The following is a 253,437-nucleotide window of genomic DNA, read 5'->3' as shown; positions in this document are numbered from 1 at the left end:
GTAATAGGCCAAGAAGGCGTTCAGGAGGGGGGTGAAGGGAATGGTGATCGGGGCCATCAAGGAGTCGTAGTGCATCCCGATCCATTTGCCCCGATGCCGATCGATGACGTTCCCCAGCTGCCGGCTCGTGTCAAATTCTACCCGACCCACGAGCCTTTCGGCAATCCTCGCCGCCTCGCCCTTGGTGAGCTGGCTCGTTTGCTGTTCGACGTTCTCGCTGTTCAAGAACTCGAACTCCGCGACGGCTGGGGCGGTGGGCCCGGCCGTGTCCTCTTCGGTCGGCTCGGGGGCCGGACTCGGGTGGTCCCCAACCACCCGAGTGGGCGTTTCCCTAACGCCTTCGGTCGGGGATCCTTGTCTCCCCGACGTGGTTCCTTCTTCTTCCTCGTCGGAGCTCCCCGATCCGCTTGAGCTGGAGCTCGACGACCCGGATGAGCTGGACGACGTGTCTTGTGCGGCGGCCCGCTCGGGAGAAAGACCCGGTCGGCTGATAGCTTCGGGGGAGTAGGACGTGATGTCCACCTCCTCGTCGCTGAGGTGCTCGACCTCCTCGTCGTAATCCGCGATCGATGCGTTTTGGCTATCCGAGTCCGACATAGTTTTACCTAAAGGTCGGTCGGGAGTTAGTATAGGGTTCGGGGAGTTAGCTCGAAGTTAGTGCTATCCTACTTCTACGCTAAGTGAAGAATAAAGAAAGAGTAAAGAGCTAGGAGCTTACCGAGTGAAGAAGCTTAGAAGAGGATCTGAAGTTTTGCTTTGCTTGATCGCCTAGCTGAGATGCTCTTCTCGGGATTCTTAGAGGATACCGACTGAAGCAAAAGAGTGAGGAAAGTTCAAGTGAGGGCCTCAGGGGCCTATTTATAGGAGGGCATTTAGGCGGGAAATGGGCCAACTTGCCTGACACGACCCGCGCTGAATCCGAGGCGACGGATGGGATCGCCGAGGCCGGCAGAGGCCGACACGTGGCGTAGGAGGGAATGACAGCTGGCAGGTCGGCTTGGTGGCTGACGGTTGGGCTTCTTCATCCCGTCCCGTTTTTTCCCGGCTGATCAAAAAGGCCCGGGCTGGGGGGCTCTTGGTAGGGAATATCCCGACCGACATAGCTTCACCACGACCGAGGAGCCTTTGTCTCTTTCTCCTTGTCTTTGCAGGTAACAGGTCGGGTTCCACGAGAAGAACCCGGTCGTAGACCGACCAGAGTTGCCCGAGCGACGGCGTCGACCACCGAGCGGTAGCCCTTTGGCGAAAGAGCTGACGAAGGACACGTGGCGGCTCTTTACATCGACAGGCAGGGCACCCGGGAGGATGACACGTGGTGGCTACGTGGAGGACATGCCGAACGGCTGGAATCCTGTCCCCGGCATAGCGGCTATAAATACCCACAGTAGCTACAGTGTAAGGGACTTTCGGACGATCGATAGGTTGTTGTTAGAGAATCCCGACCGCACTTAGTCGGTACTCAGAGCAACCAAGTAGATTGTACTTAGGGTCTTTACCGTGATCAATAGAGATTTTACTTGCTTTAATTGGTCTCGTGTTATTCTATATTGCTTACATATAATTAGCAGTATCACAGGTCATATTGATTTTGAAGTTATATTTTTTAAATGATGGTTTCCAATTCTGTACACTGTAAAAGTAGGTTATTGGAAGAATCTTATTTTGGTACATTTTATTGCATTTTATGAAGCAAAATTGAAGAAATTTACTCTATCTACATGTTGATCAAGTGAAGTCTTGGTCTCCTAAACGGCATCTGGTTGTGCATGCTGGATAGTTTTATATAAATATTTTTCTGATTGAAATATGATTTTTTTTAGATGCTACTCAATTGGTTTTCAACCATACATACTTCTAAGGAATTTGTTGAGTTTAAGAATAAGTCAGTGTTAATGTACTACCTTTAATTTTTTGTTTTCATAAAAATTATGGTAGGTGCGGTTGAGAGGATATTACTTTAAAGACATTTATTTTGAGATGGGAATGAGTGAATCAAATGTGTCTGTGGACTTTTGTTGGTGAATCAAGTTCGTAGATGGAAATTGTCACTAAACAAAAAAAAAGTTCAGTTAATATGTACTCTGGTTCTGTTTTTTCCTTCTTTGTGTTGTGGGGTAGTATTGTAGTAAGCCTTCATTTTTAGTATTCTTTGAACTTGAAGGTTGCCCAACGAAAAGCTTCACTAACTGAACAGCTTTCTTTCTCTGTGTGGTGGGGAGTGGTAAGCCTTCATTGTATTTTACTAGCTAATTTACTACACTTTTATTTTTTAATAATATGCATTTGTTAGCTCTCAACTAGATTTAGTTTATGTCAGGTGTAAGCTATGCTTACTTGACAGTATGGCTTTAACTAATACGTGTGTGTATATATATATATATATATATATATATATATATATATATATATATAGTTCAAATGGGCTGCTGCCATGATATTCTTAAAGATTGCCATTACAATTAGGAGGAATGGAAGGAAATTGTAAAAAATGACACTCTATAATATGTCAATTATTAATGTCATTCCTGAATTATGAGTGGATGTCATTCCTGAATTATGAGTGGTGTAAATGTTGACCCTTAATTATCAAAACGGTGCACATATAGCCCCTCCCGTAACGGATATGTGGTTCCCCGTTAGAGTACGACACTGTTAAGTCAGAGTAAATATGTAATTTAGTTGTTTTTTCCTTCCCTCGATTCAAAGTACCAGCGATGGATAGCGGTGGGGAACCACAGGTCCGTTACGGGAGGGGCTATATGTGCACCATTTTGATAATTGAGGGGCAACATTTATACCACTCATAATTCATGGGTGACATTGATAATTGACATATTATAGAGGAGCATTTTTTACAATTTTCTCGATTTTTAATTTCCATTTCAAAGTCTCAACCCCAACGCAACACAAGGACGTGTGGCCACCAAATTATAAATTAATGCGAAGGCGTCTTATGAATTCAGCAAAGCATGCAATATATATAGTGCAAATTTGAATTTTAATTTCATAGGGATAGACGCTGACGTTGAAGTAGGCCGGCGACTCCATCGTTGGAGATCGAAACTTGTGGCAGCGGTTGGCTGGCTGAAATGGGCTTATGTTGTTTTTGGAGAAGAAGATCTCGACTGATCCGGTTGCCCTTCAGGGTATATAGCCACGAGAGAAGATGACTAGATCCATGTCGACTGGAATTACCACCATCTATGGTCGAAATTAATAAATATATTCCATAAGCTATTCAAAAATGCTGCTCTACCCAGCGTTTCATTTTTTGATTGATTGGCCCAATTAGTTCAGGGCAATCAGCCAGTCATCTTACGTATAAAAATTACACATTGACAAGTCAATCAACTGTTTTTGGTCAAAGCAGCCAAATTTTGACTGATAACCATTAACCAAACACCCCTTATAAGTATTGTTGTTATGTTATGATATTAAGAACTAGGGACTATTAGTCTAATTAAATTATATTAAGTCAATCAACTATTTTTTTGTTAAAGCAGCCAAATTTTCAAACCCCTATAAGGGGAGTTGTTATGTTATGATATTAAGAATTAGGGACTATTAGTCTTATTAAATTTTAATTTAAGCGTAAATATACTATTATATCGACTTATTTATTTAAAAAAGTTATTAATTATGAACCATTATTGAGGCCAAAATAATGACGGGTGGCAATGCGTGAAATACGATATTGATATGTACCTAAAATGTCTATGACTCAATTAGATACAAGATTGTCTTTCAATGTCTAAAGGAGATAATTCCCATTGATGTTGTCATATGCAATGTTAATAGAAAAAAGTGAAGGTGAAGCTTTATCTTATGTTAGGTTGGTATTGAAGAAACAAGTTTTTGTACATGACCAGTTGTATGTGGCTTCGTCTAGAGTTAGCAATTCTAAAGATCTAAAAATCCTAATTTGAAATTAAATCAATGAGAATTGTACTTGAACCATTAATGTTGTTTATCATGGAGTTTTTTAATAATGTGTAAATAAAATGCTAATTTTTTTAAGATATTATTACTTTTTTGTGTGTTGTAATATCTTATGATAACCTGTTGTGATGTCATATATATAATTTGTTATTATCATATATATTCAATCTATTTGTGTTTATTACAATAACACTTTAAATTAAAATATAATTTGTAGACCGTGCATCGCACGTGTACAACACGGGTACAATGCTAGTCTATATCTATATCTATATATATATAAAAGTAAAATCCTCCTAGCCAAGTTTTCCCCCCAAAATTTAGGGTCATTTAAGTAATATCAATATATTAATTAATTATGGAAAGAATATTATGGTAATATAAACTAATTAATTATGAAATATTCCTATAATATTGATTATGAAATGTTCTTCACCAACGTTCGTTGGTCACTAATTAATTATACCTATCATACTGCATAGTGCATATATTATATATAACTATGCATATATTATATATTATTATATATAAAATTACGATTATAAATATGTATGGAATATTCCGTCAGAATAACAAACATTATGCCATTATGGTAATATAATTATGGAAATTATATATTATTGTAGTCCTTTTAATTGTCTATATATATATAAAAGTATAAAATCCTCCTAGCTAAGTTTTCCCCCAAAATTTAGAGGCATTTTTGTAATATCAAATATTTAGACAAATATGGCATTTTAATAATATTAAAGATTTTACCTTTCTTGAGATCTCTTACCATTTTATAATTTTAATACTAAACCCTTTTGATCTCATCCATTGTGTATAAATACACCTTATATGACCATACACAACCCCAACTAAGGTTAATTATTTTATTGATTTTTGCTAATCATCCTGTGATCTTCCACAGTTGAGGTTGATACGTGATTTGCACTGGTGAGGTTTTCATTATCTTAGTTTCTTTAATTTTTTTTTTTCTTTTTGGGTTTTGTTTTGTTTTTATTCTTTTGTATTTTCTGATTTTTAAACAACAAAAGTGGTTCGTAAGAAAAAATGTTGATATATTCTTTTCTTTTTTTTGTCTATTTTTGTAGAGAAGATACGGATCTAGAAAGATTGATCGGGAAGCAATAGACTTCTAATCATCCTGTGATCTTCCACAGTTGAGGTTGATACATGATTTGCACTGGTGAGGTTTTCATTATCTTAGTTTCTTTTCTTTTTTTTTTTTTCTTTTTGGGTTTTGTTTTGTTTTTATTTTTTTGTATTTTTTGATTTTTAAACAACAAAAGTGGTTCGTAAGAAAAAATGTTGATATATTCTTTTTTTTTTTGGTCTATTTTTGTGGAGAAGATACTATACGGATCTAGAAAGATTGACCGGGAAGCAATAGACTTCTAATCATCATGTGATCTTCCACAGTTGAGGTTGATACGTGATTTACATTGGTGAGGTTTTCATCATCTTAGTTTCTTTTATTTTTTCTTCTTTTTGGGTTTTGTTTTGTTTTTATTTTTTTTTTTGTATTTTATGATTTTTAAGCAACAAAAGTGGTTCATAAGAAAAAATGTTGATATATATTTTTTTTTGTTTTTTTTTTTTGTTTTTTTTTGTTTTTTTTTTTTTTTTTGTGGAGAAGGTACAGATCTAGAAAGATTGATCGGGAAGCAAAAGAGTTCCTTGCTCATCAAGATGATAATGTTTTGTGATCGAGGGACGAATTATGTGTATATATAAATATATATAGACTTATAGAGGGAACCATACTAAGAATACAATAAAAACCAAAATGAAATTAAAAGCATTTTTTAGTTGTCAATATATCAAAGCATTGGACTTTGTTTCGATTCAATTTCTCCGTTTTTAAAGTGTACATTTTTTGTAATAAGAGAGTAGTTTGTCTTTCCCCTCAAGACGTTTTTCTTGCCATTTAATTTTATTTTTTTTAGGAAAAAAATGATTAAGTACTGTGGCTTTTTTTTCAATAGAGTATTATTTTGATTTTATTCTTCATCTGACATTCCTTGATATAAAATCACTTTACTAATGTAAAATAATGTTATTGACTTACCATGTTTGCTTCGATATGCTAAGCCATTTAAAATTTAATACGGAGTAAAATTTATAATTGTAATACTTCCGTAATAATATTGAATAAATATTAATCATATGTTTAGATTTAATAATATATTATATTAAAAGAATTATTTATTAACTTAATATAGTGATGGTTAATACGGGTAAACCATATATAAGCAATATTTCACTTTTAGAATATTATACCTTAATTATAAAAATTCTACCTAATAATTTTAGTATTAAAAGTCATACAATAATTACCATAAACAATATTTAATAATTGCCAAATTCTATTATGCAATAAAAATTACTATTATAAAATTTTTTGTAATATGGACACATTATTTTTAATTATTTTGATTTAATAATATTATATCTTTTAGTACTATTGAATATTGATTGACTAACAATTATTTTAATTACTAAGGCAATTAATGGATATTTCGATTTAAAAAGTTTTCAAATATATGAATTATACATAGTAGCATTGAATCAATTAGTAAGACAATTATATTAGGTAATCTAATAAATAACTTACTTTTTAAATTATATCTCATCTTTAATCTTTAATAATGAATATTTTCTTAAAGTATATACATAGACTATGGTTATCAATATAAAATTAAAAGTATATATATATATATATATATATATATATATATATATATATATATATATATATATAATGGATAATATTATTAGTACAAAATAAGTTATATTTACCTTAATAATTAATTATTAATACTATTACCTAATAATTATATATTGTTACCTTTTTCGGTGTAATTATTATGGTAATTTATATACATATATATTTTTATACTTAATGTATAATATATTGGCATGAAAAAAATTATACTTATCTTAATATATAATTAATTTTTAATATAATTTCTTTATTTTTTTTTAAAGATAATTATTTTGATAATTTTTCTTTCATTATTTTGTGTGATTATTATGGTAATGTATTTCAATTTTGGAAGAGATTATTACAAATATTATAATTAATATAAGTAATATAATTAATGAAATTATTATGGTAATTGTCACAATATTTGGTAATTATACTTAATATAATTAAAGAAATTGAGAAATATAAGATTTCTTCCCTAGAAATATTTGTGACAATTTAGTTAAATTACAATTAATAAAATATGAAATATAATTAAAGAAATTAAATTATTAAATTAACAAAACATGAATATTTCTAATCATACATACACTTATGCACTATAATAATCATGCAAAATTTAAATGCAACTTTTTAAATTTTTAAATGTAATTTTTTAATTATAAATCTATCCATATAAATTATAATTAATGAAATTATATTATAAAATTTTCATATTTTCATTTTAATAAATATTATGTGTATATAAAATGAATTATACAATCATATAAGGAAATGCGTCGGATTAGAGTTTAAATTTATTCATACAAATTTTAGAATTTACATTTTTTTTTATAAAACTAATCAAATGTTAATGTTAATAATAATAATAAGAATTTTAAAATCGGAATTATAAATTAAGTATTAGGGTAATAATTAATTTATATATATTATATATTATATATCATTATTATTATTATTATTATTATTATTATATAAAAACAAAATCATACCTTTTCAAAAAAAAAAAAAAAAAAACAACAAAATCATCCAATTTCATTTTCCCGCCCAAACTTTTATAGTAAAGCTTATTTGGTAAGTAAATGTCTAATGGAAATTTAAAAAAATCTATTAATTGGTAATATTGCATAATTGGTAACATTACGTATGGTATTATATTCTATAATATAATAATATAATTGATAATATTATTGTTCAAGTATAATAAAAATTCTATGTAATAATGTAATAATAAAAAAATAAAAATAAAATTAAAATAATAACAATAACAATAATAATAATAATAATAATAACAACAAATTTAATAATTCAAACAAAACTATATACAAAATAAATTTAAATTAAAAAAAAAAAAAAAAAAAAAAAAGGAAGAAGACAAAGGTGGCTTCCCTTTGTAAATGATGTGGGATCATTTTGATTCCACATTGAAAATGTTTGGAAAGATGGGTTCTTAAACTCCTCTATATAAGAGGGACATTTACAAACATATAATTGCTTGCCCATCAATATGGGCAAGTATTGAGAAGTCCAAAGACTTTTATTTTTTTTATTTTTTAATTTTTTTTTTATTTTAGTACTATTAACCTGACAAATTATGCCGTGGATATGTGTCCACCTTGCAATGTAGACACAGTTCAAAAATTGTTCATAATTATTAATATATAATTCAAAAAATTATGAACATATAGTTCTATAATTATGAACATAGTGTTGTGAACATAATTATGAACATATAGTTATGTAATCATGAATATAGAGATTCAATAATTGTGAATATGAAGTTAAAAATTATGCATATATATCTTTATAATTATGAACATATAGTTCAGTAACTATGAATTTAGAGTTCTGTAATTATAAATATAGAGTTCAATACGTACTTATGAATATGAAGTTCCAAAATTATGAATATATAGCTTTATAATAATGAACATATAGTTTAGTAATTATAAACATAGAACTATGTCCACCTTGCAAGGTGGACACGGTTCCACAACATAACTATTCGATTGACCCTGTAACATGTAAACTTTCTCAACCTATTGAAACCCAACGTGTCAAAAGGCTCTTATTTAAGAAACCTTATCTTAATGGCTTCTTATTTTAGTTTTTTTTTAAATTTTTTTTTTAAATTTATTAGGGGGTTTGAGAAAGATTAACCCAAAATGTATATGAGTTGTTTTAGTTTTTAGCAGTTTGGAGCAAATTGCTAAGTTATTAAATAATATTTTTGGTGTTTTGATTAAATATAAAATGTTAAACAGACGAATTTATTAAAATTTTGACGAATTTGCCAAATAATCAGATTACAACAACAACAACAACAACAACAACAACAATAATAATAATAATAATAATCCAAAAAAAAAAAACTATATACAAAATAAAATTAAAATTAACCCAAAAAAAAAAAGAAAAAAAAAAAGACAAAGGCGAGCCACCGGCACCCTTTGTAAATGATGTGGGATCATTTTGATCCCACATTTAAAATGTTTGAAAAGAGAGAGCTCATATATATAAGAGGAGCAATGAGACTCTTATAAACATAATTGCTTGCCCATCAATGTGGTCAAGTATTGAGAAGTCAAAAGGTTCTTATTTAAGAAGTTTTAACTTTGTCTTCTTATTTTAGTTTTTATTTATTTATTATTAGTAGGGGTTGTGGAAGATTAACCCAAAATGTATGTGTTGTATTAGTTTTTAGCTGTTTGGAGCAAATTATTGAGTTATTATATAATATATTTTGATTTTGATATTTTGATGTTTTGATTAAAGTTAAAATGTTAAAATGACGAATTTATTATAATTTTGGCGAATTTATCAATAATCAAATTACAAATAATAATAATAATAATAATAATAATAATAATAATAATAATAATAATAATAATAATAATCCAAACAAAACAATATACAAAATAAAATTAAATTTAAAATTAAAAATAATAAGAAGAAGACAAAAGGGATCCACGGGCTCCATTTGTAAATAATGCTAGATCATTTTGATCCCACATTGAAAATGTTTGGAAAGAGGAGTTCTTGAGCTCCTCATCCCACATTGAAAATGTTTGGAAAGAGGAGTTCTTGAGCTCCTCTTACAAACATAATTGTTTGACCATCAATGTGGGCAAGTATTGAGAAGTCCAAATGCTCATGTTTTATTTTTGAGTACTATTGACCCGACAAATTATGATGTGAAACTATGTCCACCTTGCATGGTAGACACGGTTCCAAAATTGTTCATAATTATCAATATATATTTCTATAATTATGAACATATAGTTATGTAATTATGGATATAGAGATTCAATAATTGTGAATATGAAGTTCAAAAATTATGAATATATAACTTTATAATTATGAACATATAATTAAGTAATTATGAACATATAGTTCTGTAATTGTGAATATAGAGTTCAATAATTATGAATATGAAGTTCAAAGATTATGAATATATAGCTTTATAATTATGAACATATAATTCAGTAATTATTAACATAGAATTGTGTCCACCTTGCAAGGTGGACACGGTTCCACAGCATAACTATTCGATTGACCTGTTACATATAATATATGTTCACCTATTGAAGCCCAACAAGTCAAAAGACTCTTATTTAATAAACCTTATCTTAGTGGCTTCTTATTTTAGTTTTTTTTTTTTTTTAAATTTATTAGGAGGTTTGGGAAAGATTAACCCAAAATGTAGATGTATTGGTTTAGTTTTTAGCAGTTTGGAGCAAATTGCTAAGTTATTAAATAATATGTTTGGTGTTTTGATTAAATATAAAATGTTAAACATTTGAATGTGTTAAAATTTTGTCGAATTTGCCAAATAATCAAATTACAACAACACGACGACGACGACGACAACAACAACAACAACAACAACAATAATAATAATAATCCAAATAAAATTAAAATTAACAAAAAAAAAAAAAAAAAAAAAAGACAAAGGAGAGCCCGTCCCTTTGTAAATGATATGAGATTATTTTGATCCCACATTGAAAATGTTTGAAAAGATAAGCTCTTGAACTCCTCTATATAAGAGGTACAAACATAATTGTTTGTCCATCAATATCGCAAGTATTGAGAAGTTAAAAAGTTCTTATTTAAGAAACCTTAGATTTGTCTTCTTATTTTAGTTTTTATTTATTTATTCATTATTTATTATTTATTAATTATTAGTGGGTTGGGAAAGATTAACCCAAAATGTATGTATTGTTTTAGTTTTTAGCAGTTTAGAGCAAATTATTAAGTTATTAAATAATATTTTTGGTGTTTTGATTAAAGATAAATTGTTAAAATGACGAATTTGTTAAAATTTTGGTGAATTTTTCAATCTCAATTTTTTAAAATTGTCAATAATAATAATAATAATAATCATCATCATCATCATCATCATAATCATCCAAACAAAACGATATACAGAATAAAATTAAAATTAGAAAAAAATAAGAAGAATGATGTGGGATCATTTTAATCTCACATTGGAAATGTTTGAAAAAAGGAGCTCTTGAAAATGTTTACAAACATAATTGCTTGCCATCAATGTGGGCAAAGGAGTGAGAAGTCCAAAGTTTTTTTTTTTTTTTTTTTTTTTTTTTTTTTTTTTTTGGTTTCCTTTTTGTTTGGAAGTAAATGAATATTAAAAATAGAAAGAAAATATTTCAATAATAATATTTCACATCATGAAGGAGTAAATGCATATTTTTAAAAATAGTAAATGTAAAGTAAAAATGGAACGAAAATATTTCATTAATAATATTCTACATCATCAAATTTAAATGTAACGGAAATTAGGTAAAAATATTAATACATCTATATTACTAATTGACTGAAAATTTTAAAAGGAAATGAATATTAATAATTGACTGCAAATAAAAAAATGCTCCATAATTGACTAAAAAAATGACCAGATCATTGCATTTTAATTAAAAATGGAATGAAAATTAAAAATTGGAGAAAAATATTTCAATAATAATATTCTACATTATCAATAGTAAATGCATATTTTAAACAATAGTAAAGGTGAATTAAAAATGAAACGGAAATATTTTAATAATAATATCTACAGTTCTACATCATCAATTAAAAATGGAACGAAAATTAGGTAAAAATATCATTACATTTGATATTCTAATTGATTAATTGACTAAAAATAAAAAAGAATAATTGGCTGAAAATGAATCCGATATCACTAATTGATTGAAAATATAAAAGGATAACTAATCGAGTAATATTCTACCACTATATATTTTAATCCAAGTAATCTGTCCTGATGGATTGAAGGTGTTAGCTCTAGACGAAGATGAATAGGATTTTGTTGTCATTACCAATGTCGTCTACAAAGAGGTTTCAATAATGTGTAAATATAATCGGTGATATTAAGTTTTTTTTTAAATGAAAAAATTGTTATATATCTGGACAAAAAAATATATCTTCCATACAAATGAATAAGGATACCAATTCATTTCTATAACTGAGTTGTCAGAGAACGAGCACATTTTACTAATTTATGAAAATTCTAAACAATGATAAATAAAATCTTCAAAGTTATAGCACCGTATGCGTACATCTAGACATTAGCTATTAATTTGAGCAATTATTTACACAAATTCAAGCAATGATACCATCAAAATATATAAACGATCCAAACCATATATTTAATTGCACTATATAATATTTGATGTTCTAATTTAAATAATTATATATCGATTCATATATTCTTAATATATTACAACAAATCAATTCCGTGCATCGCACGGGTGCAAATACTAGTTAGTAATAAAAACAAATTCCTACTTTTGCAACTTCCCGCCTAAACTAACTCCTAAGCTATTACTAATGGAGTTATACTTTTACACTAATCTTTAATCAAATAATTGTAGACTTTCAAATATTAGAAATGTTTATAATTTCATCTTTCTTTATATAACCATGAAGGGGGAGACCCGAAAACATAGTAAAGGTTACAACGAAGAACACACATTACGCCAAGTGGGAAAGTGGGCGTGATCATCCACTAAGAGTCTAACTATTTCCGATGGAGGTTCCGGGAGCAAACAGAGACCATTACACTGCCACCTAGAGGCTTTAGCTAAGGCATCAGCCTCTCGATTCAATTCGTGCGGGGTGGCTGTTACTTGCCAACGGGAGAGGGGACAGAGTTCCTTCTTACAAGCTTCAAGTATATTATGCGCAGCAATACACGGGGATCTAGTGGCATTAAGGTACGCTACTACTTCGACAGAATCAGACTCGATTAACACCTGTTTGAAACCCATAAAATCAGCAAGTTGGATCCCCTTTAGCAAAGCCCACGACTCTGCCACAAGAGGAAAACACTTGCCAATCGGTGATACGAATCCTTTCATCCACGTACCAGTGTGATCCCTTATAATTTCATCTTTAATTTTATTATCTAAATATATAATACAAAATTTTATCTGTGCATTGCACGTGCATCGTACCTGCATAGCACGTGTATCGCATGGATAATTGAACAATTATTTTCTCTAATTCAAACAATGATAATATCAAAAAACATAATCGATCCAATTCATTTTCATCAATTGCACTATATAATATTCGTTGTTAAAATTTATATAATTATATATCGATTCAAATATTCTTAAAATTTTATAACAAATTTATTTCTGGTGAAAATACTAGTTTGATATAAAACAAATATATTAAAGGTAAAAAAAAAACAAAAAAAAAAAAACTATAATAAAGCCCTTCAAAAATGTATATGACAAAATATCAAAATGTGATATAATGCACAAATATATTAAAGGTAAAAAAAAAAAAATCTAATTCCCTAGTTTAAATATTAATTATTTTACTTTTTCATTTGAATCTCAATATTATTTTTTTCATTTAAAAGAATTTATTTCATACAATATTCGGTATACTCACCACTACGAGACTGATTCATATTCAATTTAGGTGACATTCACTTAGCTTGACTCTTATTTAGGATATATAAATCTTGTCAAAACTCTTTTAACTATGATGCACCCTTTATTAGAAAGATATATTTGAAAACAATAAATAACATTATCTGTCAAACATGGCTACTCTTACAAAATTCGGCAGATGGAGCTCTTTGCTCTTTTTTGATTTGCTCTTTTATTTATTAGCAATCAACACCCCTTTATTAACTACAATATATGTTAATATATTGCCCCATATAGTCCCCATTCTCTCCTCTCCTCTAAACCTCATTTCTCTAGCTTAAATCCTTCCCTCTCAGCTCCTCCATAATTTCCTGATATCTGAGTAGAAATATGGATATAGAGCAAGCTGAAGCACCTCCTTCCATGGAGGCAAATGAAGCTGATGTGTCCTCTTCGATCTTCATTGAGTCCCAGGTATACTACAACAGCAAAAGACCAAAACTTTTTCCAGTTTTTTTCCATTTTTAGTTAAAAACATGCATCCATCAAGAAAGCTATTGCCTATTTATCTGGCCAGACAGGCCAGTCACTGCTAGAAATTATGAAATTTCCGACCTGAAAGTGATCTTAAATCAAGTCGAAAGTCTTGTTTCGACCATTTTTGGTATCCTGAAAAACCTTTGTTGCTATTTCCGACCACTTTTTACTTTCAACTTGATTTAAGATCAGTTTCAGGTGGTCGGAAATTTCATAATTTCCACTAGTGAGTCATACTCCTTTCAAGTTTCGACAAGAAAGATGTTGTAAGAAAAATCTAGTTGGGGAGGGGAGGGGGTTAAGCATCAACCTTAAGTTTCTTAGAAATCTATACTGCACTAGTGTATAATCTTTTGTATGTGTTGTTTTTTTAATATACTAGCATGGGGCAATGATATATGATAGTGGCAGACGACATAATAAGTGCTATATGACTCAAGCAATATCCAACATCTTTTTTTGTATTTTTAGCAAAAAGTGGGGTGTCATTGTCTTGGATAATAATAGTTTGTGAGATGATTACACTTTTATTTAAGTGGCGCTGTATCTATCTTAACAACTAAACACTTGAATATCGTCTTGATCTTCCTGTGATTTATCAGTGAGGGTATGGAGTCTGATTTTAAGGCTGCTGGATTCAACCTCTCTCTTTCAAGGTCATATTTTATTTTAATTTATTTATCCAATTTAGTATTCTTGGATAAATAATCATTACTGCTGTGGATTATCTTATGGTGAAGTGAAACAGGCAGCACTGAATATTTGAGTAAATTATTAAATTCCAATCAGAAATGTAAAAGATATCAGCATTAAGTAGTTAGTTAACAAGAAGGATTTTGATTTCTTTCCACACATTAATTAGGCTGTTGATACAACAATAGTGTTGTTGCAGTAGTTATTATTATTATTATTATTATTATTATTATTATTATTATTATTATTATTATTATTATTAGTGGGATTAATGGTTAGTGGGTAGCTTTATACAATAATGGGGTAGAAGGCATGACGGCGGTTCTAACCGTGATTTCCTTTCTTTCTTTCTTTTTATTTTTTTTTTAATTTTTTATTATTATTATTTTTTTAATATTGTATGTTATGGCCAGCAAAGCCTGGCGCAAAGGCCATGGAAGCACAGTCATTATATTATAGACCGCGGTGCATGTGCACCGCGGTCAATAACGGCGCCGTTTTTTTAAGTAAAGAAATGGCCCGCCATAGTTAACGGAGTCCGCTTGTTTGGTGTATTAAACACCAACTGACACTATAGTATATCTAAACCGACACTGCAGTTATATCAAAATGATACTGTAGTTATAGTGAAATGAAACTGCAGTGTATATAAAATGAAACTGAGTAACATTTCACATATTTGAGTGTATATTGTACAATGAAGCTGTAATTATATCAAAATGATCATGTAGTTGTGTTTTAATGAAACTATAGTGTATATAAAATAAAATTAAATAACATTTTCACATATTTGAGTCTATAAATATCGAATGAAACTATAGTTATATTGAAATGATACTATAGTTGTGTTGAACTGAAACTGCAGTGTATACAAAATGACACTGAATAACAGAGTTACTTTTTGTAAAAGGGTGCGAAATGGCGGAAACTAACACTGTTTATTTTCATTTTAAAAAAAAAAGACGCGCGGTGCATAATCGATTATGCACCGCAGTACATAATATAATTTGCCATGGAAGCAAGAGCCTGGCTTTGCGAAGCCTAGTGGTCATTTTAATTTTAATCAATCGATATACTTGCACCACAACGCGAGTAGCACTGTGCGCTCTGCGCCTCCCAAAACGGCGTCATTTTGATAAGTTATGGAGGGAGTTGACGTGAGTATGTGTATTTGTTATATAATTAGGTGTATCTGTTTATACAATTATGTGTATTTTTTTTTTTTTGAATGCCAATTATGTGTATTTGTTTATACAATTATGTACATTTTTATACAATCATGTAGATCTTTTTTATATAATTATGTATTGACATCCGAAACAGGAAATTTATGTGTATTATGTTACAATTATCTGTATTCTAATATAAAATTATGTATATTTTTGAACATGAGATTTTTTTAAAAAAAAAATTAACCGCCAACACAGGATAGCGAAATTTAAAAAAAAAAAATAATAATCTGAAACGACGTCGTTTTGCATAAGGATGCACAATGCAATACGCGCCCTGGTGCAGGATATAAATTGCCAATTTTAACATGCCAAACTGCAAAAGCCGTTGGCTTTTAAAATGAATTAAAATATGAAGTTTATTATTATTATTTTTAAAATTTCACGGTTGGGCCGGCATTTCCGATTCCAAATTTTCTAGAACCGGAACTGGAACCGTACGATTGGTTCCGGTTCTGGTACAATTCCAACCGTGCACGGTTTCGTCCGTTTTGAACCAAACCGTGGTCATGCCTAGGGGTAGTGGGTAGCTTTATTATCTGTATAAATAGATGCCTATGTATTTTGAAGAGGGAACATCTTGAAAATTAGTACTTTGGGTTTCTATTAAATGAAAGATTGGGAGAAGAAGCACTCCAGAAAAGCTTTTCCAATTTTATTTCTAAGTTTCTTGGCTATTGTTCCCTGCCTGTGACGCGATCCCAAATATCCCGTCCCGTAACAAATTTAGTATTAGAGCCAGTCGTCATGGGCGACCCAACGTTGGCCAACTCTATTACTGCGATTCGTAGGGAGGTCCAATCACTTCACGCAGCGCTGCAACCATGAAGGCTGACCAGGATGAATTACGTGCGATGTTTCGACAATTTCTGGCCGGAAAGGAACCAGTTGTCGCCGCAGCAGACGCAACACCACCGACGAACTCCGAGACAGCTCCAGCGCCGGCGACACCCGGTCCATTTCCTGTCGCCCTTGCTCCTAGGTTCACGCGACTGGAATTTCCTCGCTACGAGGGCAAAGACGATCCCATTGGCAAGAACATAGCCCGATGAATCTAGATATTGCCATGAATTTGGCACGTGTATCGTCAAGGCCAAGGGGAAGTCCGCGTCAGTCTCTGCCGTGCGAACGCAAGCTGTGGCGTCGTTTCCTGGCAGCTGGTTGGGAAGTTGTCGACGTCTTCCTCTGCCAGCGCGCATTCTGTATCAAACCGGCCGACCGGCGCGACACCTCCGCCGGAAAGATGCCTCTCACACGCGGAGTCTAACCACCGGCGTTCACGAATCTAGATATTGCCATGAATTTGGCACGTGTATCGTCAAGGCCAAGGGGAAGTCCGCGTCAGTCTCTGCCGTGCGAACTCAAGCTGTGGCGTCGTTTCCTGGCAGCTGGTTGGGAAGTTGCCGGCGTATTCCTCTGCCAGCGCGCATTCTGTATCAAACCGGCCGACCGGCGCGACATCTCTGCCGGAAAGATGCCTCTCACACGCGGAGTCTAACCACCAGCGTTCACGTGGCCTTTGCTACAATTGTGACGAACGTTGCTCCCCTGCGCACCAATGCAAGCGTTTGTTCCTCCTTGTTTTAGATGACACCGTTCCAGACGCTGCATGCGGGCTGATGGCCGACTATCCAGAGATCTCTTTACAAGTCAATACAGGTTCTAATCACGGTCAAACCATGCAGGTGCTTTCATTGAGAGTATCAACCTGGAAGGCAACAAAAAAAAAAAAAAAAAAAAAAGTGTAGCACTTGTGGATTTGCAAGGTGGCATTAAGGAATTCGGAGATAGTGAGGCACTGGATCACCATGAAGAGTACAATAATACACTGTTTACCACCACCTTGAAGACAAGGTGATTTTGATGGGCGGGAAATACAACCATAGTGGGTAGCTTTATACAATAATGGGGTAGTGGGTAACTTTATTATTTGTATAAACAGATGCCTATGTATTTTGAAGAGAGGACATCTTGGAAATTAGTACTTTGGCTTTCTATTAAATGAAAGTTTGGGAGAAGAAGCACTACAGAAAAGCTTCTTCAATTTTATTCCTAAGTTTCTTGGCTATTGTTCTCTGCCTGTGACGCGATCCCAAATATCCCGTCCCGTAACAGTTGTTTAGAGACTTTTTTTGGTTGTGTAGCTCGGCAAAATGGATCCGTACTTGGGTTTAGGAGGGTTGTCTTTTTACTCTATTGTTTACCCATCATTAATTAGAAATGTTGTCAAATATTAAAATTAGCCAAGATAAAGCTAGCTTTAGAATGCAACAATCATCATGCAAAAATGGAAAACAATGTTCAGTAGCTTCTTTGAATGAATCAAAGTAAATTGTACCTTGATGGGCTTAAGCTCAATGTATCCATAACAGGAAGGGGAAATGAGACTCCTGGATTCTTGCACCAAAGATGGATCAACAGATAGACATGGAAAACCTGCACTCAAGAGGAAAACTGGTGGATGGAAATCAGGAATACTGCTGTTAGGTAAGTTTAATTACATGGAAGCCGATAACAGATCAAGAATGAGTCTTAAAGGTGTATTAGCAGAAATTGGATAGTCCAAATATGTAGAATATCTTTAAAACGTTAGTGATTGACTATCTTTTGTTTCCTTGATACAGCTAGTGAAGGATTGGCTGCACTTGCCTTCACTGGAGTGGAAGTAAACATGGTCCTTTTCTCCAAGTCTGTCATGAGAAAATCAAATGCAGATGCTGCAAACTTGTTTAGCAGGTGGATGGGAACCGTCAACATTTTCCCACTCGTTGGTGCATTCCTCAGTGACTCTTACATGGGAAGATATCTCACTTGTACCATCTCCCTTGCTGTCATGAATATTGTAAGTGAAGTTGCTTTCTGAAAGCTTGGTTTTTGTAAGTGAAGTTCCAGAAGTTGATCGGTTTTGCAGGGATTGGTGGCATTGTCCCTGTTAACTCATGTGTCTCTGCTTGAACCTGAAGGGTGTGGGAGGATAGGAGAAGTGTGCAACCCACAATCAAGAATTGAAGTTGCAATGTTCTATGTCTCTATATATTTACTAGCTATAGGGAGTGGCTCTATAGAACCTGTACTTGCAACCTTAGGAGCAGATCAATTTGATGAACAAGATCCTGAAGAGAGCAAATCAAAGACCAAATTCTATAGCTACTTTTATGTTGCATTTAACCTTGGATCCTTGATTGCAGAGATAGTTTTGGTGTATATTGAAAATCTAGGGAAATGGGCACTTGCCTTATGGATATCTACCATATGTGGTTCTGTTTCACTGACCTTGGTAATAGCTGGGGAATACCGATATCGCCATATCAGACCTTTCAACAACCCTGTATCCAGGTTCTGCCAGGTGATTGTGGCTTCTCTGAGAAAATTAAAGCTTCAAGTCCCGTTGCATGGAGAAGGATTGTATGAAATTCATGGAAGGGCTGAGAAATATTACAGAAGAATCTCACATACAGATGGTTTTGAGTAAGTTTGTTTTCTTGAGTGTCTTTTTTATTTCAACCATGTAATGCACTCTGTTGTTACTTCATCTTTGTTTTATGCGAACAAACAGGTTTCTTGACCGTGCAGCCATTAAGGATTCATCAGAAGTTCCAAATCCCTGGAGATTATGCACTGTTACTCAAGTGGAGGAAGTTAAGTGTGTTTTGAGGCTTCTCCCAATATGGGTTTGCACCATATTGGCATCCATAGTGTTTGTTCAGGTTTTTTCTCTCTTTGTGGAGCAAGGAGCTGCCATGAATACCAAGATTGCAGACTTCCATATGCCTCCAGCCAGCATGACCTCGGTTGACATTATAAGCTCTTCTACCTTCATCATTTGCTACGAGAACATCATACTTCCTCTTTATGTCAAATTGATGAAAAGAGAACCAAAGCTTCCCAATGAGCTGCAGAGAATAGGAATAGGGATGGTCATTTCAATAATAACCATGTTGATAGCAGGCCTGGTTGAGCAACACAGACTAAGATATGCTAATGGGGAAGAAGAGATAAGTTCTCTGAGCATTTTCTGGCAGATTCCTCAGTATGTGCTTGTAGGAGTAGCTGAAGCATTTATATATGTAGCTCAGTGGGAATTCTTTGCATCACAGATACCTGATACTCTGAAGAGCATCGGGCTCGGTTTATCCATGTCCTCATCAGCCTTAGGCAGTTACCTGTGCAGCATTATACTAAGCATCGTAATGAAGATCACAACCAAACATGGGAAGCCAGGTTGGGTACCACCAAATTTAAACGACGGCCACCTCGATAGATTTTTCTTCCTGTCTGCTGTCATAGTTGCATTAGATCTTGTATTGTTCATTTTCTGCGCAAAGAGGTACAAAGCTATAGTGCTAGAAAAACTAGAGGAGACAGACGTGGAGCTTGTGGAGGGAACACCTTCGAGTTGAAGCTATGATGTTAAAGAAATAAAGAACACATCCTGTCTCATGTAAGAACATTGAATATAAGCAGGAATAGGAAATTAGAAATGCACTTCCACAAGGTGAAGTTTGTTGAAGGATATGTCGTTTTTAACTATAGTATACCACTATGCTGATTTCATCTGCCAAGACTACTGGAAAATTAGATATTACACCAAATTCACATTAATGTGAGTTACCTGGGTATTTTTTATGAAGAGTGATGAAGAATTCAGAAATTCAGCATATATTGCATTTCATAACTCATTATCTCGTTGTGAAACAAAAACATTTAAAGAGCATAGGCAATCAGTTCTTTAAGTTATGAGATCTTTTAAAATCTATATTTGTACTCTATCACAACGTTCTCTCCTTTGTAATCATTGACTTGGAACATCTCCTCCTAACTTAATTCAAACTATTCCAGATTCATAGTAATTACAATTAAGGCACTTTCTGAAACTCTCCGCTTAAACATTCATACTGACTAAGTAAAGCGGAAGGCATACCAGAACAACAGCATGTGAATGTGATTTTTCAGCCATTTTAGAATCAACTCCTCCATATTTAGCAAAACGCACATTATTTCACCATTTCTGTTCACCTGAATTCAACAATTCGTAACAAAATAACCAAATTACAACTAATTTCACCAAAATTATCCACAAAGCAATCATAAAAGTAATTACACACACATGGATAATGAACTTGCAACAGCAGCAGTTTCACCACCGCTAGTTTCAAATTGGTTCTGCGTCTGCAACATTGCGGGATTGAAATTTGACGAAGAAAGAGCTGATGAAAGTTGAGTTGAGAGAGAATTGAGAGTAAAGATAGTCGAGAGAGAAAGACGGTGTCGTAGGTTATTTATATACTGGGCCGTTGGGCCGCAATAGAGCTTGGATCCACATTTCTTGAACGGTAGTTTGATTTCCAATCGTTATATCCTACACCATGGCGCACATAGCACTGTGCGCCGCGCGCCTCCCAAAACGACGTCGTTTTGGGGTAGTGTTGGGAGGCGCGGTAGAAAGTTGCTGAAATTATGTGTATTTGTTCACAACGTTATGTGTATTTGTTCACAACGTTATGTGTATTGATTCATACAGTTATGTGTATTTTTTATACAATTATGTACATTCTTTTTATACAATTATGTACATTCGAATCAGAAAATTTGTGTGTATTATGTTAAGAGTTGATGTGTATTATGCTAAAAGTTTATGTTTATTATGTATTATGTTAGATTATGTGTACTATCTTTTAAAAAGAGTATGTATATTTTGTTATATAATTATGTACATTCATGTATAACATTATGTGTATTCTAGTATAACATTATGTACATTCTTGAACAGCGGGTTTTTTTTTTAAAGAAAGACTACTGCCATTCACTGGGGCGGGAAATTTCAAAAAAAAAAATAATTAAAACGACGTCGTTTTGCATCTGGGCGCATAGTGTAACGCGTGCCGTGGTGTAGGATATAAATGTCCTTTGATTTCAGAAATGCTTTAGAAATGTATCCTAAGCCCAACTCTTCTCCCCTTGGGCCTTGGCCCATATATGGACAAGATTTTTAATTGAAAAAAAAAAATGTACTCTCAATTTTTTTTTTTTTTTTAACTATTTTAGTCCCTAACAATTTACAATTACAAAAAATTAGTCCTCCATATAACCAAACACATGATTTTAGTCTTTTTTGCATCTTTTACCATCAACTACTGTTTATTTTTTATTGAAGAAAGTGTCAAATGGACTACTGAATTTTTTCACATTGTGCAATTGAACTATTAAAAACTTAAAATTTATGCAAATAGTATTTTTTTTATAGGTTACTTTCAAATTTTTCTTAAATATGATGTCATAATGTGAAATTATATATATAATATTTTAAATTGTTATGGAATTAAAGGAAAAATGAAGTGTTTGTGCAAGGTTAGATTAAGTAATAGCTTTATCCACTAAGCTATAGTCACATTCGTGTTTATACTTACATGCAGTAAGTATTTAACTAAATGTTCAATGTGATCCGTTTCCAAGTTCCAAAGAAAATAGTCGACTCATGATGGATTGATGGTAGGGTTCAAATACGCGTCTTCAAAGTACAACAGAGCTTCATTATCATCAAGTTTACCAGATAGACTAGTTTTGATACTTGAACAGTCTATGTAAGACTTATATTTGTTTATTGTAAACCTAATACTATAAATACCATCCTCACAACCTCGGTAAGAACATATGAATGTCTTCCTCCTTTCATATCCAATCTGCTGATGTTCTTATATATTACATATTATTATTCATAACATAAATATTATTTTTAAAATTAAATGATTTTTTTTTCCAGAAGAAACTGTGGATGAAGGGGGGTTTATATGATTTTGATTGAGACCACATTCCGTATTTGGTTTTGCCTTACTTCTTCAAGATGTATTAGTTTTATTTTGGGTGAGTGCAGAAATTGTATTTTCCTAGAACATGTGTAGTGACAAAATCTGTTTAAGTTCATTTGTGAATTGCATAATACACTCTCCGTTATTTTCCCTTTTTCGCAGCTCTTCAAGTTCTTCCAACCATAATTGCCTCCATCTTCCTCTGAAATTTTAGAAAAAAAAATATATATATATTTTTTCTTTTAATTTTTAGAAATAATAATTAAAATAATTTTTATATCTAATTTGACGTTATGACATCATATTTAATGAAAATTTGAAAATAACTTGTAAAAAATGCTATTTGTATAATTTTTGAGTTTTTAATGGTTCATTTGCACACTTTTTGTTCGATGATTCAGTTACACGTACAATGTGAAAAGTTCAGTGGCCTATTATCTGTCATTTTTTTCAATATAATATAATAACAGCTCGACTTTAAACTAATTAAAACTGTAGATATGCAGAGCCAACATGGGTGGTGTTACACGTTATAGTCGGCTTATAGCACACCACCTAGATATAGAAATCCCTTGCCAACTAATATGTATATGTATATTTATCTACAAATATACAAATCTAATAAAAATTAATAAAATTATATCCCTAACGGGAACTACAAAGTATTGGTGTAATTGTTTATTGAAATGAATGGTTCGTATTATTTTGTCATGGAAACTAGTGGAGGAGTGGAGACTAATGGGACGAGGAAAATATTGTAACATATACCTCAACTACCATATAAGTCTCCAAATATCGTACACATGCACAAAGTACTATTTTTTTTTTGAATAATTGCACAAAGTACTATACTCGTGAATATATGTACAAAATATATTATTTGATCACATTTTATAAAAAAAATATTATAGCAATATCACTTTTTCATAAAAATTCACATTATAATTTTCACAACGCGTAAGAATCTTGAACATTGATATAATTAAAATTTTTGCCTCACAAGCTTTCAAACAAAAATGGTAATCTAAATTAACAAGTTTTTACATTCTCAATAACATTACAAAATGGATCTATTATTTGAAAACATAATGCCATGGTTTTTAAAAAATTATAAATCAATTTTTCTCATATATATATATATATATATATATATATATATATATATATCCCTATACTAATAATTGTTGTGAGTTTCCATTTGCCCCTCAAAAATGACACCTTTATTAACCATTGATCTCAAATCCTATAGTTAAAAATTTTTGATTTAACATTTGGATTTATTTATTTTTTCAAGAGTTAATGAACAATTTGGTCCTTCAATTATTCGCGAACTGTCAATGTAGCCCCTTAATTGCTTATTCATCGATTTGGTCCCCGAAAATAATTATTTTTAGTCGATTTAGTCCCTCAAGCCGTCTTCCGTCGATGATCGGAGGGATTAAATTGACTAAAAATAATTATTTTCGGGGACCAAATCGACGGTCAGAAAGACTAAATCGACTAAAAATAATTGTTTTCGGTGAATCCGGAGGCAAAAGAATAAAATAAAAATTGCTGCATCTTCTTCCAAATTAGTTCAATATTAGTAATAGTTCAAATATATCGTAATGTTGAAAAAATGTATTAAAATAGTCTATATATATTATATACGATATTTTGTTATTAATGATGTACTATTAATGTTTAATTTGTCATGATCATGTTTGGAGTTATAATTGTATCATCTTCTTATCCAAAGAATGTATTTATGTATGTTTTTATTTTCTCATATAAATTTATTAAAATTTGTATATATTACTCCATATATCATTTAAAAATTAGGACACATTAATTAATTGTTGGGCATGATGCTTAGCGCAAAGCGCGTACCCGCGACTAGTAGTACTATAATCATAAGCTCAAATTTTGTCATAGAGATTATTGGAGGAGTGGGACTGATTGATGAGGAAAATCACAAGATAAGTCTCAACTAATCTACAAGTCTTCAAATATTTATTACAATAATGTACAAAGTACTATGCTCATGAATATATATGCGAAATATATTATTCGATGACATTTTATGAAATTATTATAGCAATATCACTTTTTTCCATAGAGATTCACATTATAATTTTCACAAAGCCTAAGAATCTTGAACATTAAGATGATTTAAATTTGTACCTCACAAACTTCATAACAAAAAATGGTTGTCTAACTTAACATGTTTTTACATTCTCAATAACATTACAAAATCGATATATTATTTGAAAACTTAATGCCATGGTTTTTTTTTTTTGTTTTTTTTTTTATTTTTTAACTTTCTTTTATAAATCAATTTTTTTTTATACATACGAAGTATTATAATCATAATCTCAAATTTTGTCATGGAGACTAGTGGAGGAGTGGAGACACAATATGCCTCAGCTCATTTTCCAAGATATGCCTCAACTAGTCTACAAGTGTCTAAATACTCGCACGAAGTACTATGCTCATAAATATATGTAGTGTTGCAATCACTAAAGGGGATGTATTCAATCATGATTTTCATATACTTTTAAAAAAATTTATGAACTTTAAAAGTTTAGAGGTATTTAATTCAAACTTTTAGGGAGTTTTTAATTTAAAAATCATGCAATATTCAATTAAGATGTTTAAAGAGTCTTTAAAGAGTCAGGTGGTATTCGATTAAAACTTTTAAAGAGTCTTTAAAAGTCATGTGGTATTCAAAAAGTTATGAATTTTTGTAGACTTTTTAATTTTAGAACTTTTGTAGACTTTTCATTCTCAAATATAAATACTTGAAATCCAACTATTAACCCTAAGATTTCAAAATTTTCTTTCTATCAACTCTGAATGTTTTCCTCTCTATTGAACTCTATTTTTCTACCTATTTAAACTTTATAAACCTTATATCTTAATTTAATAAATTATTTTTTCTTCATTATCCTATATTTTCTTCATACCTAAACTCTACCAGTTTTTTTTTTCTCATAAACTTTACAATCTTCCTCTAAAAATTCAAAATAATATTATTTTTACTTCATTATTGCTTGTTTATTTTGATTTTTTTATTTTTTTTCTACGAACTTTTAATTTATCCCTAACTTCTAAACTTTCCCTACCAACTTTTCTCTATAAATACATGAACAAGGCAAATTTTTCATCTATTACCATCAAATTTTACTATATGTTTTATAATATTTTTATAAATACTTATATATTTTGATTTTTATTCTTTTTATATTTATATTCTTAATATATTTTTTTTAACACAAGTTATTGCGAATAGTGAACTAATGTCCGCAACAACAATTTGGGGCAAACAGTAGCACCTTATTGCTATTCGCAATCCCAAATTGCTATTGCAAATAATAGCTACCTATTTATTTGATGCCTAGCAATATATCAAGTATAATTTATATATATATATATATATATTACTAATATTATATTTTAATTTTTTATGCAACTAGTAATTATATTTTTAAATATTTTATTTGAACAATTCTGTTACTATAAATTTTAATGTTCAATATTATTATGAATTTCTTATGAAATAGTTTTTTTTTTTTGATGTTTTTTAAAAATATATAAGTAATTAGCATATAAATCTCACCATACTATGGATAAAAATAATAATGTTGAAAATGTTGATGTGGGTGAAGAACTATATAATAAGAAGAATTTTATGATATATTATAACATGTTTTCTAAGAAAATTAAAAATATAAGAATCGGAGTCATTGAAAGTTTGTAAAGATGTATTCAATTTAGAATTTCAATGACTTTTGTAGACTTTTTAAAATAAAAAAGTTGATAAAAGTTTATGAATGATTTATATATATATATATATATATATATATATATATATATATATATATATATATATATATATATATATATATATATATATATATATAAATTTTTATAGAGTTTTACAAAGTTTTAAGAAGTTTTGAACGACACTATGAAAATTAATCAAAATTTATTCAAATCTATCATTTAAAAAGTTTTTAAAAGCCTACAAAAGTCATTATACACCCCTCTAATAAGTAATGTTACATTTCCCTCATAATTTTATCTCATAAATTATACGGAGTACCTCTTTATAATAATATTTTATTATTTTTTAACATATACTTTATTAGTTTATTTTATATTTAATTAATAAGTAATTTCCTTTTTAAAACGTTGGTTAAAATTGGTCAATTCACAGTTGACAATGATTAAAAAAATTTATTGTCTCCTTTCAAAAAAAATAAAAAATTATTGTCATGCCAAAATATAAACATTAAAAGGGCATCAAACATCGTGTGCTCAGATGGCATGTAGTAACTCTCCTATGTGAGAAGTCATGAGATCAAGTCTCAATGGAAGACTGTATGAATAGATACTACAATGTTATAGAATCAGTAGCATCCAAAAAAAAAAAGGAAGGCATTATTCATCACTAATATAAATACGATGCTCTATCTATTCATTCCATTTCATTGTTTTACTTACATTATCTATTCATTCCACTTCATTGTTTTACTTACATTTTAAATTTATCTTTGAAAAATATTTACTTCCGTAATTTAAATATCACTGTACTAATTATTTTACTTTTTCTTTCAAAAAAAAAAACATTTTACTTTTTCATTTTAATCTCAATACTTTTTATTTTTCATTCTTAATGTTTTTTTTTTTTTTAAGGTGTGGAGGGGAAAACACAGCTAGGCTAATTCCTAGCTCTCATTGCCTCATTGGTTAGGCAGCTCTTCGCAACGTCAGCTTGGAGATGGCTCAAAATCTCATCCGGGGGGGTATGTGAACTCAATCCAATCACATCGTCTTCTCAGAGCTATCTAGCTATCTTGGCTAGAGCAGCCGCCGCATTGTTTTGATACAACATTTGCTATTCTCACCACTGAAAGACTAATCCAAATTCAATTTAGGTGACATCCACGTGATTTGACTCTTATTTAGGAAATAAAATTTTTATTTATTACCAACCCAACACCCATTATTAACTACCATATATGTTAATTTAATTTATTGCCCCATGCATATAATCCCCATTCTCTCCTCTTCTCTAAACCTCATTCCTCTTCGCTTAAATCCTTCTCTCTCAAGTCTCAGTTCCTCCATAATTTCCTGATATCTGAGTAGAAATGGATATGGAGCAAGCTGAAGCACCTCCTTCCATGGACGCAGACAAAGCTGCTGCATCCTCTTCAATCTTCATTGAGTCCCAGGTATAGTACTACAACAACAACAGACGAAAACTTTTTCCAGTTTTTCCATTTTTAATAAGTTAAAAACATGCATCCATATATCGAGAAAGCTATAGCCTATTTATCTGGCCAGTCATACTCCTTTCAACAAGAATGATGTTGTAAGAAAAATCTAGTTTGGGTGGGGGGTAAGCATCAACCTTAAGTTTCTTAGAAATCTATACTGCACTAGTGTATAATCTTTTGTGTTGTTTTTTTAACATCCTGGTTGATACTGGGGTAACATACTAACATGGGGGGATGATATATGATGGTGGCAGACAACATATTTGCTATATGACTGCAGCAACATCCAATTTCATTTCATATATAGATATTTATGGATGTTAAATAAACTTCACAAACTTAAACCAGAAATGTTAGGATCTCAGTTTTGATATTCCATTAGTTGAATAAACTATTGTAAGAATCAGTTTCATGTCAAATCATATCAATACTGAAAACAACATAATTTATACTTTATAATTTTAAAAAGTGAATATCAAATTTATAAAATATACCACATCTTTTTGTATTTTTAGCAAAAAGTGGGTTGTCATTGTCTGGGATAATAATAGTTTGTGAGATGATTACACTTTTATTAACTGGCACTGTATCTATCTTAACAACTAAACACTTTAGTATCTTCTTGATCTTCCTCTGATTTATCAGAGGTGGTATGGAGTCTGATTTTAAGGCTGCTGGATTCCCCCTCTCCCTTTCAAGGTCATAATTTATTTTAATTTATTTATCCAATCCAATGTAGTATTCTTGGATAAATAATCATTACTGCTGTGGATTATCTTAGGTGAAGTGAAACAGGCAGTACTGAATATTTGAGTCAATTACTCAATTCCAATCAGAAATGTAAAAGACGACCTCAGCATTAAGAAGCTAGTTAACAAGAAGGATTTTGATTTCTTTCCACACATTAATTAGGCTAGTTAGAGACTTTTGTTGGTTGTGTAGCTCTGCAAAATGGATCAGTAATTGGGTTTAGGAGGGTTGCCCTTTTGCTATTTTGTTTACCCATCATTAATTAGAAATGTTGTCAAATATTAGAATTAGCCAAGATAAATCTAGCTTTAGAATGCAACTAACATCATGCAAAAATCGAAAACAATGTTCAGTAGCTTCTTTTAATGTTTCAAAGTACATTGTACCTTGATGGGTTTAAGCTCAATGTATCCATAACAGGAAGAGAAAATGAGACTCCTGGATTCTTGCACCAGAGATGGATCAACAGATAGCCATGGAAAACCTGCACTCAAGAGAAAAACTGGTGGATGGAAATCAGGAAAACTGCTGTTAGGTAAGTTTAATTACATGGCAGCCGGTAACAGATCAAGAATGAGTCTTAAAGGTGTATTGGCAGCCATTGGATGGTCCAAATATGTAGAATATCTTTAAAACGTTAGTGATTGACTATCTTTTGTTTGCTTGATACAGCCAGTGAAGGATTGGCTGCACTTGCCTTCACTGGAGTGGAAGTAAACATGGTCCTTTTCTCCAAGTCTGTCATGAGAAAATCAAATGCAGATGCTGCAAACTTGTTTAGCAGGTGGATGGGAACCGTCAACATTTTCCCACTCGTTGGTGCATTCCTCAGTGACTCTTACATGGGAAGATATCTCACTTGTACCATCTCCCTTGCTGTCATGAATATTGTAAGTGAAGTTGCTTTCTGAAAGCTTGATATTTGTAAGTGAAGTTCCAGAAGTTGATCGGTTTTGCAGGGATTGGTGGCATTGTCCCTGTTAACTCATGTGTCTCTGCTTGAACCTGAAGGGTGTGGGAGGATAGGAGAAGTGTGCAACCCACAATCAAGAATTGAAGTTGCAATGTTCTATGTCTCTATATATTTACTAGCTATAGGGAGTGGCTCTATAGAACCTGTACTTGCAACCTTAGGAGCAGATCAATTTGATGAACAAGATCCTGAAGAGAGCAAATCAAAGACCAAATTCTATAGCTACTTTTATGTTGCATTTAACCTTGGATCCCTGATTGCAGAGATAGTTTTGGTGTATATTGAAAATCTAGGGAAATGGGCACTTGCCTTATGGATATCTACCATATGTGGTTCTGTATCACTGACCTTGGTAATAGCTGGGGAATACCGATATCGCCATATCAGACCTTTCAACAACCCTGTATCAAGGTTCTGCCAGGTGATTGTGGCTTCTCTGAGAAAATTAAAGCTTCAAGTCCCGTTGCATGGAGAAGGATTGTATGAAGTTCATGGAAGGGCTGAGAAATATTACAGAAGAATCTCACATACAGATGGTTTTGAGTAAGTTTGTTTTCTTGAGTGTCTTTTTTATTTGAACCATGTAATACACTCTGTTGTTACTTGATCTTTGTTTTATGCGAACAAACAGGTTTCTTGACCGTGCAGCTATTAAGGTTTCATCAGAAGTTCCAAATCCCTGGAGATTATGCACTGTTACTCAAGTGGAGGAAGTTAAGTGTGTTTTGAGGCTTCTCCCAATATGGGTTTGCACCATATTGGCATCCATAGTGTTTGTTCAGGTTTTTTCTCTCTTTGTGGAGCAAGGAGCTGCCATGAATACCAAGATTGCAGACTTCCATATGCCTCCAGCCAGCATGACCTCGGTTGACATTATAAGCTCGTCTACCTTCATCATTTGCTACGAGAACATTATACTTCCTCTATATGTTAAATTGATGAAAAGAGAACCAAAGCTTCCCAATGAGCTGCAGAGAATAGGAATAGGGATGGTCATTTCAATAATAACCATGTTGATAGCAGGCCTGGTTGAGCAACACAGACTAAGATATGCTAATGGGGAAGAAGAGACAAGTTCTCTGAGCATTTTCTGGCAGATTCCTCAGTATGTGCTTGTTGGAGTAGCTGAAGCATTTATATATGTAGCTCAGTGGGAATTCTTTGCATCACAGGTACCTGATAGTCTGAAGAGCATTGGGCTCGGTTTATCCATGTCCTCATCAGCCTTAGGCAGTTACCTGTGCAGCATTATACTAAGCATCGTAATGAAGATCACAACCAAACATGGGAAGCCAGGTTGGGTACCACCAAATTTAAACGACGGCCACCTCGATAGATTTTTCTTCCTGTCTGCTGCCATAGTTGCATTAGATCTTGTAATGTTTGTTTTCTGCGCAAAGAGGTATAAAGCTATAGTGCTAGAAAAACTAGAGGAGACAGACGTGGAGCTGGTGGAGGGAACACCTTTGAGTTGAAGCTATGATGTTAAAGAAATAAAGAACACTTCCTGTCTCAGGTAAGAACATTGAATATAAGCAGGAATAGGAAATTAGAAATGCACTTCCACAAGGTGAAGGATATGTTGCTTTTAACTATAGTATACCACTATGCTGATCTCATCTGCCAAGACTTATGATTCTGTACTAAGCTATCCATTAAGACTGGAAAATTAGATATTACACCAAATTCACTTTAATGTTAGTGGCCTGGGTATTTTTTATGAAGAGTGATGAAGAATACAGAAATTCAGCATATATTGCAGCATTTGATAACTCAATATCTCCATTCTCCATGATGCCTTGTGAAACAAAAACATTTAAAGAGCATAGGCAATCAGTCCTTAAGTTATGAGATCTTTTAGAATCTATATTTGTACTCTATCACAACGTTCTCTCCTTTGTAATCATGGACTTGGAACATCTCCTCCTAACTTAATTCAAACTATTCCAAATTCATAGTCATTACATTAAAGCACTTTCTAAAACTCTCCGCTTAAACATTCATAGTGACTAAGTAAAGTGGATTGCATACCAGAACAACAGCCTGTGAATGTGCTTCTTCAGCCATTTTAGAACCAACTCCTCCCTATTTAGCAAGACGCACATTATATATAGATATAATACCTGAATTCAACATTTCTGTTCACCTGAATTCAACAATTCAAGGCATATTTAGCAAGACGCACATTATTTCACCATTTCTGTTCACCTGAATTCAACAATTCGTAACAAAATAACCAAATTACAACTAATTTCACCAAAATTATCCACAAAGCAATCATAAAAGTAATTACACACACACATACACATGGATAATGAACTTACAACAGCAGCAGTTTCACCACCGCTAGTTTCAAATCCCAGAGCAACCGCACTTTCTTCCGGGATTAATTGGTTCTGCGTCTGCAACATCGCGGGATTGGAATTTGACGAAGAAGGAGCTGAAGAAAGTTGAGTTGAGAGAGAATTGAGAGTAAGATAGTCGAGAGAGAGATGGTGTTGTAGGTTATTTATATAGTGGGCTATTGCGCCGCAATAGAGGTTGGATCAATCATTATTGTGTGGACTATATTTTGTCTACTGTAAAATAATGTACATTCAGTACACAAGTAATGTATATTCAGTGCAAAGATAATTTACATTATATACAGGGGAGGTATATTATTTTTGTTCTGAGTGTACATTATATTGTATAGTGTATATTCAGTACAAAAATAATGTACTTTTGGTACATTTAAAATGTACTTTTTATTATGGTCCATATAACATTATGTAGACCATGGTCCATACAATAATTTGCCATCTTGGATCCACATTTCTTGCACAGTAGTTCAGTTTCGGAAATGCTTTAGAATTTTGTCCTGAGCCCACCTCTTCTCCTCTTGGCCCTATGGCCCATATAATGGACAAGATTTTTAATTGAAAAAAAAAAAGTAAATCTCTCAAACAAAACAAAACCAAAAAAAATTCATTTAACTATTTTAGTTTCTAACAATTTACAATTGTAAAATTAGTCAATATAACCAAACACTGAAACACATGATTTTTGTCCTTTTGCATCTTTTGCCATCAGCTACTGTTTATTTTTATTTAGTATGTAACACGGTACAACATATAGAAGATGATCAATGATAATAATATGTAACATGGCATTAAGTGTCAAATAAAAAACAAGCAATAGATGACAACAATACGAAAAGAACCAAAACAGCTACATCAGGGACTAATTTTGCAATTGACCATTGTCATATTTTAAAACAACTAAGGGTGTGTTTGGTTCACACATAGGAATCGGAATCGGAATGGGTATCAAATACTTGGTAATGGTAATGGGTTTTGGTGAAAGTATTTAACATGTTTGGTAGTAGAGTGGAATGAAAATGGTTACTAATAGTAGTGGTTAAGAATGAATAAGAGAATGAAACCCTTATTGTATTTGGGTATGAGTATTTCAATTGATGAGGTATTCGAAACTCATAGTAGTGTTCTAAAAACCTATTAACCAAACAACAACAATCACTTTCATACTCATTCCTATGGGCAAAACCCACCAACCAAACACACCCTAAATACAAATAACTAAGGGATTACAATTTTTTCGAAGAAACTAAATATTAATAATTAGATTGTGCTTATATCAATTCGTCAAATGTTCAAGACCTTGACTGTTCAGTATAAGAATTATGTCTCATTTATTAGAGGTGAAAGTTTGGAAGAATGATCAGGAATCGAGTCTCACCAGCGACAATGTGGGAGCTACCTCTCAAAGTGAGGGGAGTTCCTTGTGCGCAGTGAGCAAAGGTCCAGCCTCTGTGGTTCATGTTCAGTTTAGTTACCATGATTTACATCCTTCCAAAGGCTCTGTCGTGTCGGGGTGTGGGAGGCCCTTAGGGTTGGGGTTCAGCCTTTTTGAAGAATGAAATTAAAATGGTAAAAAACAACAAGGATAGTTATGCCAACGCTGCATAGGTGCTGCACTTGTGGAAAATAGAATGTCTCAGAAGTGGGGCGACCAGTTGAGCTGACCATTTTAATTTCATAATTTGACGTAAGGGTTTCCATGAAAGTTGTAGCACTATGAGTTTTTCTCCCATTGGATATTTATGGATGTTAAATAAACTTCACAAATCTAAAAGGGAAATGTTAGAAGCCTAGTTTTGATTAGGGATGGCAATGGGTCGGGGTGGGCTATCCATTACTCGACCTACCTTATATTTTCTCCACCCACCCACAACCCCAACTCGCATCGGGTGGACTTTTTCAAAACCCACCCCACCCCCACTGAGTGCGGGCGCCCACTACGGGTACCCACCACTTATCATATTTTTTTCAAAAAATAATATTTAAATTACTTACCCATAATAAAATAATAAAATTCATTAGTGATACTAGAACATAAAATAATAGAAATATTTAAATATAACAACTAAATTGTTAATTGTTAATTTTTAAAAATAAAGTTAGTAGTTTAGATATAAAAATAGTAAAAAGATACACAAAATTATATAAACTTTTATAAATAACTACATACTAGTACTTACTTTACTATTATATATATATACACACACATACATGGTGAGTCGGGTAGGGTTCTAGGCGGGTTTTGTTACTTTTGTACATAGAATCCGAATCAAACCCAACCCACCGCGGATTTATTTTTTTTAAGACCCACCCCCGACCCACCATCACCCAAAAAAAAAAAACTCGATCCATGCGGGGGTAGATTTGGATGGATATCCGCAGGGGCGGATTGAAATTGCCATCCCTAGTTTTGATATTCCACTAGTTGAAGAATTAAACAATTATAAGAATCACTTTCATGTCAAATAATACAACCCTGATTCATCCTTCATCGAAGCTACTCTGGGCAACAGTATCAGTTTGACCTGGCGCACCATCATGGCACTCTCCATAGCTATTAGACAAGGACAACCCTTATATCACATCTACCCCACCGGCCACCACAGCACTGGATCAACGCCGCCACAATAGATTCACTGATTCACCCAAACGGTAAGTGTTGGAATTAGGATTTATTAGGTGAATGAAGCCCTACATTGTACCATCTCCCGTGCTAAGTGAAGTTGCTTTGTTAAAAGCTTGATTTTTGTTAAGTGAAGTTCCTGAAGTTGATTGATTTTGCAGGGAATGGTGGCATTGTCCCTATTAACACACGTGTTTATTATGCTTGAAACTGAGGATAGTAGAAGTGTGCTGGACACTTTTTAGGATATAAATCTTGCAAACCTCTTTAACTATGTTGCACACTTTATTAGAAATATATACTTTGAAACAATAACATTATATCTGTCAAGCATGGCATGGTACGGTTTGGAAACAACAACAACAACAAAGAAAATTAGGCACATGGTACGGCTTGGAAACAACAAAGAAAATTAGGCACATGGTACGGTTTGGAATGATATATTTTTATTTATTACCAATCAACACCCATTATTAACTACCATATGAGTTAATATACTGCCCCATACAGCCCCCATTCTATCCTCTCCTCTAAACCTCATTTCTTATTTTCTCTAGCTTAAATGAGTTAAATCATTTTCTCTCAGGCTCTCAGCTCCTTCCATAATTTACTGATATCTGAGTAGCAATGGATATGGATATGGAGCAAGCTGATGCAGACGAAGCTGCTGTATCCACTTCGATCTTCATTGAGTCCCAGGTATACTACAACGACGAAAGACCAAAACTTTTTCCAGTTTTTCCATTTTTAGTTAACAATATGCATCCATCGAGAAAGCTATCGCCTATTTATCTGGCCAGTCATACTCCTTTCAACAAGAAGATGTTGTAAGAAAAATCTTTTTTTTTTTTTTTTTTTTTTTTTTTTTTTTTTTTTTTTTTTGTGGGAGGGGAGGGGGGTTAAGCATCATCCTTAAGTTTCTTAGAAATCTATACTGTGCTAGTGTATAATCTTTTGTGTTGTTTTTTAACATCCTGGTTGATACTGGGGTAACATACTAGGAGCGTTATGCTGATGCACACGGTTGCAAAAACGACGTCGGTTTGACGTCAAACTTCATAACGGATGTGTACTTATGCAATTCTGATTTTTTTTTTAAAGTTAGGCGTCATAACGACATCGTTTTTGCATCTGTATGCACCATACATGGTGCATACGGATGCACAGCATAACACTCCATTCAATTTAGCAGGCAAAAGTAATTTTGTGATTTACAGTAGGCATGTTCTAAAAGGCCAGGAAAGACCGAAAGAGTAGAAAAATCATGAGCATTTATCTCAAACTTAGTACCCATATATCAAACAAAAATATAGAAATAATATTCATACCAAAATTAGAGCTTGATGAAGTAGTGTGCTGGAACAATTTAGTTGAGCATTTTAGGGCCTGGCCCACGGGTCTTAACGGCCCAAGAACGTTAGGCCCGCTCTTTCACGGGCCATTTTTTTGTGGCCCTAAACCGCCCCACCACGGGCAGGTGCGGGCTTCCAGCCACTTTGACAGCCAACATATCTTAGGTGAAGTGAAACAAGCAGTATTGAATATTTGAGTAGATTACTAAATTCCAACCAGAAATGTAAAAGACGACATCAGCATTAAGAAGTTAGTTAACAAGAAGGATTTTGCTTTCTTTCTACACATTAGTAGGCTGTTTAGAGACTTTTGTTGGTTATGTAGCTCTGCAAAATGGATCAGTAATTGGGTTTAGGAGGGTTGTCTTTTTACTCTTTTGTTTACCCATCATTAATTAGAAATGTTGTCAAATATTAAAATTAGCCAAGATAAATCTAGCTTTAGAATGCAACTAACATCATGCAAAAATCAAAAATCGAAAACAATGTTCAGTAGCTGCTTTTAATGTTTCAAAGTAAATTGTACCTTGATGGGTTTAAGCTCAATGTATCCATAACAGGAAGAGAAAATGAGACTCCTGGATTCTTGCACCAGAGATGGATCAACAGATACCCATGGAAAACCTGCACCCAAGAAGAAAACTGGTGGATGGAAATCAGGAATACTGCTGTTAGGTAAGTTTAATTACATGGCAGCCGGTAACAGATCAAGAATGAGTCTTAAAGGTGTATTGGCTGCCATTGGATGGTCCAAATATGTAGAATATCTTTAAAACGTTAGTGATTGACTATCTTTTGTTTGCTTGATACAGCCAGTGAAGGATTGGCTGCACTTGCCTTCACTGGAGTGGAAGTAAACATGGTTCTTTTCTCCAAGTCTGTCATGAGAAAATCAAATGCAGATGCTGCAAACTTGTTTAGCAGGTGGATGGGAACCCTCAACATTTTCCCTCTCGTTGGAGCATTCCTCTGTGACTCTTACATGGGAAGATATCTCACTTGTGCCATCTCCCTTGCTGTCATGAATATTGTAAGTGAAGTTGCTTTCTGAAAGCTTGATATTTGTAAGTGAAGTTCCTGAAGTTGATCGGTTTTGCAGGGATTGGTGGCATTTTCCCTGTTAACTCATGTGTTTATGCTTGAACCTGAAGGGTGTGGGAGGATAGGAGAAGTGTGCAACCCACAATCAAGAACTGAAGTTGCAATGTTCTATGTCTCTATATATTTACTAGCTATAGGGAGTGGCTCTATAGAACCTGTACTTGCAACCTTAGGAGCAGATCAATTTGATGAACAAGATCCTGAAGAGAGCATCTCAAAGACCAAATTCTATAGCTACTTTTATGTTGCATATAACCTTGGATCCCTGATTGCAGAGATAGGTTTGGCGTATATTGAAAATCTAGGGAAATGGGCACTTGCCTTTTGGATATGTACCTTCTGTGGTTTTGTTTCACTGACCTTGCTAATAGCTGGGAAATACCGATATCGCCATATCAGACCTTTTAACAACCCTGTATCCAGGTTCTGCCAGGTGATGGTGGCTTCTCTGAGAAAATTAAAGCTTAAAGTCCCATTCCATGGAGAAGGATTGTATGAAGTTAATGGAAGAACTGAGAAATATTACAGAAGAATCTCACATACAGATGGTTTTAAGTAAGTTTGTTTTATTTGAACCATGTAATGCACTCTGTTGTTACTTGATCTTTGTTTTATGCCAACAAACAGGTTTCTTGATCGAGCGGCTATTATGGCTTCATCAGAAATGACCCTGTTGCCTGATAAAAGCCAAGTTCCAAATCCCTGGAGATTATGCACTGTTACTCAGGTCGAGGAAGTTAAGTGTGTTTTGAGGCTTCTCCCAATATGGGTTTGCACCACATTGGCATCCATAGTGTTTGTTCAGGTTTTTTCTCTCTTTGTGGAGCAAGGAGTTGCCATGAATTCCAAGATTGCAGACTTCCATATGCCTCCAGCCAGCATGGCCTCGATTGGCAGTATAAGCGCGTCTACCTGCATCATTTGCTATGAGAAAATCATACTTCCTCTATATGTGAAATTGATGAAAAGAGAACCAAAGCCTCCCAATGAGCTGCAGAGAATAGGAATAGGGATGGTCATTTCAATAATAACCATGTTGATAGCAGGCCTGGTTGAGCAACACAGACTAAGAGATGTTAATGGGAAAGAAGAGACAAGTTCTCTGAGCATTTTCTGGCAGATTCCTCAGTATGTGCTTGTAGGAGTAGCTGAAGCATTTATATATGTAGCTCAGTGGGAATTCTTTGCATCACAGACACCTGATAGTCTGAAGAACATTGGGCTCGCTTTATCCATGACCTCAACAGCCTTAGGCAGTTACCTGTGCAGCATTATACTAAGCATCGTAATGAAGATCACAACCAAACATGGGAAGCCAGGTTGGGTACCACAAAATTTAAATGACGGCCACCTGGATAGATTTTTCTTCCTGTCTGCTGTCATAGTTGCATTAGATCTTGTATTGTTCATTTTCTGCGCAAAGAGGTACAAAGCTATAGTGCTAGAAGAACTAGAGGAGACAAGCATGGAGGGAACACCTTCGAGTTGAAGCTATGATGTTGAAGAAATGAAGAACACATCCCGTCTCAGGTAAGAACATCGAATATAAGCAGGAATAGGAAATTAGAAATGCACTTCCACAAGGTGAAGTTTGTTTAAGCATATGTTGTTTTTAACTATAGTATACTACTATGCTGATTTAATCTGCCAAGACTTATGATTCTGTACTAAGCTATCTATTAAGACTGGAAAATTAGATATTACACCAAATTCACTTTAATGTGAGTTGCCTGGGTATTTAAAAAATAAAAAATAAAAAATAGAAGAGTGATGAAGAATACAGAAATTCAGTATATATGGCAGCATTTGATAACTCAGTATCTCGATGATGCCTTGTGAAACAAAAACATTTAAAGAGCATAGGCAATCAGTCCTTAAGTTCTTTTAAAATCTATATTTGTAGTTGTTAAACAATGAACTCAACTTGTATATTTCTATGTGTTCTGTGTAGATGTAAAAGGAAGTATAGAGCTATTTATATAAGACAAGAACTAATCCTAGCCATAAATTTCAAACACCTAAAACTAAGGCTAAGAGAGATCCTCTCAACTAACACCATATTCCTCTAACACTCCCCCTCAAGTTGGAGCATCCAACTTGTTACATATGTATCGCATGAACTATAGGACTCCACACCTAGACTCATAACTTCCAAGGCTAACGTCCAAGTCTTGAACCACTCGAACAACCTTCGAACCACGCTATGCTAAACCAGTCCACAACGCACCTTGTCGCACCAACAACACTTCTATGGAGCCAACAAAAGCTAGGGCAATCACCACAGTGCCGCACCTGCCTCTCACACCCCACACCCTTATCACCGCTGCCTAACACCACAGCCGTACCTGCCTCTCACTCCACAAACCATTAGCGCTGCTAGACCACAATGCACATGTCCCTCTCACCATGCACCCTTATCAACACTGCCTAACACCACAGCGTTTCCCTGGTGCATGCACATAAACCGATTCACTCTGAATCATTCTTCAGCCGTCGGCCTCCCCCGCGGCATATACCAGGTCCGCCCCACTCCTGACACCTGTGTTGCCCACTACTGCAACACCCCTGTTTACATACACTGAACAAGTTGCACTTGACTCAACTCAGACCCTAGAATTGCTCCCATACCAAATTAACTTTAAACGAGCGACAAACTATGACAAACCAAACACAAAGCTCAATACTTATTAATACGATAAACAAAAGAACCTACTGCCTAATTATTCCTTGTCAGCAACACAAACCTAACCACACATTATGCTTCCAATTAATTTCCAGAAGCATTCATCAACTAGACCTCCACGCCATTTTATTTTGTAGCCATGAGACCACCCAGCTTCATGGACCTCCCCTACCATCTCTCTCGGCTGTCTCTCTCGCTGGTCTCTCTCTCGCGACCAGCAGCAATCTTCAATTTTTCTAGCTGGAATTTTCGCACCACTTACGCAGCAGGAGATGATGACATCGCAGCCATAAAAAATCTCCTCAACACCGGGCTACACCACCACTGCAGATGTGTCGGGCGTACAGAGACGAGCCCAATAGTGCAAGCCGCGACCAGAGAAACGCCGGACCAGTGCGCACACGCCGGCGCGTGAGAACTCCGGTGGAGGCTCCGCTCCTCCCGACGGCGCCGCCTCCTCTTTCCGACCAAAGCCCACTACCCAGACACCTCAATCTCGCTCCGATACCATGTTAAACAATGAACTCAACTTGTATATTTCTATGTATTCTTTGTAGATGTACAAGGAAGTATAGAGATATTTATATAAGCCAAGAACTAATGCTATCCCATAGATTTCAAACACCTAAAACTAAGGCTAAGAGATCCTCTCAACTAACACCCTATTCCTCTAACAGTACTCTATCACAACGTTCTCTCCTTTGTAATCATGGACTTGGAACCTCACCTCCTAACTTAATTCAAACTATTCCAAATTCATAGTCATTACATTAAAGCACTTTCTAAAACTCTCCGCTTAAACATCCATAGTGACTAAGTAAAGCGGATCGCATACCAGAACAACAGCCTGTGAATGTGCATCTTCAGCCATTTTAGAACCAACTCCTCCCTATTTAGCAAGACGCACATTATTATATCTAGATATAATACCTGAATTCAACATTTCTGTTCACCTGAATTCAACAATTCAAGGCATATTTAGCAAGACGCACATTACTTCACCATTTCTGTACACCTGAATACAATTCGTAACAAAATAACCAAATTACAACTAATTTCACCAAAATTATCCACAAAGCAATCATAAAAGTAATTACGCACACATATACACATGGATAATGAACTTACAACAGCAGCAGTTTCACCGCCGCTAGTTTCAACGCCCAGAGCAACCACACTTTCCGGTATTAATTGGTTCTGTGTCTGCAACATTGCGGGATTGGAATTTGACGAAGGAGCTGAAGGAAGTTGAGTTGATGTGTTGTAGCCTTGTAGGTTATTTATATACTGGGCCGTTGGGCCGCAATAGAGCTTTGATCCACATTTCTTTCACAGTAGTTCAATTTCGGAATGCTTTAGAAATTTGTCCTGAGCCCTCTCCTCTTGGGCCTATGGCCCATATAATGGACAAGATTTTTAATTGAAAAAAAAATGTAATCTCTCTCCAGAAAAATAAAAAAAAAAAAAAAAAGTCATTTAACTATTTTAGTTTCTAACAATTTACAATTGTAAAATTAGTCCTCAATATAACCAACCACTGAAACACATGATTTTTGTCCTTTTGCATATTTTGCCATCAACTATCATTTACTTTTTATTTAGCATGTAACACGGTACAACATATAGAAGATGATCAGTAATAATAATATATAACATGGCATTAAGTGTCAAATAAAAAACAAACAATAGATGACAACAATAAGAAAAGAACCAAAACAACACACATTGGCTACATCGGGACTAATTTTGCAATTGACCATTGTCATTCTAAAACAATTAAATACAAATAACTGAGGGATTAAAATTATTTCGAAGAAACTAAGTGTCAATAATTAGATTGCGCTTATTTCAATTCATCAAATGTTCAAGACCCTGACTTTTCAGTATAAGAATTATGTCTCATTCATTTCCTCAGTTCCTTGTGACCTTAACTAGTAAAGAACCGTAATGAAGTAAACTAACTTAGGTTATTCAGGTACCGTAATGAAGTAAACCAACCTTGGTTGTTCATAATTGATCGGCTCAAATCAAGAAGGCCAATATGTAACTCTCATGTGGAGTCTAACTTTGAACATCGTGGACCAAATTAGATGGAGTTGCTCATGTTTTGTTTTCATTATTTTTTTTAAGTGACAAGGGAAATTCGTAGTCACTACTCAAGGGTGTGCTTTGGGTAAAACCTGCATTGTGATTCTATGTGACAATATACCACAATGAGATAAATCATTCTAGATTGCTCATAGTTGATCGGTTCAATCCAATCAGGTCAATAGGTCGCTCCCGTTGGGAGTCAAACTTGTAACCGTAAAAAAAAAATTATAAACCAATTTCATATATGTGTATGTATATATATATATATATATATATATATATATATATATATATATATATATATATATATATATATAGTATTGTTTTAAATATATATGCATTACAATTACTTATTTGATATTAAAATACATTTGTATGAGCAATCATCACCAATTATGAACTTTTTCCAAAGCCTTTTGTGATCCAATAAAACCCATCAATGCAACTCACAAACTTGAATGTCTCTACAACACAGAGATACTCAGACATAGAAACATCATTGCTACTCAACCACAGAGATCAATATAGAAATTTGACTCCCCCACAGTCCCCCCCACCCCCCATCTGCATGCCCCTTTGTGTCCAAACTCATCTGCCTTGAGTGATCAAAAAAGAGAGGACAAAAATCAGATGCTAAAATCATGTGAAACCCCGGCCTCCTTGAATTATAGCATCAATTCATGAACTTTTCTATCCTCTCTTGTGGATGGCATATGATGATGATGATGGGAAAAGTAAAGGGAGATATTATACAGGCTAAAAGACAGGCAGTCCTACAACAATATTGCTAGGATTGCTTTCCGGCCTACCTGTTTATTAATTTGTTAAAGGAAAAAGGACAGTTTTGACTCATGTATTGTTTCAATTTTGAAAAATTAGTCTCCTTAATTGTTCATAATATTGTACTTTTAATTTTAATTGCTCCAAACACACCCTTAATAAAATTTAAACTTTAAACCATGACTACAAATTCTATTTTTAATATTGTTGTTACTCGAGACCTCGAGTATATAAAATTAATGAGACTACTGACTATACTCTCTATTTATCTTCTACATGTAAAAGTATTAAGGTTTCCTGACCAGGGTGGGAATTCATGAATTGTCCCGTTCACATTTAAATTAAATTAAATTTTCAACGTAGGGTTTTTTTAATTAAAAACTTAGGTTGAAAGTATTTTTTTTTTAATAATATTTATGAAGTTGGTTTTATTAAAAAACCAACTTCGTATATTTTCTAATTTACTATGCTTTGATCTACTATGCTAAAAAATTGATGTTAAAAGGGTAAAAAAAAATGATGGGAAACGCTATTTTGATGACAACGGAACTCACAACCACTATTTAAGGGTGTGTACTTGGTAATTAAACCTCGCTCTTGTGTAATAATTTGCAAATTATATAGAAAATTAAAAATAAACCGCATTAAAAAGATTATGTTCGGCAAATTTGACCAAAAGAGTGTTGACAATAATTAAAGTTATAACATTGTTTCTGGTACATGAAAAAAACTTTAATTTTTCCGGTTACTGATTGTAACAACTAGTAGTATACTCTTAGCATAATGTTTTGTTAAAGGAAGAGTGATCTTTATTTATTTATTTATTTTATTATTATTATTATTGTTATTATTATTATTATTATTATTATTATTATTATTATTATTATTTTGTCGATCTTGTAACTGATGATGGACAATTATTTCTCGAGCTTAGCTTGTTCATATATTAAATAGAGTGGTTATTAGATGGTTTGTACTTTCTTATTTTATAACTTTCTTGTTTTATATAGAGTTAATTATTATAATTCTATTTTAACTGATCAATTATATATGAATAATTTTTGTGTAAATATATTTCATGTGATAATATCATAATACTACAAAAATATTATGTATATTTTAACTAAAAATATTATACATGTGAGACAGTCTTACATAAGAGATACTCATTATCTATCTCTTTTCCTTTTTAATTTTTGTATTAAAAATAAAGCGATCATACAAAAGAATTGAATTCTTGATTTCAAACCTAAAAGGTTATCCGGCCAATAAGTTTTAAACATTAATTATGTACGTACTGTTGAGATATCAACTAATTAAAAGAACACAATTAGTTATTTTGGTGTCTTGATACACATGCATGATTGGATGTTGGGTATATGTTTATCATTATTTTGTTTTGTTTGTTTGTTTGTTTTTTTTTTTTTTTTTTTTTTTTTTTGTATTTTTAAAGATAAGGGAAACTAATCACCACTACTCAAGAGTGTATCATGGGTAAATTCTATTTTTGTATTTGTGTAATAGTCTATAGATCGGACCACATAAAAGAGGTAAATTGTACTCCGTACTATAAAAATTCTATGCAATGGACTTGACTAAAAAGGTGCCCGCAAGAATCGAATTCTTATTGAAGTCTAAAAAGTGGTTAACTTTAGACTGATCTTGAGTTGAGGGAGGATCACGGCTGACTCTTATCTAGGGTTGGTTCTAATAGGTCGGATCTAATTCAATTTGATAACCATCTTTACGGAACAAAGTGTTGAATATGGTAAACAAAACAAATGACAAAAAAATTCCACTTTACTAAAGTTTAAAAATTGGTTTACTTTAAACGGGTCCTAAGTTGATCTATCACAATCAATCCTTATACAGAGCTGGTCCAATAAGTTAGATCTATATCAGTTTGACAATTACCTTTATACGGAACAGTTAAAAATTAAATAATATCGCGAATAAAATAAAAGATAAGTTAAAGAATTATTATATATAGAAAAGAAGGAATTGAGGAGATTAAATGCTTGAGATGTTGCAAGTGACATCATATGAACATGTTACTCCTCATCCAACTACATGATTTAAGAAAGGGAGTTTTGACCAAATGGAGGAACTATAATGAGACAAGGCAAAAAGGCAGTAGGAATTGTTTTTCTTTCCATCTGAGAATTGTCGATTTGGTTTCTGTCCACACTTCACAACACTACAATTGTGGATATTATGTCAATTTTGCTGTAACGGCAATTGGATTGCTGTTAGGAAATGCCTTCAATTCAAATACACTTACGTTACTTATGGGGCGGAGCTGCTATGTTATTCTTCGCCTAAAACGTTGAATTCTCAACCCTAAGAACTCCACACACAGCGGTCTGATAGAGCAAATCACGGTGACTCAATGGCTCGGCAGATAAGGCCAAATACCGGTGTGCACAAGGGATCTGCCCACTTTAGGCATAATCTCCACACTGCCGTCGTCGAGGTTCGAACAATGAACATTAGTCTTTCTCCTAAATATTACTGAATCATTGAGCTAAGCCCGTATGAGAGCTGCTATGTTATTTTTCATAGGGTCAACTGATACCACTAATATTTTGTTTCTTATCAATATTTTTTAAAAATTTTAAAATTGACTCAATCAAAATATATAGAATTAGAATTATATAATATTGAACAATTGAAAAACGAGACTTACTTTTTTTACATAATATTTTTTCTCTATTCTCACAAATTTCAATGGTGATTTAAAATTATGTATTGACATTATTATATATAACATTCACCTTATTAATGAACAGATACAATATACGAGATTTGATTATATAAAATATTTTTAAATACTCATAATGACTTAGTAGAAAATGCTACATGAAATAATTTTAATAATATAATTTTATTTAAATTTGACATTAGTGTGGTACTAGTGTACAAGCATTTGGGAGCTAGTAAATCATCAATTGCAACACATTCAGCAATTTATCTCCTTCACCGATCTCCAAAGTAGAAGTGGTGATGAACCCTTAAGTTTGGCGGGTTCAAATTACTTAATAATATACTTTTTTTTCTTGAAATTTGTCTCATCTAATAGTCTTAATTATACAAATGTGCAAAGAAATTAAAGTAGCAATTATGAATTATCTACATTTGTATATCATTACATAAATTAAAGTCTTTATCTTAATTTTAGACTATAACTAAATATTAAATTTTAAGAAATTAAAATAGCAATATATATATTTTAAACAATGTAAATTTTTTAAATATTTAAACACACACAAAAAAAAATTATTTAGGTTAAATTATTTGAATATAAAATAATAAAATAATAATTATTATTATTTTTGAAGTTAGGCCCGCGAGTCCGCATAGGGTGGGTTAGGATTGCATAATCTTAGTCCATGGGTTTTACGGGCCGGGCTGCAAAAGCCCGTGAAAAAAAATTACGCGGTGTAGTTGGCCGGTCGGCATTGATACCCCTATCAGAGAGTGGCATATGTAGAGGTAAATAGCATTTTTCATTAAACAATTTACATCAACTAATGCAGTAAGCTAAGCCATTAATCAATAGGAGGTACATTTTGTGTGACTTTACACACTCTTTTTGATTACAATACTAAATATTTATTGAGTATTAAATATTGAAAAGGCATTAATAACATTTAAATTATGAAATTGAACATAGATAAATTTTCGTTTATATATACTCCATCTTTATGTAATATTTATAATTTTTTAATTGGTCATTCCTATGGGGTGACAATTATATTATCGCTACATTTTATATGCTTCCTTGAATTGTCTAATTTAAAAAATAAAAATAAAAATTGACTAAATGTTGAGTTAATTTATTAAGAGTAAAAATCAAGAATTTTCAAACCCAATAGTTTGAAACAACTAGTATACGTATTTCTAATGTAAAAGCTACATATGTATAATTTGGGCAATTTTAACTACTTTCATAATATTTAAGTTGTTATACCGTGGACCAGAGTCCACATTGCAAGGTGAACTCGTGTTCAAAATACACAATTTACATACTGAATGTTCACAATTTACATACTAAATATTTTTAATTTACCTTTTACAAAATTGTGAACATTGAGTACGTAAGTGAGTATTTTGGCCCCGGGTACAAGGTGGACCCGGGCCCACAAAATAATTTGTCATAATCTTTATTGCCAAATTATTTTATATTTGGTAATGTCAACAATTTTTGTATTCTTCTATTTGAACAATGAATATCAATTTTTATACATATTTCATTAAAAATATAAAAAAGACAACATAATATGATGAAACTTTAATTTATAGTTATTAATTTGTAATCCATAAACTAAAACAAACAAATAATAATAGAGTACAAATATTTACTTCTTACAACTAAATTAAAATTCTAAATTAAATTTTCAATTAATTGACGTGTCATCACGGTTGAGTGAAATTAATCAAATCGGATTATTATTCAATTAAGTATAGAAATTTATGTTTAAATTTAAGTATGTGGTAGCTAGGTGCAGGTAGCAACACTATGGGAGAGATGTCCTATCTCATAAGATGTTGTGCAAATTATATTGTGAACCATGGTCCACAATATAAGGTGATAACTAATACTCCACACATGTTTATTCTTTGTATACTAAAAAATTATTTTTTTAATCTATTAAACGTTCATTTTTAAATAAAACACTAAAATAAACTTTCAAAAAATATATTTTAATACACTAAAAATGAATATTCAGTACATTAAAAATGAACATGTATGCCAGTGGTCTATATTGCAACGTAGACTATCCACAAAATAATAATATGAGACATTGGTAGTCGTGCAGAATGAAAATAAGTACCGATAAACTTTTAGAAAATACATATAATTTAAAATGAAATATTGGTAATATATAAATGTATTAGATTATTGTGAATTTGTGGGGTCGTATCGAGTTTAAGTCTCGGGGCCAGGGATTTGGTTTTTGAGGGTATGGATATTGTGGGGGAAGCAAATAAAATTGATACCTTTTTTTTTTTTTTTTTTTTTTTGAAAGAGGTAGATTTTTTTTTTTCTTCGTTCATATTACAATTGAATTCTAGTACATGTACTCTCAAATCTTACTCTCTCAACTTTAATTTTTGATGTGGCGGGCATTGATATGTTATTTTTTTCATGTGGACCCTGTAAAAGTGACTATATTAAAATTTTAAATGAGTAAAAGTAGAGAGTAGAGAATGGGATTACGTATTTTCATTATAATTATGGGAGCTAATTAACTGCATGACACCCACGTAGCATCATCAACAACATTAATCTTATCAATTCTCAATTCTCATTCCTTGCAATATAATCTCCCCTTTCACTCTCCTTATTACTCCCCACTCTCTTCTTCTCCCTCTCCGTTCCTACCACATTTCTCTTCTCTCTCATCTCTTCCCTCTTATTTTTCTTCATATTTCTTAACTGATCGAACCAGTCATGGACATTGAGCAAACGGAAGCTCCTCCTTCCATGGCCGCCGCAGACCAATCTGCAGCCGCATCTTCTACAAACTTCATTGAGTCTGAGGTACATAAAACCATTTTCTTAAAAGCCCAAAACTTTTTTGTTTTGTTTTAAATTGGTTTTTCCAGATTTAGTATTAAAAAACCTGCATGCCTGGAGAAAGCGGCCGGTCGTCCATTTATCTGGCCGGCCCTACGCCTTTAAGGAAGAAAGATATTAAAAAAAAAAAAATCACATCAACCTTAATCTCTTGGAATTATACTGTTCTTTGTGGTGGTGTTGTTTTCTTTAATCTTTAACCTTTTACTCCATGTATCATAACCTCGTTTGTGCTGCGCTAACATGGGAGCAATCATATTTGATAGTGCCAAAAAACATCCTTGCTATTTGACCAAACCAACCTAATCTCTGATATCACTTTGATCGTGGTATTCATTTTCATATATAAATACCTCTAGAGGTCAAATAAGTCCGCAATTTTAACTCATGTGCATGCAACAACTGAACAACATTCTTCGAGAAAAATTGTTCAAATGAGATTCAATTGACACTAGACTGTATTAGTTGTTTTGATTCAACCGAGACTCAACTAGATTAGAGAGGAGGATTGCCTGAATAGGATCTGGTTGAGACTCACGAAAAGATTGTCCATATAGAATTTGATCGAAATCGACTAGTTTACTCCCATCAAAAAGTAAAACGAGTAAATAACGTTAAAGTAGTGTTTTATGAAAAGATTGTGAAGTAAGTAGTCTCAACTACTAACAACAAACTTTAATATATATATATATATATATATATATATATATATATATATATTATGTTTGAGCAATAATATCTCATGGCGTTATAAAATTTCTGGAATATAATATTTTAACCTTGGATGTTCGAAGCCGTGCTTAACGAATAATTGTGTGGGATGAGATGCGTGGTTAGAAGAAATATATAGAAATGTATATATATGTACAGATGTTAGGTTGCTCAGCCGAAAGGTGCGGGGTGGGAGTGAAATAGATTAGCTTTGGAATGCCATTCCGGCCGAATTATTGTGTTTTTTCCACGAACAAATAATTGCCTGTCCTATGATTATGTTGTGTTCAAATTCTAGCAGCCCCCATCCAGTATATTTTGATGTTCCCCTAGTGAATAATAATTTATTATTTTTTTGAGTCACGAGAAAAATTCGCAGCCACTACCTGAAAGTGCATGGGTAAATCCCGTCTTATGGCCCTAATAGGTAAAGGACTACAAGAAGGTAAATCAGTCTAAGTTGCCTATAACCGACCACTCTCACCAAGAGTCGAACTTGTAACCATGCAGTTATCAAGCTAATAGTCTAGCTAACTTGGTTAGGATTGTCCCTTATTATCATCATCATTATTATTATTATTATTATTATTATTATTATTATTATTATTATAACCAACATGGTTGGTGTGGTGGTTCAGCACCTCATCCCTTAAGCATGAGGTTGGGTCATTTGGCCAGTCTCCTACCACTTAGTGTGCTGACAATAGAGACGGGGGATTAATCTTCTGACTATCGGCTAGAAGGATACCTTTGAGCAGCCAAAAAAAAAAAAATTATTAATATTATTATATGTAATCCTTTTAATCAACATTTGATTACAACCTAGACTAGCCCCAAAGTGGAGTGTCATGGTCTTGAGGTGATGATTACTTTGCTATTTAACTAACACTGTAAGTCTGTAATTGTCACCTCAACCAGTCAAAACTTCTCTTCTTGATCATCATCTAGTGATTAAGATATGTCTATCAGATCAGAAGTGATAGATATGGAGTGTGATGGTTTTAAGGTTGCTGGACTTGTAAGTTCTTGAACCCCATCCACCCCCCCCCCCCCCCCCCCCCCCTCCTCCCTCTTTGTAGTGGGAATATAGAGTTTGTTGGGGAAATATGCATTAATGCTCACAGCATTGAATGTTTTGAGTGAATTCCTACAAGAAATGTAAAAGATGATTCCATGAATTCAGTAGGTTGTTAGTTAGCATATAGTTTATCCCGTGCACACCCTGAGTATCTGTTTAAAAACGTCACCGAGGAAACGTTGATGTGTTTAACCTCTGAATGTATATGCAGGATGGGAAACTGAGACTATTGGATTCTTACACCAGAGATGGATCGACAGATAGGCATGGAAAACCCGCGCTGAAGAGGAAAACTGGAGGATGGAAATCGGGAATACTCCTGTTAGGTAAGTCGAATCAGTAACATTTCAAGAATGAATCTTTAAAAGCCATATTTGATGCTCTGAATATGCAGAATATGTTTAAAAACGTTAGCGATAACCTGGGTTATATCTTGTTTGGTTGAATATGCAGTGAGTGAAGGATTGGCAGCGCTTGCCTTCACGGGAGTGGAAGTAAACATGGTCCTCTTCTCCAAGTCGGTCATGAGAAAATCAAACGCGGATGCTGCAAACTTGTTCAGCAGGTGGATGGGAACGCTTTACATTTTCGCGCTCTTCGGGGCTTTCCTCAGTGACTCCTACATGGGAAGATACCTCACCATCATCATCTTCCTCGCTGTCATGAACTTTGTAAGTGAAACCCGCCTTTCTGAAACCTTGAATTCTTCGAACAAAGCTTCTGAAGTTGATTGGTTTTGCAGGGATTGGTGGCGTTGTCACTGTTAACTCACATGTTCATGCTTGAACCCGAGGGGTGTGGGAGGATAGGAGAAGTGTGCAATTCACAGTCGAGGATCGAAGTTGCAATGTACTATGTATCTATATATTTACTAGCTATAGGGAGCGGGTCGATAGAACCTGTACTGGCAACCTTAGGAGCAGATCAATTCGATGAAGAAGATCCCGAGGAGAGCAAATCAAAGACCAAATTCTTCAGCTACTTTTATGTTGCATTGAACCTTGGATCCTTAGTTGCAGAGACGGTCTTGGTGTATATTGAGAATCTCGGGAAATGGGTACTCGCGTTTTGGATATCTACCTCGTGTGGCTTTGTCTCGTTGAGCTTGCTGATAGCTGGAGCTTATAGATACCGTCATATTAGACCTTTCAATAACCCGGTATGTAGGCTCTGTCAGGTGATTGTGGCTTCCCTGAGAAAACTGAAGCTTCAAGTCCCCTTACATGGAGAAGGATTGTATGAAGTTCATGGAAGAGCAGAGAAATGCAACAGAAGAATCTCACATACAGATGGTTTCGAGTAAGTCCGTTTTCTCGATTCATTTGACCAACATAATCTGTCATCTTTTTTTTTTTTTGGTCAGACCAGGCCACTCACGCTAACCAAGCTGGTTTAATCTGTTCAGGTTTCTTGACCGAGCTGCTATCGTGGTCTCATCAGACATGACATTATTGCCCGACAAAACCCGAGTTCCAAATCCCTGGAGACTATGCACCGTCACCCAAGTCGAGGAAGTCAAGTGTGTTTTAAGGCTTCTCCCAATATGGGTCTGCACCATATTATCATCCATAATGTTTGTGCAGGTTCTTTCTCTCTTCGTCGAGCAAGGGGCGGCGATGAACACGAAGATCGCCGACTTTGACATGCCGCCCGCCAGCATGACCTCGTTCGACATCATAAGCACATCCACCTTCATCATCTGCTACGAGAACATCATACTCCCCGTATATGTCAAGCTGATGAAGAGGAAACCGAAGCCCCCCAGCGAGCTGCAGAGGATAGGGATCGGGCTCGTGATTTCGATAGTCGCCATGGTGATAGCGGGCCTGGTCGAGCAACACAGACAGAGATATGCAAACAGGAAACAAGAAACGAGTTCTCTCAGCATTTTCTGGCAAACGCCTCAGTACGTGCTAGTAGGAGTAGCAGAAGCATTTATATATGTAGCTCAATGGGAGTTCTTTGCATCACAAATACCTGATAGTCTGAAGAGCATGGGGCTCGGTTTATCCATGTCCTCGTCGGCCTTGGGCAGTTACCTATGCAGCATTATACTCAGCGTCGTGATGAAGATCACCACGAAGAACGGAAACCCGGGCTGGGTGCCACCAAATTTGAACGACGGCCACCTGGACAGATTTTTCTTCCTGTCTGCCGCCATAGTTGCAGTAGATCTCGTGCTGTTCATAATCTGCGCAAAAAGGTATAAAGCCATAGTGCTAGAAAAACGAGAGGAAATAGACGAGGAGGGAACAACGCCTTTGAGTTGAAAAAGCATTGTAATTCATCATTCCCTATAGGGCCAAAAACATACAAAATCCAAATGTAGCATGAAACATTGAAACTGACAGGCTATTTTGAAATGAAAAAGGCATTACTTGACTAAATACATATTCGGTACCAAGACTCGATCGTTACTTATCACTTGGATATCTTAGCAGCTAATTCTCTCACTAGCTTTGCAGCAACCATTGCAGTCATCCCATCAACAGTATCGCGCTGTGGGTTGAATTCAACCACATCAGCCCCCACGATGTCGCCTTTAAGGTTGTGGAGTATGTTGAGGGCATCCCGGAAAGACAGACCTCCCGGCTCGATGTGAGATACTCCCGGAGCAAATGCAGGATCTAGCGAGTCTAAATCCACAGAAATATACACACCCTTTACGCCCTCGCCTAGTTTCTGGACACAACAGAAAACATAAACTGTTACTGTTAAGAGTCCCACATCTATAAAATAAGAGAGAACATATGGGTTTATAAGGTCATGGGTTAGACTAGCTAATTGGTTTGATTTAATATTTTAGTGTGGTTTAGCCCATGTGCATTATAGCCCAGTTGAGTGACCATGGCCCAATCTTTTATCATTCAAACTGGAGGAACCGATAATTTATCACCGAGTACTTCATAATAAGTGCTTTTTTTTTTTTTTCCTGAAATGAGAAATCTTGGCATGAAGATAAGTTCATATCATGACCAAGAGAGGTGGAGAGGATTGAAGACAAACCAGATTTTCCAGATATTCGCGATCTCTGGAAAACGTTCTCATTTCATATTGCTCGACGCCAAATTTCTTTCCTTGTTCACGGCCTTCCTTTGAGATTGATCTAATTCCAACCTGCGTAACAAGAATAGGAAGTTAAGACACCATATCACATGTGCTATGGAGTATTCGTTTAGCTGCTACATCCTTTGAGAATGTCGTAAGGTTACAAATAATGCAATTAAGAAATTATTACTTGTAGGAGTCGCCTAGCGTAGCCACCTTCCATAATCCGAGCAAAACTAGATGCATGTGAGTATCTGTTTCCTTCGAACGAATGGTAGATATCAGGGTGAGCATCGAGGTGAAGGATATCAACTTGTCCTCCAAGCTTCTCAGACACGGCTCTGACAACAGGATACGATATGGAGTGATCACCCCCCAACACTAATGGGCGCAGTGGACTCTGGGGAGCAAAACAAAGGCAAAGCCATAGAAAAAGATTACAAATTAACGAATAAAGGTTTAAACATGCTTTTTTGCCAGCCAGCAAAATAAATATGATTCTTCCAATTCAGACATGTACAAAAAGTAGTGTTGCAAAAATCGCGCCCGCCTAGGCGTTCCAGGCGCCCTAGGCGGTCCCCAGGCACCTAGAGGGTAGGCGCCCGCCTAGGCGGTCCCTAGGCTCCTAGAGGATAGGCGCCCGCCTAGGCGGTTCCCAGGCGCCTAGCGATTTTTTCAACATTGACAAAAAGAGACATCTCACCTCTTCCATCACTAGCTTGACAGATTCACTAATAATATCCATTAGTGCATCATCATTTATGCCACAATCCCGTAACTCTTGTATTGGCACATCCCCAACATCAGTCAAGACACGTGGATCGCTCAAGTCTTTGCCTGCATGATTCCAGAAACTCAATACAACAGAACTTAAAGAGTTCAAATATTTCGAGCTAAAACCAGTCACGGTGCATGTCTATAGGCCCAAGTCGACAATAATAGAACCCAATTGGTAAGAAGCATAAAACTGCGTTCACCTTCTTCAGTTGTAGAGTTTGTGCTGCCACACCATATAGCCTCTCGAATTCGAGGAGGAGCAAATGCGGGGCCCTGGAGAAATGAGGAGTTATGCCCCAGAGGAACTCCAAGAAGAGATGATGATGCTACAACACCCCCAAGAGCACGGAGAAGTTCTCCCTACAAAGCAACAAAAAAAAAAAAAAAAATGCAATTAATTACGAACCTGTCATTGTATAATACTCCCGTGTATTTCATGAGAATATTCTATGGAAAAAAAAAAACCAATAATGCCAATAATTTGTTTTCCAATGTTAACTGGTAATGAAGGGGGATATGTTAATATACCATTTTCTATTGTTTCAAATAATCATTTAACTGAAAAAATCAGGGTTACGAAGCAAAACTCAAGCTAGCAGACAACTTGAACAGCAATTTCTCAAGGTTATCAAAACAATATTAGATACCACACGTGCCTTTAGCTTAGCCCTCTCCTGGATAAGTGTAAGAGATGCCTCAATAACACGTTTTTGCCCCTTCTCTATCAAGTCTCTTGGTATATTTTCAGCATTCAATTTGTGCAAATAATGGAATCCCATTCTTCTGATGTTGTTCATGTTTGCAAACCCTACAACAAAAGCCTAGACCTTTAGAACTATGAAAGTGATCGAAACAACTATCACAAAAGAAGTCAACTTGAAAGTAGAAAATTTCATATTACTCGAATAGTCATATGATTATACATCCAACTAGGTACCATGTAAGCAACACAAATTTGAACTGAGGCACACAAACTATTCCTACCACTTTGAACTCTCTATAAAACTTGCGAAAATATGATACTTTTTGTTCTATAAGAATAGAGGAAAAACAACATATGCCAACTTTTCTATGAAACATTTCCAAATAAAACTTTCTTTCCACACTGGAAATTGAGAAACTTGCCCAACAACAGTTGAAGATTCTGCATTCAAAAACTCAAAAGACTAGCAGAAAAGCTCTAAACAGGAACATATAATCCAGAGAATTCAAAACACCATTACATTCAAAATGGCCATTATTAAAATTCACAAACCTTGCTAAGCTTACATGAAGAACCACTAATAGAACAATTCAAAGTCAGGCTCTTTATATTCGTCCTAAATTTCATCTCAGACCCTTTTATCACAGCAATCAACCAAGAAAAAAAATACAAATTTCTCCTCAATCTTTCTTCTATACTCCTCCACAGTTCCTAAAAAGCTCAAAACTATTAACTATCTGAAACCCAACAGCGGCTACAGAAAACGAAGCACGATTTTTTTTCTAGCAGTTGGGTAAACATAAATGTTCAGATTAACATTTAGAAACTAAAAGATACTCCGTAAAGCTCAAAACTTTTCGTGAAAAAACCCCAAGAATCGAACAAGAATGCCGTGATCACGTGACGTACCTGTGAATACAGAGCACTGAGAAGGAGTGTAGGCTTGCAGCGAGGTGGACGAAGAGAAAATGGGTACAGCGCTCTAACAATTAACAAATAATAAGAAAATATGGTTAAGTAACTGATTAGGATAAAACATTCCCAATAGACATATCTGATGGGATAGCTATTGCCTCAATTGAATTGAGGCAACAGCTCTTTGGGAAGAGAGCTATTGCCTCAATTCAATTACCTTATTAGATAATCCCAACGGGTTTTTTATCAATTTTTTTTGAAAAATACTACATGCACTCCCATTTATTACTCTCAACTTATACTTCCTTCTTGATGTAGACACATTTTTTGAGACCCACATAATGAAAATAGTCAATTTTTATTTGCTATGAAGTACAAGTGAAGGAGTAAAATTTGAAGGAGTAGAATTTGAAAGTACATGTAGTAAAACTCTTTTTTGTGAATCCCGATATCCACATCAACATTCAGTCATCAATCTCATCTCATCTCAAAATTCAAAAATCATTATCCATAATAGTTTAAACATTTTTCAAATATTTTCTGGACTTACCAATTTACAAAAATTATTTTATAATTATTTATTTATTTATTATTATTCTAAAAATTATAATTGTAAGTATAATTATTACTATTTATATTTAAATTAAAAATAATATGTTATTAAAATTATATATTTATATATTATATTAAAAACTACATAATTTTTAAAATAAATTTAATAAAACAAAAATTTAAAAAAAAAAAATTGGTTGTTGCATAAGCAACAACCATTTTTAAAATAAAAATAAATTTAAAATCATAAAAATTTAGAGTGGTCGCCTATGACCATCCATTTGGATGGATAACCGGGATACCATCACACTATATGGTAGTTGACACGGAGAAGATAACCTAATAAGGAAATAATGATCAATGGCTTAGACACATATTACCCAATAGTTATACAATGGACGGCAAATTATGCTGTGCAAAAACGACGTCGTTTTATTAAAAACGCGCGTCTCTTCTTAAAAAAAAATCAGGTTTGATTCCCAGCAACAACATATGAACTAAAATTTCAGAATCGATGAACTATAATTCCAGAATCTATGAACTATAATTCCAGAATCTAATCTATGAACTAAAAATTTCAGAATGAATGAACTAAAATTCCATAATCTATGAACTAAAATTCCATAATCTATGAACTAAAATTTCAGAATCAATGAACTACAATTCCAGAATCGATGAACTATAATTCCAGAATCAATGAACTAAAATTTCATAATCTATGAACTAAAATTCCAGAATGAATGAACAACATAATACTGTTGCTGGGAATCGAACCTGGATTTTTTTTAAGGGGAGACGCGCGTTTTTAATAAAACGACGTCGTTTTTGCATCTGTATGCACCATGCATGGTGCATATTAGATGCACAGCATAACTATCCACAATGGACCCGTGTCCACCTGGCAAGGTGGACCCGGGCCACATAATAATTTGCCCATGTTGCCTAGGCAAACACTAACACTATAGCACATTCTTTAATTTTATTGCTTAACTAGGATTAGAATACAATATTTTATTTGTAAATAAACATTGATATCTCCCTCATATAAAAGGGGGATCAATTTTGAGAATAGTGTGACATGAATTGGTTGAATTGTAATGTTTTTCTTCCCGTTGTGAGCGCCAAGTATTCAACAATCTTGATCATCATCTTTATTGTTTTATTTACTTATCATTTTCTCGATTATCCTTTTTTTCTTATATATCTATATATATCTAGGGCCTAATATTCTTCCCCTAACCTTGGACACCCTGGTCCAAGATTCAACAACACCATCAAATAAATATTAATAAGTAATTTTAAAATGAGATTGCATTATATCATTTGATATTCAAAGACTAAAAGTATAATTATTTATTTATTTTTATTTTATATTCTCTTGGATCCCGTATCCCATCATTCCCATGCAAACTCATTGGTCCATGTCCGTATGCCATATATTAGTCGTTCGTTTAGTTTGGGCTTCTCCAAATTGGGTACATTCTGAATCCATAATGTTCAAATGGACTATGTACCAATTTGTCGGACGGTTCTAGAAAATCATAATCGAATTTATGGTTGGGGTTTGATTTGAAACATCAATACATGTCAATAACAAATTAAAGAATTCAAGGGCAACATATATCCTCTCACACACACAATGTTTTATTATTTTTTTTGGTTGGAGTTGGGGGAGAGGGATTGAACGGGGACAAATAATATCGTGGCCTAGACTAAAAAGGTGTTTGTAAGCGAGTCCATCCCTTTCCCTGAGCAGTCGTTACTCGTTATATCGTGGACCATAGTCAAAAAACGGCGATGTTTTCTTAAATAAAGAAACAATTGTCGTTACTTCTTAACAGAGCTCGTATTTTGGTGTGTTAGTTACAAAATAAAATATAGTGTGTCTAAAATGAAACTGTAGTTGTGTTGAAATGAAACTGCAGTGTATATAAAATGAAACTGAATAACAATTTAACATATTTAAGTGTAGATTGTCCAATGAAACTGTAGTTGTGTTGAAATGAAACTGCAATGTATATAAAATGAAACTGAATAACAATTTCACATATTTGAGTGTATATTGTCCAATGAAACTGTAGTTATATCGAAATGATATTGTAGTTATGTTGTAATGAAACTATAGTGTATATAAAATGAAATTGAATAACAGTTTCACATATTTTAGTGTATAATGTCGAATGAAATTGTAGTTATATCGAAATGAAACTATAATTGTGTTGAAATGAAAATGTAGTATATATAAAATGAAACTGAAATAACAGTTTCATATATTTAAGTATATATTGTCCAATGAAAGTGTAGTTATATTGAAATGATACTATAGTTGTGTTGTAATGAAACTATAGTGTATATAAAATGAAACTGAATAACAGTTTCACATATTTGAGTGTATAATGTCGAATGAAACTATAGTTATATTGAAATGAAACTATAATTGTGTTGAAATGAAACTGAATATGTTATACAAACAGAGCTACTTTATGCCGAACAGGTGTCGTTTCTTTTCATTAAAATAAACGGCACCGTTTTGGACCATGGTCCACGGTATAATTTGCCTTCCCATGAGTCTATGTGGGCAGGTCTTGTTTATTAAAAGTTAGAGATTAGTGGTATAGATATATATATTTTATTTTTTGTTTAGTGAAGTGCGTAGTTGCAGGAAAAATTTAGATCATTGATCTTTAACTTTTAATGGATCAGATCTGTACACACGATATCATGAGAAAGGGTGGACTCATTTGATCATGAGTCTATATATATATATATATATATATATATATATATATATATATATATATATATATATATATATATATATATATATATATATCTAAAAACATAATAAGTGTCAATACAAGTTATGTCCTTGATTTTTGTCCCTTTTTTATATGCTAATAAATATATACATCTTGCTTTAATTGTTGTACATTTGATTTGTATTGGACAAAATTACCCTTACACCGTTATAACACCTTTAGTATTTAATATGTCCACCAATCTTACCATACACCTACATCTATCATATCTTTTTCCTATTTTTAGTTATCATTTTATTAAAATTATCATATAACAATTAACTTAATTATAAATTATATTTTAATTAAATATTTATATGAATATTAAATTTTAATTATAAATAATATGTATATATATTATTTGTGTATACATATCAATATATCATATATGTGGGTGTTAGCTTAGTATTATTTGTAAATTATTATAATATATATATATATATATATATATATATATATATATATATATATATATATATATATATTGTTTGGATCACTTTAAGGAATTGTGAAACATAATTTTAACTAATTTTTTAAATTTTGTTACTTAACAATATTTTAATATTGGGCATAAGTTTTCGCGCATCGCGCGTACAAAATGCTAGTGTATATATATATATATATATATATATATATATATATATATATATATATATAGAGAGAGAGAGAGAGAGAGAGAGAGAGAGAGAGAGAGAGAATTAATTGAAATAGCTAGGTAGGCAGCCCATTGACCCGCATATGATGTGCTACGCTTGGATCATGATACTCAAATCTTGAGTAATGTATATATAAATACAAATATTTATTTATTTATTGAGACACACACATGTACTAGAGAATTGTTGGTCGGTTTAAGAAAACCTACCTTGGTTCTTCCTAAATCAACATATCATGTGTTTATTTTTTATATTGTTATTACTAATTTGTTAATTTTAAATTTAAATTGAGAATATATAGACATGGCTTGGTTGAGCTAGGGTTGTGCATGACCGAAATGAATGAGTGATTTGAAATATATAAAAGGGACCGATTTAACCACCAAAAGCAAGGATGTGGGACAAAAATGAATTCAAGGGATTTTTGATTGATTTTATTGGATATAATTTGATGGGGGTATATATTAGTTAAAGGTTAGTGAATCGTATGGTTTATTGCTGATACGGGATAATTAATATTAAATACATCATATTACATCTCAAATATGCAATTTTGTCAATAATTTTATAGTTTAATGACATGCATAAACATGAGACACCATATATATAAAAGAGATTTTGGAATTGATTCTCATCTAAAATATGTTTTAAAAAAAATTAAGCATGAAGTCAAAAGTTGTAACTCATTTATATAAAATGTATATACGTTATGGAATTTTGTTAATGATTTTATAATTTAGTAATATAAACACGAGACACTATATATATATATATATATATATATATATATATATATATAATAGATTTACACCCAGGACAGTGATATAGTGGTTGAGTTGTACTTGAAACATTATTCTAGTGGTAAGGTGTAGTCTGGAGAGCTCCACCAATTGAGTCTAAAGTTGGGGTTAGGCTCATTGTGCATGCATAGAATGATACAGTTTGGTCTATACTTTGGTGTGAGACTTGAAGCAGTCCAATATATAATTCGACTATATCAAGAAACTTGAGTTATACAACCAAAAAAAAAAAAAAAAAAAGAAAGTGATTATAAGTACAATGTGATAAGTTTGGATCTATTTATATATATTAATAATGCTATGGAATGTGAATGCAAATATAAAAATACGACTCTAATTTTATAATTTGTAATTCTGTACTAATATCTTAATACATTTTTTTGGTGATTACAATTTAACATATTTATAATACGAAAGGGTAACAGTGATACCATCAAACCACAAGTACAGTTACTTGGTAAATTTTAGGGTGTGTTTGGTTCGTACATGGTAATCGAAATTGGAATGAGTATCAATTAAATACTTGGTAATGATAATGAGTTTTGGTGAAAGTGTTTAACATGTTTAGTAGTAGGGTGGAATAGGAATGGTTACTAATAATAATGCTTGAGAATAAACAAGGGAATGAAACCTTTATTTTATTTGAGTATGAGTTTTTCAATTGATGAGGTATTCGAAACCCATAATAGTGTTCTAAAAACTTATCAACCAAATAATAATAATCACTTTCATACTCATTCCCATGGGCAAAACCCATCAACCAAACACACCCTTAATACTTTAAATTATTTTTTCATGATGAGAATGTAGAGGCAAGCAATCTCGATTTGATCCTCGACCGATGGAGAGACAACTTGTCGCAGGTGCCTGCTAAGCAGCAGCTGGTCAAATCATATCGTTGGCATTACTCATCAGACAACCTAATCACTACTTAACTACTTTAATTTGTTTAAACTCCATATATAAATCCATTATATTAAATTGTTATTTATAAAAATGACTATTTAATGACATGTGCTTAGCTTTTGGAAGTTTTATTTTCCCACGAGTAATCTTGCTTAGCTTGTATTGGCAAGATATGATTTGTAACACCAAACAAGACAATATGTTTACATTTTTTTTTAGAAAACAAAAACGAGAAATATATTAAGAACGATCAGAGTCTAGTACATGAGCGATAAACGGAAAAGGGACTGTGAAACAGTCCATACAATATGACATAGAAAGGGCATTTCTAACTAAAACGTGAGCTACTCTATTCGCAAATCATTTAACAAACGCAAAGTTGAGATTAAAAAAATCTATAGCTAACTCCTTAATGTCGTTTTAAATATGAAATCTGTTATTTTTATTATCGTGAGACAAGTTTTACTATATGATGAGACGGATTATGCTTGTAGATGATTCATATATATAAGCAAATTACAAATGAAAGAAGTGAGGTTCACAAACTACAACCCATGGATACACTGGCCCAACCGCTATAACAAGTGCATGGCCCACTTGATAAATATAACAGAGGTGTTTGGTAGATAGTTGTTAGCTGATTGGATTAGTGGTTTGGCTCATTAGTTGATTGTAGAAAAATATTTGGTAAATTAGATGCTAGTTGATAGTTGATTACATGCAAAATGACTTTTTTAAAAAGATGATCGAAAAAGTTGCTTTGAACAGTTTTTTGAATTTTAACATTTTAGAACAATAAGTTGTTACAAAAAAAAAATATATATATATATTAATCAAACACTCATATTAATTGTTTAACTAAATCAAACAGCTAATAGTGGTCAAATAAGCCAAAATTAATTGATAAGTTAACTATGTTACCAAGCAGGACCAACTTCATGCAAAAGCAATTATACCACTGTCAAACTCCCTCATAGGACTAATACAATCCACGCACCACCATTAATCCCTTGTACGTGAGATCAATTTCAGATAGCTCAATATTTAGCTAGTTAACTTAACACTTTAATTGTTTGTATTTATGTAAATATGGGAATTAAAGAATAAATTGAAGTGATTAATTCAAAAGTCAAGGAAGGAGGCGTAGATTTGTTTGAATCAATTACTTGATGAGCTTTGCATCTTTACCTCCAAATCGAAGTTTTAGTATTAAAACAAATTTGAATATATGAAGATAACTTATGACCTAATTTAATATAACTATAATTAAGGTTCTTGTTTGCCAGAATCCCAACCTCACTAGTGACAACCTGGTTCCTCGAAGCTACCTGCACGTGTAGCATTTGGTGTGTATTTATCATTATTTTTTTTATGAAGAAATTCCACATTTTATTAATTATGTCATCGAGGGCCTGTACTAGATAAATTCTGTTATTATGTAATAGCTTAAGCATGTAACCTATACAAAATATATAAATCACTCTAGCTAGCTAGGAATGCTTGACAGCGAATGTGTGAGTAAAAAATTGAATTCGTGATGACGACCTTATAATAAGATAATCATACCTGTTGAACATATATAGCTATTAATGTGCAAATTCAACTATCAGCTCAGACTTTTAGTTGAGATGGAGCACATGGGGTTCGAATCTCAGCATCACCCATAAGCGACTACGTATTGCGCGCGTGCGTGTGCAATCCAATTATCAATTATCAGAGTGGGTAGATCCCGTCATTGGCCCTGTCTGCTGATCCATTGAGTCACCGTGATTTACATCCGCCCGGGGTATGAGGCACTTGAGTTGGGGATTCAACCTTTTGGAAGGAGGAGTATAAATTTGTAATTACAATTACAATTTGTATAATAAATATATTTATTATTACTACTTGATCACTTAGCTTTGATTTTATGATTTTAAAAAAATGATAACGTCTCTTTCATGAGATCGAATTCTTCTGAAATAAAATAGAACGAAGTCAAAATCTCATGCACATGAGTACATGACAACCCTTCTATATAAACTCTAACCCCTTCACATTTTCCCATCACAATCAACAAACGTTCAACAAATTAAAGGTTTCGGCTTCCGATCCGATCGCAAACACTTCGCACTCTCCATACAATGGCAAAACTTAGCTTCTCTTCCTTCCTCCTCCTCCTCCTTTCCGTCGTCGCCGTCGCCGGCGCCGCCGCACGGCCGCTTCAGAGATCGCAATACTCTCGCGGCAGAACATACGTCGAATCTCAGTGCCGCCGCACACTGTACCCGAAACTGTGCGTTTCGTGCCTCGCCGGCCACGTGAACTCCACGTCCCAATCGCCGCAGGAGCTAGCGCAGGTGGCGTTAAAGGTGAGCCTGGTTAGGGCACGCTACGCGAGCGCGTACATGGCCAAAATCAGCCGAGGTCTCAAGTCCACCGACTACCAGGCCGTGCACGACTGCATCAGCCAAATCGACGACGGCGCGTCGCAGCTCGCCAGGGCGGTGAAGGAGCTCCACCAGCTAAACTTGGACGGCGAAAACGCTTTCGTTTGGCATCAGAGCAACGTCCAGACATGGCTGAGCACAATGGAGACCAACGCCTTCGCTTGTATGGATGGGATCTCAGGGTACAGAATGGGCGGTAGGGTTAGGAGGGTTATTCAGGCGAAGGTTCTTAACGTTGCTCAGGCCACCAGTGTCGCCCTCGCCATGTTCAACCACTTCGCTGCTGCACAAAGAGCCTCCTTCTCCAAGAACAAACCCTAATTGATTAGATTTCAATTATATATTTACTTGTGTTCAATTTCATTTGGCTTTTTTTATGTTATGTATGCTTAACAAACATATGTAACGTTCAAGTATATGGAAATATGTGAATATCAAGTTTTGAATTTGTTTAATTTAATTTAATATATGGAATAATCAAACATTTATTAATATATGGAAGTGTACAACAATTAAAGTAAAATGATCATCAATTATGGTAACTCAACTGGATGAGGTTGATCCCACACTGTCGCCGGTAAAATTCAACTCCCGACAGGGTTATTATTCTGAAATTTTATTTCTGTGATTAATTGAGCTGTTCATATAGATCGAATAAGACTTATTATGTTTTTAGATACGGAATAGTTTTTAATTTACATTTTAGAAATGAACATTAATGATATTGGGTTGCTTGGTTATTGGAACTTGGAAGTCAACTGCAGCATTGCCATGCAATCACTAGGGCCACGTGATACTTAAAGGTTACAGAATGCTATGCATATCATCAATATTTTCTTTTTAAATTTTTTTATAAATCTTTGGGAGAAGATTTATAAAAATGTTTAAAAATAAAATATTTCATCCAGACTTTATAAGGCGCACTAGGGTACCAGTATTTGAAAGAATTGTAAGTTACTAGGGGGTGTATTCAATCATGACTTTCACAGAGTTTTAAAGACTTTTATGAACTTTAAAAGTTTGGAGGTATTAAATTTAAACTTTTAGAGAGTCTTTAAAAGTCATGCGGTATTCAATCAAGATTTTTAAAGAGTCTTTAAAAGTCATGTGATATTCAAAAAGTTATGAATTTTTGTACACTTTTTAATTTTAAGACTTTTGTATACTTTTCCTTCTCAAATATAAATAGTTAAATCCAATCATCAACCCCAAGATTTCAAATTTTCTTCTAACGACTTTGAATGTTTTCTCTCTCTATTTAAACTCTATTTTTTTTCTCCCTATTTAAACTCTATAAACCTATCTAAATTCAATAAAATTATTTTTTTCTTCATTATCCTATATTTTCCTCATACCAACTCTACCCATTTTCTCTCTCTTCTAAACTTTAGAATCTTCATCTAAAAATTCAAAATAATATTATTTTTACTTCATTATTGCTTGTTTATATTGATTTTTATTTTTTTTTCTATGATTTTTTTATCCCTAACTTTCTCTAATTCTCCCTAAATACATTAACAAAGCAAATTTTTTATCATCAAATTTTATAAATACTTATATATTTTTATTTTTATTCTTTTTATGTTTATATTCGTAATATATATTTTTCTTTTTTTTTTTTAACAACAGGTTACTACGAATAACGAATTACTGTTCACAACAACAATTTGGTGTTGCAAACAGTAGCACCTTGTCGTTGTTGATAGTCTCAAATTACTATTGCAAATAATAGTTCTTTGCGTGATGCCTAGCTTATAGCAAGTATAATTTTATTATATATATTATCAATATTAGATTTTTATTTTTTTTATTTTATGCAACTTGTAATTATATTTTTAAATATTTTATTTGATCAAGTCTTTTATTATAATTTTTATTGTTTAATATTGTTATGAATTTCTAATGAAATAATTTTTTTTTTTTTGTTGATGACTTGATGTTTATTACGGAGTAATAATATATATAAGTAATTAGCATATAAGTTTCAACATACTATGAATAAAAATAATAATGTTGAGAATGTTGATGTGGGTGAAGAACTATATAATAAGAAGAATTTTATGATATATTATAAATGTTTTGTAAGAAAACTGTAAATGATAAGAATCAAAATCATTGAAAGTTTGTAATGATGTATTTAATTTAGAATTTCAATGACTTTTGTAGACTTTTTAAAATAAAAAGTTGATAAAAGTCTATAAATGTCTTTTATATCGACTTTTATAAGTCTTATAAAGTTTTAAAAAGTTTTGAACGACTTTATGAAAGTCAATCAAAGTTTATTAAAATCTATCATTTAAAAAGTCTTTAAAACTTTACAAAAGTCATGATTGAATACACCCCCCTAAAGGTAGATCAAGCAATTTATCTTATATATTAGTCTACGGAACATAAATATAGTAGGGAACCCTTAAATATACTGTTCAAACTCAATAGTTATGCTGTGCAACTGTGTGCACACGGTTGCAAAACGACGTCGTTTTGATTAAAAACGTGCGTCCCTTTTTTTTTTTTTTTTTTTAAAAAAAAACCAGTTTCGATTTTCCTCAACAGCATTATTGTGGATATATAGTTATGAATTTACGGATATTTAGTTCATTCATTGTGGATATTTAGTTCATTCATTCTGAATTTTGTGTTATTCATTCACTGTGGATATATAGTTATGAATTTGTGGATATATAATTATGAGTTTGTGGATACATAATTCAAATTACACACAAAAAAATGCTATTGCCGGGAATCAAACTTGATTTTTTTTTTTTAAAGTGATTCGCGTTTGTAATCAAAACGACGTCATTTTTGCAACCGTTTACACCATACATGATGCACACGGTTGCACAGCATAATTTGCGGTTGAAACTTATAAAAATATAAAAACATAACCCAATTCCAAATGGATCAAGAAAACAAACCAATGTTTTAACTGGGCTCTGTGGTAAAATGGTCACAGTTTTGGGAAGCCCATTAACAATACAATAAAGGGTGCCACACGCATCAGTGCGAAAAAGTTCAAAACTTGCGCAAAAAATTAAGGGTGCAATCGTGCAAATTAGTAAATTCGCTCGCTCGAGTCGAATTCGAGCATACTCGTAACGTAACCTTAGAAGTTGGATTCTGGGTATTCAATAGCTCTGCAGCCTCCTGGTTCACTAAAGCCACATTTCAAAGGTAATCTTCACAAGTCTTGTTTCCCCAGGTTTAAATTGTTGTTGTACGATGATGTTCTCAGTGTTTGAATGGTAATTTATAGGCATTTGTTGTTAGTTTCAAAGTTTCAATCCAGTTGCATAGTGTATGCTGTCTAAATTTTAATTTATAGGCATTTGTTGACTTGAATGTTATGACTTGAATCATAATAACAGTTGAAATGTTATGAAATTGAACCCTTAGTTCTTTACAGTGATATCCATATTTTACAACCCAGTGATGGATTTTAAATTTTAATGTAATTACTTTACCTCTTGATTTTAATGCAATCTGTGTAATGATTTGAAAATGCAGCTTTATGGCCTTCACAAGATTCCTACTAATAGACCTTGCTCCCAGAACTATCAATAATTCAAGTGATTGCATTATGTTGTAAGTCCAGATCATTATTGCTAGCCTAGTTTCATTACTTTGATCATCGTAATTGCTAACAAGAGAGCCAAGTTTGTGACTTTATTCAATAATCCAGTTAATAAAAAATGCATGTGATGTGCTGGCATGAACCGAGAGGTCCAAGATAAATGACAATAACAAGGGGTGTTTATTGCTATGATCTCTTTGCTTGAGCTTTTATATGAAACTGAACTGATAAGATGAGAATGAACAACCCGAGCTCGAGCTCGGGTTGGCTCGTTTGCAGCCCTAGCCAAGATAAGACGACCTAAAGAAGTATAAAAGTTGGATCAGAGATCTTAATCTTCATATCAAAGCGCGCTTTTCCCTTTTGGTAACTGGAAAATTGGGAGGGATTTCTAAGCAGGTTCATCTATACCCTTTTCCTTCATCTTTGGTTTAGTGTTTAGTTCTAATTTTTCTGATCTGTGAAAAATGAAGATTTTTTTTTTTTTTTGTGATTTTAGATTCTAGTGTTTTATGAGGCCATGCTCCAAGCTAGCAGTTTTACTCTTACAAAGGCTTTGTAAGCTTTTCTTACCTCTTTCTTTGAGAAATTAGCAAATTGTAAATTGCATACTTTGTAATTTGTGTTGTTCTGTTTCGAGATTATGATTTCATCTGTAATATTTTCCGAATTTTTTGTTATTTATGAAAAATTACCATTTAAAAAAAAAATTTATTTTTTATAGTATGGTAAATGCTTTTATGATGTATGAGAAAATGCCATTGAGACTTGAGAGTCACAGTTGATGATGAAGTTAAATGTTTAATTTTCAGGGAATTTGAGAGAGTAGGAGTGCGTCGGCTTTTAAACTTTGGCTTGAATTTGAAGTTTACTGTGAAGAACTCAATCAGACAAGTTCACATGGAAAGTAGTAGAAGCAGCAGAATTTCAAGGGGTGCTTTGATTGTCTTTGAAGGGCTAGATCGTTGTGGGAAGACATCACAGTCTAGTAGATTAGTTAAGTACTTGGATAACCTTGGCCACTCCATTCAATCATGGAGATTTCCCGATAGAAATACCGGAATTGGGCAAATGATATCTTCTTATCTTGCCAACAAATCGCATTTGGATGATCATGCTATCCATCTCCTTTTCAGTGCCAACCGCTGGGAGAAGAGGTATTCTCTGTCATGCGACAAAAGTAATTGCCTTTTATTTGCCAAGTAATGGTTGCTCTTACAATGAATGATTTCCAGGTTTAGAGTTTAGTCATAGAATATCTTTTTGGTCGTACACAATTTGAAATTTTCACTTAAATGACGTTGATATTTACTATTGTATGTTAAAGTTTGGATTTGCCCAGCATGGTTGATCCACTATTGACTGAAAATATAATTGCAGGTCATTAATGGAAGAAACTCTGAAGGGTGGAACCACTATTATTGTAGACCGTTATTCTTATTCTGGGGTAGCATTTTCCTCTGCCAAGGGACTTGATATTCAATGGTGCAAGGTAAATACATTCTTCAGTGTCGATATTGAAATTCAAGGTTTCTTAGGTTGTGATGTCATGAAGTGTTTTGATGCAGGCTCCTGATATAGGATTGCTTGCTCCAGATCTGGTATTGTATCTTGACATTTCACCTGAGGTAATCAATTTTTCAGTTTAAACGCATGTGACATTGGAGGAATAGTAAAACATTTCATTTTAGTGTCAAATTTGAACCGGTGGCACCAATATGGTTTTATTGCCTGTTTGGTTTAGTTATTGTATTTAAATCGTATCTATGCGTATGTGTTGAATTTGGAAGATGGAATGGCCTGGTGGGTGGAGAATAACAACCACCCGTCAGTTAGGCAGAAGCAAAGATGAATAAAGGAATGGAAAATATATATAAGACTGAAAGATATAGAAAATGTATGATTCTATATCATCTCTTTGTATCTAATAAAGAAACATAGTACATAGACACATAACTGTAAGTACCTATCCATAAACTTACACCTATTCAAAAACAAACACAACCCTATAGATAAACCTAACTCTTTATTTTTCAACAGTATGCTTGGTCATTTTGGGAGTGATGATATTTTCAGTATAGTTTTGCATTTGTTATGCACTATCTAGCCCCTTTGGGAAGTATTTGGGGCAAGAAATTGGCAGTTAACAGCCCACCTGGATGCGATGGCTTCACTATTTGTGATTGCTTTTGCGGGTTCTCTAATTTCTAGAGAGAACTCAAGCTAATTTGTCAGATTTGTTTTCTTTCTGATATGGATGGTGCAATGGTGTGCCTTTTATATTTCCTGTGGTTTATAGAGAATTCATTCTTGAAATATGCCAGAGAGCTGCTGAAAGAGGAGGTTACGGTGGCGAGAGGTATGAGCAGTTGGAGTTTCAGAAAAAGGTTGCCCTCTCTTACCAGGCCCTTCAGGATTCATCATGGAAGGTAAGTGACATTATTTTTTTAAGTATCGCCCAGTCTTTACTTTTAGGGGCAGTAAAGATACTTCTGATGCATCTAGACTCTAGAGCTTTGATATTCAATAGCGAGATCATAGGCTAATGCAAAGAACCAAACTTGAACACAATTTTTCCACGATGAATCCCTTTTCTGTTTTGCTGATTTAGATAATAGATGCAACCCTTCCTATGGAAGACATTGAGAAAAAGCTGAGAGAAATTGCGGTGGAGTGCATGATAAAGTGCCAAGATGGAAAACCCTTGTCGCTGCTGTGGCCGAGCTAAGTTTATGCGCTTTGTTGAGGATTCAAACTTCCATTATGTGGGTAATTTAGCCCTACATTTTATCTTATACCTTCCTCAATGTAATCATTATGTAGTCTTCAGGGACATTAATAATCTATAGGTTTGTTGTATCCTGGTCTGGGCTACCAATCTCTGCACTTACTGTTGTTACACAGTGGATACTCCATTATTTAGTAGCATAGAGCTATTGTGTTCATGGTTGCAGTAGGCGTTAAGCGCTAGTTAAGCGGTAGAGTAGAGCTTAATCGACTAACTATATAAAAAAGCAAACAGTGCACTTATGTGGGTGTATGTCATATATAAAAAATTAGCAAGGCAGACTCGGCTGTGTTAACTCAGCTAACTCGACCGAATTGGACGAGTTAACTCGGCCGAATTCGGTCAAGTTCGTCGCCAACTTGGCCGAGTCGGCCAAGTTGGGTGTCTAGGCAGCTGGCCGTCTAGGGGTTAATTCGTCTCGGCCTAGGGGCGCCTATGTGGCCGCCTATCGTGATTGTGTTACCGTTGTTGACTCTCTTCTTTTTAAGTAATTTTAGAAACTTTACTAATTGATTCTGTAAAGTCTACAATATTAACAAACTATTAGATAGGTAGTCTTAAGTTTTGTTAGAATAGTGGGTTTATTTACTTCAAGTGTTCTTTGCCTTCCTTACTATAGTTTCTTTAACTTAAAAGAAATTTGATATTCCTTGTGGGATTAAAGAACAAAGAACCTTTATTCATCACAGCATACAACAGCCCTTATTCACCAAACTCAGATAATTCCTACCTCAGACTCATAGGACCATCCTTATTCACTACTACTTGCTGGTGAACGCCTTTCAGTGGGTTACTTGGACATCTTAGCAGCCAGCTCTCTTGCTAGTTTTGCAGCCACCATTGCAGTCATCCCATGAACAGTATCCCGCTGCGAGTTGTACTCAACCACATCGGCTGCCACGAGGTTGCCTTTAAGGTTGTGGATTATGTTGAGGACGTCCCGGAAAGAGAGACCTCCCGGCTCTAAGTGTGACACTCCGCTAGCAAATGCAGGATCCAGAACGTCCACATCCACCGAAATGTACACTCCCTTCACCCCCTCCCCGAGTTTCTGCTCACATCAGAAAACATAACAGTTATCAGCTAATAACTAATTTACCAAACATCTTTCTGCAATAAGCTAATGTTATTAACTAGTCAAACTCATTAACACAATCAGTTAACCGCTACTTAGTGGTCAGCGTTTTATCTTAATAGGAATGAGAAGATGAACCAGATTTTCTAGAAATTCGCGGTCTTTGGAAAATGTTCGCATTTCAAATTGCTCCACACCGAACTTTTGTCCTTGTTCGCGGCCTTCTATGTTGATTGATCTAAGTCCGACCTGCGCAACAAGGATATGATGAATTTAGGATAGATGTAATATAGATGATGTGGTGTGGTATATATATTGGAGTGTTGTTTTAGCGCAGCTGAGATTACTTGCAGGAGTCGCCTGGCATAGCCACCTTCCATGATTCGAGCAAAGCTAGATGCGTGAGAGTACTTGTTTCCTTCAAACTCATCGTAGAGGTCAGGGTGAGCATCAAGGTGAAGGATATCCACTTGTCCTCCAAGCTTCTCCGACACAGCTTTCACCACAGGATATGATATGGAGTGATCACCCCCCAACACCAAGGGCCGCATTACACCCTGCATTAAGCCCATATGTGATATCAAATTGAAGGATGCGTTCTGTCTCAACTAAAATGTTAAGCTAATAATTGGAGTAATACACTTATTCTTGTACTTTGGTTAACAATATTACTATTTTAATTTTTTTTTTTTTTTCAATTCAGACACGTAGAAAATGACATATATTCTTACCTCATTCATCACCGTCTTCACAGATTCACCGATGATATTAAATAATCCATCATCATCTACGCCACAATCACGTAAATCTTGTATTGGGACATCACCAATATCAGTCAAGACGCGTGGGTCTTTTATGTCTTTGCCTGCACCATTCCAGCAACTCATTATAAAACAAGTTAAAAAAAGTTCAAATATTTCAAACTAAAACAGTCACGGTATAGTGTCTAATACCTAGCATCAGTTATAATCGATGTTAGACACCGTCTTAACATAATTTCATGTGACACATCTATTAATGTTTTTTTTTAGTGATATATAATAGAACCCAATTGGTAATAAATGTATAAATAACTAATTGCATTATATGCATCACCTTCTTCAGTTGTAGAGTTTGTGCTGCCACACCACATGGCCTCTCGAATGTAAGGAGGGGCAAATGCTGGGCCCTGGAGAAATGAGGAGTTATGCCCCAGAGGAACTCCAAGAAGACATGATGATGCCACGACACCCCCTAGAGAACGAAGAAGCTCTCCCTGAAATGCCAACTAAAATATTTTAGACAAAAGCAAACCTCCCATTATTTACTATATATCTTCTTATTTCTTATTCTCATATATATATATATATATATATATATATATATATATATATATATATATATATATATATATATATATATATATAGGATTTGGTTCGGTAAAAATCACTGCTTGAGTGTGAACCTATGAACTCCTATGCACTGTTGAAATGTGAGATTGGACAACCCAGATCTGAGGAGTGGTGCAATGGGGCATTCTGTGCAGTTGTGCACCGGTGCAGTGATGTGGTGCATTGGTGTAGTGACGTATATTTACTATGTCAAAATCATTAGCAATGGTGCATTTAGTGTAGTTATGCACCGGTGTAGTGATGTGGTGCATTGACGTAGTGACGTATATTTACCATGTCAAAATCATTATAAACCACAAGATCAAACAAGATTAACAATGCACAATAATGGCACACGCTACACGGGTTCTCATGTTCTATATATATATATATATATATATATATGTGTGTGTGTGTGTGTGTGTGTGTGTGTGTGTGTGTGTGTGTGTGTGTGTGTGTGTGTGTGTGTGTGTGTGTGTGTGTGTTTTTTTTTTAAATGAATTTTTAGTATTTATTAGTGTATTCTTTTTAAATTTTAAATTTATACAAAATAATTTTTTTTTGTATTTTTAAAAAATATCTACAAATATACCCATATTTTTGTTAATATGTGCACGTTTATCTTATAGAACAGTGTCTTATTGGTGGTCAGTATTTCATGCATGGACCGCATGGACCACATGGAAGGAACAATAATGCCAAGAATTGGTTTTCCATGTTAATAATTGCTAATAATATGGATTATGTTTCAAATTAAACAATCAAAATAATCAGGATTAAGAGGCAAAACTCAAGCTAGCTTCAAGGTTAGCAAATCAAGACTAGATGTATATAAGACATGCCTTTAGCTTAGCTCTCTCCCGAATAAGTGAAAGAGATGCGTCAATAATACGTTTTTGCGCCTTGTCTCTTACGTCTTTGGGTATATGTTCACAATTCAATTTGTGCAAATAATGCATACCCATTCTTCTGATATTATTCATATTTGCAAATCCTACAACAAAGCCAATACCTTTAGATCTAATATAATTATGAAAGTGAAACGACAATCACCCAAAAACAAAGTCGGCTTGAAAGTATATAAAATTTAAATCATATTACACATATGACTTACAAAATTTTTTAAAGCGTTGATTTGCACTTGTATAACTAGGCAAGTATTTTGGATTGTATCAAATGCAAATGTGTCAATCAGTATCATAGATTTTTTTATAATATATTTATATCAGACAAGAACAATTTCACATTTGTTTTTTTACTTTTGATTTTCTAACTAATATTCTAGTAATTAACAAAGTTAACGAAGTCAATTAGTTTACATGTTCGATCTTTAAGGACAAAGTTGTCACTCCAATTCAAGCCTCCAAATGGTCATAAATGAAGTAGTAAAAACTCCCTGCATGACAGTTCAGTTGGTCATAGGAGTAAAGTTAAGAAGAATGAGGTAGTAAAAACCTTTTGACTTTGTTTATTACATTAGGATGAGAGTTTATATCCTAAAGAATAGTAAAATGTTTTGAATTGAGTTTTTTGTTATTGAAATATTAGCCAAAAAGACTGAAAAAATGCCAACAATATGTTAAAGTAGAGATCTTAGAAGAAGCTCGCATGGGCAGTTCAACTAGTCGCAAAGGTAAAATTTGTCACAAGAGATCAAATATTGACTTTCACCAGTAACAATGTGGGAACAACAACCTCTCAAAATGAGGAGCTCAGTTCCTTGTGTGGAGTGAGTAAAAGTATAGCCTATATTAATAAGTTGAGTCACTATGATTAACCCATCCACAAAGTGTGGGGGCGCCTCACCTTTTTGTCACAAGAGATCTTAGAAGACAATAATTAAAATATCATATAGAGACATAACCAATTCACAAATTGTGAGGGCGCCTCACATTTTTGTCACAAGAGATCTTAGAAGACAATAATTGCAATATTAGATAGAGACATAATTGTCGTTAGTCTATGTTGGTCAGTTGAATCATGGTGATTAACCCATCCACAAACTGTGGGGACACCTCACCTTTTTGTCACAAGAGATCTTAGAAGACAATAATTAAAATTATTAATAGAGACATAATTACGGTTAGATTACAAGTACAAAAAATACTCCACAAAAATAACATGAGAAAAGTTGAAACTTTCCATTATGTAAGAATGGAGGAGATGAATCTTTTACCAAGCAAATTGAGTGATGTATTTTGTCACACTTAGAAAGTTAAATTAATAGTTGAAATTCTCATTTATGCTTATATATGTTATACACTCAACCAAACATAGCATTTCTAAATTAAACCTTCTTATAAAGATGATATTGAAATCAATAATAATTAAATAATGACGTGACATACCACTAGTGAACACGAAGGACTGAGAAGAAGCAGGAGACTCACAAAGCTTGTCTTGCAACTCGACGAGGAGATAATGGGTATATAAATAGATAGGATAGGATTGGGTTCCAACTTGCCTCTGATTTTTTGCAGACATAATCTGCTCATTATTTTCACATGGGATAATCTATCCTTTTCATATGGATACACATTTTTCATTTGTATCATTGTTTTTAATGTGTATATATATTCAGTTAGTACGTGTTCTTTATCGACACAGTTAGTGTTATTCGATTTAGATTTATATGATTTTATTTAATTTATTTTCATGATTTCCATGCATAATTACATACAAAAAATTAAAAAAAGAACCTCTCCCTCGTCTGGTTTCCTCCAAGCTAAGTGGTATTGGGAAAGTGATATATTGGCTTATTTGTAAACTTTTTCTAAAATAACTTTTATTAGTACTTACTAGGTATGTGTTCAAGTTTGGAATTGAACAAGTCTTACATATTAAGTGTATATTGTCAAATGATACTTAAGTGGTGCTGTAATGAAACTACAATGCGTATAAAATGAAACTGAATAACAAGTCTCACATATTGAGTGTATATTGTCAAATAAAACAGTAGTTGAATAATAATGATACTTTAGTGGTGCTATAATGAAACTACATTGTGTATAAAATAAATTGAATAACAGGTCTCACAAAATTGAATTAGAATGATACTTTAGTGATATTGTAATGAAACTGAATAATGAAAGAGGTTGCTACATGGACCATAATGAAATTTACCTTCTACCATTGACCATTGTTAACGAAAAAAACTTTAAACACGTCATTTTTCTACATGGTTCACGCTGCTGCATAGACTACAGTCCACATTAAAATTGGACTCAACTAGAATATGAGCCACAATTAAATTTGTTCAATCATTATTGCATGGATCATAAATAAAAAGTACATTTTTAATATATTAAGGGTACATTATTTATGTACGTAAGGTATATTTTTTGAAAGTACATTTTTAATATATTAAGAGTACATTATATTATATAATGTAACTTCAGTACAAAAATAATGTACTTTTAATATATTAAAAATGTACTTGATATTCATGGTCCACACAATAATTTGCCAAATTTGTTGCATTCTAGTTTAGGCTACCAATATTTGCACCTATTGTTGTTGTTGGATCTATGTAGCCCATTAGGCCCATTACTCACTAGCAAAGTGTGCTGCTGTGTTAGGCAAAATCGATGAAATTATTATAGAAAAGAACGAAGAACATTTGATAAGGTAAAATTGATTGAGCAATAAAACTATAGGGACCAAATTGATATTTATTTATATATTTTCATTTTGGGTGAGCACCGAGTTATGAACACTGAGCTTGAAGCGAAAAAAGAAGTTCAGACTTCAGAGCAGTTGAAGTCCAGTACAAATCTCAAGCGGGAAATTTGAATAAATCAATTGCCAGTAATCGACGCAGTCACTTCGATGGCGGCTAAAGAAGAAGTTGCTCGGAGCATGAAAATGGAGGCCGAGGAGGAATCGAGAATGGCGACGAACAGTTCAGCATCACCTGAAGACGTAGACGAAGACGACGAACACGATTCCAAAGAGAGAGTTCTTCAGAGATACTTCCTCCAGGAATGGAAGCTCGTGAAGTCCCTCCTCGACGACATCGTTTCGCACGGCCGGGTTTCCGATCTCTCCTCCGTCCACAAGATCCGATCCATTGTACGCAATCACTTCACATTCACCTCTCTGTTTATGTAGTGCACTAATTTGCGAAATTTAATGATATTTGTAAATTTAGATGCAATTTTTGTACAAATTCTGCGTATTGTGCAGTTCACTTTATGTATACTAGAAGTGAAGCTATTCGAGACATTAATTTTAATTACTTTATAGGATATGCTCTTTTGTTAGTTGAGGAAGTTAATATCTCGCTGTTTTATCTCTATTTTCCTGATTTGAGCAGAAAATGTAGCCTAACATACTGAATATGATATTGCAGATGGACAAGTATCAGGAACAGGGTCAATTAGTAGAGCCATATTTGGAGAGCATAGTTTCTCCTCTGATGTCCATTATTCGTTCCAAAACTGCTGAGCTAGGGGCAACCTCAGATGAAATTCTCGAAGTTATTAAACCTTTATGCATAATCATTTATTGTTTGGTAACAGTTTGTGGATATAAGGCTGTTATCAAATTCTTTCCGCATCAGGTTTCTGATCTAGAGCTTGCAGTCTCTTTGTTGGAGAAGTGCCACAATGCACAATCAGTAACATCATTGAGGCAAGAAAGTACAGGAGAGATGGAGGCGAAGTGTGTGATACTATTATGGCTTTCCATACTAGTATTGATTCCTTTTGATATATCCTCTGTGGATACTAGTGTTACTGATAGTCGATGTATGAGTGGAGATGAACCTCCTCCATTGGCACTAAGGATTATAGAATGCTCTAAGGACTACCTTTCAGATGCTGGTCCTATGCGTACTATAGCTGGATTGTTGCTTTCAAAACTTCTAACACGCCCAGATATGTTGAAGGCTTTTAACAGGTTATCTTTGTAATACTTTTCTGCTACTTGATATCATTTCATTATGAATTGCTAGAGTTTTTTGAAGTCAAATGTGATGAAATACTGGTTAGAGACTTAGAGGCAATAGAAATTGTAGGTATGTTGTACCTAGTTACTCAGACTCAATATGACCTTTCCCAGTTGAGCCTTGAATTGAGCTTATCGGGATCGGGTTGCTTGCATTGGCTAGCTAAAGTAGAGGGGAGGGGATACTTCATGTCTTGTACTCTTATGGAGGTATGAGATGTCATTTGAAAATAAGTTTAAGTGGTCTTACTAAGTTACTATCGAATTCATGAGTTCCTTTGTCTGCATGTGAGCATGCTGGTGCCTTGGTCTTAATTTTGCTCCTCATCCATGTAGATAATGGATGGATGATGGATCATAATCATTTCATTTTCTTCTTCCAAGCTTATCTTTCACTGAACCTTATTAATGCTTGACAAGTTTGGGAAAAGTTATTGTACTAGTTTTTTTAGGTATGTGGCCGAATAATGAGAAAACTAATAGTGTATCACGTGCAATTTCTGTTGAACTCATCAAATTTTGCTTTGTTTATGTTCATTATTCTAAACTATTATTTGACTTCAATATTTATTTCCAGTTTTCTTTTTCTTCAGCTTTATTGATTGGACGCATGAAGTCATTTCATCTGCTTCAAATAATGTTACTGATCACTTCCGGTTGTTGGGTACAGTGGAAGCATTGTCTACCACTTTCAAGGTTCATTACTTTATCATTTTTTTATTTCCGAGTTTCATAGAAAATTTGAAAGCAAATAAATATTTCTATCTAATTTTAATACATGCTAGGGATGCTTCCATGAGGAATATATATTTAGGATTAAACTTTGTTACTGTCTCATCATTTGCATAAAGTGGTAGCCTCTCTTGTATATTCACTGCTTCTGTTTCTTAATAATTTGAAGCATTTTAACTTTCCATTTGACTATTGGTTATTGCTTTCTAACCTATATGATTTATTGCTTATAAAAATCATCTAGTCATCTTAAGGAAGCAAACTAGATTATTTTAGTATAAAATGGCATTAATTATTAGGTGTTTAACATATGTTTCCATCATTTTGGATTCTTTCTCAAGATAATATCCTTCTGCACTATTGTATTTGTTTAAAAGTATATGACAGAACCTGGAGCCAAAAATTATATATTATCCCTATCTTGACCTTCTCATGGAGTTCCACGTATTTAGACTGCTTACCACTTTTAAATTTTTTTTACTTAGCATCCTTACTTTAAATACAAATCCCCTAAACTCACTGCTTCTATTAAAATGTAGACTGGGAGTGCAAAACTGTTGCTTAATGTGGTTCCCACTGTTTGGAAAGAGGCAACAAGTCTGGTGAAGTCTAATGGTGCAGTACGAAGCCCATTACTTCGCAAATATCTTATGAAGCTAGCTCAACGGATAGGGCTTACTTGTTTGCCTCACCGTTCTCAATCATGGCGCTATGTGGTTAGTTGAATTATCTAGATGTTCTTATTCCTTTGTTGTTTTTTTATGACAGCATTTTTTTTTTCTTGAAAAATCTTCAAAAAATTAGTGTATTCAGTTATCAATAATAAAGTATAAACTGCTGGAAATGTACAACTCTGTGTATGAAGTGTTGCTTATTTTCATCTCAACTCTTTATTCTCTGTCTGTTTTCATTTTCTTGCAATTCTTTTGTCTTTAAAGATTCTTCATGAAAAGCTACATTCTTGATAAAGTTTCCATGAATTTCCTAGTTAAGTTTTCATTTTCTTCATCATCTAGGGTAGAAAGCAAACACTGGGAGACCATATATCCCAAGACTTGGCCAGAATGCACAAAAACAATGGTGCTGCAACCACAGATCCTTTGGAATTATATCAAGAGGAAGATATGGATGTTCCAGAGATGGTAGAAGAGATTATTGAAGTTTTGCTGACTGGATTGCGAGATACGGTATGTTTAAGGGGTGAGAGATTATTTTATTAACTGATTAAACCTTAGTTGTCTCTGATGTGCCTGGGGTAAATAAACAAATGATTCAGTGTAAGTTTTGAATTTCATTTACACCATATTGTCTTAGACATCTTGCTGTTTATGCAGGACACTGTTGTGCGCTGGTCTGCTGCAAAAGGTATTGGCCGTGTTACTTCACGCTTAACTTATGCACTTTCTGATGAAGTCCTGTCATCTGTACTGGAGCTTTTTTCACCCAGTGAGGTAGTGTTTTTTGTCAACATTTCAATTTATTACTCCGTAATTGGGAGTTGGGATATACATAATTTCTAAAGATCATTTCTATTCCTGAGAATACCATTACTTGTGGTTGTAATTTTCGTGCATTTGTTTATGTTATTGTTGGTTATTGGTTATAAGTTAAACTTCTATATTCTTGTACTACAGGGAGATGGTTCATGGCATGGAGGTTGCTTGGCACTGGCTGAGTTAGCACGTAGAGGGTTGCTCTTACCCATTAGCTTTTCAAAAGTTGTGCCTGTTGTAGTGAAGGTTGACTTCTCTGGCCATGATTTTGTGTTTTCAGATCATAATTCTCCATTTTTGTTGGTTTCCATGATTTCTTCATCTGATAGTGATTTTGAGCTTTAAACTTTTGCTTCAAATAGTGATTAAAAAATGTTCTTTTTGCTAGAGTATGAGTTTTGTGTTTGTCTTTTCCTCTCCTCTCACCATTGGTTTTGCCAAAGATGTTTCTTTGAGATCCACTGCTCACCCTTCTGTTGCCTTGGGTGGATAAATTTGGCATTTGTTGGGTTGTGAAGCTGTCTTTTTGAATTCTGGTTTTCTATACAACTTCCTAAGTCATCTGTTGATGCATATGCCACCCCTTTTATCAGCTTGAGTAGTTGAGTGTCATCTAGTATCTGTGCCATACTATAGTCAGTATAGTGGTATTCTTTGCATTATTCTTAGTGGAAAACTTTCATCTTGGGAACTTGGTGTATGAGTGTATCATAGATATATTTCAAAAGCTTAGCGTTGACCGTATGTGATTTGAATCTGATGGGCAGTACTTTGGTGTATGATTCTCTGACAGGCCTTACATTATGATGTTCGACGGGGTCCACATAGTATTGGATCTCATGTACGTGATGCTGCTGCCTATGTTTGCTGGGCATTTGGTCGTGCATATTATCATACAGATATGAAAAGTGTACTTGAACAGCTTGCTCCACACCTTCTGACTGTGGCTTGTTACGACCGTGAGGTGCTAATCACTATATATTGATGTTTTTTTTTCTCCACTATTTTTATTTAGATGCTGAAGACTTTAGCTTAATTTCCAGGTTAATTGTAGAAGAGCAGCAGCTGCTGCTTTTCAAGAGAATGTTGGAAGACAAGGAAATTATCCCCATGGCATTGATATAGTGAATACAGCTGATTATTTTGCACTTTCTTCACGTGTAAACTCTTATCTTGATGTTTCAGTCTCCATTGCTCAATATGATGGATACCTGCACCCTTTTGTAGATGAGCTGCTTCATAACAAGATCTGTCACTGGGTATGTTTATCTTCCTTCCATGTTAGCATTAATTTTCCGTGATTATTGATTGTGGCATTAGTTTAAGTCTTGCTTCACTCTTTAGGTTTTTGTCTCTACTGATTGTGGCATTAGTTTAAGTCTTGCTTCACTCTTTAGGTTTTTGTCTCTGGTGATATAATAGGATGCATCATGTAATAAGTTAAACTTCTGCCGACTATGATTCTTGCACATTTTTTTGTTTTTTTCTATGTTATCCTTTTCCTTATTCATTTCGGGATGGGGTCAAGAGAGAGGAGAGTACTTTGCTCTATATTTTCCAATGTCTATGGCACTATGCCTAATAGCTGGTGCTTAGATCTCTTTGATAGTGAAAAAAAAATTCTGAATTAGGAGGGAAGCTTGGGATGATGAAGGCTTGCTGAATAAAAAGTGGCTACTAAGAGAACATATTGCTCCTTGTGGACTAATCTCCATTACTACCATCTTTAGAGGCACTGCTGCACCCAGACATGGCGTGTGAGAGGCATGCTTTTTATTTTTATTTTTTTAAAAAATCTGTCAGAATTCTTTTTTTTTTTTTTTTTTCCTTTTCTTTTTCTCTTCCCTTTTTCTCTCTCTCTCTCCTACTTGGCTTCCTAAAAACCAACAAAAAACCTCAACAAATGAGGTTGCTCGTTAAAAACCCATTTGGTGATTTTTGTTCTACAAAAAACCATGAAAAAACCCCTAATGGGGTTGCTCTAAGAGCATATTGATTAGGTCATATAAAAGTTCAAAATATTGTAAGCTAGAGAATGAAAACCACAAGCAGGCTCATGCGTATGAAAAAGAGGGCGTGACAGAAGCTTGAAATGGGACCAGGACAAGAGGAAACCTATAAGCAGACTGCATTCACTATAAGTAAAAAATAATAATAATAATAATAATAATATTGTTGATCTATTTTAGAAGAATCTGTTCTTTTTGCAAACTAGTTATAAGTTTATTCTGTGAAGCCATGTGTATTTAATTATAATGTTCATAACTTTTCATGAATGATCTTTGAATATGTACAGCTGTATGGTTGTTTCTTCTTGTATTTATACGCTTGGTGGATATTTTGTAATTGTTTACTTTGTTATTGGCATATGTAGGACAAAAGTTTGAGAGAGCTTGCTGGGAATGCCCTTTCTTCTCTTGTCAAGTATGATACTGAATATTTTGTGGAAGTTATTCTGAAGAAATTAATGCCCTGCACTCTTTCTACTGATTTATGCATGCGTCATGGTGCAACCTTAGCTCTTGGAGAAGTCATTTTGGCTCTGCACAAGTGTGACTATGTTCTTTCATCAGGTTGGGTTCTCCGCTATTTCACACTCCTCCAAAGTTGACACAGTTTAAAATTTTACTTTAGTAGTTTAATGTTGCTTTCTAAATGAATTATAGCATGTTTATTAGCTTCTATTACTTGAGTGTTGGTAAATCTCAATATGTGGCTCATGTTCATCTATGTTTCTTTCTTACAGATCTCCAGAAACAAGTTGCTGGTGTGGTTCCTGCAATTGAGAAAGCACGACTTTATCGTGGGAAGGGTGGAGAGATAATGCGTTCTGCTGTTTCACGTTATATAGAGTGCACTTCTATGGTGCATGTACATTTGACTGATAGAACAAAACGAAGTCTGCTTGATACACTCAATGAGAATTTGAAGCACCCTAATTCTCAGATACAGGTCGCTTTTATTACATTGCATATATATTATACAATTCTTTTGATTTGAAGTTTTTTATTTGATTCCCAAATTGCTTGTATTCTGTAGGGTGCTGCTGTTGCTGCCCTGAAAAGCTTCATTCCTGCTTACGTTGTGGCTACAGAAAATAAACCATTAATTGACATTCCGAAGAAGTACCTTGAACAGTTGACTGATCCTAATGTGGCTGCTAGGCGAGGATCTGCACTCGCAGTTGGTATATTGCCTTTTGGGTTTTTGGCTAAAGGATGGAAGAATGTGCTTTCAAAGCTTTGCAGGGCTTGTGAGATTGAGGTTTGCATATTTTGCTGTTGTCTTCATTTTCATTCTATAGTTTTTGCCTAAAGTTCACTCCTCTTTCCACTTGTTCCCCAGTCACTGTGAGGAGTTAATATTGATTGTTGTCTCAAATCAATGTCAACATTCTGATATGCAGGAGAATCCTGAAGATAGGGATGCAGAAGCACGGGTGAATGCTGTCAAGGGACTTGTATCAGTGTGTGAAACTTTAACTCACGCAAAACAATTCTCTGATTTTTTCTCCGAAGAAGATTACATTTCTCTGTTTCTTGTTATCAAGAATGAAGTGATACAGAGTTTACTTAGAGCTCTAGATGATTACTCTGTAGATAATAGAGGCGATGTGGGTTCTTGGGTTCGTGAAGCTGCCATTGAAGGTCTTGAGAAATGTACATATATTCTATGCAAGAGAGATTCCAAGCATTTGCCAAGTAAATCAGACATATTGAGTCTTGATTCTGTATCAAAGATGGATGAGAAGGAGAAATTATTATTTGATGAAGATCTTGCAACCTGCATAGTTGGAGGTATTGTTAAGCAAGCAATGGAAAAGATGGATAAATTAAGAGAGCTATCTGCAAATACTCTCCAGAGAATTTTGTACAACAAAGAAATTTTTGTGCCATTCATACCTTATAGGGAGAGACTAGAATATGTAGTTCCCAATAACACAGATCTGAAGTGGGGGGTAGGTGAATGAAACTTTGTGCATATTGTTTGTCCAAATGTTCTTCAGGATTTTGACAACGAATCTTGGTTATTTGAACTTGCAGGTGCCAAATTTCTCATTTCCTCAATTTATTCAGTTACTTGGGGTCAGTTGCTACAGTAAATATGTTGCTTCTGGGTTGGTTATTTCTATTGGTGGTTTGCAAGATTCTTTGAGGAAAGCATCACTTGGTGCTCTGATGGATTATCTTCAATCAGCAGAAAACCAGACTGATTCTATAGAGCAGAGTTTGTCCAAAGACATTCTTTGGGTTCTTCAAATGTACAAGAGATGTGATAGAGTCACAACACCTACCTTGAAGGTATGCTTAATGGAATTTTTGTTTTTGTTTTTTTTTGGTTTCCTCATGCTTTTGAGTTTCTTAGTGTTTAGTGTGTACTCATCTATTTCAGACTATTGAGATTCTTTTCAGCAAAAAGGTATTCCTAAACATGGAGGTAAGTCCGTATGCTCTTCTTATTTTATGTGGTTTTATCCACTTATGCTTCCATGTTGTTGCACTTTCCCTTTTCGTAAAAGAAATTTGTGTACCCCCCTCCCGTGACATTGTCCTGGTAATGTGTATATACAAACAACTGATCTCTTTGTTGTTTACAATCTTTTAGGGACATACTTCTGTCTTCTGTGCTGCTGTTTTGGATTCTCTTCGTTTGGAATTGAAAGGATCGAAGGACTTCTCTAAATTGAATGCTGGAATTGCAATACTTGGATATATTGCTTCACTTTTGGAGCCTATCAGCACCCAGGCTTTTAGCCAGCTAATAGTTTTCCTCAATCATCGCTATCCAAAGGTATGTTACACATGAAGATACTATGCAAAATTTGCTTCAAGTAGCTAAACATAAGACTTGACAAAAATAATTCATGAGAACTGGGTCTTCAAATTATTTTAAACAGATAAGGAAAGCTAGTGCTGAACAAGTATATCTTGTCCTCCTACAAAATGCAAGTCTTGTTGCAGAAGACAAAATAGATAAAGCACTGGAAATCATTTCTGAAACCTGCTGGGAAGGTGATATTACAGAAGCTAAAGAAAAAAGGATACAGCTTTGTGCCATAGCGGGTATAGAAACTGGGCAGATTTCCTCAGCAAATGAGGGTGCATCCCGCAAGGTTGCTGAAAAAGTGTCCAAGACAGATGAAAATGAATCATACTCATCTCTAGTTGAATCAGCTGGGTTTTAATCTCCCTACATGCAATCTGTTGATGTTATACAGTTTGCGTCTCTGCTACACCCGGTTTCACTGCATCCAGTTTCAGATGTTCAAAGCCTGCCAGGTATCTTCAACCCCGCCGATTTTGTTTTATATACTGTGAAGTGGGAAGGTAGATATGGTTTCAGAGTTGAAATTTTATTTAATATACGATGTTCAAGGGTGATAAATATATGGTTAAAACTTGCTTTAACCGGGTGAAAAGGGTCCATATTAGCAATTTGCAAATGGAACGGTTTTGTTATCAAATTGATGACTCTTTGGGCTATTTTTCATGACATCACCGCTAAACTTGGAAATCTAAATTGAAAAATATATATATATTTGTGATAAACCGTTTTATTTTCGTTTTAGAATTTATTTGATATTAAGTTTCTATTTTGTTGTTATGCTCTGATTAATACGAAAAATTGATCTCAGTAACTGCAAGTTCATTTAAATTTTGGTATCTCTAAACGATTTTGAATTTGAGGATTAAAAGCAAAAAAAAAAAAAAAAAAAACACCATAATTAAAAGACTAAAATTAAGATTAATGGCTTTTCTAATAAGCTGCCAAAAATAATAAGAGTACTACAATAAATAAATATGTATATATGCGTGTGTATATGTGTCTATATGGTGTGTACATTATGCATCTATATGTGTATGCATGTGTGCGCGCGACTAAAAGGAAGACATGCAGATTGATTTTATCATTCCCAAACATTAAAACCTTATAAATTGTTTGAAGATGTTTTTATCATCGTTCAGTAAATTTGAAATTACCACGCAACACAATCTCTAACACAAAAAATTACACCACCTCCACTTGTATACAAAAATTGTTAAATATTTGCGGATTGCTCAATTCTTCCACAAAGTATCCGAGTCCTGAGACTTCAATTTACTACTTGAAAATGAAAAGTCCTGAACCAAAATTTCAAGGCTTTGCATAAACGACATGATGCCATTCAACAAGTACATACTGTAAGGTACTCATCTGGAGTCCAGTTTGTTCCAAAGTGCAGCAGACTGATCATGAATTTAGCCAAGGGAACACACTGGGAGATGTTGGCAGGCGAGCAGTAAGAACTTCAACTCCCGTCTCAGTCACCTGCATGAGCAAAGCAATTATAAACAAGTGAATTTATTTCAATGTGCTCAAATCCAAAGCAGGAAGCAGTGGCAAGTAAATGTACGCTTCATTTTGTTTTTTTTTTGGGTAGGGAATGTACGCTTCATTTATTTATTTGTTATCTAAGTTCCATATATGATAATGAACATTCCATAATGACAGATATTACAACTCTATCAGGATATAATAGCATAATATGCATTGAATTAAACTTAAAAAAGGAATGGTTGTAAGATTACTAGTTGAAACACTAGAAGCATAATACTGGCTTGAAGGCAAATGGTTGGAAAGATTATTACTAGGGGTATAGGAACTATCCTTGATTAAAAACTTAAATAAAACTTAATAACTCGTACCAGTAATGTGTGTTCAAACTGAGCACTACGTTTTCCATCTGCTGTTACAGCTGTCCATCCATCAGGCCACATCCGGTCACGCCAAACACCTGGTGCACATGTTACATGAGAAACTCAGTGCTATCTATGTACCAAACGATATCACGCCTCACTAGAGTAATTTAAGCAACTAACCTGCATTGATCATAGGTTCAATGGTAAAGGTCTGGCCAGCCTTCATTATACCAACTGCTTTATTTCCTGATTGTGTTAAGGTTAACACAAAGGAAAAATGGTGGAACAAAAGATATAACAGGTGATCTCAGGTAATAATAGGAGTTGTTACTGTGACACAGCAAATATATTATTATATATTTGCAGCAAACTTTAGCCAGCTGTAGCATAATTTTATTCATACAAAAAAAAATATATGAAAACTAATATCCCAAGGATACTTGCATAATGGGGAATATTTGGTGCACAATGAAAAAGCTCTCCTATGCCATGGCCACAATATGATTTCACCTGTTCACGAGAAAATAGGGAATGTCATCTCTTCTAAAAAATTATACAACAGAAATAGAGTGAATTTCATTTTTGGTCCTACTGTTATAGGGGCGTTTCCAATTTCAGTCCACTTTAATTTTTTTTACCACTTTTCAACCACTGTTATTGAATGTGTTCCACTTTTAGTCCACCGTTAATATTTCCGTCAAGAGGCCGTATAATCAAAGGGTATTTTGGTCTTTTTATGTTTGTCTCTTGTCTTTTAATCCAGGCGCTTCGTCATCCTACTCCGATATTCGAAGATGGCTCTTCGAACAACGAGAATGGGAAGCCAAAGCTACATCGTTTCGTTCGTTCCAACATGGGCCGGCGAGGTTTCTTAGGTTTTAGGTTTAATGTTCCCATTTCTTTAGTCAAACATAGTCTTGGATGAGATGAAAGGTCAAAATACCCCTAGATTACACGGCCTCTTGATGGAAATACTAACGGTGGGACTAAAAGTGGAACACATTCAATAACCGTGGTTATAAAGTGGCAAAAAAAATTAAGATGGACTAAAATTGGAAACGCCCCTATAACAGTAGGACCAAAAATGGAATTCACTCACAGAAATACTAGTATTAAAGGAACACCTATCCGGCTATCCCATCCCTTTTCCTTTTTGGAACTTCAAACTTACCACAGAGAACCCTGACATTGATGCATGCCGATTAATGACCTCACCAATTTCCCGAAAACGTGTCCCAGGTTTTACTGCCAATTACCAAACATAATAGTAAATAACAAAAATAAAAACTCCTGAAGTATTGAGGATGTGTTAGGATTTAGAAAACTCATGATTTCTAAAGTCCATGTAGAATACAGTTTATAGAAAACAAGACCAACCAATTGATATAGCTTTATCCAAGCATTCGTATGTGCATTGAACCAGTCGCCGAGAAGCTTCATCCACATTACCAACAAAGAATGTCTCATTGAGATCGCCTGCACAGTCAGGGAAACACCAGGTAATACTCAGACAATTATTTAGGATAATGTCATACACTCATACATTATACTAGTATAAGGTGCTTCTTACCATGGACCCCTTTATAATACACAGTGACATCAACATTTACAATATCACCATCCTCTAGCTTCCTGAAACAATTATGAAGAACAATTACCAACACCAGGCTCAACCGAACATACAACATATAGTATCGAGATGATACTATTGAAGCAAGGAAATAAACTGGACTAGGTTAAATCATAATAAATTCTCATACTATAGTGTTAACAAGGAACAGGAAAGAAGCCAAGAAAACATATAGTTTTCCTAGCTTGAATGTGGGAGATACCTGGCATCAGGAATCCCATGACAGATCACTTCATTCACTGACCTGTGACAAATGTCAACCATCAATTATTCACAGAAAACACTACACACTGCAAATAAAGCAAATATACGATATAAAATACCTACGTGCAGCATGATTTGGGGAAAAAATGATAATTTAGGGGGGATGGATATGCACCTGCAAAAAGAAATAAAATTATTTAATGGAAAATACATACATGTAAAACCCCAAAGCTCCAGTTATAGTCCCATGAACAACTGAGTAACTGGCTCACTCTCATAGGGATTATGAAGAATAGTAGATCAGAACCAAAATGACAGATTGGAAAATATGAAAAAAAAAAAATGTTTTCAGTCATCACCAAAACCACGAGCCACACAAAATATTCAAATCAGTATTATGCTTTAGTTTTAGAGAAAAAAAAATTCCACACTACTATGCCAGAATATTCATGAAGTTAATATGAAACACTCATCCACACATGGAAGTCAGCATACCAGCAGCAATAGTAGCTTCATGGACCACAGCATCAATTTCATCAGTGGTCACACCAGGTTGAATCATGCGAGCAGCTGCATCTAAAACTTCCCTTGCTATCTGAGCATCACAATTTGAATAAAAACTAGTGATGATTAAGAACTATGCTCAAGAGTGATATAACCATTACAGCATAGTCAGATTAATGTCCCTGGATGGCTCTTAAAGGTTGAAATGAAATGTGCCCCTAATCATGTCAAGTACAAATAATCAAATATTACAATTATGCTAGTCAGATCATGAGCACACACTACATACAGATGCTATTCTGCAAATTTGTTTAATTCTTGCAGTTTTTAAACAAAGAATCCAGTCAAAATAGGAATATCTTAAATTCCATTAAGGGAGGGGGAACATTTTTACATATGAGAAAATTATGAAAATGACTACAAATTTTAAGAGAATAGTTACATGGCAACTTGGCAAGACAACGAATGTGTAGTGCAAGGTGAAGAGATAAAAAAATAAAAGCACAAACTTACACGGCAAGTTTCTCTCATTCGTTCTATTTGTTCTGGAGTTTTGATCTTCACAATATGCAAATTGAAGACAAAAGAAACAAAAGGTTAAAAAAATAAAATTTCAGTAATTTTATAGCTTCTTAGTTCTTATAACTATCTAGACAATAAGTAGCTACCATTAAGACCAAAAGATAAAAGCAGTACCTCAACAACATGTTGCAGATCACTGTTGGGCTCAATTTTTGGGATTCCCTACAAAAGAAAAAAATAAAAGAAATGCACAAGTTGAGGGATAAAAAGCATTTTTAGAATTGAACAGTGAAACCCATTGGTGTGAATTGTCTAGACAATTTACAAAGTTTCCATTTCCGTCCCTGACATACAATGAAGAATATGTAATTTAAAAAAATTAAGCATCTTCATTTCTACTAATGGGTGAATCCATAGTAGTAGTTACCTAGAGGCTTACAAGAAAGAGTATACAATGCAGCAAAAAGTTCAGTTAAAATAACTTACATCAATAGCCCAATCAGGTTGCTCAACGTGACCAGGAATTAAACGTTTTTTTGAGATTGGATACGGCTTTAGAGTCCTGTGAAGACAAAAGCACCAAAGGGATATTATTACAGACTCTCAGATTGAGTAGATGGTTTTACTTGGAGAGGCGAGGGGCAAGGGAAAATACCCCTAACCATCACATGGTATAGATAAGACTTCTTTTTCTTTTAGAGTGGCAGGGGGCTGTGGACAAGAGGGATGAAGAGTGGTAGAAAAAGTAACTTCAGAAAAAGTAAAAAAAGGACCAGAGGAACTACGGCAAGATATTTATCGCATTCAGCCATGCTGACCCAATGATGACAAAAATAAATAACTAAAAAGTGCCATTCATGGGGAAACAAAAAGCCTCTTGGAAAACTTAGTTTTCTTTTTAGTTATGAGAATTGAGAAAAAAATGAAATTAGATATTTCTTTAGTGCTGAAACAAATAAGCATCCTTCAGGAATTGTCAACTTTTTACTGTTCAATCGAAAATGAAAATCTATTATATGAAGTTTTAAGGGAAATTGGAAGTTTGTAAACCCATGAGGAAAATAAGACCATTATCATCTAGCAAAAAACAGCAGATAGATGAAAATATGTCCTCAATTCAACTAAGATTTAATCCTGATCTAGGTGGGGTAAACATATAGATTGTATTTATATTCCTTTTGAGAGCATTTTCTACAATTCTATTAACTGTTAAGTCTGTTGTAAACCCTTAAGCTATCAATTCTTTTTGAATTGAAGTTATGGTCTACTTCTCTCTAACATCTCTCCTATTACTACAGTCATTCTACCAGGTGCATCTATGGGTCTATTTTGAAAATGTCCAAAATCTTCATTGGATTTCTCTCTTTGTTTTTACCTTGATTGGTGTCAAATGTTATTTGATTAAAATAAAGTCAATTCTAATATGGTCTTCCTTGTATTTCCACATAGCCATCTTTGGCATTATCATCTCAGTTACAATCATACTATGCACATTTTCAGTCTTCACCAACCAAAACTCAAAACAGTTTGAAAGAAAAACAAATCAATTATTACAATGAAAAAAATGCAAATTTAGTAGAATACCCAGTCCAGTCAAAATGAGGAAGTTTTGGTGTTCGAGCCTGTCCTTTCTTCAAGCAATATAACCAGCCATCAGTAGAAGAATCATTCTTTTCTCCTGGAGTGTCAGTTGCAAGAGAAGACAATTTTGCCTTTAAGTGAACTGCTTTATGGGAGTTCCAGGAAGCCTTGAAACAATCCTGTGTGCTGTAGATAGAAATGATCTTCATCAAAAATAAAATACTAAGCTAAGGGTGTAGGCAGAACAAAGGTTCAGCAGGCATAATTGCATAAACATCAAAGAACTACTCTTCCTGTAACAACACATTTTATTCCATTGGCCAATTTAAGTATCTACAAGTGTAACATCAATCACTGATCTTTATAGCATCATACAACATGTTAACAACAAAAGAAATGTATAGATTGTCACCCTATGATAAGAGTACTCCTCATCATACATGCATTTCCAAAAACAAACTCATGGAAAAAAATTGTGGTGAAAATAAATTCAAAAAGTGCAGGTCATAGTTACAAACCAGAAAGCAGCCCCTTTGCGAGGAAGCTTTAACTCTATGCACTTGGGGCACCTGCAAAACCATAAAAATATAATAAATAAATTGACTAGATTCTGGAGCCTGGAGGAATCATAGACAGAGTCCATTTATCAAGCTAAAAATTACAGAAATAAGTTAGCTAACAATCCAAATCCAAATGATTTATATTTCCATTTCATGGAAAAAATAGCACCATAACAATGACTAATATTGTTTATCAAATTGAAAGTATGCACAAGGAAGAATTTCTTACATACAGGAAATACACACACACACACACACACATGGAATGATGCAAACACACCACAAAAATCACATAAATTACAGAAAATGCATACACAACTAAGAAATATGCCAGCAGGACAGCTCCTTCCGCAAACACAAACACACACGATATAAGTATATCCATGCATATGAATTTCTGTGTATGCGTTACTAAATACATACTGAAGATGAGCAGGTTTTCCACATTGAGCGCAAGATAGAGCAGTTTCAGCACCCTCTGATCCTCCAGCCATAACTCTCGGCACTGTAATCAAACAGGATCAATCATCTTTTCTTATCAATCGATCACCTCAACGCATGCATACAAACATAGCATATCACAAGCCGAAATCAAGAGCAGAGAAGCTTACCTTGCTTCTAAGGTGTTGCAGAGGTTGAGTGAAGAAGTGAGAGGGGATTTTGAATTAGGGTTTTCAGCAGGGGATAAAAATAATAAAAATGAAAGTATAGTGGCGGGGGAGTCAGGAGTGGTGTGACGCGTATAATTTTAAAGTCAATGTTCGTAATTTCGTATTAAATTAACTCTTAAGGCCTACGTTTTGGGCCCGTCATAGTATTGAATGCTGGCCCAAATTAGGACTCTTCAAATCAAATGTGCATTTTAATAAGCCCATTAAAACACGAATTGCTGGCCCGTGATCTGGCAAATTATGCTATGGAACCGTGTCCACATTGCAAGGTGGACACGGTTCCAAAACGGCTTCATTTTGATAAAAAATGACACCGTGTTAATTTTAAAAAAATTACTTTTTTTCGCCGTTTATGGTGTTTATCTTCAAGAAGTCTATGCTCATAATTCTGAAATTTATGTTCATAATTTTTTAATTTCATATTCATAATTATAGAACTTTATATTCACAATTACAGAACTCTATGTTCATAATTATAAGACTCTATGTTCATAATTTTTAAACTCTAGAAGTCTATGTTCATAATTACTAAACTCTATGTTCATAATTATAGAACTCTATGTTCATAATTTTTGAACTCTATATTCACAATTATTGAACTCTATATTCACAATTACAGAACTCTATATTCATAATTATAAAACTATATATTCATAATTCTTGAACTCTATATTTACAATGTCTCGCTGGACTGTTTTGACAAATTAAAAAAAAAAAAAAATCAGATTGGTTGAGAAAAACGATACCACTAACAACACCGTTACTTCAAAATTGCCAAACGACATCGTATTAGAACCGTATTCACCTAACAAGATGGACACGGTTCCGCGACATAACAATTGCCGTAATCTCTTCCCCATTTCTCCCCCAACATCTTTCTTTTCGTTTTCCTTTTTTTTTTTTTTTGGATAAATAAGAGAGAAATAAATTCTCTTATTAAAAAAAAAAGAAAACAAAAAAACAACAAAACAAAACAAAACAAAACAAAAAAAGTGCAGAATGCAGACCATACATGACCACATATTATTCAACTTCCATTGATATTTTATTTGTAACATTTACGTACTAAATATTACTACTTCATATTAACTTACCCCATCACATATTATTTCAACGTTAATTAATTATTTCTTTAATTATATAAGACTAATCAACATATTATTCAACTTTCATTAAATGTTTTCTTTATTATATAAGGAAAATGATTACATGAAGTATGGACTTATCAATTTTCTAAAGCAAAAGAAAAATCAAATAATAATGTTTTATTCACATTAAATGAGAGCCGTCGCAATCACTTATATATAGTCTAGAAAACTAACGAAATCATATCGTTATCCATTTAATTAGTTGGCATATGTTAATGATCTGACTTTAACGTAGGTGAGAACGCAGTATTATTATTATTATTTTTTGAAATCTTATTTTTGTTGTTATTATTATTATTTTTTTTTAACCAACCAACGCAGAATATATTAAATCATTAAGATAGTGTTTTTACAAACGGAAGCTGAAAGAAAAAAGATGTTGTTATTATTATTATTATTATTATTAAGTATTTTATGTGGTGCAAACTATTGGGTTGATTAAGCATCAGTGTTTAGTCAAATGTTGGGTACTTATATTGATAAGATAAGATGTAAGTATAATGATTCTTGAATTCTCTCACCGCTCAATTAACGACTAGGGATGGCAATTTCAATCCGACCCGTGGATATCCATCCGAATTCACCCCGCATGGATCGGGTTTTTTTGGGTGATGGTGGGTGGTGGGTCGGGGGTGGGTCTTAAAAAAGCAAACCCGCGGTAGGTCGGGTTGGATTCGGGTTCTACGTACAAGACCCGCATAGAACCCCACCCGACCCACCATGTGTTTATATATATATATATATATATATATATATATATATATATATATATATATATATATATATATATATATATATATATATATATATATATATATATATATATATATATATATATATATATATAATAGTAAATTAAGTACTAGTATGTAGTTATTTATAAAAGTTTATATAACTTCGTGTATCTTTTTACTATTTTTTATATCAAAACTACTAAGTTTATTTTTAAAAATTAACAATTTAGTTATTATATTTAAATATTTCCATTATTTATGTTTTAGTATCACTAATGGATTTTATTTTTTTTATTATGTGTAAATAATTTAAATATTATTTTTTGAAAAACTTAATAAGATGATAAGTGGTGAGTACCCATAGTGGGCACTCGCACCCGGTGGGGGTGGGAGTGGGTTCTGAAAAAGTTCACCCGATGCGGGTTGGAGGTGGGGATGGGTGGAAAAAATATAAAGTGGATCGGGTGATGGATGTAGCCCTCCCCGACCCACACCTGACCCATTGCCATCCCTATTAACGACTCATATGCCATTCAAATTATATAAAAAGAAGTGAGAGAAAATATTTGTTATCTATTCAAATATAATTAATCAACAACTTGAAAGGACCACTGGTCGTTGGACAAGCACATTCTGGCAACACCAACGGGAAAGCGCCTTTTCTTGGCTTGACTCCGTACAGTGCGGATGTGTTTGTTAACATAGTTAGTTTATTAGCATATTTTGACTTATTTGATCACTATTAATAAGTGTTTGACTTGGTTAAACATTCAATATAAGTGTTCGATTAATTAATTTTTTGTAACAACTTACTGTTCTAAAAATGTTAAAATTCAAAAAATTGCTTAAAGTAGCTTTTTCAATAAACTTTTAGAGAAAGTCATTTGCATGTATAATCAGCTATCAACTAACAATTAATTTACTAAATATTTTTCTACAATCAACTAAAGCTATAAACTAGCTAATCAAACACATTAATCCAATTAACTAACAATTATTTACTAAACACCCCTCAGCTGTAATCCACTTCTTGATTTGCCTTTTCTTGGCTTGACTGCATGCAGATCGATGAGAACAAGAAGATCACGACAACAAAGGCGAAGACCATATATGATTCCATCAAATACAGTTAACGTTGAATAATAATATAATAATAAACTTAATATGCTCAAAGCATATTAAGAACAAATGACTTTTCTTGTTGCCCTGTTGGGTTCAACGACTAGAAGGTGGTTTGCTTTATACCTTTCTCCTTTCTAGTTAAGGCATTAATTTCACATGTTTTAAATTTTTTGAAAACAAAAAACCAAACTTCAATTACGTAGTATGTAGAGAAATCAAAGGTACAAACGGGGGCTCAACCATCAAAGAATTTGGATCATTGACTTTGCACAAAAATTTCATCGAATAATTAAGCAGATGCCAGATGTAATTAAGTTCAAATCTTATCATAGATCGATCAACTTGTATGAAATTATGAGTATTTTAACTTAAAATTACTAGAATATTGAGAACGATGTTACGTGTGATGTTATAAACTTTCCTATAGTTGCTTTTAGTGGTCAACGACTAGTATTAGATTTTTGCATTTTCCTTGGTTTCGTTAGTAATAATATGACAACGCTGTCTGCAATCAATGGGAATTGTATTAGCAGATAATGTTGATCAATCACAAAAGCAGCAGACTTCAATTATTACGGATTATATATGCATTGTGGATAAGTCTTACAAAATCTAAAAACATAAGTATCAATCAAAGTTATATCCCTAATTTATATCTGTATTTGTAGTAGTACATGGTGCTTTTAATTTAGAGTTGTACTATATAATTTTTTGGATAAAAATACCCACCGTTATAACTTTCGTTATAATTTCTATTATTGTTACCATGCACATGCATTCACCATATATTTTCTTATATTTTTTAATGATAATAAATTAATAATATTTGTAGACATTATATATTGGATTAATATAATAAAAAAAGAGTTAATTTACAAAATAGTCCTCCGACTATGACTTTTTTCTCAAATTAGTTCTTTGACATTTAATTGCACCCAAAAGTGGTCCCCCGACTATTAAATTTTAAGTCAAAATGATCATCCGTTAGTTTTAGTATTAAGTGGGTGTTAAAATGAGAGGTAAAATTGGTAATTCAAGTTTTTCACTATAGTCAGATGACTACTTTTGGTACAATTAAAAATCAAAGGACCAATTTGAGAAAAGGTTATAGTCGGAGGACTATTTTGAGAATTTTCTCTTTATAGTTCAAATATGATTTCGTACTCATTTTAATTAAAAAGGGTTGATCTTGTACTTATTTTCATTTTTTAAATATAGAATCTTTTTACTTTAATTATTGTTAGCTAGATTTTTTTTTTAATAGCATGTAAAATACATATAAGAGGTAAATCATGTAACAAAGCTCTCTCATATTTACCGTACTCCTCCCCCTTCAACCTCACATAGTGATCCACTAAACTATAGACTGGCAGATCTTGACCCCCCTCTCTAAATGTGATAGCATTACATATTGTAAAGGGTACTCGCCCAACTGGTATTTGCATCACATAATGAATAGTAAATTTACCAAAATCTGCATTTATAGGGTATGCGTACTTGATTAGTAGGTACATAATGATTTAGGCTATCTGTGCACAGTTCCCGCACATCAATGATTGGCCTGAGAGATCCGCTGTAGCAATTCTCAGCCCCGGATAGGGATCTTTACAAGATTCATCCCAAGAATAACAATCATGCTTCACAATTTTGTAACATCTTTTGGGACTATAGATAATTTCGATAGTCCCTACTCGTACCTAACATTTCTATGTACATTACTTGTACGGATTTCATTTCAAAGTGTCTTCTTTTTTTCTTTTTCTTTTTTTTCCCCTTCCCCCATCAATTTTGGCAGTTAGAATAATTATGAGATGCCATTTAAAGGAGGAGCACTGCCTCTATGGCTCTATTCATCTATTGTATTGACCTAATACAAATATGGGAATATGACAGACGTACAAAGTTTTATTAGAAACAATACGGTTACGCCAAACCAAATAAATTAAGATAATTATTTTCAAATTAATTAAAAATATTTTGAGTAAGAAAATTTGCACCCAAAGTTTTATTAGTCTAACTTACTTGTTAGTTGCAAAATATTTCATACGTATTAATTATTTACTATTTAAAAATTGTGATAAGTATTTACTTATTTTAATTTTTATGTTGAGCATTAATTTGATTACGCAATGCTCGGATTATAACAAGTCTTTCCATATATGGCAAAGTTTATCTAAATATTTAAAACTAATTAAAATTTAAATTATATAATAACAAATGATGGTAATGTTTTAATATGCTTACAAAATGTGTCTGAATTACAGTTATAAATTTTATATTATATTTACTTTCTTGTACATTTATAAACTTTTTCCAATTTTATCATTTTTTTTTTCTTTTCCTCTCTAGCTAAGTTGTTAATGATGTTAAATAGCATTTTTATATGTAATAACTTATATATTGTACTTACTTCTTGTATGTACACTTACAAAATCCGTTTGATTTTACATTTTTAATTTTTTTTTTTTTTGATGCATTAATTATTTTGATTGTTCTTATATTCTTATAATTTTTTTTTTTTTTGATTTACCTTATTATAATCATGTTTCGACTATGACGTCTATGTACAAAGCACATCAAAGCTCTTTCTCACTCCTCCATTCAATAGCCACTAAAGAGTAGTCAGTCTCAACGTTATATATTTTCATATTTACGTAACAGTACAAATCAGACTTCAACTAGTTAAATTTGGTAGCATTTGATACGTCTTCAACTATCCTGGCCAACATATACGTGAACAATCTTAGTTGGCAATTAATGTTAGATACTTGGTATAAATCATTCATTATATGTATGTTTTAATTATTTGAGACAATTAATTGAAAGACTTTGGCTCTGTTTGGAGGGCTTATTTAGGAGCTTATAACTTATTTTAAGCTACTAATAAGCAACAAGCTCTGTTTGGTAATATTCCCAAAATAAGCTCGTAGCTTAAGATAAGAGCTTATTTTTAAGGTAGCGTTTCAAAATAGGCTAGTAGCTTCTTAACTTTTTTCCACTTTTATCCTTATTATTTTAAAGAAATGACCTCATTTACCATCCTAATTAATTAAAACTATTTACTTCTCCTTTATCCGAAACTTTCACGACAAATTCTTTATTATTATTATTATTATTAAACATTTTAAAGAAATGAAAAATCCTTTATATGCACCTTTATCCTTTATTATTATTATTATTATTATTATTATTATTATTATTATTATTATTTTAAGATTGATTATCTAATATATATGATGAATAGGATGAAGATGTTATGAGATGCTAGATCGTAATTATGCTAATAGTTTTATTTCAAAATGTTAAAAAAAAAAAAAGAAATTTTAAAGACAAAATGTTAAATTTTAATATATAAACAAACTAATTTAAATTTTATGAAAGATGTCCTTTTTAATTAGCCTTTTTACATTATCAAATGGCTAATTTTAATCATTGATTTTAACTGTATAAGCGCTTTATTTACTAGCAATCATATAGTACAAAGTTCAAAATAGTGTACAAGTATATGGAGGCATGTTGGTCAATTAAAACACATCTCAAAATTTAATCTATCTCCTTCAACAATTTTCAAGTCAACAACCGTACTAACTCGTCAGTTGAAGCACGTCTCGCCATTTACCTCCTCTATCCATCTTCAAGGTAAGAGCGGTGAAAAGCACATAACTTTAAGTTTCAAACTTATCATTGTAAATTTGAATTTGTCTTGTGTTGAACCCAAAAAAAAAAAAAAAAAAAAAAAAAAAACTATTGGTGTGCATTGCGGCCACGTTAGTAAGTTTTAATATATATATATATTTTTTAAATTCTCATTTTTTTCTCTTTTTCCTCTCTCTCTTCTTCTTGGACAAAAAAAATGACACATTCAAGCAACTAGCTAGTTCCGAGAAAATCCTACGTAGTTATGTCAACTAAAAATGTTACTTTCATTAGCGTTAGGGTTTACAATCTCCACTAGCTAGGAATAATAAACAATTAAATCGTACTTAAGTACAACTCTAAACCATGTTGAAAGTCATGGATTACATTGCCAAGTGTCAACATAATCTTCACATACATCGGCTGCATGCTCGTATCTAGGGGTATAGCCCAGTTTTCAGACATTTAATTTGCTAACAATATACTAGGTTCGGTTTTTCAATTCCGTAAGTAGATTATTAGGACAATTACGTGCTTTGATTGTTTGCCATTTTCCACGTCAAATGTTATTATTATTTTTAAATATAATCTAGATATGATTAAGAATTTCCCACCTCAACCACTATACATTGCTTTTTTTCTTCTCTCGTGTCGGTAACATGATTGAAAAAATCGCTCTATGTATTTTTTATTTTTTTAAAAATTTATTTATTTATTTTTTAATTTTTAAAGATTTGAAAATTATAAATTATTTAGTACTTTAATAGTTAATACTAAAATATTAAATATTAATTAAAAATATCTAGATTTTGAACAATTTAAGGTTATTTCGCTCAAAATGATGTCATTTTGAGTGAAATAATCAATTTTAAAAAGAATGAAACAATAACTAATCAGCCGATTAGGTGGCCTAGTCAGCCACCTAGCCGGCCAGCTTCCTAGACCACCAATTATGATGATATGTTAGGCGGTTGACTAGCGTCTAGGCGCCGATTAATCGGTGCATAGAGGGATTTATTAATGACGATTAAACTTGAATAGATACATCAGTAATTGATTTTTTTTTTTTTGGTATTTTATTAAAATCTTTAGATAGAATTTTATATGATTCAAACAAGAAACAAGGTAGAGAAAATTAACAACCATAGCTAATGAGGCGTGAAGCTTGCTTGCGGCGTAATAAATATTGTTGTAACTTACATTTAAAAAAGAACGAATTAATTATACAACTTCGTTTTCAAAAAAAAAAAAAAAAAAAAAAAAAAAAGAAAGTATACAACTTCAATTGTTATTGAAATCTATGATCTAGATAATGTAGTAGTTAATTATATTTTGGGGGGAAATTGAATTTTTAGTAACTTTTTTTTTTTTTTGAATGCTACTAGCTCTATTACATTGTAGTATCTGTTCATATACTTTCTCAACCTACGCCTCCACTGAGGCTCGAACTTACAACCTTCCAAATGGAAATCCAACCCGGATACCATTAGACCACATAGTCCTGGTGAATTTTTAGTAACTTAAACATTCCTATTTCTTACCTAATTATTTTAGTCCTTAATTTTTCTTTTAAATTTTTGTCATCATAATATATCTCCAAAATTTTCGAACAAGTTGAAGTTTTAGTCCCGAGTGCAACAGAACTATTAACTTCTGTTAAGGTTTACTTAGTATAATTTTTTTTGATACTTTTGTAATTTTCTTTTATGCTTACTTTTTATTATAGTTCTTTACAATATTGCTATGTGGTTACTAAAATACTGATGTATTAAGTAAAAGTGTAAATTAAAACTTTAACGTAGTTGGTTTATTGTTTTAATGATTGAAAATGTAACTTAATTACTTGAAATGTTAAGAGTAGATTGATATATTGTAATGATAAAGAGTTAGGAACTAAGGCTCTTGAAACTCCAAAAGAGTGAGTACTTAAAGAGTCAAAAGTTTAATATTTGCCAATATTTCATGATTGTGCAATTTGGTAACTATAACAATTATATAAGAATAGGAATTCGCCAAAGACCTTGTGGTTACTGGTCGGCCGAGGCCTTATGCCGAGTTGTCTTGGGCCTCCAGGTCGATTTGCTCCGATTATAATATATCCATCAGATATAATTGTGGTTCTCTCAAATGGGAAGTCACATGCGGTATATATATATAGAGAGAGGAATTCCACTTAATTCAATTTTTTTTAATACAGACTTTCTTCTAGTCAACATGCTATAATTGTACATTCAATTCTAATTCTGACATTTTATGCACATTGGAAAAAATATATTAAACAATTGTTTTTTAAAGATAATTAAAAGATAATACGAAGCTTCATTAGGCCATCCCAATATCCCATAATTCCTTCTATTTAAAGAACCAAAATGTAGCCTGATGAAATCACACAACCTAAGTTATATCATATACTACAAATCTTTTAATTACGAAAATGACGAATCTCCAGTTTATATTCATTTGTTCATTCTTAGCCATTTTCGTTTCCACGGCAGTTTTCGGCTACTCTCCAACCGAGATAAAATCTTGGTGTAGCCAGACTCCGTACCCGCAACCATGCGAGTACTACTTGTCTCGAAGTTACAGTAATGGCGGACAGATTAAGGATAAATCAGATTTCTTAAAAGTCGCCAAGAATTTGGCATTGCAATATGCCAAAAACGCTAAAGATAACACGTACTCGCTAGGCACAAAATGCCGTAGCGGTGGTGAAAAGGCGGCGTGGGAGGATTGTTTGGAGCTGTACGAGAATATGGTTCAGAAAATCGACACCACAGTGGATCCCAACATTAAGTGTTCAACGGCCGATGCACAGACATGGCTCAGCACGGCTCTGACCAACCTGGAGACGTGTCATGCGGGGTTCGTCGATCTCGGAGTCACCGGCAACATTTTGCCAGCCGTGACATCAAATAATGTATCATATTTGATCAGCAACACTTTAGCCATTAACAAAGGGTTCACTACAACAAACAACGAGGCAACAACGGGGTACACTGAAGGTTTTCCCGATTGGGTTAGGCCCGGTGACCGAAAACTCTTGCAGTCGTCGGCTGCTTCTAAGGCGGATATTGTGGTGGCGCAGGATGGGTCCGGGAACTATAAGACGGTGACGGAAGCGGTGAATGCGGCGGCAAAGAGAAGCGGAAGTGGAAGATATGTGATATATGTGAAGGCAGGCGTGTACAAGGAAAATGTGGAGATTGGTAGCAAGTTGAAGAATATCATGTTGGTGGGTGACGGAATTGGGAAGACAATTATCACCGGAAGCAGAAGTGTCGGCGGCGGCACCACCACCTTCAAGTCGGCGACTGTCGGTAAGCCAATAAGCCATAATCTAAATAACTGATTTTTAAACCAACTCTATTTTGTTATTTTGTGGGCCCAGTTGATTTTTAAGGGCAAATTATTGTGTGGACCACGGTCCACACAATGTTACGTGGATCATAACAAAAAATACATTTTTAGTATATTAAATGTACATTATTTTTGTATTGAATGTATATTATACAATATAATGTACACTCAGAACAAAAATAATATACATTTTCTGAATATAATGTAAATTATTTTTGTATTGTATAGTAAAAAATATGATCCACACAACTTGTGTAGACCGTAGTCCATACAATAATGATTGATTTTTATGAGAAAAAAGAAAAACTAATGCAATTTTAATATGTTTCAGCTGTGGTTGGAGATGGATTTATCGGTCAAGGCATAACATTCAGAAACACCGCCGGAGCGGCGAACCACCAGGCGGTGGCGCTCAGGTCCGGTTCCGATCTCTCAGTGTTCTACCAATGCAGCTTCGAGGGTTATCAAGACACTCTCTACGTCTACTCCGACAGGCAATTCTATCGAGAATGCGACATTTACGGCACCGTCGACTTCATCTTCGGTAACGCCGCCGTCGTTTTCCAGAACTGCAACATTTATGCACGAAACCCACCGAACAAGACCAACACCATCACCGCCCAAGGCCGGAGCGACCCTAACCAGAACACCGGGATATCCATCCACAACTGCAAAGTCACGGCGGCGTCCGACCTCAAAGGCGTTAAAACCTACCTGGGACGGCCGTGGAAGGAATATTCTCGCACCGTCTTCATGAAGTCGTCCCTCGATAGCTTGATCGATCCGGCGGGTTGGTTGCCGTGGGATGGGAATTTCGCGCTAAATACATTATACTACGGGGAGTACTCGAACACCGGAGCGGGGGCTTCCACGGCGAACAGGGTGAAATGGGGCGGTTATCATGTGATCACCAGTGCAACGGAGGCGTCTAAGTTCACCGTCGGAAACTTCATCGCCGGCGGCTCTTGGTTACCCGCCACAAATGTGCCTTTCACTTCTGGCCTCTAATTTGTTCATTCATGGCTATAATAGTGGAATTGGGATTATTATCAATTAAATTTATAGAATAATGTTTTTAAAAAATTATAATAATAGTATTATATAATTAAAAGGAAGCATATATATTAGATTGTATTGTAGTCAATTAAATTGACATTTATTGTATTATTATATTGTTTTTTTTAAAAAAAATAAAATATTATTATATTGTTTGCCATTCTAATCTTTGTACCCTACTATTAAATAACAAAGTATCCTTAGTTTCTACATGTTATTCGATCTGCTGATTCTAAAATAGGCAAACACTTACAAATTTTATTTCATTTTTCTGGTTGATTATCTTTCTTTCAATTATGAGGGAAACTTAAAATTATTATTCGAATGTATGCATCAGTCATTAGATAAACACTATTTATGTGTAACAGTTCTCAAGCCACAGAAAAATTAAATCATATTAAAAAGATCATGTGTGACATGTGTAATTAAGATGATATTGACAATAATTAAATTTATTACTTGTACAAAAAAAAAAAAAGCTTATGCTTCACCCACTAGGTCACCCCTTTCAAGGCAAATCAAATTATCATTTTTTTATGAGTTATATCCATATCTCATAAAATAAAACTAATTTAATCAAGCTTCAATTTTACCTATCCTTTAACACTCCAAATAATATTAGATCACTTTTGTAGTCTTCCTTACCTAATATTCCTTTGTACATTACTTGTATTGATCAATAACATTTTTTACTATTTTTCTTCTGATCTTTTTGGTAATTAGAATAATTGTGACATGCCATTTATAGGAGGAGTGCAACCTATCTTGCATAGACCTAATAGAATTCTAGTACGTAATAATAAACTAGGATAATTCAAATTAATCAATCTTTTCTTTATGAAAAATGCTATTTACCCCTCATAAAATTTTCTTAATATTTTTTCTTATAATGTGACTTATATTTATTAGATGTCATGAATTGGATGACTCTACACACTTTTAATTGAATACTAAATAATTCAATTAGATGATGCCATATCGGGAGAGGAAATTGGAAGGGAAGTTTTTAGAAGGGATGCCTAACATTATTCTTCGCAAAATTTAATGTACATATCTTAATTAATATCCCATAATTCAATACTAAATAATCCAATTTGATTCTTGCCATCATTCTTTGAGTTGACCAGAGCCAGTCGTATAGAGCCTTTCTAATATAATTTTTGAAGCCGAGTTTACCCAATACACGAACTCTAAAACATGCTTTCGTTTCGAATAAGCCCCCTGGAAGGGGCTTTCATGGCTCCATATGAATTGAGCTTCATCCACCTTGATTGAGGGGCGATCCAGTTGACCCAAAGCCTTTGTCCATTGTACAATCACTTATGCGCGAACGGCGAACGAACAATCAAGCATTATAAGTTGCACAACAGTTAATTCGCACGACGAGAAGAGTGTTTGTCATTTGGTCCTAATTATATATATATATATATATATATATATATATATATATATATATATATATATATAGGGAAGAGATCAGGTGCGGGGAGAGATTCCCGTGCGATTGTGCAAAGGAACGCACCTTAAGCATTAAACTGTCGCATTTTAAGTACACAACACAGGCACTACATGCATTAAGCACAGAAACAAAACACCTTAAGAACACTAATCTCACGCACATTAAGCGCAAAACTCATGCACCTTAAGCACAAAACTCATGCACCGTAAGTTTCAACAACTATTCACATTAAGAACACTAATCTCACGCACATTAAGCACAAACTCACGCACCTTAAATTCAACACTACTCACATTAAGTATACACCCTCGCATCTTAAGCACAAGCTAGACTCACGCGCCTTAAGTACAAAACTCACGCACATTAATCACCGCACGAGAGACACTCAACCGCACAAGAACTTAATTATATATATATATATATATATATATATATATATATATATATATATATATATATATATATATATATATATATTAGTTACAAGTTAATATTATCTTTTTAGCATACTTTACAGCATTGCTAGCCCAATAGAAGTCCACAGTTCCACACGGTTTCAACGCAGCCTTTCTCATTCAATTTTGTATTACATAAAGTTCTTATATTCAACATGCAACATTAGTACGTTCTTATTCTGAGATTCTTAGCCCATTGTAAAACCCATAATTAGTTGAAAAGTATAACAATAAACAATTACAAAGAATTATTATGGGATAATGCGTCGTCCCCATCGTGAAGCCGAGATACAATCTTGGGACGGGTGGATCCGAATTTAAAAATGCACAATTTATATATTGAATGTTCACAATTTTATATACTAAATGTCTACAATTTACCTATTGAATATTCACAATTTACCTACTGAATATTCATAATTTTATATACTAAATATTCATAATTCAAACTATAAACGTTCAGTATGTAAATTGTGAACGAATATTCAGTATATAAATTGTGTATTTTGGATCCTGATCCACGTTGTAAGGTCGGTCCGGGTCCATGGAATAATTATGAACATATATTTATAAAATTATGTAACTACAGTATAGATTTTATGAATCTACAGTAGAAAAATTATGAATTTACAGTATAAAAATTATGAATCTAGATCCGTGTGTACCATGCATGGTGCACACGGTAATACAGTATAATTTGCCGCCAGACGCCTATCCGAAGCCGTGCGAGTATTATCTATCTCGAGTTATAGAAATGATGGACCGATTAAGGATAAATCAGATTAAACATGATATTAGCAATGTTGATACGGATTAACAGTGTAAAACTTTCCACGTTTACCTAACAAATTAAAGCAAACTCAGCTCCTCCAACATTTTAGATTTGGTGGTGTTTTATACGTCTTCAATTAATCCTCTTGGCCTACATATATGTGTACAATCCAAGTAATATTAGTTAAATGGTACAAATCATTCGTTCATGCTTCAATTCAAACACTTAGAAGACTATAAATTGGATTAACAAATACCGGTAGTTGATCCAACACATTTCAATCAAATTAAAGGCATGTTAGTTGCAAGAAGATTGGATTTCATAGTATTACTTCAAAAATTAATTCATAGTATATTAGTATGATGAACTTATAATTACACCCTGCCCGTATGTAATTTTTGGGCACCAGTATGTAATTGTGACACTAATTATTACACAAATAAACAAATATATACCGTTCAGATGTTGGCATCCCATCCAGAGGTTTTTATTCAATTTTTTAGGACAAAATGCTGACATGAATAAAAGATATGAGGAGATTTAAATTGGATTTTTGTGTAAGATAAAGAAAGGCGGAAAAAAATCTAAAGGTACATGTTCTACACACTCCTACTTGGTGAGGCAGAGTGATTGTCAATCGGTGACAACACCTGATCTAATGATTAAATTACTATTTTTTTTCTCCCCTACCTCTAACTAATGTAAAGCTAGCAAAAAACTTATATTTGGGGTTTACCATTACCATTCATCTTATTGAATAAATAGTGTGGGAGCAACCTCTCTCAAAGTATGAGGACTTCTTGTGGACAGTAAGCAAAAGTACGTCTAGCCTCTATGGTTCAGCTGAGTTACCATTATTTACATCCTACCCGATGTTCTGTCGGGCCGGGGTGTGTGAGACCCTTAGGGTTGAAGATTCAATCTTTTGGGAATGATAAATAGTAGAAAAGTAGGAGTTTATAGGGTGTTGAAAGTTAGGTTGAGGCTATACATACAAAATCTTTCTGCTTCCTATATATCAAGGTTTCCACTTTCGTGGCAATACATATCTCACAAACTTTCTCTAGATTCGGTTTTTCAATTCCTTAGGTTAATAGGACAATTACGTGCTTTGATTGGTTGCCATTTTACCCGTCACATGTTAATATAATGTTTGTGTTTTTTAATTTTTTTTAATATAGAAAATTGCCAAGTGTATATTTACTGTATGTTCGATATTAAAATATTACTGTACAAAGATTTTTATTTTTATTTTGAAAGCATTACTGTACCGAAAATGTAAAAGAAATAGCTTACAACTATATGTCATCACTTCTTTTTGCACTCAAAGATGCGTGGAACCTATTGCACCCAAAGGCCAAAGCTGCTTACCCCTTTTTTTTTTCACCCTAAATGCATGGGACTTTAATAAGTTTTTTGGCAAACTAAGACCTTTTTTTAATATAATTAGCTTATCAGTTAATTTTTATTTATTTAATCATTATTAGCTATTTGACTTGGTTAAACCCCAATATGAGTGTTTGATTATTTAGAATTTTGTAACAGCTTATTGCTCTAAAATGCTAAAATTTAAAAAGTTGATCAAAACAGTTTTTTCTATCAGCTTTTAAAAAAAAGTCATTTTGCATGTAATCAGGCTGACAGTTAATTTACCATACATCTTTTTACAACCAGCTAATGCTATCAACTAGTCATCTTATTAGAGCAACAATTACTTTATTGGTGATGCCCTAATAATGGTATTATTGTATTTATCACTTTTTAAAGATTATAACAATAATGTTGTAATTACAGTTTAAAATTATTCATTTTAGATATTTATAACGATAGAGTTAATATTATTTTCACTAAAACTCGAAGCCACAACTTTTCATATGAGAACGCAATTGGGTGCCACTAAATCACAAGGTCATTGGAATATTAGCTATCAATCAATATGTCTCATGGTTAAAAAATAAATTTGAAATTAAAAAAAAAAAAATTTAAAAAAAAAGAGTAGATCAATTTCATCAACATTTTGAAATTTCAAATTTTATAATATTTAATGAATTGACCAATCTTTTTTTCTTTAATTTCTAACAATTGGATCATGACGACTCAATTATATACGTAGTATTTGAATAGTCAACATTCCTAAGCGATACTTTCGACGGTTTCAGCTCAGCCATATCCATCTCGATTTTGTCCATCTAATATTCTTCTAAGTCAACGCCCATGCAACTGGCAACTTAAATAATGTTCTTATTCTGAGATTTTTATCCAATTGGAAAAATAAAATTAAAAACCATAAGGGAAAATCTATTTTTAGTCCTCAATTGTTCTTTTATATTTGTTTTAGTCTTTATTTTTTATTTGTTATAATATACACCATTAAATCTTCAAAAAAGTTACAATTTTAACCTATAAATAAACAAAATTATTAAATTTTATTAAAATTTTACTTAATACATACATGAGTATTTTAAAATTTTATTATCTTTATTCTTTATTACCTTTTTAATTTTGGTATTTAATTTGAAAAATAAAGAATTAACGACATTTTTCCCTAAAACGTTTCATCTTTAAGTTTGGTACATCATCATCATCCCTATTTTTACTACACGAAACTGTTTAAATAATCGAAGTTTTTTATTTTTTAAATGTAATATCAAGACTAAAAAAATATTATAATTAAAGAAAAAATATTAAAAAGTACTAAATTACTCATGCACTAAATAAATTTTTATAGATTTTAATAGTTTTGTTGTTTCAGGGGTTAAAACTGCAACGTTTTTTAAAGAGTTATGGGTATATATTGCTGCAATAAAAACTTCGATAGCAAGGAACAATTAATAAACTAAAAATGCATTTTTTTTCCTCAAAACATAATTAGTTGAAAAGTAGAACCAATATGAATATGGAAATTAAAAAGAAATGTGGAATTGTAGATGATGCGTCACCATCGCCAAGCCTGCATTCGATCACCCCAATGCTTCCATATAAAGAAACTAAGACGAAGCCTGCAGAAACCACACAACCAAAGCTCTATCTCACATAGTGATCGAAAATGGCAAATCTTCCATTGCTATTCACTTGTTTATTCCTAACCGTGTTTATTTTCACGACTGTTTCCGGCTATTCTCCAGCTGAGATAAAATCTTGGTGTAGCCAGACCCCGTACCCGCAACCATGCGAGTATTACCTGTCTCGGGGCCGCAACAATGGCGGACAGATTAAGGATAAAACGGATTTCCTTAATGTTGCCATGGAAGTGGCGCTTGAGCATGCCATGCATGAGAAAGCTAACACGTACTCGTTAGGCACGAAGTGCCGTAACGAGCAAGAAAAGGCTGCATGGGAGGATTGTTTGGAGCTGTACGAGAATATGGTTGTGAAAATCAACGTTACAGTTGATCCCAATATTAAGTGCTCGGCTGCGGACGCGCAGACATGGCTCAGCACGGCCCTGACCAACATGGAGACATGTTGGGCCGGGTTTGTAGACGTTGGCATCACGGGCAACATCATGCCCATGATGTCACGCAACGTGTCGTATTTGATCAGCAACACTTTAGCCATTAACAAAGGTTACACGGGCAACAACAATGAGCCCACTGGCTACACGGATGGTTTCCCCGCTTGGACTAAGCCCGGTGACCGGAAACTCTTGCAGTCGTCGGCTGCTTCTAAGGCGGATGTTGTGGTGGCGCAAGATGGGTCCGGGGACTATAAGACCGTGACGGAAGCTGTGAATGCGGCGGGGAAGAGAAGTGGGAGTGGGAGATATGTGATATATGTGAAGGCAGGAGTGTACAAGGAAAATGTGAATATTGGTAGCAAATTGAAAAATATCATGATGGTGGGTGATGGAATTGGGAAGACGATTATCACCGGAAGCCAAAGCGTTGGAGGCGGCACCACCACCTTCAATTCCGCCACCGTCGGTAAGTAGTCACTAAGCCATGCATAAGTATAAATGTTTGTTTAATTTTGCACACAAAAGGCAAGGTAAATCAGGGTGATTCAACTGCTCATTAAATAGAAAGATCAGGGTTTGACTGTTTGGACCTCCCAATAAACAAATAAAACTCTTACACTGTAACTGTCAAATCTAGATTAAGGGTTTTGCCAACCATTTAAGTATCTAACACTCACTCGTGTTGAGCATATAGCCATTAATGTGCAATCCAACTATCAGCTACTTTTAGTTGACATGGAGAACATCCTTCAAATTGATATCAGAACCAGACCAAAGGTCATGAGTTGCTTGAAACCCACTGCACACGTAAGGGACAGTTTAAGCTGTTGAGACGGAACTCCAATTATCAGGAACTAAAGATTTGTTTAATTTATTTTAATTACTGATGGAATTTAAATATATATACAGCTGTGAGTGGAGATGGGTTTATTGGACAAGGCATAACATTCAGAAACACCGCCGGAGCGGCAAACCATCAGGCGGTGGCGCTGCGGTCCGGCTCCGATCTCTCAGTGTTCTACCAATGCAGCTTCGAGGGCTACCAAGACACACTCTACGTCTACTCCGACAGGCAATTCTACAGAGAATGCGACATTTACGGCACCGTCGACTTCATCTTCGGAAACGCCGCCGCCGTCTTCCAAAACTGCAACATTTATGCGCGAAACCCACCAAACAAGACCAACACCATCACCGCCCAAGGCCGGACCGACCCAAACCAGAACACCGGAATATCAATCCACAACAGCAAAGTCACGGCGGCGTCCGACCTCAAAGGCTCTCTAGGCTCCGTCAAGACCTACCTGGGACGGCCGTGGCAGCAATATTCCCGCACAGTCTTCATGAAAACCTCCCTCGATAGCTTGATTGATCCGGCGGGATGGTTGCCGTGGGATGGGAATTTCGCGCTAAATACATTATACTACGGCGAGTACTCGAACACCGGGGCGGGGGCGTCCACGGCCAACCGGGTGAAATGGGCCGGTTATCATGTGATCACCAGCGCAACGGAGGCGTCCAAGTTCACCGTCGGCAACTTCATCGCCGGTGGCTCATGGTTACCCGCCACAAACGTGCCATTCACTTCTGGTCTGTAATACCTATTATTAATTAAGTTGATAGAAGCGTGTGATTAAGTGATTTTGAAAGAAAAAAGTAGTATTCATATAAGTCATTGTATAATACACTTTGTATTGCTGTTGATTGTCATTCATTGTACCAAGTAATAAATTAAATATTGAAATTTTCTAATTTCAGAAAACATTATAGAAATGTTAAATAACCCATTAAATTACTTCCTGCAATTAAAATCTGGTCAAATATACTTTCTCGATCTATTAAATTAAAACATAAAGAGTCAATATCGTCCCACTTGGACGAGACATGAATCCATGACCTCCCATTTGAGAGAGTTACTCCATGCAACTTTTAATTAGGCGTCACATTACTTACGTGGATTATTATGTGACAAATTTTTTTTTTTTTAATTATTGCAAATTTCCACTTTTAGTTAGAAAATTCGTTGTACATGTCACCAATCTTGCCGTAGAAGTCAACGAAAACGCATTCTGAGAGGCGAAGCTTTGTCTCTAGTTGCATGAGACAAAGCTGTCTGATATCCGAGAATGCTTCGTCTCCGGCGGCGACGAATTGAAGTGAACGTCGTCGAAGTCTCCGGTTGGCTGGTCGTCTGAGAAAACATTCCTATGTCGTGACAGACAAATCAACGCCGTCACTTCAATACGTTGGACCAGCTTGAAGATGACATCACGACGTCCAAGTCCAAGTCCACCCGCCATGTATATATATGACATCTCCATCCGCTTTGAGTAAAACGCACGCCGGGCTCTTGGCCAAATTATTGTGTGGATCATGATTCACACAGTGGTGTGGACGATAACAGAAAGTATATTTTTAATATATTAAATGTATATTATTTGTGTACTGAATGATTATACAATATAATGTTCATTCAGTACACAAATAATTTACATTCACTAAATATAACGTACATTTTTAATATACAAAAGTATATTATTTTTGTACTGAATGTACATTATTTTATTGTATACAAAATATGATCCACACAATAATGATTGAGCCTCTCAAAAATGGGCTTCCGATTTGTAAACTTTGCGGAAACACAAAGCCTAAATTGAGTGGAATGGTACTAATGGGCCTGGACCGAAGGTGGCTTCCTGCTGGTTATATGCTTTAATCATACCTTTGTGACAATTGACAAATAGCTTTCCTCAACGGTCCATGCCAATAAATGGGTAGTAAATACAAATTTTTTTTTTTTAAAGCTAATAAACGATGTCGTTTTAGTAAATGGTTAGGAATAGTGACAATGACAAACACATTTCTGCCGATGACTTAATATATCAAATTTTTGGTCACAAGTCAAAATATTGACGGATAAAGAATAGTGATAATGAATTTTTCAGATCGACAAATTGGTTCGGTAAATGAGGATGAAGGGTCTTATGTGTGTCCTTGGTTGGCTTATGGTCCTGGTCCTTGTCCGTGGGTTGTGCTTGTCCTAGGTTTGGTCAACCCGGAATCTCAAAGAGGCGTTTTGCCTATCTTTGGAAAGTGTGGTATGTGTAATTTGTTAACATATTTTGGGAAAGGGTACAGTTTTGATATGATCAGAACCTAATCAATTTGTGATCAATTATTAGCAGATTTTTAGGAATTCAGCTTCTTAAATTAGTCAAGAGCATTAAATTTCTAACTTTTATAAATACATTGAAAAAGGATCTTAAGTGATTTGCATTTTGCAATCTCAAATACCCAAGAGAATTGTTGTTTTGTTGTGTTTCTTTTTGTATACTCAAGATTCCAGTGACTAATTCTTCGCTGAACTGTAGGCACCTCTTTTGGGTGGGACAGCTGACTTGGAAATTTAAGGTTGCTTCATTCCAAAGCAAGGAATTTGAACCCTTGACCTTAACCTTCCACTCAACCACACCCTCCAAGTTGTTGTTTTGTTGTTAATCACTCTTATATCCAAGTTTACTCTAATTCATATGCAATTTTATGTTGGCCGACTATTAACTTCTAAAGTTATAAATTCAACATGTCCATAACGATCATTTTTAACCGCAAATCTTAAAGTTTAGCTCACTTTTGAATGTTCGGAAAAAAGTACGATAACAATGAGAAAGCAAATAGATCACGACATTGAAAAACGAAACCTCGAAAAGTGGTACAACCTTGGTCCTCCAGTTGCCCAACGCCGGGACCAATGTTTGATAGCTTTTGCGTTTGTCCACTGGTCCCTAGCTAATTGTCATATATGTGTAGGCATCGAACTATATGAAGCAAGTTGGGCATTTGGGTTTTGTAGCTTATCCTGGGAATTGTGTTTTGATATGATGAGACATCTTCACCAATCATACAATTGATTCTAACAAGTGATAGCAGATAGCCTCTTCGATGAAGACAATTTTGGAGAGATTTAGGTGACATTTAATGCCAGATCGCAATCCAATTTTCTTGATCTCCATTGCAATTCCCCCAAATCCTTGCCGCACATTGCGTTTATAATGTTTAAGGTCGTGTATCCCACTATCCATCCAATCCCCAATTTTTTGTTGGGTGACAGATAAAAACCCGCGCTATACTCATATATCATATAAACTTTACTAGGAAGATCTTACATGACGAACTGAATTAAAAAAGTGTTAAATTGTTATATCATGGACCAGAATCCATATTGTATTGTAAATTCTGATACAAAAATTATATATGTACATTCAGTTAACATATTATGTACCTGCAATTAACAATTGATGTACATGTGAACAAATGATTTGATAATTGACACATAATATGATAGCTGTATGTATAAAAACTATCAACTGCAGGTATAGAATATGTGAACTATAAATACAGAAGGTTATTTTTAGACCAGGGTCTACAATGCAATGTAGACCCTGGTCAATAGTATAATTTGCCACAATAATTTACTCTTGACCTTTAAATATAATAATTATTTTCCAAATTCACTTAGTCACTCCTTTCTGGATAAATTAATGATATGATCGAAGTGACATCTAATCCTATAAATTTTGTTTTATGTGATGTAATTTTACCTAATTAATTTGTGATGTTGTGAGTTTCTCTTTTCTTTTTGTGACTGGGGGGCATGGGGAATAGATGGTAGCCAGCAAAGGAGACTGAGTTTCATTAGGAACATTATTAAAAAAAAAAAAAACAAAAACAAAATTAAAAAACAAAACAAAACAAAACAAAACAAAACAAGATGTCTTAGTTCTGTGGTGTCAAAATGAATTCTCATTCAATTTGCACCAAAATTTATTTTCTCTATAAATATGTTAAATAAAACACCATTTTTTTTTAATCTTCTCAAAGTATTAAAACAGTACCCAACCATATACCATGCATAACTCCACAAAAACTATCTCAAAAATAAAAATTTGACTCCAATTTGCTCCTTGTGAAGGGAACGCCCACGAGGGCTCACACTCCCCTCAGTTACGTTAGCACCTGGCTCACGGACTTAGCTCACTAGTTCAGTAGACAGTATTTGAGGAAGATACTAAGATTCAAACCTCAACAACAACAGTATAGGGATTATGTCTAAAGTGGACTGGGCAAATCCCTTGTGAATACCAGCATTTAACATGTATGCTGATCTATTGAATTACCGTGATTTACATGCTCTCAAATACTCTGTCAAACTAGAGTATGAGAGGTCTTTGGTCCTTAGGGTTGAGAATTCAACCTTTTAAGAGAAGAAGGTTGGCACTTGTCATACCTCAAATATTACAATATTCTCCACTAAAACTTTTCAGTATTTAGGAAAATGACACCAATGGCTATGAGCAACTTTGGCATAAACTATCTGACAATTTTTATGAACCAAAAAAAAAAAAAAAAAAAAAAAAAAAAAAAAAAAAACCTCCATATTTTTCTCTTTTTATTCGTTTTTTTTTTTTTAATAGAAAGATAACGTCAATATACATAGGTTGCTTTCCCTTATCTTCTTCATTTATATATATTTTTTGAAATCTTATTTCTTAATATTAATCATTTTATAGTAAAATATTTGTTTCATTCATAAATGTAAAAAATACTTCCTTAGAGCATTCCCAATAAAAAAAAATCTTGAGTTTTTCATGATGCAGAGAATAAAGGAAAATGGAGACATAGGAAGTTTTACTGCAAAATTGAGCTTTTGAGGGCAATATTTGAGAAGGAGCAAAAAGAAAATCATGTGAAGTATAATTAGTGCACTTAGTAAGCACGTCACGCTGGTCGCCATCGTTATTTTTCTTTATTGTATTCTTTTTCTAATTTATTGATACACTTTATTTATTTGGTACCAAAATTTTTTTTCAAAGTTCAACGGATGATATTACTCTTAGAAAGGATTAAAACAAAACAAAAAGGGTTATGATTTTTTAAAGGATTTAAAAAGTTTTTAATGGGAATAATGGCTCACGACAATGTAATCGAATTCCTAAACAAACAAAAAACAAAAAAGTATTTAACGGGAATAATGGCTCACGACAATGTTTATTGAATACCATAAAATAAAATTAAAAAATTATTTTTAAATACAGTAATCCACACGTAGAAAAACATCGCACCCACGTCTCTACATTCTACATTCAATAGTATTTTTAACATATTTTCTAAAAGTATAAATGTTATATATTAATTAAAAATTAAATTATAAATAATTTGGCATTCAAAAAAAATTGTAATTAATTTGAATTATGTGTCATTAATTATATTATACACATAGAATTAAATTTTTGTGGTCTTTCGTGACCTGTTGATGGTTATATATATATAGAACAAACATATCTTTGTCCTGCCGTTCCATCAGAGAGAGCCGTTAGGACACGCATATTGCATACCTATATATGACACTTCATATTCATGCAAATTATATACGTGTGTGTATAATATTGTTGTGAATTTATTAAAAAATTTAAAAGATAATTTTTTATGTAAATGATTCTAACTTAATGTCAAATTTATAATTGAATTTTTTTATCTGACCATAAATTTTTGCTATAAAGATACACGAATAAGCTGGACGAGACCCACACACTACGGACACACTTTTAATAATTAAAAAGTTAAGTATAATTCATTTTAAAACTTGAGAATTAAAAACTTTGAAAATTCCCCATAGTTGAAGAATCGGAATTGAAATTGATCTTTTTTGCTCGAGTTTTTTTTCACTTGATTTAGTCTCCAACTATTAATTTTTTCACATTTAATAATCCGAGATTAAATGTAAAAATAATTTTATAGTCGTAAGATCAAAAGTGAAAAAATAACATTAAATTAAAAAAAGGTGGAGAATTCTTATATATATTCTTATGTACTATACATCACTAATAAAGTAATAATTTATCATTACAATACTGATGGATATCATTCAAGGAAAAAAAAATATAAACTAAAAATAAACACCCAAAAAATGGAATGTCATTAATTAATTAAGGTTTTGTCGTCGTCGTCGTCATCATCAAACACTTCACCGGCGCCGGGAAACCATTCTGCCGGAGCCGCAACTCTCCCTGATGATCCGGGTCTGAACGCGCTCAAACTCCGAGATCCGGCAAGGGAGGGTGATGCCGCCGGGGTGGTTGAACCCGAATTCCTTCTCCGCTTCACGGAGAAGCTCGCCGAACAAAGGGTGGTTGAAGTAAATCACCGGCACTAAAACCCGGGTGAAGTCTTCGCCTTTCTCGCCGCCGACGTACACCGCCAGATGCCCTTTCGGCACCGCCGCCGCCCGCTCACTCACCGCCTCTTTCCCCGCCGGCAAGTAACCCGAAAACTGCGCCTTGGAGCAAATCGCCTTGGCCTTCGTCCCCAACCGCCGCGTCCAGCTCACGACCGAGTGGATAATCTTCCCCTGAAACCGCGGCGCCGCGTCCAGCCGCTGGTAGTTCCCCGAACAACGGTGGCGCCGGAACATACACCGGAAAAGCGTCGTCACCCGATGCTTCACCGAAAACCCCCGCCCCAGCCGCCGCATATTCGCAGGAAACCCAGAAACAACACACTCCCAATCCCCCAATCCCCCAAAAACCAAGAATCACAGTTAAACCAAACAAACCTTCCTTAAAAAACTCGAAACACGACGAAAACGCGAAATCCCCAGTATTTTTTTTCCTATTTTTTTACGAAAAAGGCCAAGGATCCGCCAAGCACATGGCTAACCTAAACAGAGTAAGGCAAACCTCGGACAGAGAATTAGGTATATTGGACATGACGATTCCTCCTTCTGCAATCACAACATGAGCGTTTCATTCCCAATGCTAAACTTTCTACTTCTGTACGAGGTCTCAGGCCAGGCTCTCCTTATCTTTCCCAACCAGACAACAAAACGAGAACGACAAACAACAAAAGATACCAGAACCCAGAAGAAAAAACAGAACCCGAAAGCTAAAGTTTCATAGAGACGTTAAAGAACAAAACTTCTCAGAGGTGGGTGGCTGATATCGATCGCCACAATGAGAAAAATCAGTGAGTGTTTATGACTTTTATATAACGAGGCTGCCGTATGTTGGCAAGGGTTTATATAATATAAAAATATGGTAAAATAGGTCCCGGGGTTTGTACTCAAAAAAATAAAAAATAAAAAATAAATAAAAAAATAAAAAAGAGGTTCCGGGATTTAGTGCTTTGTGGTCTGACTTGATTTCACGATTAAAAGCTGTACTGTATTGTGGTGGTCTGAATCTCATTGAAAATCTGAATGGATTCCATCCATCTGACTGTTGATTAAGTAATTACAAAATTACAAAATATGATAATGTTTGTTGAGTTGTTGAGTCACCGTGATTTATATATTCTCAAATGTTTTATAACTCAGGTGGCGGAGATATTGACTCTTTGAACTACAAGAAAGTATAAAACAGATATTGCCATGTAATACACTTAGGGTGTGTTTGGTTGGTAGGTTTTGCCCATAGGAATGGGTATGAAAGTGATTGTTGTCGTTTGGTTGATAAGTTTTTAGAACACTATTATGAGTTTCGAATACCCCATCAATTGAAAAACCCATACCCAAATAAAATAAGGGTTTCATTCCCTTATTCATTCTCAAGCACAACTATTAGTAACCATTCACATTCCACCATACTACCAAATATGTTAAATACTTCCACCAAAACCCATTACCATTACCAAGTATTTGATACCCATTCCAATTCCGATTCCTATGTGCGAACCAAACACACCCTTAATAGTACTAAAAAAAAATTACAAAATTAAGTTTGACTGTGATTTTTCCATGAAAATATAGTAAAATAAAACAGGAAAACACTCCGTTACTCCTTATACTACGGAAGTGTTGGGGATTTGACTTTGATTTCGGCCGTCGGATCTGTTTTTGTGAGGTGATGTGGAAGGTTTTGCTAGGTTAGTTGGCGGTTAGTGGAAGATTTGCCGTCAGATTAGTCATCGTTCGGTGGGTTGTACTTGTCGTACGTACTATTCAATGTTGGATGACTAATATATATATAGTATATATACAATATACAATTTACTCCTTATTTTTTAATGAGAAATGTTATAATAAATACTCGTAATAAGGACAGTTTGTTGGGACATCCTATATAAGTAAGAAAGATGACTTTTTTTAGGGATTAAGAAAATATCATGTTTATCCAAAATATATTAGAATTGATAATTTTACAAATTGAAACAGATTTCGATTATCTGAATCATATTTAATGGGTATTTTATTATCTTTTAATATGGTATATGTAATTATGTATATATAAATGGATTTGCACTAGAGCTGTCAATGCACGCTGGCGGGGCGGGGCCCGCCAAAGCCCGTCTCTTTTTTTTTTTTTTTTTTTTTTTTTTTTTTTTTTAAATTATGTGTGAAGTGTCCCTAAACTCTAAACTCTAATGTGACTATGTTAATAACTTAATTGTTATCTACTTAAAATACTTATTCATAAGAAAATAACATAAATTTGTTCATCACAACATGACAACAATGACACCAATAAAGGTAAGTATAATTACCGAAAAACCGATAACTAATAACCAAACCGACGGATAATTTCGATTAACGGTTGGTTATAAGGCAAAAAAAAAAAAAATCAGTTATTCAACTATTTGGTTATGAAGGTGTAATAATCGCGGTCACTGAATAACCGATACTATTATATATCTATATCTATATATATACACACAGAGTAACTAATATATAATATATATATATATATATATATATATATATATATATATATATATATATATATATATATAACTATAATAATAAAACAATAAAAATAAAATAAAAAAGCGGTCTGGTGAGCTAGCCCGCCAGCCCGCGGGCAAAAAAGTCCGTTTTGAAAACGGGCTTCAAAAACATAAGCCCACTCCGCCTTTTTGGCAGGCGGGGCGGGAAAGCCTTTCGGGGCCAATTTGTGAAAGTCGATGACCAATTTGTGAATTTTGCTATAGTCGAGGTACCATTTTGGGTATTTACTCTTTCTCCAAAGTGGTTTTCCAACTTTTTAATTTTAAGTTAAAATGGTTATCCGTTAGCTTTGACGGTTAAGTTGGTGTTAAAATGAATGGCGAAACTGGAAATTTAGATTTTACACTCCAATTTAAAGTAATCTGTGATTCCTTTTAGCAATCTGTGCACATATTTCTTCAAATTAGGTTTTTGTTCTCTTAAATCTGCAATCAAAATGTGGGATAATCAACTAGAAGGTCAAAAAAGTTCATCTTCAACTTCATCCACATACTTACCAAGGCAAAGATTCCTGGTCTTCTAGTTGGTTATCCCACATTTTAATTGTAGATGTATGAGTACAAAAAATCTAATTTGAAGGAATATGTGCGCAGATTGTTAAAAGGAATCACATATTGCTTTAAATTGGAGTGCAGAACCTAAATTTTCAGTTTTATCCTTCATTTTAACACCAACTTAATGTCAAAGCTAACGAAGGACCATTTTAACTTATAATTCAAACGTTAAAGGACCACTTTAAAGATATTAAAAAGTCAATGAATCAATTTAAAAAAATGTCATAGTTGAATAACCATTTTGAGAATTCACACATATATGTAAAATTGTAACTTAAGAACAGCTGCAATTTTGTTTTATATATAAAGAGGCTTGTTGATCTTATCATCTCCGTACAGTACTAAAACACAGCCTCGTACGGGGTATCTTTTAAGACAGAAATTGATGATGAATTAAATACAGTTAGGCAGAAAATATTAATCTTGAATTATAATAATAATATTATTATTATTGATTAAAAAGTTTGCCGTAATTCAGGAAACGGTCCAAACGGACGATGACGATTGTTGTCCGTTAAAGCAAGTTTGGTCTTTGGATTAGTTGAGTATTATGACTATCTTTATTTGGGGAAAGATACTCTGCAACACCCTTTTGTAAAGTGGGTGTAATAAAGAATAAAATTATATGCTTTTATTTATATTATTATAATATTAAATAGGAAAATGATAACGTTTTGCTAGCTTTTAATTTTAAAGCAATCAAATCAAATGTGAGTAATCTCAGTGTGTTAGTCTTAATATATCATGGCTAGCTAAGCAAACATGGTGAAATCCAACCCAACGCAATCTTAATGTATTTTGGTTGAAAAATTCAATGAGATCTTACCGGACACAAACATAATTAGTCTCAGTATGTGAGATTAGTTTGGTTTTTAATTTTAAAACAACCATATAACATAGGCAAATCTCTGTATATGGATTCTATTATAATTATGACTGACTGAGTTGATGGGGATTATTCCTCGAGCACCGTGCCTATACGGTGGTTGATAACGGATCCTTGGGGCATGCCGTGCCTATACGGCGATCGACTGACCTAGAGGGCATGCCTTCTCGACCTTCTATGCTCACCCGGCTTGACTATTGGTGCCTCGCAGCGTGATGCAGTGTGCTCAGGAGTATCAGGGCACGTGGCCAAGGTCCCTTGGGCCTCAGCCTGTACCCGTGCATGGTCTCCACGTGCCGCTTGCCCAGGACCTGTCCCTTCGTGTTCCCTATAAATACCGCATTTATTATTGTAAGGAGAGACTTTTGGATGTTTCTACACACTAGCTATAGCTATTAGCTCGGATACCTCTGACCCACCTTCACGTATACTTCGGGCTCTTCTTATTAAACAAACAAGTAGACTAGGCTAGGGATCTGAACTCGGAATCAACCTGTGACCATACTTTGTAGAGAATACTCGTCGTATATACTACATCATGAGTAAACATGGTTAGATCAGCTCGAGTAGTCATAATATACCTTGACGGAAAAAACTTGATCAGATTTTTCCCAACACAAACATAATTAATCTTGGTACGTAGACCGGTTACTTAATAATTGGCAACATGACCCATGCCAAAATAGTTTTGAACTCAAAATTGAAATCTTGTTTATAAAAAAATATATTAACAAGCAAACAAGATTACAAAGAATCTAATCTTTATGGATTATGTTTCGGAAAAAGCCAAATCATTGCATAAGAATGATAAGATGTCGTCTAATCGTTTTAAAGAAAGCTTACTAATCAAATTTTGACAAGATTTATCCTGTTTAAAGGTGCGAAAAGACAAATCTCTGCAGCATCTAAAGTGTTGCCGCCATGATATGTTTTATAAGACTCACAAACGAGGATGAAAAAGCAAATCAGATGAATTTGAAACCTAATTCAAATGAATTATGTGTGCACTGTGCTAGTAACCTAGAACTTTAACAAGGTATTATACATATGCCATGTGTATTTCTCATTACACCAACTATTTTGACTTGAAATTAAATACCCAATTGCAAACCTTGTACTAAAATGATTTCTTTAACAATATATGAAATTGTGTACTAACATGTTTTTTCAATACAACGAAATAAAGAAAATATAAAACACGACATTTACTTAGGGCATTCACAACTCTTCTCCCCTTATCTTTTCAATTTGTAGTCCCAGCTCATACACATCATCATATAATATTTTCTCATTTTTTTCTACTATTTTTTTTTTTCCAGTTTCTCCCTTTTTGTGGATCCTACTCTTTCAAACTCATACACATCATCTATTATTTTATCCACCTTATATAATTAATAATTTCAACATTATAATTATATATAATTCTTATTTTAAATAAAATAAATTAATTTTTGAATTATGAAAAGTAAATATATTTTCATAAATTAAAATTCGCGTTTGAAATCGTCTACCGAACAAATTAATATCCAAAAGCGAATACAATATTTTAAATACTAAGTATATACCAACAGTTTATACAATTAACATTTTTAAAAATAAATTGAAATTGAAATTTTATAATAAAAAAAATATTGACCACATCAACGAAAACAGCAGCTATATAATTGGCTGCTTGCACTCTGTAAAATGTAGATTTGTAGACTATTTATCAACATAAATTTTTAATTGAGACATAACGCATTATTTAATTGATATCATGATCAAATCACTATATACAAGTAATATTTGAAGTACACCAAAAAAAAAAAAAAAAAAAAAAAAAAAAAAAAAAAAAAAACATACTTAAGAAACGTGTTGGGTGCATAATATAAATGTGCATCCTTCAATAATTCTACCATGGCCAACTCCTCCCAACTAACATGTCTTTTAAAGGTCAAACAATTAGATAAAGATAATAGTAGTAGTTGAAAGTTATAATCTATTGTTGAGGATAAATCTAAAAATAACAAGTTTACCTATTAAGATTTTGTCTTAGATTTCTTCTTCAAAAAAAAAAAAAAAATTATTTTAGATTAACTTAAACGTATATTTTTCTAATACAAATTTCAACCCTCAAGATACACTAAAATCTGACATATTAAGAGTAATCAAACATGTTATACGGGATAACATCTCAAAGGGTAAAAAATAACTCAATTCCTTTATAGGTGAGCAGACTCAAAACCTCTAAGCAGAAATTGAAGAGACCTACTATAGGACATCTTATTAGCACCTCATGGGTGATTAAACATATATTTTTAATACATAAATTTAAGGAAATAAAATATTTTGGATTCACTTTTTATTTACTATATTTTTTTATAATTCATTCAAAAAATTTCAATGAACAAGTAATTAAATGATTCTCTCTCTCAATATATATATATATATATATATATATATATATATATATATATATATATATATATATATGGACTGGTTGCTGTGCAAACATGACTTCTCGTGCGGTCGTGCGATCATGCACCATTAGATATGCATAATTACACCATAAAGTGTGAAAAATGCACCAATATGTGGTGCATTTTTATATTTCATTCTGCTTCATTTTTTAATACTATGTGGTGCATTTATACATAACGAATGGTGCAATCTGCATGACTCACTACTGGAAATTATTGAATTTCCGACCACCTGAAAGTGATCTTAAATCAAGTCGAAAGCAAAAAGTGGTCGGAAATAGTAACAAAGGTTTTTTCGGATACCAAAAGTGGTCGGAACAAGACTTTCGACTTGATTTAAGATCAATTTCAGGTGGTCGGAAATTTCATAATTTCTAGTAGTGACTGCACGGGAAGTTATGTTCGCACTTGAAACAGTATATATATATATATATATATATATATATATATATATATATATATATATATATATATATATATATATATATATATATATATATATATATATATATATATAATAGACGTATATGCTCATTAATAATTTAAATAAATATTGAGCGTAGCATTTCACTATCTGATTTCAGTATAATCCAAGAACATTGATCTGCTCCGTACGGTACCAAAATTTTGTCATCTCACTCAAAATAAAATTATATTAAAAAAAACCATAAAAACACAAATTAATTGTCTTAAACAAATGTTTGAATATTGAACAACGTAATCATACCTGGTCTGATCATCCAGAAGGAAAAAGACAACTTAATATACACTTTTTTTTTGTTACGTAATGCAACCATGCGTATATCTTTTCCTAATTATATTATATCCTAAATATGAAAACAAAAAAAAAAAAAAACAAAAACAAAAAAAAAAATCATTAGTAATCCTTCTCATTTTATATGCCTAAGTGGATTAATGATGATTAATTTATTAAAAGTTATAAATTTAAAACCAAAATAAAATGTTAATGGATTTATTTACAAATTTAAAAAATTTAGGCATCTAGTTGATTTTTCAATTAAAGTTTGAGGATTTATATGACCTTTTTCCTTATTTATGGTATGTGTGTGTTGACCATCGTATATATAAATGATGGATTTAATTAATCCGGGGTGGCCCGAATTATTAAACTCGGATAGGAACGTAATATGGGAAATATATAAACGGGAATAAACGATGTTGTAAGGCCGCAGGGACCGTAGGTCGTGAGGACCGTATATTATATTAAATGCCGTGAATAGGCTATTACAATGGTTCGCTATTACAAAGTATGTAAGTAGGATAGAATGTCCTGTTAGGATAGGTAGGGGGGCTTTTATACAAGCTTACCCCCAAACCGCCTCCCCCTAAAACGGGGGGCTGTTGGATCTCACGTTGACCGTGCCCGGTCTCGCGACCGGACCGAGCCCATCTCTGAAGGTCGGTCCGACCCCATGGAGAGGCCGGTCCGACCTCAAGCCGTGACTCGACCGGGCCGCGCTGTGGGGGCCGGGCCGAACCCATCTCTGGAGGTCGGTCCGACCCCGTGGAGAAGCCGGTCCGACCTCCAGTCGTGGCTCGCGCAGGGGCGAGTACACGGCACCGCCCCGGGACCCGTTCTTGCTCCGCGCCCTCGGGTCGGTTCGGGTCGATTCCTCAATATATCCATCAATAAAAATAATAGATATGTTATCTATCTATTAGTTTAGGGTTTTTAATTGGTGAGATATGTTTCATCATTGAGTCATCTAAATTAACCTGGAGGGTATGGTTGAATGGAAGGGACTCATCCATCCTTAACAAGGATTTGATCCTTGGCTTTGGGAATGGAGCAACCTTAAATCTCTAGGCCAGCTCTCCCATCCAAAAGATGTGCTTACAATTCAGCGAGGGAATTAATCACTGTGTGTACCAAAAAAAAATGGAGTCATCTAAATTGGGTCAATATTAATGAATTGAACTGCAATACCACACTTGGACTTCTCGAGCCCAATATCCTATCAATTTCATTTATTTTTTGGAACGATGAGCTCATAAAACATAAAGTCAATATTTGAAAGTGTGAACTAGGTAAATTTTCTTATTATATAATGGCTCACAAATTGCATAAAAGAGGAAAAATCGCATTAATAAGATCCAACATTGCGACATATATATTCAATTAAAAAAATAGTGATAATAATCAAACTCGTGACTTTTTAATACAAGAATCATATTGTACGATCTTCATTGTACTTTTCATTACCATGTGATTAGATTCAATATAAATTTAAAAGTAACACATTAATTGAAACAACATGCTACACAAAGTCTTATATTACTTTAGCAATCTAAGAAAAACATTTTAATTTATTTAAACACTCATATTGTTGATGGATGATGTACTATGACCCACGACCTGACACGAGAAGGGCAATTTATATCCTGCACCACAGCGTGCGTAGCATTGTGTGTCCAGGTGCAAAACAACGTTATTTCAGTTATTTTTTAAATTTCGCTACCCAGTGTTTGGCAGTTAATTTTCCTTAAAAAAAAAAATCATGTTCAAAAATGTACATAATGTTATACTAGAATACACATAATTGTATACATGAATGTACATAATTATATAACAAAATACACATACTCTTTTTTAAAAGATAATACACATAATCTAACATAATACATAATAAACATAAACTTTTAACATAAAAGTGATAAAACATAATACACAAAAATTTCCTGATTCAGATGTACATAATTGTGTGTGTGTGTGTGTGTGTGTGTATATATATATATATATATATATATATATATATATATAATTGTATAAAAAATGTACATAATAAAAAATATACATAATTGTATAAACAAATATACATAATCATGTCAACTTTCTACTGCGCCTCCCAAAACGACGTCGTTTTGGGAGGCGCGGGGTGCACAGTGCACAGTGCGCCGTGGTGCAGGGTATAACGATTGCACGAGAAGGAATGAACAATTGGGCCATTTGGACCTATTCGTAGTACAATAAGGAATTATTATTCATAATGTAACAATAATTGGATTTAATATTTCGCCTCCCCACCAAGGACTTTATGGTCCATTAGTATCCTATTGCTCTCTTATATGGGAGGTCTAGAGTTTGAATCTCGATATAACTGTAAATTGTATATGCGGGTATCCCTTTCTTTTGTAATATAAAAAAAAAAAAAAATTGTCTTCTCACTATTTCTAATGTAATAAGGACTTCTAATATAAGACACTCAAAGGTTTCTATTTTTCTTAGAGCTTCTAGCCCAAATATATATATATATATATATATATATATATATATATATATATATATATATATATAAATAGCCCCCATAGGCCCATATATGAAAAATGAAAAAGCAATATTCATCAATACCACATATTTAGGCAATTTATATCCTACACCACGGCGTACATTGCACTATGCGCCCAGATGCAAAACGACGTCGTTTTAATTATTATTTTTTTTTGAAATTTCCCGCCCCAGTGAATGGCAGTAGGCTTTTCTTTAAAAAAAAACCCGCTGTTCAAGAATGTACATAATGTTATACTTGAATACACATAATGTTATACATGAATACACATAATGTTATAACAAAATATACATACTCTTTTTAAAAGATAATACACATAATCTAACATAATACATAATAAACATAAACTTTTAACATAATACACATCAACTCTTAACATAATACATACAAATTTTCTGATTCGGATGTACATAATTGTATAAAAACAATGTACATAATTGTATAAAAAATACACATAACTGTATGAGCCAATACACATAACGTTGTGAACGAATACACATAACGTTGTGAATGAATACACATAATCTCAGCAACTTCCTACCGCGCCTCCCAACACGACCCCAAAACGACGTCGTTTTGGGAGGAGCGGCGCACAGTGCTATGTACGCCGTGGTGTAGGATATAACGATTGACATATTTATGCTCTTAATATTTTCTCTATATTTTTATACTCCTTATTTTAAGGGAAGTATTGACCAGATATTGACTACTCAAAAGTCATAAAACCAACAATTCTCTATAAGGTAATATATGTTCTCTATTTTCTCAATTTTAGAAAAAAAAAAATAATTTAAATGAAAATCATTAAAACCTTTCATTTTAGCACAAAAATCAATCGTTATATCCTACACCACGGCGCACATAACACTGTGCGCCGCGTGCTTCCCAAAACGACGTCGTTTTGGGGTCGTGTTGGGAGGCGCGGTAGGAAGTTGCTGAGATTATGTGTATTCGTTCACAACGTTATGTGTATTCGTTCACAACGTTATGTGTATTGGTTCATACAGTTATGTGTATTTTTTATACAATTATGTACATTATTTTTATACAATTATGTACATCCGAATCAGAAAATTTGTGTGTATTATGTTAAGTGTTGATGTGTATTATGTTAAAAGTTTATGTTTATTATGTATTATGTTAGATTATGTGTATTATCTTTTAAAAAGAGTATGTATATTTTGTTATAACATTATGTGTATTCATGTATAACATTATGTGTATTCAAGTATAACATTATGTACATTCTTGAACAGCGGGTTTTTTTTTAAAGAAAAGCCTACTGCCATTCACTGGGGCGGGAAATTTCAAAAAAAAATAATAATTAAAACGACGTCGTTTTGCATCTGGCCGCATAGTGCAATGTACGCCGTGGTGTAGAATATAAATTGCCCACAAAAATAAACAAATAAAAGATAATCCATCTCAATCAGATTGCCATTTGGGCCAATGTGGAACTGTCCAGAAAACTTTCTCAGCCCACTGAAGATTAATCTCTATCACCTTGTACAATCATAGATATATCACAGATCATAAGACAAAATAGCATATTTTAAGCCAACCAATTTATGATAAATTGATAATCGGTAAGTAAACTATTAATACAAATTAGAAGTTAGACTTTTATAAAAAGTCGATCCCATCAGGTATAATAACCCGTAAAGTATACAAAAAAAGATAATTGCATTAAAAAAATATTATGCAATGGGCTCCATAAAAATATTGTTGACAATAATCAAATACAAAAAATATATATTACTCACTCGACTATTGCATAAAAAACATTTTAACATTAGAAAATGCTTTAAATATAGAATGAGGTCTAATGGGTAGGCGGCCAAGTGAAGCAAATTATTCTATGGACTCGAGTCTACTTTGTAAGGTGAATATGAGTTTAAAATAAACAATTTACATACTTAATGTTCACAATTTTATAAAAAGTAAATTCTGAATATTAAATATGTATATTTTGTATTTTAGATTGGAATTCATCTTACAAGGCGGACCCTGATCCATGGTATAACTACAGGCCAAGTGCCCAATTGGCCGGTTGAGCTAACGGCCAATCATTATTGTGTGTTGTGTGGACCATATTTTGTCTACTGTAAAATAATGTACATTCTGTACAAAAATAATGTACATTGTATTTAGAGGATGTACATTATTTTTGTTCTGAATGTACATTATATTGTATAATGTACATTCATTACAAAAATAATTTAAATTTAGTATATTAAAAATGTACTTTTTATTACAGTCTACATAACATTGTGTGGATCGTAGTCATGACAATAATTTGCCGCAAACCTGCATACTATTGGCTGCGCCGCCTGCGCAGATCTGTTCACGTTTCTGTTAAAGTCCTCGTATGCATACCTCTTTGTCTGCGGCTGCACTTCGCCGCACAATATTATATCGATTATGTATATATATAAATATTTTAAAAGTTTTACATTACAATCAATTAATAAATATTTATCTGATCAAATAGAACTAATAACGGCATGTAATTATGTAAAAGATCCCCTATATGCGACGGTGGTTCAGAAGAGAATTGCGAACCATTCAATATGCATTCGTATTTTTTGGTGTATATAAATATATTATATGTGTAAGTAATTGGTGCATTTATGTAAGTAAAAAATGCAGGTAAAATCACTTACAAGTGTACCTACTTTCACCTACAAATGTATATAATTTTGCTTTATTAACATTCATTGATTTTCTACTTTGACTTACAAGTGCACCTACTTTCGCATAGGTGCACCTACTTATAACTATAGATGCACCTAGTTATAATTATAGATGCACCTAGACCTGGACACGTGACGCGCACTGGAAGGTTCGCAGTTCTCTTGGACGCGCGATTCGCACCTGAACACGAGTATATATATATATATATATATATATATATATATATATATATATATATATATATATATATATATATATATATACACGTATGTGTGTGTGCGCGCGTATACATATAAGACTAAATGTCATATACTTGAAGAAAACATGCCACATTAACTTCTTATCTAACTTAAAAGAAACTCTTTATATTTAAATATAAGATGTTATTTATTATTTTATGTTCACAATTTGAGATCAAAGTTTAACTGTTATTTGAAAGGAAATAAAACTTTAACTTTTGACTTTATAGGTATATTAATAGTTCGTCTGAACTGTTATATTAATTGTTAATATATATTTTTTAAAATTTTCATACATTGAAGTGAGAACAAAATAGCTCAAATAATTCTTGAACGATAGTTACTTATAGCATGAGCAAAAAATAACTACAAAATCTTGTCTGGCGGAGCATTTGAGCATATAGACCAAATTTCGAATCATTTAATGTCGAGATTATCTAGTTTACACACTTATTAACTTTACGATAAACATGTTCAATAAAGTAAATCTTATCTTATTGCAACAACTCCGGTTGCATTGAGTATCCGAAAAAGAAAACAAATTTATTAAAATGTTAGCACATCAAGAGAAGTAAGTCAATAATCTACATCAAGAAAATTATACACATGGAATTAAGATGCACTTGCTCGTTATATGTATCATTCAAGTTCCAAATATAAATTTATAATAGTCATCATTATTTTTTTTAGATGACGAAAAAAATATGTAATCATTATCTGAAGATGTATACTTGATAAATCTCATTCTTATATAATACGGAGTAGTTCACAAATTATACTTAACGATTAAATTATACTTAAGAAGATATTGTACAACGGGCTGAATCAAAATAGTGGTAGGAATAAGTTTTTGTTTTTATTTTTGCTTTCGATACTAAGCAAAATATTTCAGACATCAATGAACATAGACTTAAGAAGGAAAGGAAAATACTTGGGTATACTATCATTTTAAACTCCCAATTTGTACTCCCCTAACATGCTCTTGATGTAGACATTTTTCCGTGAACTCACATGATGAAAATAATCAATCTTGATTTGTCACCTTAAAAAGTATAAATGAGGGGTAGAATTTTGAGAGTTTATATAATAAAACTCAGACATAAATAGGTCATATCAATTTATCATCTAATACATTTGTAGGTACAACAATTGTCAGTAGGATTTGTAGACTTGGTAGGAAATTTTTGGCCAAATCTGATCAAATCTCCACTAGCCGAAGAAAATTGCATGATTTGTGCGACCAAATGTCGCGCATGTTTGTTAATGTTTGGTCTATAATTACTTTCTTTTTAATGCAAAGAAACGTTTTATGATACAAATAAATGATATAAAATTATTGAGATTTATTATGTTTTTAGATATGTGACAAATTTAAATAATAATATTGACTATTATTAGTTTGGGTACTTTTTTTCGTTTATTTTGTTGTGATGATGAAAATTTACAGTTACTATTTGAGAATGTGAACTAGGTAAATTCCACTCTTGAGTCTTGAAACTTTATAGTGAATAAATTTCACTATTGTGTAACACACTAACACTTTAACAGCTTATTTGGTTCGCTGGAGAATATTTGAAGGGAAATGGAATTGAAATTCCATGGAAAATGAATTCCAGGAAAATTGATTCAATTGTTTGGTTTGTGGAAATGAAATTACTGGGAATATGGATTCCATTGTTTGGTTGGATTTAGAAAGATAAGGAATAATGAATATAAAGACCAATATGCCCTTAAAAAGATGAATGAATAAATAGGTGTCTATGTAATTAAGAAATTTTCATAAGGGTAAAATGGTCCACTCATGTTATTTTTCTTCCCAATCCTTGTGGAAAACAAAATCTCACCCCTTTGCAAAGAATTCATTTTCCTCCATTTTGAGGAATCCATTTTCCAATGGAAAATGTTTTCCATCCAACCAAACAACATAAACCAATATTTTCCTTCACTTTAAAGAAAACATTTTCCATGAAAAATATTTTCCATCCAACCAAACCCCACTAAAGGTTTTTTTTTTTTTTTTTTTGGTTCTCCACTGAAAAGTTTTTTATAGTTTCCAATTTTATTTTTTTTTGAAAGAGAATTGAGAGATATTAATCATATTATACAAAAAGCGTCTCAATTTTGCTCGTAAGGAAGCCGGCAGAAAGCCATGGATATTATAAAACAAAGCTTGTAAAACAGCATCTGATTGGGCCTATTTTTATTTGGGCTCATCCCAGTATAGTGGAAATTGCTAAAGACAACAAAATTAGACAAATTAACCCAACATGGTAGCTCAAGTGGCAAATGAACTCTCTTTGTGGGAGAGAATTCCAGGATAACCTGGGTTCAATTCCCACAAGTGACGATTCCCTTTGGGCTAGCTTCTGTGCCTCTCGGAGCGAACTGGGTAGACCTGGACCGTTAAACGGACAGAGAAAGACCCAGGCCACATTGTGATTTACATCAAAAAAAAAAAAAAAAAAAAAAAGGCAAATTATATCGTGAAATTTGGTCCAAAAATCTGTGTATTATGTTAATTGTTTATGTGTCCTCAGTTATATAATATACATAATGCACAGAATTCACTCTGAATAACTTTCACTCTAGACTATTATTGGTTTCCTTTGAATCTTATCAAAATCCCGGGTAGCTATACTTCATGACTTTTGTGCTTTCTGTGTTTTTTTTACCTCACTATATATTTAATTGTAATGTGCTAATTTTAATTTTTTTTTTAACTTATACTTAAATAATACAAGAAAAAATGACATGGTGGGTGTAGGTCTATGACAGTAATAATTGAAGATCTGATAGAAGTTATGATGGCAATGATATATTTTTAATCCAAAAAATTATAGTACAACTACTATAACCAACTTATGAAAGAGCATTTAATGGGAATATGGATGTAATTGGGAGACACAAAATCTTCATTCCCTCTTAGTTTTTGCTTATGGTGATGCACACACCCTACTGTTTTGTACTCTCCAAATGTTTGGATACGAAAAAATATCTTGATATAAGATAAATTGACATATACGGAGTAGTAACTTTCTTTTGTCTACCCAAATTTCGCATTTTCAATAATTACATATATTATAACCATTTTAATTCTCATCATTAATTTTATCAAATTTTAAAATATGTAGGTTAAATTGACCAAAATTTAAATAAAGAAGATAAATTAAACAAAACAAAATAGTATAAACAAATCATAAATACTTCAACCTTTTTGTTCTTTCCAAATTTATGGATATTACAATGTTTATAGACATGGATGAGTTGACATCCAATCACCCTTTTCGTCTCCTTCACTTTCTCTATCTTGATGTTAAGAATTTTCATTAATTTTATCAATTTTAAAAGTATATAGGTTAAGTTGTTCAAAATTTAAATAAAATGATAAATTAAACTAAACACTATAAAATATATAATTTTAATAAGTATTTAAATCTTTTAAAGAGTTGTATTTTATATCTTTTTTTTTTTTCACGTGTTAAGATATGACAAAGTATCCTGTCATTATATGAATTGTCATTCGATCATGTTATTGAGCATGTACAACGTTACATATTGCATACATTTTTTTTTTATTATTGAATTATCTAGATACAATAAAATTTTCAAACATTGTGTGAGTTAGCATCCCCTCTTTGTCTCCTTTGCTTCCTCTATTTTTAATGATACCGACTATTTTAATATTTTGAATTGTCATCATGTATTTTCTCAATTTCTACCATATATAGATTAAATTGATTAAAAGTTAAATAAGAAGAGGAACCAAACAAAACAATTTGGTATTAAAATTTAAGAAGTACTTTAACACCTTTTAAAACGTAATATTATCTATTACAGATTTACAGATTTACAGTACATAATATACATATATATATTAAAAGAAAAAACAAAACAAAAAATATAGACAATTATTAGCTTCCTAACGAACACATATAGTTATGCATGCGTCCTATTGTTTCTCCGCCTGTCTCTCGGAGTTTGAATATGACAAAGTATCTCGTCATCATATGAATTAACATCCAAACCAGAAACAAGCATGTGTACTTGCAATCGGATTTATGACTTGTATACACATTACTTTTTTTTTTTTTCTTTTTTCCTTCCGAGTGTTTGGATACGACAAAATATCCAAACATTCGATGAGTTGGCATCAAGTCACCCTCTTTATCTCCCTTACTTTTTATGTTGTAATGACAATGATTATTTTAACAATTGTAATTATCATCATTAATTTTATCAAATTTTGGAATTAATTAATTAAATTAATTAAAGTACTTTTATAACATTACATTATAACTAAAAAAAAATTACATGTGAGAGCATTTTGAAGTCAATTTTTACGGATGGGAGAGAAAGCAATCTCTGTGGTCTTGTCAATTTGCAGAACTACTAATAAGAGAGAGAGAGGCTAAACCATACATAAACAACAAAAAGGTTAAAGTCTTAGGTGATAGCTTAGGTAGGCTCTTGGGTCTTTGGAATATGTGCAATTAGTAAACCGTGCAAATTAAAGCCACATTGTAAATGAAACAAGTTGCATTTTCCTAGTAGTACAATTTTTTCATTTATTGAATTCCAAACACATAATTACCCCATTCAGGATGTTCCTCTATTCATTATTCAGCAATTCCAACCATGCTTTTGTTAGGTGACTTCTAGTGGGGTAATAATATGTGTATTGTGTAACTATGGAGTAATATATTTCTTTAAAATTAATTTTTTGTTATCTTTGATGGTACAATAAAGAAATGAGCTATGTGTTTGTTATATGCATATATCGTGCATTGTATGCGTTTATTCTTCTCAATGGGTAATAATATGTGTATTGTGTAACTATGGAGTAATATATCGGGTATTATATGCGTTTATTGATTTTAAGAAAAGTTATAAACAATTGTCCTTTAATTTTTTCTATCTTGAAAAGTAGTCAAGTGCTTACATGCAGATATTGTGCGTCGTCACATGCGCTCATTGAATGCAAGAGAAGTTGCAAATAATTGTCCAAAATTTCTCTCTGTCTTAAAAAGGAGCCAGGTGTTTAGTACATACAAGTGTCGTGTGTAATACAGGTTAATGTTTGATAATGATGTGTATAACTGTATATAGATGGATATTGAGCCACTATTTAAAAAAAAAAATCAAAACAGCGATGATATATTACTGCATAAGAACAAAAATAGAGTCAGGTGGGACAGAGTTTCAGAACAATTCGTACCCGATGAATAGTCGAAGCTAGAGAATGAACTAGAACATTGGCTATTCTTGAAATTAAAGAAACAGAACAAGTGTCAAAATAGCAAATGATACCCCTACACTCATTAGTAGTAATGCCAACATATGATCAGACTTCTACTGTGGGAGTTGTTAAGTTTTGGTGTAGAGAGCACATACAGTCTGAAGTTAAACAGAGATTAAACCACGATCCTTTAGCCAATATAGTGCTTCTTTGCAAGCCAATGTTCTCCCATCTATTATAAATATTTTTTTTTTATTACTACGTACTTATTGATATGCCATGCTCTACTTGATCAGAGTAATGTGAGATGCCTAGATACCCCTCTTAATGTTCTCCTTCAATCCATCCCTTATGGTGTGTCATTAGTTAATTGGTTACTATTTTTTATAAATAATAATAATAATAATAATTAGTAGTAGTGAGTTAGTCAATTCATGGCACCCAATAAGTAGAAGTCACATTAGGAGAAAATTTAGGAGGAAAAATTCATGACGATAAGAAACATTTTCTAATTAGTTTATAAAAAATTGATGGTCACGAGTTGTACATTTCAACTTTTTTTTTTTTTATTCTTCCTATAAAATATAGACATGTGATGAAATTTTTATTCATTGAAGTACATGTATCAATTTTCTTGTTAGAATATATTACAAAGAATTTTACTATACATACTCCAAATTTATTCTATACTCATTATGTTAATTGATTATTCATTTTAGGAGATATTTCATAGAGTAATAATGCTATGAATACACTTAACATGTCCAAATTACAAATTAACAAAATCTAATTTTAATTACTATTTGATAAGAAGCGTCTTAAATATTTATGAATGGTAGTTTGTAATACAATTAAGATTTAAATTTCCTCACCAAAAAAAAATTAAATAAATTAAATTTATTGAAATGCTGTGTTTTTTTTTTTTTTTTTAAAAAAAAGGAAAAAAAAAGAGTCGAGTATATTAACTACAATTACATTGTGTACTCAATTCAAATTATCACATTTTCTAGTATTTCTTTCCAATAAATCTCACATTTGGTCCGTTGCTATTGTATATTGCCAACTACCACACTATTCATTGGGGATTTGAGGGATTTGGTAAATAGATGTTGGCTAGTAGCTGTTAGCTGATTGAGTTAGTGGATTTGATTAGTTAATAGTATTGGTTGGTTGTATAAAGACCTTTGGTAAATTAGCTATTAGTTGATAATTAATTATATGCAAAATTATTTTCTAAAAAAATTAAGAAAAATATTATTTTGAGCATCTTTTTGAATTTTAGCCTTTTAGAGCAATAAACTATTACAAAAAAGTAATTAACCAAACACTTATATTGATTGTTTAATCAAGTCAAACAAATCAAAATTGATTTATAGATTAACTATTTTACCAAAAAAGACCATTATTTAGCATAGTTATTTTTTAATATCAAATCAATTTCTATTGTTTTTATTTTTATACTAATTGTCACACGTTTAAAAGAAAAGAAAAAAAACAATTGACGATAAATAGTAACGGATGAATAAAAATGGTACATATTTAACTTTATATAGTAATATAATAATTTATCATTGACATTTGACGGGAATTGGGAAGGGGAACTAAAACGATTAAATTAGAATATTTAATTCAACGATTAGAATTGCATAATTATTTTTTTTGAAAGCAGAAATGCATAATTATTTTTTTTGAAAGCAGAATTGCATAATAATTATTAATACGAGTTAATGTCATATGTGGTCCTTTGGGTATATTAATTTTGTCATTTTTATTACTAAATTTACAAATAGATCACTCTTGATTTTTTGACTTTCAAATTATTACTATTTGTAGTTCAAGTTAACCACTCATGGTTCTTCAACTTTCAAAATGTGACCATCCTTAATCTTTCTAGATGGACCCGAGGACTACAACTGGTTAAAATGTGATAGTCGAAGGACCATTGATGGTTAACTTGGATTACAGAAAACAACAATTTGAAAATCGAAAGATTGCATGTGATTAAATTTAAAAATTTAAGATTAAACGTGACAAAATCACTATACTCGGAGAATTCCAGATGGTATTAAGTCCATGTATGTATACAGTTATATACGGAGTATATTATATATATATATATATATACATACGGATACTATATCATCAGTCGCCAGCTTTAATTAAGGCAACCCGTTGTCTTCCATTGGTAACAGTAACGCCCAGTCCCGGTTTTGCAGGCGCCGCGCCGTCCTCCTTTTCCTCCTCATTTCTCTCTCTCTCTCTCTCTTCTCCGGCGAAATTCAATTTCTCAACATGGTCGGCTCTCTCAGAATTCTCTGTACGTACACGTGAATTCTTGGAGATTTAACGGAATTAATTTTGGGTTTTTTTTTTTTTTTTTTTTTTTTCTCAGTTGGATTGTTCGCCAACTCTTCTCCCGGAATGGCTATCGGCGCTGTTATCGGAGAAGTTCTTCAACGCCTGCATAGCTCACGAGGACGCCCGGAAGAACGAAAAGAACATTTTTTGCTTGGATTGCTGCGAGGCCATTTGCCCCCACTGCGTAACCCCTCACTCCCGTCACCGCCTCTTGCAGGTATATTTATATTATATCTATCTATAATCTACTCGTTTATATGGAGTTTGGTTTTGGGTAAATTCTGAGTTTCTTCGTTGCAGATAAGGAGGTATGTGTACCATGATGTTATCAAGCTGAGTGATGCTGAGAAGTTGCTGGACTGTGGTTTTGTTCAAGTGAGTTACAGTCGAAATTGAGTGTGTTCTGGGAATTTCCAGAAATTTCTTGAATTGTTTATCTTTTTGGGTTCTTGTGTTTTGCAGTCTTACACTAATAACAGTGCCAAAGTTGTGTTCTTGAACCAACGGCCATTGTCGAGACCTTGCAGAGGTTCTGGGAACACATGTCTGTTATGTGACAGAATGCTTCAACACCCATATTTCTTCTGCTCTATCTACTGCAAGGTTAGATTTCTGCTCATTCTTCAAATCAAAACATCGTTGATCAGTTTGGCTGGGTTTTCTGTTTTAGTTTCACAGTTTTCATTTCTGCAATTCTTAAAGAAGTTTGAGTATAATTAAAATCCAGTTTTGAACCCAGAATTTTTCTTGGATTATATAGAATTATGTTAATTACCCATTACATAATTTTTTATTTTGTGAACTGGGTATCTGTTTGTTAATGGAGCAGCTTCAGCATCTTGTGAGAACTGGGTGCCAACTTTCCGAGTATATCCACAAATGCGACACTCTGACGCTGCATGAACTGGGTCTAGAGGACGGTCTGATGACCCCCGACACGGTTCTTGAACCGGTGGGTTCCGTCAGGACCGATTCCGGCGGGAGCGGAAGCGGTGGCGGCGGCGCGGTGGACTGCCGGGTACTTTGCAGCACTGCCACCACAGAGGTTGTGAGGAAGAAACGCAGCACCCTGCTGTCTATCCGGTCCGAGCTTCGACCGGGTTGTGGTCCGGTCTCCGAGATTTCGGGTTCCATGATGAACCGGAGGAAGGGTACACCTCACCGGTCTCCATTGTATTGATTTGTGTACGGAAGTGGAGTGGGCAGAAAATGACGGAGTGGAGGGGATGAAGGATTATACACTGTTGGGATAGAGGGGCAAAATTGGAAAAATTGTTTTTTTTTTGTAATCCCCAATTTTTTGTAGAATTGCTGTAATTCTGTCCTCTCTTTATAGAGATTTCCATCTAATGGACTATAATACCCTAATGATTACTTACTATTTACAAAAGAATAGTGATTATTTCACTTTTAATTGTTTTTACGCTTTCATTTATATGGAGTATGTATGGTTGAAAAAATCACTAGAGTCTGGCTTATTTTGTATTTTTTAAAATTTATTTAAATTTATTTAATTTTTTAAGATTTGATAATTATAAATTATTTAATACTTTAATACGGAGTAGTTAATATTAAAATATTAAATTTTAATTTACAAATTTAGCGCAATTTTGGTCAAAATGATGTTGATTATGTGATTTATTTAAAAAAGAATGGAATAATAGTTAATCAGCGGACTATGCGACATAGTCGGTGCTTAAGAGGCTTAGTCGACGCCTAGACCATCATTTATAGTAATATGCTAGGTGACCAGTCAGTGCCTAGGCGCCGATTATTTTTACAACACTGTGATGATGGTCCACACAATACTGAATTAACCATAACAAAAATACATTTTTAATATACTAAAAGTACATTATTTATGTATTAAATGTATATTATACAAAATAATGTATTTTTAGTAATCAAATAATATACTTTCTATTAATACATTATATATTTTTAATTTTTAATATAATAAAAGTACATTATTCGATACTAAATATACATTATTTGATAGTATGAACCACACCATAATGATTACTATTAGTAACGGTAATCTTTTCACGGTTAAATGTAATTGAGTATGGTGCTTTTCTTCGTACGGTTCTAATTTTATCGGATTTTTGGGGAAGAGACAAAAGATGTAATTCTGAATGCCAATTCTTTTGTCCATTTGTTTGATTTAATTATAAGTTTCCTCATTCATATGGTTTGGAGTACGCTATTGTTTTGAGTCCAATATTAATGCATGTGGGCACCCATACGTTAAAACAACCAATGATGAACGTACAATGTTGCACTGTGAAAATCAAATGAAACAACTGGACATCATGGGGCTGTAATAATTGTCACTGTTGGTAAAATAATTAGTTTATCAGTCAATTTTAACTTATTTGATCACTATTAATTGTTTTATTTGGTTAAAAAATTAATATAATTTTTTGCTTAATTAATTTTTTTGTAACTCTAAAATGCTAAAATTCGAAAAAATTGTTCAAAGTAATTTTTTTCAATTAACTTTTTGAAAAAAGAAACTATACAAAACATTTATCAACTAACAACTAATTTACTAAAAACCTTTATACAATCAGCTAATGTTATTAACTAGTTATACCCCTAATTAACTCAGTCGGCTAACAGTTAACGGCTAACAACTATTTACCAAATAGGGTTAATCTGTATTTTGTTGGGTCCTTTTCAAAAAAATTAAAACTAGGAATATTTTACAGGTTGATTTTATTAATTGCGTATTACGGTTAAATTTATGGTGTCAAGAATATCTCGAATAAATGCTAGTGAATAATCGTTTACTCATTGTTTTGTACTTTTCTCCGGGTTGATATTTGAATGGGAAGATGGAGAGGATTTGGGGACTATTGGTCAAAGTAGAATAGTTGCTTTGTAGTTGCAAATTAAATGTAGAAATGTAGGGGTGGGTGAGTAGTTGGTAACTTTAATTTGAATCAAAAAAAATGTGCCACCACTATGCAATAGATGTTTTTTGTTTTAAATGGTAAATATTATTTTTATAATACAATATTTAAATATCAAAATTTTATAAACGAATAATTAATGTGTGCAGAGAACAAAATAAAGTGACTGACACGTTGACGAAAAGGGCGTTGAGAGTTGATAAGGGCATGCACGTCTTGTTTCAACCGGAGAGTAATGTTTGGGGTTTTCTCAATCACGACATTATAGGCATTACGACTCTCAGGATGATTAACGTTGATACCTAATGGTCCTAATTTGGGGTCTTCCCCTCCATCAAGAAAGAAAAAATAATTAATGTGTTATTATCAATTTTGCTCTTATGAGTTTGACTACATTCTTACTATTATTACACGACTTTAAAAACGATCAATACAAGGGTGATCAATCAAAGTTTATAAGCGAGAATGTCCGTTCACATGACATGTTTTTGTAAAAAGTGAAATTTTTTGTCAATAAAAACTTTGATAATTTGAAATCATGTGACAAAATGCGGTATGATATCACCATATTTCTTCCTAAAAGAACAAATGAAAGTGTACTAACATTATTCGTAGTTGTAAAAAAAAAAATAGTGAAAATGTTGTCAAATTGTGGACCAAAAAGTGACAAAGCTCATAATTAATTATTTAGATTTTAAAAAGATATACAAAATATGAATCAATGAATTTTCAAATTTTGGCATTTGATATTGAAATCTCAGAGGAACACTCAAAGGACAATTTACTATTATGAGTATTTCAAAAAATAAAAAAGACAATTTACTATTATTAGAAGCATAGACTCTCAAGATTCTCTCCACTTTGTGTTCCCATAAACTGATTAAACCTGGTAAACATTGTAGCAATGCATTTGATGTTTGATTTTTCACTCTTTTTGCAACTCTGTAAAGCAGAGATTTTTCTCCTTTGTAATTATTTTGAGATCTCTTTTGTTCCACATTACTAAATTATCTAGCCTTATATATAATTTTGATAGATTATAATTTTTTTTGAATATATATGACCCTGTAACAACGTAGTATCTGTTCATATCTACTTTCTTAACTTATTGAAGTACAAAGAGTCAATACTGCCCCATTAGGGCTGAAACCCATAACCTCCCATTTGCGGGAGTCATTTCATGTCACTAGACCACAAAGTCATTGGCAATAGATTATAATTAGTATTTCAAAAAAAAAAAGGGAGCTCATTGAAAAGTAATTGGTCTGCACGCATGACATAGCGTGTTGATCGTATATATACTATATAATATAAACATAAATGCACCGTCCAACTATCAGTCCTTCAATTAGGCCAACATGCGCAACCCTATCGACTGGAAAACTAACTTGAATAATGTAATATTCAAGCACATATGAAAATTGAACTTAAACGCTACACAACACATATATTACACACAATTACTTTAATTACTTCCCATTGTCATGATTAAATTTTCCCAATTATTTAGTATTAACTCGCATTAATCCCACCAAATGATTTTTTTTTAAAAAAAAAAAAACAGGAATAAGGTTCAAATTGACCACTGAACGTAACCTGAAAATGCAATTAGACCACTGAATGAAAAAAAAAAAGGTGCAATTAGGCCGGCCACCCCGTCTCTCCTTTAAAAAAAAAAATTATTATTAAAATGCCAATTCAACTGTCACGTAAGCATGTAACATGCTGAAATAGATGGTAACTTGCTTTCAGGTGAAATTGTATACATTTGGAGTATTTATTAGCCTAATTGCACTTTTTTTTTTCAGTGACTTAATTGCATTTCCAGGTTACATTCGGTCAATTTGAACCTTATTCTTAAAAAATATCATATACTCAAAATAAACATTTCAATTTATATACTGTGAGATGAGACAGTAAAACACTTTCATATTTTTTTACTGTGTGCATATGACCCATATATCCACACACACACATTTGGGTTTTGGCTAGTTGTCATGGATTCAAACTATTCACTACCATCTGAGATAGACCCCAAGAAACTTTCACGTGATTAGTATCAAACCTTATATTTTTGGGTATCATTGAAAATAACCCATTGCTGTAAAACTGCATATATATTGACACTTGACAGAAAGGAGTGCAGAGAGAAAAGGAAGAAAATGGTGAAAAAGGGCATTAAATTGAATTCTGAGGATTTTGGTGGGGATACGAATCAAGCATTGAAAAGCATCAAACAGGTTGTCTGCAAGCTCAGAAGACAGAAGGACATGTTTCCCATTGAGGGCTAAAACATATCCATTGACTCCCGGAATGACGACTCCTCACATTGTCCCCTCCACCCCCAACGTAGTAACCCATTTTCAATTCGTAGGTTGTTTTTTGATAATAATCTGCACAAATTGCTTCTCCTTTTTTGGGTTTCCTCTTTGGAGCTTCGTAGATTTGGAATCGTGAGATGTTGGAATTGGTGAAAGATTAAAATGTCCCATTGAGAGCATGGATAGATGAAAGGTATTTGAATTGTATTCTTCAAAATATGTTGTCCATTTTTTCTGTTGGGTACCATCTATGACTATTTAAAAAAATAAAAAAATTCAGATATTTAAGCGATCTGCGAAAAGGGCTGTTCATGTGTTGTATGCAGTCTTTTTTTGAATGTTTTTAAACTCAGATATTTAAGCAATCTGTGAATGCTACTGACTCTATTACAATGTAGTATCTGTTTCTCAACCTACGACGTAACAACAAAACTCTATAGATTGACATTCAGTCCCTAATCCGTGCTTAAATCGTGTACAATTATGCTCCGTAATAAATAATTAAATTAATGTGAAAATAATTACTTATGGTATGTCACAATTTATTCTTAACTTGACCAATCAGCTATAAACTTAGTTGTACTTCATTAATTTCAAATTTCTCGATAACGGTGGATTGCCTAATTGGATAATCGTCTTGTTGAACATATAATCTATATAATATATAAATATAAATGTGCAATCCAATTATTGTCTCGTTGAACACATGCTTTAATTTTGTGGCACATACTTTAATTTGGTGTCAGAATAAACCTCATATCAAATTTTACGGTTTATATATAACCTAAAAAATGAAGGGATTACCTGATTTATTGGTCTAAACATTATATTTTTTTTTTGGGTGAGGGGTCTAAACATTATATTACTCATAGGAAAGGAACATTACATTAAATTAAACATGGTGACTACCTGGGATATGATACAGACACAAAAAGTTATGTAGTATGGGGGGTACTCACTGGGCATTTGCCACGTGTACGTATTGGTATGCCCTTCAATTCTGTCCTATACATACAGGTCCCAAGGGCCAAGCCGAGGTGTGTTGTATATATGTGCAGTATGAAATTGGCAGATCCTTTAAAAAGGACAAAAATTTCAAACAAATACATACATGTTTGTATAATGCATGCATGCCATTATAATGTAAGCATGCAACTGCAGGTTGTATCTATTTCAAGGCTTCTGTAAAAATAAGCATTGGACCACAGCAGCATTTATGTACTACTATGGTTACATTTTCATGCATAATAATAATGCATATCCTTTTGGACCCCCCCCCCCCCCCCCTTCCCCAAATTATTGACTAGTCATTATTTACACTTTGGTTTTTGAATTTTTGCAGGGAAATTAGTATGTATACATTGGTTGGTCCTTCAATTTTTTGCTTGCAGAGGAAGTTAGAGATTACAAGAGTTGGTGATAATAACAATACAATAGGTTTGTTTGTATTTGACTCATCATTGTATTGGTTTTCGAGATGGATCAATAAGAGTATACAAGTGCATATCTTAAACAGACGTTACGTAATTTCTGTATACATATGAGTTTAAACTTCTAATATCATGTTTTTCTACTTGAGCTCATCATGTCCTGATCTCTATCTGCTTTGACCGTCTTGTTTACTATTTGAGTATATATTGATATCACTAATGATTTAAATCACAATATATAGAAGACTGTGCGGACTGATTTCGGGCACACCATAAATTAGTATCAGGCACACAACTTAATACACAATGACATACAAGAATAGTATCGTATGAAATTTTATTTTTTAAAGAAATACTACGTATTTGTTAACAATGGTGAAAATTAGAGAGAGTAATATCTATTGCAGTGAGTTTTAGTGCAAATTTCATGCATATTTACTGTCAAAATATTGTCACGCTATTAATGGTGAGATTTTAGTATATAGTAAAGATTTTACAGTACGGTTGAAGGTGAATAGGATTTAGTTAGGTTTTGGTAGGTAGAGTATTTAGAGTTAGGTGTTTGTTGCGTGGTTGGGAAGACACAAGGGCTGAGAAAAATTGTGATGGCAACTGAATAATGAATCAATTATATATGTACTTATGTACTTAATTATGATGTATATTGATGGGGATATGGGACCTAGGAGGTCCATTTTATTAGAAAAGTATTGGCCCAAGTGAGGGGTGAAGGAAGAAGGTTGGCCTAAGTTTTGTTGGGCTAGGAAGACTAGCAAGGTTAGCCCACCAGACTCCCCATGACGTGGAGTGGTTAGTGAGGTCCAAGCACCCATTGGAGTATCAACGACGCCCCCTCTTTCCCGAGGCGGTGCGTTGTGGTGTTCGGAATGATGCGGTATGGTGTGAAGGGGAAAGGTACGCGGCAGGGGTTGGTAATCGACCCTCCAGGCTAGCGCATGACTAATAATGTGAGCACATCGAACTCCCCATGGCATGGCGTGACTAGCAGGGACCACGCACCCCCGGCGCACCATCAGCGCCCCCATCGGCTGGGGGTGGTAGTGAGAGGTAGGGAGGGGTGGTAGAGAAGGTGGGAGAGAAGGTGGAGACGTGGGTGAACACATGAGGCATGCATGGGACACGTGGAGTATGGATATGGAAGACTAGTTGGTGTCGTACACTTGTCAGCAATCCAGAAGGCTCTTCACATTATATAAGGCATCATTCCCTCCCTTCAATACATCATCATCAGAGTACTACAGTCTACCGGCACCCTGGTCTAGTGGTCTCTGGTCTATACTCTCAACCCAGTTACCTGGATTTGATTCGCATAATTAGCTATAGCTCATTCCTTGGGCCGTGATCTTTGTATTTAGGCCGCCATTCTGGACCTATATCCCGGACTTTGTACGTACTATTTTGGGTTTAGCACCCCGATAATAAATTAAAGTTACTATTTTCTTACTCCCCGTTCTGTACCTATATACCCGATTATGGTGGATTTGGTCCTAACAAAACTATCATATATGTTGTAACATTTTGTATTTATTATTTGGTGAGGACATTTTGACTTGATAATAAATTTTGATCAACATAGGTAACTTAGGAACATGCAACTCCTATATTGATAAAATGTGATTATTTAAGGCCCACGAGTCAATTTGTATTCGTGAGGCACTCAAATGGCTAAAGGAGATGAGATATGATGCTATGTAGATTGAATATGATGCACTCTTAGTTATCCAAAAGACTAAACATTGTTGCCCTTGACTCATTCTTTGATTTAGTTTTCAAGACATTCGTAAATTAGCTAATGATTTTTGTAATATTAACTTTTCCTTTGTTAAACGATTCGCAAATATGGCGGCCCACTTAGTAGCTCGAGAAGCCATATTCACGACTGATTGTAGGGCTTGGCTATCCTTGGCCCCTTCTTTTCTTTTTGATGTAATCGTTTTGGACATTAGTCCTTAAGTTTAATGAAGTTGTTTATTTAAAAAAAAAGAAAAAAAAAGAAGGACCACGAGTCCGTCGGTCCGTCCTATCATCCTAAATTAATTTTTCATAGGACATTTAGAGAGTATTCAGTAAAAGTGAGAGAAAACACTAAAAAGGGTTATGTGATTTATTTGCTCACATACGTATGCAACTACATAAGAACATATCTATCAGATCACATTACCTATCAATTATATATTAACAAACTTAATTAATCAATGTATATATATATATATATATATGACAGATTGACCGAGTTTTGGTTTTGTCAACTCGATTTTGTGTATTGGAATATAGATATAGTCATCTCTAGTTTGATGCACTTGAAATTTGAGTGTAATGGAAAAAGTTTTGCCCGAGTATAATACCAAGTAGTAACAACTCAAATAACAAAGGTGTTTTATTACCTCTATATAAAGAGATCAACTTTCTTTTTAAATAAAATAAACGTCTTGTTTGACTCCCTCCGGAAAGAAGACGATTGGTTGCCTTCGTCTCAAAATATCCAAATATGAACACAAAATAATCATGGTTGTTTAAAACACAACTATTTTTTTAAGACAACCGGGTCCATCTTTTTCAGACAGTCATGATTTTGGACAGATAATTAATACGGAGTATATAGAAATGGCCGATAGTTTTTCTAAAAATGTATACACTATGATCCATATAAGTATCAAAACATAACATGTTACCACAAAACACTATGCATATTAGTATATATGGTATGAACATCTTAAACAATAAATTTTGAACAACAATTATTTGCAACAAAGAAATGCTAGATTCTCTTTCAGATAGGCTTTTGAAAGGAGAAGGAAATCTAGAATGTTAACAAATTAAATGTCTATTATTAAATTTACCTTAGCTAATACAATTTGAGAACATCCTAAATAGATAACATTTAGATTTAATTGTATTTATTTGTCAATTTAAAAAGATTATATAATTTTTTTTAATTAGACGCTCAATTACATTTATTTAGTCGATATACAACTAATTTTATACAGTAATTTTCAAGACATATTTAATGTACACTTCTAGAAACCTATACATAAGTAGATAACTTACATTAATAACTTAATTAGCATCAAGCAATTGTCAAACTTGTCATATGAAAACTTCACCACACCATCAATAGTGACATTTCTTAACACCCTTGTTAAACCACTCAACATCATTTAATTTGAAAGCAACAATATAAGACAAATTTTTAAAACATTTGTGATATAATTGAAAATATAATGATAGTTATTAAATACAACATTAATCTTAATATTGGGTTGGTATCTCATTTGGGATTCTAGACAGCCATAAGCCAACTCAGCCTTTCTTGGCACACATGATTGCTCTGCAGATTTCTGCTACTCAATCCCTTTCCCATTTTTACCCTCCAAGAGGGAGGAATCGATAATTACGAGAAATTTAGAGGGGAAATTGGTGTAATTTACTTAATTAAGTAAAATATATATTTATATAGTCAAATAAGAGTTTCATTTCAGTCGTCTTCTTCAAATGGTGTTTTTATATATTCCCATTATTCAACAACCAGAGTAGAAACCCTAGCTCTTCATTTTTTTTCTCAATTTCCATCCAAATTTGCAATCCCGCACCTGTATACTCGTAAACCCAGTTATTCAAAGCTTTGGAGCTAATGGGCATGGGGGATTATCTGAATATTTATCCCGCAGAACTGAAATTCCAATGTAAGTTCATAAAGTTCTGATTTTTATTTCGTTTATCCATACAAGATTTCTTAGTTTAATCGAGCAGTGAATTGGGTTCGCCAGGATTTCAATTTGTTTTTTTTTTTTTTTTTTTTTTCATTATTTAGTTACTTTACTTTAATTGATTAACACAGCTTTGACTTTCTGAGCTTGAAGCATTGATTCCCTTATTGAATGAATAGTGATGCTTATTTGTCTGTGTTTTATGCTGAAAAAGTTGAGTTGAGGAAGCAGAGTACATGCTCCTTGCAACTGACCAACAAGACTGATAGGTATATTGCCTTCAAGGTAATTCTTGTTTGTTGATTCGAATCGGTTTGATATTTTGATATTTGGGATGGTTAATCTTAGTTGTTGTATATTTGTATGAGTGATTGGTTTCTTGTGTGGAAAAAGGTTAAAACGACTAACCCGAAGAAGTATTGTGTTCGCCCTAATGCTGGTGTTGTATTGCCCAACTCCACCTGCAATGTTATTGGTAAAACTTGTAGCTTATTATTATTGTTGTTGTTGAAATTTTCGTAGTTTTGATAGTTTGCCTAATTGTATTGATACTTTTGTGTATGGAATTCGTAGTTACAATGCAGGCACCGAGGGAGGCTCCTCCTGATATGCAACCCAAGGATAAGTTCCTAATTCAGAGCACTATTGCACCGGATGGTTCAACGTCTAAGGACTTGTCACCGGAATTGGTGGGTTTGTTTGATCATCAACTGAATTCTGTACTTTAATCGTCTTTTATTCTTATTTTTATTTTTGTTTTCATGATAGTTTATGGACTCACTTCTCCTGTTAATTTGTTTTTAGTTTAATATGGAGGCTGGGAAAGTTATCAATGAACTTAAATTGAGGGTTGTTTATGTTCCCGCCAATCCTCCCTCACCAGTACCGGAAGAATCTGAAGAGGGTTCTCCTCCAAGAGCTTTGAATGAGAATGAAACTAAAGTTTCTTCGTTGTCACAGGCTGTAAGTGTGGTGTATATATATACGTGTGTGTGTGTGTGTGTGTGTGTATACCTTTATCTTAGTTTTGGTGTTAAATTTGTCGATATTTCTTACTATTATCAGGTATCAAGGTCTTTGGAGGAGCCCAAAGAAAAATTAGCATCTTCTGAGGTGAATAATTTTTTACCCATCCACATCAGAACTTGTATATATTATCTGAATATTCATGCTTGTCATAATAATTGCTAAAGATTGTTGAGAACTCTCTCGTATTTTATTATTTCAAGTTGTCGTAGAGATATCTTCATGAAACACTTATCAGATGTCTATGTTGTGCCTTTCATCATAAGCATTCTAGTTGCCTGTCATCACGAAAAACTGTCACTCTGTGTTCTACCTTTGGGGCTTTGTTAACCCATTCCTCGTTTTTTCATATTTCATTTGCAAAAGATGGGCTCCGGTTATTTAAATTACAAAAAACTTAGTTATACACCGTCTCTGTGAGTTTAGCTGATCTACCTATTTAGCTTACAAGATGAATTGGAGCGGTGAAACCCGGGGTGCTTGTGTGATGTGGCAGCTCTGGTGGGCTTGTTATATATCCTTCATTACTATCATTTTCCTACTAGTTCAATGACAGGCTAGATTCATTTCCGTATATTAGTGATCATTTGTTAATCCTATTGGCCCTGTTTGGTAAACGGTTGTTAACCAATAACTGTTAACTGATTGGGTTAGAGGGTATGACTACTTGATAAGTGATAACATTAGCTGTTAGCTGATAGTTGTTTGGTATAATTTCTTTTCTCAAAAAGCTAATTGAAAAAGTTGCTTTGAGCAGCTTTATGAATTTTAGCATTTTGAAGCTACAAAAAGCTAATTAACCAAACACTTATATCGATTTTTTAACCAAGCCAAACAGCTAATAGTGGTCAAATAAGCCAAAATTGGCTGATAAGCTAACTATTTTATCTCATGTTTTGCCTTTGTTGCGATTCATTAACAACGAATAACATCTTTCTTCGTCAGGCTTGGTCTTTGATTTCAAGGCTGACAGAGGAGAAAGGTTCTGCGGTTCAACAGAATCAGAAGCTACGTCAGGAACTGGTATGCTATAAAATATCCTAGTTTTTTTTTTTTTTTTTTTTTTCTCGTGTTAGTATTGTTACTCTGACCAGATTCTCATCTAAACTTGTTCGTGAAGATCTTTTCTGCTAAAAGATAACCCCGCCTTCCAATATTTCCATTTTGCAGGAGGCAGTAAGAAAAGAACTCAACAAAAGCAAAGCAGGCGGCTTCTCGGTGTTGTTTGTGGTGCTCGTTGGGCTACTAGGTATTCTGCTCGGGTACTTCATCAGGAAGCGTTAGACGCTATTTGACAGGATTGTGGGGTGAGGCGATTTTCGACAGAATTGTGAATCAATCTCAAGCCATTTGTTGTTTAGTATATTTTGTGTTGGTGTTAAAATGTTGGGTCTTTAGACATTATGTATTTGTCTGACACAGAACATTTTTCTTCTTTTACTAGGATAGACACATTCTTGGAAACTTATACATATGATTTTGCCAAAGATGTCAAACACAGAATAAATTTGTGGTTTTCACTTTTCAGATCACATGGGAAGATGAATATTGATCAAGATGATGCCATAATGGTTATATATATATATATATATATATATATATATATATATATATATATATATATATATATATATTGCTATGAACCTTGTAATTGTAATCTTGTCCCATAGAAGATGAAATTTTCTCACAACACCATCGGTCTGACAGGATAGTAGATGGGTAAATTACTGTTGTAATGGTAAATTTGTAATCTTATAGTAGGCGCAGGCTTGTAATTGTAGGTGTAAGAGTCTTTACAACAAATATTGTGAATCGTTTATGTATGACTCTATAATAGATATCGTGAATCGCTTATGAAGGCACATATATGACCAAGTTAAGTGTCTATACATAAGGCTATTTATTCTTCTGGTCTCCAATTTTCATCCCACAGATCCCTTGATGCAGAACTAAATCCATGTTTATAGGCAAACTTGAAAAGGTTGTAAAACATCTGTTTCAGCTCAGGATCAACTGGTGGCACTCCAGCTTGGGCTGCAAGGAAGTCCAGGTACTCCATCTGCAAAACAAAATAACTTGTCAATCTACAATCCATCCTGGTGTAATAGCAGGGTTGTACATATTCTGCCCGCACGAGCTTAGCTCACTGGTTCAGTAGGCAGTATTTGGGAGAAGAGACCAATGTTCGAACTTCGACAGTCACAGTGTGGGGATTATGCCCAAAGTGGACAGATCCCTTGTGTGCACCGGTATTTGACCCTAACTATTGAGCCATTGAGCCACCGTGATTTACATCCTCCCAAGTGCTCTGTCGAGCAGTGGTGTGGGGGAAACTTAGGGTACTACCCGAGTGTGTGCACACATTATGACTCTAGTTGGCAAAAGACCATAAGGAGGTAAACCAGTCACTCGGAGTCGAACTTGAAACCTTGTGGTTTGAAGCGAACAGTCTGACCAAAGTGGTTAGCGTTACCTCCATTGCCCCACAATCTTAGCACTTACACCAAAAAAAGTAAATAGAGAGAATGAATTTTCAAGAACCTCATAGTTATAAAGCCAATGAGTGTGGTGCTTGGGGATTCCATTCTCCTCCATTTGCCTATAATGTGCTTCAACATCAGCCAACATCTCCTCCCTTGAAGGAAGAAGGGCATTGCCAGACAGAACTTGAGCTATCCATTTAGCTTGCAACTCCAGCATTCGAAACACGATAACCTGCCAATCAAGACAAACTCTTAATCCTGTCAAGAAAAAAAAAAAAAAAAAAACTATTTTGGCTGCAGAAGAAGAAGATGATACCCGGTAAGGTATTCCAATAAACGAGAGCCTAGGCGCAAGCTCGGGAGGAAAGACATGCTTGTACAACGGTCCAACGCGGTTGTCATCTACATTTACAACCCCATTTGTGTTCAGGAAAGGGAATTCATATTTGAACCTGGAAAACGTTCAACCATTCAATCGTGTTTTCAAAGAGGCAAAGACCATAATTCCGGTATATAGCTGAAAAGAAAAACATAAAGGAGTAAATATGCATTGATTTGGAACCATATATACCCTGTACAATGAAGAATGGCATCTGCATGAATGGACTCTCCATCTTCAAAAACCACTTCCCCAGTTTCATCAACATGGTCAATCTATAAGTACCCAAAAGAGAGTAAGAGATGCAGTTTCTGCAAGCATGTTGGAGCATAAAAACTCAAAACCTTGCAAATGACTGGAAACAATGCCTTTAAGAATCAAACAAACTGTTGCTAATTGCTATGCCTAATCATATCATCCCTAACTTCCTTAAAAAAGAAAGAAAAAATAAAGGAACCCAGCCAAGTTGGTCAGACTATTGACTAGTGGGAGCGGCCTATGAGTGTTCTTGGTTTGAACTGATCGGACAATCTAACTATTTAAGCTAGTTTAATTTAATAGTCAACCATAACGTTACAACTTACAAGTTCAACTCCTAGTGGGAGCGGTTTAAGGATCTTTTTGTTTTGAGCCGGTTAGCTATAGCAATCTAGGTTGGTTTAACTGGTAACCATAAAGCACAAGTTTGACTCCTAGTGGGAGCGACTTATGGACCTTCTTGATTTGAGCCGGTTAGCTATGGCAACCTATCCTAGGCTGGTTTACCTCTCGTAGTCCTTTGTCAGTCCCTCAACCTAGGTTGGTTTAACAGTCTTGGTAACCATTAAGTTACAAGTTCAACTCCTAGTGTAAGCGGCCTAAGGGTATTCTTGGTTTGAGCTGATCAACTATGGACAGCCTAAACTGATTTACTTCTTATAGCCCTTTGCCAATGTCACCAAAAAAAAAAAAAACATAAAACAAAACAAAATTGTTGCTATGCCTAATCATCCCCAACTTCCTTAAAATAGAAACAAAAAACAACATAACACAAAACAAAACTAAGGGTGAATGATGAATGCCTTAGAATGCTGCCACATGTTTTGATAACCATCAACTTTGGACAGTTTAACATCCTTAGATCTTGATGAAAGATGAACTTCTTTTGCTACAAGGGCTATCTCTCTGGAGATATCATGGGCACTAGCTGAATGTCCAATCAAAACCACAACCTGTGTGCATAACAACCACATAATTTTAACCCCAAAAAAGAAGAAACAAGAACATAATTAATTTGTGTATCCATTTTGGAATAAACAAGAACAGCAACCTAAACAGCTTACAAGATTCTTGTATGGCTCTGAATCTCTGTAGTTGTGACTATGAATTTGTTTCCCAGGCCATTTTTCAATGCCTTGCAGATATCCAGAAGTTGAAACAGTATCAGTTACTTAACTAATTTCATTATCCAGTATACTATTCCACATAAATGGCAGCCAATGATCAAAATACAACCTTTTCAAAGAATTTACAAAACCATCTTTATATTAAAAAAAAAAAAAAAAAAGAAGAAATTTTTTACACTTTTGGTAATTTGACAATAATACCCCTCTCAAATTTGGTCCGGACTATCAAAATTTTCAATTTAAGGGTATGAATTCTGTACATTATGAACATGAATTCTGTGTGATCCTGTCCATGATAGAGAAAATTTCAATTTTGGTCATATGACTATAAGGGCTTTGTTAATTTCAGCACCTGATTTTCAAAAGTGTCAATTTAGTACCTTGACTATGCAATTTTTATCAATTTTGGTCACTCCGGTCAAATTTCGCCGAAAAATTTTAAGATTAAAATAATGAGGGTATTTTTGTCATTTCACATCTCTTCCTTCTTCTCCAACGAATTCATCTTTTCCGGCGAATCCGTCGCAGCAGCACACCTCAAAATACTCTCATTATTTTAACTGTAAACTGCGCTCAAAGATGGGATTTTGGGCGGCGGCGGTGGAGTGGTTGTCGCCGGGAAGAAGCTTAGTCGGAGAAAATGATTGAAGAGATGTGAAATTACTAAAATACCCTCATTATTTTACCTATTAAAATCTTCCGACGAAATTTGACCGGTAATTTGATCGGAGTGACCAAAATTGATAAAAATTACATAGTCAAGATACTAAATTGACACTTTTAAAAGTCGTGCTGAAATTAACAAAACCCATATAGTCATATGACCAAAATTGAAATTTTCTCGTTCACGATATAACAATTGCTTTCAAATAGTCATGTACCAAAATTAAATTTTTTGATAAATAGTCATGACATAATTTGAGAAGGGTATTATTGTCAGGAAGGTACCAAAATTGGAAAAAACTATATAAAAAAAAAAAACTCTTAGAGAGAAGATACCTGGAAACTCTGCTAATCTAGGTTGAGTATAATGGCCAATACAAACCACAACAGCATCAAACACTTCTTCCTCTGAACTCAGTTGACTCGTTCTTCTTGACTCAACGACCCACTTCTCCCCATTCCTGCTTCCGTCAACCTGCTCAACTCGAATAACCTCTGTGTTGAACCGGATGAGCTCAGCGAGTTCAAACTCGGCGGCGAACTCGGTGAGGAACTTAAGCACCTCGGCGTGGCCGGGAAAGTTGGAGAGGTGGCCGTTGTTGGTGACGCGGAATGGGTAGTCGGAAAATCCCATTAAATGTACGGGCAGATTGGTCCGGAGAGATTTGTAGAGGCTGGCGTGAATCACTTCCCGGTTCGGATCACGGCCCAATGGATCGGACTCGACGCGGGGATCGTAAACCCATATCCCGCCTAGGCGGTCGGATTTCTCGTAGACGACAACGCGATGACCGTTCCTCTTGAGTTGTCGGGCCGCCGATAGCCCCGCCACGCCGGCTCCGATCACCGCCACGTTCAGAGTCTCCGCCATTGTCAAGTCCAGTGATAGCGTAGTGGTCCGGTAAAAGATATGTGTCGGAATTCTTATGAAGACAAGTTTGCTCACTTTTTATATTCATGAAAAGAACGTTGACTAGATCCATGTAGCCGCCATTTCCTGTTTTTTTTTTTTAAAATAATTTTATTTGTAACATGTTAAAAACACGTAAACACTTACCTCTACCGGCGATGAAAACATGACTAAAAATTTTGTAATTTTTTTGGGTATCAAGCAGGAGAGAGGAGAAGAGAAGAGAAAAAAATGAGAAAGTAAAAAAGAAATTTTTTTGGCAAGAAAAAGTAAGAAATAAAAAATAATTACGCGCCTAGATGGCGGGTGCTGTCGTGACTAATAAGCTAATTATGTTACCAAAAAAAGTCAAAGTGTATTTTTACTTTCTACTCTATTTTTTACTTTATGCTAAGATGTCATGTTATGTTGGACATCGTTTCTATTCATTAAGTTTTCTTTACCAAATAAAATTCGTTCACGTGACAACATCTAAAGTTTTTCTAAGATTAGAGGGAGCAATGGACATCATCATATCTTTGGAACGAAGATAATGTAATTTAAAATCAGAGATTTAACTCTTGTTAAGGATGCACCATGTTATAAAATGAGTCAGACTTTATGAGTATTGCTTAAGTTGAATCTAAATTAATCAAGTTATAAAATTTTAGTGCTTATTTTATAAAATAATAAATAATAAAGTAACAAAAATACATACCCAAAATTGTGTGTGTATTAAATTGCATTAGTACATTCAACATTCAACATCAACAACATTAAAAAAGCAAAAAAAAAAAAAAAAAAAAAAACACCACAATAAAAAGTGATAATTATATCACGAGCTTTATGCCTTTGCGTACTCATGTTGTTTTGTCCATTTTTATCCAATTTTGAAGACGACATATACCAGATGTCTAGGATCAAATCTTCAACATTATCTTTACACGACATATACCAAAGGTCTTGGTTCAAATATTCAACTTTACTATAACCTTTTGCTCTACTCTTGAGCCATTTCAATCTACTCGAGCATAACCTAACATTGAGTCGTATTCGAGTTCAGCTCTGGTCATACCCGCAAGTATAACTCTTACTCAGAAGAAAGTTTGACTCATAACTCTTAAACATAACCTGCAAGTTTGACTTTTACTCGAGAGAAAGTCTAACTCAGAACTCTTTAACTTAGTGTAGTTTCATTTTCATTTCTATGAAATTCTTTATACTGGAAACTACATACCATTCTTTTTGTCAAGGGTTCCATTACATCAAGTTGCACTAGCTGGAACTTGTATCATTACACAAGTGACTGTTCAAGATGTATATCATCATGCCAAGTACTGTCCACAGAAGCATAGTTTTAGCAACTTTATTGAGGCCTTACAAGAAGGAATACGCGGTGATGGGAAATTCGAGTTTCACCAATACGACCAGTGTGTCTAAGGACCTGCAAATAGAAAAATAGGTAGCAATGTAGTTGTAGGGTCACTTGTGTGGTAATTGATAGACAACCTAATCCCATGAAAGTGTGTCAAAGTAAAGCACTCACAGTCAATATTGCTTTTCCTGTATTGTCGAGCTTCAGTGAAGGGCCTTTAATGTCAGACTCAAGAAAGAAATGTTTCCCCTTAACTGCTTCTGTTGCTGCAATCTCTCTTAGTTCCTGCAATACATGAGGAATTTTAATTTCAAGGAATTAAATCAAATACAATCAGGTTCCCAAAGTAATGAAGTAACCAGAAGGGAAGGGAGAATAAGATGAACATTCAATTAAAACAGGAATTCGATGGAACCAATTTTTCCATTGGAGTTACTGATGTTATACTTGTGCTACAGTGATAGACAGTTTGATCATGTTAATAGGGGTCTAGCAATCAGGATCTGATGGAACCATTAGAAAGCTATTTACCATTGTAGATAATATTTGAAATTTATCAACTTTTACAGGCAAGATTGAGTTGACTTACCATTGCTCTCTCGATGATATTCTCTGTCAACTGCATACACAAATTTAATAATCAGCATGCATTTTTGTTTCTTTGTTAGATTGTGTTAAGATTGCAATCATAAAGACCGACACCTTCTTTCTAGGGGCTGTTATGAGCTGGGAATTTGCTTCAGCATACATCGCCATGTCATTAATTGCTGCATTGACCTTATCAAGAGTGAGCCTCCCTCTCATGTACCTAGATTTCAGTCATCTTAAATCTAGGAAACTAACATAACATATAATAAGCACTGACAGAAATCATAGGTTTATCCACTGGCTTTGCATCGGAAGAAACAGAATATACTTACGCTGGACAGGAATTCAGATCATCAGCACTTAGGTACCACAGAGGTGGCGAGGCACGGCCCTTTTTCTCCTAAAATATGATAACAGATGAAGGAATTACTCCCACTTGGTACCCCAAAACAATTCCAAGTTTTGTTTTTCTTCTGGTGGATTAAGAAGAGAAATATCACCGTGTACATGTAGTTAGAAAATCAAGGGGTACTTACTCTGGGTGCAGGCTCCTCAACTTTCAGAGACTCAAAACTCAAGTCACCTTTACAAGGTTCAGGTTGGACACTAGGTATGAGTAAAAACACAAACAAATTAGACCGGCATGAACTTTCATTCAATCCAAATAAATTTGTACAAACGTGTATCCAAGTGGAAAGCTGAATTACCACTTAATTGTATCTTGTGTAGTGTAAGTCATTCTTCCAGACAAATTCAATGGCATATTAGCTGCAAGTGTTTGCAGCTTCTTCTGTTGTTGCAGTGATGCCTCTATCAACTTCTGAAGTGATAATAAGCACACAATCTCAGTTTTTTTTTTTTAAGTTCAAACCCCTTAGCAAGCTAGTATCTTAACATAATTATTTTACAATTCACACCTAAAAAGGCACTTCTAATACCATGAATTTTAAACTTCCTATATTTATGAACAAAATCACGCAAGTCCAGATTAGTAAATTAAAGTTGAAAGGTCAATTTAGCGCAAGAAATATACACAGAACAAAAGGAAAGCAGATGAATACTTTAGCTTTGGGAATGGCTTCAGTTTCTTCACGCAACCGGGTTCGGATCTTCTGAAGCTGGAGCTCCATTCCGCTTAGTGCTGAGTCGACGGCAGATAAATCGGAGACACTACTCGCAGGATACACTGCAAAAATTCCGCATAATGATAAGAAAATCCTAAGATTACGAAACCTGAAAAGAAAGCTTTTTGCACAAAAAAGGAATTGTTTTGGGAATTGGGAGTACTGAACTGTTTCGAGCGATGACGAGCTGCTGAAGCTCGGCGATGCGAGCATTGAAGGCGGAGATGAGTGAATCCAGCGAAGTCCCTGCTTCTTTCACGTCCATTTTTTCCTCTCTCTCCCTCACTATCTCTCTGAAAATGGTCTCCCCTGAGAGTAGAGTTGAAGAAGAGCTATGAAATTGAAATCCCTAATGTCAATTTGGCGGGAGTTTACTTAAACTACATCTGGTACCTTAAATGGGCCGGGTTATTTGAATGAAATGTTAAGGAAATCAGGCCTAAGCCCAAATTAATCTAACGAAAATCCAATGAAGAAGTGTAAAACTTCAGCAAACGGCCCAATCTTTTTGATTGGGCAAATTATTCTGTGGACTCGGGTCCAACTTGCAAGGTGGACCCGAATGTAAAGATACACCATTTATATACTAAATGTTCAGAATTTGTTTTTTAAAAATTCATAATTTGTGATGATCCTGTATTATATTCACAATGTTCAGACTAAGGTCTACCTTGCAAGGTTATAAAAAAGTAGTTGCTTCGGATCTTCTTGGCGTCTTACTAGTGTTACAAAAAAGGGGATCAAGAGATCAAGAAGAGAAAACGAAATTAAAGAAAATGAGTTTATGTGGTTCAATCGAGAGCCTACGTACATGACGCATAACACAACCCTAAATGTACGTTTACAAAATTACCCTAGTATTGTAACTTGGGGGCCGGGAGCTGTCGCCCTTACACTCCCGACCCACTTAGCGAACCCAATTCAAGTTCGAACCACGAAGATAGGTGTTGTCGCTTCCTTCTGCTTTGTTTTGTTGCAATGTACGCTTCATTCAATACACTCTAACACGAATCATCTTCCAATAACATATGAAACTACGCTCCAACACTTGTCATCTTTCAATAATCACTACTGGAAATTATTGAATTTCTGACCACCTGAAAGTGATCTTAAATCAAGTCGAAAGTAAAAAGGGGTTGGAAATAATAACAAAGATTTTTCCGGATACCAAAAGTGGTCGGAACAAGACTTTTGACTTGATTTAAGATCACTTTCAGGTGGTCGGAAATTCCATAATTTCCAATAGTGAACATATGAGAAAAAACATGACCGACGACATACACTCAACGTTTATCTAAATAAAAAGATTCAAACGTGGAATTCATTATGTTTTGCCTATGACTTAGCAATATAATCCAATGGGGGTCCAGCACTAAATAATCATTCATTGTTGGACTTGCAAGAATCATGCATGCATCGTCGCAGGACTAATAAGGGATGACATGACATAAGTTAGTAGCACCATACAAATGGCTAGCTTGTCCACTAATATAAGAAAATGTTATCATTTGTCACAATCATATTATCCAAGTACTCAAGTAACATTGAATAAAAACACTACAACAATGTACATCCTAAATGTATGGATCTTGTTAGTGTCCATCACATCCAACTATACAATCATGCAACACAATCATATATATCCAAATCAAAACCAGAGCTCATATATAGTTGATGTTAGTATGTTATTGGATACATAATTATTATTGATTGGAAACCAGTTATTAAGTCATTGAAATGATTAATTATTCACTTTTTATTTTCTTTTAATGTTGCATATGTTCACACTCTCTTTTATGCAAATTCCAACAACTTTCCTTTTATATTTCTTAAATTATGGTGTCACGCGATATTAATTTTGATAATTTTTGTATCTTTGTGTGTGCATAAAAGTCTAGATAAGACCAAGGTTGTTTGCATGCTAGGTGTGAAAATTAAAGTGCGTTCTATGTTAAATTCGTTTTGTGAGCCTAACCAGCAAAGTAATCCTAACTAAGTTGACCGGGTTATTAGGTTGGTAATTAGTTATAAGGTTATAAGTTCGACTCTCAATGAAAGCAGCATATTGGCCTTTTTAGTTAAAACCAGTCCGACAATCTAATTAGGCTAGTTTTTCATTACCCCATTTTGGTCATTTGCCGACTAGGGTCGCAAGGTGAGGTCTACATAGAGTTCTACTACATAAACTCCTAAATCATATTCCCTGATGTGGTAGGCGTTACGTTGATAGGCTGTTTTTTCATGTGGGTCCCCATACAAGTGTCTACATCAAGATTAGGCTGTTTTTTCATGTGGGTCCCCATACAAGTGTCTACATCAAGATTTTGTGTGTGGGAGTAAATGTAGTATTTTCGGGTCTACATAATATACATTGTCAAGTGGGCCTGGAATCTATCGGCAACTTCTACTACGCTAAAGATGGAGGAATGGCGGTGGTAAAATACATGAACTAAATCCTGGCCGGGGTGCAATAAATTGAAGCGTAACAACCTCTGCATCGTCTCCATTTATGACACAACCAGCCACCATAATATAGTGAAAGCAACCTATGACGCATCATAAATAATGTCGCACGTCTCAGACGACAGACATATACATACATTGCTAAGATCAACAATATCTATGACTGTTTTGTATATGATTGTCAAACTATGATCACAAATTCAATGCATCCCAAACATATTAAAAGTTGACCCGTCAATGAATTCATAGTAAGGGTTAGGAGAGTAAGGATGTCCACATTTAATTTCTTGACTTTTACACAACCGACAATATTGATTTTGCAAAAAATTATGATTCAGAGGGAAATTCACAACCACTGCTCGATAATATACAATGGGTAAACATTATTTTTGTGCAATAACACACTCAAATCACACAAGAGAGGTAAATTGCATTAGCTAGGGAGACATTGAGTGACGGGCTCGACTGATGAGAGGGTGTTGACAAAAATTAAACTCGTGATCCTTTGAAACAAAAATCATGCTCAATCCACGCACCTACCCATTTCGGGAAAAAATAATGATTTTTTGTCCATGAACTATAAAGAAAAAATAGTTTTTGTCCTTTAATTATATTTGTCGCCACTTTTTGTCCATCAATTATATGGCCTGGGAAGTTAGTTGTTATTTTCATTTCTAAGTTCTAATAATGTTGGGTTAAAGAAGCACTTCACAAGCAATTGAGTCATTGACAAAAAATTTAAAAAAAAAAAATGTAGACAATTGAAGAACGAAATTAGAAGTGTTATTATTTTTTTTTTTGTTTTTATATATAAATATAATTTAGGGATGAGAAATTGAGAATTATCATTTTTCCGGCCTTAACCTCTTTAAGAAACTCTTGAGAAAATACTACACTTGTTTATTATGTGAATATTGAATGACTAATTATGTTCATTTTGTAAAAATCATTCAACAAACTAAATTTAATTTGTTCGAATTAAAAGTCTATAATTTAAGATTTCACTAAGCTAATAATTAAATTAGAAGTTTAATGTATGTTATTCTTTTTACCCCGACAGAGTGACTAAGTGAGTAGAACATAATTTTTGTATTTAAAAATCACGAGTTTAACTATTGACAACACCTTCTTGGTTGAGTTCTTTTTCTTTACATCAGCTAGGGTTAAAAATCGTGAGTTTTCCAGCCGTGTGTACTAAATAAATAAATAAATATATATATATATATATATATATATATATATATATATATATATATATATATATATATATATATATATATATATATATATATACACACACACACACGCAAAACATCAGCAAGATAACAAAGAGCTAGGTTTTTCTGTTAATAATTTGATTAGTACCTGTTTAATGAATAAAAAAATTATATTAACAACATTATCTTTGTCATATATACTCTCATAATTTTTTTTTTTTTTGAGTACGATTACTGACTCTATTACAATGTAATAGATGTCGACCTCCTATTTAAAGAGCCACTTTGTGCCACTAAATTACAAGGTCATTGGCATATATACTCATAATTAATAAAGCAAAGCAAACAGAAACTAATTAGTATAAATTTCACACAAACACACAAATGGATATTCTAGATCAATTTTGGTCCCAAATATTTTAATTATATGAACAATTTTGCAATATAGTCGATGTGATCTAATATTAATAAAATAAAAACAAAGAATAAAATTGAAATAAATAATAATAGAGTCTTTAAATTCAAATATCAAACTCTCTTATTTCTCATTAAATGTATAAAAACAAAGGAGTATATATTGTTCTACGATACTGATCCAAGATGAAAAGAGTCATCACATATATTGCATACCATATCATTAATAAAATGATCAGAATCGACATGATATATATATATCATTTATATATTCATAATGATTAGGTATATATATATTAGGGTTTCATGCATATATATATATAGTACTGCTAGCTAGGAAGATCCAGGCCGACCCAGTGGTACTAGGTAATTTCCTCGTTGATCATCAGTGTTAAATCCTAATTACGTAATTAAAGACATTAATTACCAGCATTACATAAGACCGACATATATGCTCGCATGATCTCATCATCACTCTCAGTTGTGGACAGGAGGGTGTGTTCTTGCCGGTAAATAATCCAAATTGAACTCTGCCTGTGGTTCTCCCCTCTTCTTCTCTCTAACCTTCCATGTCACAGAAGAAGAAACTGCACCATCTTTTTCGCCATTTTTATTACCCATCTTCTTCTTCTTCTCATGATCATGATGATGATGGGCTTCTTTTCTTGCTTTTTCCTCATGTTTCTTATCGCTGATTTTAATGGATTCTTCTTCCGGCACTGATGAAGTGGAAGCCCTATAATGTTTCAGCTTCTCTTCTGTCATGGTCTGTTGCAAACATCACAAAATCCACAAGACCAACAGTTAATTAGCTTAGGGTTTTACCTCGAACATTAATCGAAATTAGATCTTGTTAATTAGCTTAGGGTTTTACCTCTAACATTAATCGAAATTAGATCTTGTTGACTACCACAATAAAAAAAATAAAAAATAAAAAATAAAAACCCAACATTTTTGGGTGAGGAGGAAACCCTAAATCCCGTTCCAAGCAAACTAAAAGGGTAAATTGTACTAGAAAGATATGTGCAGCAGACCTGATCGACCAAGATGACTTTGAAAAGAATTAAACTTGTGACCTTTTTGTCAACAAAAGTCTGCATCTACTATTTGAAGGTAGATTTTGAGTGAAGTTCGTCTTGTGACCCTAGTTGGTAGGTATTAAGAGTTAAACCAAGAAAGCCAATACACAGCTCCTATTAAGAATTAAATTTGAAATTTAGTTGACAGGTAAACCAACCTATATTAATTGACTTAAACCAAGAAAGCCAATACACAGCTCCTATTAAGAGTCAAATTTGAAATTTTGTAATCGCAAAATTAACTGCATGTCATACCAACTTGACTGAATTTGCTCCAAATTTATATTTCACCCATTCAACTACCTTTTGGGGCCAAAATCTAACCCTTTTTAAAAAAAAAAAAAAAATATTTCGCGGGGCCAAAATGCATATGCAAAATAAATAGAAACAAAACTAATTAAGAATCTAGTACTAGTATCTGAACAAACTAACCTTGCTGAGAAGATGCAATCTCTTTGGAAGTTGATTGTTGATGAGGCCAAAACACCTAGCACTTGAGCCATGGCAGAAAAGGAATGACAGGAAAACAACTACAAGAAGATGGGAAATGATGGACATTATACTAGCTAGGGTTATTGCAGAAGCTGAAAGATTATTGATTTCTTGGAGGGATTCAAGATCTGGCAATTGGCAATGGCAGAATTTATACTTAATTGTGGGAGGGGGAAAAAATGAGCAATAAATGCAGATTTTGGAAGGATTCAACTGTTTCAACTGCAGAACATGCAGATGTATGGGTGATGGGAGTGTGAAGAGAGGAATGAAGATATGGGTGGCCTATTATTTGTCTCTTTCACATATCTACCAATGGGGACCCAAATACATACACATATTAAAACCCCATCAGGGAAAGAGAAGAAGAAACACTTGCAGCCTCCCACTACGTATATATATCAAGGAAGAAAGGTGGGTGTTTAGGGGGGGGGGGGGGGGGGGGGGATGCAAATTCAAAAAAAAAAATTGTTTCTTTTGTATTATATACTCCGTATTAGGGAAAAGTGGGATTTTGATATTTTGAGATTAACATTTGGTGGTTTTAATACCTAACTATTATGCATGATCAAATCGTTGCAATTTCGATCGTTCTACTAACCGGTTGGAAGAAATTAAAGCCTATTGGGATAGAGAAAGATATTTGTTACACACTAAAACATCATGGGTTTATTAAAATTATGTGGTGACAAAAATAATTTACCGGTCGTCCTAATGAAGTTTCTTCAAATTGTTAGCAAAAGGGCTGAAATTGTAACGATTTGAAGTAATTGAGTGGGGTTGCGGCTTAGAAGGTCATTTCAACATTCTGTTAGCGAAACGAGACACTAACAACTATAAAAGTATATAATAAAAAAAAAACAGTAAATAAAATTGTACATTCACTACTACCTATACATTTTATATCAGCAACCTGTCCACTTTGGTCATAACCCCTACACCAGGGCTATCAAGATTCGAACTTTGATCTTTTCTCCTAAATACTGTCTACTAAACTATTGAGTTAAACTCGTGCTGAGATATTATTTTATAATAATTTGTATAAAGAGGTGGGAGCAAGAGAACAAGAGAAGCAAGAAAGCAAGAGCCTGTCTGGTTTTGCATCTTCCGAGGTGGAGTATGTACCTCTTTCCATGTCTTTGTGTTAGATGATTAGGCTAAAGCTACATTGGATTAGATGGACAAATGCATTCATATATATGGCTTCTAGTGATTTAAATCACAACTTTTGCCCACAATTTTACCTTGATAATCTTACCAAATGTTATTATATATAATAAGCCAAAAGCCATAAAGGGACAACCCTTTATTATAGGTTGACAAATTAAAATGTTCAACTATATATATATTAACTCTGTGTCCCCTATATATACGAGCACATTGTATGTGCATTCTAGCTGGATTGTTAGCAGAATATATATATGGTCAAGTAATAAAGTATTAGAAAAGGGTTTAAAATTCCTTGAAATACAACATTATGCACACTCTTCTATGGTCATATAACATTATATTATGCAATCTTTTTCCACTTCCAAAACTGATAATTTATAATAATTAAACAAGGTGTCAATATCTATGTAGTTGATTTGATATCTGATTCATTATTTGATGAGATTTGGACAAAGTATGGTAGGAGGTCTAAGAGTTGATACTTTTGTTAAACCATTCCAGCAACTCAAACTCAAAATGATTTTTTTTAGGGTTCACAAAGTAAATAAAAGAAGTGAACTATCATGTAGTGTGATGGCATTTCGATTACTATTTCAAATAAATGGTTATAGATTTGAATCTGTACAGAATAGATACTACCTTGTAACTGCCCGCCCACTATAGTAAGAAAAACTATCAACTCCCTGCAAATTTATAATGTCCCAAATCATCAATACTTATGTATGTAACCGATTTAAAATCTGATTCGCTGTTTAAAATTTCAACGAAGTCATAAATCTAAATTAATAGTTTTGTTAGATTTGTAGGGACATTGTAATAAAGCATATGTTTCTTTAATAATATTTGAAATAATATCCACGAACTTGAATCAATTCACATTAAATTTAATTAATTAGTTGAACACAAGACACTCCAATAACCAGAATCTGGGGTGGAGAATGGAGATGCATCAAGCTCTGATCTCATCCATAGGAGATCATGCATGGAAGATGAAAGAAAGGGTACAGAAGGACATTGTTGCATGGCCTGCACAATAAATGCCACTCTTGCCAGGAACACTGAACAATGCCCTAATTAACCGCAGATAACGGTCGCACATGCCACGTGGCATGAAGAAACACATCGTGGCCCACTTGCCCAACTACCAAGTCTCTATGCAATCCCACTCATTAATAACAAATTCTTGTATTCTCTTCCTATATATATGTTTATGTTTAGCAATTTTTTCCTCTTCTTCTCCCAAAGGGTTGAATCTCCAAGGCTAAGTGCTCTCTACACCCTGATAAAATAATTGAAAGAATTTCATAATGAAATTGATCAATTTAATTGTTAGTAAACTTTATGGGCTTCGGGTCGACCCATTGATTTCGAGCTAAGATTGACATCCTTATATTTATATGGTCAATAACGTAACTCTATTTTCTTTTGAGTGACAAAGAAAAATCACAAACAATATTTAAGGGTGTGTGCTACTGTACTAGTCTGGGTAAATCTCGCTCAAGTGACAAATTAAACTACACAAGAGATACAAATCATACTAAAAATACCCTGTAGATAAGCTCAACCAAGAAAATAATAGATAATAATCGAGCTCATGACCTTTATATTTGTCAATAATTCTAATTTAACAATATAAACACGTAATTCAACTATTCAAGACCAAAGTGCTTAAATCTTAGGGGTGATGCTATTATGCTATAACATTAGTCTACACTGGTGACGTTGAAATCACTTAGACACAACCTTAATTATTTACTTTTTAAAATACCAACGATCCTTTGTTTTTTTTACCCAACAATTCTAATCCTCTAAAATCATCCACCATTATTATTCCTAAAAGGTTGAATCCCCAACTTCAAAAGTTTTCACGTCCCAACTCTGCGGAGTTGGGAGGATATAAATCATGGTAACTCAGCTGAACATAGAAATTAGATATTTATTTATTGTGCACAAAGAGTCTTTTCATTTTGAGAGATTGCTCCCACACTATCGCTGGTGAGACTCGATCCGAGTTATTGAACCCAAACTTTATTCCTATGATCAACTGAGTTGCCTATGTCAACAGCATAGGATCATTATTTTTCCGATGCAAGGAGGAGGCAAAACTAGTTTGCAAGACCATATTGAAACTAGCACACCTTCTATACACATATATATATACACTAACATATCCTATATATGTAGTTATACATATATTTCGATGTATGGTGCTTTATATATATTATGTTGGATCACTAGCTAGATCGACGGCGGAACAACGGTGGTTACCGAGGAGGAGTTGGGGCCGGGGAAGGTGGTGGTGGGGATTAGGGACGACGGGACGGGCGTTGACAATCGACACTGTCTTGCTAAAGCCAAGCATTCTTGGTTGCCTCGTCACCCTTGTCTCCACGGCACAACATATATTATTTTTATTTCTTTTTTATTTTCTGCATCATTTATTTAAATTAAACCCAAAAAGAAAAAAAAATAAAACAGAAAATTAAAAAAAAAAATGTCACGCAGATTTAACCTTGGAAAAAGGAAGTCAGTATAGTAAGCTTTTTACAAGAAAGAATGTCAGTACCAAGTGGGTGGCAAATGTTTGTTCCATCTGTTGTTGTATTAACCCTTTGGGTGGAGGGCCAGACATACAGCTTTCATGCAATACACATAATTCCTTTTTTTTTTTTTTTTTTTTTTTTTTGAAAAGCATGCAATACACATAATGTATCAATCAAAATTATAAATCTTAACCCGCACCGCACGAGTTTAACTCACTAGTTCTGTAAGTAGTATTTAGAAAAAAAGACTAAGGTTCGAACTACACTAACAGCAGTGTGGATTATGTTTAAAGTGAGTAAATTCTTTGTGCACACGACATTTGATCATGTCTGCTGAGCTATTGAATCACATTGATTTATATACTCTGTGGAGCCAGGATGTGGAGATCATTTTTTATTATTAATAATTTAAACCTCAAGCGATCCACCGCTCTTGCATGTGAGACTTGGTGAATAAAGATAGTGATTCTAGCTCTTGTTTATTATCAAACACATTTTACCTTTATTAAAATCTACTTTAATTTTACTATGAAATATTTGATTTTGATTATGATTTCAATATTCGAACTAAATACCCGCTTAAAATCTGGCCCACACTAGAAAGAACAAGAAAGTATGCCTAAATCCAGAAAGGTGGATCTGGCCCAGAGCATAGTATACAAGTTTAATTTAGCTAATAATATTCATGAAATTAAAAAGCTATTATTGTCTTCTTTACATAAAGTAATATCTATGCTTAATCTCTCACCCAATATCTATTTTTGCTATATTTATGAATAAATCTCACTCGTGTAGTCGTGTGTAATAATCTTCAAAATCACACAGGATAAGTGAATCGCATTGAAAAAACCTTCTGTGACGGGTTCGACCCAAAAACTGTTGGTAAGAATCGAACTTATTTTAGAATCTATTTGTTTTCTATTTTAAGTGAATATCCGTTGCTTGTTTTGTTGTTGTTAAGTTAATAGGCTTGACCATGTGTTTTCTCCTGGTTGGGTCGGAGGCGAGAACTTTAAAGTAGGAAAATACTTGGTGTACTCCCATTTTATACTCCCTACTTTTACTCCCTCTCGCATGTTCTTGATGTAGACATTTTTCTGTGGACTCATATGATGAAAATGACCAATCCTAGTTTGCCACCTCAGGGAGTATAAGAAAGGGAGTAGAATTTGGTAGTACGCATAGTAGAACTCTTTAAAGTAAATCATTCACTTAGCTTGTGGGGTCTTCATAGAAAAGAATGCCTTGCCCAAGGAGTGACAGATTTTGATGGAATCTCGCTTTGATGCTGGGGAGATCCATAGATCCGGATAGAGTAGCATAGCCTCGCTCATAGAGGAAGTAACTTTTAGATATAAGAATCATGTTAGTCACTTGGTCACTCTTTTTTAAAGTAATAATTGACAACTTTTGCCGTACAAGGTCATGATTGTCACAAAAGCTAAGGTTCAAAATCTTGTGGCCTGGAGATTATTATTGTTGTTGTTGCTGTTATTAATTTTATTTTTATTTTCAAGAAAACCTTTTATCAAAAAGTGAAAGCTTCTCATGGTTGTCCCTAACCATGAAAGCTTCTCATGGTTGTCCCTAACCATGTAAACTTTTCAGCAATTAAAAAAATGTGTTTCCTTTTTGGGTTTTCATTGGGGTTGCTTCGAGAAGAAGGATATGATATGAATATGTATGTAACTATATATGTATTACGGAGTATATGACAATGATTCTTGCAAGTTGAGGTTGTTGGGCCTTTGTTGGTCTGATTGTTTGTTCATCAGCCCATCTCTTAGGTCCCAATGTCCCATGTACCAATTTCATTACAATTGCTTAAATAGTTAAATGAAAGTTATTTATTTAAAAAAAAAAAAAAAAAAACCAAAAGTGCTAGTTGGGGTTTTGGCTTTTGGTAAAAACAACCATGGTTAGAATGCCTTAAAAAAAAAAAAAATTAAATTCCCCACTATCGGTGGTTTGGAACCCCGACTTGATAATACATTGAACGACTTAACTGACTAAATTTTTTAATAAATTGGTGGCTAAAATAGCAATAAAGAATTTTCTAGATCCCAAAATGTTTAGGAGCACCATTATAACAAGAAACCTTATGTTTTTAACCATTTTATAGTAATCGAAAATCTCAAGATTCTTTTTTACCTCGAAATGAGTAGTAAGTTATGAAACATAATTCTCATATCAAAATGTCATAAGTTCAAAATGAATCTTGCTAACACCCTCTTATTTGAACATATTGCATAATATTTTCTTTAGTACGATTTATCTCTAATATGTAATTTGTACGTTATTACATAGGAGTAAGTTTCCTAGTCATTGAAGGAAAATAATAAAAATAAAATAGTTAGTTTTTCAAACTTATTTAATTAATATGCAATCTATTTGCAAACAAATTAGATTTATTCCATCAAGAAGAAAATTCTACCATCACTATTGCACACCAATCATTGCATTGGAAGAGTATAAATTAATTAAAGCATGACAAATTGGAAGCCAAAAATTACTACTATATACGTTGTATTCAAATGTACAGCGAAATACTAATCCAATGTACAAGTATCTATTATAAATATTCTAATTCACAAATAAATTCACAATTATTATTCAATAGTATGCCGAGTAAACGAGTTTGATCAAGAAAATATTAACAAGGAAAATTCATAACCATGATTTAAAAGTGTGCACTGGATAAACCTAGTGAAGCACAAAGAGTCAATGCTCCAACACTGGAATTCGAACCTAAGAACTCTCATTTGAGAAGCCACAGCTATGGCGCTCAACTACAAGGCCTTTGGCAAACTAGTTTAGATTGTCCAAAACTACTGACAATCTCGATCAAACTAAAATAAAGAGGTAAACTAGCGGGTAAAAGTACCTACAAGGTCCTTGTACTATAATATTTTGTTCAATTTAGTCCTTCTACTTTTATTTTGTTCAATTTAGTCTCTGTACTTTCAAAAGCGGTGCAATTAAGGACAATAGTTAACGGTGTTAATATTACCGTTAACTTAGGTTACGTGGCGCTGACGATATTTATATTCCTACTCATATATTACTTTATAAATATTTAAAATTAATTATTTTTACCACCAATATATTAAATTAGTATGTTCAAAATAAATAATTACATTCATGTTCCTAATAAGATTTGGACAATTGTCCTTAGTTTTATTACTTTTTTAAATAGAGGGACCAAATTGAACAGAATAAAAGTACAAGGACTAAATTGAACAAAACACTATATTATAGGGACTTCATAGATACTTTGACCGTAGGTTGTTCATATATAGCTCATCGACTCAAATTAAGAAGGTTAATAAACTATTCTTATTAAAAGTTAAATATGTAATTTTGTAATTATCAAGTCAAAATCTGACCAAATTAATTGAGATTTTTGATAATCTTCACTAGTCTTTTGGCTGTTACAATAATAAAGAAAATAATTTTGATCCGTGATACCTATGAGGCGGCAATTGGACGGCGAGATTACCGACTTTCCAATTTCTTCCATATAAAAAAAAAAAATTAGACACAATGATGATTTTATACCGATGAATCTGAATTCCCGACACAAAGTTTAGTGGCCTCACCAAAATAATTTTGTATAAAGTATTTTAATCGCATTATTTATAAGTATTTGAATATATTGTTATTTAAGAATTAATTAATATGATTATTTTAATCGCATGACATTTTGACACTTGAAGGTTGACAGTTTGACACTATATTATGTTACATTGTTAATATTGTTCTTCTCCTATATATTGTATGGCCAAATAAAAAGTAAACAGTAGGTGACAGCAAACTTAACAGATTGAAACTAAAGCTAATTCTATAATTATGATTAAGAGCTAAAATAACTGAAGCATATTGAAGCATGTTGTCCATCTCAACTAAAAGTCTAAGCTGATAGTTAGATTCACATTTATGATTATATGCTCAACACGTCTCCTCACGTGTGTGGACCGATTACTTTTAGACTCCAAGCAACATGTGGACCATAATCTATATTTCTCTGGCATGGTTCTGATACCAAATTGAAGCATGTACTCCATCTCAACTAAAAGTTTAAGATGATAGTTAGATTGCACATTAATGGTTATATGCTCAACAAAAATGACTAAATAAGAGAATGAAATTGTAGTTTTTATTGAAATTAAGGGATGTATAAATTTGACGTTATTGTGAACACTATTGTACAAATATTTGAACATTATGATTGACCTCTGCGGCGGCCACCCGACCGGCGAGATTACCGATTTTCTAATTTCTTTCACGTAAACAATATTTGATACTAATAATGGTTTTGGCCAATCTTCATAGTTTGAATTCCGAACATGAGATTATGAGTTCTATAAAAAAATATATAGTGTGAATTATTTGAATCCCATTGTTTATAAATAATTGATTTATATTAGTTAGAGGTTTATAATTTCGGAGTATTTATTTTAATTAAAAAATTAATTATTAAGTTTAAAGTTTATTCAACTTTAAATTATTTTTATTATCAACTTTAGTTTGTTTCACTATAATTAAAGACTAAAAATAGAAAATTTTAATTAACATTTAAGTATATACTTTAGTTTGTGATCAATTGTTACAAGTAATGAAACAAACAAGCAAAAATAGAAATAAAATAATAATTAAGAAAACAAGAGAGAGAGAGAGAGAGAGAGAGAGAGGAATTGTGCATGCATTCACATGGTTGACCCAAAAAAAAATCATTATATTGCATGTCGGCCCTAAGCTGAACCAATGTACGAAGATTTACATGGTGTTGCCTTCCTAAAATATACTATAAAACTGCTGGTTTTATTGTTTGTTTTTAATAATAATAATTATACTAATAATTAAGGTTAATTATTAATTTATTTTCATCATATTAAATGGTGGGTGATTGAAAACTTGTTGAAGCCTCCTTCCTAGCCAATTCTTAGCCGTGGTGCCATGCTAGTGGCTAGACATTGGTGTAAGATTCAAACAATACCTAATCATGAGGGATTATTTCTTAATTTAAACAAATCCATGTTTAAATATGTAATTAAAATATTATGATCTGTTGGTTCAAATGAAAAGGATTTAACTTGCTTAAACATGTGATAAAAAAAAATATCGCCTTAGGGAGAACTACCAAAATGGGGTTTCATCGATATTAAATTATTATATTATTCTCATTTCATGAGATGCAAATACCAATGTAATATTTTTTTAAAAATGATAATTTTGGCCAGAAATTTTTGCCTTGGAAAGTTTATAAATGAACTTTTTTGGCATTCTAGTTGATTATCCCACATTTTGATTGCATATTAATTTAGTAGAGCAAAAATATAATTTGTAGAAATATGTGTGCAGACGGCTAAAAGGAATCACATATTAATTTAAATTGGAGTACAAAACCTAAATTTATAGTTTTACCCTTCATTTTAGCACCAACTTAACACCAAAGCTAACGGACGACCATTTTGGACTTAAAGTTCAAAAGTCAGAGGACCACTTTGAAAAAATTAAAAGTCAAGGAACCAATTTGAAAAAATGTCATAGTCGGATGACCATTTTAAGAATTAACTCAATATATATATATATATATATATATATATATATATATATATATATATATATATATATATATAAATGGTGATTTTGGCAAATACTATTTTTTAAAATGGCGATTTTACTGATTTTGGCAAGACCCACGCGTATATAACAATGTTCTAGGGAGAACTAACTCGAATAGAGTTTGCCAGTTTGACTATTTGATATATATTCAGTCGAATTAAGGATAATTTTGACAAGATCAATGTTTATATAATAATGCCTTACGAAGAACATACTCGATCGAATGGGGTCTAACCAACATATATTTCGTTAAACTATTCTCATCCTGTGAGATGCAAATACCAACACATTACTTTAAAAAAAATGGTGATTTTGGCAACACCTGCTTCTTTAATACTGCATTACTAGCTTGACATGACTTTAATGGTTTCTTGTGTGGTGTATTGCTTGTCATGTAGGGTTTCTTGAGAGGAGAGAAAAGGACATGTCATCTTTCTTCATAGACAATAAAAAAAAAATTAAACTTGATGAGGGAGGTGGAATTAGTATGATTAATTATTAGTTTAATTAAATTGGAAATTAGTAGTTAATTAATGAAATTATTGTTTAATAAAAAAAAAAAAGAAGGAAAAAGTAGAGAGAGAGAGATATAGGGACAAGTAAAGCTAGAGGGATTGAGTTGGATGCACTTTCCACTTCATAGAAGGAAGAAGCTAAGCTAAGGGTTTTGTTAGCAATCACATGGGGGGAGGAGATAAACTAAGCTTTTGAAGCTGACAAATCCAAATCATGGTTTTCCTAAACAATTCATCCCACACCAAAGCATGTCCCCTCCTTTGCCTTCCTTTCCCACATACTATGCTTACATACACCCCCCAATTTTTCTATTTCAATTTTTAACCAATTAAATCAAATATCTCAGACAAAGACCTTGTGATCGAGCGGTATAACTCTGACTTCTTAAATGAGAATTTTCAAGTTTGAACTCCAGTGTCAGTATGAGTAGCTTTTTAAATATGCCTCTTTTTGGAGATGACAAAACAGAAAAATAATTACGTTTCTTTAAATGTGCCTCTCTTTGGAGATGACGAAACAGGAAAATAATTAGGTTTGGCAGGATGTTGATACATGCAACCTGACGGCGAAACATGAAAATACAGTGTTGCAAAAATCGGACCTAGGCGCCGATTAATCGGCGACTAGGCGTTAGGCGGTCGGCCATCTAGGCGCCCGCCTAGGCGCTCTAGGCGCCGATTAATCGCTCTAGGCGCCCTAGGCGGTCACCAGGCACCTAGAGGGCGCCTAGTGATTTTTTCAACCTTGGGAAAATAATTAGGTGTGGCAGGATGTTGATACAGGCAACCTAAACAACCTAATTAAATGAATGATAACCTGCTATCAGGTGAAATTGCATACATTTGAAATATCTTTTCGTTCGGTGGCTAAATTACACTTTCAAGTTACGTTCAGTGGTCAATTTAAACTTTATTCCATTAAAAAATGTAGTAAATGTTTAACTAGTTATTATAATTATAATCTATAATAAATTTTGAGTCTTATCTAATACACTATACATCAACATGGTGTTATATTACAAAGTTTAATTCATGTATAACAAGGTTTAACTTAATTGCTCCACTATATTGTCCCTTTCCAAGTTGGAAGGCCTAAAGTGTGTTCCTCATGCATGGGAGTGGAAGGAAGGAAGGGAGGAAGGAATAGTACTACGTTGTATAGATTGTGGCCTAGGAATGACGTTTACAACCTTTTTGCATTTATTACAACTCCAAAAAAGCAACCTAGCTATATATATACACATATACATACATATATTGTATGAAAGAAGATATATATATGATATGATGTTGATGAAGCTTTAATTTTGGGCAAGTTGATACGAGTCCGTAAACCAGGGTCCTATATTTCAGGCTTTACTGCTGGAACATATACACAATCATTGAACCAAACTCCCTGCTACCTATAAAAGATGATGATGACCATGTAAGAGAAAACAACATATATGTTTGGTATTATATGTGTTGGTCCATTTATTGAATTATTTATACAAGTAAGGTAATCGAGTTTGATATTTGAGTAATGTGATTTGCATACAACATAATGATTAATGAGATTTGAAATGACGTGATTAATTATATATAGTAAGTCGTAGTGATATGTTAAATAATATTTGAAATGACGTGGTTATATAGTAAGTTGTAGTGACATGTATGTTATTAAAATATAATGTTGTTTGAATTTTAAGACTTTTACTTAGACATATGCTTAACACGATCACATGATTAAAGAGAATTATACGGAGTAGTAACAACGTAACTTATGTGGTCTCCATAGTCACTTCTCAAATGACTCCAAGTGTTAGTTGATAATATTATTATAGATTTATAGGTATATATAGTACGAGCTACTTTGAATTTTAGTCATTGATTATGGTGGAGTTCTCACCGTCATACCTTGACCATGTTTTTTTTTTTTTTTTTTTTTTTTTCTCTGAAAGGAAGAACGAAATTTCAGTAACAAGGTAAAATAACATTACAAATATAAGAGGGGAGGGGGTATGGCATCCCAAACCTCTGGACCATGCGTGGAGCGTAGCCCACAGCGCAATTTGAATTGCACAATTTGCCGATCTCTTAATATGAAGAAAACAAATCTTATCAGTATCATATCGTGAAGTAAATTAACACGGTTTATAACGAACCGTACCCGATGACGAAATAACAATTACTTCATTTTCTTTTGTGAATTCAGCTCTGTGATTCTCTCTCTATCAAATTTAGTACTCCATTTGTCCCATTTTACCTGACTTACTTTCCTTTTTAATTTGTCCCAAAATAGTGTCATTTTTTCAAAATTGAACATAACTATCTCTCTACATTTTTCAATTTGACCTTTTGACTTTTCAAATTTCTAGAGGAAAGTACAATTGTATTTTGTACAAATAACACCTACTTTTGAGGGGCAAAATTGGAAAGTGAGTAACATTTATTATGTTGTATTAAAAATTGCGCAAAAAGCAAATAAGATTATCAATTAGGGACGAAGGGAGTATTATATTATGATGGAGTATGACTAAAAAACTCCAAATATAATCTGGTTAAAATAAAATAGTATAACTAACTATAAAAAAAACTGAGTAATTAGAGACTATAATTGAAATTAAATTTTTATAAATATTCTAATCAATAAAAATCTCACATATCATAACATATTATAATTATATTAATCACTAATTTAGCTAATCAAGAAATATTATAACATATACTTTAAGCCACCATGATTTACATCCTCTCACATGCTCTGTCAAGTCGGAGTGTGGGAGGCCTTTAGAGTTGGAGATTCAGCCTTGGGGTAAGAAATATTATAACACATTACGTAAAATAAAACACTTTATAATAAAAAGATAATGTTATCCTTTTTGTTCTTAGTCATCATCTAGCTTGAAAACCAACTTTATTGACCAGTTAAAAATGTTAATTAACCTCGTCATTAACGTTTGAATAAACATTGGTGCTGATGAAAATTAATATAAATAATGATTACACCTTAATCAACAAGTGTCACTATCTTCATTATACTCGACATATTTCCCATAATTGATTACTGCAAACAACTAAGCAAAAAATAAACTTTATATTTAACCAAAAAGTTAGACGTCTCAACTTACATTTATAGTTAGTTATTATCCTACTTGGCCTTGAAAGTCACATTTCATAGATCAACTACCCCACTGTTCATCAAAATAATTCTCCAAAATGATGTCATCCAAATTATTGATAGCAAAAATATCACAAATTTGATTTTTATCAATATTTTTTTAGTCAAGTTCGTTGCGCCAAGTAATTTTTTAATACAGCGTATATCTCATGTAGTTGGGTGTAATTTGTGAGATATTGCATAAAAACGAGATTTATACAACACATATTTTGATAGTGACTACAAGTTTAATTTCTCTGATAAAAAAAATCTCCAAAATGATTTCATCAAAATTATTGATAGTAGTTTTTTTAAAAAATGAAAAAAAAGTTATTGATAGCAAAATTTTGCCTTTAAGCTAACATTAAACTTTAAAGGTGTTATAATAATTGGCTGCGCAAGTTATGTATTGTGACCATCATACCAACCCTTAAATTGACCCAAGAACTTGTATTCGCAAGTAATATTATGTGTATTTTTAATAGAACAAATATATTGCCTAACGTGTTATATTTTGGTTGATTTGCTCTAAGTCTAGGACCGCTACTTGATTTGACGATTATCATAATTAAAAAAATATTCATGTTAAAAGTAGCTCAATTTTTTTTTTTTTTTTTTTTTTTGGGGGTATAACCTCAACATATTGTTTGATTTTTGTAAATTAAATTTATTAATAAAAAGACATGAGGTTTTGTACTTTATAATTTGATTTTATTTGAATAATACAAATCAAGTTTAATAAACAATTTAATGAAATCATTTGTTCAAATTAATAGAGTTTTTTAGTACTAGTAACTTTGTTACATATATGTTCAAATTAATAGAGTTATGTGTCAATTTTTTTATTTTATTTTATTTTATTTTATTTTTTTATTTTTTGCAAACTTTGTGAACATGTCTTGGACCAAATCCAAATTAGTGTCATAGTAGTGTAAACATTGAATACTGTATAATAAACAAATAAATAAGATATGAAAGGCATAAATAGTTGGATTCAAATTAATGGGAAAAAAAAGTGAGACAAAATCATTATTGTGAAGATAACAATAATTTTATTTTATATAAATTCTAGACTAATATAGAAAACTGAAGGGGTAAAAAAGAGGAGAAAGTGACAATTAGAGATTTTAAGTCATGGCAATCAAACAAATGAACATGAGAAGATCATGAGATTGTAATACAAATAATCAATCCTTCAATTTATTAGTAATTATTGCACTTATCAAAAATAGAAACAATATTTAAGCTGGAAAGAATTAGTCAAGGTGAGTAGCACATAATTATCATACTTAAGCATCATGAGTTCGATTATTAACAACACCTTTTTACTCGAGTCTGTAGAGATTTTCTTAGTGCTGTTTATTACTCTTGTATTAGACTACGGTTTCTTCTTTACCAAAAAAAAAATATTTAAAAAAAATGATATAAGATGTGAATTATATATTGCATATATATACTATTGTTTCTAAAATGATGTGTATGTAAAGCTAATATGCTTTTACCGGCGAGCGTCACCCGACGCTCGTCTCCGGCGTGTAACTGTCAAAGGGACTCACGAGTCACGACAGTGACAGTAACCCTAGCAAGGAAGATAACTACGTCTGAAGACAAGCCACAAAAAATTAAAATACATATTTAAAAAAAAAAACAAATATTAAAGAAAAAAAAAGGAAAAAAAGAAAAAAGAAAAATAAACAAAAACAAAAAACAAAAAGAAAGATAGTGAGGGAGAGAGAAGGGATGAAGGGCACTTTACTACTTTTTTATGTTGCACGCATCCATGGCAGACCTCTGAAGGCAAAAATAGATTTCTTCAAGAAGAGAAGAAAGAAGAAAATTTTCACCAAAAAAACAGAGAAAAACATCATCTTTCATCACTCTCATCAACCCCAACTAGCCCAATTGATTCAGAGGAAGAAGAAGAAGGAGCTTAGAGCTTCTTAGCTGAACAAAGGGTTGTGTCTGTAAATCTGCGTTTTTGCATATACACATATATAGATATATAAAGGCGCATGCTTTGGTGTATATTTGTACAGAAAGGAGTTTCTCCATTGTTCATGCAGTTCAAGAACTGGGTTTAAGAAAGTTTGGGTGATTTTTAATTTATTTTTCCAAATTTGTGGGATTTGTGTGGTGGGGGTGGGGGGTTGTGAAGCTGGGGAAGAAGGGGAGACTGGGTTTAGATGAAGGGGATGCCCTTTCCCTTTGAATTTGAGAGGAAGGGGGTGTTAGAATTGGGAACTGTTTTGGGTCATCGGAATCATAGTAATTGTGTTTCTGGGATTCCTGGGAATAGTGTTTTAGGAGGTTTTTGGAATAAGGATTGTGTTGTGGGGAGTCCGGGTGGGAGTAATAGTGAGCCCACGTCTGTTCTGGATAGGCCTCTTGCGTCCTCTTCAACGCTGTCTTCTTCTTGCGGCGGCGGCGGCGGCGGTGGTGGTGGTTCGACGGACACGGCCAGGGTGGCGGCGGTTTCTGGTAACCCGGCGTCGAAATGGCAGCAAGACAACACCACTGCCACGAGTTCTAATGCGGGGGGAGGTGAATCGGAGCTTCTGCAGCCTGTTCCGCCGTCTCTTGAGTTCGGCGGCGCCGCCGCGCCGGAGAAATGTGGGATGGAGGAGTGGGACAGTGTGTTGTCGGAGTCTGTGGCGGCGTCTCCGAGCCAGGAGCCGCTGCTCCGGTGGATCATGGGGGATGTGGATGACCCCTCCATGGCTAACTTGAACAAGGTGTTGCAGGTTAGTGGGCCCGGCGAGTACGACTTTAACGGCGGTTTTGACCCGGCGGTGGATCAAGGGTTTGGAGGAGTTTCCGGCGAGAGTTTCATCCCCATCTCCGGCTCAAATTTCCCGGCGAACAGACTCCCCGTCCCCAACCCGCCGCCTCCCCTCCCGGGCTTCAAATTCCCCGCGGGGCACCCGCAACAACCCCCGCCGCTGTTCCCTTCCGTCTCTAACAACCTCGGCGCCGCCGCATTCAACCCGGCGCTCCTGGAAACCGCAGATCTGAAGCCACAAATATTCAATCCCCAACTCTTGATCAACCAGCACCCCCAGAACCCATCGTTCCTCATGCCATTGCCGTACTCCCGGCAGGAGCAGAGCCTCCTGGCTCCGCCGCAGGCGAAGCGGCACAACCCCGGCGGGAATCTTGAACCCCCGGGCCCTCAGATCCCCAGACCGCTATTCTCCGATCAACAACAACAACTGCTCCCCCACCAGCTCCAATTACTCCCAAATTATCTCCACCCGCCGCCGCAGCAACGGCCCAAACCGCCGGAGATGGCCGGAGAAGAAATGGGGCATTTCCATCAACACCAGCAAGCAATAATCGACCAGCTTTTCAAGACGGCGGAGCTGGTCCAGTCCGGGAACCCTATACTCGCGCAAGGGATATTGGCGCGGCTCAATCACCACCTCTCTCCAATCGGGAAGCCTTTCCAAAGAGCAGCTTTCTATTGCAAAGAATCTCTGCAATTACTCCTCCAAAATGCCACCAATAACATGAACCCTAACCCTAACCCTCCATCATCCTCGGTGCCATTTAGCCTTATTTTCAAGATTGGTGCCTACAAATCCTTCTCCGAGATCTCCCCCATCTCGCCCTTTGCCAATTTCACCTGCAACCAAGCCCTGCTCGAGGCCTTGGACGGGTTCGATCGGATTCGCATTGTGGATTTCGATATCGGGTATGGAGGCCAATGGGCTTCTCTAATGCAAGAGCTCGCCTTGAGGAGTGGAGGCTCCCCTAGCCTCAAGATCACCGTTTTAGCCTTGCCCGCAATGCACGATCAGCTCGAACTCGGGCTCACACGGGAGAATTTGATCCATTTCGCTAGCGAGATCAATATGGCGTTCGAGTTTGAGATTTTGAGCATCGATTCGTTGAACTCAACTTCGTGGTCACTCCCACTTCATATCTCGGATAACGAAGCGATTGCTGTTAATCTCCCCGTTGGTTGCTTCACCACCTACCAACTATCGCACCCTTTGGTGCTTCGTTTCGTTAAGCAGTTGATGCCCAAGATTGTGGTTTCTGTAGACCGAGTTTGTGATCGGACCGACCTCCTATTCCCCAACCACGTAATCCACGCCCTTCAGTACTATGCCAACCTTCTCGAGTCTCTCGATGCTGTGAATGTGAACTTCGATGCCCTGCAGAAGATCGAGAGGTTCTTGCTCCATCCCGGGATCGAGAGAATCATAATGGGCCGTTATCGTTCCCCCGAGAAAACACAGCACTGGAGGACTCTGTTCCTATCGTCTGGATTCTCCCCATTGACTTTCAGCAATTTCACCGAGTCTCAAGCCGAGTGTGTGGTGAAAAGAACTCCGGTCCGAGGGTTCCATGTCGAGAAGAGACAATCTTCTCTCGTTCTTTGCTGGCAGCGGAAGGAGCTTATCTCGGTTTCAGCTTGGAGGTGCTGATCGAAGAAGAGCAGACCCGTTCGATATTTAATCCCGTTCCTGATTATGAAGGTGTCATAATTCACTGTTTTAGTATCTGAACATTTTCGATTTTCTTTTCTTGCCTATAGATTTTATTCGCTAATTGTCTTTTGTGGCCTAGTCAGATTGTTTCAAAGTAAGGAAAATATCAAGACATTTTGGTAACTCGTTCTAGTATAGGGTTTATCTATTATTATTATGTTGAATGCGGTATTACTTTCATGATGCTCAATGATTTTCAGGAAGAAGGCATCAGTTTACGTTGGTTCTAATTGTGTTTGGGAAATCTGTTGTAACAGTACAAAACCAGAAATGAAAAACGAACAATTTAACACTTTGACTGGTGCTCTTGTCTTATGTCAAATGATGTTTTTGCTGAGAGGTTTCGCATAAATCCTTGACAGTCAAATGATGTTTTTCGCTTAGAGCTTTGCCCGTCTTCTATTTCTATATTTTGTGGCATCTTGAAGTCTCGATCGTTGACATAGTTTTAATATTCCGTGTTATTTCTGGAACCAGATTTTCGTGAATCCAAAATTTGTCCTTTCTGTTCTAAATGATAACCTCGTAGATCTTTATTCCTGTCATTGCCCTCTGCCAGTGTTAGTTTTTGCATATTCGTAGGTATCTGCATATATCGGTTCTGCATATTCATAAATACCTTTGAACTGATTTACTTCATTAGAGCATATTTTCGGGGAAGTTTCCTGGCATCCCCAGATTAGGGAATGCATCATAATGGTTCATTTCATGTTAGAAAAACATGTAAAAACGTTAGTTTTCTGGGAATGAAGTCGGGTCTCCTTGAACTGTCTCGTGACTTTTTGGCTTACTCTTGTACTTAGTTGTGTCGGGAAACATCATTTGATGATGGTGCCCACACATTTCGATACGATATAGGGCTTCCCGATCAGATATTTGGCCAAAAATTCTGTATAGTACATGATGCTTGCCATGGAACTAACCGCTAATTTATCTGTTCAGACTGGCGCGTTATTATACTAATCCCTCCCCGCATTATTTTAATGGTACAGTTGTTATATGATTGTTTATACTAATCTATATATCATGGTATTATAATACATTGAATTTGCTGCTCTTTAGCCTCTCATTTCTTTATTGCATAGTCACATGGAACTCATACTATTGGACCTGCACATGAGTAGTTTAAGCTCTCTTTACTTCATACATTACTTTAGTCTGCAGTTTTTTATACCTAATCGCGATATTAAATTCTCGAGGCCATGTTGTTGGCTTCGGGGATTGGGAGAAACGACAGATGTTTGGCTTTCTTACCGGGCAGGGAAAGATGTGATACTCTGTTGTGGTTTTAACCTCGGGCTGTTTTGGTGCGCCCGGGTAATGTGTTTTGCAGGTAAAATGTTGTGTTAGAAGACAACATACAATGTGTTTGTGTCTTTGTGGAGGCTTGTGATGTTGAGTACAGATTGGAGATTTTGGTGCTGATATTGTGAGATGTGGTTATGGATACAGGGATGAGTGGGCAGGTCTGATGTATGTATATGTGACTTGACATTGAATGAAAAGTTGTTGTTCATGAGGTTTTTGGTTGATTGAAAATGGCGAGAACGACAACTCCAGTCAAATTGGTCAGACGGTTGATTTGTTAATCACAAGATTTTAAGTTCGATTTTGGGTCTTTTACCGATTCGAGTCAAAAGGTTAGTCCTTTACTGACTAGGGTCTTTGGGCAGAGTTTTTTAGGTTGGTTTACCTCATTGCGGTACTTTATCAGCTAGGGTCACAAGGCAAATTTACGGTTTATAATCAGGTGAGAACAAACCTTAACTTATGAACTGCGAACTTGTGAATGATTGCACTGTGCTTACTACATGATTGCACCATAGCCGGATACAATTGCACTGCAAGATCCTTCGGGCATGTCTGGGAGCCGTAGCAGTGCAATCATGTAGTAGTTGCGGTACAATCCTTCTCAAGTTAGCAGTTCGTGAGTTGAGGTTGGTTCTCACCTGATTAGAATTCGCAGATTTACCTTAATGACCTCATTGTGGTCCTTTATCGGTTAGGGTCACAAAACAAATTTACCTAATGCACACCTTCAATTATTGACTGCGAAATTTTTTGCACTCAACCAAAAAAAAAAATTGTGAGAGGCCAGCAAGATCCATATGTTTTTATTGAGATGTTTAATTGTTGATTGAAATGAGAACATAGCCTTCATTTTTTGAAAGAGGGTTTTGAGAGGTCATTGTTTATGGATGGTGACAGTCTGACATGCATCCCTTCTTAAGATATGCATTGCACTACCCACTAGGGGTTTTAATTAATCAAAAATATTGTCCTCTAAATCGGGGTTCTCACAGCTCTAAGCAAAGCTATTAACTTTTTAGATTTTCATCATTTTACAATTGTTAGCAAAGTAAAATTATAAACATTATGAAGTTTTACGGTTTTACAATCACAAAGCAAAGTTATTAACTTCTTTGAATCAATTAATTAATTGAGCTATGTTGAATTGATTACGTAAATATTTGTATAAATAAATTGAGCCTTACCAATGACTTTGTGGTCTAGTGACATGAAGTGACTCTCCTAGAAAAAGTCATGAGTTTGAGCCTAGTGGAAACGGTATTGACTTTTTGTGCTTCAGTAGATTGAGAAAGTAGTTATGAATAGATATTACATTGTAACAGAGTCAGTAATACTAAAAATAAATAAATAAATTTGAGGCTTATATAAGATTAGACATACCAACTCGATCAATTACATAAATGTCGGTATTATAGGTTTGGCATTAGTTAGGAATGTATATTATAAGGTTGAAACGATAAAAGTCAGAGTGGAATTGCTGTATGTCTGGATTAATCAAAGGTACAAACATATAAATTGTGTGACATAAATTTGGAATATTTCACCCAACAATTAGAACATGCATACAATTACAACGTGGATTTGCTGTCGTTTGTCTAACGTTTGTCTTTTGTGTGTGGCAATTCCTTTCGCTTTTCCGTCTTTAATTTTAAATTTAAAAAATCAATTTTAATACTGTGGTTTTGGAATTTTGCTTGGAAACCAAAAAAAAAAAAAAAGTCAATTAACTCTTCGAACTTTTTATGAAAAAGTAATTAGCCGCATAAATTTTTAAAAAAAATACCATACAGACTTTTATTTTCTACTCTTAACTTGTACTTTGCAGACTTTTAATTGTACTTTTATTTTTTAATAAATTATTTTATTTGAATAAAACAATTAATTGGTTTAATTACGTCAAATCGATAAGTTAATGTGTTTAATTACAACTTTAAACTTTACGAGCATAATTATTTTTTTAATAAAATTTATAGACCTATTTAACTATTTTCTTTTAAAAAAAATCAAAGCTAGCTTGGAAGGTCCAAGTTAATTAGCGCTAATTAACTCGGTCCTTCCAAAAATAATTATGGTTTTTTTTTTTTTTTTTTTTTTTGCTATTTTTATATTTGAAGAATTATATTATTTATATAATGCCTCGACCCACATGGAAGTTGAAAACATGTATGTCATCTCCGGCGCATGCTGTCGACTCCCTACATTAATTAACAACCATAAATCATAATCATCATTAGTATTATGTATTGTTAATATTATAACAACAATAATAATAATTAGTATTAATAATTCAGCAGATATTTTTTAGATAAAATTATTCCGATCCTATAATTCAAGAAAATTTTGCGTAGGGCATGATGTCGCACTTCAAAAGAATGAAATAAGTTATTTAGTAATAAAATAGTATAAAAATAAAACAACTAACTTTCTTGCAAAAGCTTCTATCTTTTTTTTTTTTTTTTTTTTTTTTTTTTTTTTTTTTTAATGAGGAAAACTCGTCATTAAATTATTGAGAATGTGTATTGAATAAACCCTCTTTTATACATGAGAGGTAAATTGTACTAGAAAAGTCATATACGATAAGTTTGACGCTTCAACTGAAAAGATGTTGGCAAGAATTGAACTCAGAGCAAATATTAATTACAAGAAAATCAACTAAATTGTTAAAAAAAAAAAATCAACTAAATTCTTAGCAGATCTGTGACTCTAGTCAGGAACGCAACTACCAAGTTAAGTTTAGCAGTTTACTTTTACTAAATGGATTTTGGGTAATCTTAAAAGAGATTAATTAACGATCTTTAGTTGGATTTGAGACTAATCAAATGTTTTTTTTTTAATATTAAACAATTCGCTGATCATATCTTAAAAGTAGGTCCATAAATCGGCTGCTTTTTCATAATCCATATATAATAATATATATTCAATGTACTATATAATATATATCTTGTATTTAATTTTCTATTAAAATAATTACTTCATATTTTTACAGCACTATGTATTAATTTAAAAATGTTATAAAATATTTACTCAACTTGATTGTGGTGGTTTTACTCCATCCTCTAGCAAATGGAATGAAGTATAAGAGAAAGTTAGGGTTTAGAGACTTTTATCTATTAGATATTTTAATATTTCACATTATTTACTCTTAATTTCATCTCAAATCCATCATGGTAATCTTCAAAGTATTTTCATCCAAAATTGAACACTTTTTTTTTTTTTTTTTTTGGTGAATGAGAACACCTTTCTTCTTAAAGACTAATATATGGTAATATACTCCGTATATAAATATACAATTTAACTATTAGTTTAGCCTTTTAATTAAAATAGGACACATTTGATTACCGTTCACGTGTTGTTAGGAGTACGGTTATTAAAAATGTCTTTATATAATAATATTATAACAATAATAATGAGGGCAAAATAATAATATATCATGAATTACAATTTCACAAGGTGTAAAATTTGAAGGAATAGCAATTTCATGGTTAAAAGGAATTGCAAATCCAAATGAAATTACAATTCTATCCTACCAAACACCGGCTTGATAATAATGAAAATTGAATTGTAATGGTGACCCACAATTAATGTTGCAGACCGACCATAATGGCAGCAAAAGCAGGAGAGCAGCACGTTCATGGTGAAATGTCATTATCAAATTCACACTATTTTCTCCTTTTTTTTTTTCTTGGGGGGGGGGTGTTATATTGAAGAAGTGTTATATTGCGAGTTCTACTATACATATTCTCAAATTCTACTTTCTGAGGTGGCAAACAAGGATTGGTTATTTTCATCGAGTCACAGAAAAATGTCTACATCAAGAATACGTGAGATGGAGTAAAAGTTAAAAGTATAAAATGAGAGTAAAATTGTTAGGCTACACCATTGACAGTCTCATCCTTTCCTACTCTACTGACTCTATTACAGTGTAGTATCTGTTCAAACATACTTTCTCAACCTAATGAAGCACAAAGAGTCAACAACATCTCCACTGAGGCTTGATCTCATGACCTCCCACATATGAGAGGTCACTACATGTCATCCGAGCACAAGGTGCTTAACAACAGTACGTCTTTTAAGACAACTGTTCTTGAATTGTAACTTATCATCGGATTATATTGTAAACAATCGCTCAGAAAAGTTTGAACAACAAAATCAAGAAGCTAGGGTTAATTACTAGTAATGATTCAAAATCAAGAAGCTAGGGTTAATTACTAGTAATGAGCAGCTCATGTAACCCATTGCAGCCTGGTCCAAGGTGTAGAATGGGGAAAGCAGGTATATATGTATGGTGTTGGGGGTGGAGCAAAGGGAATTTCTTTAAGCCAAAAGAAAAAAAAGTGGTTTAGAAAAGGGGAAAATTTCCCAACACTAAAAGAGGATATCTTTTATAGTACCCATTCAAGATATGCAAGACCTGGCCTCCACACAAATGCCATTAGCCCCACATGATTTTGCTTCAGTTGCTTTCACCACACAAGTTTGCATTTGGAGCTTTTAGAGGCCCCCATATACTCATAATTCATTCACCAAGCACCTGCTTACATAGTTACATTAACTCTTTCCCCCATAAAAATACACAATTTTCTTTTTCAACGAGGGAAACTGCAACCACTATTCAAGAGTACAGTGAGAACTAGATAAATTCAGTTCTTGTGGTCAGTAAGTCACAAAGAAGAGATAAACCACACTAGGAAGGAAAATACACGATTTTGACTTGGTAACCACAAGATTTCAAATTCGACTCTTAGTGGTAACAACCTATTACCCTTCTTAGTTTGAACTGGTCAATTATGAGCAACCTAAACTGGTTTAACTCATTGTGATCGTGTGCCAATTAGGATCACAAGACAGAATTTACCCAGAGTGTACACCCTCAAATAGTGACTGTGAATTTCGTTTGTCAGCCAAAAAATAAAAATATATAGATTTTGTTATTATATGCACACATGCACCATGGATGCATATATATATATATATATATATATATATATATATATATATATATATATATATATATATATATATATATATATAGGTCACCAAAACTTATCTAGACAAATAGTGTTTAAAAGACATGTTAATATAAAGATCAAATACCGAATATAATCGAATTATATTAACATTAATATAATTGAATGTAAAAATAGAATTTATATATGAATTAGATTATTATATCATATTAACATTAACATAGAGTATATATTTCTGAACTTTTTTGTTGCATACTGCATCTATTATCCTCACTATTGCGACACTAATTAACATGAATTCAGTCCAAACTTACTCCCACATAATTGGACTCTCATTCGGGATAATGCCTAGCGAGAACTCTTTAACATGCACTATTTTTTTTATCCAATTCAACCTCCAACCTTGCAATTATTTGAAACTTTCAGAAAAAAAAAATTCAAATAGATAATGATTAGTATTTCACTATGTGAAAGAGCCATAACACAATGTAATAGGAGAAAGGGGAATGAATAAAAGGGGGTTGGGTGGGAAAGAGGCTTTAATTTCCCTTTTTTTGTATGAGTTTGCACTGAGGCCTTGTGTCACTTCAATGTCTGAAAGCAGATTCTTGATGTTTGGGGTAGAAGTTTGATGATGAGCAATATCATATCTAAGCATCTTCTAGATATAGGAGCATATAGAAAGTGTTATACACTTTTGCAAGCTATGGCTCTCAAGAAAAAAAAGAAAAGGAAAAAAAATGAATATATATCTTTTAATTAAGGAATCCAAGTGGGGAAACTTTTGTCATCTTCAAGCCTCTTCTTGGAGTGAGTGATTTGGATTTTGGGTTTTTTTGTTTAATCATTTCCATGCACATAGAAAGATTTGAATATATATATATATATATATATATATATATATATATATATATATATATATATATATATATATATATATATATATATATATATATAGAATTATCTTATTTTGGATGTCGAGGAAAACTCACAACCACTGTCCAAAAGTGTGCACGAGATAAACCTTGTTAATGTGCATTACTTTATTTTGGGTGACGAAGAAAATCACAATCACTGTACTACCTGATGGTGTGTACTACGAAAATCCTGCCTTGTGTCCCTAACGGGCAAAGGATCACAATAAGGTAAACCAATATAGGATGATGAGAGAAACCACAACCACTACTTGATGGTATGTACTAAGGAAATCCCGCCTTCTGACACTAACTGGTAAAGGACTACAATGAGGTAAACCAACATAGGATGATGAGGGAAATCTACAACCGCTATGCGAGGGTGTATTACCTTATTTTGATTTTACAATAAAGTGTGTGAGTAATGATAGTATGTTACCTAGGGTTATTCAACTATACAAGATATTTAATTTTTTTTTTGGACAAGCTTTTGGCTTTGTCAAAGATTATATTATGTTTGGAAAGGCCATATAGGTGGGTCAACACCATTTAAATGCTAACAAAAATACCCATTATATTGTCCTTTTTCTTCATGTTTCAATCTTTGGTCTCAAATCATCTCACCAGCCCAAAAAAGAAACAAAGTGGGACCTTTATTCATAATCATAAGACTTTTTTAAGCTGAAAATGTGATTTATTAATTACAAGAAACCCATAATTTTCATTTGCTAATATATCAAAAACCGCCACAATTGGTAAGTGGACGAGCTAGCTAGGTTTGACCCTTGAAACGTGTGTCTTGAACTGAATCCGAATTAATTTTATAATAGTGAAAATATCAAATACTATTTGAAAAAAATAATGATAATAAGATTCATGTATTTATGGGGTGTACATATTGGAGATAAGATCATGACAGGAGGCTACTGGATATATTCTTCAATTCCATTCTTAGGTATTAAGAGAAGATGAATAAAACTTTTTTTTTTTTTTTGTAATTTTCAATTTTTAAAAATTGTTGTTATTGTTGTGTATATATAAGTTTGAACCCAAACTTTAAGGGGTCCTCACACAGCTTCTACCCTAAAGACAAAAGAGGTAAATCACAAATGTGTCTCAGTTGATTTATATGCATGCATACGCCATTCAAATACTTATACATTAGCGTTTACAACAAGGTCAAATTTATAACCACGAACCCTACACCTCATTGACTGCTAACAAAGCAAATCTTATAAACTTATTTTGGATTGGTTGACCAGTTGAGCTGTGACTCGAAACATTGCGTGTTTATATAAGCTATAATATAATATATGTGGTGTGGTGCAAATGTATGTACGTGATGGTAAAAAACTCTTCAACTTCTATTCAATTCGTGCTTGAAGGAATTTTCAATGTGATTTCACAATCATATGCCTAATTATATTCTTAATGGAGTAAAGAACATATCTGCCTTTTTGTTATTCTTCAAAGGGTCTACATTTGTATATTTGTATAGGAAACTATTGATGATGAAAATAAATTAAGAAATCAAAGCTTTCCATCAAACTTGAACCCAAATACATTAATATTTAAATAAACATAAATTAAATACATAATAAATAAAACTAACCCCCCCCCCCACCCTCTCCCCCCTTCCCCCTAGGTCCCATGTAACCGTCAGAAAATCGCTAATTTCTTACCAACATTTTTTGATATCATAAAAGAGGACAGAGATTTAAGACAGTTGATCAAAAGGGGTCAATATTTCCATCTAATTTTAATGGACGATTAGAAAATCTCGTAATTAACCTCATTAAAGTAGATATAAATTTAAGATATTTTTCATTTTTTTCTAAAAGGATTAGAAGGGGTCAAAATTTATGACCATTGACCAAAGATAATGGACTATATTTCTGTCGTCCAACTCATATGAGTGGTCAAAAAAATTTGTAACCTCAATAAAAATGTTTTTTTTTTCCTCAAACTCAAATTGTAAGCTTGATATTAAGACAATAAGGTCAATTAAATAGAATAACAAGGCACATGTGACATGTTAGATGGTAAGTTTGAGTAAGGAACAAGTAAAATGAGAAATAAACAAGACTTATATAAGTGAGTAAAATATATAAAGAAAAGATGGAAGTTTAAGCTAAAGCCAAAAATGAGGCATCCAATTACAAGGCAATGGAAAGAGAAGTAACAGTAGAAGACAGAAAGGGAAGAAAAGTTAGTGGTTAGAAGGTGGGATTGAAGGTTTAGTAGTGAATATATGGAATGATATATCTAATATTGATTTCATTTATATATATATATATATGCATTGCATGGATGTGCGTGTGCAACTAAACTTTGGGTTGCATCATACATTCATAACCATACCTAAGCTTTTAACTTTTTGGCTTTCCACACACCCACCACCTCAATTTTATACCCACTAATTTGGTTTTTAATTTTCTTGAGAATAAAACGGTGATTAGCCAAGCACCTTGTGCTTAGATGGCACTCGAGTTGGACTTCCATATCGGAGGTTGTGAGTTTGAGCCTAAGTGGAAGTGTTATTGACTCTTTGTACTTCAGTAGATTGAGAAAGTAGTTATGAACAGATACTACATTGTAATAGATTAAAACAAGCTACGTTATAATTAATCTAAATGTAAGGATTAACTAAGCTAGTGTGGATTGCATGCGCCAAAAGGAAAAAAAAAAAAAAAAAAAAAAACATTAATCTTGCCCTAAGCTACATGACTACATCAGGAAAAACTTAACGTTCATAACAGTTATAAAATCTTCACAGGTAGAATCAAACATTACACACTTACACACGACGGTTCAAGCCGAATCTAAATTAGTTTAAAAATATCAAGTATTATACGTAAAAAGTTCCATCGACCAATATTACCACCGCACCCACCTTCCCACAATTCTCAAACTATTTGAGATGCTTGGCTTGACCACACTCTATCTTTCCATCTTTATCAATCACTAAGGTAAGGTTTTACTTGGCTGTTATTTTCGTTGTCTTTCCTTAACTTTTTGAGAGCAAGCTTGCTTTTCTAATCCATTATGTTCTTAGTCAGCTTTAAAACAACGCATTCTTTACTGCCCACACTTTTTTTTTTTTTCCTTTTTTTTTTTAATATATAAATATTTTGCTTTGTTACAATATACCAAAACCCTAAAGTAAGCACTCATTCTTGTTAAAAGATAGTGTGGTAGGGACCCTAAAAAAGAAGAATGTTTCCACTCTCTTCTAGCTCAAGATTGTTTTCCTCATTTTTATGGTCCTTCATTTTCTATCTTCTTCTTCCCCACTATTTGGTGGTGCCCAACTTGCATGGTCAACCGACCCCAGAAACAGGGATCAAGTGAGTGGAGCATGATTCTCATACTAAAAGGTTACGAGTTTGTTTCTTGCCAATAGCTTCTCAATCAAGACCCTCAAATCATTGTCTTCCGCACACCCTCAAATAGTGACACAAGTTAACTAATGGTTCACATTGTGGCTCTGTTTGATAATATAGTTAGTTTATCAGTCAATTTTGATTTGTTTGACCACTATAATTGTTTGACTTGATTAAACAACCAAGATGTATTTGATTAATTAGCTTTTTGTAACAGTTTATTGCCCCAAAACACTAAAATTCAAAAAACAATTCAAAGCAACTTTTTTAAGCAACTTTTTTATTAGCTTTTTGAGAAAGCCATTTCGCATGTAATCAACTATCAGCTAACAGCTAATTTACCAAACATCTTTCTACAATCAACTAATGTTATAAACTAGTCAAACCCACTAACTCAATCAGCTAATATTTATTCACCAAACACTCGCTGTAATGTAAACCACAACTAAATGTTCATTTTTAGTATTGTAGAGGCAGAGTTCGATTCTAGGCTCATCCCGCGATTAACCTCGAAGAACAAAGAAAAAAAAAAGGTATACTTATACTAGTACAAGTTGAAGGGACAAATTCACGTGAAAGCAGAAAAAATTTTGCAAAAGTTTTTCTTTTAGAGAGCTGTCCTGTCTGGTGGTTGCTTTTGTAAGTATAATTTGTTGCAGGGCATTCGGTTTTATCTCATATCATATCATATCCTATCAAACAAAGTACAAGGTTGATGATAGGTGTTATCATTTCTCAATCTTCAACAAAAACCAAACACTCATTCAACACTTGAGTACTTGTGTTTTTTTTTTTTTTTTGTACAGATTTTCGAACGAAGAAAATAAGTTAAAGAATTCTGCATCTCTCTCACCTGTACACAACAGATCGTCGCATTGCAAGCGAAAAGACAGACAACCTCAACGCACCTCTGAACATCAGTTCATAAACCTATCCCGCTGTTTCCTCTTGGCAAAAAACATCATTCTTTTTGCGTTTTTTGCAGAAGAAACCTCGAAATTCGGTGCTAATACACCGAATGCAGTGTCTAGAAATTGGTGGGCGTGTCTTTCCAAGAGTATGGTTCGATGCTTCATTAAACGCCATAGAGGGGCAGGAACATTTTCACAAAGGAATAGGCGAGGGCGCCTGTGAATATGTAGCTATCAACTCTGTCCAGTACCCCACCTGCATTGCAAGAATTGTCTCACACTATGATCGGGATAAAGATTTAACGTTCATAACAAACAAATGTTTACAATACCATGTCCAGGGATGAGAGATCCCGAGTCTTTCACACCAGCATCGCGTTTGATCATGGACTCGGTGAGGTCACCAAAAAGTGATCCAAAGAAGATCAAAACTCCAAAAGCTACAGCACTGAAATGCCCACATAAGAGTACGAGTTAGTTAAAATTATTCGCTTTTGAGGAAATAAGGGAAAGGGTCATCAAAGCAAGCATCTTTTATTTCCTTTCAGAAACGAAAAAAAGAGATCATTTCAATTTTCTAATCCAAAAGTTAAGAGACTCTTTTAGTTGCTGTTGCTGTCTACAGATTATGCTTGAATAAAGGCAAAAGCCCAACGCAAGAAAAAAAAACAAAATTTTTACAGATAGTTGAATTGCACATTAATTGGCTATATGCTCAACACGCCCCTAGCAACACGTGGACCGTAGTCACTTATGGGTGGTGCTGAGATTCGAACCCATGGACCTTTGGTATGGCTCTGATACCAAATTGAAGCATGTGCTCCACCTCAAAGCTTATAGTTGAATTGCACATTAATGGCTATATGCTCAACATGCAGAAAGTAAGTAAAAGCGCCAAGGTTCAAGAAAAAACAAAAATAATGTAACCAATATTTCAGGCAAAAAGTAGTACTGTACAAATTTACCGCACACCTTAGCATAGATCTAGGCCAGCTCAGTAACTTTGACAATACCACAGTAGTGGCTATACAACCACCAATACCTGCCAGAGCTCCCTCCCAAGTCTTCTTTGGACTAATATCAGTAAGCGGTGTCCTACCAAAAACCTGCAAAACGAGTTTTAAGTACATCTCATTATACCCTTTTAATTCCAAAACTTGTACCATCTATGTAGATTTTTTGTTCTTTCGGTCTCAAATTAGATGTCCAAGATTTTTTGTTCTTTCGGTCTAGAGACAAAGAACTAGAGAAGGCACGAGTAATGACAACTATGTAACAATATTTATGTTCACATTATCTACATCCAATCTAGTCTTCCTATCTACTAAAAGGGGAAACTTAAGTGATTTAAAATGAACGAAGTTCAATTAAAAAAATTACCTTCCCGCCGAAAAAAGCATATGTGTCTGCTGCAATGATACTACTAATAGAAATCAAGGATGCCACAAGACCCACCGTCCATTGAGTTTGGCCTCCTAATAAGACTGGCCAGGCTTGTGCTATTCCTGCATAAATTCAATGAAAAGACCATTTATCCTATAAAGAAGCACCAAAAGACAACAAAAATGTTGGCATTTCAACTGGATTCTAAGCTGTTTTTCAGCTGCTTCTGATGAGCACTTTGACACAACTTGCAGAAAGAAGCTCGAAACAACATTTTAGAAATCCATAAGCTCTTTTCATAAGTCTATCCAAACACAGCAAAATGCACTTACAGCATTATGTTGGCACAAATAAGCTGAAAATAAGAACATCGACACTGGACCATAATTATAACAAAGTCAATATATGGTTGAGTCTTGTTACGAAAGTAAAGAGAGAATATTCTAATGCGCTGTTGTATATTGTCTCAAACTGTCTTTTAGAAAAGAGAATACAAAGCCCTATAAATAGGTGCTAGAAGACTACGAATAGGAAACAAGTTTCCATATGTCCTACCTACCTAAATCCCTAAACTGCCTAATATATAGAGATTCTATATATCAAATATATATTCTATAACAAATCTCTTCAAAATAGACAAACCTTGTCTAGCAAGTTGCATTACCTTTAATCTTTACCAGCTCCAGCATTCCCAAAAAACACTAAAAAAATGTTCAATACACACCAATAAGGGCTCACATTTTCCTCATTCTGTTCTAATTTCTAAATAAGATGTTACACATAAACCTCATTACAGAAAACGCGGTTATCCCCATTGGCATGACAAAACATTATCTCATTACATGAACATTTTAGCATTTTGAAGTCTTACTAGCTCTTGCTCAATTTTCACAAGATGAGATAACTATTCTGGGCTCGAGAAGTTGATAGGCAACAACAGCCAATGACAATTCCATTACCCATTAATATAGAAAGTTTCAAGCATATCAAACTTAGCACATTAAATGTTTGTTTTAAATGCAAACATCTTGTTTATTTGACCTTACAATTTAACATGCCCCATGCATTTGGAGATGATATACAGAAGTGTATTAAAGAATAATATGGACAAGAAACACTAAAATATGTTTTTCCAAATCTTCAAATAAATTCTCACCAATTTTGCAAATGCAAAAACACACATGAACCTCATTACCACCACAAGCTACTTACCCACCATCACCACTGCTACCACCTCTTACTGCCATTAATGCCATCTAACCTATATTATCTGCCCACCTTCCAGTTTTCAATCTAGCAAACCTATATTCCTTTCCAAGACATAAGATGCATATATAAGCAGCACATCTAGAATAAATAAGAACATACAAATAAGTACAAGCAGTAGTAACATCCAAAGGCTAAAAGACACAAGGCTCTGATAATTAGTTACATGTGATTCGCACACTAAACAGCCTCATGAAGATTCTTACGTGTATGTAGGGCTGGCACTGCTAAACTGCATCTCAACTTAACCCAGAAACAGGGAAGATAACCACAATAGAAGAGCCCAAACATGGCACTGGTAAGCTGGGAAAAACGAGGAATTCTCCTTTGCAGAAGTAGTGTTGTGGCAACAACAAAGGCTGCAAATGTCACAGAAACATCTATTTGGCCCAAGTATCTGACAAAATGCAAAAAACCAATCAAATGAAAGGAATCTTGAAATATGATTTTTATACACCTATTAGAATGAAGACACATTTCAAGTTTGAATAAAGAACAATATAGGAATGTTGAAAAAGATCTTTGTATAGAGTCACAATGTTATGTGGTTCACCCATGTAGAGACTTCAATTATATGATAATAATTGCTTTCCATTAAAGCAAGTGGAATGAAGTAAAGGGAAAAAAAAAAAAAAAAAAACTTTTTATAGGAACTTAGATCAATTATGAGTAAATATTGGGTAATAATATTTGTAGAAATATATTGACTAATTAAGTGAAATGAATGAATTTGAATCCAAATCAACTGTAACACCTGGAACAAGCGTTTAAGGCAAGGGGAATTGGGGAAACAGTAGGAAAGTGTGGAGTGCTCTCTTAAATTCCGATCATGGTCCTGGCAGAGTGTCTTTCACTTTCTTCAGATAAGCACCACTTAGTTTTTAGTGGTTCTGTGGTCACTTACATTTAAACGCTACTTCCTTAGTAGATTATTAATACATTAACTAGTCAACTACCAAGCACCTTGTGCTCAGATGGCATGTAGTGACTCTCCCATATGGGAGGTCATGAGATCGAGCCTCAGTGGAGACGTTGTTGACTCTTTGTGCTTCAATAGGTTGAGAAAGTATGTTTGAACAGATACTACAATGTAATAGAGTTAGTAGCATTCAAAAAAAAAAAAAAAAAGGCGTTGTTGACTCTTTGTGCTTCAATAGGTTGAGTATGTTCGAACAGATACTACAATGTAATAGAGTCAGTAGCATTCAAAAAACAAAATTAACAATTAAATCAATTTGGATTTTGATGGCAGTCCAAGATGGCAAGATGTTTAATTATTTTAGTATGGCTATCATTGCAGAAATTTGTTTCACATCAGCTTCTGAAATCATTTATCTAAAAACCATGAAAAGGTAATTAGGTTTATAACTCTTACAGTGTCAGAATAGGCATAAGAGCACAGATCACAGAGCAAACTCGTGACACATATCGGGGAGGTGGGGTCATTCCAGCAGCAATTCCACGACTTCTAACCAATTCAAAGTACTCTCTGGCACCTACAAAAACAGCAGCAGCCAGGGCCAGTGTGAAAACCCACCCTCCGGCCAATACCACACCTCCAGCAGAAAAACCAATAGCTAGACCAAAGACTACCCTTTTTGTCAATTGACTTGATTTCTCCCTTGCCAATGAATCGCTGGCTGGGTTAACTTCCTAGAAAACACACCTCTCAGTGATTTCATTATGATACTCAAAATGCAGGAAAAGCAAGGCATATAACTCCATGCACTGCAGTCACGATGATAGATGCTGCAGAGTACTTGAAATCTTGAACAAGTCAATACTTTTTTATTCAAAGAATATCATCATGATGCCTATTCAGAAAACAATTGTATTCTACATAATTTTATATTATCAGATTTAAAAAAAAAAAAAAAAAAAAAAAAAAAAAAAAAAAATTAAACACTTGCATATTTCAGAAACTGTAACATAGAAGATGGTAACTTTTCCCCCCCTGAGATGTTTTTTTTTAAATAGATTGGCTAGAAACCCTAGCAATTAGGTCACCTCCTGATGTGGCACTTGCCACATTATGCATAATAAAGCAGAAAAATCTCCTTTCATTCCAAAAGAAAAGAAAAACTTTTGTATTTTTTATTTTTATTTTTAAAAAACACACAAATCTACTACTCACTGACTGTCCACCTCAAAGGCAAATTATGTAAGGGAATAGTGGGGTAAAATTATGTAAGGGAAAGGAGAATTTTCCCCAAAAAATTACACATTGACATAAGAATTTTGACATAATAGTGTAATCTTTTAATCCTAGGATAAGGTCATCCAATTATGTTCTCCAAACAATACAAGTGAAATTAAATAGAAATCAATGAATTATATACATAAAATGTAAATGTTAGTTTACAGCAAAATAAACAGAAACAGAAAGTTCATTCCTTAAACTCGCAGAGTTACTAAGCAGATACCGAAAGCTAAATCCTATTACCTCTGGGGTTCCGGCAGCACCGAGGACGTCGCCCTCGGCCCGAGCCGCCACCGCAATCAACCTAAGGCGTTGGCGCCTTGCAAAAATCCCCCGGGAGGCCCTCAGAGCATATTTCGGGCCATCGAAAACCAGCTTCAAGCTGAATTTCGGGTAAACGGGTCGTTTCAAGACTGCAGCTTTCGGAAAGGGGTAAGAGGGGCGGCCATGGAGGTGGCAAGTGCAGACGGAAGTGGGAGAAAAGCGTATCAATTTGCATTTTCCGAATTCTAAATAGGACGCCATTGGATTACGGGTAGAGGTGATTCGGCGGCGGCGGCGTTAGAAAGAAAGGTTAGAGCTTAGAGCATGATTGATTGTAATTTGGGATTAAAGAGAAAGCGGCATGACAGTCTGAGAAGGAGAGTGAAGAAGAGAGGAACGGTGGCGTTTCTTCCGATGATTTGGAAATTGGAACATGTGAAGCAGTTGGGAGAAGAGTTTTACTATAGGATATTTTCTTCATTTAGAAAAACGGTCTAAATCAATAATTTGTGGAAAAGAGTAAAAATAGAGATCTATGCAATATTTTCTTTGGAAAGAAGTGATTTTTTTTTTAAGAGTTAATACCCAAAATAGTCCCTCGATTATGTCATAATTATCAATTTGGTCATCGACTATTATTCTTACCCAATTAAGTCCTCAACTATACAATTTTTACCCAATTTAGTCTTTTGTCAATTTGACTGTTTGTTGACTGTCAAAAGTGGAAATAAAGTTGTAATTTTATAAATTTTCTCCTTCCTCCTTATTTAGCAGCGCCAAACCATGTAGCAATAAGCTCCGGTTGGGTTCTAAACCTGTCAGTATCGAAGTAGTGGTTATGCATCGGATAACCCATGAATTTGATTTCCAACGATTTTTTGACGATCGAAATCTGATCGGAGTGTATTATTGCATGGTTTGACGCTGCTAAATGGAGAGGAATGAGAAATCTTGTAAAATTATAATTTTATCCCGATTTTTTACAGTCAAATTAATACAGAGGACTAAATTGGGTAAGAATTGTACAGTTGAAGACTTAATTGAGTAAAAGTTACATAGTTGAGAACTTAATTGGGTAAGAATGGTAGTTGATGACCAAATTGATAATTATGGCATAGTCGAGAGATCATTTTGGGTATTAACTCTTTTTTTAATTCGATTTCAATTTTATCAAACTAATTCTAAGCTTATAGAATCTTGTGTAGTTAAAGCCACTTGTCAATCACAAGTCAACATTCAATTCACCCGTCAAATCCTAGTAACAACTAGACTAAGCCATTGAGGATTCCCTTAATCATAACTCTCAAATTCAGATTCTTTTTTCTTCTCAGATTCTAAAAATGCAAATATCTCATTATAAAAAAAATAATTTTACCATAAGTTTCTTGTCTTTGATAATAATTCTAGTCTCAAATTTAGTCTAAAATATTAAATGACAAAAAACAATAGTCTGAAACTAAATTTAAAATTACCACAAAAAACAAGAGACATCTAATAAAATTAACTCAAGTTCGAAAATGTAAAAATTTTGGATTGAAAAATTTTATGAGTTCGAAAATGTAAAAATTTTGGATTGAAAAATTTTATGTGTACTCTCATTTTGTACTCTCACAGACAAAATCTTGATGTAGACACTTGTATTGGAACTCATATAAAATATATATATATATATATATATATATATATATATATATATATATATATATATATATATATATATATATAACTTATCAAAATCCGCCACATCAAAATGTAAATTTAGAGAAAAAAATTAGGGAGTACATGTATTAGAACTCTTTTGGATTAGCCCTTAACCAAAGTTGGACATTCAACTTCCATCAAAGTATGAAACCATACAAGCTACAAATTATCATCCAAATCCCCATCCCTATTAAATTAATAACCAAGATTTCAAATTTAATTCTTTTTGAGAGTTATCTATTGAACTTCTTAATTTAAGCAAACCGATTTACCTGCTTATGATTTGAACTACCTCCTTATAGTTTGAGCTAATTTATTATAGACAAAATATATTAATTTATCTCCTTGTAGTTTCTTACCGCAAAACGGGTTTCACCTAATCGCTATGTATAGAGATGACATAGCGATCATTGTAGCAATAATTAGAACAAAAAGAATTTATAAAAAGAAAGTCATGCTTATCAAAAGAAATGGAAAACGAAGCAAGCTAAGTCGGAAACTACAAATACAATAGATGGTTTGGGCGGTTGTAGGAGTCCTTTCAAGCCCAAAACTCCCGGCAATTACAGAACTCATCAAACGGCTTTGTTTCAAGTCCGACCAGACAGCTATTTGATACAAAGGTTTCCTCGACCAGTCACAACTTTTTTCTCTTGATACTTCTAAAATTTTCAGACATCTGGGGAGGGCTGACATTACAGCAGGAATGCAAACCAAGCATGGCTTGTTATGTCTTCTTCAAAATGTAGCCAAGAAGAATGCCGATGAAGCCAATAATAACAACATACATAAGTGGAATGCCACCGTGCCCTCTCTTGTGTTCGCGTCTCAACAGCTCCTACACGGAACAAAGACCACCAAGGACAAAATGTTAGAACATGCTACGAAAACACATCTCAAAGTGCCAAGGTGGGTGTCACTGTGTTGTGTTAGATCTGACGTTGCAGAGTGGGCTCATATAAGTTACGGAATCTATTGACTTCGAGAGGCATTGAACGGTATATCACTAAGCTGCTAAGCATCTTGTCACTATTATTAACAGTTTCTAACATAGGGTAGAGGCGGAGGGTTAGCGAAAAAGTAAAAAAGAAGAGCAGACGGAGACTAATTTCGCTGGTTTAGTATGGTTTGATGCAACTCCTGGGTCTTTAACCGGAAAAAAAAAAAAAAAAAAAAAAAAAAAAAAAAAAAAAAAAAAAAAAAGACACGACTTACAACCAAGCTATAAGCCCCAAACCCCAATAACAACTATCTCCCTCCTTAAGTTAGGAAGATGAAGTAGATGGGTTAGTAACATCAGCATTTCTGTTGAAGGAATATATAGGTTAATATAAGACCTAGGGTGTGTTTGGTTGGCAGGTTTAGCACTCATGTGTGGGTATGAAAGTGATTGTTATTGTTTGGTTGACTGGTTTTTAAAACACTACTATGGGTTTGGAATACCCCATTAATGGAAAAAGTGAAAAACCCATTCCCTTATTTTATAAGGGTTTCATCACATTATTCATCCTTAGCCTAATCATTCCCATTCCACCCTACTACCAAACATGCAAAATACTTTCACCAAAACCCATTACCATTACCAAGTATTTGATACCCATTCCAATTCCGATTCCCATGTGCGAACCAAACACACCCCTAGTTTATTTGACTGTTTATGTTAAGCTGAGCAAGTTATCATGGTACTCTAATGGCATATTTGGTTCACACAAACACAGTATGAACGGGATTCCAAGGAAACTCAATTTCTTTTGCAAAGGGACTTGAGATTTCAGAGCCCCTTCCTTCCCCCGCCAGTAATTGCATTTCTTTATTGGCCAGGAATTGACCCATTTTTTAGACAAAAATGCCCACCTCCAGCCTTTATGACCAAACTCATCATCATCTAACCTCTACACAATGTCTCATCACCATTAGCCATAATTCTCGGCCGGAGAACGACAGCTAATGTGGCCGAGGACAATGGCAGGTTTACTATTGTCCTCAGGTTTACTATTGTCCTCGACCAAGAACACCCAGATCTCTCCTCTCTTTCTATTCTTTAAAAAAGTTTTATTTTATTTAATGAGTTAATTCCATTTTTAGTCTTAGATCTATAGGTAGCAATCCAATTTTAGTCATTTTCTTTTCAAAAGATCCCCCTTTAGTCCTAGTATTATTGTGGCATGACCATTTTCGGTCCTCCATCAACAAAATAGTTTAAATTTCATATAATATAAGGGCATTTAGGCCTTCAATTACAAATTTTTTTCAAAAAAGTACAAATAAAAATATCGCGGTTCAACCCACTTTGTACAAAAAAGATCGAAATGTCATTTATATTTAACAACATTTCAACGATTTTGTTGGCAAAGGACCAAAAATGGTCATGTCACAATAATACTAAGACCAAAGCGGGATGTTCTGAAAAAGGACTAAAAGTAAACTGTCACAAATAAATCTAGGACCAAAAATGGAATTAACTCTTATTTAATTTTTAGAATCTTAATATTTTAGGAATTTGAGGGTATGTTACTCTTCATGTGTTCTTTTCTACAAACCACATTATAGAATAGCATTCTTTTTATATTCCTTCCCTTTTCCATTACATATGGAAACCTATTCCCATTCTCTCCATTTTCATTTCACAAACCAAACATGTAGCAAACACAAGTACTAGGAAAAGGAAAATGGGTACCAATGTAAAAAGCATATTATTTGGATGAATCAAATAAATTAGGAGAGATCATTTGTCATTGTTCAAGTTCATTTTCACAGAAAATATACACCACACAAAGCACCACCTAACCTTTCCTTAATATCTCTACTCTATTAAAATTACTAAAATAAGAACCATATCTTGTAGATGTCACTTGGTTTTTCCTAGTGTCACACTTGTGGGGAGTTGTCCAAATCCATTTACAAAGTTATTAACTTCAATTTCAGGTATTACGAGGTACCTTGAATAAGCTCTCTAGAGCAATATTTATATGCAGTAACAAACTCCAAAATGTGAACTTTTCAGACATAGTAGATAATAGTATTTCTTTTATTATTAATTTATTTATTATGGTCCAAAGTAGATTTAGTCAACGAAAGAAAGAAGCCAGCAAGAGAGATTTATCAATAAAACCCTTACCAATTCTTGCTGTAGCTTGTTATTAAGCTGTATGGCAGAATTTTTCTCCTCCGTCAACTTTGAAATGAGAGCTTTTGTCTGAAATTGAAAACAAAGACTCTGCTCAGCTTGTATTGTTAAGATCAGAATTTAACATCTAACGGTCAAATTGGTTAGAATCTCTAGTCACATTTTATCAGAAGAAAATCACTTGTGTATCAGTGTATGAGAAATCTAGTTAAAGACATGATGACTACAAAACATCAAAATAATGAGTCATGACTCATGACGAAATACATCTAAATGCTTGGAAATGGATTAAATATCTACTTGGAAGAACTAAACATGCACACAATTAGTGGGGGAGAAAAACAACCTCAATATAATGGGTTGGAATACTATTTTATTCAACCATGCCCATAAAAAGAAAACAACAATATCATCATGAAATAAACAATAGCCACATCCACATTCTAAGCAACTCTAAATTTCTCATCCGATGATCCAACTATCACATCTGCAAGGAGCCCTATCATAAAACTTCAGAGATCAGTTCAAATTTGAGAGAAAATTCCTACTAGAACACAGGAGTCTGTCCAATATACAAATTTACCATTAAATTCATCTCCAATGTATACTAATGTCCTCATAAACTAAAGAGGTTGCACTATTACCTATCAAAACCATATGTGATATGCCAAATGGTTGGGCAAACAGAGCAAACCATAGGCCACATGGCATTTTTACAATCCTTGCAAATTGCAATCAACTAGCACTGTATTCCAATAAGTCAAATACCAAATCCAAGAAAATCCTAGTGGAACTGCTTCAGTGCCTAAGAATCCACACCTCTTTATGTTTACTCCAGTTTCACAAAAGCTACAAAAATACAATCTTCACAGTTCACACACCCTTGAAGGCTTTCTGTGCAAAAATATATGGTCTTCTAGTACCTTATCATTTTATTTTCTTGACAATCTTGCATTACATGACCACTCAATAGACTATGGGAATTGATTGCATATTCGCATAGCAGACATACAATGAATAAATGGGTCCAATACACAAACCTCAATGAGTAGTTCATCAATACAAAACTACTAGAATGAACAATAAAACAAACACCCATGGAAATTACAAAAGAATCATTGAGACTATTTAAGTCTTTAGTTACTCCAAACTTCCAAAGAAATCACAGGACCAGTCAAAACGAAAGATCAAACAACAAGAGAAGTGAAAAATACAAAACTGTTAGCAAGAATGCATTGTACAGTGTACAGCATAATATTAATGAGCACTTCCATCGTCCCTTAAATAGTTAATAGAGCAAACTAAAAATGGAAGGAAATATTATAAAAGCTCCTGATAGGAGAATTCATGAATAGCATAACAAAGTTACCTCTGATGAGTTGTCTTGAGAATCAACAAATGCTCTTGAGACCTGTAATAACATACGAGTCAGGCATATATCATTTCATTTTCAGCAACGCTTGAGATCTTAAGACAGGTCCCGTTATAAGACATGCCCATCATTGAAAACTCACATTATTGAAATCTGATGAATTTACAGCTCCATTTTCAGACACTGAAGCCCTAGGTGAAGAACCTTCCTCAGAACCTTCTTGCACCGGTGACGGAGGTTGAGGAGGTGAAACATAAACCACCTTCAGCTTGGACTCCTCAACACGATTCCCAGACTCCTTATTGAACTAAAACAGCACAACACACATAAATGCAAATATGCAATAAGCAATAAGGACACTTCAAGATCCACTCTTAATCACAAACTATTTACTACTATCATAGCAAGAATTACCATTTCAGGAGTAATATCCTTTGGCGTTGCTCCTGGGCTTGCAATGGCACATTGAAGCAGGAACTTATCCTTGCACTGCATGTCCGGCGGGGCCTCCTTCTGTGCTTGCATTGTAACTGAATAACACATGCTTCAACACTCAAAATATATTCAACAGAGAGTGACATACATACATAGACAGAACTAGAAGGGGCAGACAGTAAGACCTATGACATCACAAGTAGAGTGTGGTACCACAATTCCAGTGTTAGGCCTTACACAATACTTCTTCGGATTCGTAGTCTTCACCTAATAAGGTTAAAAAAAAAATAGCCCATAGTTCAATAATTTCACATTCTCGCTTTGACAAAGATATATACTCAAATAAAAATCAGAAAAATAATACCTTGAAAGCGACATAATTATCAGATTTGTTTGTTAATTGCAGCGAACACGCGATCTGCTTCTTCAATTCGACTAGACAAATCACCAAACAAAAAAACGCAAAAATCAGATGAAGAAAGTGAAGGATAACAAAACTAAAAAACACCGGATCTAACAAAATTTGCAGAGAGTAGAGATTCCGGAAGCTTCTAAAGAACTTCGCTTGAGATGCAGAGAGACGGTACATTGAAACTTAAGCTCTAGAGGCTCGATATGGAGCAGGTCCCCGTTACTCATTTCGACCCGATCCCCGCTTAAATATGTGTCTGCGTGTTCCTATCTACTCGCCGGAGACTCTTTTCAGCGATGATTCTGGCAATCCATCCGATGAGTTTTCCGGGGAGCTGGAACTGGAAGCGGGTTAACGGCGACGTCAGAAACGTGGGACTAGTTTGTGTCTCCGTGAGGTGGGTGCGTATAAATGCGGCAAGTCATCTCACAGTCTCTGTTAGGTGGGAAGTGGGAACTCCTGTTTTTTTTTTTTTTTTTTTTAAACAAAAATTTCTTTTTTTCCCTAATTTTTAAATGATTTAAATTTGGTCTTATTTGTTGATTGCGTCATCATACCATTTATAGATTTTTTTTCCTTTTTTTTTTTTAATTAGAAAAAAAAAATCTTTTTAACATTTTTTTGAAGTTTTTTGAAAGCAAACAACGAACTTATATTAAGTCATAGGAAAGAGCATTACAAATGAAAGAGGGAGGGGCATTAAGCCACTTCATACGTTCAGACATAGAAACGGACTCCCTTGCAAGGATATGAGCCGTTCGGTTTGCATAACGTTTAACAAAAGAGATACAACAGTGAGTAAAAGTGCTCAGCGAATCTTTTACATCGGCTAACAAAAGATCGAAAGAGGTGACATAATCTAGAGAAGAAAGGCCTTGAACAATTAATTGAAGTTTTGAACTACAAAGTTCTTGACAATCATTACTTTCTTCCAACTCAATTATTAATTTACCTTTTAAGAATTTAAACTATTTAAAAGCTTTTTAAATCAACAATAATGAGAACAATTAAGTTTAAAATAGCGATTACTTGAACTAACTGATATTAAGTTGAATCTAAAATAGTGATTATTATTTGAGTTGGCTAATAGAATAATATTGCATGTAATTTTGTCTGAGTTAGCGAGTACTTGAGCAAAACTAATAGTGCATGCAATTAAGTTCAAATCAATGCAAACTTAAAAGAGCAACCCAATTAAGAGTTTTTTAGTGATATTTACTGGTGAACAAAACTTGTTCTTGATTTTTTTGTTAACGGGAAATATGATTTTTTCTATATTTTTTAATCTTGCAAATACATTTTTTTTTGTGGATCCCATGAATATAAATTCATACACGCATTCCGTGCACTCGTGCCGTCATGCGCCCAGCTAGTGTGCTGGGCGCGTAGAAAGCCTTTTTTGTTTTGTTTTTTCTTTGTCAAAAGCTGCAAACTTTTTTTTTCCTTTTTATTTTCCAAACCTTTTCCTCTCTCATCTTTCCTACTTGGCTTTAAAAAAAAATAAAAAAATCAACAAATTCAGCATGGACAGCTCAGTTGGTCAAGGGTGAAGTTTGGGAACAATGACCTGGAATCCGGTCTCACCAACGCAGTAAGCAAATGTCTAGCCTCTGTGTTCAGCTGAGTTACCATGTTTTACATCCTAACATATGCTCTGTCCGACTGGGCGTGAGAGCCATTTAGATCGGAGATTCAACTTTTCTGTGAACAATTAGAAAACACCAACAAAATACCTCAACAATTGAGGTTGCTCTTAAATACAATTGAAGTCAAAATCAACAATAAAGATATAGTAATATAGGTTAAATTTGAACGCAATTACACTTTAACAAAAATAAATACTAATTCAAATATATTATTCAGTCAACTTAAGAACTTATTTAACTTTTCTTTAAAAAAAATTCTGTTACACTCACGTAAGTCGAATATACCTACAACTTCATTCACAAAGTTCGAACTCAGAACCATCTATACTATGCTATAAAAATATAAATGATAGCCTAATCAGTGAACACATAAATGGTGTATATAGAACCTATATCAACTCATCTTTACATTCACATGTCACCATACAAGACCTATAACAAAGTTTCATTCCATCACTCAAGACATCGGGTAGGCTGCGCGACTTTTTACAATTTATATATTAAATGTTCACAATTTAAATACTTAACCCATGCTCATGGCATAAAGACATTTTGGTCCCTTTGAAATAATCTAACAAATTTAGAGGTTATTTTGAATATGATTGTGATATTAAAGTTAGCTCATCCATCGACATAAAAAATATTTTTTTTAAGAAAAATGCTTAATCAAACAGTATTTGTTCAAATTAAACAATTAATCTTAAAATTCCAGAACTAATTAAGAAATCCATTATATTCATGTGTTCATGAACTAGCATGATTTATTACTCCAATTTCAAATCTACAAAAGAATAGACTTTACTTATATCTGTATATTTTACCTTCCATTCCATCATGCTTTTCGCGTCGCCTATCACTTCTTTGGCATGATGAATTCCTCCATTCCATGCAAATAATATGAGATACCAACCCCAATAAATTAAATTAACAAATCTTTAAACTAATCAATCCCAATTCCACTACTATATATATATATATATATATAGCGATGAAGGGACAAATTAGAGGCAGAAGTAAAAGCCACATTTGTGGCGGGCAACCAATCAAGAGCTCGATGAAGTTTCCGACGGTGGCGCTCAGGTCCGTTTCCGATTTGTCAGTGTTCTACCAATGCTACCAAGACACTCTCTTGGTCAATTCCGACGGTCAATTCTACAGAGAATCCTATATTTCCGACACCGTAGATTTTATATTCGGACCAAATGTTGCTGTTCTGGAAGATTGACATCAGCATAGCCCGAAAATAAAATCAACGGTGCCGTATATGTGGCATTCTCTGTAGAATCGTTTGTAGGAGTTGATGAAGAGAGTGTTTTGGTAGCCCTCTAAGCTGCATTGGTAGAAAACTGACAAATTGGAATCCGAACTGAGTGCCACCGCCTGGTGGTTTGGCGCTCCGGTGGTGTTTCTCATATTTAAAATTGCATTAGTTTAGTTTTTCTTTTTCTCTCTTAAAAATCAGTTACTACCCCAACAAATTTCTGAAGCCCAACTAAACTGTTGAACCATTATCCATTAGGCTTGTTTTATGTTCTGATTATTGATTGGTGATATTTGTTACTGAAGTGTCATATTCCCTTTTGTATCTGTAATTCAGTATCCAGGGAAATTGCAGAAAATCCTTTTAATTGTCACAAATAATTAGACTGTTTGGATTGTTGAAGCATCTAATTTATGTGAACCACCTAATCCCTTTTAGTTGTATCCTTGTTTCTTGTGAAATTATTTGCAGGGGGCTCATGAGATTTTTGCTTCCCTCAATTATAGTTACCGGCTGGCCATATGAATTGATGAAATGGAAATCTTAGATTTTATTGATGTTCCAAACATGGTCTAGCACACGGCTAAGACACGACAATCAAGAACAAAGCCAGATCAATCGAGACAAACATTCCATTCCATTTGCAAAAACCAAACCAAGATAGAATGGACAAACAAATAACCAAAACCAAGGCGAGTAACAACTAACTAACGCATGAAAGCCATCACCGACCAATGCACTTTCCCTTCCTGAAGGAGACGCAGACAACTGGATAGTGTCGTTGTTGAAAACGGCGAGACCCCGCTGCCGGCTGGCGTGTCTCAGCCGCCCTCCACGAATCTACCTGCAACTTCATTCATAAAGTTCGAACTCGGAACCATCTTTACTACTTCACTGTAAAAATATAAATGACAGCCTGATCACTGAACACAGTGCGTTTATAAGAAACAAATCACTTTAGTATATGTATTCCTCAAGATTCAAGTGCAGAAGCAGAAAACATCTTGTAAAATGGTGTATATAGAACCTATATCAACTCATCTTTACATTCACATGTAACCATACAAGACCTGTAACAGAGTTTCATTCCATCAATCAAGACTGGTTCCCATCGGGTAGGCTGCGCGGCTTTTGTTGATTGGCACTAGCAGCGAAACCAGCATACCAAGCAACTGCCATGAGCTGAACGCCGAGGATCAGTACCCACCAACACACCAGACCCCTAATTGTATGCAGCGTCCACGATGGCGCGCTTAGCTCTGCACCGAGCTTCAGCCCCCGCATCAACTGCAACAAACGGTAACCTTCATAGACGACAGGCGTCACCAACCATACCGGGGACCGCCAATGCCACGTCAGCAGTTCCGTGAGTATCTGAATTGACAGAAGCAGGAGATAGGGACCCAAGAGAACTGCAGAAGGAATGAACGGCAAATGAGGCTGAACGACACCCTTTTGAGAGCCAAACATAATTGCCAGGGGGATTATGAAGCCCACGGTATTTGCAACCATGTTCCAGAAGCGATAAGTCAAAGGAGGCTTGTTGCTGCAATCTTGAGGTGGATTTTGTCGTCGAGCACACGAATCAGCAAGTAGGAGAAAGAGGTGAGCTCCAAGATTGTAAATGCAGTCAAGCCCCGTCAAAGAAAGGAGGCTGGCTATGTTGGGACCGAGGAAAACCGATGAAATGGGTAGCCATAAAGTGGGAACCATGCCTGTGGCTAAAAGTATGGCAGGACCAATTAGCCACATAAGCCATCCAATGGACTCGAACTTCACAACTGGCTTGCTATTCACATCCGTAACCTCATTGGTACTGGTTAATGAGGCTTCTTCTGTTTCATTGGAAATCACAGTCTCAAATAAATTGGCGGTCCCCTGCAGGAATTTAGTTTCAGCATCATCTTTAAGAGCATACGTGATAGGTGCAGGTTCCCATGGAGAAGGATTTGAGCAGCAAACAGGCAGCAGTTTAAAGCGCATCCTAATAAAGGCTCCTCCATTGACTATACTCTTGAACTTCACAAAATTCTGGTGTTTATGATGCACGTGGGGAAGAGTAAATACCAATCTAGTATTGGAAGAGCATGCTACAGACGCCATGCTGTGGACTCATAAACAACGTCCAGTGACCAAGGATATGGCTGCAATTATCTGGCAGAAATAACAAATAAGATCCATACAAGGAGAAATTAACACCACTAGTCACTACTATTATATATGTTCATATAAGGTGATAACAAACACCGATGCAATAAAACAAATAAGCAACAACATTCTCAATAATGACATGAGCAATTGATTCAACATTTCATGTCATGACATCCTACATATTTTTTCTTATCTTTCATTTAAGAGCATATAAGTAAGTAATAAATTCTGCAGTTTAAAATCCATTTGAAGGGCCTTAGTACTTCCATTTCCACTATTTTCAATCCAAACCCGATTGAGAATACTATATTTCAGCACAATCACATCACAACATCCTACTTAGGGATGGAAATAGGCCAGGCCAAGCTAGGTGGGGGTTTACGCGGTTCATAAGTTGCTCGGGCGGGAAGCTTCATGATAAGCATCATCATCCAAGACAAGTTTAACTCCGTTGTTCTTAAGGCCATTTACTATAGCCCAGACCTTCGTGCGGTTCTTGAAACCCTTCTTCTCAACCTCCTTGTTTACATTGACATGGATCCCGCTTCCCCCTCCTTGATCAAGGCCATCCACTTTAAGGCGCCTCGCCAATACTTCTCCCACAACGGCTGCAGCCTTGGCATTGCAGGTCCGCCCACATTCAAACGAGTTCTTGAGTGATTGTTCAACACTAGATGCTGTTGCAATTATCCGACCATTATTCCTGTCTACTACATTTGCAGTTATGTACTTCAAAGATATGAACAATCTCAAGACATACGTCTTCAGCACCACCATACTCTGAGAATTCAAACAGTTCCAGTAATTATTTAGAAAAAATAACCCAGAGAAAAACACTGGATTAGATTAATCCTCATTTTTCTAGGCACCTGACCCTATATATATAAACAAATTTCCAGACAGTATGGAATTTTCTTCTGAAATATTATCAACCCCAAGCATTAAAACCTTAATTACAATCTATCCTTCGTTCCTTCCTCTTCCACTTCTCGTTGAACCAAACACAGTCTAAGGTAATACATATCAGAAAACTCTCTGAAAATTAAAACGATAATATATCTTCTTCTATGATGAATTTCTGAAACAGTAAACAAGTAAATAAAGATATACCATAAACAAATAAAAGTTGGAAATTTCTAATGAATATGTCAAAGGAATTACGCAATCGTTTCAAACTTTCCGAGTGATCGGACTATTTTAGGTCTCAATTACCTCGATAAGCAGTTACAGCTGGGCGGAGTAGTAGAGCCGCCGATTGAAACGAAGCTCGACGGAGCAAAATCCCGACAGCCTTGTTCGACCCGGAGGCGGTGCAGCCGTGACGATTTTTCGGACTAAAACTGCGGATCTTTGACTGCTTCTGGAAGATTCGGTTTTCAGAGTTTTGACCCCCCTCCACAGTTCCACGGAGTAGGTTGATTAATGCAAAATGATTTACCGTGTAATTTTTATTTTATTTTTAAAAGTTTTTGGCCTACAATTTATTTAATTTTTATTTATTTTCATTTTTTTTAAAATTTATTGTGGGGCCAAATTCGAGTTTAAGTAATTTGAAAAATAAATTGAGTCAAAATTAAATATTTTAATATTTAACTTAAATAAATTGAAGTCTTATTGACTTTATATATATTATATAAAAGTCTAAAACATCAATAAATTTATAGAGTATGTTTGGTAAATAGTTGTTAGTAATTTGACTAATTGATAACATTAGTTAATTATTAAAAAGTGTTTAATAAATTAGCGGTTAATTGATAATTGATTCCGTACAAAATAATTTTTTCAAAAAATTGATTGAAAAAAACTATTTTAAATGGCTTTTTGAATTTTAGCATTTTGAAATAATAAATTATTACAAAAACTAATTAGTCAAACACTGATATGAATTGTTTAACAAACAACTAATAATAATCAAATAAGTCAAAATTGATTAATAAACTAACTATATTATCTAAAGGGACATAATTTTATGATTACAAATTTGTATCATTAGCCAACTTAGCTGAGTTACCCTTATGCTGTATTTATTTGGTATTAGTTTTTTAGTGGCCAATGCTATAATTTATCATTTCTCATTTCTCCAAAAAACAAAAAAAAAAAATACAAAAAACAAATATCATCATTTCAATAACAAACAGGGAGATCGAGTGCAGTGATTGGTGCAATGCAATCCCAATATCATATCCCATTCAACTATATCTTTTTCTTTACTTGTACTTAACTAGAAGAAGAATTATGAAAAGAGCAATTATGGCGATCTAAGTATAACAACTAATTATCAGGGAATTGCAATGGGGGAAGGCAGCTGCAAGGAGTGGATGATATCGGACTCCGGCAGGCTAAGAGGCGGTAGCGAGAAATGGCTGTAAGTAGAGCTTCCCTTTCTGATTTCCTGCATGGTGAGGAGCGCCGCCACCGTGTTCCTGAATATGCCTTCTCCGGCCACCGTGATCGCCTCTCTCTCGCCGCCGTTTTCTTCCGCGCTACTGGCGGCGGCGGCGGCCGGGAACACCGCGTCTATGGTGCCCTCGCACTCCTTCACCAGCTTGGAGACGAGATCGGTGGTGAAGAACGGCTGCGTCAGAACTTTCTGGATGAACGGCAGGCGGAGCAGCCCGCCGGTTCTCTTGTCGTACTTCTTCAGGATCTTCGCCAGCCCTGTGTAGTTTATGTTGCTGTAGTTCATTAGCAGCACCATTTCGCCATGGAAGTCGATGATGTCCTTTCTGATCTTCGCCATTTCTTCTCTGTAATGTGTTTCCGATGAAGACTGGCCTCCATACTTGTCAATCACTCTCTGTATCCTCTGCTGCAACTCCTGCATATATATCAACTCCGGCCTATAATCAATGGACCATTTGTGTATGTGAGATTTTTCTCATAAACCCGCCACTCTATATCACCCTTATCAAATTTAACTCTTAAAGTTGACAAGACTTATTAAGTAGTTTAGTTGGACAATCAGATTCTATGCTTAATATAAACCTGATTGATGGAATACATGTTACGATCTTCATACTGCTCAGTAAACACCAATACACATATGTGATTTTGAGTCTAAGTGTAAGAAAAAATATGACTAACGGTCTACCGTTCAAATAGCCACGGTCTACCGTTCAAATAGCCAAAAAGATAGTCAAATAACAGAAGCATTCCAATAACTTAGACAACAAACCAAAAATCTAATTAAGCCCATAAATTTGGAATCTTAAACATACACCATAACTTTCCAGATAACTTCAATGTCCACTGAATAGTACTAATCAAGAGATGCCTCCGCACTCCATTCGAAGTGTACTAAGAGCATCTCTAATAGTAAATATTAAAGACGCTACATGAAAAAAATGTCGGCGTATATACTTACTGATGGGATAAAGAAAGACTAATACTATTAAATAAATCGTGTTCCTTACTGATGCATCGAGTAGTACTACTCAAGAGATGCTTCCTCAAAGCAACCATACGAAGTGTCATAATGGCATCCTCAATAGTAGATCTTACGAATAAAAGATCAATATCACTATTGTCGAGAATATAACATAAATAGACGTTACGTTGTAAAGTTACAGAAAGTTCAATGACAATATTGTCGAGAATATAAAATAAATAGACGTTGTAAAGTTACGAAAAGCTCAATGAGTAACTTGCATTACATGTACCCACTGAACAACTAATAGTGGTCATAAATGTATACGTAACTAATAGTTGTCCGCCACTATCACTTACTATATACTTTTTTAGTTTTATATAATATAAATTATAAATTATTATAATTAAATGATGGTGCGACACTATTAAAACTTAATTCCGGACTTTAATTTTCATTATTTCTAATTTATTACCTAAATTATCCGAGTTATGAGTTAGACTATCTCACAAGCAAAAAGTGACCCTTCTTGACCAAGTTTCTAAAGCAAAACCAGTTTGCTCTCTCACACTACCAACCAACTAACAAGAAATCACACACCCAAAACTCCCAACAAAATAAGCAAAAAATATAATTTAAAATTCAAATTTCAGTTGCAAAAATTAAATTAAAATTTTAAAAGAGAGAGAGATAGAGAAAAAGATGAGGAGACGACGATCGAGAAGAACGAAGAAACTAACCCTGTGACGGATGATGAAATCCTCTTCCTGTTCCACGAAGAAGGCATTAAACTTGTCGATCTCAGTGTTCAACAAGCAGACAAACTCCGCCTCCGCCTCCGCCTCCGGCCGCGATCCGCCGCGCATTGACGGCGGAGCCGCCGATATCAGCCGCACCAGCTTCTTCAATTCCTTGTAGGACAGGAAATTGTCGCGCCAGCCGGGCAATGCCTCCCTGATTTGCTGCTGCAGCCTCTTCCCGAACTTCATCGGATCGGACTAATATAATATACTCTTTTTTTTTCGTGTTTTCCGTGGGACGAACACGAAAATATGGAGGGAAGACGATGAGAAATGGAAGAGGGGATTATATTGAATTGATCGGAGTAAAAGATGGTAAGAATATTTAGGAAGCATATGCTTGGCGTGATGAAGTGGCGGTTAGAAAAAGCAATAGAAGAGTCGCTGAAGAAAGGGGAATTCCCAGCATATTCGCTTACAATACTCGTACCAAGGATGACTTTTTTTTTTTTTCTTTTCCTTTTTCTTTTTTCCCTATATAATTAGTACCAATTAAAAGAAGCTCACCCCCCTCTACCTAACCTATACTCACAAGTTGGTCATCAATGGAAAGTACTAATGTAATTAATTAATTACTTCAAGTTTTGTTTAGGGTCTAGACTCGAGAGCAATTAAATTAGAATATAGATAAAATAGATCGGAGTGATTGAACTACGTTCCTTTAATTTGAAGTTGAAATTTTAGTGATAGTTTTGTTAAAGTGGTCTGCATGGACTTAGTTCATTAGTTCAGTAAGTAATATTTGGAGAAGAGACTGATATTCAAACCTCGACAGCGACAATGTATGAATTATGTTCAAAGTGGACAAATTTCTTGTGTATACCGATATTTGACTCTGTCTGTTGAGTTATTGAGTTATCGTGATTTACGTTATTTCAAATATTGGCATAACTTTATGCGCAATGAATGTAGAAATAAATTGCATTGATTTCAGTGAAACCATGCAATAAAGTTTGGTTAATTAGGCTTGTATGTTCGAACGTACGTGGCATGAGGTGAATGCGTGTGGTTGAGGTAAAGGCTGTGAGTTTAGCAAGGGCATGTGATTTGGGGGGTGTGAGAGGGGAAGATTCCTTGGAATCTGCTAAGAATCTCCGATGGGAATGGAAAAAGTATTCATGGGCAGACACCAATTTATGGAATATAATTTCGGCATTTCAACAAAATGCTCTCTACTATTCTACTATTGCACTATGTGGGGTCTACACACCGTTGATTTGGGTGTACATTTTTAATTTTTGGCTTTGTGGCTAAAAACATTTACAATAGAAATTTTAGTGTGATTTTTAAAGAATTTTTAATTCTCTCATCTTTTATGATAATATGACAAAAATTCTTTAAAATCTGTCTTTTGAAGTGTACTAAGAATCAATATTAAGATTTTTGGTTATGATTTTGATTTTTGTTGGCATCCTCAGTTAAGTATATTATATAAAGTTTTTGTAATGCAGTTTATTTTTTATGTATGATTTGTGTGTTATTATTTATGAGTCAAATTTATCATTTATCGAGTAATGGTGGTGAATTTTCATGGTCATTAAAAAAGATTAAAATTTATAATAATGTGACTTTGCTTAAATTAATGTAGACATAATCTTGGAAATTATGTCCAACTACTAATTAAATCTCAAAATCATGTGTACATGAGTCAATCATAATCAAGTTGGTCAAGTAGTTGATGTGGTAACCATAAGATTTTAAATTCAACCGTCTATTGATTTTCTCGATTTGAATTGGTCAATTATGAATAATCTAAATTGGTTTATTAATCATTTGTCAACTAAAGTAAAAAATATATATTTCATTCAGAGCACACTTTCATATAAAAAAGTGTATATATACTTTGTTATAAATAAATAAATCGTGCATACATATGCATGTGCCTGTTACTTACCAGCCAACCATCAGGATTTGACGGTTTGATGACTTCATCAGATCAGATCATCTTCCCTCCCTTAACTTCTTGTGCCTGGAAAATGTCAAAAATATTTTGGTGCATCGCTTTCGAGTTTAATGAAACACCCGACCATGAAATTTCCTTAATATTGACAAACATTAATTTACTCCATATTTTATTTTCTAAGTGACATAATGTGATTGATGACTAATGATATTATATTTTCTTATCCAATGTTATATTTTTATTTTTTTTCTTTAACATTATGATGATTAAACATTAGATTACTGATATAATTAGATATAAGAGTTTACAAATTTAATAAAATAATTTAATTCATAAAAAAATTGCAAAAAGGCATAGAGTTTGGCCCATAGGCTATTGTCTCTTGACCTAACGTGGGATCAACATTGGCAACTTTGCCCAAAGTGAGCATGCCAATGAAGCCCAATTAGCTGGAGATAAGTTGTTATACCATGGACTAGGGTCTACCTTATAAGGTGGACACTGATCCTAAACAACGTATAAATTGTGTATTTTTAGTATTTGAATTGTGAACTTCTAGAATATAAATTGTGTTTTAAAGTCAAATCGACACATAGCATTTGTAGAAGAGAATTTGTGAATATTATGAGACTGCAATATTTTCTAGGTTTACAAACGGAGCCTAAGTATCGAACTCAATTAACATATATCAACACAATGGCGACTTGCTGAATGTATTTTTAATTCAGCCAACAATGAATAGCTATCGTTCTTCCCATGAACATACTTCCTTGATATTGTGGATATGAAAATGGATGGGCATTATTACTATACATGAACTAGTATAGCTTGGTGGAGTTGTGATTAAGAGTAGTGTTTATTGCTTCTGAAGCAAATGTTCTGCAATGATGAAGTAAATATTCATCTCACCTGATAATGATCTTCTTCACTGATGCATGCATGCCCAGATGCACTGATTCAGTGATGAATTACTGCATGTTTGGATAAGGAAAGCAGTGCTGATATTTCCAGTGACTGATCACAAACTGCCTTCAACTTGTGTCAGCAATAATGGTTTGTCTAGTTATATATTCAAAAAAAAAAAAAAAAAAAAAACGAACATCACTACTGAAAATTATGGAATTTCTGACTACCTGAAAGTGATCTTAAATCAAGTTGAAAGCAAAAAGTGGTCAGAAATAGCAACAAAGGTTTTTCGGGATACCAAAAGTGGTCGGAACAAGGCTTTCGACTTGATTTAAGATGATTTTCAGGTGGTCGGAAATTTCATAATTTTCAGCACTGCATTAAGAATTGCGGGATGTATATATGTGTCTCTTGAGCATATAATATGTAAACATAAATTTGCAATCCAACTATCCGCTCAGACTTTTAGTTGAATTAAAACACATCTTTCAATTTGGTATCAGAGTCAAGTATATCCCCACGTCAATTTACATTGTTTTAAAAAAATTTAAATGTGGGCGCTTAGCTTGTTCCGTTTCATTAAAGATTTGTATGAGAAGATGGCATTATATTGGAAGTTGGAGGCCATGGGAATGTTTAGTAAGAAAGGCATGGAATCATGGTGTTTTTGGCGTGAAAGAGAGGAGATGCCTATAAGTGTATATTATAAAAATTGTCATAAAATATTCCAAAGATAGTTTAAAAGAATAAAAGTAGCAAAAGTGGTAGCAAACTCCCTGGAAAAATGCTACCCAATACATAAAAGTTCACAGGATAATTAAGCTCACAACTAATCATAAATTAAAGACGTAAACTAGCGAGCGAAAGATGTATTCTGAGTGAAGCTTGACACCTTAATCAATAAAAGACCATAAGAAAATAAACCAGCAACACGAATGTGTGTTCTAGGTGAAACCCATTTTATATTCTACCTGACAAAAAGCCACAAGCTAGCATAAGTTTCCCAAAGCTAACTACTCCCATTCGGAGTCGAATTTGGAACATTGTGGTTACTAAACCGGCCAATATTTCACTACATGTACTAATTCTATTAAAAGAAGGGAAAATTTTGAACTCTGTCATATTCTAATATAAAAATTATAATCCACCCACTCAATCATCCTTTTTGGGACTAACTCTAAAAAAAAAAAAAAAAATCAATTAAAGCTTGTCATGTACATAAAAGTAAAAACAGAATAAAAAGTGAGAGTAAATAATTTAATAGCTTAGAACAATCGATAAGCAAACTTATAATACAACTATTAAAAAAAAAAAAAAAACTCTTATATATATGAGTCATGTTAAAAGAGCATATATAACTAGTATTGTCACAATTCCATTTTCACAGCATGAATGTGCATACCACATAGATAGAGAGAGAAGTTAGGTAATGTAACAACCATTGTGATTAATATAACACCATAAAAAGTCAAGTCAACAAGCTAGGAAAAAAGACTTGGATACATTGTTGAATTAAAGGGCATAAATGATGGAAGAATCACTACAAGCAGTGCAATGCCTGCACCATTTTTGTGCCACTATAAGTGATCACAAATAATTGTTAGTTGGTTCTTGAAGAAAATATATGCAATTATATCTTAGCACCAACTGCTTTACTTTATGATTTTTTTTATTTTTTATTTATTTATTTATTTATTTTTTTGGTGAGAGAAACCATAGTTATTTTCTGAAAGTGTTCACTTGATAAACATATCTTGTGACCCTAGTCGATAAAAGACTACAACTCATAGTTGACTGACTTAAATTAATAAAGACAAAAAATTACTTACGTTAGGAGTCAAACTTGTAACATTGTAATTACCAAGTAACCCTATGACTAATAACTTTGAGGAGGCCATCCGAGGGGGAAAGTTGAGACTAAAAGCTTGACTACTCATACTTCAATTCATTCAATTCCTCTTTCGAATTCATTAGCCGGCAAAGGAAAAAGTCCATTTTGTTCCTTTCTGTATGTTTGCCCCACCACCCATTCATCATATCACCCAACCAGTTCAATTCTTTCGACCGACCGATCTTAGCAATGATCTATGGAGTCAAAAGATGTTGCCTAGGAGTGAAGGAATAGGCAGGCTACATAAATCCATAATCTCAAACTCATCCACTAAAAAAAAGTATTTCATCGTTGGTTCAAAAAAAAAATATTAAATAAGAATAAAGACAAACAAAATATAAGAATTATTAATGGCCGTACAAGTGTTACATATGCATAAATCAGTGTTGTAAAAATTGATTTAGACAGCCGACTAGGCGCTAAGCACTCCTAGGTCGAGACAGTTTCAGCCCCGACTTTTAGTTAACTGGCCAACTAATATTCGAGGTTGAACCAATCGGTTTCATCTTTATTCTCTATGAGCTATGTATAGCAGGGGAGATATGTCTTAGCAGAAATTGTGGATTTATAGTGATAATAGTATAAGAGTATGATAATCTTGACCTCAAGCAAAGCATATTCTGCATCCTATTCTAACGTCGCTAAAACGGCACATTTCACTTAATAATGATGCCATTAATTAATGAAGTACACAGAATTGTGGTCATTATATTTCTTTCACTTAATTAAACTGAGACCACTATTTCTGAGTGACAACTCAACGTCGTACTATCATCAACAATTCAACATTCATCCGTAGCAAAGAAAACTTTGCCCCACACGGTCGATCAACTCAGTTAATTCTTGGGTAAAATAATACGACCAAAGATACAAAATTAAATTTGACAGAAGAAATTTCACTTATTGTGAGTAAAACAAAGAAAACTTTGTCATATATGCCTTTGAGCACTAAATTTTGGTCAGTTACTTGCCAAATTTATAACTTTATGTATTCATTAATGACTACTTTTACTTGGTATAGATAATTTTATCTTTATTAATTCACCTAATTTTTTCACATATTTACTAATGTTATGAAGCCGAAATATCATTCCGTCATAAATTCATCAGTTAAGTATCAATGGGGAGTTGAAGTCTTACTAAGAGCAAATCATATTGTTTTGAATTGAACTCCATCCCATCCTGAAAGTCCCTCATTATCCCGTTTCTAGGGTCTTGTGGGGAATTGAAGCTAAGGTAAATCGCGTGAAGGGTTTCAATGAAGCAAGGACCACGGTTTGAGTCATGACTCTGGGTGTTTAGAAGATATTGGTTAAGGTCGTTGAACGCCAAGTTCAAAGACCTTTCGTCGAGTTGTCTTTAGGGCTTTGTAAAAAAAAAAAGAAGTAAATTTTAAGATAGACTTCAATTGAGTAGGTTATGACCGGATATTAGTTAATTAATTTAGGATGATGGAATAAAAAATGATACACATAAAATTTGTCCACAGACCAAGGGTGTATAAGGCAGACATCTTGGTCATACTAAAGCAACCAAGCAATATTCCTTCAGTGAAACAAGGGATTGTTGCACTTTCCATCTGTCACCTTTTCCATATATTCCAAGAAAGGAAAGAAATGAAAGCAATTCAATGTGAAGTTTACATGTCCCACCAACAATATAATATTTTAGTCAAAGATAATATAAACTTAAAACCTACTCCTAATCCACACACTCATCTTGATTGTTGTCAATAGCCCTTTCATTACACACAATTTCAGATCTACAAAACTCATTACTTGGATCAATCACATTATCTCTTTCTTTTTTCTTTTTCTTTTTTTTCGAAAGAAAAGACTAGAATTTTATTAAATCAAGTGTTCGAGACAAGTAGGAACAGAAGAAAATCACACAAAGGGACCAGTTTGAGAACGAGCAGCTCTAACTAGAGCGTGGACAAGCTTATTCACTGATCTAGAAATGAAACTAACTGACACTACTTCAAAGTGTCATCGAAAATCCTTGCATATGATAAGTTCACATTATCTCTTTGTTTTTTAAGATAACGAGGTTAACCTATCGCCACCACCTGAAGGTGTGTACAAGGAAACCCGCAAATCACTCGGGGGAGGTAAACTATACTAGGAAGACAAGTGTGACGGGGTCGGTCTAACAGGTGGATCAATACTATTGTTTTCTATTTGCAGACAACAATGTGTGCAGATTTTCCAAGATAGAAACAAAAATATAGACTTTCTGTGTGAACTAATAACATCCATTGATTACTAGCTAGAAGAAGCTGCCATTAATTTTCCCATCACTGATGGATGGATTACAGTCAAGCTATGAGAAAACATATTCCTAGTTAAGGAAAATTCAAAACCTTGTACCTCTGAACATTCAAACTTGGTTGCTCATCACTTCATCAGCATGGGAAGCTAAGAAGATCATCATCATCATAATCATAATCTTCCATTGGAGCAGGGAGGTTGAGATCTATTAAAGGACCTCCAGTTCTTGATAGCCCTTGTTTCATGGGGGTAGAAGTGGAAGCAGAACAGGCTTCTGGGCTAACAACAATTGCTGACACTGAATCTGCAAAATGTGATCTTTTGTGCCCACCCAAAGCTTGCCCTGAAGAAAACACTCTGAAACAGATGGGACATTCATGGATTTTCTCATTCTTTTTCTTCTTCTTCTCCCCTGCATTTCCACCATTATCATCTTCTTCAAGAAGAGTCTTCTGGGCTCTGATCTTCTTGTGGCTTGCCCTGTGCCCTCCCAGGGCCTGATAAGATCTGAACACTTTGCTGCAAGCTTCACATCTATACCAACATTTCCCCTTTCCCTTCATTTTCTTCACCACTTCACAATTTTCCTCTCCATCTCTTATCCATTTGTCTTTCGACAACATCATTAAACAATACGCGACGTGTTCTTCGGGGGAGGTTTCTGAGATTGAACTGCCGGGCTCTCCCTCCACCATTGATGAAGAATAATCTGTCCCCCCCATCTTCCCTGTCCTGGTTTCAGAGATTCTTGATTTTTTCACCCTTTTGGATCGCCTGAAAACTCTCCCTGACGGGGACGATTCAGTTTCGCTCTCTGTGTCCTGAAGCACCACCGAACCGCCGCCGCCGCCGCCTGCGGCGGCGGCGGCGGAAAAAGAGCTGTCTTTCTCTCCATCATCATCCGTTTCTGAAGACGGGATTGGCTCTGTTTCTCCATGGATTCTTCGCTCCGGGTGTTTCGATTCTGCGTAAAGATTCACCATGTGAGATCTTATGTGGCCACCCAAAGCTCTGCCATTGCCGAAACTCCTCGAGCAGAACTTGCACCGGTACTTCTCCATCAAACAAAGCGACCCAAACACGAAAAAAGTGATCTTTTTTTGGTTTTACCTCACTTTTCTTGGCACACTCAAGTGCGTGTAGTGCGTGTTTTTTTCTTGAAAGACAGTGTTTTTGAGGAGTTGCAGAGGGTCAGCGAGAGGGTGAACTGAAAAGGAGTAGGTGACAAGCATTTCTCTTCTCCCACCAGAGGAGAAATATAAACACAAATACATACACTGAGATATTTACTACCAATGGCGTACTAATTAGGCATGTAAGTTTTGTAAGAAAAATAAAATTAAAAATTAAAGAATAGAAGATTGGATTTCAGAGTTGAAAAACGGCAAAAGACAATTAATTAATGAGAGCTTAGAAAAAATCAAAATCAAATAAAGAGTCTGCATGAAGGCAGAGAGAGAGAGAGGGTGGGGGTGGATGGGGGGACATGTAACATTCGACTTTTTAGCATTTATTTCCTTCCCATCTTAGACATTTCCTAAAGAGCCCTTCATAATATGCTATTTTTATCCACCAAAAGCGAAATTCTATCCCCGTGACCCACATTCTGACTCGACAAGATAGTGGCCACTTCGACCCGACAAGATAGATAAATTGCAGTGACTCAATGACTCGTTAAGTACCCACCACATGATCACATTGCGTAAAACTCTCGCACTGCGACTGTCAGGCTCGATCTGGGTGATGAAACCCTCAACATATGCATGTACAATATTTATCACTTAGCTAGGGCAAATTATAGTGGCCGGATAGGTCGTGTCCAGGAACAGAACATCTAATATGACTTGACGCTTACTTCACTTTTTGTAATGATGACACCACGATCTGTAGTGTATTGGGTAAATCTTGACACGATGTTTGTCCCAAATAGGATTGTTTTGTTATTTCCTTAGTTAGCGAGTTAGTGAGAAATTATCTAATAAAGCTACTGTGTAATCATATTGGATCATTGGGCTAGACTATATACATTACAACTCCAATTATTATTACTTATTAGATAAATTCTTAGGATGATGTTTTTTGTTGGCCATAATATATATAATCCAATCTTCTTTTCCCAGTGGAGATCTAAATTAAACCTCAATCATCCATATTGGTAGTCACATGTTCATCATGTCTTTCTCTTCTGATTCTGCTTGCAAATGCTTTGTAATATCTACTTATAATCCACATTTTATTTGACCTTACCAAAACAAAATAAAAAGGAAAAAAAAAAAAGAAAAAAAAAGAGAGAGGCTTACACATTTTGAGGCATGGACAAATTTGTGCATCTCTTGGGGGGGAAGCAAACAACATGTACTTTGCAGTGTACAGATAGATATGGAGCCATTTCGTTTTTTTTTTTTTAAAGAATAGCCATTTCGGTTTTAATTAACAAAATAAGAACTTGGCAAAGGTTATGCGAATATCCCACATCGGAGAAATATAAGTTTAATTTGAAACCCGAACTTAAAAGCATCGCTTGAGAGACTGATGGGGAATGTAAATCGCTAAATATGCCTCATTTGGCATATATGCCACTAGGGAAATTGTTATACCATGGACTGAGTGTCTACCTCGATAGACCCACGGTTGAGTGCCGATGAGCAATTGTGTACGGCACGGATTTTGGGGGTGCCCAACAACACAGTACTTCAATTTTTAGATGGTCTAATATTTATTTTTTACCTAACTACTTAAGAAATAAAAAAAATACAATTAATCTTAAAACTCATAAGTGTGTGTTTTCCCCAAATGACAAAACCGTTTTGTTTCCCCAACGGAACAGATACCGCATGAGAAATTGATTTCCCCCCTAACAGACAGATATAGCGGATTGATTTCCCCCTAACATATAGCGGCACTAGCCAGGTAGATGTTTTATTTTATTTTTCTGTTTGTGTTTTTTTGGACTTTGGAGATAGCAGGTTAGTAAGATTCTTATTGTTTGATTTTGAAGATTGTGCTTATATTTTTTTTGTAGGAATTCAGTTATTTACAAGAACGAGACCTCAAAAATCCCAAAAATAGCCCTGCATTATATTATACTAGTTTTTTTTACGCGCTTTGCGCGAATGGGATAATGCCCAATAATTATTTTTAAATAAGTATTTCAAAGTATATCAATGTAATATTATATAGGAGATGTTCATGCATAGGTAAATAAATATTGTCAATAGAGGATGCTAATAAATAATTCAAAATATATGGTTACAATAGATATTGATATAATGATATAGTAAAAAATATTAATACCATAATGGCCTAAATCATTTCAATAATGCAAAAGCATAATTTAAATATTATGTTTTGTTCTAAATAATAAGATGAAAATTAATTAAACCAAAAAAAAAAAAAAAAAAAACTTAACCTAAATTTGATTTTTTTTAAATAAAAAATTCATGAAAATCAAATAATAATTTTAAAGTAGTTCCTGATTTATAATCTTTGATGCTCAACTTTGAATGTTATGTATTTAGTCGAGCTAATTATTTTATCAAAGTTTATTTTAAATTTTATATTATATTTTTTTAATACATTTTAACATATTCATAATATATGTTTAACAATTATGCCAACTATACTTGGGATGAGGTTCGAACCTAAGACCTTATATAAATTAAGAGTATGTTAATAATAATAAATAGTTAACGGAATATTCCGTTACTAAAGTTTAAACTAACGGAATTTAGGGTTATTTAAGGAAAGAAAATAATATAATAGAGGGTAAAAAAGGCAAATCATTAAAAGATACTAAAATCAAAATAATATGAACCATTCATTTTAAGAAACAATTAGTACCGACATTTTTTTTGTTCCAGTTAAGGGCCTAACATTATTCGCTCTTATTAGATTTGTAGATGTAGATATACATATTACAATATATATATATATATATATATATATATATATATATATATATATATATATATATATATATATTTAATTTGTAGTGTAGTCTAATTAAGAACTTGGGAAGTGGTTTAATTTAAAAAAAAAAAAAAAAAAAGTGGAGTGTAATTATATAGATTCCTCATTTCCAACGTTTGCAAACACATGCAAGGAGTTAGAAACAGAAAAGGACAAATGCTTTCACTCCTAGCTTGTTTGGCAGTGAGGTTATGTTTTGCATGTCTTTGGGACAGTATAGTATAGTAGTGTCTGATCTGATCTGCCAGAAATCAGTTTGGTAAGTGTACGTACTGTGTGCTGCCGGCCTGCCCTAATTTTCTGCCCTTCTTCCCATTTTGTTCTATATCAACTTCTGTAATTTTCTCTCCATCTTTTCTTTTACTAAAAACAAATTTGAACAACAAATTCAAAAAAGTAGCTAGAACAAGGTTGTTGGCAAACCAACAAACATGTTTCATTCGGATTATGGGCTCTTACTCACCCTAATAAACTAATTTATTATTATTACTACTATTTAATTTTTTGGCGACAGTAACATCCTAAACTATTATTTGAAGGTGTGTATAGGCTTTGGTTGTGTCCGATCCTTAGGAACGACCTTGGCCACTTTGTTGCAGCAAAAGGGTCTCAATGGATGGAGATTTTTACATCAAGAAAAGCCGAAGCAGTGGCTATAAGAGAGGCTCTCTGAGTTTGGTTAAAACTCCACAACTTTGATAACATATATTCATGTTGAAACTGACTCACTCTAGGTTGTAACCAAGGGAGAATCTTCATTCCATTTGGTTCTTAGGGATAAAAAAAAAAAAAAAAAAAAACTTATGAGTGATTTTACTCAAAGTGTTTTTTTTTCTTTCACTAAGCGATCTACAAATCAGACAGTACATCTTTGTGGGCGAGGTAGTCTGTTTCTACGTTTGATTGTCAAATGAAACCCAATTCATCTTGTCTGGGGAGCGGAATTTGTAAATGGTATGTATATGAATAATGTTTACTAACACAAGTTAAATTATTTTTCAAAGAATAAGAGATGTTTCTTTATGTATCATAGAAGGCCTTTAATTAGCAATGAATTAACAAAATATACATTATATATATTTGATATATATATGATGATGAAAAGAATTAAAAGCACAATATATGTATGTATATCAGTATATGTATATATAGTATTTGGGCAATGACATTGTACTTATATAACTATATATATTTGCACCCCTCCACTATCTTCTCGAGTCGAAGTATGGTTATGGGGCTAAGTAATTTCACCACTCCTCCACTATTTTGTCAGTCCAAGTGTGGGCCAGGCCACGGAGCGAGGGAATTTCACCAGTATATATATATATATATATATATATATATATATATATATATATATATATATATATATATATATATATATATATATATATATATATATATATATATATATGCAAATAATAATACATTAATATTTAAGGATCAATCCGCCGCTGCAGAGCCAATTCCCACTTGAAGCCATTGCGAAGAAGAGTTGCCGCCCTTACTGCTACTGCTCTCCTTTAGCCCACTTATCCTCGCGAACTTCAATTTACTGTCAGCTTCATCGTCGTCTCCAATGGCGGCATCGTTGTTGTTGTTGTTCTTGCGTTTTTTGTTGTTAAGGTTGTCGTTTTTGTCTGTGTCGGTGTCCATGAACCAGGGCCGGTGGAGGTGAATCTCCGTGGAGACTTCGAAGCTGAGGCGGTGATTGAGGGAGGGGTTTCTGAGTCGGGAGATTTCGTCGCGGTCGCCGCCGTGGGCGGGGAGGTTGAGGTTGAGGTCGAGGGCGGCGGCGGCTTCGGATTTTTTGGTGTCGATGGGGGAGGGGTCGTGGAAGTGGAATTTGGCGATGGAGGTGTCGGGGGAGTAGGCGTTGGAGGTGATCCAGTGGCAGCGTTTGTGGCCGCCGAGGGCTTGGCCGGTGGAGAAGACGCGGTGGCAGATGGAGCATTCGTGGACTTTGGTTTTTCTTCTTGAAGATCCGCCGCCGCCGCCGCCGCTTGCGGCGGCGGCGTAGGCGCCGGAGTTGGGGAGGAGGAATTCCTCGTGGGTGATGACGTCATCCTCGGCGAGGCTGTCGGTGTATTGTACGTCCTGTTTGGCTGCGTAGCATCCTTTAACTTTCTTGTGGCTGGCTCTGTGTCCGCCTAAGGCTTGGTGCGACGTGAAAACTTTCTTGCAAGCTTTGCATTCAAACAGCCCCTTAGACGACGACGAAGAAGCCGCCGATTTATTGGGCCTAATTTGCGGCTGCAGCCCAACTCGCGGCGCGAGGAATTCCCCGGTCCCAACCGGGTGCCGCCGCTCCTCCTCCTTACTAGCGGACGACGACTCCTCCGCCTCCGCCGCCGCCGCCGGCGGCGGCGGCGAGTACACCCTGGAGTTCGCCAAATCCACCAAACATTTGGCAAAAAGCAGGTCTTCATCCTCGCTGGAAAAATACCCGCCACCTTTACCCGCCCTCAACGACCTTTTCCTCTTGGACCACCCGTGCCCCCTCCGCCCAAAGCTCTCGTCGGCGTCCGATCCCGGCGACGACACCAGCGACTCCTCCTCCTCCTCCGCTTCCTCGTCACCCGACCCGCATTTCCCGTGCTCCAGAAACGACTTCCATGAAAAAAACTCCTGCCCGCAATTCTCACAAACCCTAACACTCTTCAACCTATTAGGGTTCGTCCTCAATTTATACATCCTCTTATTCGCCCCCACCTTATCTTCCCAATCGCTCACCGGATCATCGTCGTCGTCCTCCATGCTCGCATTCTCATATCCGATCCCGTGAGCTCTCATGTGCCCTCCTAGAGCTCTCCCGCACATAAATCCCTTCTTGCAAACCCTACAATAATGCTTAAACGTCGTCGTAACAGCATGCTGTTGCTGTTCTTGTTCAATGCATGCAGCCATGATTGAATTGATTAACGTGGATTGAATTGAAGAGTGATGAATGATGTTTGAGCATGCATGCATGCATGGTGTTAAAGTAGTAGGAAAGGAGTTGTGGGTGATATGATGATAGAAGGGAATGGGAAAGAAGGGATAGGCTAAGCTAGTTTTTAGAGAGAGTAATGGGTGTGTGGAGGAGAGTTGAGAGGCAGAGAGAAAAAGGAGTATTGAGTGGAGAGTAAGAGTGAGAGGTGACAAGTGGAAGGAGCCCAACCCAGTGTTACTATAACGCACGAGACAAACTTTTTTTGCATGTTTTCTTCTCCTTTTCTTTTTCCTTTCAATTACTTCTTTCTATGGTATAACATCCAACAATAATTTTATTTTTTTAAATCAATTAAAATTTAATGTAGTTATTAAAGTTTAAAGAAGTCTAGCTAGGCACGATGAGCTTTGTTCACTTTGTTGTGAGGAGTAAGAGTTAAACTCTACATGTGTAAGTTGAGTTGAATTTGAATTAGTCTTATAGTGGTGGAGATATCATATGTTATATATATAGGCAACAACAAAAAAATTATCTCTAATGTGTAACGAATTTGATGGGTTTGATATTGGCGATCCGACACTCGGCCTTAACTCAAGTGGCTGGTCCAAGACCATTTTGGTTCGAGACTTGAGATGTTCATTTTCTTAATTATGAAAGGTATAATTGGAAAGATTTTAGTTCAATTTTAGGAGATTCTCCAATTCTAAGGGCCTCCCATACTCCGACTCGACAGAGCATTGTGGGAAGATGTAAATCACGGTGATTCAATGGTAAGAGAACAATTTGTAATTAATGTCCATGATTTAAAGAATTTACTTTTTATATTTAGTCCGAGCACCTTAATTGATAGTTTGAGACTTTGAGTTTTATAAAGAGTTAATTCCAGCAATAGTCTTCTGACTATTGTGATTTTCTAAATTTGGTCATCGTCTTTTAATTTGGACGAAATAAACCCTTGACTATCAGAATTGTTCCACCATTAGTCCTTCTATTAATCAAGAGTTAGATAGACATTAGTGAAAGGCTAAAATGATCATTTCCTCTTCTGGGTTTTTCTTCCTGATGTTGGTTGAGTATATGTATACATTACACGCACTAGAGTCCCCAAAGTATATCATAATTCCTACATTTTTAACAATTCAATTTTTAAAGTATATCTCAAATTCTCAATAACAAATTAAGAATGCAAAATTTCAAATTCACACTCACTGCTACAGTGCTGCACCTCACACGGCTTTAGATGGAACAGATTGAAGCCTTTACAATCCACAATTCCAAATAGGCAAATACCGTAGATTTCAGTCGAAGAATATAATCAAGAATGGGAACCTCACGATGTAGAATCATTGACTAAACTCAATAAAGAAGACATACCTAGATTCGCATTCGCAGGGGAAGGCGTGAGGCGGCGGCGACGTCTGCTAGCTTCTAGCTTCATCGTTGGCTGTCGTCTTCTTTGCAGATTCGCATCAGATGGCGGCGTTGTCGTTGACTCGTCGGCCTTGGGCTTGGCTTCGTCGTCGACCGTCGAATTTGGCTGAGTTTGGAGGAGCGACAGATCACAGATACATAGAGTATAATGGGGAAATTAATTAGGGATTAAGAATTTAGATGTTAAGGCATTATAGATTTGAGGTCTAAATTTTAATTTCTAATTGTTAAAGGGTTAGTTGACTTAATTCTATCTCTATAGAGTTAACTCGTCGAACAGGAAGGAGAAGAAGAACCTAGTTAGGGAAAGGACCCTTTTACCCTCTAACTTATCTATCCAACATCATGTTCACGCAAAGACCAATAGTGGAACAACTCTGATAGTTAATGATTTATTTTGTCCAAATTAAAAGACAATGACCAAATTTAAAAAATCACAATAATCGAAAACTATAGCTGGAATTAACTCTTTTATAAATGCACTAGAAAAGGGCTTGTAAAGAATTCTGAATCATATATTCTCAAAGGCAATAATAATTCAACTTTTCCTTAGCTATATTATTGTTTTCGACTAGTTGTGTTAGCCGGTCATCAACTACCTAGATCATAAAATAAATAGGATTAATGAAGGGTGTCTTTGGAAGAGTAATTGAATTGGAGGCTATTCTGACACGCAAATAGTCCTTCACAAAATTATTTGAACAAATTACAATTGAAGTGATTAGAGGAGTGAACCGTTCAACCTAATAAAGATTTCTTTATACAACACAATTAAATTGAGATGCATAATCAAATTAATTGAAATAATTTTAAAGTTGAATTTTATTAATTAAACACATCATTATTTTTTTGTTAGAAACACACTGCCCGGACAGTGACTATCTAATCCTTCTAAATCTGACCCCACATCGAAACACATCATTGTTATTACACATAAACTAAACTAAAAACTTAATGAAACAGATCATCATAATTTATAAGCAGAACGGTATGTTCCTCCGGGCTTCCACCCAACCGGGATGGCGTTGTTGGCGACGATAGTCTTGCCGGAGTCGCCGGTGAGCTTGAGGGAGAACGGCGCGATTAGTCCCGAGCCGGAGTTAAGCTTCCACACCGCTCCCCAAGACTGTTGCATGTCGGACCAAGCGTCGGAGTTGCCTTGCTTCAGTTGAACGGCCACGATGTCGCCGTCGCCTGGCTCGTATTCAATCACCACCGCTAAATAGAAGGGGTTGGACCCCGAATCCACGCTAAAGGTCATCGTGTTCCCCTGGTATTTGCACTCAACTCTATATATATACACAACAATATTTGAAATTACAATTTTTTTTATTACATGAGAAAAAAAGAGAAGTATATAAATTTAGATCTAATCACTCCAACTACATCAAGAAATGGTTTTTTTCTTGTTAGATCAGATCCTTAAACCTGATTGACTAGTTAAGTACTAATGCATGTGCAAATATAAGATTACCTTGTGTATTGAATTTGGAGGACTCCGACAGCACGGAGCTGATCGGCTTTGCCGGAAACCGCCATAGCTCCGAAAGCAGTTCCACTCAAATCAAAATGTGTTGATTCATTTACACATTCCGGGCACTCGTCGGTGATAACCACTCTAACCGGATTGCCTGAACAAGCTGCATTTGTTGTGCACTTCACCTACACACACAAAAAAAAAAAAATACTAATAATAATATATTGAAAAAAATCCAAAAGAATTGAAAAATAAAATTATTTTACTAATATTTCAATAATATTATATTCTTAAATTGTTATATAAATTGATTTACTTCATAACAAGCTCCACATCCTTTGCCAGATTTGAATAGAGAAGGGCCACCGGCTGACACAAAGGAAGAGAATGGTGGCTGTTCTACCGTGTTTTGATATCCACAAGCTCCACCTATTCATGTCCCATACATCAAATTTAATTTAAAATATTATCAACCAAACAAGGTATATAACTTTCATTCTATTTATTACGTCTAACCCCATAAACTAAATACACTCTAAATACTAGTTTCAATAACTTTTACCTACAAAAATCTTTCGTTGGTAAATTTGATTTTTACGATAGCGATGCATGCAACTTTACTTATATTCACCAACTTCTCGTCATAAGAGTGAATAAAAGTTTTTTCTTTTCTTTTATGTTACTAAAAAAAATGGACAAAATCTACGCTCCTATTATTCAACCTTATGAATGAAACAATCACTAGTACAAAAATAGCTTTCTGCATCTGTTGTAGAGACCTTTTTCGTCTGTTATACAATAGATACAGATACAACAGACGCAAATTGATAGCTTAAAAGAAAACGCTTCTTGTCATATATTTACGTACCATCACTTCCGGCGCCACTAGGGGGGCCATACCACGTCGCACCGGCCGGTGACCAACCATTAACAGATTCTAGTTTGGAGACGTTGAGGAGTTTAAGATTGAAGGAAGAACAAGAAATGGAAAGAACAGAAAGTATTACTAAATTAATAATGAAATAAACCATGATTTACTTATATTAAAATTGAAAGGAAAAAAAAAAAAAAAAAAGAAGAGAGACTAATGTGTGATTATTACTACACTTCCAAGATGTGTGGAGATGGATTTGATGAACATTGAACAAGTTATTTATATAGGGATAGGGAGGAATATAATTGTCATTGAATACCAACTCGAACTTTTATTATATTCTTCTCAAATTAAATGGTATATGTGAGAATTTATTATGGTTTAAATTCCATAACTGGTTATATTTACTTTAAAAATACGATTTTTGAAACTAATTAATTGAATTATTTTAGGATTTAGTAACCATATTTGTATTTTTACTTTAATAGTGCTTGATTTTTTTTTCCAAATGTTAATTTTTTGTTACTATTTTATTTGAAGATATCCTAAATCTCTTCACATGGTAATGTATTTTATGGGAAGAATGGTAATATATTTTATTTTTGGATTTACTGACTACATTTATATTTTTTACTTGAATAGTGCTCTTTTAAAAATAAAATATTCATTATTACTTTATTTGAAGATATCCGAAATCTCTTCATCACATGTTAAATAAAATTTAACGAAATTTATACAAAAATAATGTGACCTGTTTTAGATTAAAAATTGAATAATGGAATCATTTTTAAAGACCAAAATGGAACATTATCTAATTGAACAGTAAAAGTTGAAAAAGGAAAACTTCAAGTCAAACATCACAAATGGAAATATAATTAAAAATTAGATGTCAAGCACCTTGTGCTTAGATGGCATGTAATGACTCCTCCATATGAAAAGTCATGAGATCAAGCCAGATAAAAATGTATTTAGCAGCATTTGCGAGGATGCTAAAGATTTAGCAGATCAAAAGAATCTGTCCACCAAAATAATGTGTTGTTCTAGATAAAAGTGCTAATTTAATATGGCATATGATATATTTTTTTAAAAATAACAATTTTTTTGGGTGCTAATGTGGAAATTAAAACTATTGTACTCACCAGCTAAATTCTAATCATCCTCTTGATAAATGATAAGTGTAATTCCAATGAGTATAGCTCTTATCATAGGTTCAAATTCTATCGATGGAAGAAAATAAACATTTTTTTAGAAAAAAAAAATAAAATTGACATCTCACACTAGCAAAAGTAAATATGAAGTAGAAAGTGACCGTCCATATAGTGTTATTTATTTCTCTTAAATCTCTTAACCTAAACTCTTTATAAAAACTAAAAATCAAATAGTTGCATTATTCATAGTCTCCTTTGATTTGAAAATATGTCTCAATTCAATTAAATGATATATTCATTCACAATTAAAAGTCTAAGTTCATAGTTAGACTATATATACATTTATGGTTTATATATTATATATATACTCAACATACTCTCTCACACGTTCAGGAAGCCTCTAAGCAACATGTGTACTATAGTCTCGTATAATCTCGATCTTGCATGAGGTTGACAATGAAACTAAATTAAAGAATGTGTTCTATTTCAATTGAAATTTTAAGTTGACACTTGGATTTGGACTACACTTTTAAGCTGATAGTTCGTGTATAGTTTTGTGGTTAACTTGGACTACACTTTTAAGATGCGCAAATTATGCCCTGGAAACGTGTTCACCATGGCCCAAAGCCCCAAACGAGTGTTGAATAAGCTTGCGCGAAGAGGAAGTGAAACCGCGAAATGTGAAAATGAAGAAGAAAAGTCGCGCTGTTAATTAAGAAAAAAAAAAAAAAAAAGAGAGAAGATAACGGTGCTGTTACCGTTGGGACCGCGTTCACCATGGATGGTGAACACGGTTCCATGGCATAACGATTGTTTAAGATGATAGTCCGTGTATAGTTTTGTGGTTAATTAGTCCTTTTTCCTTTATAAAATATGGAGTAGTAAAATTAAAGGAGTGCTCAAAGGCATCCCTCCAGTTGATAGCCGAATAAATAATTTACTCCATTCACATGGGTCGGGATTGAACCCCCAACCTCATGCTTAAGAGATGAAGTGCTGAACCACCACACCAACCGTGTTGGTTACTAAAGGAATTTCCTAATGGTATATATCAACACCCCAACAAATTATTGTGTGGACCATGGTCCACACAATGTTATGTGGATCATAAGAAAAAGTACATTTTTAATAGAGTTAATACCCAAAATAGTCCCTTGACTATGTCCTAATTACCAATTTAGTCCTCGACTATCATTCTTACCCAATTAAGTCCTCAACTATACAATTTTTACCCAATTTAGTCCTTTGTCAATTTGACTGTTTGTTGACTGTCAAAAGTGGAAATAAAGTTGTAATTTTACAAGTTTTCTCCTTCCTCCTCATTTAGCAGCGCCAAACCATGTAGCAATAAGCTCCGGTTGGGTTCTAAACCTGTCAGTATCGAAGTAGTGGTTATGCATCGGATAGCCCATGAATTTGATTTCCAACGATTTTTTGACGATCGAAATCTGATCAGAGTGTATTGCTGCATGGTTTGGCGCTGCTAAATGGAGAGAAAGGAGAAATCTTGTAAAATTATAATTTTATCCCGACTTTTGACAGTCAACAAACAGTCAAATTAATACAGAGGACTAAATTGGGTAAGAATTGTATAGTTGAGGACTAAATTGGGTAAGAATTGTATAGTTGAGGACTTAATTGAGTAAAAGTTACATAGTTGAGGACTTAATTGGGTAAGAATGGTAGTTGAGGACCAAATTGGTAATTATGGCATAGTCGAGAGACCATTTTGGGTATTAACTCTTTTTAATATACTAAATGTACATTATTTTTTTACTGGATGTACATTATGCAATATAATGTACACTCAGAACAAAAATAATGTACATCCCCTGAATACAATGTACATTATTTTTGTACTGAATGTATATTATTTTACAGTAGACAAAATATGGTTCACACAACTTGTGTGGATCATGCCGGCCATTAAAGAATCAATTGGGCCTGTTTCAATGAATCTTTGGGCTTTCATATCATTTGGCCCAATCCAGTAATCATAAATGTTAATTGGGCTGTTATATATATTATTGTTTTCGACTAGTTGTGTTAGCTGGTCATCAACTACCTAGATCATAAAATCAATAGGATTAATGAAGGGTGTCTTTGGAAGAGTAATTGAATTGGAGGCTATTCTGACACGCAAATACTCCTTCAAAAAATTATTTGAACAAATTACAATTAAAGTGATTAGAGGAGTGAACCGCTCAACCTAATAAAGATTTCTTTATACAACACAATTAAATTGAGATGCATAATCAAATTAATTGAAATAAATTTAAAATTGAATTTCATTAATTAAACATATCATTATTTTTTGTGAGAAACACACCGTCCTGACCGTGACTATCTAATCCTTCTACATCTGACCCCACATCAGAACACATTATTGTTATTACACGTAAACTAAACTAAAAACTTAATGAAACAGATCATCAGAATTTATAGCCAGAACGGTATGTTCTTCCAGGCTTCCACCCAACCGGGATGGCGTTGTTGACGACGATAGTCTTGCCGGAGTCACCGGTGAGCTTGAGGGAGAACGGCGCGATTAGTCCCGAGCCGGAGTTAAGCTTCCACACCGCTCCCCAAGACTGTTGCATGTTGGTCCAAGCGCGGGAGTTGCCTTGCTTCAGTTGAACGGCCACGATGTCGCCATCGCCTGGCTCGTATTCAATCACCACCGCTAAATAGAATGGGTTGGCCCCTGAATCCACGCGAAAGGTCATCGTGTTCCCCCGGTATCTGCACGGAACTCTCTATATATATACACACACAACAATATTTGAAATTACAATTTTTTTAATACATGAGAAAGAAAGAGAAGTATATAAATTTTGATCTAATCACTCCAACTACATCAACAAATGGTAAAAAAAATAAAAAAAAAAATAAAAAATTGGCTGGTTAGAGAGATTCGAACTCCCGACTTCTCTTACCAAACAAAAGTGCATAGCCACTCGCAACCAAGCTGGTTGACTAGTTAGCACTAATGCATGTGCAAATTTAAGATTACCTTCTGTATTGAATTTGGAGGACTCCGGCAGCACGGAGCTGATTGGCTTTGCCGGAAACCGCCATGGCTCCGAAAGCAGTTCCACTCAAATCAAAATGAGTTGATTCCTTTACACATTCTGGACACTCGTCGGTGATAACCACTCTCACCGGATTCCTTGAACAAGCTGCATTTGTTGTGCACTTCACCTATACACACACACACAAAATAATACTAATAACAATATATTGAAAAAAATTCCAAAGGAATTGAAAAATAAAATTATTTTACTAATATTGCAATAATATTATATTCTTAAATATTTAATTGTTATATAAATTGATTTACTTCATAACAAGCTCCACATCCTTTGCCAGATTTGAATAGAGAAGGGCCACCGGCTGACACAAAGGAAGAGAATGGTGGTTGTTCTACCGTGTTTCGATATCCACAAGCTCCACCTATTCATTTTCCATACATCAAATTTAATTTAAAATATTGTTTGGGAACTTTTAAATATTATGAATATTATCAACCAAATAATGTGCATAATTTTCGTTCTTATTTATTGTGTCTAACTTCATGAACCAAACACACTCTAAATACTACTAGTTTCAATAATTTTTACCTACAAATCTTTCGTTGATAAATTTAATTTTTATGATAGTAATGCATGCTACTTTACATATATTCACCAACTTCTCGTCACTAGAGTGAATAAAAACAAAATCTGCGCTCATATTCAACCTTATGAATGCGCGCAAGTCATTAGTACAAAAATAACTTTCTGCGTCTGTTGTACAGACCTTTTTTCGTCTGTTATACAATAGATACAGATACAACAGACGCAAATTAATAGCTAAAAAAATGCTTCTTATCATATATTTTCGTACCATCACTTCCGGCGCCACTAGGGGGGCCATACCACGTCGCACCGGCCGGAGACCAACGGTTAAAAGATTTTAGTTTGGAGACATTGAAGGAAGAACAAGAAATTGAAAGAACAGAAAGTATTACTAAATTAATAATGAAATAAACCATGATTTACTTATATTAAAATTGAAAGAAAAAAAAAGAAAGAAAGAGAGACTAATATGTGATTATGCTTAGATTATTTCACTTCCAAGTTGTGTGGAGTTGGGTTTGATGAACAAGTTATTTATATAGAGATAGGGAGGAGTATAACTGTTATTGCAATGCCAACTCGAACTTTTATTATATTCTTCTCAAATTAAATGGTATGTGAGAATTTATTAGGGTTTAAATTCTATAACTGGCTATATTTACTTTAAAAATAAGTTTCTGAAATTAATTAATTAAATTATTTTTGGATTTATTGACCATATTTGTATTTTTACTTTAATAGTGCTTGATTTTTTTTCTTCCAAATGTTAATTTTTTGTTACTATTTTATTTGAAGATATCCTAAATCTCTTCACATGGTAATGTATTTTATGGGAAGAATGGTAATATATTTTATTTTTGGATTTACTGACTACTATACATTTATATTTTTTACTTGAGTAGTGCTCTTTTTGAAGATAAAATATTCATTATTACTTTATTTGAAGATATCCGAAATCTCTTCATCACATGTTAAATAAAATTTAACGAAATTTATACAAAAATAATGTGACCTATTTTAGATTAAAAATGGAATAATGGAATCATTTTTGAACACCAAAATGGAACATTATTTAATTGTACAGTAGCAGTTGAAAAAGGAAAACTTCAAGTTAAATATCATAAATGTAAATATAATTAGAAATTGAATGCGAAACATTTTGTGCTTAGATGGCATGTAGTGACTCTTTTATATGAGAGGTCAGATAAAAATACATTCAGAAGCATATGATATATTTTTTAAAAAATAATAATTTTTGTTTTGGGTGCTAATGTGGACAAATTAGAACTATATATTGTACTCACCAGCTAAATTCTCATCATCCTCTTGATAAATGATAAGTGTAATTCCAATGAGTATAGCTCTTATCATAGGTTCAAATTCTATCGATGGAAGAAAATAAACATTTTATTTAGAAAAAAAAAAACAAAAAAAAACAAAAAAAAAAAAAACCTGGCATCTCACACTAGCAAAAGTAAATATGAAGTAGAAAGTGACCGTCATATAGTATTATTTATTTCTCTTAAATCTCCTAACCTAAGAGAAATAAATAATATTATATGGGAGGTTGTGGATTTGAGTCTTAATAGAGGCGGTATTGACTCTTTGTGCTTTAGTAGGTTGAGAAAATAGTTATGAACTGATATTGCATTGTAATAGAGTCACTAACACTCAACAAATCTCCTAACCTAAACTTTTTAAAAAACTAAAAATCAAATAGTCGCACTAAATGATGTATTCATTCACAACTAATTAAAAGTCTAAGTTTATAATTAGACTATACATTTATGTTTATATTATATATATACTCAACACGCTCTCTCCCACGTGCGGGAAGCCTCTAAGCAACATGTGTATTATAATCTCGTATAACCTTTTGAATGTGTTGAGTACGATACTAAATTAAAGAATATAATGTGTTTTATTTCAGATGAAATTTTACTTGGATTACATTTTAAGCTGATAGTCAGTGTATAGTTTTGTGGCTAATTAGTCCTTTTTCCTTTATAAAATACGGAGTAGTAAAATTGAAGGAATTTCCTAATGGTATATATCAACCAGTTGTTATATCGTGCACCTCGGTAAAAAAGTGACGCCGTTTCTTTATGTAAAGAAACGGCTCGTCATTTATCGTTAACGGAGTCCGCATATTTGGTGTATTAAACACCAATTGTCACTACCGTTACGTATTATTTTTATATTATCAAATGAAACTGCAGTTATATCAAAATGATACTTTAGTTGTGGTGAAATGAAACTGCAGTGTATATAAAATGAAACTGAATAACATTTCACATATTTGAGTATATAATGTAAAATGAAGCTGTAATTATATCAAAATGATCATGTAGTTGCGTTTTAATAAAACTATAGTGTATATAAAATAAAATTAAATAACATTTTCACATATTTGAGTCTATAAATATCGAATGAAATTGTAGTTACGTTATATCGAAATGAAACTGTAGTTATATCAAAATGAAACTGTAGTTGTGTTGAACTAAAACTGCAGTGTATACAAAATGAATCTAAATAATAGAGTTACTTTTTGCGAAGGGTGCAGAACGGCGAAAAACAAATACCATTTCTTTTCATTTAACAAAACGACGTCGTTCTGATACGCGGTGCATAATCGGTGCACGATATAATTTGCCATATATCAACACCCCTATGCCGGCCATTAAAGAATCAATTGGGCCTGTTTCAATGAATCTTTGGGCTTTCATCTCATTCGGCCCAATCCAATAATCTTAAATGTTAATTGGGCTGTTATATATGTTATTCATCAGGCCCAATAATCTCTACCATTATATTAGCCAAACATTTTCTTATCATTCAGCCCAATCCAGTAATCTGAATTGCTTTTCATATTGAGTCGTATTGTTGTAGTTGGTTGTCGGCAAATTATGCTGTGGAACCGGGTTCCAAAAATGTTCATAATTATGAATGTATAGTTCAAAAATTATGAACATAAATTTGTGAACACAATTATGAACATATAGTTCTGTAATTATGAATATAAAGATTTAATAATTGTGAATATGAAGTTCAAAAATTATGAATATATAGCTTGATAATTATGAACATATGGTTCAGTAATTATGAACATAGAATTCTGTAATTGTGAATATAGAGTTTAATAATGAGCACAAACTCATTCTTACTGTGAGAACCAACAATAAATCTCCTTCCTATATTCATAGTGATTCCACATCTTAAAAAATTTCGAAAATCAAACCTCAAGGCGGGATTCAATCTTTTAGTGCCAAGATGAATCGCAACTAGAACCGATCACTAGTACAGAAACACAGTCATTCGCGTCCAACGTTAAGGCTAATTCGCGTCCAAAGTAGCTGGGACGCAGATGTCGGGGACGTTGATTGTATAAACAAGCGCTTGTACGGGTTTAATTGTGCTTCTATACAGTACTTAGTTTAGTTTGAACTAGTAAATTTGAATCGTAATCATCTCTATATTTACTATTTTGTATCTTCCATGTCAAATATAGTGAAAGATCGGAAATCAATAATGCAATTGTAGAACCTAGCTTATTTATGTACAATCTTGGCATTTTGTGGCAGATGAATACATATTCTCATATCAATAAATCACAGCCATCCTACGAGATAACAATTGGCAAAGAATACCATTTCTAGGGGTAAATTGTACAGTAACTTCTAATTATAAGTATTTTGAGAGTACAAAAGATATTGGAAAATACTACTACTACTCTTAAGTTCTATTCTTCCCAACTTTTATCCCCTCTTAGAGCATTCGTAGTATTACTAGATTTTTAGTGATTTTTATCGGTCCATGTAGAAAAGAGAGTGAGGATGAGAGAGGAAGCAAATTTAAAAAAAAAAAAAAAAAAAAAAAAAAATCCGCCCTTATTTTTTTGTTTGCAAAAAACAAATAAATCCACAAATGTGGATTCTCTTACAAAATTTTGATGTTGTCATTTTCATTGGACCCACATGATTAAAATAACTAGTCATCCATTGTCACATCAGGGAGTAGAAATAGAAAGTACGTGTAGTAGAACTCAAAAATATTACAATAGAATTCTATTACATGTACTCCCAAATCTTACTCTCTTAAATTTAATCCCTGATGTGACAAGCACTGATAGATTATTCTTTTTATGTGAGCTCTTGTAAACGTTTTTAAATCAAAATTTTAAGTGTAGGAGTAAAAGTTAATAATAGAGAATAAATGTTCCATTATAATATGGCCACTTATTATTAATATGGCCACATGTAGTTGCTAGGTACAACAATAAATACTTTCAAATCAGACATGAAAGTTAGTCTGGGATTGAAGTGACAATGAGGTTGACAAACAAGAAACGTACAAGGACCAACTAGGTCTAGATTTTTGTGGAGGCAATATGTGGTACTCCAATTGAACAAGCGTTTGCTTCACTCTCCAATCATTTGTAATCAACACCCTACACTACATTTTACTAACACCAATAATACCGTACACGGGACAACCCTAATCAAGTTTGTCAATTGTTAACTTGATAATCACAATACAAGGTTTTAAATTCGACTGCTAGTAAAAGTGATCTATATATTGACCATCTCAGTTTGAGTCATCAGTCAGCTATGAATGAGTTTATATCCTGGTGATTCTTTGTCCGCTAGGATCACAAGACATGGTTAGTACACATCAATAGATTTTCTGCATCACCCAAAAAAAAAAAAATAGTTACGTACGTAGCCCTTCGATAAAATATTTTATCGTTAGCGTACAAACCTTAATAACATTTATACGCATATACAATTGTTACATTTATTATTCCAACAAATATAAAGTTGAACTCTAAATTGGTCAAATTTCAAGTCACCTAGCTACATGTAGTTCTTTACCAGTTAGAGTTACAAGACACGATTTATTCAGTCCACACTCTAGAGTAATAACTGTGAATTCCTCTCGTACACACCAATTTATATTTAGTGTACAAACCCTAATACCATTTACGCCCATTTACATTAATTGTCACTAGTGTAAAGTGAAAATTTATTATATTAGCCCAAGTTATTAGTTGTATGTGTCGCAATTGTGTTTATGCACATATGGACCTTATCTTAAACGCGATACAAGAAATTACTAAAATTAGATATAAGGATGATATTCACGACAAGAGAAATAGTTTGGGAGATATAATAATAATAATAATAATAATAATAATAATAATAATAATAATAATAATAATAATAATAATAATAATAATAATAATAATAATAATAATAATAATAATAATAATAATAATAATAATAATAATAATAATAATAATAATAATAATAATAATAATAATAATAAATAATAATAATAATAATAATAATAATAAAATAATAATAATAATAATAATAATAATAATAATAATAATAATAATAATAATAATAATAATAATAATAATAATAATAATAATAATAATAAATAATAATAATAATAATAATAATAATAATAATAATAAATAATAATAATAATAATAATAAATAATAATAATAATAATAATAATAATAATAATAATAATAATAATAATAGAGTTCAATCATAACCTACAGGAAAAGACGGCTAGATGGATGGCATTGGGTGGAGACATAAGAATCATATTCATTCTATCATATCCAACTTTTTCTGGTCTTCATATGTTTGGGGTCCCCTACACTGCATCAAACAGCAAAGATCACTGGCATTTGCCTTGCATATTCATTCAGAAAAGTCATCATGTGTATAGTACTCTGCATATATATATATATATATATATATATATATATATATATATATATATATATATATATATATATATATATATATAAATATAATTAGGTTCCCGTGGGGTTAAGTGTTTCCCGTACGGTTCTGCGGTGAGTATTGTGCGTAAATTTTTTACTTAAGGTGCGTGAGGTTTGTGTTTAACGTGCGTGAATTTTGTGCTTAAGGTGCGTGTGTTTGTGTTTTTAAGGTGTTTTGTTTGTGTGTTTAATGTGCGTGCGTTGTGTACTTAAAGTGCGCCAGTTTCATACTTAAGGTGCATTTCTTCGCACAACCGCACGGGAAGCCCTCCTCGCTCCTGATCCCTTCCCTATATATATATATTACGAACAAAAAACTGAAAAATATAGAAGAAAAAGATTTACGTGGTTCGGCTGATGCTTAAGTACGGAAAATTACATCCATGGGAGCATCATATTTATAGAGAATTAGCTCTAATAATACATTTATAAAATTACTCTAGTACTATACAACAATGACACTACACATATATGTACCCCGACGCACTCAACGAACCTAGTTCAAGTTCAAATCACAAAGACAAGTGTTAATTTGTCACTCTGCTCCACTCACTCTACAACATTATGTACTCTTCCGCTTGTTATATATTTTCAAATATCATATGAGACATATACAATAATATGATGATTTAGAATTATAGAAAAAACAACAAAATTTAAAACTTTTTATCAATTTATTGTGTTGTCCGGCTGGAATGTGGGAGTCTGGGGTGAGAATAATTCTCATTTTGTGAGTAAATTAGTAGTCGAAGATAGATTAAATTTGAAGATGTTAGTCTAATAAATAATTAAATATTATATTAACATGTTATTTATGTATTTACTAGGTATATATTCAATTTTTTTTGAAGGATATATACAAATTGCCACTTGCCATAAGCAAACAAGTAAAATTTTGACTTTACATTGCGTACAATACATGACTCGTGCCTTAAGCTTTCCCACAGATTTTCTCATGGTTTAGTTCTATACAGAAGTATGTGTGTGTGTGTGTTTTATATCTTTTCTTATATATATATATATATATATATATATATATATATATATATATATATATATATATTAAGGATTAAAGTTCCCAAAAAAAAAAAAAACTAGTTCACAAAATTTTATTAGCATCATAAAGCAATCATACACGAAAGATTTGACTTTTATATTTAAAATAAATCGACAAATTCAATAATTCAAAACAACATGACGAAAACAATACGACAATAACAACCTAGCCTCACAGTTAATATACATAATGGAAGCCAACCGGCTTCAAATCAATCAAAACATGCCCGATATTATCAATCAAATAATATAAATGTCAAAAAATATTATGGGTAGAGTATGATCATCGTACTTGAATGATCGCAATTTCAATTGAAACCTCTACATTGAAAGCGCATAAAACAATGCACAAATAATAATCTCTCCATTATATTCAAAGTTGAAGAAGTTGTGAGTAATGCAAAGGGTCTACATAGTAAGAGGAAAATGAAAAGGAAAATGTTGTGCATTATGTCATCATCTACCTCAGCTCAGATTGCATGCGTCATCATCCAACTTGGCTTGGATTGCACGCCTGTAAGATGTGGTGAAGAATTATTAGATAGGACTTTTAGCAACTAAAAGAAAAATACTAACTTTTTAAAAAGGAAGAAGAATAATTCCACCCATTTTGTATGTACGTCTTACAAATTATTGAACAAATTTTTTTTTTATCTAATTTAATTGTTTGAGAACAATACATTCTACCAAAAGACACTTTAAATTATGGGTTCTTATAATTTTTAATTTTGAACTAATTTTTTACAATAAAATTGTAGGTTTTTAGTACATAATTGTTATTTTGTGTGGTAGACTTTTCAAGCTTTGAAAAGATGTCTGACTTTGTTTGCGGGTTAGGCATCCGTTAGGAGGCACAATTGGAGGATCGAATTGTTTTTACTATTTCATCATTTTGATGGAGAGAGAGAAATAAAAAATAAAAAGGAATAAGGGTCAAATAGGCCATCGAACTGCACACAATAAAACAATTAGGCCACTGAACTTAAAAAACCAACAATTGGGTCCCTAAACTAATCAATTTCAAACAATTCTTTTAATTAGAAGGTTTCCAACAGGTCAACGGGTCATCCTTCCAAATTAATTATTTTTTAAAATTTAAATTTTAAAAATTAATTATTTAAATTTAAAAAAAAAAAAAAAAAAAACTGGTTCCAGCCGGAGACGGTCGTCTCCGGCTGGATTCCAGTTTTTTTTTTTTTTTAATAATTAATTTTTAAAATTTATATTTTAAAAAAATAATTAATTTGGGAGATGACCTGTTGACCTGTTGGAAACCTTCAAATTGGAAGAATTGTTTGAAATTGATTAGTTTAGGAACCTAAGTGTTGATTTTTTAAGTTCAATGGCCTAATTGTTTTATCGTGTGCAGTTCGATGGCCTATTTGACCCTTATTCCAAATAAAAAAGACAAAATGTGAGAGGGATTTTTTTTTTTTTTTTTTTTTTGAGAAAGATGTTTTATCAACTGAGATAATGATTACCGAAAAAGGTTGACAGATCAACATATAAATAGAAATATAAATACAAATACAAAAAGGTTGAAAAGAACATATAAATACAAATATACATATAAAGGTATGTATGATACATACCTATATATACACAACATACATATATGTAGGTGTACGCATGGTTGAAAAAATCGCTAGTCGCTCAAGGGGCGCTAGGCGCCCGTATATTTTTATTTTTTAAAAATATGTTTAAATTTTTTTTTAATTTTTTTAAGATTGGAGTTAATACTAAAATATTAAATATTAACCTAAAAACATTTAGAGTTTGATCACTTTAGAGTTATTAATTTTGTTCAAAATAATATTGTTTTGAGTGAAATAATTCATTTTTAAAAAATGAAAAAAATAGCTAATTGGCCGACTAGGCAACCTAGTCGGTGCCCAAGAGACTTAGACGGTCAGCGTCTAAGCGGCCTATGCGGTGCTTAGGCGGCCTAGTCAGCCGCCTAGACCACCGATTATGGTGATGCGCTAGGCTGTCGTCCCGCGCCTAGCGCCTAAGCGCTGATTAATCGGTACCTAAGCGAGATTATTGCAAACACTGGATGTACGTGTAGGATAGAGTGTGTGTGTTTTAAGTGTGTGCAAAACGTGTGGAGATGGAAGGCTTGACCCGATGATATATCGAGTCGACTAACAAATTAAACTGCAATCATTTATGTGTTCTTCTCTTGCCCGACATTGCATGTTTTGCGTGTCTTGTTTGCCATCAATACAAACAAATAAACCCCCTTAGCTTTCTCCTCCTTCAATCACTTCATTATTCATATATTATTATACCTTTACTATTTATCAATTACTTTACTTTGTTATATGGATAAAAATGAAATCATTCAAATTGTACATTAAATATTATGTTAATCTCATCTCATTTTATAATACATTTAAACCTCAATCTTAACGGTCCTATACACTCCAAGAAAACAGGTGAAGTAGGTAAATCGCAAGATGTATCTCAACTAGTTTATATGTCACCAAATGCTTGTATATTGTGCCCAGATTGGCCACAACACAACCAAGTCTATATACCTCCCTTTTTAGTGTAATCTTTGGTAAGATTTGAATTCTGCACTCTACAAAGCTTATGAACGTATTTTAGGTTGGTTGACAATTTGAGGTGTGTCATGTGAGCTCTCATCTAATTTTATTTATCATATTGTATTAATTAAACTTGACTTAAATTATTTACAATTCAGCTTTTTTTTTTTTGTAATGTTTAGTTTAATGTTAATAAGAAAATGTGTTTTAAAAATAAAGAAAGAAGACATGATCTAATCAATGAATAATAATGTGACAGATAAAACGGGACAAATTAAAAAGAGAAACGAAGAAGCCCACCTTCTGACCTTAGCCTGCAAAGTAACGCAATGGCGCAATGCATGAGATAAATCAAGCTAGGTTGACCATAACTGACCAATACCTTCAGAAAGAGACGACCTTAAAACCTTACATGTGGTTATTTATCAAGTGTCGGACCAATTTAGTTAGGGTTACTATACCCTAGTGTTTGGTCAAGCAGTGAATCACACATGGAGTGGTTGAAGAAGTCTATAGTAAAGTATTAATGCTTCGTACCAAACATTTTCCAAGTTTATATTAATGTCTTGTTCCCAACGTTTTTCATATCAACTAAAATTTCAACGTCAAACACAACAAACACCAATCTTGACCTCGTTAATTGTATACATGTAATAATGTAAATATGACTTGTCATCATCAAATATCTTTTATACAACCATTATTGAACTCAACAATGTAATCTTAAAGAATATTCATGATAGGGTTAGCTAGAGCTGATGAATATACAGTCTCAGCCTACACAATTCTTTAATTTACGAGAAATCCCACAACCGCGATGAGTGAAACTAGCCTTGTAACAACCTACGCAATTCTTAAGTATATATATTGCTTCCTTTAATCACACGTACCGATCTTCTTCAACTTAATCAGATCAATTCAGCTACTAAAATTCTTTTTTCAAAAATAAAAACTTAAATTTTTAATGATGAGTTGAGAAAATTGCAGCTGCTATTCGAGAGTATGCGTTGAGTTTCAAAACTCAATTTTTGGTACCACCCGGGGCTTGTTGAAACTGCTGGTATAAAGCTGCCATCCTACTATAAGCATCCATTGTCATTGGCTGCAATTCGAAAGCAATAATTCTTTAGAATTAATGTTGGAAATAATATATAATATATATAATATAAATATACAATCTAATTTTTCAATTTAGATTTTTAGCTGTGACAAAATATATCTATCAATTATTAATAAATATTCAGAAAAAAAAAAAAAAAAAAAAAGGTACCTGAGATTGGGAAGCAAGAAATGCGGTTAAAGGATCAGGCATCATGGAAGAAGCGGCGGCGGTAGGCATGCGATCGAGGGAGTTCTCCCACCAGGCGGCCATGGGCATGAAGGCGGCGGCGGCGGCGCTAGCAGCTGCCGGGTGGAGGAGACCAGGGATTCCGGGGATGTTGGAACGGCCGGCGGCGGCGGCAACGCTGTTCATGTCCATCACACCCATTCCCATCCCCATGTTCATTCCCATGGCGGCGGCGGCGGCCGGCGCCATCATCGACATCTGGAGCTGTTGTTGCATTGCCAACGGGAACATCATCGGCGACATGTTCATCCTACTCATCATCTGCACTTGCGCTTGAAGCTGCTTCAGATATTCTATCACTTCGTCCAGCATCGAAGCCTTATCCGTCTGCAAAAACATCATTAAAAATTATGAATTCAATCAAATATATGCCATGCTAAGTACATCTTATACTCAAATTTAGATAAAAAAGATTTTTCCCTCAATTTGATCACATAATTTTTTTATTTTTTTTTATAAGCCATGAGGTGTCGTGACTCGTGAGCATGTACTAACTGTAATAAGATGCACGTTTAAGCCCGTATCATACTCGAACTAATCCTCATTCGCACCGAACTGGTCCAATTAAGGGCAAAGTGTGGGCGACCCTCAAATCCCTGTGACCCTAATAACATGATCACAAGGAGATAAACTAACTTAGGTTAATTACCCATAGGTCATAGTTGGCTAGCTCGAACTAAAAAAGCCTTCCACAAGAAATTAATTGTAGTTATCAGACTAATTGTCCAATCAACTTGGCTGAAATTAGTCGAGTCAAGTGCACACTAATTGCCACTCAATGTAAACTAGCTAGTCAAAATCACTAATCGTTACATAGTTAAAATTTGAGTTCGTATATATCATAGTAACATCATTGTTAACCAAGCAGGCAGGGTAGGGCAGCAAGAAGGAAGATAGGACAAGATAAAAGGTGGATTGATACAATGGATGGGGGGTGGATCAGGTGGGGGTTGGGGTTAAGTTGCTATCATCACTATATATAGTCAAGATTGAAGAAAGGGTAACTGAGATGAGATGACACGCCACATGCATGGCCATGATTGACCGGAGACAACCTTCCCGGAGATGAGAATTGTCGTCGGTCCTACGTCGGAGGAGAGGTATTTAGGTGGTGGATGAAATTTGTGTACACAACCAACACCCTTCTGTCGCCCTGTCTCCACTCCTTAACGTAACGTGTGTGGACTAGCATCCTTACACTATTGCCAAACTTTTCCTACGCCACATGTGCTATGCCCGTATCATATTTCGTGGACCACCCTCACTACTGTTTTACCTCTTTATATATATATATATAGAGAGAGAGTGTGTGCCATCATTTTCAGTCATTAAAACCCCCAGATTTTGATTTGTCTCCAAATCCATTTTCATATTTCATTGATAATTACTCCGTGCATATCCTTGTGTAGTTGTTGTGGGATTTCTCACGTCACCCAAAAAAAGATAAAAGAATTTAATTTGAAGAAGAATAATCGGTGGATAAAATATTATCTCGTACTAAAATATTACAGTTTTTTTTTTTTTTGACAAACATCTTCTTGATCGAACCCATCACACAAGTCTTCCTATTGTGATTTGTCAACTATTACACAAAAATATATTTACCCAGTATACACCGTCGTTAAAACACCCATAACATCCGTCAAAATGAAATCAAATTAACACGATTACCCCTATTTTTTAATCCATTATTTCCCACCTAAATCTAATAAAGAAGACTGAAAACTGATATTTCATGGAAAGTAATTCCTGTATTAGATCGTTTTACACAAGATATCGATACATATAATAATAACTTGACATGTAATATTTTTTTTATAAATTTCATAAAAGGGAAATATTAAAATTTAACTAAAAAGTATTCTACAATCTTATGTTGACTTTTTCGCAAGTAACTAAAGAAGCACCCAGACAGGCTAATAAAGGAGGGATTTAGTTTATGGGTAAGGTTGAAATAGTTGTCAGCATCGAATATCCAAGCAATATCGTACCATTCGAAACAAGTTGGGCTAATCAAGATTAAGATTACGATTGTAATAAGATTCCTATTAGATCAATCATGGTATCGAATATAAAAAAGTGGGGTTTCATATAAGAATAATAATAATATATGTACTCAAAAAAATAATAATATATACTACTTGGTACCTTACTAGAATTTGGAACCAACTTCTGTAACGTCTTCATCCTTTGGTTAATCTTGTCTCTTCTTTTCTGGTAATCAATAACATGCATGCATGCAATTAGTCTTCCTCCGACAGAACAAATTCTTAATTGCAACATGTCATATGATTCAGCTAATAATTGATTAAGAAAAGGGAAATTAGTATATTAATTACCCTTTCAGATTGGTTGTGAATAGCAGCAGCCCTGCTCCTTTTTGTTGACACTGAGGATTTCCCATTTCCTTTCTTCTTGTCTTCATCATCACTACCAATTTCCCTCTGCATAGGGAAAAAAAAAATTATTTATCCCAATTTTTATGTGTTTGGAATTTCATGAAATGTTTAATAAGGTGTCGATTTGCATAGTTATAACTTTAAAAAAAAAATGTTGAATTTCTCTATTTTTTTTATGACAAAGGAAAATCAGTAGCCATTATTCAACTGTGTGGACAGATAAAGTCAGTCTTGTGATTATAATGGACAAAGGATAAACTGACCAATAACTAACTGACTCAAATGAAGAAAATTAATAGACAACTATATTGTCTATAGCTGACCGGCTTAAATTAAAATTCAAGATTTTAAAACGTGAAGAATGAGGGTGTATTTGCCTGAGATCTGCTGTGACAGACGGAGTGATCATTGTCATCATTGGACTTATTTGTGCACTGTTTATCGGAGCTGGTGTTTTCCGGCGAGCCCATGGAGGCGGAGGTGTAGGCTTCGGTACCCAAATCCCTATCGTACGTCGTTTCAATTGTCACCTGCTGGCTATCCCGGCCGTAGGTGGCGCTTCCGCTCATGCTCATCTGGTCGGCGCCTCTGTTGCTCCAGTCGTGGGCGGCGGCGCCACCCACACGTGCTAAACTGGCTTCCCGGGTGGCGGCGCCGGCGCCGCTGCACGACCCCACAAGACCGGAGAACCCCGCCACGCGTGCGGTGGCGGCGGGAGTGTTAGTGTTGCTGTTGTTGTTGTTGGCGCACGGCACTAAGGCGTCCATAGTCACCGTCACGGAGGCCGCCGCCGCCGCGGGGTTATCCCCGGCGCCGCCGCCGTGGTGGTCAAACCACGGCACGAGCTCCCCGCCGCCCCCTCCTCTACCCCCGTCACCACCACCCTTCCCGTGCGTCGCCGGCATGCAAGTCGCCTGGCTCACGATCGACTCCAGCGTCCCGCCGGCGCGTGGCTTATCCCACGTATACTTCACCGCCGACGCCGCCGCCAGCAACTTGCTCGGCACCCGCGGCGGCCCCAATCCATGCATCGCCAACTGCCCATTCTCCCACGTCAACTCCGCAACTTCATAGTCCAACCTGCAACATCAAACAAAAACCTTATTTAGATTAACAAGAACAAGAAACAATAATAATGGCAGAAAGGTAAAGAAAAACTCAAAAAAAAAAAAAAAAAAAAGATTACTATACATACGAAGGAACATCCACCCCAAAAGAACTAGACCCGGATTGCGCAACGCCATTAATCGTCACCGTCGTGGTCGAATTATCCTCAACATCCCAACTAGGAACACACTGAGTCATCTTAATACGAAGTTTAATTTAAAACTGTGACGTGAAAAAAGTTCACTGTCTTTCAGAACAATTTCGCCAGAACTCAGGAGTTACATACACACTATTATTATTATTATTATAAAAGGAAACATAATATGTGGGATTGGAGGGCATATTCATGGAGAAAGAGAAAGTGGGGGTGGTGTGTTTAATGCAGAGATTATACAGAGGATAAGAAGAAGGGTAGAAGTGAAAGGGATGGGAGGGGGACATGGTCCATGGGTTTGAAAGAGAAACAGAGTATTCTTATTGGCCATTACATATTTAGGGTATCTTGTAAAGAGATCATCTGGGTGGGTGGGTAAGGCATTTCTGATCTGCCAGTTGAAAATTTTTAAAAGTGAAAACTACCAAAGAGAAAAAAGTTGTATTGCTCAATCATTAGATGCCCGCCCTCCACTCCATGTATGTATCTATTTCTAGCTTATACCATCACTTCAATTTAGCCGTATTCTCTTGTATATATAAGTTCACAAACTATACATGTGTGTGTCACACATTCATAGGTTATGCCGCCGTCACCACTTCCCAACCTATCACTTTTCTCAAAATATATACATCTCAAACAAAGGTTCTTATCTGCCCCGAGAACGGTGACCAAGTGACTGGGTGTTGCATGATTCTCTTATATTAAGATCATGAGTTATATATATGTTTATCCAGTACATGCACACCCTCCAAAAAAAAAAAAAGAAAAACCCAACCTAGAAAGTGTTTGCAAGAATCAAATTCGTATGTAATAGTCTGCAAATCACACATGAGAGATAAATTCAACCCAGAGAATATTTGCAAGAATCAAATTCGCAACTTTTATGTACAAAAATCATACTAGGTCCAGTCAGTTAATTTGTCCAAAATTAGTTTAATTGGCTAGTATAACCAAGGTGAATGGTGTCCAAACCGCGTAATGATGGAGTCGATCTAAACAAAAACCTAATTATTAAGCTAATGATCAGTAAATGATATGAACGTTTGTGTGGAGCAGGCATGATTGACTTTGCAACTCTTATGTTGTTGGAATGATCTGTGGAGGGACCTCAGCTCCAGCTAGTATGAATGAATGAAAGTGGAACTCAGGAAGGGTCGATTAATTGGCCTGCGAAGGCGACACGTGTGGAGAGAAAATATAGAGAATTTTCTTTTTTCATATAAACTTCGGTATCTTACATTTAATTTGCACGAAAACGAGATAACAAAATTTGCAATAAATGTAGAAAATGAAATGTGGGGAAGAATATATATACACATAATATATATAGGAATATATTTACAAATGTTCTTCTTTTATATATATATATATAGAGAGAGAGAGAAATTGTAAAAAATGCCCCTCTATAATATGTCAATTATCCATGTCACCCCTAAATTATGAGTGGTGTAAATGTTGCCCCTCAATTATCAAAACGGTGTACATATAGCCCCTCCCGTAACGGACCTGTGGTTCTCTACCCCTCCATCGCTGGTACTTCAAATTGAGGGAGGAAAAAAACAACTAAATTACATATTTACTCCGATTTAACAGTGTCGTACACTAACAGGGAACCACATGTCCGTTACAGGAGCAGCTATATGTGCACCGTTTTGATAATTGAGGAACAACATTTACACCACTTATAATTCATGGATGACATTGATAATTGATATATTATAGAGGGGCATTATATATATATATATATATATATATATATATATATATATATATATATATATATATATATATATATATATATATATATAGGTTTAGATTCAGGTACATTTAAGTGTTTTCCTTGCGGTTGTGCGGGTGATTAATATGCACGAGTTTTGTACTTAATGTGCATGAGTCTTGTGCTTAATGTGCGTGAGTCTTGTGCTTAATGTGCGTGAGATTTGTGCTTAATGTGCGTGAGCGTGTAATGTTTAATGTGCATGAGTTTTGTACTTAATGTGCGTAATGTGCGTGAGTTTTGTGCTTAATGTGCGTGAGTGTGTACTTAATGTGCGTAATGTGCGTGAGTGTGTACTTAATGTGAGTTGTTGTTGAAACTTTAAAGTGCATGAGTTTTATGCTTAATTTTTGCGTGAGTTTGTGCTTAATGGGCGTGAGTCGTGTGCTTAATGTGCGTAAGTTGTATACTTCATGTGCGTGAGTGTGTACTTAATGTATGTAATTAAGTTGTTTTTAAAATTTAAGGTGCGTGTGTTTTTGTGCTTAACATGCTTGAGACTTGTACTTAACATGCGTGAGGTTGTGTTCTGAAGGGTGTTTTGTTTGTGTGCTTAATGTGCGTGTGTTGTGTCCTTTAAGTGCGTCAGATTAATGCTTATTAACGTGCGTCCACCCGCACAACCGCACGGGAAGTCTCAAATACACCTGATCCCTTCCTTTTATATATATATATATATATATATATATATATATATATATATATATATATATATATATATATATTTATTTATTTATTTATTTATTTATTTATTTGTTTGTTTGTTTGTTTTAATTTGACTCTTATTTAATCACAAAACTAATTATTTTTATCCTTAGAAATATACGGAGTATTATTAGGGACCTAAATTGTAATAATTGCAAATCATGATATAATTAGGAGTAAAGACATTTTTAGTCCTAAATTTATAGTGGCTTGGACAATTTTAGTCCTTTATAAAAAAATTTGTCATTTTATGGACAGCGTTATTGTGGCTAGGGCTGTGCAAAACCCGTCCAACCCGAACAACCCGTCCGACCCGCCCCACTGCTTGGCTATCGGAGTGGATACCCGTACCCGACTCTCCTTACCCGATCCGCCATTCAATACGGCGTCGGTTTAGAAGGTTCGGATGGGGTGTACATTTTTGCCAACCGACCCGTCCGACCACCCGAACTATCCTAGGGTTCCCTAAGGCCTTGTATAATACGGCGTCGTTCCATCAATGTATATATACATGCCTTCCACCACTTGGTCTTCATTTTCTCATCCGCGCAGCTGACCTAGGGTTTGAGATCTGAGATCGCATCTCTCATTCTCTCGACTCTCGACTCTCTGTCTCTCTCACTCTCTCAGTCTCTCACTCTCTCAGAGTCTCAGACTCTCACTCAGTCACTCTCTTAGACTCTCAACTCTCTCAGAGTCTCACTCTCTCAGACTCTCAGTCTCTCAGAGTCTCAGTTCTCTCAAGAGTCAAGAACTCAAGACTCAGCACGCATCAGTCATCTCTAATTCTGTAAATCCGTAAAGTAAATCTCTAATCTCTTAATCTCTATTTCTCTAAGCTCTAATCTCTTACAGTCTTACTCTGTAATCTGTAATCTCTAAATCTCTAATCTCTTAATCTCTATTGTCTAATCTCAGGGTTCTCAGAATCGAAGCGTTACAATCTCTAATCTCTAATCTCTTACTCTCTGTCTCTGAGAGTCAAAGTGGTGGAAGCCGTGGTGATTACT

At 34.0% G+C, this 253,437-nt stretch overlaps 29 protein-coding genes and 4 long non-coding RNA genes across 47 annotated transcripts; 12 read left to right on the top strand and 21 right to left on the bottom strand.

Moving 5' to 3' along the window:
• Nucleotides 1-13,810: 13,810 nt before the first annotated feature.
• On the top strand, nucleotides 13,811-20,602 carry LOC109183625 (protein NRT1/ PTR FAMILY 7.3-like). Its single transcript, XM_019333693.1, has 5 exons — nucleotides 13,811-14,025; nucleotides 18,383-18,497; nucleotides 18,635-18,852; nucleotides 18,922-19,478; nucleotides 19,567-20,602. Exons 1-5 carry the CDS (start codon nucleotides 13,942-13,944, stop codon nucleotides 20,408-20,410), a joined length of 1,818 nt encoding a protein of 605 aa, XP_019189238.1. The 5' UTR covers nucleotides 13,811-13,941; the 3' UTR covers nucleotides 20,411-20,602.
• Nucleotides 16,556-18,430, bottom strand: LOC109183647. Its single transcript, XR_002054585.1, has 2 exons — nucleotides 18,349-18,430; nucleotides 16,556-17,718 (listed from the first exon to the last, which is right to left on the bottom strand). It is a non-coding gene; the product is annotated as an uncharacterized LOC109183647 (long non-coding RNA).
• LOC109183630 lies at nucleotides 20,243-32,293 on the bottom strand. 4 transcript variants are annotated; one of them, XR_002054581.1, is made up of 3 exons: nucleotides 32,128-32,292; nucleotides 31,835-31,949; nucleotides 20,243-20,325 (listed from the first exon to the last, which is right to left on the bottom strand). It is a non-coding gene; the product is annotated as an uncharacterized LOC109183630 (long non-coding RNA). The 4 variants fall into 4 exon arrangements; XR_002054582.1 differs by lacking the exon at nucleotides 20,243-20,325 and adding an exon at nucleotides 31,095-31,153; XR_002054580.1 differs by lacking the exon at nucleotides 20,243-20,325 and having other exon boundaries at nucleotides 31,637-32,011; nucleotides 32,128-32,293.
• Nucleotides 20,701-21,261, bottom strand: LOC109183640. Its single transcript, XR_002054583.1, has 2 exons — nucleotides 21,118-21,261; nucleotides 20,701-21,026 (listed from the first exon to the last, which is right to left on the bottom strand). It is a non-coding gene; the product is annotated as an uncharacterized LOC109183640 (long non-coding RNA).
• Nucleotides 27,490-31,489, top strand: LOC109183497 (protein NRT1/ PTR FAMILY 7.3-like). Its single transcript, XM_019333603.1, has 5 exons — nucleotides 27,490-28,035; nucleotides 29,251-29,365; nucleotides 29,503-29,720; nucleotides 29,790-30,346; nucleotides 30,435-31,489. The coding sequence occupies exons 1-5, from the start codon at nucleotides 27,952-27,954 to the stop codon at nucleotides 31,276-31,278; spliced, it is 1,818 nt and encodes a 605-aa protein (XP_019189148.1). The 5' UTR covers nucleotides 27,490-27,951; the 3' UTR covers nucleotides 31,279-31,489.
• A 4,629-nt stretch (nucleotides 32,294-36,922) lies between the features above and the next one.
• On the top strand, nucleotides 36,923-38,802 carry LOC109186625 (protein NRT1/ PTR FAMILY 7.3-like; the record flags this gene model as incomplete). The annotated part of the gene is made up of 3 exons (XM_019336696.1): nucleotides 36,923-37,168; nucleotides 37,238-37,794; nucleotides 37,867-38,802. Coding segments are annotated over 3 exons (1,665 nt in total), but the record flags the coding sequence as incomplete, so codon positions are not given.
• A 9,278-nt stretch (nucleotides 38,803-48,080) lies between these two features.
• On the top strand, nucleotides 48,081-52,526 carry LOC109183481 (protein NRT1/ PTR FAMILY 7.3-like). 2 transcript variants are annotated; one of them, XM_019333587.1, is made up of 5 exons: nucleotides 48,081-48,338; nucleotides 50,375-50,489; nucleotides 50,617-50,834; nucleotides 50,906-51,462; nucleotides 51,569-52,526. In XM_019333587.1, the coding sequence occupies exons 1-5, from the start codon at nucleotides 48,249-48,251 to the stop codon at nucleotides 52,431-52,433; spliced, it is 1,845 nt and encodes a 614-aa protein (XP_019189132.1). In that variant the 5' UTR covers nucleotides 48,081-48,248; the 3' UTR covers nucleotides 52,434-52,526. The 2 variants fall into 2 exon arrangements, with proteins under 2 accessions (XP_019189132.1, XP_019189135.1); XM_019333590.1 differs by lacking the exon at nucleotides 48,081-48,338 and adding an exon at nucleotides 49,959-50,103.
• On the bottom strand, nucleotides 52,424-55,702 carry LOC109183549 (arginase 1, mitochondrial-like). 2 transcript variants are annotated; one of them, XM_019333656.1, is made up of 7 exons: nucleotides 55,601-55,702; nucleotides 54,645-54,796; nucleotides 54,189-54,348; nucleotides 53,915-54,048; nucleotides 53,402-53,611; nucleotides 53,170-53,280; nucleotides 52,424-52,845 (listed from the first exon to the last, which is right to left on the bottom strand). In XM_019333656.1, the coding sequence occupies exons 2-7, from the start codon at nucleotides 54,783-54,785 to the stop codon at nucleotides 52,585-52,587; spliced, it is 1,017 nt and encodes a 338-aa protein (XP_019189201.1). In that variant the 5' UTR covers nucleotides 54,786-54,796; nucleotides 55,601-55,702; the 3' UTR covers nucleotides 52,424-52,584. The 2 variants fall into 2 exon arrangements, with proteins under 2 accessions (XP_019189201.1, XP_019189206.1); XM_019333661.1 differs by lacking the exon at nucleotides 55,601-55,702 and adding an exon at nucleotides 55,244-55,493.
• A 7,678-nt stretch (nucleotides 55,703-63,380) lies between these two features.
• On the top strand, nucleotides 63,381-64,207 carry LOC109183609 (21 kDa protein-like). Its single transcript, XM_019333681.1, has one exon. It carries the CDS (start codon nucleotides 63,442-63,444, stop codon nucleotides 64,066-64,068), a length of 627 nt encoding a protein of 208 aa, XP_019189226.1. The 5' UTR covers nucleotides 63,381-63,441; the 3' UTR covers nucleotides 64,069-64,207.
• A 2,560-nt stretch (nucleotides 64,208-66,767) lies between these two features.
• Nucleotides 66,768-70,236, top strand: LOC109183586 (thymidylate kinase-like). 3 transcript variants are annotated; one of them, XM_019333668.1, is made up of 7 exons: nucleotides 66,768-66,918; nucleotides 67,252-67,329; nucleotides 68,131-68,475; nucleotides 68,699-68,810; nucleotides 68,887-68,946; nucleotides 69,643-69,747; nucleotides 69,930-70,236. In XM_019333668.1, exons 2-7 carry the CDS (start codon nucleotides 67,256-67,258, stop codon nucleotides 70,044-70,046), a joined length of 813 nt encoding a protein of 270 aa, XP_019189213.1. In that variant the 5' UTR covers nucleotides 66,768-66,918; nucleotides 67,252-67,255; the 3' UTR covers nucleotides 70,047-70,236. The 3 variants fall into 3 exon arrangements, with proteins under 3 accessions (XP_019189213.1, XP_019189208.1, XP_019189221.1); XM_019333663.1 differs by having other exon boundaries at nucleotides 68,119-68,475; XM_019333676.1 differs by lacking the exons at nucleotides 66,768-66,918; nucleotides 67,252-67,329 and adding exons at nucleotides 67,367-67,717; nucleotides 67,818-67,876.
• A 493-nt stretch (nucleotides 70,237-70,729) lies between these two features.
• LOC109183570 (arginase 1, mitochondrial-like) lies at nucleotides 70,730-74,966 on the bottom strand. The gene is made up of 7 exons (XM_019333662.1): nucleotides 74,900-74,966; nucleotides 73,394-73,545; nucleotides 72,277-72,436; nucleotides 71,913-72,046; nucleotides 71,529-71,738; nucleotides 71,320-71,430; nucleotides 70,730-71,157 (listed from the first exon to the last, which is right to left on the bottom strand). Exons 2-7 carry the CDS (start codon nucleotides 73,532-73,534, stop codon nucleotides 70,897-70,899), a joined length of 1,017 nt encoding a protein of 338 aa, XP_019189207.1. The 5' UTR covers nucleotides 73,535-73,545; nucleotides 74,900-74,966; the 3' UTR covers nucleotides 70,730-70,896.
• Nucleotides 74,967-76,221: 1,255 nt separating this feature from the next.
• On the top strand, nucleotides 76,222-85,272 carry LOC109183468 (tubulin-folding cofactor D). The gene is made up of 17 exons (XM_019333569.1): nucleotides 76,222-76,622; nucleotides 76,903-77,450; nucleotides 78,092-78,194; nucleotides 78,770-78,946; nucleotides 79,247-79,417; nucleotides 79,565-79,681; nucleotides 79,865-79,969; nucleotides 80,517-80,687; nucleotides 80,767-80,982; nucleotides 82,098-82,296; nucleotides 82,470-82,675; nucleotides 82,763-82,987; nucleotides 83,130-83,681; nucleotides 83,767-84,024; nucleotides 84,116-84,160; nucleotides 84,329-84,514; nucleotides 84,621-85,272. The coding sequence occupies exons 1-17, from the start codon at nucleotides 76,380-76,382 to the stop codon at nucleotides 84,906-84,908; spliced, it is 3,810 nt and encodes a 1,269-aa protein (XP_019189114.1). The 5' UTR covers nucleotides 76,222-76,379; the 3' UTR covers nucleotides 84,909-85,272.
• Nucleotides 85,273-85,612: 340 nt separating this feature from the next.
• Nucleotides 85,613-92,128, bottom strand: LOC109183528 (methionine aminopeptidase 1A). Of its 2 annotated transcripts, XM_019333628.1 has the most exons (17): nucleotides 92,016-92,127; nucleotides 91,828-91,909; nucleotides 91,363-91,413; nucleotides 90,848-91,030; nucleotides 89,750-89,825; nucleotides 89,438-89,485; nucleotides 89,255-89,299; nucleotides 88,733-88,832; nucleotides 88,361-88,412; nucleotides 88,236-88,277; nucleotides 87,974-88,035; nucleotides 87,781-87,879; nucleotides 87,575-87,648; nucleotides 86,844-86,913; nucleotides 86,584-86,649; nucleotides 86,410-86,498; nucleotides 85,613-86,032 (listed from the first exon to the last, which is right to left on the bottom strand). In XM_019333628.1, the coding sequence occupies exons 2-17, from the start codon at nucleotides 91,896-91,898 to the stop codon at nucleotides 85,955-85,957; spliced, it is 1,206 nt and encodes a 401-aa protein (XP_019189173.1). In that variant the 5' UTR covers nucleotides 91,899-91,909; nucleotides 92,016-92,127; the 3' UTR covers nucleotides 85,613-85,954. The 2 variants fall into 2 exon arrangements, with proteins under 2 accessions (XP_019189173.1, XP_019189181.1); XM_019333636.1 differs by lacking the exons at nucleotides 85,613-86,032; nucleotides 86,410-86,498; nucleotides 86,584-86,649 and adding an exon at nucleotides 86,680-86,751 and having other exon boundaries at nucleotides 86,800-86,913; nucleotides 92,016-92,128.
• Nucleotides 92,129-101,090: 8,962 nt separating this feature from the next.
• Nucleotides 101,091-103,244, top strand: LOC109183504 (pectinesterase 2-like). The gene is made up of 2 exons (XM_019333612.1): nucleotides 101,091-102,032; nucleotides 102,404-103,244. The coding sequence occupies exons 1-2, from the start codon at nucleotides 101,150-101,152 to the stop codon at nucleotides 103,078-103,080; spliced, it is 1,560 nt and encodes a 519-aa protein (XP_019189157.1). The 5' UTR covers nucleotides 101,091-101,149; the 3' UTR covers nucleotides 103,081-103,244.
• A 5,599-nt stretch (nucleotides 103,245-108,843) lies between these two features.
• LOC109183395 (probable pectinesterase/pectinesterase inhibitor 17) lies at nucleotides 108,844-131,241 on the top strand. 2 transcript variants are annotated; one of them, XM_019333477.1, is made up of 5 exons: nucleotides 108,844-109,737; nucleotides 110,181-110,865; nucleotides 120,145-120,148; nucleotides 120,328-120,334; nucleotides 131,230-131,241. In XM_019333477.1, the coding sequence occupies exons 1-3, from the start codon at nucleotides 108,861-108,863 to the stop codon at nucleotides 120,146-120,148; spliced, it is 1,566 nt and encodes a 521-aa protein (XP_019189022.1). In that variant the 5' UTR covers nucleotides 108,844-108,860; the 3' UTR covers nucleotides 120,328-120,334; nucleotides 131,230-131,241. The 2 variants fall into 2 exon arrangements, with proteins under 2 accessions (XP_019189022.1, XP_019189027.1); XM_019333482.1 differs by lacking the exons at nucleotides 120,145-120,148; nucleotides 120,328-120,334; nucleotides 131,230-131,241 and having other exon boundaries at nucleotides 110,181-110,909.
• LOC109183445 (auxin-responsive protein SAUR36-like) lies at nucleotides 116,106-117,309 on the bottom strand. Its single transcript, XM_019333542.1, has one exon. The coding sequence runs from the start codon at nucleotides 116,800-116,802 to the stop codon at nucleotides 116,296-116,298; it is 507 nt and encodes a 168-aa protein (XP_019189087.1). The 5' UTR covers nucleotides 116,803-117,309; the 3' UTR covers nucleotides 116,106-116,295.
• A 5,342-nt stretch (nucleotides 131,242-136,583) lies between the features above and the next one.
• LOC109183430 lies at nucleotides 136,584-138,186 on the top strand. The gene is made up of 5 exons (XM_019333522.1): nucleotides 136,584-136,720; nucleotides 136,818-137,000; nucleotides 137,084-137,158; nucleotides 137,246-137,386; nucleotides 137,613-138,186. Exons 1-5 carry the CDS (start codon nucleotides 136,718-136,720, stop codon nucleotides 137,961-137,963), a joined length of 753 nt encoding a protein of 250 aa, XP_019189067.1. The 5' UTR covers nucleotides 136,584-136,717; the 3' UTR covers nucleotides 137,964-138,186.
• An 8,604-nt stretch (nucleotides 138,187-146,790) lies between these two features.
• LOC109183438 (vesicle-associated protein 1-3) lies at nucleotides 146,791-149,759 on the top strand. Its single transcript, XM_019333533.1, has 8 exons — nucleotides 146,791-147,153; nucleotides 147,392-147,462; nucleotides 147,571-147,652; nucleotides 147,751-147,866; nucleotides 147,982-148,140; nucleotides 148,243-148,290; nucleotides 149,149-149,226; nucleotides 149,374-149,759. The coding sequence occupies exons 1-8, from the start codon at nucleotides 147,102-147,104 to the stop codon at nucleotides 149,485-149,487; spliced, it is 720 nt and encodes a 239-aa protein (XP_019189078.1). The 5' UTR covers nucleotides 146,791-147,101; the 3' UTR covers nucleotides 149,488-149,759.
• A 196-nt stretch (nucleotides 149,760-149,955) lies between these two features.
• On the bottom strand, nucleotides 149,956-154,016 carry LOC109183403 (flavin-containing monooxygenase FMO GS-OX-like 2). 2 transcript variants are annotated; one of them, XM_019333493.1, is made up of 8 exons: nucleotides 153,450-154,016; nucleotides 152,388-152,458; nucleotides 152,127-152,276; nucleotides 151,258-151,340; nucleotides 151,003-151,138; nucleotides 150,745-150,918; nucleotides 150,085-150,262; nucleotides 149,963-150,053 (listed from the first exon to the last, which is right to left on the bottom strand). In XM_019333493.1, exons 1-7 carry the CDS (start codon nucleotides 153,982-153,984, stop codon nucleotides 150,104-150,106), a joined length of 1,308 nt encoding a protein of 435 aa, XP_019189038.1. In that variant the 5' UTR covers nucleotides 153,985-154,016; the 3' UTR covers nucleotides 149,963-150,053; nucleotides 150,085-150,103. The 2 variants fall into 2 exon arrangements, with proteins under 2 accessions (XP_019189030.1, XP_019189038.1); XM_019333485.1 differs by having other exon boundaries at nucleotides 149,956-150,262.
• Nucleotides 154,017-155,241: 1,225 nt separating this feature from the next.
• Nucleotides 155,242-157,424, bottom strand: LOC109183415 (spindle and kinetochore-associated protein 1 homolog). Of its 2 annotated transcripts, none has more exons than XM_019333510.1 (9): nucleotides 157,258-157,424; nucleotides 157,027-157,151; nucleotides 156,673-156,785; nucleotides 156,502-156,571; nucleotides 156,298-156,365; nucleotides 156,080-156,185; nucleotides 155,967-155,996; nucleotides 155,549-155,662; nucleotides 155,242-155,446 (listed from the first exon to the last, which is right to left on the bottom strand). In XM_019333510.1, the coding sequence occupies exons 1-9, from the start codon at nucleotides 157,352-157,354 to the stop codon at nucleotides 155,369-155,371; spliced, it is 801 nt and encodes a 266-aa protein (XP_019189055.1). In that variant the 5' UTR covers nucleotides 157,355-157,424; the 3' UTR covers nucleotides 155,242-155,368. The 2 variants fall into 2 exon arrangements, with proteins under 2 accessions (XP_019189055.1, XP_019189049.1); XM_019333504.1 differs by having other exon boundaries at nucleotides 157,027-157,198; nucleotides 157,302-157,424.
• Nucleotides 157,425-161,517: 4,093 nt separating this feature from the next.
• On the bottom strand, nucleotides 161,518-163,120 carry LOC109183454. 2 transcript variants are annotated; one of them, XM_019333552.1, is made up of 2 exons: nucleotides 162,695-163,120; nucleotides 161,518-161,954 (listed from the first exon to the last, which is right to left on the bottom strand). In XM_019333552.1, the coding sequence occupies exons 1-2, from the start codon at nucleotides 162,818-162,820 to the stop codon at nucleotides 161,661-161,663; spliced, it is 420 nt and encodes a 139-aa protein (XP_019189097.1). In that variant the 5' UTR covers nucleotides 162,821-163,120; the 3' UTR covers nucleotides 161,518-161,660. The 2 variants fall into 2 exon arrangements, with proteins under 2 accessions (XP_019189097.1, XP_019189104.1); XM_019333559.1 differs by having other exon boundaries at nucleotides 161,518-161,951.
• Nucleotides 163,121-177,466: 14,346 nt separating this feature from the next.
• Nucleotides 177,467-180,576, top strand: LOC109183390 (scarecrow-like protein 22). The gene has a single exon (XM_019333471.1). It carries the CDS (start codon nucleotides 177,930-177,932, stop codon nucleotides 180,174-180,176), a length of 2,247 nt encoding a protein of 748 aa, XP_019189016.1. The 5' UTR covers nucleotides 177,467-177,929; the 3' UTR covers nucleotides 180,177-180,576.
• A 10,878-nt stretch (nucleotides 180,577-191,454) lies between these two features.
• LOC109183371 (phosphatidate cytidylyltransferase 4, chloroplastic) lies at nucleotides 191,455-197,307 on the bottom strand. The gene is made up of 7 exons (XM_019333453.1): nucleotides 196,818-197,307; nucleotides 195,750-196,027; nucleotides 194,581-194,771; nucleotides 193,106-193,230; nucleotides 192,698-192,831; nucleotides 192,058-192,173; nucleotides 191,455-191,981 (listed from the first exon to the last, which is right to left on the bottom strand). Exons 1-7 carry the CDS (start codon nucleotides 197,097-197,099, stop codon nucleotides 191,890-191,892), a joined length of 1,218 nt encoding a protein of 405 aa, XP_019188998.1. The 5' UTR covers nucleotides 197,100-197,307; the 3' UTR covers nucleotides 191,455-191,889.
• On the bottom strand, nucleotides 194,079-194,312 carry LOC109183386. The gene is made up of 2 exons (XR_002054533.1): nucleotides 194,218-194,312; nucleotides 194,079-194,149 (listed from the first exon to the last, which is right to left on the bottom strand). It is a non-coding gene; the product is annotated as an uncharacterized LOC109183386 (long non-coding RNA).
• Nucleotides 197,308-198,949: 1,642 nt separating the features above from the next.
• Nucleotides 198,950-204,338, bottom strand: LOC109183380 (vesicle-associated protein 1-2). Its single transcript, XM_019333462.1, has 8 exons — nucleotides 204,061-204,338; nucleotides 203,838-203,908; nucleotides 203,659-203,740; nucleotides 203,453-203,568; nucleotides 203,181-203,345; nucleotides 203,036-203,077; nucleotides 201,658-201,735; nucleotides 198,950-199,377 (listed from the first exon to the last, which is right to left on the bottom strand). The coding sequence occupies exons 1-8, from the start codon at nucleotides 204,110-204,112 to the stop codon at nucleotides 199,267-199,269; spliced, it is 717 nt and encodes a 238-aa protein (XP_019189007.1). The 5' UTR covers nucleotides 204,113-204,338; the 3' UTR covers nucleotides 198,950-199,266.
• Nucleotides 204,339-205,905: 1,567 nt separating this feature from the next.
• LOC109183354 lies at nucleotides 205,906-210,341 on the bottom strand. 2 transcript variants are annotated; one of them, XM_019333444.1, is made up of 3 exons: nucleotides 210,156-210,341; nucleotides 207,863-208,946; nucleotides 205,906-205,963 (listed from the first exon to the last, which is right to left on the bottom strand). In XM_019333444.1, exon 2 carries the CDS (start codon nucleotides 208,893-208,895, stop codon nucleotides 207,888-207,890), a length of 1,008 nt encoding a protein of 335 aa, XP_019188989.1. In that variant the 5' UTR covers nucleotides 208,896-208,946; nucleotides 210,156-210,341; the 3' UTR covers nucleotides 205,906-205,963; nucleotides 207,863-207,887. The 2 variants fall into 2 exon arrangements, with proteins under 2 accessions (XP_019188989.1, XP_019188984.1); XM_019333439.1 differs by lacking the exon at nucleotides 205,906-205,963 and having other exon boundaries at nucleotides 207,643-208,946.
• Nucleotides 209,331-209,720, bottom strand: LOC109186617. The gene has a single exon (XM_019336684.1). The coding sequence runs from the start codon at nucleotides 209,718-209,720 to the stop codon at nucleotides 209,331-209,333; it is 390 nt and encodes a 129-aa protein (XP_019192229.1).
• A 698-nt stretch (nucleotides 210,342-211,039) lies between the features above and the next one.
• Nucleotides 211,040-213,517, bottom strand: LOC109183342 (SPX domain-containing protein 3). The gene is made up of 2 exons (XM_019333430.1): nucleotides 213,051-213,517; nucleotides 211,040-211,761 (listed from the first exon to the last, which is right to left on the bottom strand). Exons 1-2 carry the CDS (start codon nucleotides 213,297-213,299, stop codon nucleotides 211,222-211,224), a joined length of 789 nt encoding a protein of 262 aa, XP_019188975.1. The 5' UTR covers nucleotides 213,300-213,517; the 3' UTR covers nucleotides 211,040-211,221.
• Nucleotides 213,518-219,920: 6,403 nt separating this feature from the next.
• LOC109186830 (zinc finger protein ZAT1) lies at nucleotides 219,921-221,425 on the bottom strand. Of its 2 annotated transcripts, XM_019337000.1 has the most exons (2): nucleotides 220,816-221,425; nucleotides 219,921-220,782 (listed from the first exon to the last, which is right to left on the bottom strand). In XM_019337000.1, the coding sequence occupies exons 1-2, from the start codon at nucleotides 221,139-221,141 to the stop codon at nucleotides 220,215-220,217; spliced, it is 894 nt and encodes a 297-aa protein (XP_019192545.1). In that variant the 5' UTR covers nucleotides 221,142-221,425; the 3' UTR covers nucleotides 219,921-220,214. The 2 variants fall into 2 exon arrangements, with proteins under 2 accessions (XP_019192545.1, XP_019192536.1); XM_019336991.1 differs by having other exon boundaries at nucleotides 219,921-221,425.
• A 4,067-nt stretch (nucleotides 221,426-225,492) lies between these two features.
• Nucleotides 225,493-226,956, bottom strand: LOC109186610 (zinc finger protein ZAT4-like). The gene has a single exon (XM_019336671.1). It carries the CDS (start codon nucleotides 226,954-226,956, stop codon nucleotides 225,493-225,495), a length of 1,464 nt encoding a protein of 487 aa, XP_019192216.1.
• Nucleotides 226,957-229,379: 2,423 nt separating this feature from the next.
• LOC109186602 (expansin-B15-like) lies at nucleotides 229,380-230,920 on the bottom strand. The gene is made up of 4 exons (XM_019336659.1): nucleotides 230,758-230,920; nucleotides 230,206-230,318; nucleotides 229,887-230,074; nucleotides 229,380-229,701 (listed from the first exon to the last, which is right to left on the bottom strand). The coding sequence occupies exons 1-4, from the start codon at nucleotides 230,918-230,920 to the stop codon at nucleotides 229,380-229,382; spliced, it is 786 nt and encodes a 261-aa protein (XP_019192204.1).
• Nucleotides 230,921-234,343: 3,423 nt separating this feature from the next.
• Nucleotides 234,344-235,944, bottom strand: LOC109186593 (expansin-B15-like). Its single transcript, XM_019336647.1, has 4 exons — nucleotides 235,797-235,944; nucleotides 235,252-235,364; nucleotides 234,925-235,112; nucleotides 234,344-234,665 (listed from the first exon to the last, which is right to left on the bottom strand). The coding sequence occupies exons 1-4, from the start codon at nucleotides 235,942-235,944 to the stop codon at nucleotides 234,344-234,346; spliced, it is 771 nt and encodes a 256-aa protein (XP_019192192.1).
• A 9,644-nt stretch (nucleotides 235,945-245,588) lies between these two features.
• On the bottom strand, nucleotides 245,589-250,345 carry LOC109183333 (transcription factor UNE10). The gene is made up of 6 exons (XM_019333422.1): nucleotides 249,877-250,345; nucleotides 249,059-249,761; nucleotides 248,622-248,726; nucleotides 248,431-248,496; nucleotides 246,205-246,609; nucleotides 245,589-246,036 (listed from the first exon to the last, which is right to left on the bottom strand). Exons 1-6 carry the CDS (start codon nucleotides 249,984-249,986, stop codon nucleotides 245,956-245,958), a joined length of 1,470 nt encoding a protein of 489 aa, XP_019188967.1. The 5' UTR covers nucleotides 249,987-250,345; the 3' UTR covers nucleotides 245,589-245,955.
• Between the last annotated feature and the right edge of the window lie 3,092 nt (nucleotides 250,346-253,437).

This window comes from Ipomoea nil, unplaced genomic scaffold (genome assembly GCF_001879475.1).
Source record: "Ipomoea nil cultivar Tokyo-kokei standard unplaced genomic scaffold, Asagao_1.1 scaffold0188, whole genome shotgun sequence".
Classification (NCBI taxonomy): domain Eukaryota; kingdom Viridiplantae; phylum Streptophyta; class Magnoliopsida; order Solanales; family Convolvulaceae; genus Ipomoea; species Ipomoea nil.
This window is presented reverse-complemented; position numbering and strand designations above follow the sequence as displayed.

Excerpts from the sequence above, each read along its gene's own strand:
- LOC109183625 (XM_019333693.1), top strand. The coding sequence starts at position 13,942 with ATGGATATAGAGCAAGCTGAAGCACCTCCTTCCATGGAGGCAAATGAA. Across the intron at positions 18,498-18,634 it reads ATCAGGAATACTGCTGTTAG|CTAGTGAAGGATTGGCTGCA; the intron begins GTAAGTTTAATT and ends TCCTTGATACAG. Across the intron at positions 19,479-19,566 it reads TCACATACAGATGGTTTTGA|GTTTCTTGACCGTGCAGCCA; the intron begins GTAAGTTTGTTT and ends GCGAACAAACAG.
- LOC109183390 (XM_019333471.1), top strand. The coding sequence starts at position 177,930 with ATGAAGGGGATGCCCTTTCCCTTTGAATTTGAGAGGAAGGGGGTGTTA.
- LOC109183504 (XM_019333612.1), top strand. The coding sequence starts at position 101,150 with ATGACGAATCTCCAGTTTATATTCATTTGTTCATTCTTAGCCATTTTC. Across the intron at positions 102,033-102,403 it reads CTTCAAGTCGGCGACTGTCG|CTGTGGTTGGAGATGGATTT; the intron begins GTAAGCCAATAA and ends AATATGTTTCAG.
- LOC109183445 (XM_019333542.1), bottom strand. The coding sequence starts at position 116,802 with ATGCGGCGGCTGGGGCGGGGGTTTTCGGTGAAGCATCGGGTGACGACG.
- LOC109186593 (XM_019336647.1), bottom strand. The coding sequence starts at position 235,944 with ATGGTTTATTTCATTATTAATTTAGTAATACTTTCTGTTCTTTCAATT. Across the intron at positions 235,365-235,796 it reads TAGTGGCGCCGGAAGTGATG|GTGGAGCTTGTGGATATCGA; the intron begins GTACGAAAATAT and ends GAAAATGAATAG. Across the intron at positions 235,113-235,251 it reads GATGTGGAGCTTGTTATGAA|GTGAAGTGCACAACAAATGC; the intron begins GTAAATCAATTT and ends GTGTGTGTATAG.
- LOC109183354 (XM_019333444.1), bottom strand. The coding sequence starts at position 208,895 with ATGGCGTCTGTAGCATGCTCTTCCAATACTAGATTGGTATTTACTCTT.
- LOC109186610 (XM_019336671.1), bottom strand. The coding sequence starts at position 226,956 with ATGGCTGCATGCATTGAACAAGAACAGCAACAGCATGCTGTTACGACG.
- LOC109183454 (XM_019333552.1), bottom strand. The coding sequence starts at position 162,820 with ATGTCCATCATTTCCCATCTTCTTGTAGTTGTTTTCCTGTCATTCCTT. Across the intron at positions 161,955-162,694 it reads GATTGCATCTTCTCAGCAAG|CAGACCATGACAGAAGAGAA; the intron begins GTTAGTTTGTTC and ends TGATGTTTGCAA.
- LOC109183570 (XM_019333662.1), bottom strand. The coding sequence starts at position 73,534 with ATGAATAATATCAGAAGAATGGGTATGCATTATTTGCACAAATTGAAT. Across the intron at positions 72,047-72,276 it reads AAACTCTACAACTGAAGAAG|GCAAAGACATAAAAGACCCA; the intron begins GTGATGCATATA and ends GGAATGGTGCAG. Across the intron at positions 71,739-71,912 it reads TGAAGACGGTGATGAATGAG|GGTGTAATGCGGCCCTTGGT; the intron begins GTAAGAATATAT and ends GGCTTAATGCAG.
- LOC109183380 (XM_019333462.1), bottom strand. The coding sequence starts at position 204,112 with ATGAGTAACGGGGACCTGCTCCATATCGAGCCTCTAGAGCTTAAGTTT. Across the intron at positions 203,741-203,837 it reads ATAATTATGTCGCTTTCAAG|GTGAAGACTACGAATCCGAA; the intron begins GTATTATTTTTC and ends TAACCTTATTAG. Across the intron at positions 199,378-201,657 it reads ACAAGCTACAGCAAGAATTG|GAGCTGTTGAGACGCGAACA; the intron begins GTAAGGGTTTTA and ends TGTTCCGTGTAG.
- LOC109183403 (XM_019333485.1), bottom strand. The coding sequence starts at position 153,984 with ATGGCGGAGACTCTGAACGTGGCGGTGATCGGAGCCGGCGTGGCGGGG. Across the intron at positions 152,277-152,387 it reads CAGAGCCATACAAGAATCTT|GTTGTGGTTTTGATTGGACA; the intron begins GTAAGCTGTTTA and ends TTATGCACACAG. Across the intron at positions 150,263-150,744 it reads ATTGGCTTTATAACTATGAG|ATGGAGTACCTGGACTTCCT; the intron begins GTTCTTGAAAAT and ends TTTGTTTTGCAG.
- LOC109186830 (XM_019336991.1), bottom strand. The coding sequence starts at position 221,141 with ATGGAGAAGTACCGGTGCAAGTTCTGCTCGAGGAGTTTCGGCAATGGC.
- LOC109183586 (XM_019333663.1), top strand. The coding sequence starts at position 67,256 with ATGGCCTTCACAAGATTCCTACTAATAGACCTTGCTCCCAGAACTATC. Across the intron at positions 68,476-68,698 it reads GCCAACCGCTGGGAGAAGAG|GTCATTAATGGAAGAAACTC; the intron begins GTATTCTCTGTC and ends ATATAATTGCAG. Across the intron at positions 68,947-69,642 it reads ATCTTGACATTTCACCTGAG|AGAGCTGCTGAAAGAGGAGG; the intron begins GTAATCAATTTT and ends GAAATATGCCAG.
- LOC109183395 (XM_019333477.1), top strand. The coding sequence starts at position 108,861 with ATGGCAAATCTTCCATTGCTATTCACTTGTTTATTCCTAACCGTGTTT. Across the intron at positions 109,738-110,180 it reads CTTCAATTCCGCCACCGTCG|CTGTGAGTGGAGATGGGTTT; the intron begins GTAAGTAGTCAC and ends ATATATATACAG.
- LOC109183528 (XM_019333628.1), bottom strand. The coding sequence starts at position 91,898 with ATGGCTGGAGGATCAGAGGGTGCTGAAACTGCTCTATCTTGCGCTCAA. Across the intron at positions 86,914-87,574 it reads CAATGTCAGGGTTCTCTGTG|GTGAAATCATATTGTGGCCA; the intron begins GTAAGTTTGAAG and ends TCTCGTGAACAG. Across the intron at positions 86,033-86,409 it reads AGTTTGAACACACATTACTG|GTGACTGAGACGGGAGTTGA; the intron begins GTACGAGTTATT and ends TTGCTCATGCAG.
- LOC109183438 (XM_019333533.1), top strand. The coding sequence starts at position 147,102 with ATGGGCATGGGGGATTATCTGAATATTTATCCCGCAGAACTGAAATTC. Across the intron at positions 148,291-149,148 it reads AAAAATTAGCATCTTCTGAG|GCTTGGTCTTTGATTTCAAG; the intron begins GTGAATAATTTT and ends TTTCTTCGTCAG. Across the intron at positions 149,227-149,373 it reads AGAAGCTACGTCAGGAACTG|GAGGCAGTAAGAAAAGAACT; the intron begins GTATGCTATAAA and ends TCCATTTTGCAG.
- LOC109186602 (XM_019336659.1), bottom strand. The coding sequence starts at position 230,920 with ATGGTTTATTTCATTATTAATTTAGTAATACTTTCTGTTCTTTCCATT. Across the intron at positions 230,319-230,757 it reads TAGTGGCGCCGGAAGTGATG|GTGGAGCTTGTGGATATCAA; the intron begins GTACGTAAATAT and ends GGACATGAATAG. Across the intron at positions 230,075-230,205 it reads GATGTGGAGCTTGTTATGAA|GTGAAGTGCACAACAAATGC; the intron begins GTAAATCAATTT and ends TTGTGTGTGTAG.
- LOC109183371 (XM_019333453.1), bottom strand. The coding sequence starts at position 197,099 with ATGGCGTCCTATTTAGAATTCGGAAAATGCAAATTGATACGCTTTTCT. Across the intron at positions 194,772-195,749 it reads CTTATGCCTATTCTGACACT|ATACTTGGGCCAAATAGATG; the intron begins GTAAGAGTTATA and ends GCATTTTGTCAG. Across the intron at positions 193,231-194,580 it reads AGTGCCAGCCCTACATACAC|GAATAGCACAAGCCTGGCCA; the intron begins GTAAGAATCTTC and ends GAATTTATGCAG.
- LOC109183609 (XM_019333681.1), top strand. The coding sequence starts at position 63,442 with ATGGCAAAACTTAGCTTCTCTTCCTTCCTCCTCCTCCTCCTTTCCGTC.
- LOC109183481 (XM_019333587.1), top strand. The coding sequence starts at position 48,249 with ATGGACATTGAGCAAACGGAAGCTCCTCCTTCCATGGCCGCCGCAGAC. Across the intron at positions 48,339-50,374 it reads CAAACTTCATTGAGTCTGAG|GATGGGAAACTGAGACTATT; the intron begins GTACATAAAACC and ends ATGTATATGCAG. Across the intron at positions 50,835-50,905 it reads TCCTCGCTGTCATGAACTTT|GGATTGGTGGCGTTGTCACT; the intron begins GTAAGTGAAACC and ends TTGGTTTTGCAG.
- LOC109183497 (XM_019333603.1), top strand. The coding sequence starts at position 27,952 with ATGGATATGGAGCAAGCTGAAGCACCTCCTTCCATGGACGCAGACAAA. Across the intron at positions 28,036-29,250 it reads CAATCTTCATTGAGTCCCAG|GAAGAGAAAATGAGACTCCT; the intron begins GTATAGTACTAC and ends TATCCATAACAG. Across the intron at positions 29,366-29,502 it reads ATCAGGAAAACTGCTGTTAG|CCAGTGAAGGATTGGCTGCA; the intron begins GTAAGTTTAATT and ends TGCTTGATACAG.
- LOC109186617 (XM_019336684.1), bottom strand. The coding sequence starts at position 209,720 with ATGGTGGTGCTGAAGACGTATGTCTTGAGATTGTTCATATCTTTGAAG.
- LOC109183415 (XM_019333504.1), bottom strand. The coding sequence starts at position 157,354 with ATGGACGTGAAAGAAGCAGGGACTTCGCTGGATTCACTCATCTCCGCC. Across the intron at positions 156,572-156,672 it reads ACACAAGATACAATTAAGTG|TGTCCAACCTGAACCTTGTA; the intron begins GTAATTCAGCTT and ends ACTCATACCTAG. Across the intron at positions 155,997-156,079 it reads TAACAGCCCCTAGAAAGAAG|TTGACAGAGAATATCATCGA; the intron begins GTGTCGGTCTTT and ends TTGTGTATGCAG.
- LOC109183468 (XM_019333569.1), top strand. The coding sequence starts at position 76,380 with ATGGCGGCTAAAGAAGAAGTTGCTCGGAGCATGAAAATGGAGGCCGAG. Across the intron at positions 80,983-82,097 it reads ATAACAAGATCTGTCACTGG|GACAAAAGTTTGAGAGAGCT; the intron begins GTATGTTTATCT and ends TGGCATATGTAG. Across the intron at positions 83,682-83,766 it reads ACACAGATCTGAAGTGGGGG|GTGCCAAATTTCTCATTTCC; the intron begins GTAGGTGAATGA and ends TTGAACTTGCAG.
- LOC109183549 (XM_019333656.1), bottom strand. The coding sequence starts at position 54,785 with ATGAACAACATCAGAAGAATGGGATTCCATTATTTGCACAAATTGAAT. Across the intron at positions 53,612-53,914 it reads TCAAGCTAGTGATGGAAGAG|AGTCCACTGCGCCCATTAGT; the intron begins GTGAGATGTCTC and ends TTTGCTCCCCAG. Across the intron at positions 53,281-53,401 it reads ACGCTAGGCGACTCCTACAA|GTTGGAATTAGATCAATCTC; the intron begins GTAATAATTTCT and ends CTTGTTACGCAG.
- LOC109183342 (XM_019333430.1), bottom strand. The coding sequence starts at position 213,299 with ATGAAGTTCGGGAAGAGGCTGCAGCAGCAAATCAGGGAGGCATTGCCC. Across the intron at positions 211,762-213,050 it reads ATTTCATCATCCGTCACAGG|GAGTTGCAGCAGAGGATACA; the intron begins GTTAGTTTCTTC and ends ATATATATGCAG.
- LOC109183430 (XM_019333522.1), top strand. Across the intron at positions 137,001-137,083 it reads CCCGTCACCGCCTCTTGCAG|ATAAGGAGGTATGTGTACCA; the intron begins GTATATTTATAT and ends TCTTCGTTGCAG. Across the intron at positions 137,387-137,612 it reads TCTGCTCTATCTACTGCAAG|CTTCAGCATCTTGTGAGAAC; the intron begins GTTAGATTTCTG and ends TTAATGGAGCAG.
- LOC109183333 (XM_019333422.1), bottom strand. The coding sequence starts at position 249,986 with ATGACTCAGTGTGTTCCTAGTTGGGATGTTGAGGATAATTCGACCACG. Across the intron at positions 249,762-249,876 it reads TTTGGGGTGGATGTTCCTTC|GTTGGACTATGAAGTTGCGG; the intron begins GTATGTATAGTA and ends TTGATGTTGCAG. Across the intron at positions 248,497-248,621 it reads TTCACAACCAATCTGAAAGG|AAAAGAAGAGACAAGATTAA; the intron begins GTAATTAATATA and ends ATTGATTACCAG.